General features: G+C 44.3%; 7 protein-coding genes across 19 annotated transcripts; 2 read left to right on the top strand and 5 right to left on the bottom strand.

Annotated features, from left to right (window-relative positions):
- Positions 1–517: 517 nt before the first annotated feature.
- Positions 518–10,251, bottom strand: Kctd6 (potassium channel tetramerization domain containing 6). Of its 2 annotated transcripts, none has more exons than XM_034498964.2 (3): positions 9,889–10,251; positions 3,866–3,937; positions 518–1,904 (listed from the first exon to the last, which is right to left on the bottom strand). In XM_034498964.2, the coding sequence occupies exons 2-3, from the start codon at positions 3,890–3,892 to the stop codon at positions 1,218–1,220; spliced, it is 714 nt and encodes a 237-aa protein (XP_034354855.1). In that variant the 5' UTR covers positions 3,893–3,937; positions 9,889–10,251; the 3' UTR covers positions 518–1,217. The 2 variants fall into 2 exon arrangements, with proteins under 2 accessions (XP_034354855.1, XP_034354856.1); XM_034498965.2 differs by lacking the exon at positions 9,889–10,251 and adding an exon at positions 8,088–9,760.
- Positions 10,252–52,932: 42,681 nt separating this feature from the next.
- Pdhb (pyruvate dehydrogenase E1 subunit beta) lies at positions 52,933–58,629 on the top strand. The gene is made up of 10 exons (XM_034497247.2): positions 52,933–53,192; positions 53,266–53,319; positions 54,595–54,702; positions 54,796–54,858; positions 54,949–54,984; positions 55,310–55,595; positions 55,956–56,066; positions 56,354–56,445; positions 57,706–57,847; positions 58,102–58,629. Exons 1-10 carry the CDS (start codon positions 53,151–53,153, stop codon positions 58,245–58,247), a joined length of 1,080 nt encoding a protein of 359 aa, XP_034353138.1. The 5' UTR covers positions 52,933–53,150; the 3' UTR covers positions 58,248–58,629.
- An 895-nt stretch (positions 58,630–59,524) lies between these two features.
- On the bottom strand, positions 59,525–121,879 carry Pxk (PX domain containing serine/threonine kinase like). 10 transcript variants are annotated; one of them, XM_034497238.2, is made up of 19 exons: positions 121,666–121,879; positions 102,066–102,116; positions 99,302–99,349; positions 95,332–95,518; positions 88,139–88,216; positions 87,625–87,698; positions 87,026–87,100; positions 84,305–84,409; positions 83,572–83,673; positions 80,729–80,890; positions 80,059–80,176; positions 78,656–78,734; positions 76,787–76,835; positions 73,767–73,844; positions 73,215–73,301; positions 72,573–72,642; positions 69,307–69,369; positions 64,686–64,718; positions 59,525–60,776 (listed from the first exon to the last, which is right to left on the bottom strand). In XM_034497238.2, the coding sequence occupies exons 1-18, from the start codon at positions 121,765–121,767 to the stop codon at positions 64,699–64,701; spliced, it is 1,548 nt and encodes a 515-aa protein (XP_034353129.1). In that variant the 5' UTR covers positions 121,768–121,879; the 3' UTR covers positions 59,525–60,776; positions 64,686–64,698. The 10 variants fall into 10 exon arrangements, with proteins under 10 accessions (XP_034353129.1, XP_034353132.1, XP_034353133.1 ...); XM_034497241.2 differs by having other exon boundaries at positions 64,686–64,715; XM_034497242.2 differs by having other exon boundaries at positions 69,307–69,366.
- Positions 121,880–129,323: 7,444 nt separating this feature from the next.
- Positions 129,324–138,975, bottom strand: Rpp14 (ribonuclease P/MRP subunit p14). 3 transcript variants are annotated; one of them, XM_034497252.2, is made up of 6 exons: positions 138,920–138,975; positions 135,627–135,718; positions 135,435–135,519; positions 132,648–132,724; positions 131,644–131,722; positions 129,324–130,424 (listed from the first exon to the last, which is right to left on the bottom strand). In XM_034497252.2, the coding sequence occupies exons 2-6, from the start codon at positions 135,695–135,697 to the stop codon at positions 130,368–130,370; spliced, it is 369 nt and encodes a 122-aa protein (XP_034353143.1). In that variant the 5' UTR covers positions 135,698–135,718; positions 138,920–138,975; the 3' UTR covers positions 129,324–130,367. The 3 variants fall into 3 exon arrangements, with proteins under 3 accessions (XP_034353143.1, XP_034353140.1, XP_034353142.1); XM_034497249.2 differs by having other exon boundaries at positions 138,768–138,954; XM_034497251.2 differs by lacking the exon at positions 138,920–138,975 and adding an exon at positions 138,580–138,755.
- On the bottom strand, positions 129,764–130,264 carry Htd2 (hydroxyacyl-thioester dehydratase type 2). Its single transcript, XM_034497248.2, has one exon. The coding sequence runs from the start codon at positions 130,262–130,264 to the stop codon at positions 129,779–129,781; it is 486 nt and encodes a 161-aa protein (XP_034353139.1). The 3' UTR covers positions 129,764–129,778.
- An 11,237-nt stretch (positions 138,976–150,212) lies between the features above and the next one.
- On the bottom strand, positions 150,213–198,533 carry Abhd6 (abhydrolase domain containing 6, acylglycerol lipase). Its single transcript, XM_034498547.1, has 9 exons — positions 198,292–198,533; positions 179,328–179,480; positions 167,881–168,037; positions 166,250–166,363; positions 164,513–164,645; positions 161,549–161,706; positions 158,386–158,440; positions 158,092–158,192; positions 150,213–151,521 (listed from the first exon to the last, which is right to left on the bottom strand). The coding sequence occupies exons 2-9, from the start codon at positions 179,444–179,446 to the stop codon at positions 151,345–151,347; spliced, it is 1,014 nt and encodes a 337-aa protein (XP_034354438.1). The 5' UTR covers positions 179,447–179,480; positions 198,292–198,533; the 3' UTR covers positions 150,213–151,344.
- Positions 198,534–213,246: 14,713 nt separating this feature from the next.
- On the top strand, positions 213,247–240,891 carry Dnase1l3 (deoxyribonuclease 1L3). Its single transcript, XM_034498807.2, has 8 exons — positions 213,247–213,665; positions 219,480–219,568; positions 222,617–222,706; positions 223,569–223,681; positions 229,546–229,658; positions 232,278–232,435; positions 238,353–238,449; positions 238,709–240,891. Exons 1-8 carry the CDS (start codon positions 213,510–213,512, stop codon positions 238,823–238,825), a joined length of 933 nt encoding a protein of 310 aa, XP_034354698.1. The 5' UTR covers positions 213,247–213,509; the 3' UTR covers positions 238,826–240,891.
- Positions 240,892–243,322: the final 2,431 nt, after the last annotated feature.

The following is a 243,322-nucleotide window of genomic DNA, read 5'->3' as shown; positions in this document are numbered from 1 at the left end:
CAGGGAAGTCGCCACACAAGCTCACACCACAAAGTCTCTGATAATTAACACACTCCTTCCTGTAACTTTCAGGAAACAGAATCACATCAATTCTGAAACCAGGTAACACTCCCCAAACGTTTCTGATCCTTCACTGCAATTTATTTCTCAGAATTGAACTTACGCTTGATAATAACATGCATTTGTGGCTATCACAATTCTGGAGGATAAAACGACAGGAGTCATTTTGTCCTCGTGCACAGCACAAACTGGAATGAGTCATATCCATAGCTGTGACAGTTGAAAACCTGTAATATTCACCGTAAACCCTATCTGAAAACAGTTTGCACTCTCTAGACAAAACTGCTTATCACTGGTTACACAGCTGGCTTTACAAACTACAATCTAAGGTTCCACTGGGTCCTATCAACTCTACAACAAATGTGCTATAAATAGTTTAATTGGGACATAAACAATGCATACTTTCAACAAAGAATATGATTTTCCTCTTATATAGCAATAAATACAACCCTTGATGTTCATATTCCATTTTTTATTAGATTTTTCTTTCCTGGTAGACAGTACCCTTGGGAATGAAACTGTACCAGGCATAAGGTTTCTACCACAGGGACATTTTGTATTGAGAATCCAATATAAATATTTCTAGTCAGACATTTCCATGGCTACAGATATTTGGTTGCTTGATTTATATGCATAGAAAGAAACAGTTGTCAAAACTGTAGAAAGCAGTCCTTAACAAGTACCTTTAGATGACTGGCCGGTCTTCTTTTACTACTACAATACTGCCTACTGCTCTGGAAACTAGGTCACCCTACGTGATATTCCGATTTTTCTCAAAGACATCATGAATACCCTCTTTAATCTTTCATCCCTATATTTTTAGCCTTCCAGTCGAGTCAGGGACCATGTTATCAGAAATCATTTTAGCACTGTTAAGGGTAGATTATATACCATAATGATTTTCAGATCTCTTTTTTATAAAAAAAGGTTTCTAGAGACTCTGAACAGGCACATGCATACTTGGGTACAAACAGGGAGGAGACTGCTCACACTTGAAACTTCCTTCTGGTCCTCAATGCCTTCAAATAAATACAAATACTGAAGAAGAAAAAAAAAAAAAAAAAAAAAAAAAAAAGAGGGCCCACACTGGAAACACCAGTCTCTTCCATGTCCCAAAACGTGAGCTTGCCGGAAGTTCTCTGAGGGCTAGCCACAAGTCAGTCGTCCGTTTTGCGGGCCAGTCTACAGAAAGTCCAGTTGTGCTCTACTGTGTTCTCATTGGCCCGCTCGCTCATGTGATGCACCCGAGTGTTGCGGATCGTGAAGCCTTGCTTTGTGATGTATTCCATCAGGTGAACCCGGAGAGAAACTTCCTGGTGGTAATCGCACGGTCCAAAGGTGAAGGAGACCTGGCAGTCTCTGGTGTCCATCATGTGCTTATTCCACTTGGTAAAATAGTTTGAGATGCCTTCCAGTAAGGAATGGACCTTGGTGGTGATGGTTAATTGGGTTATGATGACGGCCACAGGATTGGAATACTTAGAAAGCTTCCGAGTACTAGACAGCTCTACAACTTCTTCAAAAGTATCCATAGGATACAAAGGCTTGGGATCATTGAGACACTGGATCAAGGGTTCGATCTGGTAAAAATCGGCCTCTTTCCGAAGCAGGTCAAACTCCTTAAAATCCAGGGGCAGTGTCAATTCTGAAGTCCGTAAGAAGTTGAGGACGTAGCGGAAAAGTGGTCCATCTCGATCAATGAAGTAATTGCCTTGAGGGTCTCGGGCTGTGGGGAAGTCACCCCCAAACATAGCTCCAAGCATAGAATCCGGGTAGCGTGTCAGCGTGGTAAGAGACGTCGTATACAAGTGTCCGCCTACATTTAATGTGACTGGGTCAGTCATCTGCAATTTTTAAAAATCTAATTAATTACCTGAAACCTTAAAATCTTAATTAACAAATTAAGAAAACCAACACTAACAAGCAAAGCACAAACCCTTTCAAACTAGTATATCTGGCAGCATTAGGGGACAAAATGGCTTTACTTCCAATTATAAAACCCGCCCAAGAGAAGGGCTTCAAAATTTGCTTTCAAACAGAATAAATCTAATCCTTCAAATGTTTACAACAAGCCTGCCAGGTGTGACCTTTGGTGTCATACAGTGAAGACCAGAATCTGATGAGCTTTTTGGGTCACATCTGCCTGCTTCTACTTCCCTAGTGCTGAGATTAAAGGTGTGTGCTACCACACTTAGCAAAACCTTCAGTTTTTTTTTTTTTTTTAATTTAACATAAGCTAGAATATAAAAATAATCAGATAATGTAATGATAATTAATTTAGGGATTCTGTTGGGTTTCACGAGATCTAATTTTTTTTTGTTGTTTGGAGACAAAGTTTCACATAACTTAGGCTGGCCTCACACTCACTGTGTATAGCTAAGGATGGTCTAGAATTCCTGATTCTTCTGCTTCTGCCCACTGCTAGGACAGTGCTGAGATCACAGGTGTACACTGTCACACCCAGCTGTGAATGAATATATGTATGTATATATATATATAATATGTATATTATATATATTATATATGTGTGTGTGTATATATATATTATATACATATACACACACACATACATTTATCTTAAGTGTCTGTGTTGCCTGTGTGCATGTATGTGTACCTCATTTGGGCCAAGGATATGGCTCTAGGAACTGGGAGTTACTGGTGGTTGTGAGTCATTGAGTAGGTGCTAAGAACCAAACCCAGGTCCTCTGCAAGAGCCTAAGTGTCCCTAACTTCTGACCCCTCTCTTCAGACCCAAAATGTATTTTAGAAACAAAAATTTGTTTAGAATCAATCTTAGTAATGTTTTCCAGGGAAGCAACAGTTTCTTCTTTTCTGGCTGTTGTTGTTGTGACAGTATCTTACTATGCACATAAATCAGGCCAGAAACTCATTCTACCTCTTAGGTGCTGATATTACAGGCCTGTACCACCACGCCCAGGGAATAACTTCCAAACACTAAATTAAAATACGTGATTTGGTGAACCCAATCTAGCCCATCTTCTAAACCCAAACTACCACATGCCAAAGGGCTGGGAGCAGCTTTGAAATGTCGTATGTGACTGTGTATTCATTTATAACATTAATGCTGTAATCTGACCTTTAATTCTGAGAAGCAAGCTTCTCAAAATAACACACCTTCAGCTTTAGAAATCCTATTTAAGAAAATACAAGAAATGGTCTTCAGGTACCAAGAAAGCTAAATATGTCTTACCCGATAAAGAAGAAAATAGGGAGACACGGACACATGTGAGAACTGCATGGGAGAAGAAACACTTTCTAACTATTTATTAATCCCTTTACCACAATAAAGCAGCCTCCATTTCAGTATCCATGGGCCCTTTAAGCATCACCATCCCATGAACAGAGAATTTAAAAAGCAATATACACCAAAGACGGAAACATCATGGTGCATCTAAAGTCTGTGACTACGAATAGTTACTAGGAGCAGGAGAGACGTCAGGAGTTAAAAGCTATTTGCTAGTACAGTGGACCTGAGCTCCACTTGGGGTGGCGCGCAGCAGCTCCAGGGGATCAGACGCCCTCTTCTGGCCTCTAAGGGCACTGCATGGACTGCTTCCCCCACACATAATAATAATAAAAAAAAAAAGGTTATTTGGAGACTATGCATTGAGTCCTCCACTAAAACATCAAACCAAATAAAAATGCCCTTCCCCAAATACATCTATGAAAATTAGATAAAGCTGGACAAATTCATAATATTCATCCTTTTAAGATAAGCCTATGAATGTGCGAAGAGAAAGACATCAAAATTCTTGGCCAGCCTTCAAAGTGAAGAAGCACTCACCATATAGCCCCAGTCTCCATTATCCATCTGCTCCAGCACTGCGTCCTCAGGAGCCCGGGAGCCAGGAAAACTCTAGGAGAAACGAACGCATGCCGGTGAAATGGAGAATAAATGCTGTTCTGCCAGATGTAGTTAGTCAAACCTCACCAAAACTGTTCATATAGGGCCAACTAGAACCTACAGCAGGCCAGAGATACGGGAAGGAAACCATGCCATGCTCTGTCCTTACCTCGGGAGCCCACCGGGCACAAAGAACTAGCCTACACTGGGAGAGAGAGGAAGACATCATTCAGATGCTGTTATCTGGGCTGACAAGATGGCTCAGTAGGTAAAGCCACTTGCCTGACAACCTGAGATTGATCCCTGGGACCCTCATGGTGGAAAAGAAAACTGACTTCCACACCTGTCCTCTGACACTCATTCCCATGCACCCACACACACGAAATAAATGTCATAAAAAAAGTTTACAGATTTTGTCACTCCCCCAGAGATGTAATTTTTACATTTTCAGAGAACATCCTGATTAGGTCAATGACCTTCATCAACAATTTTTGATCTTCATCAAACAGGTCATATGAGGGAAAAGGAGGGACATTCCTGTGGATCAGCATGCCAGCTGTATAAACTAAACATCTCGGTAAAAGCATTTAAAATCACGAGCTTCAAAAGTAACAGTCATTTTCCAAGAGAAACACACCAGAATATTATTATCTTATAAAAAAGTCAAGCTTTTAATAATGAAGTTTTTCTCTTTGTACATAAAAACAAACAGGAACCAATTTAAATGACAAACTGTTAAGGCACAATTTGGGACAAAAAAGAACCTTACAGAGCTGGCTGAGGGTCACTCAGCCAGCACCATGGAGAGCCAGTTTTAGGCCACTGGCAAATGCCCGTGTACTAATGATGCCAACTTCAATCTGTTTTTATCTACAACTCAGGGGCATGCCAGCAGCTGCCCAGCTACTGAACTGCTTTCATTAGTTCCCTCTATCACAGGCTATTCCCCAAACCAACCTGCTAAGAAAACTACAGAGCAGATTTCAAAATAGCTAGCAAAGAAGGCAAGAAACATGGACCTGCCAGTATTCACCCAGGAAAGTCACTAGCTTAGTATGTGGTCTTTGAAGATCCGTTTATCCCACTTTTAGAGGAATCTGGCCCCCATTTCCAGAACAAGAACAAGCCCTGGCCACAGAAGATCACAAAGGCTCTTTCTCAAAAGGTCACTCAGGCATGTAGAGAACATTTGCATAGCACAGCAGGGGCTGAAATCAGAGCCTGCAGCAGCTATTTCTCCACCTTTACAAATTCTTCAAAGCAAACAAGCTAAAAGGTGGCCCCTAGGAGAGGCGGTCAGCTGCCTTTCTCTACTCCAGGCAGCCGGCTGCAGGCGGACACAGACAGGCCTGCGCACTGTAGTGAGACAGAACAAATGTAAAGCCAGAGCTACTGGGATACCTTTTCATCCCTCTGACTTACTCCACAAACCCCATCGGATATAAATGGAAGAAATGAGCCTTACCAATGTGTCGGTTCCACTACAGATGACAATGCATCAGCAATGGAGGAAATTATAGGCAATTCCCATACTCAAAGCATTCTTTCCTAACTGCCTCAATAATCATTCAGCCAAAATTTATGTAAGGTCCACTATCACAGGGCAGGGGAGCCCATGTAAAATCTAGATCACAGGAATAAGAAAGTGTAACACTGACGCTGGTGGAGTTTCAATATACAAAGGAAGGCAATATGCAACAACTGAAGTCCACAATATAATTCCAAAGAGCTATGTAACAGGATCAACTGGAGGAGCTCTAAGAGGAAGACACCTAAACTCCAAATGGGAAAATGGAGGGCTTTAGCAAAGAGCTCGTTCAGTGAACAGCTGAAAAAAAAAAAATGCCCAACCTGAGAAGAGACTCTAGAATCAAGCAACATTTTAAATAGGCAGGGATGGAGCAGCATTTCTGCTTGTAAACATACACAGACACACACACACACACACACACACACACACACACCCTTTAGAGTTATAAAATAAAGAGGCAGGATAGACCACAATACTTGCTCACAGCCCACATCTGCAGAATACCTGGCTTGTGTTTACAGACTCCCAGCCTAGATTTTTACAAAAGCTCCCTCCCGAGGTAGAAATTCAAAGAACAGAATCCAAAAACCAAACAACTGAAAAGCATCAACTTTAGACTTCCCATAACCAACTATTAACCCTATCCACCTAGCACTTTATTTACAATTGAACAAAAACTTGGGCTACTCATAATGAGCCTGTAAAAATTCCTACCACTAAATAAAAATGGCAGTAACCTATTCATTATCTCGAATGATGGCTGCTGTTCCATCTTAAGCGACAGAAAGAATTCTAGTTCATGAGCAAATGACTAATAAAGGGAAGCCCAAAAACACACATACACACACACATACACACACACAAAATCAGACAGCTCTTATGCCAGTACTAACCTTTCATGTTTATGTCTTCATGCCTAAATCAAAACATGATAACTACTCGTGCAATCATCAAAACAAACGATCAAAAAATCTGATGTTTCTGTATCTTTTCTACAGCAAAAGCCAAGGTCTGACTAAAACATATAACAAACTTCAAGCTTAATAATTTAGGAAAGTAGTCATTTGAATATGTATATAATTTTTATTTATTTATTTGTATGGGTTGGAGGCTGGGGATGGTAGGTAATGATGTACACCTTTACTAGGAAGCTAGCTCCATGATCCAAGCCCAGGTTTGTTTGTTCTTCCTCTTCCTCATCCTCTTCCTCTTCCTCCTCCTCTTCTTCCTCTTCCTTCTCCTTCTTCTTTTTTGTTTTTCAAGACAGGGTTTCTCCGTATAGCCTTAGCTGTCCTAAGAAACACATTCTGAAGACCAAGCTAACCTCGAACTTAGAACTCAGAGATCTGTCTGCCTTTGCCTCCTGGAGTGCTGGAATTAAAGGCATGAGCCACTACCACCTGGTCAAGCCCAGGTTTCTTAAAAAGCACTTCAAGTCCTTATAGTTATATATAAAATACATCAAAATAAAATACTAGTCACTTCCAATATAGGCTAGCAAAATCTATTTTAAAAAATTATATTAAACTGATCATTAATAAAGTCAAAATGGAGGGAACAGTCTTGATTGATTTAAAATTGATATGTGCTCCTTCCTTGTAAACATCTATAGAGAAACATCTAGAAAAAAATCTAGAGAGAAAAAAGGGGGCAAGAGTCTTGCTTATCCAACAGCCAGCTTCTGAGCTGATGCCTATCAGGGACATCTCAGAGATGAACACAATAAAACAGAACCCAGAAGAAAGAATTTCCAGACTAGCTTCAGCTCCGTCCACGGCAGGGGTCTCTGGGAGCACTAACATTCATTTCCTTTTCATGTTCTCTCCAGTCCTGCACAACCTCCATCGGAGGGCTTAACGAGAAGTTTAAATAACCACAAGCTGGCGACAGAAGGCCTTCAAGTGGGCATCAAACAGGCCTATTTTACTTGAGAGAAACATGTAATGTTGCATAAAATGTGTGAGACATTCCTCTTAAATTTCCTTCAATGGTGTTTCCTTCCAAGTGACTTCCCTTACTAAAGATCTTTCTTAGAGCCATGACTACAACAATGTCTATAAAGTTCAGAGAAAGTCGTTCTGACTTTGTAAGAGCAGTTTACCTGAAAATACCTGACTTTTGATTCAAATAAAGTTATGGTCCTCAAGACTATCATCATGCTTGAACTTCAAAGGTCATTTGTAACTGACGTATAAACTCTGACAGTATGTTAGCAGGTAGTTAAGAAAAACATATCCTGAAGAATTTCTAGAAGCCTAAAAAGAAGTTACTAATTTACTGACCTAGCGTATCTGAAGAAAGCACAATCCAGTAAGTTAACAACTTAACCCGTGAGAACCCCTAACCACAGCATAGCTGCACTAGGGGTTACGATAAGACAGCACAGACATTCTAGACCCACTTCTGCTATTTACTGACTAAGGAGCTCCGGAGCAAAATTCCTCCTCCCATGTTAACAGTCTATAAGCCGCAATGTTAACCTTCAGATCTGAAGAGGTAATGATACGACTGTGGTCACTTCCTTCCCAGGGTTTCTGGGTAGCCCTTCCAAGTGCTTTTCTATTGAAACCTTTGTGCCTGGTATCCCAAGATGAAGACTCGGTAAATTTTCCCTCTCCACCTAATACTTACCTTCCAAGTTGCCTTTGTACTGAGTTTCTCTGTTCCTGGAAACGTGGGAGTTTGAAAGTGAAATACTTTTTATAGTAATTGGTTCAGTGGCATCTCCAGGCGTCTTCTGAGTTAATATCCACATACAGGCCAGCACAAGTAGCCAAGCGCACAAGGATAATGGGGTTATAAAGCTAAATTACCGCTAACTAAACCCCTCTCTCAACCACGTGGGTTAGAAGAAAGGAGACGTAGGCAAAAAGGAGAAAGTCTTACAAGAAACTATGAACCTTCTAATAGCATCGAACCAGATGACTCTCCAGCTATAGTGCTGTCAGAGTCAAAAATCATAAAATTCTACTTCCCCTCAGTTTCCACTAAAATGAGGTGTTATGACCTTCTCCAAAGTAACCACACCATTTAAACACAATAGAGGTAAAACTGGCTGACAGGGCAGTGAGGAGTGGTGCTCTGGAGTCATGTGCAGCAGGCCAGCAAAGGACTATGAGAACCTGAATGTATTGCTCTTTCCTACTGGCAGCACAAAAAAAAAAAAAAAAAAAAAAAAGGAGCTATGTCAGACACAGCGGGCAAACATGGAGGTGAAGGCCTGTCTGTGCTCCCAATTCATCCCAGCCCTCCTTTTCCCGGAGTTCCCTCAGCAGTTGTGATAGGAAAAACTAAAGGTAGAATGATGTCCAGCGCTCACAGAGACAAACAGACACGTGAGCTCTAGGAACTTCTAGAAAGCATGACTCAGGGTTGTCTCCAAGATAAGCAGAACATACACATGCGTGCCCCGTTTAAAACAGACCCCAACTATTAAAATCCAAGATACAACGATGGATTCATAGGAGTGACCCTAAGACTGCTTTTCATGCTATTGTTTCAGCTACAATATGCTTTAAGAAAATTAGAAACACAAAACTTAACTATGGTATCATCTATGGTTATCTTTCTACCTACGGCATTACAAAAAACTAAGAATCCGTGTGGGTCCCTGGTTTTCATCCAAAGGGGGATTCTTCCACCCTACCTACCTGCCTACTTAGACCTTTACTCTTTTGAAAACACTTCTGGATTTAGGCCTGTGCTACCCCAACATCAATCCCATACTAGAATATTTGCAACAGTGGAAAAAGATGAGCCTGCCAAGGGGACTACATTGGAGACAGTTGCTTAGGCTATCCCAAACATTCTTAGCCAAACCAGGTCACCCCGGTCTATTGGTCAGCATCACGAAATCCTGCAACCAGGTTTATCAACTTGCTGTGTGAACTGGTGCACAGAACAGAAACATGACAACTTCGGCAGAATATCCAAACAGGATCTCAGTCACGTTTCGTTTCCCTGTCCCACCCCCAGACACAGCCTCCGCTGCCATCGCCCAGCAGGTGCTGCAGGGGCTCCCCACGACCTCGCCAAGGATCGCCTCTGACACCCAGCACTAAAACGCCAGTGACAACCCGAAATCCCAGTAAAAAGCTACAATCTGTGCAGAAAACCCAAAAAGCAGGGCTGTAAACTAGGGCAGTGGAGGCTAATAAGCACCACTCCCCCCCAAAACAACCCTTTGCCCCGCAGAGCCCACCGGTCTCCACTCCGCGGTCGCCCGCAAGCCAAGCCCGGCCGGCCACGCGCACAGAGCCCCGAACCCGAGCCGGAGCCCGAAGCCCGCTGCGGCCGCGCGTCCCCGATTTCCCCGCCCAGGCCCCGCCGCGGGCTCGTGCCAGCCCGGGGACGCGCGGCCGCCACCCGCCGTTCTCCTCAGCCCGACTTCCCGCAGCCCTGGCCCCGCAGGCCCCGCTCCGGCCCCACTCACTGCGCGAGCGCGGAGGCGACCCGCCCGGGAGACGCCGGCGGCCCGAGAGCGCGAGCGCAGGGACTAGCGAGCCCGCGCCCCGCGGCGGCAGCGGCGGCGGCGGCGGCGAAGAGGACGACTGAGCCGGCGCCCGGAGTTGCGGCTCCAGCTGCCCGGCGCGGGCGGCGCCTTCTCAGCAGAGTCGCGGCGCCGAGAGCGCGGACGCCCCCTATCGGCGGCGCGGGGCGAAGGCCGGGAAGCCGGACCTCCGTGGGCACTCTGGGCGCTGCCGGGTCGGCGTGGTCAGGCGGGCTCTGCAGCAGTCCCGAAGCCCCGCCTCCGGCCCGTTCCTATCCCCGCCCCGCCCAGGACTCCCTCGCGGAGCTCCGCCCAGGCCCCGCCCCTAACTCCCTTCAGCATTCAGACAGCCCTCGCGGCCGCCAGCGGTCTCTTCTCTGCTTGCCCGGGACGTCGCCTCCTCCGCAGCTGTTTCTCCTCAGTTGTTTCCACTAAGTTGATAGACCTCATCGTATGCAGGGCTTGGAGAGTACAGCAGCCACCCAGATCAAGGCGAGTTCCAAGACTCAAGAAAGCAGCCAGTAGACAAAATAAGACAAGTTCGAATCCTGGTGGGAGCAGTCCAATAAGAAGGCTGCCTTGGGGAATAAGGGAAGAGGGGCTCCTGCTTTCAAATGTGACGATCTGAGATATATATATACTATATAAGGCCAGAGCCGTTCCTGGCCTTATATATAATGGCAGGCTGTTCTGTAAAGTAATGGCTTGGAAGGCCCACCTATCCGGCCTTTGAGGCAGCGAAGAGCAGCCAGTTAGAAGGGCATTGCTAACTAACATCATCCTGTATTAAACCTCTGAGGAGCTTAGCCTGGATGGGATTGGCAAGGATAACGTCCTCACTTCAGGAAGGACACCAAGGCTGCAGAGCTAATTGGACTCCATGCATAGACAAGTTCCAAAAGCCATTTACTTCTAGCTGGCTGGATCACAATCCACTTCTACATGGATGAAAAACCACTGGCCTTAGAAACTCACCTGGGCCGGATATGATAAAAGTAGTGCACACCCTAAATCTCAGCACTTTGAAACAGAGGCATGCAGGTCTCTTGTGAGCTCAAGGTTAGCCTGGCCTACATAGCTAGCTCTAGGACAGCAGAGGCTACATAATGAGACCCTTTTTCAAAAGAACAAAACAAAAACTCACTTGGTTTACACATCTGCATGTTTGCGAAGTGGTTCTGAAATCTAGTTTTTATAAATATGATCATCATCTAATATTCTATTTTTCTCCAAAAATCAAATTGGCAGGTTAAATAAGCAATGTGGATTTTAACGTGATGAATGTCTACGTTGACATCTAAGTGGGGATACAAATTAAGTAAAAATACAGGAAAATGCTTCTGCAAATGAGGTACACAAAATAATACATACAGTATCCTAATGTTGATTTTTTTTTCCTGTTTATGTTTGTTTGTTTTGAGTAGCCTGGCTGCCCTGGAACTCACTCTGTAGATCAGGCTGGCCTCAGACTCAGAGATCTGACTGCCTCTGCCTCCCAAGTGCTAGGATTAGAGGTGAGCACTACCACTTCCTCACCCACCCAACCCATCCCTCCCAACCCCCACTAACATTGGTTTTTTTTTTTTAAAGGAGTATACATAGACAAAAAATTTTGATAAATAAAACATTGAACATGGTATTCCAAAGTAATAGGATAGGATACAAGTGTCAGTAACTTCTAAAAAGATTTTCTCAAAAATTATGTGTATAGATGTTTTGCTTGCAATGTATGGAAGATGCTACCTGTGCTACCTTCAATTCCTGTGCAGGCCAGAAGATGACGTTGCATCCCTTGGCACTAATCTTATAGATGGCGTGCTTAGCTACTATGTGGTGCTGGGAATAGAACCCTGGTCCTCTGGCAGAACAGCCATCTCTCCAGGCTCCACTTATTGCTTCTTAATGTTCTTCTGAATTTAATTTGTTTTCTACAATATGTGGATAGTGGACTTACAGCCAGAAAAATACAATGAGTATGGATGTTTGTCTTTGTGGTAGTAAAGACTGAGTCCAGGACAATACAAACTAAACACTCTCTGTGCTGCTAAAATATACCACTTGTCCAACAGTGTATTCTACAAAAAGAAAACATAGAAATCACTGAAGATCAACATCACTAGGATTTGGTGTCACTACAATTGAATTGCTCTTGGTTTACTGGTATCTCTGGAAAAGTCACCTCCCATATTTCTCCAAATAAAGACCATTTATTTATTATTTATTTGTTTATTTATTTATTTATTTTAAGACAAGGTTATCACCAAGTAGACCAGGCTGCCTTCAAAGTCACCGAGATATTCTTGCCTCCTGAGTGCTGAGATCAAAGGCTTGCCCCACCATGCTTGGGTAGGTCTGATAATTCGTGTCTTAAAGGTTATATAGATATTATAAATTACATTTTCAAATTTATAGCTTAATAAAGTCACTTTAATTTTTGTATAATAACATCTTACTCAGCAAACTTAACTCTTAGTTTTAATAAGACTAGAGGTGTGTTTAGATTTTTTTCTATAAATAACCACAGAGTCTAAATATAGTGACCGTTCATAGCTCCTACCTAGTCTTTATCTATTTTTTTTCCTTTTTATGTTGACTAAGTTCACCCACATTGAGCTAATTCCACCTGTGACAACAGACATCATTAACTGGATCTTTTGCTCCTAACATGTCATCAGTAAATATGGTGGTAGCTATCACTTCTGACAGAGAAACCTTTATAGAGTTAGGGAGCATTTGCTTTGCTATGAATGGATGCTAATATAACGAGTTCCACTCTTGGGTTGATAAACCATCCATACTTTCTTGATGGTGTATTAGTTTTTCACTATATTCCTGGATTCTGTTGGCTAATTTTTTATTTAGGATGTTGGCTTCCGTAGTTATGAAAGAGATGGGCCTATTTTCTATATTATCCTATATTTGTGTGGTTTGAGAGTCTTAAATTAAGACATGATTATGTGCAGCAGAGCGACTTCTCTCCGACTGGGGTTCTCTGTAGTTCTGTTCTTCCATAAACCATCCAGAGCTCCTGGTTTAGGAGACTGAGGATGGAAAGATTACACTGGAAAGTGTTTTATTCTGGACAGTTCAGGTTTGTCAGCCTATGGGGGAACACTACCTTCAGGCTGACAAATCCTCACCCACACACCCACACTGCACTCAGTGTGATTCCTGGGCTTCTGTTTTCCTGGTAGCCCCTAGGTATCAAGGTACCTGTGGTGAAGAGAGTCTGGATGGTCTTGTTTGCCCTACAGCTGGGTAGCCTGGGAGAGTTTGTTACTATGGCAGCTACAAACACTACAGGAGGGAATCCAGACCAACAGGCTGTGGAGAAGACAAAGTGATAAAGAAAGCCACAGCTAGTGAACTTGAATGTGGAATTCAGTCTGCCATTCTGAGTCTTGCCCCACTGATGGCTCATGGACCTCACTTCCCATGTGTCAGAGGATGTTATGTCTTCAACTGAGCTCCCAGAATCCCTCCTCTACTGCTCTGGATTTGTGTGCCTTAAACTGTCCTTTCTAACTAAGGTGGCTAATAAATTCTCTCTTCTGGCCAGGACTCTCAGGGTCCATTCCTATATGGAGCCCTTTGGCCTCTCTGGATTGAGCTCTTACACTGTGCCTCTCAGGACTCATCCTGACGCTGACCAGCAGACCTCTTTTTTGACCTCGAGTCCCCTCCCTTTATTCTTTTGCTATACATCTAGCTCCTATACAGTTAGTTATCTCTTGCCTGGCGACAAATCATCTCAAAATACAGGGGTTTACAGCACCTGTTCATCACTTATAGTTTCTGGGTCAAGAGTTGGCAGTTCAACTGTCACCAGGGTCTACGGTCATCTGAAAGACTACAAAATCTACCCCCTTATTCATGTGACTTTAATCACAGAGCATCAGTTCCTTGTCACATGAGCCTCTCCTGACAAATGTCATTAACTGACTCTCAAAAGTGGCATGCCTGTGTGGCATGGTCTCACAAACCAACCATTGTACAGTATAAGGCATGCAGCAGGCAGCAAAAGGTCATTAGAGCCTGCTCTGCAGTCTGCCATGACTGCTCTAAGGATTGGTCTCACCTTCCTACCATACAGATGAGGGGTAAGAACATCATGAAAGCCACTGGGGCTCGGTATGCGAAGGGAGCTTTATACCCATCTCTGCTTAGCTGGTTTCTCCTCTCCCACACCCCACCATTTGCCACACCACCCCCAGCTTCATCCTTGATAACTGCAAACCAAACCAGACTCTCCCACCATCCTCCAACCTCCTCAGCCCCCACTCAGCTCAGCAAATGGCACCACTGTCCCGCCATCTGCCCAAACCAGCAGCTTTGAGTCATGCCTGCTCCTCCCTCCCCCTCACTTCCCAGTGCCAGGAAGCACAGGCCTGCCAAGTCTCCCCCTAAGCATAGCCAGGATCCATTTCTCCTCATCTCTCCTCCTCCCTCTTCCCATGCACCACTGATTGTGCTAGGCCATGCCACCAACAGTTCCATTGTGGACATCTGCAGAAGCCCTCTCTCTGACCTCCTTCATTTTTCTCGCCTCACATCCCCCTCTGTCCCTCTCTCTTTGGTGTGAGTCACCTACACAAAGCTGCCTGTGTCACCCTGCCCGCTTTACACTCCCGCAGTGGTTCCCCAGACCTAGCTCCCTATGGCGGAATCTGGTCCCATTCACCCATCCAGCCTCATCCTCCCCATCCTTTCTTCTGGTTGGGCCCTTGCCTCTCTCACAGTTCAGTTGCTAACACCTACAGCCCATGTGTCCATGTCAGGGACATCATAGACAAATCTGCTGTCTCCTTTGTCCAGAACACAGTGTCCTAGCCTTTGAACTTCTGTTTATGTCTTCTCCCTTCATCATGTGGTCACTTGCTGACCTCCCCCAAGAGTCTCAGAAGTCTCAGGTCCTGAGCTATAAGTTATTGCACGGGACCTGCCTTCCATCTTTTTGCCCCTCCTTTTCAGTTGGACTGTGAACTCCCGAAAGACAAAAACTGCATCTGTGTGATGTAGCACCATACAAAAAGAATAAGCCACACAAGTGCCCAGTACTTAGCACATACTCAACAGTCACATGACAATTTGGGACATTCTCTGCCTTGCTGTTTTTTCTCAGGTGCCTCACACTCTAGCAGAGGAGACAGTGTTGATTTCATTAGATGAGTCCTGGGACAACCCCCCTACCACGACCACCACCACACCTCCACCACCTCTACCCAGCACTTCCAGATCTACCCTTCCCTTCCCTTTGTTCATTCGGCTAACTCCTTATTCATTCATCAGCAATGTGGACTGCCAGATTTAGCAAATGAAGACAGGACACTCAGTTCAATTTGGAGTTGAGCTAAACAACCTTTTTAATATAGGTATGCCCAAGCATTGTGCTAAATACATCTCGTCTTTTGGCTGGCAGCCACATCAGGAATCAGCATCACTGCAAAACCTGGCAGCTTGGCTAACAATGGTGATAGAGATGAAGGGAAAGAAGAAAAAATGGCTCCCCTGCTCACCCTCTACCCCCACCCCAGGCTCCCAAACTAACTCCCGGCATGACCCTCCAAGCACACACTGTGCCTGTGTGTTGATGTCATCTGTTGCCAGTGAGATCTGATAGCCTGGATTCGGCCTTAGTCTTCATTAGGAGCCTCTTTCATAAAGAGCAACAAAGAGAAAGAAGCAAAGAACCCGGCTATAAAGCCCACAAGTGAGTCAAGCAGAGTGTTCTTGCAGGGGACTGCATTCCCCTGTAGCTTTGTGTCTGTCTCTCAGTCCCACCACCCTCCTCCACCTCAGAGCATCTAGGTCCCTGTGAAGCCAAAATGACACAAAAAGAACCTGTCTAGGTCCCTTCCATTTCCCAAGTCAGCTACATGAGGATTAGAATGGCAGGCTCCGTGGGGAGCAAGGCCTTGAAGATGGCAATGTGGGGCGGCTCTCCCAGAGGTAAGCCTGTGGGGCCAAGCTGCTATGGAAATCCAGGAGAGTAACCAGATGGCTCAAGCCACACTCTCACAGTGACTCACAGGACCTCCTACAGCCCCCTCAGAACTGAAGGCTCCCTTGGGACTCCAGGAAGCAGAAGCCCCACTAAGGCAGCTGTGCATGAATTCTCTGGACTCAAGATTTAGCTAAGTAGCTTCTGTCTACCCATCAGCCAAGCAAGAAAATCAGCAGCTTACTCTCTGTCTCTCTTTTCCTCCCTCCTTCCCTCCCTAACTCTTCCCTTTCTCCCCTTCCCTTCCCTATCCTCCTTTCCTCTTTATCTCCCTCCTTCCTTCCTCTCCCCCCCCCGCCCTCTTCCTCCCCAACTCTTTCTGTCTCACTCTCTTGCTCTCCCACTCTCTCTTTCTCTCCCTCACCCACCCCTTTTTCCCAGTCTCTTTGTTCCTGGTGTTATGGTTTCACTAACTAAGGTTGGTAAGTGTCCTCTAGCTGTTGGAACTCAGAAATAAATTCCCAAGTAACCCCTTCTCCTTCTCTGGTCCCAGGCCCTTTCTACATTTGTCCCCACCAGCAGGACAGCCTTCTGGTAGAAGGAACCCCATAGGCAGTGGTTTCCAACCCCTTTCCCACTGCCAGCCAAGGAGCCACTTAGGTGAGTTTGACAAGAGTGTTTTTCCTTTTTATAAGATTTCTAATTACCTGCTGTTCCCTGTCTTCTCTTTAATCAGCTTCCAAAACTCTGCGGGGAGCTACAGAACCAGAGAAAGGAATCTGGTTCTCACCAGCATGAGACAAGGCCTGTGGGTGTCCTTGGGTGTCATCATCTCCTTTGCCATTATAACTTTCCATAATTATAGAGAAAGGCCAGGACTCTGAAGATCCGGCTTCTGTCTTTAGCCCCGTGAGTGTCTCCACGTGTCTCGTGGTCTTGATAGGCCTTCCGTGTCACCCAGGGACTAAAGCTGCTTGGTCATAGCATCACCAGCTGGCCTGCAGAAGGCTTGTGAGAACTCCAGATTCTGAGTCTCCTCCCAAGCTGCTCCAAAACCCACACACATGTCGGTCTCACATTTACAGCCTTGCTTTGCCTTCTTGCCCGTCCTTACCCACTGCACGACTGTTAGCCTAGCAAGAATAAGTCCATTTGCACAGTCTGCCCTTGCCTGTTCTTTCCATCCCCTCTCAGGCTTTACCTATCCTGAAGTTCCCTCTTCCTGCCTATGTGCTTACGACCTCCCTCAAGCAGCGAGGGCCACCCATACACGCCGGACACCCTAAATGCAGGGGTTCTACATGACACTGTCACTGTGATCGAGAGTGGCCTTAAAGTACAGATCCTTCAGTCTGTACCTTCTGAGTGCTAGAGTTACAAATGTACACTAGTATGCCCAGTTAAGAAAGTCAGGTACAAGAAGGGGCTCTCTTGATTCCCTAAAGCCATTGCTAAACTCCACATAGAAGAACTGTTCTCTCTTTGCTTCTGCATCCCAAACATGAGGAATCTGAAGAGCTGACTTTGGTAGGTTCTGTCACTTTATACCCTTCTGTCCCAGCACGCTTTCCAAAGTGTTTATTCTTCATCAAACTTATTGTAAAACACTCATGGCTATGGAGCATGAAGACCTAAGTTTGGATCCTCACAGCCCGTATGAAGAGCTGTGTGTGGCAGTGCGTGCTTGAGAGCACAGTGCTGGAGAGGTGGGAGACGGAGGAGGGAGACAGAGGATGCAAACCCCTGAAGCTCACTCACAGGCCAGCCAGTCTAGCCAGACTGATAAGCTTCGGGTTCTATGAGACAACCTGGCTCAAAATAATAAATGCAAACACATCAAAAAGATCATTCACCATGATCAAGATAGCTCTAGTCTAGAGATGCAGGGATGGATCAATATATGCAAATCAATAAATGTTACAAATCACATGAATGCACTCAAGGGCAGAAATCAAACAGTCATTTAGACATCCATAGAAAAGACTCTTGGCAAAAATTCAACACCCCTTCATGTTAAACTTCTGGAGTAACTCAGAATAAGAGGAACATATCTCAACATAATAAAGGCTATAAACAACAAACCTGTATCCAACATCATATTAAAGGAAGAAAAACTCATATAAATTTTCATCAAAATAAAGTCTACTTTTCCAACTATTTTTCAAAAGGCTACTGGCAATATCAACTACAGCAAGAGAAGCAAATAAAAAATACAAGAAACCTAAGCACTTAGTTAGAAATGACATTGTTAGAAATGTGTAGGATACAAAGCCAAGACATAAAAATTAGTGACTTTTCTACATACCAACATACAGAGAAGGAAATCGGGAACCGTTCAATCCATGGTAGTCTCAAACAAAACATCTCAGAATAAACCTAACCAAGGAGTGAAAGTCGTCTATAAGGAAAAGTTTAAAATACTGAAGGAACAAATGAAAGCACACACATGCTTATGGCCATTTGTGAAAATGGCTATCCTATCAAAAGTAACCTATAGATTCAGTGTAATTCCAACCAAAATTCCAAACCATGTTTTGCAGAAATAAAATAAAATGAAATAAGACCTTGTAATTCTACGAAAGACCCCAGAAAGCCAAAGCAATCCTGAGTAAAGAGAGCAGGGCTGGGGCTGGAGAGATGGCTCGGTGGTTAAGAGCACTGACTGCTCTTCCAGAGGTTCTGAGTTCAATTCTCAGCAAACACATGGTGGCTCACAACCATCTGTAATGGAATATATATATATATATATATATATATATATATATATATATATATATATATATTCATATATATATATATATATATATATGAGAGAGAGAGAGAGAGAGAGAGAGAGAGAGAGAGAGAGAGAGAGAGAGAGAACAGGACTGAAGGCAGATGATTTAGTTATATCACCAAGCAATAAAGACAACATAGTATGGGTACAAACATACCTAGATATCAATGAATTAGAATAGAGGATCTAACCAATTCCTCACAATACAGCACCTGATGTACATATTGGACACAAAACAGCATCTTCAACAAATGGAAAACTGGACATTTGTACATAAGAGAATGAGACTAGATAGATCTGTACAACTCTAAATGGATCATGATTCTCAACATAGGACTTGAAACTCTGAAGGTACCTGAGAAGAAAGCAGGGAGTACACTTCAGCATACAGGCATAGGAAAGGACTTTCTGAATGGGAACCCATTTAGGAAATAACAGCCAATGATAACAAATGGGACTGAGTGGCATTAAAAAGCTTCTATACAGCGAGTGAAACTGCCAAGTAAAGCGGTAGACTATATAATGGAAGGAAATCTTTGTCATCTATACATCTGGCAGAGGATTATATCTCAAATGTAGAAGAAAAAAAAAACACAAGAAATTAAATGTCTTAGTTAGGGTTTTTCTGCTGTGAACAGACACCAGGACCAAGACAACTCATATAAGGACAATATTTAATTGGGGCTACCTTACAGATTCAGAAGTTCAATTCATTAACATCAAGGTGGGAGCATGGCAGCATCCAGGCAGGCATGGTGGAAGCAGAGCTGAGAGTTCTACATCTTCATCTGAAGGCTGCTAGGAGAAGACTGATTTCCAGGAACTAGGATGAGGGTATTAAAGCCCACACCACAGTGACACACCTACTTCAACAAGGCCATACTTCCTAATAGTGGCATTCCCTGGGCCAAGTATATTCAAACCATCACACTAAACATCAAGAAAACTAACAACCCAGTAGAAAAAAGTGGGCCATGAAACTGAACCAAAATTTCTCAACTGAGAAATCCAGGGAGATGGTTCAGTGGTTAAGAGCATTGCTGCTCTTGCAGAGACCCGATGCCTCCATATCCAACTACAGAGATAAACACTTGCTCATCTATAGTCACTGCTGCTCTGTTCACAATAGCTAGAAAATGAAATCCACCTAGATATCCATCAGCTGATGAACAGATACACAACGGGATATTGACTCAGCTGCAAAGAAAAGTGAAATTATGAAATTCACAGGAGCTGGAAAATGCTGGACTAAGAAAGACAAATCCTGGTTTTCTTTCTCACGTACAGATCTTAGTTATTTGTTGCTTAGTCTTAGGTATCTGTAGAAGTCAAAAAGCTAGTAAAGGCCCATGAGGGTGGGAAGGGGAAGGAGCTTTAAAAGGGAGTAGAACACAGGCGATGTGTAAGTAGATGGGGAATCTGAGGATGGGGTGGGAGTCAGGGGACGAGTAGAGGATGAAGCTGGGGAAAATGCTTGGGTAAGAAAGTTTAATCAGGGATGGGATGGGGTAGGAAGGAGACGGGTAGAGGAAGGACTAAGTAAACTGAGGGTGTATGAAAAGTCCTAAGGACACCCACTACTTTGTAAGCTAAGTTTTTAAAAATCGAAAAAAGTTTAAATGAAGATAATAATCATGGTAATAATCATCTATACTCTCCCACAAGCTATAGATTATTATTATTACAAAAGCAAAACAAAAAAAAAAATAATGCCAGGCATGAGACACATCAGTATGACCCCCTAAACAGTATAGGTTGACGTCATTTTGGTTGCCTACCAGAACTCAATGGGAAAAGAAATCAATGAGGGACTAATCTGGAAACTATCCTGTTGGCTAGATTTTATAGTTCTGAAAAGTCCAATATGGGCTGCCAGGGGGAAAAGTCATCAATAGTTGGCAAGGCGTGCCAACTGGTGAGACAGTAGCTTGAAAGTTATATAGGGTTAGCCACCCATTGTTTTGTATTGGATTTAAGGGCAAGAGGGAAGCCATGCCTGGTGCTGTAAACCAGGTCAAAAACCCCAGGGCTAGGGAGGTCGTAGGTCATAAGCAACAGAGGGGAATCTATTTGCTAAATGTTGTGAAACTGCCTTCTAATATTGATTTTAATTCCCATCGATCAGAGATCAATGCTGTTCTTGTCCTTGACCCCAGAAGCTTCTTTTTGCAGTGGGCAGAGATTCAAAACTAGTGAAATTGCTAAGAATTAAGATTGTTGCATGTCTCCAGGTGGCAAAGACATGAGGATCTCTGAGTTCGAGGCCAGCCTGGTCTACAGATCGAGTTCTAGAACAGCCAGGGCTACACAGAGAACCCCTGCCTAGAAAAATCAAACCAAACCAAATCAACAAACGAAAAAAAAAAAAAAAAAAAAAAACCCACCACCAACAACAAAAAACCTTCACAAGATACAAGATTGTCAGGCACTCAGCTCTAAACAGGACATTGATCATAAACCCCATCCTCAAGGCTCTGGGAACACCAGGGAAATAGTTTTAAGATGTGCAGGATGGGGATCTGCTGTGAAATGCTGTGTTCAGGACACTACACAGAACATGAGTTCACTCATAAAGTCACAGAAGAGAAGCTATGCTTAGTCACCTGGGCTTAAATCAGTGACATTTCCAAAACGGATGGGGAAGGGACACATGAGGCTCCACCCACTACCTGAGGAGTTATCTGAGGTTAATGGGGGCTGGGGAAGGGAGAGCCATTTCTCTTCAAGGGAGGAGCCACTGGTAAGTTGCCAGTGGGTCAGTAAATAACCCTGCACCTCTGTTTATCTGAGCAACAGTAATCAAAGTCAGTGGTTTGCTTTCTATTTTGTTTTGTTTTTTAAAAGATATGACAATAGGAGGAAGGATGTATCCTGAAGAATTCCAGAGGACGTGGGAAGAGAACAAAAGACCTGATGAGGTGATTCTGATCAAAATACAGCATATACATGTATGAATGTGTCAAAGAATAAACTTTAAACATTATTTAAAAAAAAAAAAAAAGGTGAGGAAACAAAAGGTCTTTCAGAAAGAAATCCAGCATCAGCCTCTTTTTTTTTTTAAAGATTTTTTTTTTTTTTGTAGATATGAGTACACTGTAGCTGTCTTCAAACACATCAGAAAAAGGCATCAAATCACATTACAGATGGTTGTGAGCCACCATGTGGTTGCTGGGAATTGAACTCAGGACCTCTGGAAGAACAGTCAGTGCTCTCAACCATTGAGCCATCTCTCCAGCCCCTAGCATCAGCCTCTTGTCTACACACATGCACACATACGCACGCAAATCCATACACACAAAAAATCCAACACAGAAATTCAGGTTAACCATTGCCTCAGGTCTTCACTTCCTAGATGCTCACTCATCACAGAAAGCTTACATGAAATAAATGTGTGTGCTTTACTCTTGTCAGTCTGTCTTTTGCTACACAGGACAAAAGGAAAGAGAATTTTCCTTCCCTGCAGGCACCTACGCAATAGATAATGTTTATGAAGCTGTCATAGCATAGATGCTGTCACTGTTCCTGGAGCTCCTGAAATAAGGTACAATGGCCATTTTACACCTATTAGAATGTCCTTGGGGATTCTTGATAGTGATGGGGTTGATCTCAAAGGCTAACAGTGGACCCCTTGTCATCTCCGCAAGAAATGAGCACATCCTGAGGTACCGTAACTATAGTAACTGTTGAAGAGCAACGTTTTGGGTTTCCGGCATCTCACACACATACGTCATTTCTCTCCTGTTCTTGACATTGAGTCTGAGATGACTGGGTGAGATCCCAGCTCATTCTCTGCCTCTGCCATCAACACCACAGACCTAGACCCACTTAGAAGCCTGTTGGTCTCAGTTTCTTCAACTGTGGACCGGAATAAACAACTCCTATTCGGTATTGTTACGACAGTCAACAAGGACAATTGAGAAATAGAAAAGTTTGATAATGCAGCGCCTGGCATGAAGTCGGTACACAGCAAATTGGTGGCTCTTATTATAATAACTAATTGCTGTACTACTGATTTGAAAGGATAAATATAGAATTGAAGCCTTGGCAGGCAGCAGGGGAACCGGGCTGAGAGAGGGGCTGATGACTTGACTGTTCCAACCAGACCTCTTGAAACATCCATTTATTGTGGTTGGTCTCTGAATGTTGTCCATGTTGGTAATTGCTATGAATAATTAAGGGACAATGGCTTCCCGTGACATTCTTGAGGCCCCTTTGTGATTAGAGAAGTATGTCTTTTTATAACTCTTTCTGTAGTAAGCCACGCAAAACCTGGGCCTTAACATCATAAAACCAGGTTGGCAGTGAGATGTAAATTACACCATGAGATGTAATAAGACACAAAGTAATAACTCGGTTTTGTTAACTACTTAAGAAGTAACAGCTGGGAGAGCTGGCTGGATAGGTGTTAGTACATTTTGTTATGGAGGTAGACTTGATAAGGAAATATGCACAAACCACGAAGGAATCTTTCAATAACGCTTCACCAAGTGAGCCTCCCTTTGTAACCACACAGTCAAGAAATAAAACATCACTGTACTCAGAAGCCCTTCATACCCCTTCCCGGCAAACTTTCCCCAGAGCTATATTAAAGGCATGATGGTCCCAGTCTTGTCATCACTGGGAGGTACTGGAACCTTTAAGAAGTGTGGCTTGGCACTCCATCTTTCAGTCAGGTGTGCCCTCCCTTCCCCAGGATCTCCCTACCTCCGCCCTCACCCCACCCCAAACACACACACCTCTCTCTCTCTCTCTCTCTCTCTCTCTCTCTCTCTCTCTCTCCTTCTTTCTTTTTTCTTTTGCTTCCTGGACACTAGGGGAGCAATTTTGTCCCACCAATCATTGTCACCACAATATACTGCCTCACCATAGGCTCTAAAACAACAGTCAATCCATCGGTCTGAAACCTCCAAAGCCATGAGCAGAAATGGCCTCTTCCTCTAGAAGTCAGCACTCCAATTGGCACTCTCAGACATCTATTGTAATGACAGAAAGCTAATTAACACTCTATAGTTTGATTTCATTTGAAATGTATGCAACTGTGCAACCATCACTGTGTCCCAGTTTTACAGCCTTTACACAATCCTTAACAAGTCCTCTGTGCTGAAGTGACAGCCTTGATCCTGGGCAAGCACTAATGTGTTTTCTCTCTGAAGAGCTTTGCCATTGCTAACTAGGATTTTCATTCCAATGGGAGAACACAAGCATTGCCTTCTGTGTGGCAAGTGTCTTTTTAACCACAAAGTCTGTTGATCAGCATTTCCCTAACATGGCGTATGACACAGCTTTAGATGGTATGCAGACAATTGTGGGATAACCTGGTGTATGTTTTTTAATAAGTAAAGGGGAAAATTTTTATAAACTCTAAAGGGAAACGGCAGAGGCAGAGACAGGCAGAGGCAGAGGCAGAGGCAGAGGCAGAGGCAGAGGCAGAGGCAGAGGCAGAGGCAGAGGCAGAGGCAGAGGCAGAGGCAGAGGCAGAGGCAGAGGCAGAGGCAGAGGCAGAGGCAGGTATAGCTGTAAGTTCCAGATCAGCCTGGTCTACATAGCTAGTTCTAGGACAACACGCAAAAAAAAAAAAAAAAAAAAAAAAAAAAAAAAAACCTGTCTCAAAACAGACAAATCAATACAAAAAAAACATAATGAATAACAGCACAGATAGAAAATGAAATATAAATTTTACTACAAGTGACTGGTGCCAGTAAAACAGCGAACTTCCATTCAGCGAGAGAAACAATTCCTATGAGCCTTGAAATTGTGCATTTATCAATACATAGCCTTTAAAAAATAATCCAAACTTTATGTCCACTGAGATATTTTAACATTTTTCACTGAGTACCTTCTATGTGCTAGATGTTAGATAAATGTTCATTTAGAAATTCTACTTAAATGTCATTTTATTTTTATATTATAAATAATTCTTAAAGTAAATTAACGATGAAAATCAACTATGAAGCTTGGCATATTAGCTCATGTCTATAATCTTAGTACTCAGGAAATTGAAGCAGGAGGATTGCTATGAGTTTGAAGGCAGTCTAGACTTTACAGTAAACTCTAAGACAACCTAGGCATCACTGTAAGATCTTGTCTCAAAAAAAAGTGTGTGTTTGTGTGTAGGGGGGTGATGTGTATGTATTTAGTGTGTGGTGTGTGTGGTGTGTGTTTGCTGTGTTCTGTGGTGTGTGTGTGTGTTTGGGGGAGATTGGAGCTAGGAAGATTGTTATAGCACTTGGTTATAGCTCAATGGTTATAACACTTGCCATATGCCACATAAATGCCAGGTGTGTGTGTGTGTGTGTGTGTGTGTGTGTGTGTGTGTGTGTGTGTATGTATGTAAGCCCGCCTGTAATTCCAATATCAAAAGTCAAAGATAGAGGATCCTGGAAAACAAGCTGCTAGCAAGTTTAGCTATATCAAGCTCTGGGTTTATTGAGAAACCCTGCCTCACTGGAAGAGCTAGCTATAGAGAATGCCTCCTGATACCAATGTAAACTTCTACATGCACACACATGTGTGCCTACATTCATACAAAAACACAAATGCAACATGGACACCTCTCTCTCTCTCTCTCTCTCTCTCTCTCTCTCTCTCTCTCTCTCTCACACACACACAGTGGAAAACAATAATTAAAAAGACAATGTCAAAGAAGCCTTAGAAACATGACAAAGTGCTGGGCTGTCTTTTCCACAACCTAGGCATTGAAAGGGATGAGGAAGCATGCAGGAGAGAACCCTGGCCCTCAGAGAGTGAGGCAGATGCTGAGAAGTGGTGTGAGTAAGATCAGTAATAGTAAAGCATGAGGAACAGTCCCCAGGTATGCAGTCACAGGCAGCAGAACATGGACATGTACACTCAGGGGCCACTACCACAAACACTCTGAGTTAACAAGAAGGACCATGTGAAGGCTGTGAAGGAAAGTGGATTTAACTGATGGTGGATTTGGCTCCAGGAAGAGATAGCATTTTGGCCTGAAGCAAAGAAGGCTGTGACAGTTCAGCAGAATCAGAAGCAAATTGGAGGGCTGCATATTCTAGCATCCCTCAGGCCACCCACTGGTTTATGCAGAGTGGCGAAGGGCAAAGAGTGGGTGGCAAGATTGGAAGCGCTGGTATCAATCTTGACCTCCCACAAACAACTATGGATTATTGGGGAATATATATATATATATATATATATATATATATATATATATATATATATATCAAGTCTGCTGGGTACACTAGCACGCATTTCTAATTCCAGCATTCAGGAGGTTCTAGTAGAAAGATCTCAAGTTCAAAGACAGCCAGTCTCAAAAAAAGAAAGAAAGGAAGGAAGGAAGGAAGGAAGGAAGGAAGGAAGGAAAAGAGAACGAAGCAAGAGGGAGAAAGGATGGTACAGTGAGAGAGCAGAGGTAGAGAAGGGGATTGATACTTAGCCTACGTTGATAGAAGGATAGATAGATGCATAGATGTTAGAAAACATGGAGATGCATTACTATGGCATAAGAAAGTCTAACATTAAAGTTAAGTCTTAGATATTCCCCTAATAAAAATTATGGGAAGCATCTCAAATGACTTACTAAGGTCCTTGTTGCCTTCCCACACATATGTAGCAGCTGGGCAGCTTGGTCTTCAGGTGGGTCCCAAACAACTGGAGCGGGGGCTGCCCCAAAAGCTGTTGCTTATACATGGGATATGCTGTAGCTGACTGGCCTTGTCTGACCTCAGTGGGAGAGGATGCACCTAACTTCACAGAGATTTGATGTGCCAGAGTGGGGGGATACCCAGGGAACCCCACCTGCTCAGAGAAGGGGAGGAGGAATGTGGGGAAGGATTGGGGGAGGTGCAAGCCATGAGAGAGGTGGTCCAGGGGACAGTAAGTAGGATGTAAAGTGAATAAATAAACAATAAATATTCTCAATCAGCCTTCTTTTTACAGGTAACAGGCATGCTTTCTGCCTATCCCTGAGTAGTGGTCTTCACTTTTGAGAAAGAAAATCCACAGGATTATTCCAATAAACCAATCACTTCCTTCTACAAGAACTCCGAGGTAGCTCATCCTCTTGAGCTCCCTGCAGACTCTGTGTGTCCACTCTATTCCCAAGTATAATTCCCATGTGGCATGTGGTCCCTCATCCCCAAGCCTATGTGACTAATAAACGTTTATCAGTCTCATCTGTTGGGGGCAGCAGTTGTGTGTTTGGTCACTCTAGTGCCTTCAACGGGAATCTTCTCACTCACAGGGTAGACAACAGAACCAAAACCAATTCAGTTTTTCTGTGCTAACAGAGACTCGATTTTGTTCAAGAAGCTATGACCTAGGAAGAACATGACCTAGGAAGTAGCCCGTTCCTCCCGGGCTCAGAGATATGTCCTAATTGTTCTAATTCCATGTAACTGATCCCGTTGGGCTACAGCAGAGGACTCAGTTCTCTCATTAAAATCTCAGTGAGACCCAATTCAAAAATCAATCTGCGAATGATTTTTCAGGTTCTTGAGAGGGGAACACGCCATGAGAAAGATTCCCTCTGTGTAAAGTAGACCTCTTATCTGAGGCTTTATTGTCTTCAAGCAACCATGGCTAAAATACTAAATCGAAAATTCCAGAAATGAACATCTCATAAGTCTTAAATTGCTGCTATTCTGATCATGAAATTTTGTGTCAACCTTCTCTGACCTGCATTGTCCAAGTGCTGGGATTAAAGGAGTATGCCCCCACATCCAGCAGCTTTCTCGTCTCCTTTCTCATCCTCCTTAGAGAAGATAGAAACACCAGCCTCTTGCTTTTTTTTCCTGAAACATTTGATGTGCATACAAGATTAAATCGCAGTACTCAAGATGCAGAGGCAGGTGGATCTCAGTGAGTCTAAGGTCAGCATGGTCTACATAGAGAATTTCAGGACAGCCAGAGCAGAGAAACTTGTCTCTAACAAAACAACAACAACAAAAACAAACAAAAAATTCCACAAAACTATCTGCAATGCAAAACTAGGGCTATACAGATGATCAGCTGTTAGTGTTTGCTGTGGAGTCTTGAGGACCAGAGTTCAGATCCTAGCACTTACAGAACAAGCCAGGCATCCTGTGAACGCCTCTAACCTTGGCTCTTAGGAAGACCAGCATGAGGTGGCAGGAGCAGACTGACCTCTTGCCTAGCTGAGAAAATACAATCCCTAGTTTCTGGGAGAGACTTGTCTCAAAGGAATAGGTAGAGAGTAACAGAGAGAAACACCTGATGGCCTTTTTTGGTGTCTGCATGCACAAGTACAAACAACCACACCCACACATGTGCATATATATACAGTGCACACATAAATAAATAACTAAATATATACTTTTACATGGGATCAGTGAGATGGATGTGCAAGACACACACAACTGTTTTTAAAATAATATGAAAATAATGTAAGGTTGCTTGAGATATGTGATCAATTAATCAGTTAACAGCATTTATTGAGCTTGTAGCCCTGCCCCAGCAGCTGGGAGGACTGTTGGGTAGTGTGTTTTATCATCTACAGAGCAAACAGCAGGAATGTAGTACAAACTGCAGCACAAGATGAGACTAGGCATTAACATGGAATTTTAAAGCTCCCCAGCAGGCCGACAGCTCCAGTAACTTAACAACTTTAAGATGTAACAACACTGCTTGTAAATATGACTTGGACTCTGGACTCGGGAAGCCTGGTGTTCAAAGCCAAGCTCTCACCAGTTTCGTGTGACCTTGAATGAGTTCTTTATCCTACTGACCATCAATTTTCTGCTCTACAAAAAGGAAATCATATTTCATTCAAAAGGCTACAGTTTCAGGTCCAGTTTGGACTCTGCAGATATTACCAAATAATACTTTTTTGTCTTTGTGCACGAGTGTGGATGCACACGCACAGTTCCGCACGTGCACACGTGCTAAGGCTCCCTTGGATTCTGGCCCTTAGACCGCCTACCTTTGTTTTCTGAGAGAGGGTATCTGGAGCTCACCAACCAGGCTAACTGGCTGGCCAGCAACCTCCAAGGGCCCACTTGTTTCTGCCTCCCCAACACTAAGATTACAAGTATACACTACTACCTCTGGCTTTGTGTGTGTGTATACATGTGTGTTTATGTGTGTGTGAATGTGTGTGTTGGTGTGAGTGTGTCTGTGTGAGTGTCTATGTTAGTGTGTGTCTGTGTGAGTGTGTTAGTGTATGTTAGTATGTGTGAGTGTGTATTATGTGTATGTATGTTAGTGTATGTTAGTATGTGTGAGTGTGTATTAATGTGTATGTATGTTAGTGTGTGTGAGTGTGTGAGTGTATGTGTGAGAGGACGTGTTAGTGTGTGAGTGTGTGTGAATATGTGATAGTGTGTGTTAGTGTATATTAGTGTGTGTGAGTGTGAGTGAGTGTGTGAGAGTGTGTTAGTGTGTGAGTGTATGAGTGTGTGTTAGTGTGTGTGAGTATGTATGAGTGTATGTGTGAGAGGGTTGTTAGTGTGTGAATGCATGTGTGAGTGTGTGAGTGTATGTGTGAGAGGATGTATTAGTGTGTGAGTGTGTGTGAATGTGTGATAGTGTGTGTTAGTGAGTGTGAGTGTGTGTGAGAGCATGTTAGTATGTGAGTGTGTGAGTGTGTGTCAGTGTCTGTAAGTATGTATGAGAGTATGTGTGGGAGGGTGTGGGAGGGTGTGTGTGAGTGTGTGTGTGTGTGAGTGTGTGAGTGTGTGAGTGAGTGTGAGAGTATGTTAGTGTGTATGAGTGTGTATGTGTGAGGGGGTGTGTTAGTGTGTGAGTGTGTGTGTGAGTGAGTGCACGTGAGTGTATGTGTGAGTGTTATAGGATCAGAACTTAGGTCCTTGTGGTTGCACAGTAAGTGCTTTACCAACTGAGCTATCAGCCACTTAAAGGATAATTTACTGCTATCTTAAGTAGATATCTCCAATGCCCCATGTAGAAACACAGAGCTGGCATCAAAGGAAGAGCTGGCACCAGACTTGAATCATGGTGGAAAGTGTTGATCCACACTGCTGGTTCTTTCTGTGTTTGCCTTCTTCACTTCCAATGACAAAGAAAGCTGTGCCAGACATGGTGGCCCACGCCTGAATTTTACAGCACATGGAAAGCTGAGGCAGAAGAATCAGGTACAACTCAAGGCCACCACCTAGGCTGCATACTGTGTCAGAGACTATCCTTGGCTACATAGCAGGACCTGGAGGGTGGAGAGAGAGAGAGAGAGAGAGAGAGAGAGAGAGAGAGAGAGAGAGACAGAGAGACAGAGACAGAGACAGAGACAGAGACAGACAGAGGGGGCTCTAGGACACTGTCTAGAGTTGGAAGCCTGTGTAAGGTATTGCAAGCAGTGTCTGGGCATCCTCAGAAGGGTAGGAATGTAGCAGGGGACCCTGGAGCCCAGAGGCCCACTGAAGGATCAAGTAACACTTCAACCAGCTACATGGACTGGTGACCCAAAGAGAACGCTTTCTTCTCCTATTCCTTGTCCTCACCTCACTCCCAGGACTATGTGAAACCCACGTGTGTGTGCACACACATGAAAGCGCTTAGTCAAAGTTTTTACCTCAGACTAGCATATTGGAGGCCTGCTCAGAGTTTAGCACTAGAAAAACAAGCTTCATTTCTTACCCACTCGAGTGGTAGACTGGACTTCAGACCCGTTTCTGCTAGTATGAAGAATTCCAAGTTGCTTGTTCCAGGAGACAGGATAGGTAACACAGCTCAGCAAGAAGTAGCAGAGCCGATGGAGTCACTGGCTGGTCACTAGGAGAGTGTCCTAGCGGCCTGGTCCAAGAAGCCTCTGATGTGGGCTTGAGCACAGACAAAGAAGCAAGAGAGAGCACGAACAAACAAACAAAAAAAAATCTACTGCTGTTTGCTGCACTTCACACTCAAGCCTTATTAAATGCTGAGATTGGGGTTAGCAGCTCGAGTTTAGCAATTAAAACTGTTAGGCAGCTACACCTTCTCTGTTTAAAGTGAGGAAGGCATATACGGCTTGTGAAGCTGTGGATTTGACACCACAGCCTTCTGTACAAACATCTGACTCCATCTGAGCACACGGGGGTGGCATGCTCAGGTTTCACCGTTAACCCCCCAAGCCTGCTGTGAATGTCTGTTCCTTCCCAGAAGCAAAACGAATAAAGTAAATCTCTTTAAAGCAGGACCAACAGCCCTTAAGCCCCAGTTTATGAAGGTTCAAGCCCCAGAGGAGGCCCTGTGCGCTGGCGGTGCACTGTGAGGGGTGAGCAGCCAGAAGCTAGAAATCAGTGTGCCCATAACCATGACATTTACATTCTGAAAGCCCAGGGGAATGGGTCTGTGAGATGATAGACCTTTTTGTAGAGCAAAACCTGGGATATGTTCAAGTCCCTGAAACAAAATGGTACCCTTCTCTGCAGCCTAGTTACAAGTCTATCTGAAAGGTCAAAAGTCAGAGTAGGGGAAATGCTATTGCTTCAAGGACAGTGTCAGGGCTTGCAGGGCCCACTGTGGTATCTTACGCATTAGTAAACTCAGGTTGAAGGGAGCTAGAAAACCTCAGCCAAATAAGTCACATTGCAAAGTGACCCACGAGTTGTGATGGTAGACTTAGGTCTGTTCATTCACTTTAAAAAAAAAAAAAAAAATCCTTTGACTGTAATTTGAAAGCCTCTCTGGTCCTGTGGGTCATGATGGGATACAGCAAATATGCTTCAAATTATTTCCCACCACCATCCGGAAGCAGGGGTGCGATGCTCTCCGAGTCAGTGGGACAAGCTCATAAAGCCCTAGGAGATCAGAATATGTCACCCCAAAGATGAATCTTTAGCATAAGGATAGCAGTGCTAGAGACAACTGACAAGAGGCAGCTGTGGGGGAGCTCTTGGGCTTGCTCTGCTGGCCTGAAAGCAGGTTTACAAAGGCAAAAGGTAGCTCACGCCATTTTCCTACCAGGGAGATCAAAGGCAGCATTCAAGACAACTTTAGATTGTCCCTGGCCTGGCAATGGCACCAAAGAATCTGTATCTTAGTTAGGGTTGTACTGCTGTGAACAGACACCATGACCAAAGCAACTCTTCTAAAGGACATTTAACTGGGGCTGGCTTACAGGTTCAGAGGTTCAGCATTATCGTCATCAAGGCATGGTACAGGAGAGTTCTACATCTTGTTTCTAAAGCAAACAGAAGACTGACTTCCAGGCAGCTAGGAGAAGGGTCTTAAACCCCCTCGGTGACACACTTCCCCCAACAAGATGACACCTACTCCCAGAAGGTCACACCTCCTAATAGTGCCATTCACTTCCTGGGCCAAACATCAAAACAACCACATTTCACTTCCTGGCCCCCATAGGCTTATTCAAACACATGAGTCTATTGGGGACATACCTAGCCATAGCATAGTACAAAATACATTTAGTCTGACTCCAAATGTCCCATAGTCTATAAGAGTCTTAACAATATTAAAAGATCAAAGTCTCTTCTGAGATTCATCTAATCACTTAACTGTAATCCCCATATAAAATCAAAATCAAAAAGCAGATCACATATCTCCAGCATCGGGATATTCATTACCATTCCAAAACATCATAGTGAGGAAATACTGAACCAAAACAAGACAGAAAACCAGCTGAACAAACTCCATATGCATTGTCAAAGCACTCTTCAAATCTCCAGCCCCTTCCATCCCTGTTGACTGCTATTGGCAGATCTGGCACTCAGCAGCAACAAACTTCATTCTCTTGGGCTGGTCCCACTCCCTGTTAGCAGATTTCTTAGGCAGGTATCCTATGACTCTGTATCTCTAACATCTTGGGGTATCCAAGGCAAGCTTCTTGTTCCAGTATCCACACATCGTATGTGATCTTCTGGGCTCCTCCAAAGGGCTGGCATCACTTCTCCAGCTCTGCCCTCTGGCTCTGGTTGACTCCACTCCACTGTTGCTGTTCTTGTTGGTCATCCTACAGTATTGGCAGCTCTAATACACTGGGGCCTTCTGCTGCATTTAGGCTTCACCAATAGCCTCTTATAGTGCCAAGCTTCAACTTCTTTGCATGGAGCCTTCAATTCTGTACTGCCAACTGTAACTGAGGCTGCACCTTTACCAATGGCCTTTCCTGGCCTCTCACAGTGCCAAGCCTCAGCTGCTCTCAAAACCCCTTCATTCCTTCAAAACCAGGATTATCTGGCTGACTCTTACATATTACCAAATCTAGTGTGAGATACAACCTTGAACATCTCTGGAACAGCTGCTTTGTGCTGTCAGAAAACACTTCCCAGATTTCACCTCAGTGATGCTGGTCTCTTCTTAACCACTGCTAATCTCTTAGCTTCAGCTAACCAGCATCAATTGTCCCACTAGTCACTTCTATTCTTGACTCTAAAGCCAGAGCCACTTGGTTGAAGGCCAGGGACAAGCTAGTTTTTATTTGCCTTGGATTTACATTCCCATGAGTCACCACATCCAAAGAGTCAAAGCCTTCTTCCTTAGTCCTGTCACTTCTCCAAAAGTTTACGGTTGTAGGAAATTGTATTTGGAGAGATTTTTTTTTTTTTTTTTGGTTTTTGGTTTTGGTTTGTTTGTTTGTTTGTTTGGTTGTTTTTTTTTTTGTTTTTGTTTTTGCCAAAAATGAAAGCAGAAATTTCTACCCTTTAACAATCAGACCCTGACTATTTACAGTCTCAGTCCACTGATTTTATGATGTTTTAGACAAATATTTAAACCCTAATTCCCATTGACAACTAATGCTGTAAAATCTACCAAACAAGACAGGGAGATGCCAACTGTCCAGATGTGGACCCCACACAAATGGTGTGTAAGACCAAGTAGCTTCCTTTAGTTGTTATGAAAGAATTCACATTCTCTGATCATTTCCCTGCTGTATTTATGTCTCTCCAAAAACACATACACTCTGTGTGTGTGTGTGTGTGTGTGTGTGTGTGTGTGTGTGTGTGTGTGTTTGCACATGTGGGTTCAGGTTCATGTACACATGTGTGGAGGCCAGTGGTCAGTATCAGGTGTTGTCCCTGGTCACTCTCCACATTATTTATTTTCACTTGTGTGTGTATGTACATGTGTTGGATACCCTGAACTGTAGTTACAGGTGGTTGTGAGTTTCTCAGTTTGGATGCTGGGTACCTAACTACAGACTTTTGGGAGAATAGCAAGCACTCTTAACCATGCAGGCATCTCTCCAGCCCCATCCTCCTCAGTTTTCGAGACCCTAACTCTCCCTGAACAGGAAGCTCCTTGAATTTGCCTAGCATGGTGGCCAGTGAGCTCCAGGAATTCACCTTCCTCTTCCTACCAGTGCTTGTAATGCAGACACACAGGCCTAGTTTTAACGTAGCTAGTGGGGACCTGAACTCCCATCCTGGTGCTTGTGTAGGACCGGTCTCTCAGTCCCTGCAGTGTATCTCTAGTAAATCTTTTCTACACTGTGAAGACTTGTATCCCAGTATCTTACTCTCATTACTGTTGCCATTCCCTTCGGGATAATACTGTCTAAGCTAGAATTCAAAGCCACTTCTGAGACTCACTCCTCCCCTGGCTTCCAATGCATGTATGAAACATCTCGGTTAATAAACTTGTATTCGGTTTTCTCTTGTTAATTTGTCTTTTGTTTCGGGGGTTTGCTCCAATAAGAATTTAGAGAGATTTGGGGAAGGGGATTTTTTTCTACCAATCTGTCCCGGGTTGTGTGTAATGAGCAGGCTGCCTGCTGACCAGTCTGTTCACGATCAGTTTGCATGATGTTCATTCAAATTTAGGCTTTTCGGTTTGTATGTTCTACCCCTCAGCTTTTGTTTGTTGGCTTGGTTGGTTCTTGTTCTAATTTTAAGACAGAAAGAAGCCCAGGCTGGCCTCCAAGCTGTGGCCTTCCTACCTCTGACTCCCAAGCCTTAGATTACACACACATTCCCTATACTTGGCCTGCCCTATCAGTTTCCTTATTATTTTGTTTTGGATTCACCGGCCAACATTTTGGCATTTTTAAGGGTTTAAAAATTAATATGTTCTAAGGGTTTTTTTTCCCTTCTAAATGTTATATTTCTGATTAAGTATTTATGCAATGCATTGCTTCTATTAAAAAAAAAATGAAATCATTATTTATTGCTGTGGGAGGTTTTTGATGATCTGCCTGCCTTCAAACACACCACAAATGACTGTTTTGCAAGTATATGAAAAGGTTTTCTTTTTTTTCTTCAAAGATACATGTTTACAGCAAGTAACTCCCCCTGGGTCTTATGTTTAATATATAAAAGTAATCCCACATTTCAAATATAAACGGGTGCCTTTGGTGAGCAACTGATTTGACTTTAGTAATGGGACAAGTAAACCCAGTTTCTAACAATTAATTGTAACTGACATATGATTGCAATAAATAAGAATAGACTATACCAGGGCTAAGGGTGTAGAGTAGTGTTGGGGTACTTGCACAGGACACTGGAACCAATCCCCAGCACCATAGAAAAAGATTCTTCAAGACAAGGTCTACTCTTTATTTGCCACCTTATCTTTAGCAGCCCATAGTAGATGCCTTTTGGAGAATGACTGAACAGTCCTGTTATGTAGTGTTGCTGCTATCCATCACCTCAAACGTTCAGGCGAGGAAAGGCTTAGCAGCCACGTTCTCATGAACACCAGGAAGGGCAACATGGCCTGGAGCTAAGTGTGACCTCAGGCTTGTGCTCTAAACAGAAAAGCCTGGGGTTACACAAGAGAATGGCTGACCAGAATTTAAAGACCATTTGAATGTGAGACCCAGTGTTGGGGGCTGAGGAGTAGGATGCACAGGAATGTGTTCTCTGTATGGGCTGGTTCTGAAATGACTAAGATCCCTATATGGTTTTATTACTGGAAATTTGGCGCATACCATTCCCAAATCAGCCCCAGCTTCAAAGGGCACCTTGGGACAGACCTTAAGCCTTGGTCAGAGGTCAAGGAAATAGCCAGGTGACCTAGGTTGTTCGTCTAGACTCTCCAACAGAAGCTTAGTGTGATCGTGAGGAGATGACCATTCTCCTAAGCCAAGAGCTGAGCATGAGACCTTACAGGCACTTCACCTTCACCTTCCCCTCTTTCTCTTCTTCGCTAAGACACATCCAACTGAGTTTCTTAACAAAACAGAAGTGGCCCAGTTCCTCATGTGCCTCTGGCTTAGTGCCACTGCTCACAGTAGTCAATAACATTTTGTATAAAAAGAAAACTGTGGTTGGGAATGAAAATGGTACAGACTCTGGAACAAAACTTGGCAGCTTCTCAAACAACCAAGCGTACACTCATCCTACAGCCTAGCGAGTGTGCTTGGGCATTTATCCCAGAGAAACAGAGACTTATGTTCACACAGAAACCTGTACAGGACTGTTTTGTAGCAGCTTTTCTGGTACTAGCTCTAAACTGCAAACAATCCAAGAATTCTACAGCAGGTAAATGATTAAACCAAAGTATAACCACAGCAGGGAGTATGTAGTATCCCACAAGGAGAAGAAACAAACTGGTGTCATAAAAGCCAACCACATTATTCTCCATGGGAAAAGCCAACCACGTCCTATGTGCGCTTACATAATATTCTCAAAATAACAAAACGATGGAGTTAGATAACTGATTGACATTTTCCAGGGTCAAGAAAAGCAGAAAGGAAAGATATGTTGGGGCAGCATGAAGGAGATGTTTGTGGTGACTGAATATTTTTCCTCCTCCTCCTCCTCCTCTTCCTCCTCCTCCTCTTCTTCCTCCTCCTTCTTCTGCTCTTCTTCTTCCTACAATTTATTTTGTGGTGTGTGTGTGTGTGTGTGTGTGTGTGTGTGTGTGTGTGTGTGTGCTGCACATGCTCACATAATAGAAAGGATGGTCTGTGGAAGTCAGTTCTGTCTGTCCTCATGTGGGTTCCAGAGACTGAACTCACATCATCAGGCTTGTGTAGCAAGTACCTTTACCCACTTTGCTGTTTCACATGATCTACTTGTTCTGTGTCTTCTTTGTTGCTGGTAGTTACCCAATTCCAAGTCCACAGATGCAACACAATAGCACAAAACACACATGGTGCCTGTCTCGGTCACTGTTTTATCATTGTAAAGAAACACCATGACCACAGCAACTCTTACAAAGGAAAGCATTTAAACTGGGGGCTGGCTTACAGTTTCAACGATTTAATTCATTCTCATCAGGGGTGGGAGCATGGCAGCATTCAGGCAGACATGGTGCTGGATAAGTAGCTGAGAGTTCAACATCTAGTCCACAGGCAGCAAGAAGAGAGAGATGCTGGTCCTGGCTTGGGGTTTTGAAACCTCAAAGCCCATCCCCAGTGATGGACTTCCTCCAACAAGGCCACACCTCCCAATCCTTCACCAGTAGTGCCACCCCTGATGACTGAGCATTCGAGTACATAAGCCTATATGAACCATTCTTATTCAAACCACCCTGGCACCAATGTTAGTGTTTGGGTTCTATGCCAAATTTTTATGAGCTGTCGCCATTGAAGAAATTAGGTTATAGGGTACCAGGAGGCTTCTCTATCTCAGCAACCTCTGTGAATAAATATTTCAATATAGAACTTTTAAACAACAAACTGTAGTTGAATGTATCACCTGATTCTCAGATTTGTAGCCAGTGTTCAGAGATTCCAGTGAAGTAAAAAGACAGCAATGGTTCCATGCTCGGAAAGCTTCTTACCCTCTGTTTTCAGATTTCATTTTATAAGTACAGCATACATATTTTTTAATGCAAACATTACCTGTGGATATTTACGTTCTCCCCATGCTGTAAATGTTATTAGAAATAGTCATGAATCACCTTATACATAATTCACTTTCCTCTTTGTTTTTATACATGTTTTCAGTACAAATTCATTAAGGTGGCAACACTGGTTTTCCTAAAAGCTTTGGTATATTATTAATTTATGCTGTATTTCAAACCAATGTATACATTTTTTTAGGATCAAAGTTTTGAAAATAGATGTTTCTATACAAATTTTCTTTGGTAAGGAATTTCGTCTACTTCAAGTTACTGTAGATAATTAACAGTAATAAAACACTATCTCTAGTTGCTTAATGTAAGTTAATCATTTACCTATCAGTGTTGATATAAATATATTTTTTCTTTTTTTACTGTGGATCCTATAAAAATATTTAAAAAAAAAAAACCTTTCTCATTATTTTAATGTCATTTGCTTTTACATAGATCCAGAGATAATGAGGTGAAATGTTGCCTTCCTTAGTCTCTGCACTATACACGAGAAAGGCTTACTGTTAGTTAATTCATAAATTTCTTCAAACCCCAGAAACACAAAATCAGTTCTAACACATGAGGCAAATTCCACCCCCTTCAGTACTAGATAAATACATAGCCAAGTAATTGTTAGTATTAAAACGTTTGGGGTGCTAAGAGATGTCTCTTTTGTGCCTGGAAATTGGTCATTTTAACATCGTCTCTAAGCTCTTTGTACTGTATGTGGGTGAAGCTTTCTGGACTTCTTCCTTTTTCAGCCTGCTGCTACAAAGTCCAAATGTGGGTTCTGCATCTGAGTTTTGCAACCTACAAAAAAAAAAATGTGGTTGAGGCCAGAGAACATAGGTGTTACTATTTTAGGAAGGCCACACATGGTGTTAGTCAGTCACACAGCAGTGGCTGTTAGCAGGTCTTCACACTTTCAGTGACATTAGCCACAGACGGGAGAAGAGAGCGCCCTCTATAGCCGACTCTGGGCAGCAACATGGAGGTTGTGCTCCCCAAATCCCAAATGCTCCAAACCCCAAAATATTGACCACTGGTAAGTAAATAGAGTGTTCCATCTAAAGACATAAGTGGAGAACTCGATGTTTGACACATATGATTTGTCAAAACACAAATGCCCTAAAAATATTCCATAAAATACCATAATATAATATTTATGAAATATGGATTAACTCCTGGTTTGGACTTAGGTCCCATCTCCAAGATTTTTTTTATTATGTGTATGTAAATATTTCAAACTCTGGAAAACATTCAAAATCTGAAACATGTCTTGGTTACTTTTCTAGTGCTGTGACAAGACCAAGACCGACTTACAATGGAGGGAAGTGTTTAATTGAGGCTTAAAAGTTCAGGGGGTTAGAGTCCATGCCATCATGGTGGGAAGCATGCATGGAAGCAGACAGGAAGGCATGCCACTGGAGTTGGAGCTGCAGCTGAGAGATCACATCCTGAGACACAATGAGGCAGAGAGTGTTAACTGGGCCTCACATGGGTTTTGGAAACCTCATAGCTTACCCACAGTGACAAACCTCATCCAACAAGACCACATCCCCTGACCCTTCCCAAACATTTTCAGCAACTGGGGACCCAGTATTTAAACATATGAGCCTATAGGAGCCATTCTCATTCAAACCACAACACACATCAAATCCAGATCAAAAGCCAATGGTCAAGAGAAAAGACAAGTAGGAGTTCACCTCAGTGGGCTTCCGAAATAGCTGGATGAGTAATGCTTCCAAAAACAATATTTGATATTAAGAGGCTGTGTTAGTTATTGTTCTTCTTCCTATAACTGCACACCTAACAGAAAACTTAAGGGAGAAAGGATACATTGTAAATTATGATTTGAACCTGTGCAATCCATCCTGGCATGGCTGCAAGCCTACAGGCTTCCTGGTTGCAGGGCCATGAGGCTAATGCTTGTTCATATCTCTCAAGAACAGGAAGCATTGAACTCAGAGCTCAGTGTGAAGTGGGGCTGTGCCCACTCAAAATCTATGCCCCAGTGACCCACTTCTGCCAGCTGGGCCCCACCTCATAAAGATTCTGCAACCTCCCAAAACAATGTCACTAGCCGAGACTGACTGAGTATTCAAACATATGAGCCTGTGATTGTTTTACATGCAAACTGTAGCAGACACATACTGCTTTGGAGGCATTTTTAGGAGTCAGCATCCTTGCAAAAGACATCAAGACTAGCAAAAGACATCAATAAGAACTAACTAAAAGTCTGCCCCTTTCGATAACCACTTTGTCAACCAGAACCCAGTCAGGAACAGCTGGCTGAAACACTAGGACTGCACCCAGTCTTCTGTGGACAGCTGCTGCACCAATCCCATTGCCCCAGATTTTGAGTCTCAATTTAAGACAGGATAGAAGAGATTTCTTGGGGAGATCTGAACTGCTCTGTTCTCTCAAAGAGGGAAAAGAAGACCTGTGTACCTGGCAGTGATCCTATGGGACACTGAATCATGGTTTAACTGATGACAGCTGCCCCCCGCCCCTTTTATAACGTTGTATCCTATTTGATCAGACTAACCATTTGCCCTTCAGGACTTCCTGTCTTATTTAGCTCAATAAACCAGAGGATTCACTACCTGCTGATTCCGCCACATCTCACGTGAGTCTGAGGTTTCAGCCTTTCTTCTCTTTATTCTCACATCCAAACTTAACTCCAGTCGATGGGGGAGAGAAAAGAGGAAGTCACCTGATCCTCAATGGTCCAGTCTCACATCTGCCCAGGTTCTATTGATGGCACACCCACACCAGTGAGAGCAGGTCTTTAAAGGCCACAAAGTGCCATCACTAGAAGGCTACTGGATTTGACCCTGCTCAAGTGTGATCCCTTCCTAAAGGGAAAGAGGAATAAGGGAGACTTACTGGCACTGGAGTTGTGAGCGCTAGTATCTGAATACTGGGCTCTGTCACGGCAGCAACACAGTTGCTCAATTCAGGAATGAAAGGACCACACTTCAGACTTGGGCTTAAAGATTTATTTTTATTTTATATGCATGGCTGTTTTATCTGTATGTATGTCTGTGCACCACATTTGTGCCTGGTGCCCAGGGTTGGATACTGGAGTTACAGATGGTTATGAGATACCATGTGTGTGCTGGAAACAGAACTCAGGTCCTCTGAAAGAGCAATGTTCTTATTCGCTGAACCATTTCTCTAGCCCCAACTCACACACAGACTTTAAAAGGCTTTTAACTGAATCTTAAAACTAAGCCAACATGCAAAATACTGGCCAATTTCCTTAAAGATACAAATGACAGGTCTGGAGAGATGACCCAGCTGTTAAGAGAACTGGCTGCAATTCCTGAGGACATGGGTTTGACTCCTAGTGGCTCACAACCATCTCTAATTCCAGTTGTAGGAGATTGGATGCCCCCTTCTGGCCTCCTCAGGCACCAGGCATGCACAGACATACATCCAGACCAAATATATATATATATATATATATATATATATATATATATATATATATATATTTTTTTTTTTTTTAAATCTTAACAAAATCAGGTGTGGTGGCGGTGGCACAGGCCTTTAATCTCAGTACTTGAGAGGCAGAGGCAGGTGAATCTCTGTAAGTTTGAAGTCAATGTGATCTACTTAGTGAGTCCCAGGACAATCTAGCCTATAAGACCCTGTCTCAAAATAATAATATAATAATAATAATAACTCACACACACCCAGTGATGTGTTTGTATGTAGGAAACTTGAAAGCATGTGCACACACAGTATCTCACTATGATTGTGTATAGTTTTTGTTTTATTTTGTTTGATACGGAGTTTCTCTATGTAGCTCTGGCTGTCCTGGAACTCACTCTGTAGACCAGGCTAGCCTTGAACTCATAGATCTCCCTGTCTCAGACTCTCAAGTACTGAGACTCAAGGTGTGCACAACCACTGCCTGGCTGATTATGTTAGATTTATCCCAAAATTCAACAATGATTCAATATTTCAAAATCAGTGTAATTGGTCCAGGCATCAGTTCTAACACATGAAGATTATGAAGATTATATCAGTTCTAACACATGGATTATGCCGTTAACTCCAGCATGCAGGAAGCAGCGGTCAGCCTGGTCTACATACTGAGTTCCAGAGCATACAGAGTGAGACCTTGTCTCAAAATCACCACCACCACCACCATCATGTGACACACCAAGTTAACAGACAAAAGGAGTAGGGAGAAGAAATCACATGATCAAATAAATTGATGTAGAAAAGTCATGTGACCAAATGTAATGGTCCACTCAGCAAATGTGGACTGTATGGGACATTTCTAGACCTACTATGCTAGAGGTGCTCTTCCTACTGAGCTACAGTCAGCTTCCTAGTGAAGAGTAAGAGCAAGTCTCTTAGCTCCCACCTATTACAAGGCCCTCCTGGCTTGCATCCCCTATCCCTACCCTGTACTCTCCAGCCCAAGAGGCTGAGCTGCTCATCCTCATATAATCCAACCATTCTGGCTACCTGCTCTCTGTTGAGATTTGGTCTGTTGCTATGTATTGTAATGCTAAATGCTTATTGTAAATATCAAGGTTGTGCGTCTTTTATTGAGGAACTAAATAGTTAAAGGGCAGGGTAGAAGGCCCAGATTGGGATTAAAGTTTTCTACAACAGCTCTCTTCATGCCTTTGGGACTCCTGGCTCCCCTCTCTCTTCCCTTCTCCCTCTCCTCTCATGGCCTGGCTCAGGATCTTGTGTACTCTGGGGTCTCTCAGATGTCCCTGCCTCCGGCTATGCTCTTCCACAAACTATAATAAACTGTCTCCTCCACCACACAGCTAGCAGCAGTCATCATAGCAATGGTAACCTAACCAGGCCATCTATGTACACTTTTTTAATTGTAGGGAGATGGCTGGTAGGTAGCCTGCTTGCTGCACAAGCATCAGGACCTGAGTTTGTCTCTCTAGCAAGCATATAAAAGCCGGGTGCAGCCTATAATCCCAACCCTGGAGAGCGGGGTGACAGGAAGATCCTGGGGGCTCTCTGACCAGTCTATCAGTGAGGTCCAGGTTCAGGGAGAGATCTTGTCTCAAAATTTAAGGTGAGGACAGAAGGAGGATGACATTCGGTGTTGACCCCTACCCTTCTCGCGTGCATGTCAGAATATACCTCATTAGCATGTGCGCAAACATTCATAACCACATGCAGTCTAAAAATTTTGCTCTATTCATTTTCAGCAAAAATAGAAATAACTAAAATCTCCTTCAGCAAACGACTAAAGAAAATAAATGTGGTAACTCACACAATAAAAACTAATGAAAGAAATTAATATTGACACATCTGAGATTGGATGAATCTAAAGGCATTGTGCTGAGTGAAAAAAAAAATGTCTGACTTCATTTTAATCAGTGTACTAGGAAAGATCCACTCTCACCCAGTGTAGGAGGCTGTAGGCTTCTTCTTCCATTCTTCTTTTAGGATATACCAGCCAAGAAAAAACAAACTGGGAAAACAAGCTTGGAGGCAGAGCAGGCCCCTCCCCTCCCTGCACATAGGCCAGCCAGACAAAGGCAATGGATAAGATCTTGCTTCTGAGAATTCAAAAGAAAAACACACCTGAAACCCTTAACCCAAAAGTTTTCAGGCTTCTTTGTTTAAATGCTTGTTCTCCCTAACAGGGACACCTAAATCAATGTTTGTGCCTTTCAACCCAAATTTTCATGCTTCTTTATTTAAATGTTTATTTTTCTTTCTAGCATTCGTGCCTTCTGACCTAAAATTGTCCTAGAAATTTTCAGTTTGTTTAAAATTTCATTTAAGGTTCAAAAGTCATTCAATCTACTCCCACAGGTCAAACAAACTATGCTGATAACCACCATTTAATCCTTAAGTAACAACCAGTTTCTTTTTACCGACAAACTGTTACTGCCTATCCCAGATACGTATTAACACGATATTTCATTCCTCAGCCATCCAGAGCAGAAAGGATGCCTTCTAGGCCTAAATTCCTTAAACACCCTTGCTTTTCTAGGCTCATGATGAGCTCCCAAGCAAACTATTACAGGCTTAATACACACTACTATGCAGACACCCCCCTGCGGGGGTTCTGCTCCTCTGTTGTGATCACCCTACAGGTTTATTATCTACAGTGCTGCTACCACAGATTCAGAGGAGATTTCCTTAGACCTGCCTGGGACAACAAAGCTGCCGGCCTCCAGACACCTCATCAACTGAAGGCTCCCGAGACACAAGCTGAGATCCACAGATGACAGCTGAGACCCACAGAGGACAGACGTGGGACCTTCCACCTACAGATGAACTCCCGAGCCAAAGTCAAATGGCGACTGAATGTGGGGAAAGTTACATGATAGTAAGAAAAATATGGTGTCTATATAGATTAATCAGATGTTGTTAATACCCTCACAAACTGTACAACCCACGGACTAATTAATTGGTTCAATAATCCTTTGTCTTCCAAGCCCCTACCCCTCCTTACCCCTCTGGTCTGTGTTGTGTTTTATTTTGATACTTCCACAACACCCAAATTTTTCACTACAAATGACAGTCACTCCAGTGACGCCTCTCATTTATCCTCTATATCCTGCCAACTACCAGGGAAACTCTTCGGAATGTATTAACGTAGCAGACTAGTAGCATCCACCAATCCAAAAGCTAAGAATGTCATCAGATAACATCTAAATCTAAAAAGAAAAAGGAGGAACTGTGGGACGTAAAACCACGTCAGGAAGTTTGGTAAGGCAGAGAAGGTCAAAACCCAGAGACTCAGTGGGCACACACCTGAGGCTTAGGTGACTCTTAGATTTCTGCTAGACTCCTGACTTGGAACACGTGCCATGCTTCTCACATAAGAGAAACGTGTCCCATAGTCACATAGGCTCAAAACAGAGTTCTCCATGCTAATGAAGTACCTAGAGGCCCAGAGGGCTTAGAGAATAAGCTTCCCTTCCCAGACATTCCTCCCTGCAAAAGGTATTTAATCCCAGGCCCACCCTGAGAAGTGGGGTATGGTTTTATGCATCCATTTTCTGCCATAACAATCAACTGTTTAGAACCATGGACTGTCCCTTCTCACCAAAATCCGCTGCAGAGAGCCATGAAGAAGGCCTTTGCCTACAGAGCCTCAGCCCAATCTTTAAAAGGCCTCTTTGCACTCCCAGCCACAACTGCCACCAATCCTGCTTTCTTCAAGTCAAAGACAATCAACCCATGGGATAAGACGGAGTTGGGGTAATGGGGCATGGGGTAAGCGCAGTTCCTCCTCCCCATGCAGCCATGCCCTGTGAGGGAGCAGACTAGGGCCTACAGGCGGTGTGAACAGGTGAGGTTCCCAGAAAGAAAGCCAGGCCTTCTTGAAGGATTCTACACTTTGACTGACTGATTAGAACGTGGAGTGCGGCCGGGCGGTGGTGGCGCACGCCTTTAATCCCAGCACTTGGGAGGCAGAGGCAGGCGAATTTCTGAGTTCGAGGCCAGCCTGGTCTACAGAGTGAGTTCCAGGACAGCCAGGGGTACACAGAGAAACCCTGTCTCAAAAAACAAACAAAAAAAAAACAAAAAAAAAAAAAACAAAAAAAAACCAAACAAACAAATAATAATAATAAAATAAAAATTAAAAAAAGAATTTGGAGTGTGAAGAGCTTGAATGTTGCAGATTCAGAGTCAAAACTAACTTGGGGCATCTAGTCCCACTTCTACATCTACGTCTGACTCTATCCTGCCAACTACCAGGGAAACTATTTGGAATGTACTAACGCAGCAGACTACTAGCATCCACCAATCCAAAAGCTAAGAATGTCATCAGAAGGCTTCTCTCAGCCTTCACAATCTCCTTCACACATCTGCATCTATATCTGCCTCTGTTTCTTTACCTATACGTGTTATTGGTCTGTTTCTCTGGAGACTTTCAGTAAGACGGACACTTACCTGATAGCTTTTTGCACCCATGGAACTGTTTTCCAATGGGATAGGTTTCCCACTCAACATTTCACCTAGTAAGTTATCATAGTGTGTGCATGGAGGGGGAGACTGTACTGTGTATTTTGAGATGAGGTCTTGCTACGTAGCCCAGGACTCCGGGTTCTGTTGACAGCTGGGGTTATAGATATGCATCATCACACCCAGCCTTCAAAATCGCTTTAAAAACCAAAACTAATAGATAATTTTTTAAAATAGATAAAAATATATTCATACGGATATATTGGGAAGGGATGCATCAAAACAATAAAATATATTTTGTTCCTAAGTAGAATTTATTATGTCATCCTTTTTTTAAAGTTTGTATTAGGCACCTTACTTAACTATTCCTGGATATTTTCTGCATATGAAATACACAGACAGATATTAAAGAGATAGATATTAGAGTTTATACACATATGTAAAAGATATTCAACAGAATTGTTAGAGAAATGGCAACTCAAAACCACAAGACATCACTTCATACACATTAAGATAGTATTTAACTCACATAATAGCAAGGATAGAGAGACAGTGGAGAAAATGTCCATTTCTGGTAGAATATGTAAGTGCTGTGGAATCCTGTGTGGGGAAGTACTAAAAGCAAAAAAAAAACTTGAACATATAGTCATCACATAATATAGTAATTTCACCTCTGAGTCTATATAGTTGAAAGAACAAGAAGCAGAGCGCTAGGACGTAGCTCAGTGGCAGAGTGCTTGCCTACTATACACAAGCCCCAAGTTCAGTTCCCCAGCAACACATACTGAAAGCCAGGACGCAAATAGGCATTTCTACACCAAAGTTCATAGCCTCAGCATCCACAAAATCCAGATGCTCACAGTAGATGAGTGAGACAAGCAAAGTGTGATATGAACATACAATGGATGGGTTGGAGAGATGGCTCAGCAGTTAAGAGCACTGACTGCTCTTCCCAAGGTCCTGAGTTCAATACCCAGCAACCACATGGTGGGTCACAACCATCTGTGATGGGATCTGATGCCCTCTTCTGGTGTGTCTGAATATATGAAATAAGTAAATAAATCTTTATAAGAAACTATATAAAAAATACAGTGGCTATTACTCAGCCACAGAAAGGACAGACACAAGTAACATCATACTCAGTGAATCAAGATAGCTACAAAAGGATGTTTGGACATGACACTTTTATTCAGTACCTAAAGACTCAAATTCAGAGACAGAAAGTAGAACCGAGGCAGCCAGGGGATGCAGGAGAGAGAAGGAGATACTGTTTATGGTTGAAAAGATGCTTGATGAGAATGATTAAAGAGAGTGGGTGTGGGCTGCAGAAATGGCTCAGTGGTTAAGAGCACCTACTGGTCTTGCAGACGACCCAGGTTCAGGTCCCAGCCCTCACATGACAGCTCACAGCTGTGTGCAATCCGTCTCCAGTTCCAGGAGACCCAGTGTCCACTTCTGACTTCCAAGGACTGTTGCACACATGTGGTCCATACGAATATACCCAGGCACACCCTCATAAAATGAATGAATAAATATGAATAAGAATGTGAATAGTATTAATACCACTGAACTAGACACCTCAAACCTCAAAAATGGTAAATTTTAAGTTTGAACATTTTGTACACAGCTTTTTAAAACACAATCTAATTAGAATATGGTCAGAAGATTTCACCAAAGATGAAAGCATGTCACCAAAGAGGATGACACTTCACCAAAGATGTATGGTAAATAGGCTCATGAAAGACCATTATCGTCAGAAACCATTAGAGAAACACAATTTAAAAATGAAGAATATCACTATATATCTATTAAAACAAACACACACACAAAAGCCCAGCCAGGTGTGCTGTACACACATGTAATTCTAGCACACAAGAGCCTAGGAAAGATGATTAAAGTTTGGAACCACTGTGGGCTGTGGAAATAACGAAACCCTGTCTCAAACCCAGGAGACTGATGATGTCACTACATATTGCCGAAAACCTAAGTCAACTAGACCCGCAACTCATTCACTGTGGAAGTGAAGGAAAAGTACATGGTCAGGCTTCAGATGCAGCCTGGTAGTTTCTGAAACCTTAAAGAGGCACTGACCACACAGTCACAGTCCTGGGTATTTCCTTGGGAAAATGAAAACTTACATTCACATATAGACTTGCAAATTGATGTCCTTAATAGCTTTATTGCTAAGAATGGAAAACTGGATACAACCCAGATGTCCTTTGAAGAATGAGTGAGCCAGCTGATTTAAGCATGACTATTATGCAACAGACAGAAATGTGGCACACACTAATTTACATTGCTCTGAAGATGAGAACCAGTCTCAGAGGGTTTTACATACGTATGATTTCATTCACATAACATTGTGTGTGTGTGTGTGTGTGTTGCTAGCTAACCCAGGCCCTCATATATGCTAAATAAATGTTCTACTGATGAACCCTATGCCCAGAATATAAAAGAACAAACTACAGTCATTTGAAACATACCAGCAAGTGTTGGGAGTTTCGAACCATGAGGTAACAAGAGGGAGTTTCTTTGTGATGATGAAATGATTCTGTATTGGATTGGTGGTTACATGGGTCTGTGTAAGGGACAATACATACATATGTAAGCACACTCATATGGTTAGAATATATAAATACATAAAATAATGCACATAGCTTGGCATGGTGGCACACAACTTTAATTTCTGAATTTGAGATCCAGAGGCAGGATTATTTCTGTGCATTGGAGGCCAGCCTGGTCTTCAGGTAGGGCTACATATTGAGACCCTGCCCCCCCCCAAAAAAAAAGGAGGAGGAGGAAGAAAAGGAGGAGGAGAAGAAAAAGAAAGCACTGGTGTGGTGGTCCAAATCTATGATCCTAGCGATCTAGCACTCAGGAGGACTGAGGCAAGAGGACAGGTGAACGTTTGAGAGCATCCTGGTCTATGCAGTGAGCTCCACACGTCTGGGCTGCATGTAGAATGAGACCCCTCTTCAATCCAAAACAGCACACAAGATTGGCCAAATCCAAAGAGAAATAACCTTGGATAAAGGAATTTTCAAAAACAGAGAAAAGACCCCAAGCATTTGAAGACAAATGTTTCTTCTTACTCTGCAAAGATTTGATTTTGAGAGAGGACTGCATGGCCATTTTATGCTTCTCAAAGCCTTTCTATAAAATCCAGTGGGCATATAAATGAAGATTCCTTTTAAGAACTTATGACTTTAAAGTTCAGTGGGTTTTTTTGTGTGTGTGTTTTTTAGACAGAAAATTTTGCTCAGCCTTTCTAAATCAGCCAGTTTGAAAGGAAAGTAACTGTACCAATTATTTTGTACCTAAAATGACCATGGTCATTATTTAAAAGAAAACTCTCTGAGGCCTGTGAAACTCAATGCCTTCCCCACCCAGCTCAACTGACTCGGGGTCACTGACAATTTTTTTTTGTGAATATAAGGCCCAAGAACACATCCAGGCTCTAGGTTCTGTTCACCTTGACATCTATCTACCTGGGTTTTGTAATTCAGATCCCAAATGCTGAGTGGAAGACAACTGAATCATATTTTCACTCTGAACAGGACTGTCTTAAATTGTTTTCTGTTGCTGTGATAAAACACTAACCAAAACCAACTTGGAAGAGGAAAGGGTTTGTTTGACTTATACTTTCATGTTGATGTGTTTGAGAGAGAGAGAGAGAGAGAGAGAGAGAGAGAGAGAGAGAGAGAGAGAAGAATATGTTCTATAGAGGGGTGGTGTGAGGTATGGGGGAAGGGGACCAGTCACACAACAGTATAGTATAGAATAGAATTTATTCAAGGCATGGGGAGGGGAGTTAAGAGGATAGTAGAGGTAGAGAAAAGGAGAGACAGAGGGAGAGGAGAGAGAGAGAAAGAGAGAGAGAGAAAGAGAGAGGGGAAGAAGAAGGAGGAGGAAGAGGAGGAGGAGGAGGAGGAGGAGGAGGAGGAGGAGGAGGAGGAGGAAGAAGAAGAAGAAGAAGAAGAAGAAGAAGAAGAAGAAGAAGAAGAAGAAGAAGAAGAAGAAGAAGAAGAAGAAGAAGAAGAGAGAAAAGGAGAAAAGGCCAGCCATGAACAAGTGTATAGAGGGGTAAGAGAATAGGGAAGGGAGGGGGGAAGGGAAGAGCCCAAGAGGGCAAGAGAGAAAAAAGAGAGCTAGAGAGGGAGGAGGGGGCATGCAGACCCTTTTATAGATGATCAGGCCTACCTGGCTGTTGCCAGGTAACTGTGGGGGTGGAGTTTAAACAGAATGCTAACACATGTCACAGTGTATCACTGAGGGAAATCAAGGCAGGAACTCAAGTAGGAGCAGAGGCAGGAACCACACTAGAACACTGCCTATGGGCTTGCTTTCATGGTTTGCTCGACCTGCTTTCCTACGCAACCCAGACCACCTGTCCAGAGTGCCACTGCCTACAAAGGGCTGGGCCCTCCTACATCAGTCCAGAAAAATCACACCACAGACACACCTACAAGTCAATCTGATTGGCAAATCCTCAACTGTGATTCCTTCTTCCTCTAGGTGACTTTAGTTTGTGTCAATTGACAAAAACTAACCACTATAAGGGAAAAAAAGGAGTCCCTGAGGATTGACACGTGAAGTCAAGGGGGTGGGAGGGGGGATTAGAGGATGTTGGCAAGCACTGGGTGTCCCTGAAAAGAACTGAAGTGTAACTGGAATTCTGTTCATGTTCCCTGTCACTTACAGAATAGGCAGAAACAGGAATTGATTTTAAAACTGTGCCTTATTCAGAGCTGGAAATAAGAGAAACTTGAGTTAAACAGTCTAGAAATCTGGATTATATGTCACCTCTAGCCAGCAGATTCTGGATAAGACACAGTGCAGTGTGTGTGTGTGTGTGTGTGTGTGTGTGTGTGTGTGTGTGTGTGTGTAACTCAGGCTTCCCTGCCTTGCTCAGGGGTCAGCTATGTTTCTGAGTCTTGTGATGTCTGTGCTTCTCTCCTAAGTGCTGTTTTTCACTCTGGGGAGGTTTGGACTCAAACACAAGAAATAATGAAGCTCAAGTTAGTTTCCTCTGGTTTCTACCTTATAATCCTCCAGAGACATCTGGTTTGGGAGAGGGGTTAACTCAGAACAAGGAAATCACTAAAGGTGTGAATGAAAAAGGAGAACATGGCTACGTCTCAAGTGTGGAGAAGATTTTTATTGTAGACATACGGGAGAAAGCAGGCAGAGGAAGGGTCTGGGCTGAACATGGCCAGCAGAGTAAACTTGGGCCATGAGAGGAGAGAGGAAAGGAAGAGCAAGAAAGGACCCTTGGGGGCTGGAGAGATGGCTCAGAGGTTAAGAACACTGACTGTTCTTCCAGAGGTCCTGAGTTCAATTCCCAGCAACCACATGGTGGCTCATAATCCTCTGTAATAGGTTCTGATGCCCTCTTCTGGTATGTCCGAAGACAATGACAATGTACATTGTCATACATACATACATAAAATAAATAAATCTTAAAAAAAAAAAAAAAAAAAAGGACCCTGGGAATAAGAGACCCATGCAGCCCAAATGGCTGCATTATATAGGGATCAGGCTGGAGGACAGGAAGCCTAGCAGATGGGAGAGAGATGTTTAGGGGAGGAGGAGGGGAGAGAAGTGCTCAGAGGAGCCACAGGTATTGAATGAGACTTGTCTTGGGTTTGAGACCGAATACAGTGTATATGCACTAAACTATTAATATGGCCGTGCAGATTCTCTTTTCTACTGGAGCATAGAAGTGTGTCTTTATAATATAGAACACAAAATGTCCCTATCTGTTCCCTATCAAAAAGGACTAGAACTAGCTGGGACTAGAGGGATTCCAAGCACTGGATTTTTTCCTCCATTGCTGGAGATAACTGGAAACTTGAAGTTGTTAGAAATAAGTTTGGGAGCCGGGCGGTGGTGGCGCACGCCTTTAATCCCAGCACTTGGGAGGCAGAGGCAGGCAGATTTCTGAGTTCGAGGCCAGCCTGGTCTACAGAGTGAGCTCCAGGACAGCCAGGGCTACACAGAGAAACCCTTTCTCGAAAAACCAAAAAAAAAAAAAAAAAAAAAAAAAAAAAAAAAAAAAAAAAAAAAAAAAAAAAAAAAAAAAAAAAAAAAAAACAACAACAAAAAAAAAAAGTTTGGGGACATGATAAAAGAGACTAGCTCTTCAACTCTTCAACTGAAGTGTCTGGACAAGGTGAAATTTACTCCTGATCAAGAAGGTGTTCTCAGAAAGAGGGGGAAGAATACACAGGGAGACTGGGAGTACATACATGATCTTCATTCTAACTCAGGTGATGATTGTGTGTCTGACCTCACAGTCTGATGCAATGACTGCCCTGAGAAGCGGAAATGCAGGAGGAAGAGGAAAGGAGGCCCTGAAAAGGGCAATCGCTCCAGGTGTTGAATTCCAAGAGCAAAGCAGTGGGCCTTTGCATATAAACAAAGGTTTTATTGCATCGGGAAGATTCAAACATTTGCTCAAATGCTAGTTGTGGTGGTGCATTTCTTTAATCCCAGAACTTGTGGGAGGCAGAGGCAGGCGGGTCTCTGAGTTCAAGGCCAGCCTGGTCTATATCAACGTCCACAATGTCCTTTGGTTACATGAAAGAGTGTTTTTGTTCACAGAAAATATACTCTGAAGCTAGGGGACCCTGATGTAAGCAGACTACATAGTTTGAATAGATAAGAACACTGCAGCCAATGTAGTGAATGTAATTTAAATGGCTAGTAAATACAATTTGAAACACTTATGCCATAGAAAAATACTCAGTGGTAAAAAGAAAAACTATGGACTGGGTGGTGGTGGCATATACCTTTAATCCCAGCACTCAGAAGGCATTAGCAGGTGATCTCTGTTAGTTCAAGGCCAGCCTGGTCTACAGGGTGAGTTCTAGGACAGCCAGGACTGCACATAAAAGCCTTGTCTCGTGAGGAAAAAACAGAAACCATTTCCATAACAGTCTTTCAAGGCAGGACAGATAAAAGGATTTAAAGTCCTTGCCCCAAACACAAGTTTATATAATTTTTTGATAGAAAAGACTCATATTTGGTATGAGTGTGACCACCTGATGGCAGCAAGGAGGGAGGTTTGGAAGGAGGTGATCCCATACCTCAGTGTCCATCATTCCATTTACAGTCCATGAGACTGAAAGGGGAAAATAAAGGTTGTATCTAAGTAGCTATTCTCAAATGTCACTAACCCTGCTAAAACTAGGCTTCAGGCTTCTCCAGTCCCGGTATGCCATCTAAATTCAGCATGAACAATCTCCTCACCTCTTCACACCTGGACAGAGAGAATACGTTACAATCAAGCAGACATCACAATACTTGGCACACAGTGGACGCTTAGTGCATACATGAAAGCTATTGTTTATAATTCAATTGACAGCGCCCATTCATATAATGGTAGGTTCACTATCCACTGTTGTGTGTGCAAGAGTCACATGTTGCTCAAGGCCCTTAGTGCCCGCAAAGGGGAGCCTTAAGGTCCTTGCAGCCTCGGTCGGATCAGGCCGCACTGACCCAGTCCCAGCACGTGGGAAGCCAGTAGTCAGGGCTCAGTGCAGGGCGTGCTATGTGCATGACAGTCGCCGCTGGCGATCTGCAAATTATGACCAGTGTACCAGGTCAGAGAGGAGCAGCAGCCTCACGTCACCTCCGCAGGACCACGACTCGCTAGGTGGGCGGGGCTCGCAGGCGTCGAAACCGGCCGTTGGCTACGCATGCAGAGGCGGGGCCCATAGGTCGCGCTCTGCCCAAGCCTGGGGCGGGGCCCCTGAAATAGCGCCTTACTATTGGCTTCCTCAGGAAGGCGGGACTCTCAGTTACCACTCTCTAAGGTGTCACACCCTACAATTGGCTGCGCCGCACGGGAGTCTGCGGCGCTTCTGTGTTGTCATTCGGCGGCGAGTAGAGGACACGGGCAAGATGGCGGCGGTGGCTGGTCTGGTGCGGGGACCTTTGCGGCAGGTAGGTAGCGGCCCCTGGCGCGCCCGCCGTAGGCTCTGTGCCCTTTCTGAACCCTTTTCTCTCTCTCTGCCAGGCTTCTGGGCTGCTGAAGAGGCGATTTCACCGCTCGGCCCCCGCAGCAGTGCAGGTAACCGGTCCCGACGCCGGGCAAGGCCGGGAGGGAGTCCTGGGTCCGGGGAGCAGGCCTGAGAGATCGGGGTCGCGTCTGCCCCAAGGCCGGGTGGCATCTCTGACCTTGTCAGCGGCGGCGTCCTGTGGATGATTCCTTTTGCCTCTGTCTCCTCCCGGTGCCACTCATACTATCACCCATCCCCTGGAGGCCGGTGGCAGTCAGACCTGTTTCTCTGACTTTTTTTACCCCCACCCTCGAGTTGTGGTAAAATATACTTTAAAACCTTATGTGTTCAAGTGTGACATCGAGTGAATTCACTGTATACACTATCAATTTTCAGAACTTTACAGGGTAATAATTCACACTATTCCAGCCACTGTTGTGTTGTACTTCCCTGGCTCTTTTTGAGTTTGCTTGTTTTAGAACGTCATATAAGCTGAATCTTTTGCTCTTGTGCGTCTGGCTTATTTAACAAGGTTCATCCATATTGTAGAATACGTACATCAGAATGTGTTCCTTTGAAACATTGAACCATATCCTTTGTATGTCTTATTTATACATTCATTCAAGGGTGACTTGTTTCCACCTTTTGGATTTGTTATGGTGCTGAGAACATTGGCTTGCAGATACATGCTTTTGGAGGGGGGGGGGATATGTATATCTAGAAGGATTTTACCATTCTACATATTACAGTAGCATAGCAGCACCTGCATTGTAGATGTCAAGTGTTGGGCACTAGTGAGTGCTTAATACTCAGTCGTAGTTAGTAGCCATAGTTAGACCTTCCTTGCTAGTTCTCTGAGTCTTAGTACAACAAGTGTATTGATAAAGCAGCCTGGCATGTTTTCTATGTAGGAAAGTGCCTGTGAGCTAGTTTAGCAATCTCTCGGCTGTGTGCACATCAAGCCCTACAGCTGAAGTGTACGGTAAGCTTGTCACTAACATCTAGTGAAGGATTATTTGGCATAAGTGTTCCTCGTTAAGTTCTTGGAACTTGGATTTGTATGATACGTATTTATCTACTTTATGTATGTGTGTGAGCATGCACATGTACACTTGAGGTCAACTTCCAGGGATTCAGTTTCCTCCTTCCACCATGTAGAAACTGGAGATGAAACTCATCAGGCTTGGCCATCTTGCCTCCTCAGATTCTTGGAACTTGGACTGCCTGCATGAGTGTTAAATTTGTGTTTTATGTTGTGGGCAGCGTAGGTAAGTATAAAGAAGGGAGTTTCCGTAGTCTCCTGAATAATCCTGTAGCATTTTTTTCTGTTTATATACCTGTGACAGTTGACAGTTCGTGAAGCTATTAATCAAGGCATGGATGAAGAACTAGAAAGAGATGAAAAAGTTTTTCTGATTGGGGAAGAAGTTGCCCAGTATGACGGTGCATACAAGGTAACTGAAATAGATAAACTTTATGTAGAATTTAAAAGTAACCATGTGCCCTGACAACCACTTGAAAGTGATGTGGCTAAATCTTAACTGTAGGTGAGCAGAGGCCTGTGGAAGAAATACGGTGACAAGAGGATCATAGACACTCCCATATCAGAGGTGCGCCTTCTGGACAAGCTTTGGGGGGCTGGTCAAGTATTCCATTTTAATTCCTATGGGCTTTTTCTTAAGCTGGTGTTTGCTTTACAGATGGGCTTTGCGGGAATTGCTGTTGGTGCAGCTATGGTATGTAATATTTATGAAGCTCATCCAAGGAGATTTCCTTTAATATCTTAATTTGATGTTTGCATTGCGTGTTGTGGTGTTTGCCGTTAATCCCAGCACTTCAGAGTTGGGCAGATTTCTGAGTTCAAGGCCAGCCTGGTCCACAAAGTGAGTTCCAGGATGGCCAAAGTTGTGCAGGGATACCTGTTTCAAAAAACAAAAACAAACAAAAAAAACCCACCTTCAAACCCTGCTGTTGTATGTTGGAAGAGTGGATTGTTTGGTTATTCACCATTCTTCCTGGTTCTGTTTAGTCTTTTTAACATTGATGTTTTCCATTTGACAGGCTGGGTTGCGGCCCATCTGTGAATTTATGACCTTCAATTTCTCTATGCAAGCTATTGACCAGGTTATAAACTCAGCTGCTAAGACTTACTACATGTCTGCTGGCCTTCAGCCTGTGCCAATAGTATTCAGGGGGCCCAATGGCGCCTCAGCAGGTGTAGCTGCTCAGCATTCACAATGCTTTGCTGCATGGTATGGGCACTGCCCAGGTTTAAAAGTGGTCAGCCCCTGGAATTCCGAGGATGGAAAAGGACTTATTAAATCGGCCATTCGTGATAATAATCCAGGTAACCCTTGCATTTCTTTTGAACATTAAAAAGCTGACATAAACTCTCTGCATATAAGGAACTGTCGAGGGCATCTAATGAGGCTTAGATACAGCATATGTATAGTATACTAATGATTTATAGACAATAAAGATAGTAAAAAAATGTAGTTTTTCTTCTCATTCTGAGGGGCTGGTTATTTACTGCATACCTGCACATTTGCCTTAACCTCTATTGACCAGACTATGTGTAAACCATCCTAAAGCTTCTAGAGAGACAGAAATCAGGCTTCTTCTTCACAAGATGAATGGTTTTGTGGTCTATGCATTTGTAGTCATTTTGCCTGTAGTTTGCTGTTTGAGAGCTTATAATGTCTTGCAGTGGTGATGCTAGAGAATGAACTGATGTATGGAGTTGCATTTGAACTTCCTGCAGAAGCTCAGTCAAAAGATTTCCTGATTCCTATTGGAAAAGCCAAAATTGAAAGGCAAGGTAAGAACACCTTGGTTGCATTAGTCATTTTTACTGTAGCCCTTGTGCTTGCATAGGTCAGAAGTTACTGGTCTGTAGTTTAACTTAAAAAATACAGATGAATGAGCTCAAGTCAGGCCTTTCTGAGTCTGTCTGGTAGTGTTGTATTTCATGTCCATGAATACAGCCTCACTGTACAGCTCATGGAAATAAGCTGCAGCTTTGAGAAGACAAGCTGTAGCTGGTTGCAGAGTCACTGGTACTACATCAGTTCCACTGACCTCTAATCTGTGACTCCTTTATTTCAGGGACCCATATCACTGTAGTTGCCCATTCAAGACCAGTGGGCCACTGCCTAGAAGCTGCAACTGTATTGTCTAAGGAGGGAATTGAATGTGAGGTAAGTGGACTTCCAATTCCCCCACCCCTCACAAATCCTTTTAAGATCCAAGACTGAGGAGTTGGTTTCGCAGGTAAAGTTGCTGCCAAGCCCTGACAGTCTTTGATTCCCAAGAGCCATGTGTAGCCTGAAAGTTGTCTTCTGCCTTCTAGATCTATTTACTTATTATGCATACAGTGGTCTGCTTGCATGTATGTTTGCAGGCCACAAGAGGCACCAGATCTCATTATAGGTGGTTATGAGCCATCGTGTGGTTGCTGAGAATTGAACTCAGGACCTCTGGAAGAGTAGCCAGTGCTTTTAAACTCTGAGCCATCTCTCGAGCCCGTAAATTCTTTGTTGTTGTTTGCTTTTGTTTTTTTCAAGACAGGATTTCTCTGAGTAGTCCTGTTGCTGACCTTGAACTCAGAGATCCACCTGCCTCTGCCTCCCAAGTGCTAGGATTAAAGGTGTGTGCTACTACACCTGCATCCTTCTCTATGCTATTGTGTACACACTCACACATATCATACCCAGAAGCTGTGCTAGGAGGATCCCTAGGGCTTGCTAGCTTGGCTAGCAAGTCTAACCAATCAGTTAGGTCCTCAGTGAGACCATTTCTTAAAAAAAAAAAAAAAAAAAAAAAAAAAAAAAAAAAGGAAGAGAACAATTGAAGAGGTCATTTCTTCTGATTGTTCACTCACACACATAAGATCCAGCCTGGGAGCTGGACTTAAGATTCTTAAGTAACTGAATCTAATCTCCTGTGTAGAACCTACCAGGTAGTTCTCCTTAGAAAGTATCTCTGTGCTTCATAGGCTATAAAAATGTGGATAATAGGAATTCTCCATCATAGGGTATTATGGTGGAGGCCTGGTGCATATTGAACACTCAAGTATATATTTTGATAAGAAGGATATTGAAACCAAGGAGGATAAGTGAATCTGATAGGTGAGCAAGGCTTCCTGTGATGGGGCTACAGGCTTTAATTGTAAACTCCCCTTTTACTTTTGTTTGTTTGAGACAAGATCTCACTGTGTAGCCAACACTATCCTCACACTTGGGGTCATCCTGCCTTAGCCTCCTAAGTGGTGAGCTTACAGGTATGCAGTACTGTACTGGTTTTTCTTAGTTGCTACATTTATGTACCTGTTGATAGGCAGATTCAAATTTTCTTAGATCCAAAGATTAACAAAAGCAAAAAATGGTGTTTTGGGGTCAAGGCTGTATTTGTCTCTCAGATTCTATAAAGCCTATTTCCTGCCTTGTCTTATTTACTAGGTAATAAATCTGCGTACCATCAGACCAATGGACATTGAGGCAATAGAAGCCAGTGTCATGAAGACAAATCATCTCATAACTGTGGAAGGAGGCTGGCCACAATTTGGAGTAGGAGCTGAGATTTGTGCCAGAATTATGGAAGGTATTTCAGAGAACCTGGTTTTAGAACACACTCAGCTGTAGTGAGCACTCTGTACTTGAATACCAACTAGAAAGAGATGAAAAGCTAGGGGTGACCAAGCAACTTTTCAACTTGTCAGTCTAGGGTTTTGTCTTTTGGGTAAATGTTTTAAAAAGTCAAACCAAAATTAGAGCCCTGTAACTAGGATTCATTGTCTTGTTTTCTCTTCCTGAGTCCCGAGTCTGCCTCTCAGGTGAGCTGTCTCTCTTTCCTAGGCCCTGCATTCAACTTCCTTGATGCCCCTGCTGTTCGTGTCACTGGTGCTGATGTCCCTATGCCTTACGCAAAGATCCTAGAAGACAACTCCATACCTCAGGTCAAAGACATCATATTTGCAGTAAAGAAGACTTTGAATGTCTAATTTGGATTTTGAATGTCAAGGCATTGAAATTTATTTAAAATACTTGTTGGGACGTCACCTGATGTGTACTCCAAGACTTACTAGTCATAAAGTTAATGCTGAAGCAGCAGCAGGTGTCTCTGTCCTGTTAAGAAGTTTAAATGTGCGTGTGTATGAGTGGAATGTTTCCACCCCATACCCTAGATGCTCTGCTTTCTTTGTTACTATTAAGTTAGTCTAGTCTTTGAATAAGATTAATATAAAAATTTGCCCTCTTTCACTAGAAGGGGCAAGATAAGAATGCCCCCACAGAAGAGAACTTATATGTCTAAAAAGTATATTATCTACATTTGCTGTTAAATTGTTTTGATAAGGAATAAAGGGGATTCCTACCTATGAATAATTGTATTTTTATATTCATATAATGTATGTAAAAATCTTGGAGTACTATTAAGAAATTAGTGTCAAGGTTGGGTAGTGGTGGCACATGCTTTTAATGCCAGCACTTGGGAGTGAGCCTCAGAAGGCAGAGGCAGGAGTTCAAAGCCAGCCTGGATTACATTGTGAGTTCCAAGACAGCCAGGGCTACCCAGAGAAACCCTGCCTTGAAAAATTACATATATGTGTGTCAAATAACTGATGCTGTATATAGCTACTGTAGATCCTTTAGTTTTTTAGAGGATTTCACTGTTGTCTTTGGCTGGCCCAGAGCTAGGACCTCACAGATCACCTGCCTCTGACTCCAGAGAGCTGGCATTAAAGGTGTGTGACACCACACCTGGCCCGAATTGAAGCTTTTTATTTCCAGGGCCATGTGCATGTTAGCCAAGTGCTCTACTACTGAACTTCATCCCCAGACTCTGACTATGGCTTTTTTCATGTGTCTGAAACTTTGCCCAAGAAAGCAGAAGCACTCACGCCCAGATTTCCATCAGAGACTGGTCATTAGTCCACACTGCATATAGCCTCACAGCCTTTCTTTCCTTGATTTTTTTTTAAAAGGCAGGATCTCGTGTAGGCCAAATTGGCCTCAGACTAACTATGACTCAAACCACCATGAGTAGTTGATTATGTGCTGGGGACAGATCCAGGGATCCTGAATTGCTAGGCAAGCTGAGTCATATCTCTATCCCAGTCTGTAGACTCCTCACACCTAGTAAAGGGTTCCTTCTAAAATTAATGTCAGGTTCTCCTCCACATTGCTAGAACCCAGCTATTCTGTCATATATGAGCCTCTTTAGAACTTGATGATAAAGACTGGTTTAAACAAGTTATGGAAGGAGACAGGGTAAACAACATACTTTCTTGACATGATTTATTTTAATAAAAAATACAGCTGAACATATATCTCAGATTACATGAAACTATACACAATAACATTCTTTCTGCATAGTAACCAACACTGATGTGTGTATTTAAATTTTAAGATGGATTTTTTTTTATAATCCTTTAAAGTGCAATTTATTTAAAAGGTTTAAGCAAATCATAGGATAAAAGATTTCTGATAAATGAATAATATCAAAAAGATGCTGAAGTTGGATAAATCAAATTAGAAGTGATTACTATAAATGCCAGATTCACTTGTAATGTTGGCCCTCCGTCTACCCCCAAATGGATTTAATTGCTGAGGACTAAGACAATCCTTTAACTGGCAAGAGCTTTATCTGTGGTTAATGTCCTGTTCTGGTACATTATAGCGGAGAACTAACTATAAATCCAGAGTCGCTGCTCTCAGCACAGTGAGCTTCCCATTGAACTCTGAGGAACTCCCCTATCTACCCTGTGTATGGGAGAATGAAGAGTCCCGCTTCTCTAGCAGCAGTGTAACTGCCTTGGTTACAGTGTTAGCATCTGAGGTGAAATAAGGGTAGCACACATGGGAGCTACCTAAGAAATAACCAAAAGATGCTTCAGAGGAACGAGCTATGAGAACACTTCTAAAGGAGTGGGAAGGACAGAGTGACAAAGGCCATTTGCTGCTGTGACAGAATATTGTCATTGCTTTTGATTTTCTGTCATTTTCCTTACGCTGGTGAAAATGATACCCTTATGATGCCGCCCCTAAAGGAAGCCCATTACAGTCACAAAGGAGCAAAATATTAAGGCAGCAATGCTGGCCTCACTTTTTTCTATTTGGAGAGCATTTCCCTCTTGAAAAGCCTCCTAACTGGAGTGTGTCTGCAAGACTGGCTGTACTTGTATTGGCTCTGCAAGGATTCACCCAGGAAGGGATTTGAGGGAAGCTGTGGAAGAACTCACCTACAAAGAGGTGCTAGAGGGGTGAGGTGGGACAGAAGAAGAGCTTGCTCTCCAGTGTAACCAAGAAGCATCAGCCAATCTTAGGAGCGCTGTGATCACAAGTTTTGGCTTTCCTTAAAGTTCCCTTTTGGAAATTCTGGATGGAGCTGAGCAAGGCCCCACGGTTTACACCATTCACAGCCTGGGGCAGGAACGGAGCAGGCATCTCTGTGCCTGAGGCTGGCGAGGGACCTGCTGGTGGGGGTGGAGGTGGAGGTGGTGGAGGAGGTGGAGGTAATGCTGAGGACAGTCCTGCAGAGGAGAGAGGAGTAGGTCAGTGCTCCACCTTTCCACCTGCCCTGAATACTGCTACTCAGGCCAGGGCAGAATGGGCAGTGGGGTAAATGTTCTCAGGGTGTCTTCAAACACTAATTTAAAAAAATAACTAGAAACAACAAAGGTGGCGATGGGGTAGGGGGATTTAATGGTTGCTATTTCCTTTAAATGACAAGTCATGTGAGAATTGAATCAAGTATGTGGAACCACACAGTGACATCTCTCCCTAGGGTAGCTCTGACTTCATTTCCAGCTGTATGGCTTAGGTTGAGGTTGGCTCGGCCTGCTGAGCTCACAGGTGAAACATATCTGCATGCAGAGTTGGGACAAAGAGACAAACAATCCCTGTTTCCTCACATAATATTTGAAGGAAGTGATTGGCTCAACTAGGCTGGCAAGCCCCAGGGCTCCTCCATCACTGTCAGCCCAGCTTTGCGGTTTTACAAGCATGTACTACTGCTCCTTGATGTTTCTTATTTCTTTTTGGTGTTAGGAATCCAAACTCAGATGTTCATGCTTGCATGGCGAGCATTTTATAGACAAGCAATCCCTCAGCACCATAAACTGCATCTTCACTTGAAAAGCAGGTACTGTTGTAACATAGCCAGAGCGTAAGTGAGAAATAGCCTTAAGGTTGAATATATGGAGTAAGCCACATGGAAAGTAGCAGAGACAAGCTGGTGACAAGAGCCGGAGGAACATCTGTTGACCTGTTACAGAGCGGTAAGCCAATCAGCATCCTCAACAAGGGAGTCTGTTCTGAATAATTCTCTATGGGGCTGCATTAAAGAAATATAAAGTGCTAATACTTGTCAGGAAGAATTTAGAGACAAGGGCTTTCCCCGGCAATCCCATTTTCAGGGGAAGTCTCGGGTACTGTTCCTTTTTACTGTAGCCTAACTCAAGAACAGAATGAGTGTGTGTGGGTCTTCTGGAACATAGGGATTCTGGACAAAGGGAAGCTGGGTATCTAAAACATCCCTCAACTTACAGGAACATGTATACTTGCAATATAGTAAATTTTTAAATATTGTCAAGGGTTAGGAGCCTACACCTTTACTTGCTGAGACATCTAGCAATCCCCAAATTTCACTTTATTTGCTTTAAAAAAAAAAAAAAAAAAACTTGAAAAAGTAGTGTAGAGAGAGAGCCATCACTGCTGTAGTAGATTTTAATGTGTGGTGGTTATGAACACTGTTCCCTAAGACCCTTCGTGTCCATGGTTGACTCTGTCCTCCATCCATCCCTGGCCATTCCAGGAGACAGTCTACTGGGTGGTTCCCACACTCTATGAGCGGCAGGAATAACAGACAAGACACCTTGTCCACTAAATGGATAAAGAATGAAAGGTTCAAGGTCGCCAATAAAATAAGTAAGTGCCTCCTTTTCATTAAGTGTGACAAGCAATGGCTAAAATCTTTTGATTCACAAAAACCACTTACCTTCCTTCTATCTTTACCTCAACCTAAGACAGCTGAAATTAAAGAATCACACAAACACACATTCTCATGCTCTGTAATCATGGAATTCTCAAATAATGATAATAAAGCAACACAAATGAAGATTAAGTACAGACAAATGAACAAAATGTAATTTACATTGGTTTTACTCAACAATGAATGACACTCAGTTAGCTTTTATGCTAGGGTGGATTGTGGGAGATAGTCCTGGCTCTGTCAGGGTTATAGAGGAAGTTAATCTAAGAAGCCCAGGTGGAATGAGGGCAGAAACACTCTTCTTAAGGCATTTGGGTAAAGCCAGTAGAATGCTGGGGTGGAGGAGGTCTCTCTTGAAGCTCTTGGAACTGAGTTTCTTGACTGACAGCATGCAGTACCAAGGCTGCCAGTGGAGAAAGCTCTTGCTCATGTGGAGATGAATGGCCACCCACACACCAGGCACTATCTTAATGGCCAGAAAAAGGGTAGTAGAATGTAATAAGACGTTGAGGGTAAGTGTGGACCAGGAACTAGGTTTGTGGTCTGACCCCTGGCTGAAGAACCACTGTAGGGTTAAGACTCAAGAAGACAGGCATGGACTGCAGCAGCATTGGGGGCCCTACTGCATGCCTGAAACTGGCCATCCTGAGACTGGTTACTCTTCAGTCCGGGGTTCAGGAAGGCTAGAGACAGGCTCAGGGTCTTGAATTCATGGGTGAGAGTGGTGGTCTTGGCATACCACAGCTTGTCTTCACAGAGAACCAGCCCTTGACTCTGGTCTCAACTTTGCATGCACTACCAGAGTTTGGGAGTTAGGGGTGGTTTCAGTAAATGGAGCTTCATTTTCTAGGTGAAGGCTGAAACTGTCACTTAACAAACCCCTCAGGTATCACTGATAGCAGTATACCATCTGAAAGTACTATGCCTGTGTAGCAAATGGAAGAATGAGCATCCTGATGTCTGCTCACAGCGACCTGGGCTAGCCTGTGCCTGTATAACAAACAGAAGAGGGGACTGTGTGAGAAGTGGAGCTGTTCATTCCAGTGGGAGGAGATTAAATACCCTGATTCCTTCTCATAGGGAGCTGGACTAACCAGTTCCAAAAGGCCTGATATCCCATGAAGCCCATTTTTCCTTATTAGGCCTGTCAGAATTACAGCAGGCCTTGGTGTCTACACTAAGACAAGGAAGAGTAGAACCCAACCTCCAAGGGATACTGAAGTTGAGGGGAGGCCCTAAGTAATAGAAGGGCAGAAATGAAAGAGGCAGGACCACACTGGGAGCTCATCTCTGGGCATAAGCTCCATCTATTCATTATCCTTGGCCATTTTAAGAGTCTGTTAGCTTCCTTTAAAGGTTAGCGTGTATAAGATGGAACCATTAGCAACAATGTCAGGAAAGGAAAAGGGGAAGGGACAGAACAAGCTGACAATGCCCCGTGAGATACCTGAAGCAAGTGCCCGACACTCTGTACCTATACTGTACTTATCCCAGGGCACAGACAAGAGAAAAGAGCAAACAAACTGCATGTTGGACTCATGATATATGAGGGTACAACTAGGATGAGGCATGTTCCTAGAAATATACCTACAGTGACAACCAGGTCAGTCCTGAGTTCCCTAGCTCATGTTCTTAGACAAAAATCCCAATACTAGCTGATCTAACTCTTCCAGAAGCCCCTCCACCAGATCCATGAAGAATGTGACAATCATCCAAGGGCCAGAAAGAGGATGTACTCTGGTACACAAAGAAAAATTATGCAGTTTAGATCTTTGGAGGGTTGCTGTGCCAGGCACATCTGTAACACCTTTGTGGAAAGGACATTTGGAGTCACCTAGTCCTGAGCCAAGTCTAGTAGTTTCTCCAGGTTTCTGTAGGATGGGTAGATCAGCTGACCACTAGATCATACCAGACCCAGAAGAAATGGCAGTCACACAGGGACACAGCAGTCCACAGTTTTTTTGGGGCCACCTTTGCCTTAGGTAGATGAGGAGACTTACATCTTACTCAATAATTCCCAAGCATGAGTTAGAATTATTTTTTATCAATTATAAAAGCTAGGAAGTTAGCCAACACTCAACTGCCTCATACCATGTGCTCTTCACTAGTGAGTGGGAACCAATGTTTCTACAGCAGGACTTTGAGAGTAACAGTTTCCAAAACTGCATTCAGATGCCACTGATGCAATTAGAGCTCATATTTCCAAACTAAAACTGGGAGTGAAAGATGAAGATTTTAGAAGGTTATGAAGGAAATGAAATGAATACAGATGAAGTGACTTGGGGGCCTTTTAAAGATGCCGTGTTTCACTGAAATGTCCCAACAAGGGAATGGTCTCTGTTCTGCTTCCAGATCTGTTCATCAGTGATACAAATGCATTGGGTCCAATCTCACACACACAGAAACACAGCATCTTTAAAGCTGGATATGTCAGCATAATTTACTTTACCGAAAATTCACGTTCAAAGTGGTGCATGCTCTACTGAAGACAGCAGAGAGTGAGAGGAAAGAGAGAGAGAGAATTATTATTCAGAGCTTAATGTCATTTAATCAAATAGTAACAGTAAAATGTTAGTCTGAAATGCATGTTATGTATTCTCACTGTAAACCTGGGGTACACTTGACCACAAAATACCTTGGTTTAAAAACACGAACCTTTCAGAATACAGCAAATGAACAAGTTACTTTCTTCACACTTTTCTAAGCCAGATAGATGCTACTTTTATTTATTTACAAGCATGACATGCATTTCTGAAGAGCAAAGAGGTTTTCTCTCTGAGTGCAACAGAACAGATGCCAGTGATCTGTTCCATATTTTATCACCAAGGATGCTTTATCAAGAGGCTAAGAAAAGGAGCTCACTACTTGACCAAAAAGTCTTGATAATTTACTGCTTAAAAAGCAGTGCCATGAATATAAACTACGTGGTGTGTGTGCGTGTGTGTTGTACAAGTGCCACAGCACAGTATGGATGTCAGCAAACAGCTTGCAGAAGACAGTTCTCTCCTACCATGAGGGTTCCAGGGATAGAACTCTGGTTGTCAGGCTTGGCAGCAAGCACTTTTACCAACACCAGGGCACCTTATTGGCCAAGGATCCTTTCAAAAGCCAGCTTCTCAGAAAGCTCTCTAGGAAGAAGACATCTGCAAGCCTCCCACTCCAGACATCTAGAGGCAGAGGGTCTGGAGAAGATTAAATATAATGATGGTTTGTAGAGATTTTACTTGGAAGAGGAAAGGGAAACGTGCAACAGGGTCTGAACTGTGCTTTGACTCATGCCTCTGGTGCTTTCTCATTTGTCTAAAACCTCTCTCTCTCTCTCTCTCTCTCTGAAAAGTACTCGTAGGCTGCTACATATGTTGGCTGCCATACTAAAAGCTTCGTTACTTTATCATGCCTTCACCATTTTGAACTTATTTTCCCTGTTAATTAGAATTTTGTTTATCAGAAAACATTAATTGGAGTAAAATAAAAGCCAGCTTCTGAGAATAGAGCTGAATTGTTCAAGATCACGTGGGCATCTGGTAGAGCTGGGAATGGGCCTGAGTGTCCTGGCCCTGCTTGAAGAGCTCGCACTCCAGCAGAGCAGCTGGAGGTTCAGTTTAACTGAAACAAAGGCCATGGATACGCCCCACCAAAAGCAAGCATCAATGAGGGGGTAACCGAACAGAGGCAGAATCAAGTTCAAGTCCTGGCTGTTGGACTGTACTACCTGTGCCTTTGGTCAAGTTCTCAATGCTATTAGAGGCTCAGTTTCCCTCTAAAATAGAGCTAAGCTGGAATCCACTCTCACTGGACAGGAAGAAAATTGAGGATTAAATGAGACAATGAGGGGCTGCAGAGATGGCTCAGTGGTTAAGAGATCCTGAGTTCAATTCTCAGTGACAACATGGTGGCTCACAACCATCTGTAATGGTATCCAATGCCCTCTTTTGGTGTGTCTGAACACAACGACAATGTACTCATACACATAAAATCTTTAAAAAATAGATGGCTATTTCTTTTTTAAAAATGAGACAATGAATGCATATCACTTAGATGTGATCATCAAAACTGAGTTTCAGGTTTATTTAGCTTCTTTATCTCTTTTGCAAATCTACTTTTTCCAAAATTAGCCAATGCATAAAGAGTTTGAGGCCAACCTGGACTGCATGAGATCCCATCTTAATTCCCACCCCACAAGGCTTGGAGACTTGGTTCAGAGGTTATGAATGCTTGCTCCTCTTCCAGAGTACCTAAGTACCATCTCTGGCACTTTAATGTGGAGGTTCCTACCTGCCTGCAACTCCATGGGTTCAACAACCTCTACTGACCTCCCCAGAATTCTTACAAGACACACACACATAAAAGAGGGAATAGAGGTAGTAGCCCCATTGCCTGGTCCTCCAAATATGGTGACAGTGAATATTTGTATGTGTGCAAACTGGGACATTTTAAAACACTCAGCTCTATGAATACAGAGACTGAATGCTCCTTGTAATACATGGCATGAGGTATATTGAGATAAAGGAATTTTAAGGCTGGCTGGCTTTATGAGTCATGGGACCGCAGAAAAGTACTGGAAATTGTCTCACTGAAAAACTAAAAAACAACAAAAAATGAAAACAAGAACAAGAATGCCTTTTTTTTTTTTTTTTTTTTTTTTTTTTTTGCCACCAGACTTGGGGAAATAGTATTAGTCCCAACAATTTAGTGTTGCTCTTAAACAGTCCCAAAGGAGGCAGCTGCAGAGAAGGTCTCAGTTGCTAGACAAGGCTCATACTGGTAAGATCTCTTCAGTTAGAAATGTCTGCCACTTCTGTTAAATCCTAAACACAGCTAAATTAGACCCTATCTGGTTACCATGATCACTTAAAACTGAAGCTATTAGAAGTCCCCCTGTTCAACTCAACTGGCCAACACTGAGCTGCTGCTGTCCCTCCTGCAGGACCTGACCTAGCTGCCCTACCAGGCCGAGAATCATGGCCTCACTTCACCCAGGAGAAGTCCTGAAGATGGTGCAAGCCTCGCAAGCCTCTACTTCCCACAATGCTGCTACCCACAGTTAAGTCTGCTAGTGACTCTGCTTCCTGAGTGACGGGATTAAAGGCATGGGCCACCACAATAAAAATGTTTATTTCAAGGGAGCTACTGGAAGAAAATATTAGCAGGCCTTAGAGAAATTTTTGTCTGCTTCAACTGTGCCTGACAGTTTAGAACTTCTGAGGCATGGGACATCAGCTGGAGCTTGTCTGCCTCTGTGTCTGTAACCCAGACTGCACAGTTCCTGGTGAGCTCTAGACCACCTGTAAGCATATCTTGAATACATGTGAGGTGAGCAGACTTCCTTTGTTCACCTGGCTTAGCACCTGCAATGCTAGATCACTAGGCAAATGCTCTGAGCTTCATTACAAGTAACAGCCAGTAGAGGTCAGAATATAGTCTTTGGGGTGAACATTCTGTCAGTAATTTTGTCAACAAAGTCACTAAAGGAACAAAGGAGTTGTTACTTTGGCTCAGAAGCCTCTCCTGAGAGCCACTGTGCTTGAGCTTCAAAACATGTTCCCCTCAGTTCACAGTACTGCTTCCTGGCACCCCACTGTCCTTAGATGGGGCTTTTCCCATACTGACTGGGTGCTACAAAAAGTTCCAGCTTGCTCCTCTCATTCTCAGAGTTACCTCAGTTTATGTAAAGCTGTTATTATATGATATCGCTGCCATCTAGAGAAAGGAACCTAGAAGATCCCCACAGAAGGGTCACTGGACTATGAAGGAAACAAGGCATCTAAAGATGAGAATGGGAAGAGGCTGCCCAGAACCACCACTCTCACAGTGAAGTGCTCTGCACACTGAGCAGGTATCTCCCTGGTAACCAGGGATAAGAAGTCTCAGAATCTTCTCCACTTCCTCAGCACATACAAATGACAGGAAATAATACCATGTTATATGGAAAATGGCTCAAAATAGGAAAACAGTACATTTCCAGAGATGTGTGGTTAGCCCAGTTAATCTCCACATGACAGTTCTATTTGGAAGTTCCTTGTAAAATCTGCTGAGAAAGTCAGAGATGAGAATCATCCCCATGACCTGGCATTTTGCTACATAAAACTGGCCCAGGCCCTAGAACATTCTACAGTAAGTCGTATTAGCCAGGAGGGAGAGAGTCAATCAAACCTAGCTCTCTTGCATTCACTTTGTCCTCCCAGGAGGCTTAGCTAGAGTCATTTAAAGGGAGCCACTTTAAAACTCTTGGAGGTTCCTGGACAATACCTTAAGTATTAAAGTGTATGGTACTGTCAGCTCAGACCAACCCTGCCAAAGATTTCCCAATCACACAACCAGAAGAACTCTTCCAAGGACAGCAATGAACCAAATGGAAGAACCAGCTTCTTACACTGAGGAGAAGCAGAGATGCTTCCCCACCCCTGTTTTTACTAGCTTGCAAATGATCAAAAACAGATCTTAGTTCAAGAAGGAAAAACATAAGACAGTATTCTAAAACTTGTGTTTCTGTAGGTACTCACAAAGACAAAATCTTTGTCAGTTTTTTTTTTTTCCCAAAAAATTCTCACAGTATCTGATTTAGTTCACAAGGTGGAACAAAAGTTAATGATGACTATCCAGATAATTATGTGCTTTCTAGGACAGGACAGAGAACAAATGGCTACCAGAAAATTCAAATATCAAGAAAATTCGTTAGTAGGGATATTTTACTCTGTGCTAGATATCTCATCAGCTCTGACATGACAAACCCACAGCAGAAGGTCTGGAGGAAAAACTATGGCAGGACAAAGGCCAAGGCAGCAGTGTATTTGTTTTGCCCTAACATAAGCTCTAACCCAATGAGCCTTGCAAAAGGCTTTTCAGCAAACAGAAAGCTTGAGCTAGAGAGGACTAGGGGTCCCGAAAGCAACCCTTCCCTTGAGTGCTGAGCTTGGGAACCCAGCTTCTAGATGACACATGTCTTGATTTGCATATGTCCCTCTGGAGAAGACAGATGGGGTCTAATCCCTGAAATACTTAGGCCAAGGCAAGCCCACCTCCCTTGTTGATGAAGAGAAAGGAGACATGTCACCTTCCACATTACTAACCTGCTGTGGAGGGTGGAGTTGGAGATGATGGGGATGTGAGAGGTGAGCTGGCCCCAGATCCTGCTAAGAAAACAGAGACATCCTCATAGGGACCCAAGGCAGACATTTGAACCTCAGCATGAGAAGAAATTCAGCATTGTTGAAGAATCTGTAATTAGCCCAGCATGTGGAGCTTGTGGAACCATGTGATACAGGACAGAAATTAGGAAGTAGACTAGTGGTGACAGGTTTTCTTAACTCCAGTGCAGGGGGTACTTTCTTCATCAGGGCACTCAGGCTTATTGACCAATGAGGACAGGGTAGCATATACACTGCTTGCAGAATCTCTCCTGAACCAATCCCATTCTTGGGTAATGACCAATGACTATGGTCACAGCAGCCTAAGGAAGTCTCACCCAAGAGCACCTAGTAGCACACCCACTTAGGTTACCTCATTCAACTGTTTGTGAGTCTCATTAAGTAGCTCAGACTAGCCTCAACCTCTTGATCTTCCCTGGAATTACAGGCAGTGCATAAGCACACCCAGCTCAGTTCTCCTGTGTACCACTCAGCATCTCCCTAGGATAAGCAAACATCTTCTCTGAACCGACCAAGGTGAGAAGAGGCATGACTTGTTGAAGATCAACCTTACCAGCAGATACATTCAGTTAAAGAGGCTCAGGCCCACAGGGCGGTGGTGGCGCACGCCTTTAATCCCAGCACTTGGGAGGCAGAGGCAGGCGGATTTCTGAGTTCAAGGCCAGCCTGGTCTACAGAGTGAGTTCCAGGACAGCCAGGGCTACACAGAGAAACCCTTTCTCAGGGAAAAAAAAAAAAAAGAGGCTCAGGCCCAAGTCTGTGGATTTTCTAGACCTTTCCTTACATGATTCCTTACATGAAATTCAGTAAACACCCTCATTTAGGGTAAAAACCATAAGCAGAACCCAAAATACCCACAGCTTGAAAATCCCTAGAAAATATGTCCCAAGCCCAACCAGGAATTAGCTATGCAGGCAGAAGCCTCTTGTGTATAACCAGAAAGGCACAACCCTACAGAGAGGACAGCCTGGACCCCTGAACTGCACGCAAAGGGAGGGCAGTTGTCATGCAGCACGGAGCAGCCACCACCAGCTCTGTGGTCAGGGCTCTATCATCACTCTACTAATGACTCAGAGGGTGTGTCGAGCCTGTGGACACACTGGGTCCTAACTAAACCACAGTTGTCACAGTACTTCCTCAGCTTTGTACAACAGCAGGGCTGGTCACTAACAGATCTTAAAGACAGAAAACTGAACTTGTGATTCTAGACTGGTTGGTAACTGATCTGTGCATGTCTATCAATAACCGGTACTTGGCTTTCCTAAACTCCTGAGGTATCTTGGGTAGGATTTTTGTTTTTTTAGACAGGTTTCATGTGTCTTAGACTGGCCTAAGCTTACTATGTAGCTAGAGATAACCCTGATATCCTGAACCTCCTGTTTGCATAAGTGCTCTCTGCAAACAAGTTTCACCATATCCATATCACTGTATCAGAGGAACAAAAGCAGGGCCTTGTGCGTGCTAGGTGAGCATTCTATCGACTAAGCTACATCCCTACCCCACTCCTGGACTTCTTTGGTGACCCCTCCCTCCAGCAGCATGTGGAAGAGAGCAGGTGTAATCTTGGGAAGGGAAAGAGTATAGTAGGCCTTCTCTGCTTCCCAAAGAACTGGCTGCTTAAACAGTCAACAGTATATAGTTGTACTGGGTGGAGAATGCATCTCCCCTACCAATGACGTTGACTAGCCCCTGCTCATCCTATCATTATGAAACAATGGACTTCCAAATATGAAATTATATGCCAGCTTCTGTTCCCCACAAATATGCTGGTCTTCACTGGGACCTCCTCTCCTCCTCAACTCTGCCTAACTCAGACCTAGGATTCTGTGACAGTGTCATGATTCTCATCCTATTCCTAGAATTTTAGGACTCACATTCCAATCTCCAGTACTACCTACACCTCCTGCATTCTCCAGCTTCAGAGCATCTAGACTTCAAGCTACAGCTCAATTTGTCTGTGTACCTCTCAGTTCTTCTCCAGTGTAGGCAAACATCTGAACTGACCAAGGAAAATGAGTTATGACCTATGATTGATTCACCCAATCATCCATCCATCTATCCATCCATCCATCCATCCATCCATCCATCCATCCATCCATCCATCCATCCAGTCTCACTACCAGTGTCCAGGCTTGTCTTCAGTTTATGTGCTGCAAGAATCTGCTGCAGCCTTGAGTAGCTGGGACTACAGGCATACACTGCCACGTCCGCCCTTCCTTCCACTTTTATTTTTTTTTATTTTTTATTTTATTTATTTTATTTATTTATTTATTTGGTTTTTTTCAAGACAGGGTTTCTCTGTATAGCCCTGGCTGTCCTGGAACTCACTCTGTAGACCAGACTGGCCTCGAACTCAGAAATCCGCCTGCCTCTGCCTCCCCAAGTGTTGGGATTAAAGGCGTGCACCACCACTGCCCGGCTTCCTTCCACTTTTAAAGACTTCTGCTTCTTCACCTGTCCCTTCTCACTCCAGTGCCGAAGAAGAGATGAGTAGGCTCCCTCCACTCCGACTCGGACGTGGGGCTTTCAATGCCCACCTTTGGCACTCTAGCTTCAGCATCACCCTCTTTGCATATATCTAGCTCCTCCCTTTCTGGTGGGTCCTTTATCTCTTTAAAGTATAATCGGCTTAACTTCAATCTCCCAGTCATGCTGAAACTGCCTGGGTTACTGAAACCTCCTTCTCTACTGAACTGCATTTCACAAGTTCATAAACAGAGCCCTCAGTCTGACCCTCAATCTGGTCCAAAGTTGAACATATATTAGGCTCAAGTCAGCACGGCCAGCAGAGGGACAGCTGAGAATGACTGGTACTGTCACTGTCGCTGTCTCTCTCTCTCTCTCTCTCTCTCTCTCTCTCTCTCTCTCTCTCTCTCTCTCTCTCTCTCTCACACACACACACACACACACACACACACACACACACAAACCCTCCGCCCCAGCCCACCAGAGGCTATTCCTTAATCCACTAAGGGAACAAATTCTTCAACCACATGGGCTCTAGAGCAGTAGGAAAGATTTAGGCTAATTTCCATGTACAGAAGGGCCTGATTTTCTTCCATGTCAAATGCTCCTGTCTTTTTCTAATCTCTGCTCTCATTACTGCACTGCTCAATCCAGTCTCCATACGACCTACAGAGTCCTGAACCTCTGCATGCTGGGCCCCAATACAATGTCTGACCAGTTACCTGAATTATTGGAGTTGCTGTGTTTCACTGGCTGTTCTTCACTGTTTTCAACAGCAGATCGTTTTGACTTCTTTAAAAATAAAAGAAGGGTGGGTGGTAAGCAAAGAAAAAGCACACTGAGCTGAGAGTTAAAAAAAAAATTCCAGACATACAGTTTAACCAGCTATGAAGAATGGTATTATATTCAGCTTCATAACCTAAGGCAGAGAAGCCACAAGCCAACGGAGAAAATAAACCCAAAATGCTGACTACCATTTCCTCCAACTGCTGTCTGCCATAATGGACCTAGCAAGCCAGCAAACTATATGCTACTGACCTGTGTGTGTTTCTGTGTGTGTGTGTGTGTGTGTGTGTGTGTGTGTGTGTACACGCACGTGTGCATGCATGTGTACGTGTGTATGTGTGTGTAACACTCCACTAAGAACATAATCTTCTACTAAACAGGAGCAGGACAGACTGGAGGAAAGGCTGCAGGACCTACCTGGTGGGAGTTAGTGTGTGTGTGTTAAGTTCTAAACCAGTCATATGGAAATGCTTTTAGCTACCAAGGTAAAACTGTATCATTAAGTGTGCACCATTAGCCTTAGAATTTTCTCCACGTGCAGTCAAGGATTTAAGAGAACACAGGGACTACAGGCTTACCTTTCGAGCTAAGATCTTTCTCCTTTTCCTTTCTTCCTCAGACCCATGGTGTGACTGAGCTCTCGTTAGTCTTCGATGCTGGTGAATCTTTAAGAGATCACAATCCCCAACACGTATAAACAAAGTCTACCTAAAGCAGGTTCCTAACAAGACTTCTCCTATATGTCTGACCACATTAAGCTGTTAAGATAAACAAAGTCTTTCTTGGCCTGCTTGTGGCTCAGGTCTGGCTCTCTGGGAGAAGTGCGCGCTGAGTGACAATGATCCTTCTCACTTTCCCAGAAGCATGTGACCCATGAGTGCTGCCAACCACCCCACCAGCAAGACCTGATCATGAAGCCTGATCACACTGATATATGTGCTTGTTCTATACAGACTGAGCAGACTGAGGGCGGGACTGTGAGATACTGTTCTGTGTCACAGCACTTAGCCCAACATCTGGTTAAGAACAAGTATGCATGAACTGTGTGTGGGGTGAGTGTCCAAAGCCAGTCACTGTGAATGGGTCACTGACGAACGGTCACAGGGGATGAGGGACAGCTGTCGGCCTACCTGCTTCTGCTCCTCAGTAAGTCTCTTCTCTATACATTCCTTGGCAATTCTCAACGCCTCTTTTAATTTTGTGGGAATCTGAAAGGAGAAACAGTATATGAGCTATGGAGTGAAGTGGTTGGAGTCTCCTGAGTTCTCAACACACACAGCAGTGGCCATCATCACATGGGAGGGCATCTAGAGCAGAGCCGGCTAAAGCCACACTCCATGTACACCAGCCACTCACCTTGCCAGCACTCTCAGGCAACAGATGCATAAACTTAAAGCATAAACACACTATGTTTCAAGTAATTCAGTGGTTCCAGAATGGCCAAAGCAGTCTCAAAGAAGAACAAACACAGCATCAAAACCTATTATTACATGATCTCACAAAACATCATTTCAAAACCAATTATTACATAGCTAAAAGACCAGAATGAGAGACCCCAGAAACATGCCCCTTGTACACAGACACATAGTCTTCCACACACACAACCAGGAAAGAACAGCTTCAAAGGAGTGTTGGTAAAAGTAGTAAATGCCTACATAAAAAGTAGTAAAATTAAATCATGACCTTAAGTCATGTTTGAAAATTAACTCAGCATGGGTACAAGACCTAAAGTACCTAAAACTGTAGAACTCCTAAAGCTCAGAAGGCAGTGTGGCCCTGGACCTGTATTTCCTTTTTACTGATCGTCTGTCTATTTATCTTTGTTTGGGGGACAGTGTCTCCGAGCTGTCCAGATGGGCCCTGCCTGCACCTGTGACCCTCCCCCTGCAGCTTCCTCACCTGCTGTTTGCCACCACCCACCACCAGTTCTGGCTCTCTGCTAAGGTGGGGTATTACTGTAAGGCTCTGGCCTGCCACTTTAATGTAGCCCAGCTTGGCCTTGAACTAATGATCCTCTTGCCTCAGGGATTACAGGCATATACCATCCTACCCAGCTGGAAATGATTTCTTGGATATAACACCAGAAACATAGGCAATGAAAGAAAACAATGAATAACTTAGACTAGTTAAAATTAAAACTTTGTTCAACAAAGGACACTGCTCACAATGAAATTTAAAATATTTCAATAGTTATAAGGACTTGATATCCTAAGATATAAAGGAACTTAATGCAAATGAACAATGAAAATATGTAACCCAATTTAAGAATGGGAAAAGGGCTTTAATAGACATTTCTTCAAAGAAAATAAACAAATGATAAAGAAAAAAAAACCCTGCTTTATCAAATGGTGCTTTCATCAGTTAAAAAGAAGTTAAACACTGAACAAATACAAATCAAAACCACATATTGATATTATTTCTCTTCATAGCCATTATGATGGCCACTATCAAAAAACATAAAATAAGTTTAACATGGTAGCACAAGCCTTTAACCCCAGCACTCAAGAAGGCAAGGTAGGAGAATTTGAGTTCCATGCTAGCCTAGGCTATAAAGCAAGTTTTGGGCCAACTTGAGTTATAGCAACTTGAGATCCTGTAGCAAACAAACAAACAAAACAGACAGACAATAATAATAATGATAATAATAATAGTAATAATAATAAAGAATTACAAATATTTGGGTCAGAAAAGGTTCAGTGGATAAGAGCACCCGCTGTTCTTACAGAATCTGCGTTTGGTTCCCAGCAGCCTCATGGCAGCTCATGGTTTGTACCTGGTCATGATCTGTACCTGCAGTTCCAGGGGATTTAATGCCCTCTTCTGGCCTCTGCAGGCACCAGGCACTTGGATGGTACATAGACATACATGCAGGTAAAACACTCACAAATCTTGGTGGGGAAGTAGAGAAATTGGAACCCTTGTGTACTGAATAGCAATGCAAGATGATATAGTCACTGGGGAAACCAATATGAAGATTCCTAAAACAAAACAGCCAACAACTGAAAAGCAGCTGAGGAGGTGGGAGCTTACTGCATCCAAGGAGAAGCAGGGCTGCTGCTTCCCTCCCGGGCTTCAGTGCACAGGCCAACCACTGCGGGGCAATGTGACCCCAAACAGCAAAGGGCTACTAGCACCTACAGTGCAAGGCCTGACTCTGGCTCTTCAGTCCCAAAGCCCAAGACCATCCTCCCATACCATCGCTTCTCCTAATACTTCCTTCCAGGATCATCCTCCCATACCATCCTTCTCCTAATACTTCCTTCCAGGATCATCCTCCCATACCATCCTTCTCCTAATACTTCCTTCCAGGATCATCCTCCCATACCATCCTTCTCCTAATACTTCCTTCCAGGATCATCCTCCCATACCATCCTTCTCCTAATACTTCCTTCCAGGATCATCCTCCCATACCATCCTTCTCCTAATACTTCCTTCCAGGATCATCCTCCCATACCATCCTTCTCCTAATACTTCCTTCCAGGATCATCCTCCCATACTGCTGCTTCTCCTAACACTTCCTTTCAGATTTTTCTTTAGATATATTTGGGTTTATAGTCTGTCTTCTAGATATTGGCCTAAATAATAATCACTTTCCATATTATTACAATGCCTTTATACGGTTCAGTTTTATTAGATAAAATACTTTAAATACATGCACTACAGCTAGGCATAGTGGTATATGCCTACAACCCAGCATTGGGAAGGCAGACACAAGAAGATTGATGCAAGTTTGAGACTATCCAAGTCTGTTGTTTTTTTTGTTTGTTTGTTTTTTGTTTTTTTACAAAAGCCAAGAACTGGGGGTACACACCTTTAATCCCAGAACTTGGAGGCAGAGGCAAGTGGATCTCTGAGTTCAAGGCCAGTCTGGTCTATGGAACAACCTTTAGGGCAGGCAAGGCTACACAGAGAAATCCTGTCTTGAAAGGAAAACAAACACACACACACACACACACACACACACACACGCATAAACACACATACACCAATAAAACAACCCCATGCATTATAAATGGTCAAAATAGTAACTAGCTATAGGATGTTTAGATGCTTTCTAATTGTTCATATTATGAACCTTTTTGTTTTTTAAAAAATTAATTTTCAAAGTCAACTTATGTCACAAACCCCCAAATTATATAATTTGCTTTACCTTAAACTGTGGCTTTTCAGAAGTTGTTAGTAAAACATCACTGAATAACCTATAAGAAAAGAAGCAAATGCATAAGGCCCTGGGTTTAATCTCAGTATTGGGTGTACTCAGAACTGGACAGAGCAGCTTAAGACTTCTCATCCCTGAGCCACCACTCCAAATCTGTCAGCAAAGGCAAAGGTGCATCCAAGTCACTTGACTCCCTCAGAGCTGTTTTTAGGGAGGGACCAGGTCAGTTATACTTGACACTATGGGCCATACAATATTTACAGAAAAAATTTTGTTTTTTCTATTTTTCTATGTTGTCTTCCCAGTTAACAAAATGTTGCAGATATATCTAACAGATGTTTCTAAACAGAACTACTTGTTTTCTTGACTCAGAAAAGGCGGTTTATTCTAGAACTTAGTACATTTTTAATCATCCTGGTTAGAATCTAAGACATTATTTTAAAACAGCAGTTTCTGGTGTGCATCAATCCTTTCTTCCAAGGTATGTTACTAGAAACAGCAGCAGGAGGCTCTGGACTGCTGTGGTTAGAAGGACTGCCTGGAGAGTGCCCAAGTGGCTTCATGCTCTTGATGTGAGAATCTGTTGGTACAGACAGTTCACCCCTCACAGAAACAGTGACCGCCTTTTGTCAGCATCCTTCTTGAATTCTGGCCCTCCCCTGCCATTCATCCTCTGAGTTCCAGATTTTCAATAAACACAGGACACACCTTTTCAAAGCGGAAGCCCATGGGGTGGAGTGTTCTGGGGAAGACAGAGTATCTGTCTTGATGCTGAGACTGGGAACCAGCACGGAGCCCTGGGGAGATGATGCGAGAGCAGACTGAAGCACAGCAGCCTCACCACTGCTCCCTGACCGAGTGCTCTCTAACCCAGGAGTCTATGGCAAATGTTGTAGGTTTCAAAATAGATCTATTTTCTCATATGTGCATTGTTATTAGTGACTGTTGGTTTGAAAACAGATGCTGCAGTGTCACGGCCATGGACAAGCGCTTGTCTCTTCTGATCATCGGCTTCCCCAGGGGAAAAAAGTGTCTGGCCTGTATCAGGTCTCTGACCAGGTAGGAGGACTGAGGGACCTGCAGTTAGTTCTAGCCTCTGGCTGCACTTTGTCCCCCACCTTGTTTGCTGCTGTTACTACTCCTGAATACCTTTGCTATACAACAAGCTGGTGCAGACAAAGCATGCTGAGGAAGGTTGCCTAGATCTTCCCGGGAGGAAGAAGGAAGGTGAGACTCATTCACAGGTTTGTCTGACTTCAGTTATACTACCTTAACTTCTGCATGAAGGAACAACACCTAAGGAGAGGCCCTGAGGAGGCCTTATACACTCAGCTCCTTACAACTGTGCTGACAGGAAAAGGTCTTTTGAGTACAAAATCCTTGGCACAACGTTTGATACACACTTGCTATTTAACAGCTAGTGCTGGGAGATGAAATAAACACACAAAAGCACAGGAGCCCAAGAATACACTGCTTTCTTGTGGGAGGCAGGTCCACTAAGGCCTGACAGGTACCAACTACACATAGCTGGGGGCCAGCTGGTAGCTGGAGCAGGACCAGCAGAGAGAGGCGCTAGGGAGGGCCCTCCTACTGTATTTCCTAAATTAGAAGTTCAACAAACACACACAAGTGTTAACGGTGATGGGACATGTGGAAAGGACACTGGATTTCTAGGACAGAGCAGAGCGGTCACAAGGAAAAGGTCATGGTATCATGCTGTAAGTGACTTGACAACAAGCTGGTCACTTCAACTCTTCAGGGAACAAACTGAGTCTTTACCATGGCACCGGGCTCTGGGCACAGTGGTCCAAGGTTCAGCACAGTTATTAAGATTACAACCAATGCATATGATTGACTTACGGCATCTGTAAGAGCCGGGAGACGGTAGGCATGCCATTTTTACAGGCTTCACAAGACAGCGTAGACTCCAACACGGCCACTTGAAATGAACAGATACACATTTTAGTCCCACAGAACTCTCGCAGATCCACTTGGTGAGGCAAAGTTTGACATCTCTTTGCAACAACTGTCTGCAGGCTGATAGGACAGTGTCAAAACTCTTCACATACAGACAGATGGTATACGTGGGGGGATGGGAAACACTGCCATTATCAATGACTCAAAAGAAATGCCTCGGAAACCACATGCTGACATACAGCTAAGTCTACTCCAAGGAGAAATGGAGGAAGGCATCAAGATAGTGTTCATACAATTGTTCTCTTTAGAGAGAAGTAAACATTACACAGAAGCAAAATTCGGAACCTGATTTTGACGCTTGCTTGCATTTAATGGAAACCAAGACACAAAGTGCCAAATGCTGACACCTCATCATCCAACACTTTGATGCTATAAACAAGTAACCAGACTATCCTACCCACAGGTTACTGTTTAGTTTCAGCTGTTCAAACTCGGCAGGAAACAGTCCCAGGGTCTGTTTTTTCTCTTTCTCTCTCAATTTGGTTTTTCGAGACAGAGTTTCTCTGTGTAACATCCCTGGCTGTCCAGGAACTTACTCTGTAGACCAGGCTGGCCTCAAACTCACAGAGATCTGCCTGCCTCTGCCTCCCAAGTGCTGGGAATAAAGTCGTGAAGCACCACACCAGGCCCCATCTGCTCTCTTGAATTGCCTCATTTGGCATAGTGAAGGCTGACAGAGTGATTGCACATTCCAAACACAGTATTCCAAAAGCTACCTTGGGCTCTCTTTCTTCCAGCCTTGAGCTCTGAGCTGGCCATTCGAGAACAGGATGGTCTGAGATGAGTTTGCAGAGGTCCTTTTGCCTCACCTGTCCTTCCATCCTACTTCGTCTCCTTGGGTAAGGCTGTAACAGCTCCTTGAACCACCTACCTGAGAATCTTGAGGCCTGGCTGGGCAGACTAGGCCCTTATCTTCCAGGCCTCCAGTCATGGCTCTCAAGTTCCTTTCAACTCCCACTCCTGCTTGGATGGGACTCTGACACTTGCCTGGCTCCTCAAGTTTGGCTTCAAGTTGCCTGACCCTCACTTTGGCTTCTGATAAAACCCATGCTGGCCACAGTTCTCGTTACATCCTCCTGTTTGCAGAATTATAGTGCAGTTTACAGAAGTTTCACCTGAGGCTTCAGACAGATGAACAGACAAGCCATCCAAATAGTCACTGAAGTATGCTCTGGCTGGAGAGGATGATAACTTGCTCTCCATCCTTCTTGGAGTTTGGCAAGAGGTTAAGTAGCTTTGCAGACTACCAGGTCCTAGCAAACCCCACTCCCAAGCCCTGTACTGACCCACAGCCATGGATGATGCAGGAGGAAAGGAGTCCACAGGCACAGAGTCTGGAGGTCGTCCATAAGTCATTTCATAGAGTAAGTGGCCAAAACAGTGGACATCTACACTTTCCAATGTCTGGGGAAGAAAGAGCAGTGCCACGTTCAACATTCAGTCATTGTCCTCACTGCCTCTGCCCAGGCTTCCACAGAGAAACAAGGCTCAGGGCAGCCTCATTCCCAATGTAACTCCAAAGCCTTTTCAAAGGCTCACAAGTCATCCTCTGGCTTAAGCTTATGTCTTTTTTGTTTGTTTGTTTTGTTTTGGTTTTTTGTTTGTTTGTTTGTTTGTTTGTTTGTTTGAGACAGGGTTTCTCTGTGTAGCCCTGGCTGTCCTGGAACTCACTCTGTAGACCAGACTGGCCTTGAACTCAGAAATCTGCCTGCCTCTGCCTCCCAAGTGCTGGGATTAAAGGCGTGCACCACCACCGCCCGGCAGCTTATGTCATTTTCAATCAATGACTCTATTCACTTCCTTGTTCCACCCACCACATCATCTTTGCTTCTTAGAGATCCAGCAATGCTCCATGGGAGAAATGGGAGCATGGTACACACCAACTGTATTTTCCAATGTTTAATGCACAGGGTAATCTGTAACTAAACACAGACCTGTCAGGATGCCACAACTTACATTGATTTTCCTGAATTGGGTGAAGTAGGATCGGTAGAAGGAAGGAAGACCCAGTAATGAATTTTCCAGGTCTAGCAGCCGGCAGGTGTTGCCGTCCAGCATCACATTGGCTGCATGGAGATGGCCATAAGGAAATCCTTTGTCATGAAGGAACTTCAGTACCTATTCAAAAAGACGTGTGTAGGTTAATTGTTCCCAATTCACTCACATATAACACAGGTTAAATTCATGTTTTAAATATTTTTGGAGAAAACAAGATGGCTCAGGTTAAAAAGTACTAACAACAGAACCTGACAAACTGAGTGCAATCCTTGGGGCATACATGGAGAAAAGAAAGAACCAATTCCCAAAAGTTATCCTCTGACCTACACACATGTGCTATGGCATGCACACACCCACATGTAAACAAACAAATAAATGTAAAAATAAAAAGGCATTTTAGCTTGGGCATGTAGCTTGGGCAGTCTTCTCAACATGCAGGAGGCTAGGAGTTAACTCTCCAGCAAATATTAATATATTTTAAAATGAAATCCAACAGGCCACTCAAGATCCTCCACCCCCAAACTGCCTACTCTGATGAGTTCTTTGGGAAAAAAAAAAATGATGCAGACTGTCTCACAGCTGTGAGAGTGTTGAGCACACCATTGAGTTTCCTCTTTTCCCAAGTGAAGAGAAGTAGGTTGGAGGGAACAGCTCTGATGCCCAAAGGCTCTGCTTTGGGAACTTGTCTGAGGCTGCCCTGTTCCACCTGTGTGGATTCATAAAGCTATGGCATCAGGTCTGTGCCGACCACTTAGGGAAGGGGTTAAGGTGAGAGCTTCTCCTGTTCGATATCTACTTGGAACATACTTGGTGTTTAGTAATAAAAATACAAAGTAAGATTCTGGCCTCTCTGTAAAAGCAAGCTTCTCAGCTTCCATTAAGATAAACAGTGACTCAGCAAAAGATGCATGATATGTCCCCACCCACAAGGACCTGGGGACTAGAGCAAAGGCAGCAAGGGATGCCTCCACAATCCAGCAAACATAGAAGAAAATATGCTAACGTCCTTTTCCAGATACTAGCTTTAAAAAGCTCATCCTTTAAGAAGTCTTGCCAGCTGTTGTGGCACAAACCTTTGATCCCAGCACTCAGGAGGCAGATAAGAGGATCTCTGAGTTCAAGGCCAACCTGGTCTACAAAGTGAATTCCAGGACAACAGGAAAACACCTGTTGTTGACTTCTGGCCTCCTCATGTATATGTATAGACAAGTATACCCCTACACAAAAATGTGTGTGTGTGTGTGTGTGTGTGTGTGTGTGTGTGTGTGTGTGTGTGTGTGTATGTGTGTATGTGTGTATGTATGTATCTAGCTATATCTTTATATCTAGATAGACAGTTGGGTGGATATAAAGAACATTGGATTAGGGTATGGTTAACTCTTTACTGATGGGGTTGTGAAATCCAAGGTGCCTGGAGAAACTATGTGGAGAGGATGGCATGGACAAAGCTGGCACTCTTTTCTGCCTCTCTTTTGCCTCCATTTCTCTCTCAGTGTTGAGGATCACTCTGTGCCTTGGAACACTAAGAACACACTGTCCTGCTGAGCTATATCTCCAACCCAAATGGGAACAGGCCTTTATATGTCTTCTGTAAAGAAGACATATGGGGTCAGGCATCTTGATGCATGCCTTTGATCCTTAGCAAGCAGAGATCAGGTAGATCTCTGAGTTCAAGATCAACCTGGGTCCATGGAATGCATTCCAGGCTAGGCAGAGCATACAGTAAGACCGTGTCTCAAAAACAAACAAAACAAAAAACCTGAACATATGTAAGTCCAATCAGATCAGCAGATGACAATGCTTGTCATCAAATCCCTGGAACCTACGTAAAGGTTGTAAAGAGGGAACCTACGACACAACGTTGTCCTCTGACCTCGTCTCACATAGCATGGCTTGCTTATCCACATTCAGACAATAAAAATAAAGCTTAAAAAGGAAAAAATCTTGGCCCAGAGATAAAGATCAGCCAAATAACACAAAAGATGACACCAAACTCCAATAGCCAAACTTTTGGAATTTTACGGATCTCAATTACTGACACCTTTATGGCAAATATTTATTTGTTGGGGAAAAAAATAAAGCAATGTTATCCAGTATTATATATCAAGTTATATCAGTATGTATTAACTTGATATATGCCAGTATATATCAAGTTATAGATAATAAGACAATGTTTCTGATTTTGGAAAGTGCCCAAGAACTTTCCCATAAAAAACTGTCATTCTAGGGGGCTATAGAATAAGATCTCTTGTTCTTCCAAAAGGCTTCAGCTTGGCTCCTGATAACCCATGTTGGATGGCTCACAGCCACCTGTAACTCTAGTGCCAGGGAATCTGTCACCTTTTTCTGGCTTCTGCAGCAGCCCCAACATATGAAGCACACACACACACACACACACACACACACACACACACACATAAAATAAATCTTTTTTAAAGATTGTAATTCTGGATGAAATATGAGCACAACTGTGGTTGTCTGAATAGGAGGTGTGGCCTTGTTGGAGGACCTATGTCACTGTGGGGACAGGCTCTGAGGTCTCATATGTTCAAGCTACGCCCAGTAAGGACAGTCCCTGCTGCCTGCAGATCACAGAACTCTCAGCTCCTTCTCTAGCACCATGTCTGCCTGTGTGCCGTCATCTGTCCTGCCATGCTGATAATGAACTAAACCACTCAAACTGTAAGCCAGCCCCAAATTAAATATTGTCCGTTATAAGAATTGCTATGGTCATGGTGTCTCTTCACAGCAATAACACTCAAACTAACATAACAACTTACACAAAATCAAGTATCTCTTACCTCTAATATCTGCCGTCCATATGTTTTTATTTGCTGGAGTTCAAGGCCCTGGGTTTTCTTAGGGTTGCAGTATTTCTTTAGGAAGGGGTCCTTTGGTTTTGCCTTTAGAAAAGAATCAAGAACGCATGAAGAGCTGGAGGAACCAATTTTTACCACAGAGCTTCCTGAAAAGGTAAGGTTCTGTGGAGAGTCAGCCAGGGCCCCAGCACACAGGATGTGGGGTTTGCTGTTGTATTAATCTGATAGTCTGTAGTGGAGGTAAAGAGGCTGGTCTGAGCTCTATTTCTTGTGTATCTGAGGGACTACAAACTGGGTCTCACCCTAGGCCATTCCTAAAAGTCTTGCCTACTGTAAGAATTTCCCAGAACTACTTTGTTCAATGCAAAATACAAACTGTAAAACTCACCATCAGAGCAGCCTACCATGTAACAGACACCCACCTTTGCTCACGGGGAAAAAAATGCTCTTTAAGTTAACAGTAGTTTTTCCAAATCAGATTTAAATGCTGTCCTTTGTTTTTTCCGATAGGGACTACATAACCCAGGGTGGACTGACACTTTTGCCTGCCTAGCCTCCCGAGAACATGGGATTTTACCATGCTGTGCTTAAAATTTTTAAATTTAAATAAAATTCATGGAGCCTAATTTCTGGATTTTTACATATCAAATTATCAAAACAGATTCTAAAGGGACTGAAGAAATCCATAACGATGAACTTGATGTATAAGCAGTACCTTGTAGATCAGATCCTTCAAAGTTCCCTTTTCATTAAAGGTTCTAATCAGCAACGCTGAGGATTCGCTGGCCGTGGCAAAGGTAACCCGATATATGTAAGGATGCTGCCAAAACAAAAAAAAAGAAATTCAGGTTAGTTTACATCAGAATCTAGGGCCTTTTAGATTCATGATCTCATTATGGAGAGGCAAGCACCATGCTGCTGGTTTAGTTTTATACAGATGTGCCACTCCCTGAACACTTACTACTTTTAAGTTACTAGATGATCAACTAGTTCCTCCCCCTCAGATGGGAGGAAGAGAGGAGACATGACAAGAAGGAGGGGGCAAGCTCCACACAGAAGGCCCTGCTTGGCTAAGCCCCTCATGAGGTCTCTGCTGTGCGAGGCTCCTCAGTGAAAGCTTCCTCACTAGGCTATGTGCATCTAGATTTTGGGCAAAACCATAGTGGCAGAGAAGAAAAGGGCTGAGTTTTGGGAAAGACCTAATAAAGAATTCAACTCAGTAGTCAGAGCATCTAAGTAGGAGAGCAGGACAAACGTGTCTCTGCTCACAGCTTTGCCACTTACTCCACACTGCTGTTTGGATGCCAAGGCAGGGGGCATAACACTTGCAAACAAGCAAGAACAGCGTGCTTTGGCATCTGGGCCCTTTTTAGAAGCCAGCAGCATAAACTTCCCTGACTCCCTACAGAAGTCTGCAGTATGCATATTCAATGGCTTCCTGAGACAAATTCTTTAAAGACTTACTGTGTTCCTATAACCTTGACCTTTGGTTACATGGACAAGAAGACTGCTCAGGCTATGGTAACCTGCGTGAGTAATGACTGAAGAGCCACTCTGCTGTCTGAGCCATCTTGTCACGTTAACAAGTTGGCCTAGGAAACATGCATTACTTATACTCATGGACAGTCCTAATTCAAGACCTTGGATTATCACCACCAGGATACACTCCAAGTCCGTCTGAGGTCTGACCTGCAATGTGAATGTGAATCCATTACCCGTTGTCTACAGTACAGAAGTTGCTTGGGGACTGAGCCACCAAGGCCTGAAACTCCGACCTCGGCTTCCCCGATGCTGGACTAAAAGAGTGCACCTCTGCCATCTGGTTTAATGTGTATTTCTCACAGCACAGCACTAAGTTGTGAGTGTGGGGTGGGACTGTTTTTGTTAACTGAGGCACAGTCTCACTATGCTGTCCAGGTTGACTCTGAATTTGTACCTCTCCTACCTCTGCCTCCAAACACTGGTACAACAGCATGTGCTACCCCAAGTGTTTTTCTTTTTGCTGTTGCTGTTGCTGTTTTTAGACTTTTTTTTTTTAGATTTTTTTTTTTTAATCTTATGAGTATTTTTCTTGCAGGTATGTATGTGCAATATGTATGTGCCTGGTGCCCACAGGGGGTGTCAAAAAAGGGTAACAACTGGAATTTTGGACTGTTGTGCACCATGTGGGTGCTTAAAGTCAAACCCAGGTACTCTGAAAGAACAAGTGTCTTAACCTGAGCCATCTCTCCAGGCCCTTCTTTTTTGTTCTTGTTTTGTTTTTTAAACATTCATTAAAAGTAATTTTAAATCTGGGAGCTAACTGGGCCTGATGGTTTGAGCCTATAATGCTAGACTTATGGGGGCTGGAGAGATGGCTCAGAGAGTAAGAGCACTGGCTGCTCTTCCAGAGGTCAGAGTTCAATTCCCAGCAACCACATGGTGGCTCACAACCATCTGTAATTGGATCTGATGCCCTCTTCTGGTGTGTCTGAAGAGAGTGACAGTGTACTCAAATACATAAAATAAATAAATAATTATTTTAAAAAACAACAATACTTTCTAAGGCAGGGACAATAAGATGACACGTTCAATGCCAACCTGGAGAACTTAGTGCAACCCTATCTTAAAATATCTTAAAAAGTGGTGGTGCATCTGCTTAGCATACACAAGGCTCTTGATTCAAACTCAATTACTGCAAACAACAGTAACAAAAATCTGGGTGCTGAAAGCCTATCACACAACCAATCAAACTCAAGCCCACATTTTTCTTGGACATAAATCACACCTCATTAAATCATGGACTCATTGCTTTAACAAGATGTATTCAAAGTAAACTTGCTGGACAAGTCAAAGTGTCTGTGCTCACTCCATAAGCAATTAATTCTAGTGTGTGGAAAACAGGTCATGAGTGTTAACATCAACCCATCTGCAGGCGAGACTTTAGTCTTTACTAAAGACATTCTGCACACAGTGAGTCTATCGGTGTGCTTTCTTCCAACCAAGGTCTTAAATCAGTACTGTCCATTAGTATAAGTAATGCATGTTTCCCTAGGCTAGCTCATTAGCCTGTGAAAGGTAGCTCAGGCAGCAAAGTGGCTCTTTTTGTCATTCTTTTACCCAGGTTACCTAGCGCCTGAGAAATTAGTCTCCTGCTAGAGAGAGATCTTGGAGTCCTCTGATAAAATGCTCAACAGGAGCAAGAGGTTCAGAAAAGTTGCTCAATCCAGATTAAAATACAGACTACATTTAAACAGCTATCATTAATGGGCTAAGAAGATGTCACAAACACTGGCTTAAAGGATGTCACATCTGTGGGACTAGCCTAAACTAAAAGCCACTGTCTCTTTCCATTCTCTTGAGACTACAGTGTATTTCCAGGTCTTCTATCCAGGTTCACCCTCAAGAGAACACTGACCCTGAGTAGCAATGAGGCAGCAGGAGGACTTGTACTTACCACACAGGAAGGCAGAAGTTTGATTAGACACTGAAAATCTTTATCTGACAAGTACTTGTCTGGGCCAAGATCAGCCTAGAAATGTAGGAAGAAATATCAGAGTATCACTTTGCTCACTGCAAGAAAAATTTCTTATGCCTTTCCTCCTAACTCTATTTGTCCAAATTCTTCATTATAAATCAAAGATAGAAATCATATTAAGTCTGCTGCTTCAAGGCCTTTTCTGGAGAGGTAGTGTGTGCACACATGAACAGCAGGCTATGACTACTAGGATTTCATTCAATTCCATGACCAAATGAGTCACTAGAATTCCCAGTGGGAAACAGATGAGATAATATCCAATAGCGCTTGGGGGGGGGGGGATCACCTCAAAACTGCCAGTCTTATATCCAAGCTGTTTCTATATCCTCCTGAACATTTATTACTTGACCAATTGTATAGCCAGGGGATTTGAAATGACTCTTCTTTGATGTGGGACTGAAAACATCTACACATCACAATACAAAAGCACAGTAAAAGTGCTAAGAGTCTCTTATCAAAACTCTTCCATATATTTACCAAATCTCTTGGAATAAATAAAAGCAAAAGACTTAGTTTACCCAGCTCAGCACCAGCCGCTCCTTTGGTTGGTTTTTAATTTTCATCAAGAAATATTTCTTCCTTATTCTCCAACCTGCCACAGAGCAGAAAGGTGCTTATAGGTTCAGGATTTTTGCAACAATTGATGTAAATTTTAATTTCATTAATGAAAATTACATTTGGCAATCTTAGCCTTTCGTGTTCATACAGAAAGGCTTCTCTATAAAAACAATAAACAAAGAAATTACTGTATTTATGAAAAAGCTAGTAGGACAGAACTTCAATCTAGACTTACTGAAAAAGCCTAATGGAGACTGACCGAGGGTCCTGAATGTTACCAGCACCCGGCTCCTCAAACAGGGCTTTAACCATGGTTAATATGTGTCAGAGTTAAGGAGAATGCTTGAAGCAGTGTGGTGCAGAATTAGCATCAAAATACAAGACCAAGGCTATCCACAACAGTGGGGAGGTACAAGGACTGTGGTCAGCAGAGGTGAAGAGCTTCTCAGCAGGATGGCCATGCCAGCCTCTCACCTATGTCTTTCAGTGGTTCCACCACCTCCCACTTTGGTTCAGATCGGAAGAACATGGAAACCTGCTGTAAGGCGATCTCTGTAATGATATTGTAGAAATCCATTAGTCAAATACGTTAGGAAAAGCCAAAGGCTCACATACTGTTCATGCAAATAAAATCCCTGCAGTCTACAGACTTCTTTAAAAGATGTGACCAAAACAGGGAAAATGTAGACTTTAGACTGGACTCTAGGTGCTAGCATTCCTTCTAGGTTCCACCCAACAATTACCTGGCAACAACCAGGTAGGCCCGGCTTGCTATAAAAAGGACTGTTTGGCCCCTCCTCCTCCTCCTTCCTCCTTCCTCCTTCCTCCCTCTTCCCTCCTCCTCTTCCTCTTCCTCCTCTTCCTCATCTTCCTCTTCTTCATCCTCCTCCTCCTCTTCTTCTTCCTCCTCCTCTTCCTCCTCCTCCTCCTCCTCCTCCTCCTCCTCCTCCTCCTCCTCCTCCTCCTCCTCCTCCTCCTCCTCCTCCTTCTTCTTCTCTCTCTCTCTCTCTCTCTCTCTCTCTCTCTCTCTCTCTCCCCCCTCCCTGGCCCCTTTCTCCCTCTCTCCTCTTCCCCTTTACCCCTCTCCCCACATGTTCCTGGACTGCCTCTTCTCTTCTCTGTCTCTACTCCCTTTTCAACTCCCCTTCCCATATCCCTGAATAAACTCTATTCTATACTATACCCTTTGTATGGCTGGTAACTCAGGGGGAAGGGATGCCTCAGCATGGGCCTGCCAAGACACCCCTCCCACCTCACCACCATGCTCTATAAAATATATCCTTGGCTTTTTATAAAACACAACACTAGGACACTGATGAAAGCTGAATAAAGCCTGAGTTTAATGGTAATGCGCCAACAGTGCTTTCTTAGTTTCAGTTACTTGCCATGGTTACATCAGACACTACACTGGAGAAGGCAGGTGAGGGGAGTCTCTGGAACTATTATTGCAACTTCTCTGTAAACCTAAAGTCACTCCAAAAGTAAAGGACTATTAAAGAGCAAAAATAAAATTACTATTTATGTGGAAACACAGTTTTTAAGCCAGGAAATCTAAAATATATAAAGTAGCTGACCTAAACTAGGATTTTTATCAGGCCACAACTGAAGCTCAAGATTCAGAAAGTATCATAAGGTCACACAGAACAACATGTTCCAAGTGATATTTATCCCGTCTTCATTCCTTCTGGGATTACAGCTTTCACAGACAAAGAAGTGATCAGCCTTAAGTATATGCTAGAATAAAAGTCAGGGTTTCAGAAAAATGTCTTCATCGGCAACATGGCTCAACTGTGGTAGGTTAGAGAGTGCCTGTCTACTTACAAACACAGCCTCTTTCTGTTGTTCGTTTATCATTTGAACATTTCCAGTTAACACAGACAATGAGAAGAGGAATTTCCTTCAAGTTTGCTGCATTAAGAAACTATCAGAATAACTGCCTTTTATACCCCGCACCCAACAAAAAAACATGACTTGATACCACTTCCTCCCAATGCAGTGAATAAGTGAAGCCACTCCAGTTCTCTGAGAGAGAGCAAATGGCAATCTTAACAACGACAACAACAAACCACTGGAATTTCACCTCTGCCTGGTGTTAATTACCTTCCAAAGAGACTGGTAAGGCTTGGACTCAACAGCAGTCCTCTCCATATGTCAAAACAACCTCTCCTGGAATCCGCTGACAGCTTGGCAAACATTATCACTGTGCATATTTTACAGCACATTGTGAGTGAAGAAGTTTGCAGGAGACAACAGCTGGGTGTTTGTTTACTGACTCTCTATGCAAAGTGTTCCCTAAATATTCCAGAGGAAGCACATGACTATGAAATGCAAGACAGGCTCTATTCACATTCTGTTCGTGCTGCTCTGAGAGGCCTCAGGATGCTAGGAAGGGCTGAGCGGAGCTGATAATGCCAGTTCTTATTAGCTCTGAGAGCGCTGTGCCCAGTAGAAATGTTGATATAGTATTTTTACCATTTCTAAAGTAAGTTGAAAACAAGTTAAAAGAAAACTATTTTAAATGAAAGTATCTATATCAACTCTGAGAAAACCATGAAAATAATTTCCTACCATACTACAATGCAATTTCAAGAAAGTACATAGGACAGCAGTTCAAAACTCAAGGTGACTCATAAACAATTCATCAACAACTTATGTTACTATATATCATATACTGTTTCAGAAATGGAGAAGCAACAGGGAACAAATCAAACAGGACAGATGTGTTCCTGATAAATAGAAGATTGGGAATTAGATTTTTGTTTTCAACTTTGAGAGTCAGAGAGCTCAAGGCAGAAAATTTTCCTCATATTGAACTGTTATTTATCATAAGTTGCACGGTGACTGATACTGATGAAGTCTCATCCCAGATTCAGCATCAAATCCCAAGCGTCTCCTCTGCACACAAGCCCATACTGCCCGCCACCTCTTTGACCAAACTAAAACCAAGCTGCTACAGCAAGTGTCTGACTGGCTCTGGCTTGGTGGCCCACAATGTCTGCTTCACCCTCCACTCTGGGCTCTGCCTCCCACAACCCCTCTAGCCTGCCCCCAGCACTCAGCTTTTCCACAAGGACCAGCTAAACCTTCAGGCTGAGTCTAAATCTACTGTTCTCTGCCTGCAACCCCTCCTCCTCACACACATCCAGGACATCTATTCCTCTTGTGGACCTTGCATGTCCTGAATGAGAATTCTAGCTGGAAGGCCATCTTTTAACTTAGGTAAAGTCTACCGCCCTTTGGAAATATTAATTTCCCCCTTCCTGGGCAGTTCTTCCTGGTGTACTGGCCCCTGGCTCCAAGCCTGCTAATCTCCACTGGCCTCTTAGTTCGTAAAATCAGCACTGCCTCTTCTGGGAAGCCCTCCCCTGTCTCCAGGCCAGATCCACCTTCTAACTCTGTATACAATCTCCCTGCATAAGTGCTATTGGCTTTGCTGAGTACCCCTTAGCACTAGGCATATATAATAGTGCCCCTTAATATCTGATGAAGAAAGAACTAAAGATTCAATATGTTGCCAATTCAATCGTTAAACCTCCCATCAGAATGCAGAACCCCAAAAGGGATATATATTCTCTGTGTAGCTCTGTCTAGGAACTTTCTTTTTTTTAAAAAAATTAATTAATTTATTTTGTAGATATGAGTACACTGTCGGTGTCTTCGGATCCACCAGAAGAAGGCATCAGATCTCATTACAGATGGTTGTGAGCCACCATGTGGATGCTGGGAATTGAACTCAGTACCTCTGGAAAAGCAGTCAGTGCTCTTAACCACTGAGCCATCTCTCCAGGCCAGTCTAGGAACTTTCTGTATAGATGAGGCTGGCCTCAAACTCAAGAGATCCACCTGCCTCTGCTTTCCTGAGTTCTGGGATTAAAGGAATGCACTACCACCACTTGGCTAATATTTATTTTTAAATTTTGCTATCTTAGAAAGATTTTGTTTCTTTAGGCTGTAGACATTTGGTTGAAAATGGCTAATCAGCCTGGCGGTGGTGGCGCATGCCGTTAATCCCAGCACTTGGGAGGCAGAGGCAGGCAGATTTCTGAGGCCAGCCTGGTCTACAAAGTGAGTGCCAGGACAGCCAGGGCTACACAGAGAAACCTTGTCTCGAAAAACCAAAAAGAAAAAAAAAAAAAAAAAAAAAAAAAAAAAAGAAAGAAAATGGCTAATCAGTTAAGTGCTAAAAAAAACAAAAGCCCAAGATAGAGAATGGGAAACCAAGCCCCAGCCTATCTTGTACTTCCAGCTTCCATAGACTCAGAGGTATCAGCTCTCCCTCTGTGCACAGCCTTGGAACCCCAATATCCTAGCCCTCTGAGCTGACTCCTCCAGCTCTGTGGTGGGCTTTGTAGGTCCCTAATCTGCTGTTAGATGCTATAACCTGCATTTCCTCCAGAATACCCTGCCTTTGTTCTGAACATAATCCTCACCCGGGACCCTCCTTCCTAACCTACTAGTCAAGGGAATTCTAAATTTTAGGTCTAGAAGGGAACATTCACATTGCTTGATCTGTCCCTCCATTCCCCAGTCTCTTTTAAGAGTAAGTATATGTTTTACTTTTATGGACATGGTCTTTTGGATAAAACCAGGAAAAGGCCCAGTAACTAAAGGTTGTTTTTCTGGGAGGACAGGAAGCAGCTGCTTAGGAGATCCTGCTGCTCACCTTCCTCCCACCCCCCAGACTCAGGTTGGTCACACAGTCCCTCACAATCACGGGTTCCAGTCAGTGTGCTCAGGACAAGGAAAAGTAGCTATGCTGATTTGGGTTACAACTGCAATATAGAATTAAAATCTTGCTGAAGTAGGGCAGTAATCAGGTTAAGTTAGAGGCTGAGAAGAGGAAAGGGCACCAGCCATGTTGGAAGGGAGACTTGGTCTTGCTTAGAGAAATACACCATGTAGGTGGGTGGGGGAGTGAGCCAGGAGTCGCAGGGAGCCAGGGCCTTGCTGCAGGAGTTTGTTGGTCAAGCTGGTGAGAGGAAGTGTGCTGTACTTCCTTCTTCTGAGGTGGCTGGTAAACTAACCAAGAAGCAAGGCAATTTCTGATATTTCATTTGAAGGGAGAAATAAATCAGCTTCCTCACCCACTGCTCCACTTCAGTCATCTAACAGTGGCTAGACTCTGGAGCACTGAGGTTCTGCTGGAATTTCTAGTGACCTTACACTCTGCTCACATCTGCTTTGCACCCTAACCATCGCCTCTGCTGTGGGGGATGGGAAAGAGCCAAGATAGTACAACTTGGGGAAATAATGATGGAAGTGGGTAGTAGGAATAAGGCAGACCCCCCCCCCAACAGGCAGACACACAGAAACAGGGGTCTTAAGTAGATAATAAAGATGGCAAAGCCCCAGCTTCTTCCCCACACTCCTTACCAGAGACAAAAGCTTAAAAGGTTCTTTAGTCTGTGGACAGGTCAAGGAGTTCTAGGTGGGATCTGGACATGTTTCCCTCAATGTTGAGGGCCTATCAGCCTCCCCACCTTTGTTCAAACTGACTAACCCTAAATTAGAGGAAGGGGATCCCTTAAGGACTCTTAACACCCCTCACCCTCAAGCAGACTGAGCTTCAGCTCTGCTGCTTTGTAGTGGGTCTTTCTCCCCACTGCCTGCTGTGCATGTGAGTCTCTCTGTGTGTGTGTGTGTGTGTGTGTGTGTGTGTGTGTGTGTGCGCGCGCGCGCGCGCGCGTGTGTGAGCGTGTGTGCATGTCTCTGCCTCCCACAAGCACTGGGATTTCAGGTGCTAACCAGTACCTCTGAGTTTTCAGAGTCTTGGACTCAAAACTCAGGTTCTCCTGTTTGCAAGGCAAAGATATTACTGATTCATCTCCTGTCCCAGCTGTCTTACAGATGGGGAGACTCAAGTCTTCAGAGAGATGGGGATTACTCAGGCCCTGCACACACACGCACACACACTGGTTAGTGTTGTTGATATGTTGTTGATACAACAGCTTTACGATGCCCTCTGGATTCTACCCCATGTGAATATCACTCTTCTGGTTCCAGCTCCTTGAATACAGAAATGCATGAGCTCCATGCCTACCCCAAGCACATAGTGTGGCAGGTCAATGATGCTGGTTAGACAGATGTCACTGTTACCTGCTCACTCCTGCCTGACACCTGCCCTCATGAGAGCATCAGCAGACAATGCTGACATAACATACAGAGGGCTGAGCTGACTCATCAAAACCACTCAGATGACCTGCTGACAGTTGTGGACAGTCAAGGTGAAGCTTGGAGAAAGAAATGAAAGGTTCAAAAGACACTGACAGAACTGAGGCTCTCTTGAGTTCCATCCCAGCATATAAGGTCTTTTGCACAAGGAAAGAATGGAATCCCTATAACCATACAATGCTGGATTCTGTGACCTAGAGTAAATGAATTTGAAATACACGTTACGTTTCTTGGCTAGATTCTGGAAAAGCACTTTTCTTAGCTATGCATGACATCTACTAAGATGTCATCTACTAAAGATGTCAAGCACACTCTAAACAAGGCTTCTCACACCGTAATGTGTGTACAAATCACCCGACAACCTGCTAAAGCGGTTCCTGATCCAGCAGGTCCGGGGAGGGCCTCAGTTCTGTACTTTAGGCAAGTTCCCGTGATGCCAACGACACCTAGTTAGAGAGCTACACTATGAGCAGTGAGCTCAAGGGGAAGGCTTTCACCCTCAGCTGTATAGGAGAGCCAGTTCAGGAGCTTCAGATTCCACAAACTGACTGACAGGCTCATAGCTGGAACACTGGGATTTCTTAACCCACCCCAAGTGACTCTCCTATCCAGGAGGGTTTGGTGCCTAACAAGTAGGTTTCCAATTCTCCCTCTCAGACAGGAATGAGAAGGGTCTTCCGAGTTAATTCAAATGAAGTTTTGCTTGTTTGGGGTTTCTTAAATAGGGTCTCATGTTGTTGCCCAAGCTGATCTGGAACTTACTGTAGAGTCTAAGTTGCCCTTAACTTAAGGCAGCCTTCTTCCCAAGGGCTAGAGCTACAGGAGCAAGTCTGGCTCTGAAACAGTAACAGAATCTATTTCCTTAACAAGAATTAACAACCAGTGTTCCATTTAGAAGACCTGAAAGCTTGTTCTGTTTACCAGGTCAGGAGTAGAGTAGTTCTAGTGGCCCCTGCGAGGCCACACCAGAGTGAAGGAGGTACTTAGTTCTTCCTTTTGTTGACATCGGGCTTGGGTATTTGACACTGACTTTGTGTGTAGCCAGTGGGGAAGCAAAAGCCATCATCTGTGTGGGGCACTAAGAGTCTCAGAGCAGGTGGGAGGACACAGGAATAGCCTTTCTGAATCAACATTACATTTAAAGACATTCTAGAAAAACTGGACACATTACACACTGTTAACACAAACTGGATTGAGATTGCTCTATGCACTGCTGTGGTCTGTCCGCTCTGTTCCACAGAGAAGACAGCAGGCAGACCACAAGTGCACGGCATGACTGTTTCTCACGGATGTTTTCCTGTAGAGGCAGCGCACACATTCTGGAAGTAAGTTATGTCCCTCATATAGATGTTCAGACAATTATAACCAAGCAAGTCTCAGCAAAGAGACCCTGCCCTGTTACAAATGTGCATGTTTCCCCACAAGGAAGGAGTTTCCCCTCCAACACTCTCTCTTGCTGAGCTCGAACCCCACAATACTCCAGCTCCATTTCCTACCAGTATAGTTTGCAGAATAGTTGTTTGGGTCTAAGAACTTCTTAAGCAGCTCACAATTGGATAAGACATGATTTGCCATGATAACGTTAAGGTAGTTCTGCAGGCCTCTCTGCCTCTCAGCTATGAATTCACGGTCCATGTTTCCAATCAATTTCTTGGGAGGAAGAGGCAGACTTAGGCCTGTAATCTGAAAGAATGGAAGGAAAAAAGGGAAGAAAAGAGGGGGTTATATTCATGTTATCCACAAGTTAAGTTTGATATCTGAATCCTGAAGCATGATAGTTCATTAGGTATAAAACAATATAGACTTTGAAGATGCACTCTAATATTTCATTATGATTTCATATATAAAACTATACATCTCATAATTGATAAAATTATATGCTAATCATAGGAACTGATTCTTTCTCACCTTTGCTGAAGTTATATATGAACATAATACCAAGAAAAATCTAATAAGAAGGGCATCTTCAAGTTAGAAAAGGGCACAAGGTAAGCTACTCTGGACAAACCTTACTCCACTCTGGGTCTTCACACAACACTCACACAGTCAAATGAAAGATGGAAGATATGTGTGGTGGTTGGAATGAGCATGGCCCCCACAGGCCCCCATATGTGGTGGACACTTGGTCCCCAGGCTCTGTTTGGGGAGGCTGAGGAGGCATGGCTTGCTGGGGGAAATGTGTCACTAGAGGCAGGTTTGACAGCTTGCAGCCTTTCCTCCCAGCAGTTTGTCCTCTCTGTTTCATGCTTGTACTTCAAGATGTGAACTCTCAGCTGGCTACTCAAGTTATCATGTCTGCCGCCACTGCCATAGGGCACTAAACCCCTGGAAAAGTAACTCAAGATAAACTTCCTTCTGTGAGTTGCCTATTTCCCCTCTATAACTATGAAAATATGTCAGGCACAATTAAGATAAATCTTCTATCACAGCAATAAGAGACGTTTTGTATCACCTTCTGCTTTCTCCTGTGATGTCAACAACTCCTCACCACAGAAGATAAACCTTGGATGGGAGAAAAGAAACCCGATTACACTAGGACAGTCACTAAGATGAGCACTTTCTGGAGCCTTCACACAGGTCTCAAGCCAGCTCAGTCTACTGGCTTTCCCCTGAAGTTGCCATTTCCACCTTGAGCTCTTTTAAAAAACAAGAACAAAGCCTAACTTCCCTCAAAAGGAGAAGCACTGTGGGGAGCCAAAGGCAGCAGAGAAACCCCCAAACAACTTCAGAGTGGCAGTGCAGAGCTGGAAGGCTCCAAAGTAGAACCTGAAGCTGGCCCTGCGGCCTAGAAGCTTCTAAACTACATGCAGCCATATCAGTGCCTCCAGAAACCTAGCTTTCATCTGGAGGAAGAAAAACCTCCAAACAGGTCATTTCTCCTTACTCCCTTCCAGCTTAATAAGTTATAATTACCTTCAACCACATGCCAGTGAGTGCTCTAAACTCTCAACAACGTCTAATTTATTTCAGCATAAAATAAGTTCTCCAAGGTCAACAATAGGCAGTAAAATTCAAATCATAAAACATTTGGAGTGTAAGACACTTCAGAAGTCAGTCTTCTCATTTGAGAAGGAGAAAATGAGGCCTAAGAGAAAAAAAGGTGTCCCAGCAGCCATCGCCTGGGTTTCCCCCAGTCTAAAGGACAGGTGAGGCTCCTTCCCTCTCCACCCAGTTCCCACCCTCTCTCCTGTCCTTCTCATTTCTTCAAATCCCTGGATGGCTGTTAACTTGATGCTGCATTTATTTGAAACACTGTGCTTTTTTTTCTTTTGTTGTTACTGTGAAATATGATAACCATAAAAGTTTTGGAAAACACAGACTTTTCTTCTATTTTTCTACTTATATAGTTTATATGTGTTTTAACAGAACTTGGAAAAGTATCACAGACTATAAAGTGCTAGGTGAAAAAACCCATAACCCACAATCCTGCCATCTGGGGATCATCACTGCTTTAGCATTTTGGCATATTTCCTTCCAATCTTTCTTCTTAAACATTTAATGTAATTATATCATGTGGCATGTAAGTTTACATTCTGAATTCACTAAAGTATGTTCCTGTTGGACTCAGAATCCATACTTGGGATTGCATTTCTCTCCTTTAGCAGGAATTCATTTATCTGTAGAGAATAATCAGATACTGAAAACCATGGTCAGAGTTTCATTCTGAGGTTTCTGAACCCTTTGGTTATGGAGGTTGTTTTTAAATTATTTCACTGCCAAAACGCTGGATGTACTTTCTTGTTTGTTTACTTGGATGAATAAAAACCTCTCACTGCCAGCTGTGGTAGCCCATTCCTGTAATCCCAGCATCTGAGACAGGAGGATCAGGAGTTCAGGGTCATACTGGGCTACATAGTAAGCCGGAGGCCAGCCTCTCTATGGAACTCTATCTCAAAACAAAACAACCGCCCCACACATACACACATGCCATGTGGATATCTGCATCTGAAATAAGATGCACCAATTTTAAAAAGCAAAACTACACTGGAGCAAAACTAAATTCCAGGCCAGCCAGGGGTATAAGGCAAGAAATAATAACAATCATTCAAAATCTGTCAACATGTTTGTTATTTAGAGATTTCAACTGGTTATAATAAAACTAAAAGCAAGTAACGGGAGGAGATGTGGCTCAGTGGTAGAGCCATGGCATTCAGACGGCTCTACACGCAATCCCCAGAACTACGCAGCAAGGATCAAAGACACAACAGGGTCCTGCAGATTTTTAGGCTAACTGCACTCTTACAGTAAATGCTTGGCTCTACTGATACCATTTTCTGAAGTCTGACCTAAAACATAGCTGTATGAAGGAAAAGGAAACATTATGCTTCTTTCTACCCACAAGTTCTCCTGACCTTAGTGTACAGCATTAGAGTCACTCAGCCTATGTGATAACTAGCTCACTCACAAAGGGAGCAGGCGTCTGCCTCCCAGCACATCTGGCTCAGGTGGAAAGGTTTCTATTACCACTCACATCTGAGGAATGGTACAAGCCCAACAGTATTTAGTAATCTATACCCTTGAAGACCAGTCCGCCAGGGAGAAAACTGATTGACATGACCAAGGATTCTGATGGTGCTGAAGCACATCCAGGAGCCTTCAACCATTTCTGGCACTAGCTGTCTTTCCAGACAAAGGCTTGGCCGAGCTTCCTTCTTTTGATTAAGGACATCAGGTTAGAGTATTAAAATCCAAGAGACTTAGAAAACAGAAAAAGACTGAATGTCTCCTGTTATGGTTTAATGATGATCTGCAATGCTAACTGCAGAGAAGCCCAGCAGAAAAGCCTACAAGAAAGACCCCCAGATCCACCTATGTTGTAAAAAATATTCATTCTCAATCCGGCAATTCTCAATCTTCTACGCCGCCTTGACCATTTAGTTCCCAGATAAAAGACACACACACACACACACACACGACCTTTATATTTATAATAAGCCTTTATTAGCACAAATGCTGGGTAGATATCTACTCTCTATGCTATTAAAATCTATTTCCTATTGATAATCTCGTTACTTACTATGTTTCATCTGGGCTGCTCGTAATTGCAATTGGCCAGCCCTCATGGCCATGCTTTCTTGACTCCTAACCCATGGCATCTTTCTCCTCTCTCCACCTTCTTCTCCCCATCATGGTCTCCTCTGACCCTCAAGCCCAGGAACCCAAGACTCCTGCCTCTCCCTCTTCTGCCCAGAGATTGGCTGTAGGCATCTTTATTCACTAACTGGGAGGCAAGGTTACACTACTTCACTTGGATATGTGCAGACTCTCTCATCCCTGGGAGCAACCAGGCCTTGGAGGGCCAGTACTTATGATTACAATGCAAAAAGATCAAATCTCAACAGACCTCCGTGAATACTAACAACCTTTGTAGTCAGTCCTAATCCACAAAGGGAGATTCTCCAGATGTTCTAACCAGAAAGGCATCATAAGCAGTCAGTGTGTGTCACAGTGGTTTGAAGCACTCACCTGCAAGCTGTTGTTAAGTAAATCGAAGTCACTGTATCTTCTGACAATCTGTAAGAGACAGAACAGTGGTGTTTTGATTCAGCAAAGGCATCCCTCTCCACCTCCTGACCTGGGACTCGCTGCTGCTCTACAGCTGGAACACTTGTGCCAGCAGAGCAGTGCTCCAAGTGTTTACTCTGTTTGACTGATAAGCCCAGAAAATGTACATAGCAGTCTCCCAGAGGTTGCCTGGGCCAAAGTCAACTGGTTAATGCCAGTCAAACTCACAAGGCATCAACAAGAGATTTAAACATCAAAAAAAAATGTTTTTTTTTTTTTTTTTTTTTTTTTTTTTTTTTTTTTTTTTTTTTTGGTTTTTCAAGACAGGGTTTCTCTGTGTAGCCCTGGCTGTCCTGGAACTCACTCTGTAGACCAGGCTGGCCTCGAACTCAGAAATCCGCCTGCCTCTGCCTCCGAAGTGCTGGGATTAAAGACGTGCACCACCACCGCCCAGCCAAAAAAATTTTATTATCTTGTTTTCAGGACAAATTGCCTTTCTAATACCTTTCATATGAACTGAGTCCATGGAAGGGTGAATTAACATTCACAAAAGAAAAAGAAAGTTTTACTGATTGCATAAATGACAACAAGAGGAGGCAGACAACTCTGATGCCACTTGTTCTTGTCAGGAATAAAACATCATCCAGTCGAAATGGCAGTGTTCCTGGAGACTAAGTCTGTTCCTGTAGGTAAGGCTGCCTCATCTCTTGGCAGACAGTCCAGTTTTTATGTCCTGTGTCCTTTCTCGGTTCTACTGATGTTATTACTTAGAACATAGCCGAATCCTACTAGCCTAGTAGTAGTGTAATGGCTACTTTAATGTCAGTGTGACACCAGCTAAAGTCATATGGGAAGAGGGGATCTCAACTGAGAAAATGCTCCCATGTTGGCCTATGGTGCATTCTCTTGATTGATGGTTGATGTGGGAGGACCTAGTTCTCTGGGTGCTATAAGAAAGTAGGCTGAGCAAGGCTTAACGGACAAGCCAGTAAGCAGCAGTCCTCCATGGCCCCTGCTTCAGTTCCTGCCTTCATGTTCCTGCCCTGGCTTCCCTGAGTGATGGACTTATATAAGCTGTAAGGTGAAATAAATCCTTTCTTCCCCAAGTTGCCTTTGTTTTGGGTGTTTTATCAGAGATAGAAACCATAAATAAAATATCTAGGTAAGAAAATTATTTTGCTATTCAATAGTTTGAATTCAGTCTTTATCACTGGTTCTCAAATGTATGTAGATAAATTAACTGGGTACCACCTAGAACCTTACCTAAAGAGAGTCTCATCCAGTGGGGGTGGGGGTCCAACAGCCCCATTTTGTTAAGTGACCCAGGTTTATAACGAAGTAGATCTAGAAAACTTCTATCAGGGCTTGACTATTCTAGTAGGACAATTCTTGCCAGATACACATAAAGTTACATGTATGTTCATCCCTGATAACAAGGAAGCCAAAGGAAGGACAGTGCTGAACTGCATGAAACTGTGAACTGCAATGCTGCTCTGCCAGCATCTAAAACATGAGGCCTTGGGCCAGTTGCTTACCTCCCAAGCATAAGTGGGAATAATGCTGACACAGATGAATGGTTTAAGGGTAGAATAAATGACTGTGTTTAAATCAGTGCAAACACTTCGTAAATGCTCAACAGATGACAGATGTGATAAAGAGTCAAACAAAAGCAGCTTGAAATTTTAGGGAAAAAAAGACCACGACGTTTGGTGCACTCAGTCAGAGACAGCCTAAGGTGGAGACAGACTATTAGAAGGGGGTAGGACAACAACCAACGATGAACACTAAAGGAGCCCCACATAGAATTCGGCCACCTTCCTCAAGCCAACTAAGATGGCAAAGACCTTTAGTTCTCGACATTATCTTCCTCTCTAGGGTCAGCATTGAGAAAAGCAGAGTCAGGGACTTCAGGAAGAGCCTCCCTTAGGGACAGCAGCTAGCCCCAGTTATCCAAAGTAAACGTGTCCATAAAATGCTGTGACCTCACTATACATCGGTTCTACCTGGTAGACTCCACTTTAAGTCTCAGGCTTGAGTTGGAGAACAGTTTTTTAGAATATTCTTCCTGGTAACCATATACACATTAACCAAACCACCACAACCAGAAAAGCCCTGGTACAAGTTTTCTAGATCTACTGCATTATAAACCTGGGGTACTTAACAGTCTTAGAGCTAAAGAAATGGTTCGTGGGTTAAGAGTCCGTACTGCTCTTGCAGGGGTGCTATTTGCTTCCCAACACCCATACTATGCGACTCACAACTGCCTGTCACTCCTGCCCTAGGGAATCCAACTTCCTCTTCTGGCTTCTGTGGGCATGGCATTCACAACCACAAGCCTACACTGACACACGCATATATACAATCAAAAAAAATAAAGAAATCTAAAGGCTTACACTTAAAATATGACTTGCAGTGTATGAGTATTCTGGCCTTTCCAGATTTTCTGACACCCACAGACAGCTTTGGCCACATGTTTGAACTTTTTTTTTTTAAAGATGTATTTGTTTATTTTATACATATGGGTACACTGTCACTCTCTTCAGACACACCAGAAGAGGGCATCAGATCCCATTACAGTTGGTTGTGAGCCACCATGTGATTGCTGGGAATTGAACTCAGGACCTCTGAAAGAGCAGTCAGTGCTCTTAACCTCTGAGCCATCTCTTCAGCCCTAAACTTTAAAAAAAAAAAAAAAAAAAAAAAAAAAAAAGACAAAAATTCTTACCTGCCAGCTGTTTTCTGCAGCAATTCCTCTTTGCACCCGAATGATATATTCCTAAAAGGGATGAAAGAAAGAGCTTTAAGTATAAAACAGAAAAAAGATATCTGGGTGAGGGATGTGGTTGGTCAGCCATAAAGTCAGTAGCAAGAAGGCAGCTCTGGGTTCAATCTTAGGCAGGGACAACAGGGAGCTGCAGGCCACAGTGGCCCACATCTGTACTCCCAGTGATAGCAGACTAAAGCAGGAGAATGACAAGTTGGAGGCCGCTTGTGTTATACAGTGAGATTCTGTTTTAATAAAATTGATGTGAATACCAGATAAACCTATAACTTCAAATAAAAGGGCCAGAGTCATGGTTCAGTTATGAGTGCTTGTTGCTCTTTTAAAAGATATGAATTCTTGTTCCCAGCACCCACATGGTAGCTCACAACCATCCATAACCCAGTTCCAGGGTATATGTCACCCTCTTCCGATCTACAAGTACACCAGGCATACACATGCAGACAAAATATGCACACATAACTTAAATGAATCTAAAGGGGAAAAAGTGTGAGAGGGCAGGGAGCCGACAGAAGGTGGCTATCATCCTTGCAGCCATCTTGAGCCATATACCCTGACAAGAGACTTGTTTACAACAGCCTACAACAGCTGAGCACACTCTGATAACAAGGATTTTCCCTTGGGTGTGTGGAGACTTAAAGGCATGACTAAAAGGCATGAGTTAGAAGTGAGACATATGCCGGGTGGTGGTGGCGCACGCCTTTAATCCCAGCACTTGGGAGGCAGAGGCAGGCGGATTTCTGAGTTTGAGGCCAGCTTGGTCTACCGAGTGAGTTCCAGGACAGCCAAGGCTATACAGAGAAACCCTGTCTCGAAAAACCAAAAAAAACAAAACAAAACAAAACAAAACAAAAAAAAAAAAAAAAAAAAAAAAAAAAAGAAGTGAGACATATAAAAGGGAGAGGCAGGAACTTGGAACTGGGAAAGAGACTAGCAACTTAGAACTAGGGATTAGGACCTGAGACTTGGTACTAGGAACTAGGGACTTGGAGAGAAGAAGAGAGACTGAAGAATAAACAGGATTGAATCACACTCTGTCTGGTCTCCATTCCTCTCGTCTGTCCTCACTCTCTCTCTCTTGCTGAACCCCGAACCGAGGATTGGAGCAGCTTGGGGCAGTGTGGGCTCTAACAACTTAGCCCCCAAGGCTTTGGCAGTGTGGGTTCCAACATTGATCGAGTGGTCCACAACATTCTGGCCCCCAAGCGTGAGGCAGAGCGGTCCAACACATGTGTATATGTTGTCTGTGTGATGTTTTTTGTTGTTGTAGTTTTTGTTTCCCAGACAAGGATCTTATTATGTAGCTCTGGCTGTCCTGGAACTCTCTATGTAAACCTTTCTGGCCTCGAACTCATGGAGATCTACCTGCCTGTGCCTCCCAGGAGCTAGGATTAAAGGTATGGGGCACTATGGCTGCTTTAAAAGAAAAGCTTATGAAAAGGCTTTTAAAAACAGGCAATTATAGCTTGGACATCTCTAATTGGGAGATCTAAACCTCAAACACCCTGAATCCTCACAACATGTCCAGAAAGTTCCAGATTTAGCAAGGCTAAATGCCGGAAACACCAGCACCTGCAATGCTAGCACTGGAGGCCAGAGACAGGAAGATCACTAACTGGATGTCAGCCTAGGTTACTTCATCTATGCGTAGGGAGACCCTAACTTCAGAGAAAAGAAAATGACAGATATGTAGTCTTGAGAAATTAAGAACCTCTGGGCAATGATGGTGCACACCTTTAATCCCATCATTTGGGAGGCCAAGGCAGGCAGATCTCTGAGTTTGAAGCCAACCTGGTCTACAGAGTGAGTTCCAGGACAGCCAGAGCTACACAGAGAAACCCTGTCTCAAGTGGCGGGAGTCAGAGGGGAAGAAATAAAAAGACCCATACACTCAGGGAAACTCTATTTTTGAGCTTAGGTTCAATGAATGGTGAACCACCATTTAGGAACAGGTTTGACTAGAGAATACAGCTTATTTGTTTTTGAGACAGGTCTCTTGTAGACCTCTGTAGGCCTGGCTAGCCTTAGACTTTGCAATCAATCCTCTCGCTTCAGCCTCCTGGATGTTGGGAGCATGGGCATGGGCTACTCATGCTCCCAGAGTACTCATGCCCCAGTGTCCAGGTTCTTCTCACTTCCTGTGTATGCATCTTTTGTCTTAGGCATAGGCAATGACCCTTTCTGAAAGGAGACTTAGGATCTACTGTCAGGCAGCAGGTGTCTATGAGGAGGTATCCACAAACGGTTAACTGAAGAGGGAAGGCTCATCCTGATTGGACGGCTGTCCTGAGGTGAGTGAGTTTTAAAAGGACAGCTGAGCACCAGCATTTGTCTCCCATGCTTCCTCACTGGACGCCACGTGACAGCTGCTTATTCTCCCACCATCAGGCCTTCCCTGAAACATACTGAATGCTCAAACTGGAACCAAAATAAACCATTCATTAAGTTGCTTTTGTTTGGTGTTCTAACATAGAAGTGGGAAAAATAACAGTTCAGTCATAGTAGTCTCTTCTTCCTCTTCTTCCTCCTCCTTCTTTCTTCTCCTTCCTCCCTCCCTGTTTTTTCTTTCTTTCTCCACCCTCCCTTTGGTTTTTCAAGTCTGGGTTTCACTATGTAGCCCAGGCTGGCCTAAAACTCACAGAGATCTGCCTGCCTCTGCTTCCTGGATAACTGAATTAAAGGTCTGCGCCACCACCATCATGTAACTGTTCAGTTTTCTAATTAAGACTTAAACTAAACTGATGTTTTGGTACATCCTTTAATCCCAGGATTCAGAAGGCAAAGGCAGATAGACCTCATGAGTTCAAGGCTAGCCTTCTCTATATAGTGAGCTCTCAGACAGTCAGAAGTATGTGAGAGGCACCATCTTTAAAGCAAACAAACAAAAACTTAAATTAAGTTTTATTATTTTCCCTGGATCTCACAAGAATATGAGATAAACTGACTCCTAAGAACTGTCCTCTGACCTCAGAGGGACTGACACCAAGTCTAATCTCCATTCCACCTTCACCCTTCAGTCAGGTACACAGGTGGAGGGCGTGAACAGGCCCTAGAGAGATTTACATACTAATGAGGTACCTGAAGGCCAGAGGTGGAGCCGATTAAACATTCCTCTCCAACCCCTCCTCCTTTCTCCCCTCCCTTTTTAAACTCAGGTCGATCCTGGGTTTCAGGGGGTATGCATCCAAATCCATCCACCATCCGCCATGTGAATAAACCGGTTTTGGAAACCCAAGGACTCCCTCGTGTGTTGGGGCTGCACCGCCGTGAGGAACCGTGAGGAGCCAGGGAGAGGCTTTTAGTTAGTTAATGAGCAGCCGGGCCCAACTTCCAGCTGGAGGAACCCAGAGCGCTCCACAGCATGGCGGGAGGAACCCTGGGATCCCCAGCCTTATTTTTTTCCCTACACCTGCTTACACACACGCACACGCACGCACACGCGCACGCGCGCACATGCATACACACACGCATACATATAATAAATGGTTTACTTTACAAATAAACTTAAATTGTAAAGAGACTGATAAAATCCACTCTATATTTGGTAAAGGATTAAACCTACAAAGACTTAAAGAGCAGCAAGCTGTGTTGTAGTCTGTAAACACACATGCTGTGTGGGTACAGATATAGGAAACATTTCTATTCTGCTTCAATGGATCAAAACTGCTCCCTGACTAAAAAGACATCTGTTGTTGTTGTTGGTTTTTTTCACAGTCCTTAGAACTGCCATACAAACTGACCAAAATGAAATACCTCACTCAAATTTCCATTGTTTGGGCTGTCCAGTGCCCAAAAGCCCTGGAGACCTGAAGTCAGTTTCCTCCTGAACTGCAGGCTGCCATGGCACCCCAGATTCTCCAGTGACTTGTGCCCACCCTTCTCATCTTCTCTGACACGGAACAGACCCTCTGTGTGGACAAGACAGTGTCAAATCACCAAGGCCCAAAAGGACGGATGGGAGCACTAAGACGTTCAGGCTGCACCAACATAGCCACCTATAATTACTTCCTCAGAGAGCTCTCCCCCTCCTGCCCGGCCCCCCACTGGCCTGCCCTCCCCACCACAGGCTTACTCTTGGCATGCAAGGGAGTGGGGAGCACATGGGGACTGTGGCAAGTCACTGTGGTCTGGTGCTAGCATTTTTCAAATTGGACGTGTACCAGGACCACATGATATGTGGCATAAATGAACAGAGAAGAGAGAATTAAGGGGGAACTGCCACCCTACAGAAATAAAAGCCTCTGCAGGGGCAGAAGGACACTAGTGAACCAAGCACCCGCCCAACCTAAATGATCTTCCTTTCCTCTTCCCTTCCTCTCACCATAAGGGCTCAGCTCACTCATTTCTTTGAGTATAGTCCACACCTAACCTAAGTCTCTTGGGGTTCTAAAGGTGGAGAAGCATTATCCTCGTGTAATAAATAGTGAGGGCCAGCTACCTCATCTGGGATGGCAGGCAGCCCTGTCTGTCTCCAGTGCTGAACCAGTTCCCTCAGGTCACTCCCAAGCTCACTTCTCTACTGGCACTGCTCCCTCACGGGAAGGACCCAGAAGAATGCTACAAACTGACCATGCTGAACAAACAATACTTCTCTGCTCTGGAACTTTCCATGGCTCCCACTGGCCACAGGTTGAACCCCCAACCAACCTTCTACATTCTCTACATCCTGACCAAACTGACCTAACCTTTTCTTTCTATTTAATCCCTCTCTATCAGACTGCTGATATCCTAAAATTTTCTGTTTTATGCCTTTCAGTTTGTTGTTCCAAATATTTAAATCCTGTAGCACTCAGCTTTTTAAATGTTAACTGATATTTTCGTCCCATATTAATGTTTGGGAAAATAGCTCTCTCTTGACTGGATTAAGGTCTTGAAGAGATCTTCACGTTTCTTATGTTCCAGGTCTCACCCAGCACAATGTGAGCAGTGAGACAAAGCAAATAACTCTTGAAGGGCATTTGACAGCCAATTGTACCCTTGGGAATGAGAAAGCCTGGACCTACCATAAACAGGTAAAATCAATGGACTCTAAAAAAAGATGCACATGATCTCTAGGTCTCAGATTGATTACCTCATTCAGGTTAGGTGTGGTGACACACACTCAGGAGGCTAACACAAGATAATAGAGTCCACAGGCTGTCACGCTTCAAGCTAGCCTGGTGTCACAGTGGAAACCTTGACTCAAAAAAAATGAGAAGTATTTTGTTTAAGGTTCAAACTTAGAAAGTGCAGCAGCTGTAACTAAGGCGGCAGCATCCTGAGGGACATCATGTCTTCTGAAGAAATCTCAGAATAGAACGGTTTGTTCAGCTCCCTGCCTGCTCCCCACCATCCACCACTTTGAATGGATGCTTACTCTGCTCTGAGAAGTGCTCATCATCCTTCACTGCTTCATCTGCAGACTTTCAGTGCTAGAACCTAGTTTTATTCTCTGTCAACTGCTGTACAAACTGATAGTGTGTCCAAAAAAAAAAAAAAAAAAAAAAAAAAAAAAAAAAAAAAAGCACCCTCAAACAAACGAAACTCTTAAGAATTTTAAAGGCATCTGAAGAACCACAAATTCTTAAGATAAACTCTGGCATGTGAGAGAAGCCAAGTATATCTCCTTCCCAACCACTGAACTCTGTTTAAAACATCTAACTAATCAGATCATAGAACCTTAAGTTTACTCTTCCCAAAACAAAGTTCCCCAATTTGGCTTATGCAAAACCAAAAAGTACACTTTCTTTTTGCTCACAGAATAGTCAAGGGAAGGATCACAGCCCATTTTGATCCCTGCAGTGAAAACATTCATGATCTCAGGGCCTTTTGAAGCTCATGCTCTCCTCTGCGGAATGGTCTCTCCCAGCAGAAGAGCTGGTCTGCACAAACTTCAAAGACATGATGCTCCACTTAGAGACGGTCTCAGAGGAAGCACTCTGAACCCCACTGATCTCAGACAGAGCTACAGAACGCATGTGCTTGTTTATGCATCAAACACGGTCCCTCGCTGTGCAGCCGAGGTTGACCCTGAGTTCACGATTCTCTTTCCTCAGCCCTCCAGGATCACAGACAGGAGCCACCTCACCTTTAGATGCATGTTAAACAGTCAACTCTTGAAGCATTTTATAGCATACTGGCCCTAAGTTCTAACAAGAAAATGATATAATTTGCTAAAATGCAAACTCAGTAACTAATCCTTTTATCAAAGCAAAGCATAAACACACAATGACTCCTCAGAAAAAGCTGTTAAATGAAATATAACTTTCACTTAGTTGTCCAATTATTCCGGAGTACTTCAAAACTGTAGAAACGGATGCACCGACCATAAGTACCACCTGTCATTCAGCTAGGTCAGAGCATTAAGCAGACAAACTGACCTGCCAGAGGACTGGTTTCTCTGTGGCTCCAACCCAGGGACTGTTGAGGGCTACAGCATCCCTCTCCTTTATGCCACAGCTTCAGGACAAACCGCCTAGGTGTCCTGATGTCAGGACACTGGGTGACCACAACAGACACCCTGACTCAAGGCCCAACTAGCACCTTCTAGTTTACTGGGCTAATTTTTCTGAGCCTCAGTTTACCCTTCTGCACAATCATATCTTTCCAATGCAGCTGTGGCAAATACTAGATGAGAGCGTTGTTAAAGGATGGCCAGGTTCCTTAGTTCTCCAGTTGTCTGTCTATAGGGAATGTTCTTTACAGCATAGAAGTGCCTAAGGATAAAAACAGGACAGAAGCGGCCGTTCTTGGCATTGCTACCCCAGCTTCTGCAGCTCCTGTTCTTTCCCACTTTACCATACTTTCATGTCCTGTTCAACTATCATATGTAAATTTTATAATAAGGAAAAACAACCTTTAAAACATTTATTTACCCTGTGTGTGGGAGTGGGGGTGGGGGTGGGGGTGGGGGATGACCCTGTGGAGTTGGCTCCCTCCCTGACCATGTGGACCTCAGGGATTGTATTCAGGTTGTTAGTCTTGGCAGTAAGCACACTTACCCGCTGAGCCATCTCACTGGCCCCAAAACCAGTTTTTAAAAAGTAAGTTGGTTTGTAGGCTGGGGTGGGCAGAAGGGTACTGCACAGCAGTGGAATACTTGCCTAGCTAATCTGGCTGGAGGCATTTTGTTCAATCCCAGCACTAAGAAAAAAAAAAAAACCAAAACAAAACACAATGGAAGGAGAGGCTACACTTATTTACAACATGCTGCTTTAAGTAAGACTTCCGAGTGATAAGGACTGAGGTTCCTTATCTGTGTATCAATGATAAATAGAGTTGATCCCTCTTTTCATTTGGCAAGGGACCTTTCTGTCATTTTATCACCCACTGGTAGGTTTTTTTGTTTGGTTGGTTTAGTCTTTCAAGAAAGGCTTTTTCTGGGTAACAGCCCAGACTGTTCTAGAACTCTTGTAGACCAGGCCTGCCTCTGCTTCCCAAGTGCTGGAATCAAAGGCATGCACCACCACCACCACCCATCCACACACTGGCATTGTAATTGTTCTGGGGAGAACAGAAAACATAACCTGAAAAAAAAAAAAAAATTAAAAGTTCTATCTGTAAAACTGATTAAGCCGGGCGGTGGTGGCGCACGCCTTTAATCCCAGCACTTGGGAGGCAGAGGCAGGTGGATTTATGAGTTCAAGGCCAGCCTGGTCTACAGAGTGAGTTCCAGGACAGCCAGGACTATACAGAGAAACCCTGTCTCAAAAAAACAAAACAAAACAAAAAAAAAACCCAACTGATTAAATAGGTGGGGGTGGGGCTACTGGGGGTGTATCTCAGTTGGTTTACTCTCCAGCACCTCGTGAACTGAGCATGGTAACACACACCTGTAATCCCAGCACTCAGGAGGGAGGAAGAGAATCAGGATCAAGGTCATCCTCAACTACCTACAGAGAATTCAAGACCAGCTTGGGTTACATGAGACCTGGTCTCAACGGGGAAAAATGGTCGGGAAGGAGCTTGAAATTATGGGTGAAGCCGAGCTGTTACAATATCAATCAGTTCCTGATTTAATGGTTCCCGCCAAGAGAGTCGAGTACACCAAAGTCTCTTCAACCCAGTGAGAACATGTCAGTGTCCTAACACATGAACTCCAGTTCATAACCAATTGTGCGTGTCACCATGACATAACACACCATGTTGGCATAGCCTCCTCAAAGGTAACAAGCTCAAATGCTCTGTCTAGGATCCTCCAGCTTATCCCAAATCCCAACAAAAAGCCAAAGTTCAGAGAGAATAAGTACCTTAAACACAGTCCCTGAGCTCTTAGTGAGAGTGACTGGGCAGTTGGCTTCTGAGACTGACCCAAGGACACAGCCACTCCTACATTCCATGACCTTAGGCACACGGTTCCACATTGTGCAGCTTCCTTTCCGCATTCAGGTCAGCTGGGTAGGCAGAACCAGTCTATCAGGTCAGGAGGATGCGGCCTGCCTGCGTATAGCAGCATGATGACAGAGTGATACACCACTGACTCAGGCCATCAGGTCTGCACAGGTAGTGTTTTTACACAGGCGGCCATCTCAGCTGCCCTCTTGGCACTGCTGTTAATGCAGGCACTGAAAATGCAAAATTACATACACCACTCATGCTGCGTCTTTACCGGCTGGTGCTGCTCTCGGCCGCTAGCATGCTAGGGCTAGGGGGAAAACTGAAAAACTGGCCACCCAGTCTTGTTCTGTGCTTCACAGGGAGACTTCAAAATTGCTGGCATCTAGGTCAGTGCAGCTATCAGACAGCTCATTCTGCAGGTCTGATAACAAATCACTCAAGGTTCAAAGAGTGGCCATTCTGCCCTGAGGTCTACAAAAACTACCCTATCTGTACTCCATTTTCTCCAAGTGAAAATGGGCACCAGTGAAACACAACCCAGACAGTTATAGGGATCAAATGGAAAAAAAAAAAAAAAAAAACCTAGAAAAAACATGACTTCTTATAAAGTAAAATATATACTTAGCATCCCTAGGTATTTATTCAGAAGAAACGAAAATGTATCTTCACAATGACTTTACCCAAATGCTCACAGCAGCTCTTTTTTTTTTTTTTAAAGACTTATTTATTCATTATGTATACAGCAGTCTCCTATATGTATGCTCAAAGACCAGAAGAGGGCACTAGATTTCATTAAAGATGGTTATGAGCCACCATGTGGTTGCTGGGAATTGAACTCAGGACCTCTGGAAGAGCAGTCAATGCCCTTAACCTCTGAGCCGTCCCTCCAGCCCACAGTTCTACTCTTAATATACCCAACTGGAAGCAACCAAATGCTGATGTGAGGATAATAAACTGTGGTGTATGCACACAGTAGAATACTAGTCAGCCACTAAGAGAACATTGGAGCCGAGCCTAGTGGCATGTGCCTGTCTTTCCAGAAACTTGAGAGAAGGCAAATGATCATTTGAGTCCAGAAATTCAAGTTCAAGCTAGCAATGTAATGGGACCATCTCTCTGAGAGGGAGAGGGAGGCAGACACTAAATACTACTAATATTATATTATTATAAAATATGTAATATATATTTTATTGCATGTTAATTATATTTCAACAAATTCTACCTAACAGGAATTAAGGAGAAAAGGAAGAGGGGAAAAGGAAAGAGAAGACATCAATGATTAATGTGAAGTACTTCATGGCCTGGCAAATGACAAGATCAACTGTACAACAATCACTACACTCACTTCTGTGTTATTAAAAGGGTCTAGAACTAAAAACTAGCCCCTCTGACCTTGGACTATTTCTCTAGTCATATCTCTGGTGCACCTGTTCCTACCCGTCACCTGGTCAACTTTTCCTTCAATATGTTCCTCCCACTTTTCCTTCCTTCTCCCGTCTTGTCAAGGACCAGAGATGCATCCTAATTTCACTGATTCATGACTTCTCTATCTACCTCACAGTACCCTATATCTCAGCAGCAAACTAGCAAAAAAAAAAAAAAGTCCTAAAAACATCACTCTCATGCACCTCACACCTGCTCACGTCTCCTCAGCACTGCTCAGATCCCAAGCCTCCATCCAAGAGATCCCACAATTGGTTGAGTCTGCTGTCTTTTCATATTTACCTTGACATCACAATGAACGAATGGAAATGAATGTACAAGGCAGGAACCAATTCTACCTTGTTTACTCCTGCACCTTACATACCAAGTGCCCAAAACATGGAGCATGTCTACAGCAAGTTATGGAAAAACAGAATTTAGATGTATGACAACTGATCACCTATCTGGTTCAAATCTACAGTGCACGTGTGAAAACTCCAACATGGCTGAGCATGTCTACGGCTTCAGCACTAGGAGCCTGAGACAATCAAACCCAAGGAGCTAACTGGCCAACCAGCTTAGCTAAATCAGTGAGCTTTCAGTTCACTCAGAGACTGTCTTAGTAAGGTTGATAGTGAGAGAAGAGAACACACTGTTGTGTTCTGGCCAGGGTATGGCATTACATAGCAATTTTTTTTCTAATATTCATTAAGACCCAGGAAATTCTAGAGGGAGGTTCCTTATGACTAAGAAAGGAAACAACAACTCAAAAGTCTCAAGAAGTCCCTGAAATTTAACAGATGCACAAGCCCCTCACCCCTCAAGTTTGTATAAGCTGTAAGGACTGTGGAAGAGACTCATATATTAGTCTACAACTAGCCTAGCTGTCTGTAGAGACTCTAACCAACAGAACTACCAAGAAGAGATACTCACTGATCTGTCAAGCTTCCTGCGAGTCATGAAGAGAGCTCCAGGGTTGCAGCTTTCCTGAGTTATTACCCATGTTGGGCTTGCCTCTGAGTCATCCTTGCTCTTGTTAGTAACTCCAATAAATCCAGTGGCTCACCAAGTTGGACTTTGATGGTATTGTACTTAGGTTTGTAATTAGTTCCTTATCTGGGGTGAATAGACATTTGTGTTGCATCTCCCCTGGAAAAGTGTCACACAACACATGGATACATACATTTACCTGCATGCACCATACACATTAACACTCACACAGAAAGCAGCAGGTAAGTTGAGCATGGTGGCTCCTGCCTGTAGTTCCAGCACCCAGGTAAGCAACCAAGATAGGAGGCAGATAGATATAAGTTTGCATAGAAAGCAATTTGTAAGAAAGAGAGAAGTATGTCTTGAGCAGCAAGAGGCTAGGAGGATTACCACACCTCAAGGAAGAGGAAAGGCTTCTGCAGGAAGCTTCAGAGGAACTCTGTGGTCAAGTGAAATGTCGCTGGGCTTGGTCAAAACCTAACAAAGGCAGTCCGCCTCAGTTACACGCCATGTGGGAGTCAGAAGCTGGAGAACTGGAGTGAGACAACTTGTAATGTGGTAGTCTGCAGGACCACACACAGACATGCTTAGAGAATGGCAAGGGACTGTCCATTCTCTGTGCTCTGGTGGGCCAGTTGTCTGCTCTCTACTGCACAGATGTCTGAGCTTGGTGCATACAGACCTACTTCCAGCTTCATTTCCCTCTGCTTCAGCAAACAGGAAAGAGCTAAAGTGTGAAGGGCTAAAGTCTAATGAGTCCCTGGGGAGAACGGCAGGCCTAACAGGAAGGCCCTGAATGAACTTCCCTCTTCACCTCTAAAAGTGGCTCTCGGACACTTTTAGACCCAGCATTCTGCCGTATCAATACTCCATTCATTTCCTCCCTCATCACGGTGGGGGAGGGGAGGAGATGCTCAACTGAATTAATGAGGAGGAATGACTTGTTGCTCTAAACCATGTCAAAAAAAATGTGGAAAAATTCATTTAAATGTTATAAGCAAAGTGGAATCATGGGAAAGGCTCATACATACTGCTTTCTGATCCAGAACCCTCTGCCCTCCCTCTGGCCACTACTAAGTCATCTGTGTACATATACTATACCAAACACACATGCAAGCTGCAACTAAAGCAGTTGTTTTCTTTTTTACAGTATATAATCCATCTAGTGTCTTAACAGTTTTTATAGAATATAATACATATATACATACATATATATATATGTATATATGGCATTACAGCACATTATTTTCAAATATACACATCTCACTGACTAAAATAAGTTTAACTATTCAAGCTTTCAGTTTTAATTTTTCTTTTGAGTGTGTGTGCGCGCACGCACAGGTATCTTTCTCAATCCCTCCTTTACATATTAAGATGGTGTGATGGTTTGTATATGCTTGGCCCAGGGAGTGGCACTATTAGGAGTTGTAGCCTTCTTGGAGTACGTGTGTCACTGTGAGTGCCGGCTTTAAGACCCTTGTACTAGCTGCGTGGAACTCAGTCTTCTGCTAGCAGCCTTCAGATGAAGGTGTAGAACTCTCAGCTCCTCCTGCACCATGCCTGCCTGGATGCTGCCATGTTCCTGCCTTGATGATACTGGACTGAACCTCTGAACCTGTAAGCCAGCCCCAATTAAATGTTGTCCTTATAAGAGTTGCCTTGGTCATGGTGTCTGTTCACAGCAGTAAAACCCTAACTAAGACAGAAGTGGACTCTCAACAAACCCAGAGTTTATTGTTTTAGTTAGGCAGACTGGCCAGTGAGCCCCTGGGATCTTGTCTCCTCGTTTCTCAGCTCTGGGGTTACAAGTACACTTTGTCACATCAGCTTTTATGTAAAGATCCAAACACAGATCCTCATGCTTGTTATGCAAGCATTTTATCTACTCATCTACCTCCTCAGCCACAGTTTTTAGATTATTTTCATTATTTTCTAACAGTAATTTTTTTAATCTTAAGATCCATAGCTTGAAAAAAGGCTTTATGTCAGTGAGGCTCTGAGAGGTTTACAGACAGGTATATCAATGTTTATAGAAAGAAGCTGTCCTGCCTATGAATCTCAAAAAGGAGCTGGATCACAAGAACAAAGAACTTGCGAATGAGTGAGTCTATGTGTTCAGAGTTTAATATCCTGAAATGTCACAAAGCTTTCCAGGATAATAGAGGGGGTGGCTAGTTGCTTTTAGAAGGTAATGAAAACATTCTAAATTGCACTGATATATTCACAGCTCTGTGGTGAATACAGTAAGTTGTTCACTTCCACTGGATAAAACATGATTTGTGGATTATATAAAGATATTGCCAAAAAGTAAGTGTAAAAGCTTTTTGGGCAGACTCCTGTTACAATAGAATTCCCAAGCTGACATATAATCATATTAACAAAAAAGAGTGTCTCAATTATTTGAAAGCAATAGTATCACTAAAGTTCCTTACACTTTCAACTGTGTTCTTTTTAGGAAGTATGAGGATATACTGGTCTCTTCACTAGAGATGGCCAGACTTCCCCTAAGTTTGGTCAACAGCATTATCAACTGGAGATTAAGTGGTCAATTTTCAGAAACCTTCTCCTCAAAAATCCCAGGGTTTACCCAAGATAAAGCATGTGTGTCCTTAGTCAAAGTATCAGCCTGAAACAAAGGACAATGGCCTCCTCTCTGAAGAGACAACACACTTTAATGTCCCCACTATGTGCCTGGTATTCACAACCAGAATGACACCCAGTTCAAGAGAAAACTCACGGGAGGAGTCTACCACTCCCTTCCCAACCCTAAGCACTTTAAAAGTCCCAAGCAGAGCCAGTGTGGTGGCTCACACTGGTGATTACAGACAGCACCTGGGAGACGGAGGATGAGGGTTACAAGTTGGAAGACAGCTTGGTCTATATTGTAAATTCCAGATTAACCAGGGCTACATAGTCAAACTCTGTTTAAAACAAGTGCATATGTAAATGTGTGTTTGTGGGTCATGGTAACATTTGACTTTAATCCCAGCACAGTAAGTAAGTGTGCTAGCCATCATTCCTAACGGCCCAAATGTGACCTCCAGAACCTACATCGTGGAAGGAGAGAACCAACTCCTGCAAGCTGTCTTCTGACCTCCACACATGTGGGACTTATACAGCCTCCATTCTCCTCACATCTAAATAAATGAACAAATGCAATTAAAAAATTAATTAAGCCGGGCGGTGGTGGCGCACGCCTTTGATCCCAGCACTTGGGAGGCAGAGGCAGGCGGATTTCTGAGTTCGAGGCCAGCCTGGTCTACAGAGTGAGTTCCAGGACAGCCAGGGCTACACAGAGAAGCCCTGTCTTGAAACACAAAAAAAAAAAAAAAAAAAAAATTACTTAATAAGCACACACACAAACACACACACATACATAGGCACACACAGATACACACATAACATGCATACACAGGCACAAGCACACACACACAGCTATATACACAGACACACATACACACATATAGACATTCACACACACACATATGCAGACATTCATATACACAGACACATACATACACACAGTTCCAGTTGAGGCCCAGGTTCCCTTTTCTCAGAATGCCAAAAGATGCAACATAAGGAGCTTCCTTTCCTATGAAGCCTTAAAAGCTTCTGGAAGCTTAGAAGGAACTAACACTCACCTCGAAGTGAGAGCCAAGCGCTTGTCCCATGTGTTACAAATGAACATGCTCAAACTTTCCATTGACTACCTGTATTTTGAACAATCTCAAGACCATAACGAAAGGGATGCTGTTTCTGCTATTCTAGACAAAAACAAAACACTTTCCACATACAACACACTGCTGCCCTGGAACCCCACATTTCCTCCTACGAACACTACCACGTTATTATTCATCCCCACTACAAGACATTTCTAATGGGGTAATGCTCAAATGAGGTGACAGATGAGGACTGAGTATCACTGATCCCTACATCAGATGCAAAAAGGATGTTTTCCAATAAAGAGATGATTTAAGGCCTCTAAATGAATTAAATTACCAGCCTCTGAATGCTCCCAATGGAGGGTTTTCTGAGTGCATTTATCAAGCTTTGATAGGACAACTGGGGAAAATACACAAATAAGCAGATGAGTGGAAAGTCCCAGGAAACAACTGCCATCACTGCCTTCCTAGTGTGTAGAAGTGCCACCAATACCTGCCCTAAGTCAGCACTTACTTATGCAAATATCTTCAGAGGAATTATTTTACAAGGATTCAGTATAACGTGGACTTGTAGAGAAACCTCCAATTATCATCTGAAAAGGAAGTCAGGATAATCCTGACATTGAGCCCCTGTTACCTTAATGGTTCAGGCTCTGAAGACACTGATGTCTTATTTGGAATCAATCCTGAATAGGTATCTGGTAATACATGAACAAAGACTCTGGTTTTCGTTTTTTTGAGACCTGGCTATGAATAAAGTTTTTCTAAATTGTTTTTTTTAATGGTCACTAATTAAGAAACCAAGCTCAACATTCAAAAAAAAAAAAAAAACCAAAAACCACCAATCCCATCTATGTTACAGCAGGTAACTTGTGCAATCACTGGAAAAACAAAGATCTCAGATGCAATACAACAAAAATTCTATGAAAGCCGGAACTGTCTAGTTCACTACCCCATTTGAGAAACTGTTTATGCTACAAATATCACACAATGATCTTTAACTTCAAGAACAAAACGCACCAGATGCAGAGGAAATGGGCCCTAAGCCAGATGAGCCCACAGAATATTAACCAGGAGAAAGCTGAGGTGAAAAAGCTAGTCACATTGCCAACCTACCAAACAGCAGCCAGGAATTGTGCGTACTAGATAACAGCCCGCTTCTAATGCCGATTCCTCCGGGTTCTATTTCTATGAGGCCAGCGCTTTTTCAGTCTGTGGATGAGTTTTCCCCTTTATGCAGCCAGGAATTTACATTTCCCCTTTCTTCTCTTATTTCTCCTAAGCTTGCTTACAACCCACCGGTTGGCCATTTACCATAATCCCTTGTTTAGAAAACCATTCTTCTCAAAGCATCCTATCCCTGAATACTTACCCTTCTGATTTTGTGTAAGTGTAATTCCTTGCAGTCTCCGTCGTGTGTGTGTGTGTGTGTGTGTGTGTGTGTGTGTGTGTGTGTGTGTGTGTTGCATGTACCCTAATGCTGGGATTACAGAAATGCACAGCTATGCCTGCCTTATTACCTCGATACTAGGGTTTCAAACTCAGGTCTTTATACTTTCAAATAAACGCTCCTAACCATTTAGCTATCCCTGTAGCCTCCTAGTAAATTTCTTTTTTAAAAAAAACATTATTTTTTTCTTTATTTATTTTATGTACATATGTGTACATGCATGTATATTTGTGCACCACTTGCCTGCCTGGTACCAATGGAAGCCAGAATAGGGCACTGGATTGTACTGGAACTGGAGTCACCACATGTCGGTGCTAGGAATCCAACCTGGGTTTTCTGCTCTTAACTGCTGAGCCATCTATTCTGCCCCTCCTGATCAATTCTTAAAGCTAAAATCATTGTGCTCCATTGGGGGAAAAAAATGTACAAAAGAAAACCATTCAAGCCAAAGCCAGGCAATGAATCACCTACCAACACAATCCCAGCCAGCTGGCTGCTCGTCCAAGTGTGTCTTTTTGGGAAATGACTTTGTGTTACTTCATCCTCCTGGTGCCTGTGTCTTCCCCACACAATTTTTCCCTTCAAAAATCCTACGTCAGACTTACCCTATAATTTTATGCTATAAATTCTGTTTTCTAAGACAAAACAATTTGAAAAACTAAAGCAACTGTGGACAGAAATGAGCTTACTTGCCATAACATACACATACGTTGCTAAGAAATAAAGAGATGGAAGAAACAACCTTACAAATACTTCATAAAAATAATTTTTTTTCATCCTTGTAACAAGAGGGAAGCAGTTAAGAGCATGCACTATTTACATATGACAAAACTAAAATAAAAAAGAGGGGCCTAGTGGTTTATGCCACTGGGGTTTGAGACCAGATTCAGCTACATCAAAAATTTAAAAAACTTTCAGAGCCAGAGAGGTGGCTCAGCAAGTAAAGGCACTTGCCTACAAGCATGACCTGAAGAGGTCCTGAACAGGCCTAGCATAAGGAAAAAGCTGACTTCTCAAAGCTGTCTTCTGACCACCACACATTCACAGTAGCAGGCAAGCACCCTCCACACACATAAAATAAATAAATATAAAGATATATAATTTATAAAAATTTTGAGTGAGCTGGGTAAACACCCTGGATGGAATCTCTATTAGTTCCAGGCCAGCCAGAAATACACAGTGATGGATACACACATACAACTCAAAACAAAAAAACAAAACAGAGAGAAAAGTTTCAGTGACCTGCCCAAACAAAGTCATGCGACTAGTGCGTATGATTCCAGACCTATAGTCAGCTTGAGTCTTCAAACCAAAGAACAGCTGCTACTAGATATGTTAGCATTCCTTCTAGGCTCCACCCCACAGTTGCCAGGTAATGCCTGCCTTACTATAAAAGGGGCTGCTTGGCCCCTCCTCACTCTTACTCTCTTATTCTTTGCCCCTTCTCACTCCCCTCCTCTTCTCTCCTGGCCAGCCTCTCCTCTTCCTCCTCCCCTCTTCCTCCCCCCCCCCCCTCTGCCTTTCTATGTCTCTACTCCGTCCTCAACCCCCTTCTCCATGCCCTAAATAAACTCTATTCCACTCGGTATTCCTTGTTTGGCTGGTCCCTTAGGGGGAAGGGATGTCTCAGCATGGGCCGGTGGAGGCACCTCCTTCCACCAAACCATACTGTGCTTCTACCACATATATCCTGGCTCTTTCTTTTTTATAAAACACAAGATACCCTCCTTGTGTCTCTGTCTATAGCCAAGGCGCAACTTCTTAGAAAGCAGTATTTTGAAGGGTGCATCTTTGATCTTTGAGGCCTCTCCAGCTAACGCACTGCAGAGCTACCTTCCATCTACCCAACAGAAAGCAATGCCTTTCTCTTCTCCCACACACCACTTTCAAAAACTACTTCTTTTTTTTTTTTTTTTTTTTTTTTTTTTTTTTTTTGGTTTTTCGAGACAGGGTTTCTCTGTGTAGCCTTGGCTGTCCTGGAACTCACTCTGTAGACCAGGCTGGCCTCGAACTCAGAAATCCGCCTGCCTCTGCCTCCCAAGTGCTGGGATTAAAGGCGTGCGCCACCACCGCCCGGCTCAAAAACTACTTCTTTCCAGAATAATTTCCAACTGTTCCTGTTTTCAAGGGACCTACTCGTAACTCATCAGCAGTCCAAGAAGTTTGCGTCAGTAGATGCTTTTTCTCAATAAAGGCTGAGGCAACATGTCTCAGTCTCACACTTGACGGCTAAAATGACAAGAGCACAGAACAGTCAAAAGTTACGCAAGACAATGCTCTGTTTTTATTCCACATCTGCCTCTCTGGGTCTCCTGTGAGTCACTGTCTTTCCTGTTCACTCATCATTATAAAAACTGCCATTTTTTTTGCCCTAAAATTACATACGTTTGTTTTAATGGAGAGTTCTGTAGTAACTATGGAACCCATTCCATCTCTCACCTCCACACTTGAGCACCGACCTGTTAGCAGCCCAGAAGCCAGGTTGCTCTGACTTACCCATTCAATAGACACATATGAAATGCTATCAGAATGAGACCCTCCTGTCATAGCTTGGAAGAGAGGAAATCACATGATTATCCTGGTGTCCATACAGCCTACGGTAACAGCTACACAGGAAGAAGTCTTTCTAGAGGAGGTGGTCCCTGAGCACCCATCTCTTTAGTATTAAATAGTCCTAAAACACCCTATGAGGTCCTAAGACTTACCTGCCTGCAATCTAGTTAAAAATATAATTTGAAAGAATGATTATTTCCTTCTCTAACATGGGTCCTTAAACACTCACTTTGCAACAAATTTCAAGTTCAACAAACTCATGGATATTTGGTGCCTTTCACAAGTTTCTACAATAGGACTTAGGATGTTACCATAGGGAGAAAACGTGCACTTTTTTAAAAAAGACAATCATTTCTCTAAGTGAGAATGAATGCTTTCAACAATCCAGGATCGGAGAGGAAACCGGGTTCTAGAAAGTCCTGTTTTAATACATCAGAATGAAAGATCTCTTTGAACAGCAGAACTTAAAACATACACACGTATAGACACACAGAAACTGACCCACACAGAAACAGAGACACACATATAGAGAGACACACTGAGAAAGTCAGAAACAAGAGATACAGAGACAGCAAGACGAAGAAAGAGACGGCGAGACAGAGAGACACAGAAGACTATTGGGGAGCTTTAGCCTCCAGAAGATGAACCCCCAAACACTGCTGTGATAAACAAGCCTCTGGGCTGGAATCTGATTTGCTGGCCAGACAAAACATTACAATCTAAGGAATCCTAATCCCACCCCCACCCCATTCATCATTTCCTCAATCAAGCCCCAGAGGCTAGTAGCTCCCCGGTTTTTACTGGTTCCTGGGTTTATTGCTTGTAAACTACAATGCATACAGAGTCTTTCAGAAAGAAAAAAATAAAATAAAAAAGAAAAAGCACGGGCAAATGAAAGCAAGCGTGGCTTTAAAGCCCCATAAAAGACTGCATGTGGCAGAAATGAACTCGCCCGTGTGTACTACGAGCACCGAGGGCTCCCCTAAGCCACTCCAGGGATCTGGGATGCGCGGGCACGCCGCCCCGGCCGCGGCTGAGCAGGAGGGAGGCGGCGGGCTCACACACCTGCCCGGCTCCGGTGCCCGCGCCCGGCCGCGCCGTCCGGCCTTCGCCCGGCTCCCGCCCTCGGCCTCCCGCCCGGGCCACGCACCGTGTGCGACTGCAGACTCTGGCTCGCCTCGACGGCCGCTGTCAGCGGCACCGTGTCGTCCAGCAGCACCTTGCCGGCCGGCGGCTTCTCCATGAAGGCCATCCCGAGCCGCCGCCGCCGCTGCCTCTGAAGCCGGGGCAGGAACCGGAGGCGCCGAGCCCCGCCACCCGCCGCGTCCCGCCGCGTCCCGCCGCCGCTGCTGTCAACGCGCGCCGCCCCGCGCGCCGCCGCTGCCCGCGGGGTCCTAGCGCCGGTCGTCCCAGCCTGCCGGCTGTCAACACCGGTCCGCCCGACCCTGCTGGGTCCTAGCGCCGTACTTCACTGCTCTCATCGTGCCATGGTTGCAACTAGGCATTATGTCCCTTGCTCTCTTGGCGCCTCCTCGCCTCTGCATCTACACGCAGTACCGCAGTACCGTGAGCTCCTGGCCTTGGGCCGAGGAGCACAAAACTAAATCATCACCACCACGTCTCAGATTTAGACACTGCTTCTCTGGACTCTAACAGAACTGAGCTTTTCAGATGAACCATTCAGAAACTCAGACCCTACTGCTCCCAATCACATCATCCCTGCCAAAGGAACTTGGGACTCAGGAAGTAACAAAAACCAACATCATTGTGAACTCTCAGTCTGAGTCTGTAGACCAAATTTTCTAAACCAGATCTGGATTCAGGTTTTAAACCTGGATCTTCAGGGAAGCCTAGGTGCTACACTCTCATAACTGGATCCCACAGCGTTTGGGATCTGAACCTTTAAGCAGCAAACTCTAAGAACAGAGGTGGAAAAATAAAATAACTGATGCAAAGATTTCCCTACTTGTATGTTTGGTCCCTAGCTCTCAGTTGAGCCCAAAGGTCTTTGAACCCAAAGCACACTCAGATCTTTTAGACTCTGAGAATCTTGGTCCTAGCATTCTGGCTCCAAGAACCTCAAACTCAGAACCATCAAACTTGAGGATCAACTTCTCAGCACCAAATCTACTCTGCTTACCTTAACCCAAGATCACAATCTTCCAGGATAATAATGAAATCAAACTTAGATCAGATGACTAGGACCCCGTTCAGGATCTATTCAGAACACTGTTCTAGCATTTACTTAAGCTGTGTGATCTTGAATAAGTCACATACACACACACACCCTGAGACCTCATTCTTTCATTGGCAAAACTAAGTAGATGCCTATGTAGAATGTATAGTAGGAATGCAACCGGACGGGAAGGAACTTGGCACTTATTAAAAATCTCAAGCAATATGCATTCCATCCTGACAAGTCATAGAACAGAGATTTCTAATAAGTTTGTTTCTACTAAGTTTTTATTATTTCGCTCATAGAAACAAAGCTTCTTTGTGAATCCACCATCACTGCAATTTGACATCTTAGCAAAGGTCTACACTGCACTTAATGGTTATCCTCTTCAGAGTTCAAGCTTAGAGACTGGTGGGCAACCCGAGTAGAAAAGGGACACCAGAGTGCCTTCAGGGGCCAATGCTCAGTAGAAGGAGACCTGGGGAATCTTCTTAATTTAGTCCTAATAAATGAGACCTTTTCTTATGTCTTATTTTTATTCCAGTGTGCTTTAAAGCAGTAGTCTATCAATCTATTAAACGATGCGTCACTTTAGAAGGGTTCCACTCTTTTCTTCTATTTCTTTGTTTAAAGGCAAATGGAATATTTCATTGTCAGAGAAACAGAAACCTAAATCCTGCATTACTTATTACTCCTGTCATGGTGGGAATTGACCAAGACAAGGCCATGTTCATATTGCATTGGTGGGAACATAAAGTAGCCTAATCCTTAAGGAAGGCATTGAGTCACTCAGTGAGTATTTACTGATTTACTGAGTACCTACCATGAAATAAACTGAATGGTGGCCCTGGGATTTAATAATACATATGAAAGGCTCAAAAATGTCTCACCTTGAGACTGTAATTCTGCCTCTAAGAGGGTTATACTAAGAGAGTAATGAGAGATTTGCACAAAGGCATAGCATGTAGAGACAAGCACTTAATCCCGATATAATATTATACAAATCATGGTATAATTACCTTCTTTTTGCAAGGCTAAAGCCCAGATTATTCACCGGGGTGGGGGTTGGCATGAAGTCACAGGCCAGTCCAGGAGATCCATGAAGCTTGAAGTACCACAGACAAAGATGGCATGATAACACTGGGCAGAAAGGGAAAGTTCCTCACAGCCTTCTCTGACAGCCCTTTTCCTGACAATTCGGTTAGACATTCTCAAGGCAACAGATATCTCAAAGGCTTGGAAACGTTGGGGAGCCACTCAGACTTCGGTGGCCACTAACAGACACTTCTTCCTGTGTGGTACTACTTCCAGGAGGGAAAGGTAAATAGTACACGAATAAAAGTACTGTGGGTGGGAAACAGGAGATGGGTACTGAGTGGATGAAGGTGAGAAGGATTGGTTTGGAAGGGGACTGCCATAAGAAAGAAAAAAAAATCAAGTTCGACTCAAGAACTAGGCAAAATGTTGCCTTCACAAAGCTGAGGCTGGTCATGGCTCGGGTGCACGTTCCGAGCTACTCCCCAGTCACAGCAGCTTGGGGGTAATCAGCAGCCAGACTTCACTTTGCTTCAGCTCCCTCCCCTGTGGCATGAAGACTGGGACGGTTCCAGCAGGCAGGATTATTGAGGGCCCTCAATTGCACTGCTGCCTGAACCAGAGGCTAAGAACACACTGCAGGCTGTTGACCAAGGACGTGAGCACAGCCTTTCATGGAGAAACGGGAACTGGAAGGTTTTCCTCTCTGGAAGGGAAGGGACTGAAAAGGAATTAGAACTGAAGACTAGAGTGGCTCCTGGCATGAGATGGGACTTGTCCGGCTTCTTTCCCAGGAAAAGGAAACTGAAAGTCAGCAATATCTGATGGAAGCCAGGGACACACGCAGGGTTTCCTTCTCCTTCCTCTGGTTCTTTCCAGAAACTCTTCAGGACAAACACTCTTGCAGGGCTCATTTCTTCCTACTTACCTCAGTGAGTTCCTTGTCCAACCTCCTGAGTATCCTGAGACACACATACTGGCTCCCAACCTCACACAACCTCAATATTCATCTGGCTCACTTTCTTTTGTTTTTTTTTTCTTTCTTTCTTTTTCCCTCTCTTCCTTCTTTCCTTAGGGTTTTGGCCTTGAACTCTTGGGGACCCAACGATCCTCCTGCCTGAGCCTCTTGAGTGGCTGACTACAGATGTCCTGTGCCTGGCTCTGTCTGGCATTTGAAGTCAGTCACATAGACCGAATATGGGAAACTTCTCAGGTCAGGGCTGCTCAAATAGACTTGTGTTTCTAGTTCTGGGCTGCATAAACTGATAAGGAACTAGAAAATGCCATGCTTTGCCTTTTTGCATACACACAACCACTTGGAGGCTAGCAGAATTTTTATATTCTGCTATGTTGCCAAATGTTTAGACAGCTCAAGGGATGTTTATCTAACAACCTGAGGTTTGGCCAGATTGATTGAACATAATGGATTTTAGTGAGGAAATTTCTAGCCCTGACAACGGCTGTACAGAATCAGATCACAGAAGCTTGTGAAACTCAGTATTTCCTAAGAGGGTGTGTTAGTATTCTGTCTAAACTCCACCTCCACAGTTACCTGGCAATAGCCAGGTATGCTCCTCCCCACAGTTGCAGGCCTGGCCCACTATAAAGGGGGCTGCTTGCCTCCTTCTCTCTCTTACTCTCTTGATCTCTTGCCTCTAGCTCCTTTCTATCCCCTCCTCCCTCCCCCTTCCCCTTCTTCCTCTCTCTCTCTCTCTCTCTCTCTCTCTCTCTCTGCCTCCTGGCTCCCCTCCCCATGCCCTCAATAAATTCTATTCTATACTATAATGGTGTGTGACTGGTCCCTCAGGGGGAAGGGATGCCTCTGCCTGGCCCGCTGAGACATCCCCTTCCCCCATACCTCTCCACACACCCACAGAACATACTCTCTTTATCTTTTTATAAACACTTCAGGGTGGCCTTACAACTCCAAATGATTTTATTTTTGAAATACTCATGGTCTGAACATTGAACAACAAAAATTAACTCCTAATAGCCATTCATATGCTGACATTTTTCTGCGTCAACACTGGGAAAATATCTGTTCAGGGGCATAAGGTCAAAACAGTTTACAGTTAAGAGCCAGTTTAGAAATAAAGTGTGAAATCTATTAATCTTGTTTGACTGACAGACACATTATTTGGGTTTTCTTCTAGCTGGTCATTCAGCGCCAACTCCAAAGTTTTCTGAAGATGCTAAGAGTTCTGCTCTTTGCAATCCAGATGAACACAGCGAGTAAAGAGTACCTGGAGCCCTGTGGCGGTCCCACATGCAGCCAGCCATGTGAGCCAGGAATAAGGGCACAGTGCCCGATTCTGCTGACCTGGAACTAGGTAATCAACTAAGCCAGCACGCTAGGCAGTCCCAGCAGCACAGCTGCGCAGTGACAGTCAACCCCTGGTAGACTGTTTTAATATAAAGCCTTAATAGAAGCGATTTAACAGCAATTTTCTCAGGGAGTAAATTGGCCTGTGAATTATACTCTAGAAACATAAAAGAAAAATGACTTATAGTTTGGCACAAAATGAAAACCCGCGGTTATCTCAGAGGTACTGGTGTGCACTTAAGAGATTTCTTTTTCTGGATGAACACACAAGTCGGGTCCACAAGATAAATGGGGGCCATGGGGAGGTACTACCTATTAATCTAAGATTTGCTGCTGGGGAGGGGGGGGATGAGTGGCACTTCAGCAATATGGAAATGTTTCCAACAGAATATAACAGTTAAGCAATTTTCCAGTACATTAGGCTAAAATTGCTTAAGATGGGTATTCTTTCTGTGGCAATCAAGCATCACATCAATCGCAGGCTTATAATGCCCCTAATATGGAAAGTGCTAGACAAATTGGACTACTTTAGTCATTACTTCTGCACTCACTTCCATATGTGACCTGGTATACTCAAGGCCCCCTCCCAGTGATCAGCCCCTTTCATTGTAAGATAGTCACTCCTTCTGGCACCTCATGTGGGCATGAGAAAGCCAATGATCCTTTCTCCTCACGGCTGTTCTCACAGAGCATGAGCAGCTTGCCAGCCTTGGCTCTTGTCACCACATGTAGAGAGACTGCTGACTCTACTCTGTTCATAGGGATCAAAGGTCATGGCCACCCCAGACTATTTATAATACGAAAATGCTCTAAATGAGAAGCTACTTTCAAAGTCACAGTGTGACCTCTCCCTCCACTCCCCACTTGGCCTGCATAACTTTTTCTTTTGATGGGTTGGGATAGACAGCTGATCTTCCTACCCTGCTTCCAGGTTTCTATTCATCTAACTGATCCTTAGAGCTTTCATATTCTGAAGATAAGCTCTGAATGACATTTAGGAAAAGGGTAGGTGGCCTGCACAGCGGTACACATTTGTTTTCCCAGCACTTGGGAAGCCTGAACCAGAGGGTCTTGAATTCAAAGCCAGCCTAGACTATGTGGCATGACCATCACTAGGGGTGAGGGGTGAGGGACAGGTTTGGGGTGGAAACCATAGGTATGTAATAAGGAAATGCTCCAGCTACAGCAGGGAGTATCAATCTGAACGGATTTAAGAATTCTACTTTAACAAAACACTACTGAAATTGACAGTGCTCCAGGAATGAAAACACTGTAAGATCCACAGTGACAGGAAAAAGGAAGCTCCAGTTTGAATCTTGGATGACCTATGTCAAAAAAAAAAAAGGGGGGGGGGGGCTATTAACTTTATAAAAGCTGTTTCAAGAATTAAATTAGCTTATCAGAAATATAAAGAACTGGTAGCTACTAGTATTAATCACACCATGCTGCATTTATGGGTCTAGCTGCTAAGTCCCAGTTCTAAGATGAGTTCTGCAGGAGTGTGCACTGTGACTTGCCTACAACCGAGTCACTGTTAAATGAACCCAGCCTGCAATGCTGCCCACTCTGAGACTTACAACAGTACCGTTGCTCCTGACATTGACTTCGGGGGTTTTACTCACCCCTTCACATACTGGAGGAAGGCAGAATAGGTTTCTAACTCACTTTAGACACATGACTGCCCTCTAGTGTCTACAAGAATTCTTCCTAGTAAGCTATTCAACTGCTCCAGGACTAAGTGCCTTGCTGAGCAACCATGAGGACCACCAGAATCCATGTTTACAAACGAAAACCCAGGCATAGTGGCTGTGTTTATGTATATGTATATGTATATGTATATGTATATGTCCCAATGCTTGGGGAAGTGGGGACAGGTGGAGTTTTTAAGCTCACTGGCCAGCCAGCTTCATCTAATTACTGAAATTACTAATGCCAGCAAGAGCCAAAAAGACAAAGTGAATCTTGTCAAGAGTAATGACACCTAAGCCTGTCATTTGGCCTCCACATCCACAAAAATCTGGTTACTTAAGATGACACCAGAAGGAATGCCTTTCCCAGAAAATATGGAATAGGTGATACATCCTCCTAAGTTTTGTAATAGAAACAGATGCCATGCCCTGCTGATGTTGTACTTGTAATCAAAGCATCTAGCTAGGATCATTTAACCTACTGAACACAGGTAAACCACAGGTATACAGATACACATTTAAAAGGTACTGGCTGCTAGGGATGACTGTTTAATACTAAGACATCTGACACATTTGCGCCATAACCCCAAGTTCTTAAAAGGGGAGGGAGGGGGTGCTGGAGAGATGGCTTAGCAGTTAAGAGCACTGACTGCTCATCCAGAGGTCCTGAGTTCAATTCCCAGCAACCACATGGTGGCTCACAACCATCTGTAATGGGTTCAATGCCCTTTTCTGGAGTACCTGAAGACAGCGACAGGGTACTCATATAAATAATAAATCTTAGGGAAAAAAAAAGGGGGGGGGACGAAAAAACTCGGCCTCCCTCAGCCAGCATGTACTTACACCTTTATTTTCTTTTTGAGACAGGGTCTAAATAGTCCTGAAACTTGTTATGTAGACCAGGCTGGTCTCAAACTCAAGAGATCTTCCTGCCTCTGCCTGGAATTAAATGTATGCATCACCACACCCAGCCCTGCTTATACCTTTATATATATAATAGTTTTATTGTTTATTGTTTTTTGTTTTATTGCTTTTCTTGTTTTTTTGTTTTTAAAGTAGATTCACATTTTCAAGAGAGAGAGGGAATTAGAATCCTTATAAAACCCTGGGATGCAGTGCCTTTGCATCCCAGATGCTTTCCTTCAGGTTTCAAATACTAACATATTGGCCAACTCTCTGAAAGATCAGTACATCAACTTGTTCAACTGTAGAACAGCCAATTTCAAATTCAGAAAAGCCACTCAATTCACCCATGGGAAGCCACACAGGAGGAGAATACTGGCTAATATTTCTAGGCCCAGCCCTCTGATTAAATTTATGTTTCTATTATTTCCAACAATGCTGCAGTGTTAGGACCTTATATAACTGAGTCATAGCCGGGCAGTGGTGGCGCACGCCTTTAATCCCAGCATTTGGGAGGCAGAGGCAGGCGGATTTCTGAGTTTGAGGACAGCCAGGGCTACACAGAGAAACCCTGTCTCAAAAGAAAAAACAAAACAAAACAAAAAAACTGAGTCATGCCTGCATGTAAACCCCTCACCAGTAACAGCAAAACCCCTGAAAGGCAAGTCACATAGAAATTTGAATTAAATGGCATTTTCTGTCTTTATTGTTTTGAAACAGCGTCTCTCTATACAGCTCTGCATGTACGTCTGTATACCATGTGCATGTAGTTTTAGCACAGGCCAGAAGACAGTGTTGGATCACCTGAGACAGGAGTCATATTCAGTTGTGAGTCACCATGTGGGTACTAGGAATTGACCCCAGACCTCTGGAAGAGCAGCCAGTGATCTTAACTGATAAGCCGTCTCTCCAGCCCCTCTGAATTGTTTTTAATTGGAAAAAATCCAAACCTTGATAGATGATGAGATCTTGCACAGATTTAAATCTGGACAAACCATGAGCCAATCTGGAACTCTCCCCTTCCACACACAGCTTCTGGGTGTGCCAGCAGTACTTCAAGAAGAGCAACAGCCCACCTCCAGATGTCACGTGACAACAAGAGCACAGGTTTTTGAACGTGTAACTTTTAACTAGTATTTCAGGATCCAGGAGCTTCTGGGACCATAATTTTAACCCAGCCTTCCATAACGGTCTTCTTACTTTCTACCACACAACAGGACACTGCAACAACAGCAACAGACTGCTTCAACCTTCTCACTTCTGCAGATGCTAAAACCACTTCTCCAACATATAAAGGAGCAGGAAATTTAATTTCCTGGGAAAGAAACACACAGCCTGGCCCTGGCATTTTAGTGCCCAGGAGTGCTGAAATAAGTCCATTTATCAAAACTCCATGCACAACTGTCTTTCCAAACTTGGTGTGTTTTGCAAAATCTTCACTTAAATGCAAAGGATTGGTATCTCCTGTTAACTCCGAGAAGGTAGCCACATCCCGCTGTGTGAAGGCTCTGCTGAGCTCGGCTCGGTCTCCAACTTTCATGTGCATATACTGAAAACACTGCCCTGTTGGTGCAGTGTGATGTTGCCACAGTCTCCTCTGAAGCCCACTCCACATCTTCAGCATCTCCAAATGTCACCAACAGGGGCTTTAGCCTGCTCTGTTTTCCAACTATGTAGACACCTAAAGACACTGTGGAGAGTGGACGCATCTGGAACTGTAAGAGTATTCAATCCAGTACTTGCTCCCTGCTATTGCCAGATAATGCGAGGAGAAAGGGAGACACCTAGAAGAGAAGAACAGGTTAACCCAAGCTGTATGGAAAGAACGAGGATCGCAGAAACATGTAGATTTCACAGCATGCCCAGAACTGCAGCAGTCACATTTTAAAGGGCATCATGGAAGCCCTGGCTGAACAACAAGCCGGGAAACAGCCTGCCAAGATATCTCTGGTGTAACATTCAGTAAGAAAAGACTTTATCACAAGAATTCCAAGTTTGACATCCAAATATCTCTAGTATATATAACTGTAACTTTTATTCGCCTGATGTAATTGTTGTCTCTGAGGCTTACTGCCATCTGCTAAGTTCAAGGCCTAGTCCTGGAAGCTCCTAGCCTCCATGTAGTCTTATCAAGGCCTAGAATGTTTTCATCCTCTGAAACTTACTAACAAATAAGCTCACCCCCTTCCTAGTTCTTTCTGAGCTCTGGCTGCCTGATTCAACTCTGCTGTTCAGACTCAAACTCCTCTCCAAACTGACTGATACTGACTGATGCTATCTGGCTTCTCAGCTTCCCCTGAATTGCTCTGCTTGGCCTCTAACTGACTCTAGGAATCTGTTCTAAGTTTCTGGCTCCTTCTGTCTTTCTCGTTTTCTCTCCAATGGGTCACTGTAAAACTCTCCCAGAAAACTGCTTACTTCTTCCCCTTTCTTCTATGCTGCTCTCTTAAGTAACCTCTTTCTCCTCTCCTGAGAGCTGGGCATAGCCTACCCTATCAAATCTTTCTAACTCAACATTTTGTCACTCAGTTAAGACATCACTTTTAAACATGGATGCTTCCTTCTTCAAACTAACTTTATCTTCACTGCTTAGGATTAAAGGTGTGTGCTAAGGGCATGTCTGTAGTCCAGCCAGAGACTGAAGGTGTGTGCTAAGGGCATGTCTGTAGTCCAGCCAGAGACTGAAGGTGTGTGCTAAGGGCATGTCTGTAGTCCAGCCAGAGACTGAAGGTGTGTGCTAAGAGCTAAACCACACCACAACTAAAAACAGTTTTTTGGTTTTGTTTGTTTTTCAGTAAATAACACAATCTCTAGATTCACAGTGAGAGCAAATATCCTGCAACAAGGGTGACTTAAAATCTGACCACTCGGCCTCAGTTCCAGAAGCAGATAGATGCTGGGTTGTCCTTGCTAGACGTTAACTTCTTTACAGAAGCTAAGTATGAGGCACACCCGACCCACCAGTGCTCAGCAGCTCTTGGACTGTAAAGGGAAAGCCGTTACCTGAATCACTCTGAAGGCACACTTCTTACTTTTATAGGCTCCAAGTAAGGTCAAAGAACTCCATAATTTGGCCAGACCACTGTATAAAGATCAAAAAGACATAAAGATGTATGCTGTAACAGTGTTTAGTACTTTTGCTTGTGATGGTCCAGTTTTAATAAATCAGAAGGATTATGAAATAGAACCCTAGAAATAAAAAATGTATCACAGAGAATAAAACGAGCCCCAAGAACCTTTTTTAAATGTACACATTTCTGACTTTAAAACTATAACCATCAACTGGGAAACTCGCTGTGATTAATCACAAGGTTCTCTCTGTCTAGTATAACCCCAGGTAAAGGTGTAGTACCAAGGAAGTGTTCAAGAACTTGAAAGACCAGTCAGGGGCTGATCCGATGCAATCACACCAGAGTCTTTACTTACAAGCTCCAGCTTGAGCTTAATTCACCACTGCCCCACAAGACAGTTCTGATGGAGGAAGAGCCCTGAACACTCATTGGGACAAGGTTTTATAGATGATGGCAAGTGAGGGTTGAGTGTTTCTGGCCTAACAAGCATCTAATTGGGGTGCAACTGTGGCCTTTAGCATAACTGGCTAATGTTGGGAGCCAAACCATAACCTTAACTTCTGTTTTATTTTTAATTGGTGGTTATTAGGCAGGGGTAGGCTTGTAACCTGGAGATGCAGATTTATTGAGGGAATAACTTGAAAACTGGTACTAGATACTGATTTGTTGGAGACACAGGTCTTGTTGGGGGGTAGCCTGGAAACTGAAGGTACCGGACTGTTCATTTACTTGAGTTTAAACTTAGGTCAGGATCCCTAAGATGAAGTCTGAACCCCAAAAATGTGGTGTCTCAGAGGAATGTTCATATTAACTCTGGTGTAAATTCCCCAAAAGTGCTCAGGGTTCCAGCCACACACTGTCATCCTGAAAGCCTCTTTACTGTGCTGTCCCACCACTCTCTCTGCCTGTTATTCTATAACTGTCTCAAGGTCATACCTGCTACATATTCTCAAGATGGCCGACAATGTCTTCTCATCGTAGGTGAGAACATCCACAGGTAAAGCAGCACCAACCTAAGTATGGACAATACTATTAGACTTCCGTGCTCACTCACTAATGAAGCCAGTCTTCCAACCAACACTGCTGGTGTGCTGGTGTGCCTGCTAAGAGCTCCCACTGTCTGGAATGTTCCTATCCCTTTTCATGATACCTCCTCACCTTTGCATCTGTGTTTAATGAGTTCCTTCTCCAGCTGGTGAGATGGCTCAGTAGGTAAAGGTGCCTAGTACAAAGCCTGATGACCCAGTTTGATCCCAGAACCCATATGGTGCACGGAGAGAACTAACTCTGTCCTCTGACCTCGACACACGTGCACACAAGCACGTTTATGTGTACCAATACACACACACACTGAGAAAGAGACATCATTTGTATGCACATATATTTATGTGTGTGCTTCCACACAGGCAACTTCTTGTAACTGCCACCACTACCAAGATAAAAACCTGAACCACCACAAGACTCTTCCTATTGGTCCTTTATCACTTATACTCACTAACTCCGGGCAACCACTTCTTTCTACAGGTTATACTGTAGGAAGAGCATTACACACAAAGAATTACCCAGTAAGTAACTTAGCTAGGGCTGGTTTTTTTCCAGTTAGCGTAGTTTTCTAGAGCTCTGCCAGCACTGTCCTTTTCCCTGATGACTATATCAATGATATGAATATACGATCACTAAACAATCATCCATTAAAGAACACGTGATGTTGTGCACCATGTGCCTGCCTGGTGCCTGAGGAGCCAGAAGAAGAGAACAGATCCTACAGAAGTAGAGCTACAAGACAGTCATGTACCACTGTGTGGGTACTGGGAACTGAACTCGGGTGCTCTGTAACTACTGGGACCTCTCTAGGCCAAGTATAGGTTTCTGTTTTAAATTATTTTTTATATTTACTTATTGTGTGCCTGAGTATGTGCCCTGATGTGTATATGGAAGTCAGAGGACAACTTGAAGAAGTCAGTTCTTTTCTTCCACCATATGGGTTCCAGGGACCTTTACCTGCTAAGCCATCTCACCTGTCCATGTCTATAGGCTCTCATGTTAATGGAAGTTTTCAGTTTTCTGGGGTAAACACCCATGAGTACTACTGTTGAATCATATGTTACATAATTAGTTTATGTTGCAGTTGGTACACATGCCCCTAGTACCCTCATGTATTTTCATGTGCTTCTTTGCCAATTGTACTCTCTCTAGTGAAATGTCTGTGAAAGTTTTAGCCTATTTTATTCTGACTGTTTTCTTATGATTGGGGATCCTTAGGGTGTGATGGGGTCTTGCTACATATAACCTTGATCATCCAACTTAGCCTGTCGAGTGCTGTGACTACAGGTGTAAATCATTATACCCAACACTACTGGGTTCTGAGAATTCTTTCCAATAGCCTAGATAATACTTCTTTGTCAGACATACACTTTTCAACCTATATCTCATCTTTCCATCTTCTTAACACAGTCTTTGCAGAGTATATTTGATAAGGTACATGGAAAACTTGAACACAATAAATCAGCCAGGGGTGTTCTTGGCAATCAACCCTATCTGTGCTCTTCCCCTCCATTTCCAAAGTTCAACTTCTGTTAGGTGAAAGCTCAGGGCGACTGCTCCAAGTGCTGGTCTGTGCCAGGCTGAGAAGCACATCGGAATGTCAGCCAGCATCACTAAGCACAGTTTGCTTCTGCTCACACTCTTAGATTTTTCTATTACTTTAAGGTTTATTTATTTTTATGTTTGTTTTCCCCACGTGCATGTGTGTCGCTACACGTTTGGAGGTCTGTTTGCCCACCTGCATATGTATGCATGCCTGTGCCACTGCAAGTGTATGGAGGTGAGAAGAAACTCTCAAGAGCTGGTTCTCTCCTTCTACCATATGGCTTCCAGGGACTGAACTCAGGACATCCTGCTGTCCCTTGCACTGTTTTATAAAGAGGCGTCCTCACTGAAACATGCTAGTGAGCATGCAAGCCCTTCACCTTTTCAAAGATGGGTAATGTCTCCCGGTTACCAGTCTAGACTATAACTTAATAGCACTGTTCAAGAACAAACCATTGTCTAATAGGTTTCTTGTCAAATATAAGATACACTAGAATAACCTATAGAATTTATTATTTCTGAAAGCTGGCTTCTGCAGTTTCTAGTACAGCTTTAAAAAGATATATTTTTGTATTTCTTACAACCTGGTTTTTCTAGACTGGAAATGATGTTGCAAGCCTTTAATCCTAGGGCTTTGGAAGCTGATGCAGGTGGCTATATGATTTTGGGTTTTTTCTCTCTTCCCCTCTCCCGCTAACTCCAGCCCCTGCTCATTCTGACCCAAAGGTTTATTTATTTATTATATGTAAGTACACTGTAGCTGTTTTCACACAACCATATGAGGCATCAGATCTCATTACAGATGGTTGTGAGCCACCATGTGGTTGCTGGGAATTGAACTCAGGACCTCCGGAAGAGCAGTCAGTGCTCTTAACCACTGAGCCATCTCACCAGCCCAGCTCTGTGATTTTGATGCTAGTCTGGTTCACAGAGCACGTTCCAGACAACCTTGAGACAGAGGGCCTGTCTCAAACAAATGAACAAAAATGTTCTTTTTCTTTTTCTTTTTTGGGTAACAGGTACAACCAGGCCCAAGGTAGACCATGATTCCACCAGTGAGTTATGTCCTCAGTCTCTTTTCTAAAATTTCTTACAAAAACCTTAAGAATGTTCATCTGCCAAGTGATTCCATACCTCCCCAAATAGGTCTTTCAGGGCTGAAACAATCAGCTGTTTAAACTGGGCTACATTCAGTCCAACTCCATGTTCTTGAAACTCTCTGTAAAAGATATTAAGAGGAGAAAATATCACATTAAATGCCATGCTTTTCTGGTTCATAAAAAAGAAACAATCAAACAAAAAAAGGTTATGTAAAACAGAACTCACAAGCAGACTTTCATGTAGTGGTACTCCGAGGGGCTCTTGTAAACTACTCTTTCATATGCAGTAGCTGGCATCTTCCAACATGGGTACGGTACCTACAGGAGTCAAGAGGGCTCATAACTATCAGGTGTAGTGTTATTAATAGTAGTACTGCAGTTTTAACGGCAACTTGCCCTATTTTCTATGTTGGGACTCTATGAGCAAGAAGCCAACTAGATGTAGCCCCTTGGCCTTGGACCTGAACTATAAGCCCAAACATAGTTGTTTATAATTTACCTAGTCTGTGGTGTTATTACTGGCAACAGAATACGTATGAATATGTATTGCTCTTTTCATGTATTGAGTGGGGAGGGGGCAGCTATGTAGCCCAGGCTGGCTTTTTACTTGTATCTCCTGCTTCATCCTCCAGTGCTGGGATTATGAGTGTATATAGAGCACTCCACACTCAATGCCATTTCAAAGGCCTCTCAAGAACTTCCAATGTGCTGATCCCTTTAAAAAAAAAAATCTCTTTCCTTGAATCCATTCAGACCTTGCTTTTCCCCTGGACAAAGGGAGAAAAGCTCTCATTCCCATTTCAATGTCTCCGCCTTCAGGAAGGCTTTCTCAAACTTGTTCTGTAGATTTTGTTATGTAATGTCTTGTCATTGGGCCCAAGAGACTGGGGACCCTCTACCTCTTACCCAAATCCACACTGTTATGGAACATTTCAAGAACCTCTCTGAGTCAGACCCAATTCCAAGCACTCTTAGATGGTGACAGCCAGAAAAAGGAAGTTGAAAGCAACTTCCCTCTTTCCTGGGTCCAGCAGGGCACACGTTCAACAAAACACCTGCCACATATGTGACTGAGGTGATGGTATATAGGCTTGGATGTCCAGTGTATCTAGGTGGTTTCAGGACAGCAGCCACAGTTACTTGATGCTCCTTTGTCAGCAACCAATCTCTATGAGAACCTTGTTTACTTTAATCATTCACCACCTGACTAACACATGCCAATTGTTTTAGGCCTTGCCAACTTCCTGAGGCATACTGACAAAGGCAGAGTTAAGTGCTTTAAGCCTGAGACTTAGGGCACCAAAACTAAGGAGCAGTCTGAAGGTAGATGGTGGTAATGATCACAAGATACATATGACAAAAAAAAAAAAAAAAAAAAAAAAGAGAGAGAGAAAAAATTAAATGACACACTGTATATTTTTCTTTGTTTTGGTTCTGTTTCTTGGTGTAGTTCTGGTTGTATTGAAACTTACTCTGTAGATCAGGTTGACCTCGAACTCAGAGATCCACTGCCTCTGATTCCCAAGTGCTGGGATTAAAGGCATGTACCACCAGTCTCTGGCATGCATATATATATGTGTGTGTGTGTGTACACACACACACACATATATATGCATACATACATATACATACATACATACATATATACATACACACACACACTTACATCAGTTTGTACTCTAGTTCCAGAGGATCCAACACTCTCTTTTGTTCTTTCTGGCCTCTGTCGCAACATGATACAGAGACACAATACAGGCAAAATACCATACACATTAAATAAGAACAAAGTAACCTTTAAAAAGTGACTTAATCACTTTTGCATAGGCTTGAATTCTCAGAGTAAGACAGTACTGCCCCCTGCAGGCTGTACAGAGATGGAGGTGCCCTATCATACTCAATAGGTTCAACACTATTGGTGCCTTTTACTGACTGCAGGAATGTTCACAAACATCTTATTAGCAAGTGCCTCTTACCTGGGCTTTCACTCTTCTGCCCTCTCTCTAATCTACGCAGCTGCCACTGTGTGTGTGTTAAGCCACATCACAACCGTGTTCAAACACTGCAATGCTTCTCCAGAGTAAGGTCTAAGCCTTCGAGACAAGGCTCTGATCTCGTGTTTAGCCATTCCTTCACGACCTCAGTTCTGTCCTCTGTGAATCAAATATAAGGACATGGCCACTCCTAAGTCTGGTTGAGGAGAAAGTTTACTGTAGACATGAAGAAGAGCACAGCCAGAAGTATCTAGAAGGATCCAGACTGAATCTGGCCAATAGAATAGCCTGGGCCATGAGAAGAGCAAGAGAAGAGGAACAAAGAGTGTGCAGGAATCAAGAGACCCATCAGGAGACTGCATAATGAATAATCAAAACGGCTGAATGACATAGGAAAGAGAAGCTGAGGGAAGTGAATCGAAGCACAGGAGCTGGAGAGGTTTAGGGCAGGAGAAGGGGTGTGTGAGCCAAGACCACTCTAACAGGAACTTGTAAGTATGGACTGAGAGAACCTGGAGGCTAACACAGACCTCCATATACTAATAGGCACCACAGACATAGGTTAATGGAGAAGCAATATTTCCTTTGCCAGAAATAAGACTCTTTTCATTCAGCAAGTAGAAACTACCTTCTTAAACCCCTGAAGGAATCCTGACCTTTGTCTAAATGCCAGACTTTAAGGAAAGGACTTATTTATTTATTTGGTTTTATTTCTCTGTGTATCGGAGCCCGGGAACTCAGAGAGGCCCGCTTGCCTCTGCCTCCTGAGCGCTGGGATTAAAGGCGTGTCGGAAAACAATTTCTTGAGACCTAACACTCTGGGCTTCCTCCTCCTCCTCTTGGTCTCAAGCCAAAATCGCCTTCGGATAGCCACGTGTCTCACACTCTCTTGCCTCTTTCACCTTGCCTAATGTGTCCCACTGCCCGTCTTACCTATTATGGTACCAACCCCTCCCTGCCCAGTTCTTTCAAGTCTTACTCCCCTTCTGCTTCCCACAGTGCCCGCACTCCGAAACAGAGATGTTTCATTCCCTAGTGCTTCTCACGGACTCAAACGAGTGTCTTGAACACGTGGGGACACAAAATACAACTAAAGCAATCATTTAAAAGCCGATTCACACTGCTGCTGAAGAGTAAGATTGTTTACAACCTTGTTAGATTAACAACCGTTACTGATTTAGCGCCCACCTCGAAGGTAGTGCGCCCGGCAAAACGGCTGGATCAGTCTTCCCGGTCATCGTCTGTAACCGGGACCTCAGCCACGCAGTACGGAGCACGGTGGTGGCTCTCAGACTGACACGACAAATGAGAAGAACCTAAGGTCCGCCACACTTCCACCCTGTGCTTGCGCCCGCTCCCGCATCGCGCATGCGCACCTGCCGCGCGCCGTTAAGTCGTCCCCGGCGCAGAACGAAGCGGCACACTGGAATAACCGCGTTCCTGACTCTTGCACCCTGTTAGAATTCGGTACGGGTCGGAGTTTCCACGCAGCAGCCCAAGTTTGGGCCTGGAAAACTGGCGGACTTACATTTGACTCTGTTTCGCACCGCCCCACAGACGCACAACAGGACGTGACGTCACCACGCGGCGTCCGTCACTGGACCATTGCGTAACCTCAGCAGGGGTTGTGGACGAACAGCTTCTGCGCCCTCTAGCGCCCACTCCCGGAACTGGCGTCAGACACTCTTCACGGTCATTTATTCTACATTTGTTCTCAACAGGTTATATCAAACATCTCTCCTGGACTCTCTGACACTCTCTCTCTCTCTCTCTCTCTCTCTCTCTCTCTCTCTCTCTCTCTCTCTCTCTCTCTCTCTCTCTCTCTCTCTCCCTTTTTTCTTTACTTCCTTTCTTTCTTTTTAAAAAAGATTTATTTATTTTATGCGTATGAGTACACTGTAGTTGTCTCCAGACACATCAGAAGAGAGCATCAGATCCCATTACAGAGGTTGTGAGCCACCATGTGGTTGCTGATAATTGAACTCAGGACCTCTGGAAGAGCAGTCAGTGCTCTTAACCTCTGAGCCATCTCTCCAGGGCCCTCCTCCTCCTCCTCTCATTCTACTTCTCCTCCTACCCCTCCCCTCCTTCCCCACTCCTCCCCCTACTCCTCCTTCTCCTCCTCCTCCTTCTTTATGCAGTGCCAGGGATCAAAACCATAGCCTCGTCTATGCTAAGCAAGTCCTCTACCACCAAGCTAAAGCTGAGCACAGGGACATCTGTGTCAGGCACTAAAGACAAGATCCTCTGTCAATATCTCTTTGTGGCTCCTAACACACACTGGAGGTTCCATTTTGACATGGAAAGATCCAGCTGCCCCCATTTCCAGATGTAAGTTATGTCACTTCCGCATCTAGTCACCAAGTACTTGTTCAGAATCCGTTGTGCACTAGAGACTGTTCTGAGTGCTGGCAACTCAGGAGAATAAGATATGGTCCTTGTATTCATGTGACATACTGTGTATATTTAACAGTAATAATAGCAGCTAGAATTTACTTGTGGGCCAGGCACCATACAGAAGATTTCATGTAAGTTATCTAATGGAATCTCAAGCAACCTTGAGGTCGCTATTATTGCAATAGTCCCTATTTACAGAAGGGGAACTGAGGCAAGGGAGAGACTAAATTGTTTGCCTTTAATTATGGTTACCAGTGTTATTACCAATTATCTGCTTTGGCCAATATGATGGTTTGTATATGCTCAGCCCAGGGAGTGGTGCTATTAGAAGGTATGGCCCTGTTGAAGTATGTGTGTCACCGTGGGCATGGGCTTTAAGACCCTTATCCTAGCTGCCTGGAAGCCAGTCTTCCACTAGAAGCCTTCAGATGAAAATGTAGAACTCTCAGTTCTTCCTGGATGCTGCCATGTTCCCACCTTGATGTTAAAGGACTGAACCTCTGAACCTGTAAGCCAGCCCCAATTAAATGTCCTTTATAAGACTTGCCTTGGTCATGGTGTCTGTTCACAGCAGTAAAACCCTAATTAAGACAGCCAGTGATGTCCAGATTGGTTCAGATGCACCATCTTAACCCAACTACCTACTGAGGTGGTCTCTGGGTATGGGAACTTGCATGATAGCTCATCACCATATTGCAGTCCTTGGCACCAGTGGTCACACAGCTTGCATTTACTAAAAAGATGAGTGTTGATTTGGCTAGAGCTGGACATGGCAGTGATGGTAATGACATGCCTTGAACAACCATGCCTGTGCCTAGGTCAGTTGAGGCCTTTTCTGTAATTGGGAAAAAAACCTAATATTTGTTGTCCCCTAAAGCTCCCATTCCTGGCTTGGTGGTGCTCTGGAGTTGTGTGGCTTCAGCTTTCTCTCCTTCCTGCCCAGAGACAGCAGGACCTGTTGGGGAATAAGGGGGAAAAGCTAACACAGACCCCAGAGAGTGGCATTTGCTTTCTCAAAACAAGTTTGTATTTTGGTAGTTATAGCAGAATTTATCTGACATGAATCTGGAGTGATGGTACCTCAGCTTTGAAGAAGCCTTTTGTCAGTGATTATTATCTGAGATTTTATGAGGTTATTTTTTTTTCTGAAGGATTATCAAAGTCTTTGCATAACTCAGTCCTGAGACAGGCCTGGCAAACTAGGAAGTTTGTTATGACTGAGATTTGCTTAGGCCTTGGGTCTTTCTAGACAACCCCTAGATCAGATAAGTTTCAGATAAGTTTCTGTATGCCGAATTTGACTTGCAATTCTTTTTTTTTTTTTTAATTTTATTTATTCACCATTGCTCTCTTCAGACACACAAGAAGAGGGCATCAGACCCCATTACAGATGGTTGTGAGCCACCATGTGGTTGCTGGGAGTTGAACTCAGGACCTCTGGAAGAGCAGTCAGTGCTCTTAACCACTGAGCCATTTCTCCAGCCCGACTTGCAATTCTTGTAACAATAAAAAGAACTTGAAGCTGGAGCTGGGGAAGGGCAGAGAAGGGAGGCTGGGACAGAGAGCCATGAGGTCTAGACAAAATGGCAGGGGAGTCTGGTCAAGTCTGGATGGCTATCTGAGTGCCTGCCCCCAGGAAAACGACTATCAGACTTATACTATACAGATATGTCTGTGTCTTTTTTATTAAACCCCAAGCGAGACCCTTAAAAGTCCCTGAAATAGGTAGTTGCTAGAACTGTGTTGGAATCTGTTCTCTGTCACTGGTCCAGGTTCTTCCCTTCTTATACAAACAGATCACCAGCAACTTCCTTTCAAAGTTGTGAGGTATTCAGGAAATTGTAAAGGGAAAGTCTCTCTGAGCTAGCAAACTACTCTTGCCAGGCTGTGTGACCCAGAAAAACCAGACGCACATGCATTTTGGGTTTCAAAGAACCTTGGTAAAATTTCACTCCTGCACCAAAATCTTGAAAAGTGGTGTCTTCTGATCATGAATTCTGTCAGGGCTCTCTTATTAATCCAGAATTGAGGACAAAATAAATACTTTGGAGAAATAAATACATTGCTGGTTAATTCTTGTTTTTTCAATGACATTCTAATTTTACTAGGTACTATGATGTATCATTTCAAATGATATAAAGGGAAAGCAAGGAAAGCCTCCCTCCCTAGTCTAGCTACTTCCCTCTCCAAAGGTGGGCATGCTCTCTTTCCCTTTCCTCCTCCTCCTCCTCCTCCTCCTCCTCTTCCTCCTCCTCCTCCTCCTCCTCCTCCTCCTCTTCTTCCTCTTCCTCCTCCTCCTCTTCCTCCTCCTCTTCCTCCTCCTCTTCCTCCTCCTCCTTCTTCTTCTTCTTCTTCTTCACATTCTCCATCTTTCCCTCCCTTCTCCCCCCTCCCTTTTTGAGACAGGGTCTTGCTATGTAATCCCTGCTGGTTTTGAATTTATCATGTAGCTGAAGTCAGGCTGAAATTTATTAATTCAGCCCCCGGAATACTAAGATTATAGGTGCGTGCTGCCATGCCTGGCTCATGTTTGAGGGTTTTCTCTGCTCTTCTCTCCCTCCTTCTCTATCTTCCTATCCCCGACTCTTCCCTTCCTTCCACTCCCTCTCACCCCATTCTTTCAAGGGTCAGCAAGCTGGGCAGTAACAAGAATACCACCCGAAACCCCACTGTTTGAGTTTCTTAAATCTCCTCCCACAAGTTCAGTGTGGGGTTTTCTCTCTTGAACATTTAAGTGTAACATCACTTTAAATCATACCACACACAGGGACTGGCTAGATGGCTTATCAGATAATGGTTCTGACCGACAAGCCAAGAACCTGAGTTGTATCCCTGGTACCCACATGGTAGAAGGAAAGAAAGTTGTCCTCTGAGCTCCAGATGCTGTGCGTTTATAACTTTGTGAACACACATATACACTCAGACATTAAATGTAAAAAAATCTTTCAAATGAAAAAGCACACCTGTAAGGCCATCTCAGTCTTTTATAAAAGCTTCCCTGCTAAGATAATTGTCACCAAGTGTTAGGAAGGTTCTTCCTAATTGTTAGAGAACGGTTGTGTCAAGTTAAATACCAAATTGATGTTTGGCACGAAGACAGTAGTGAAAAGTAATTTTTGATCTGTTGCAACCAGCACTTGTCGGCGAATGCTGCTCTTGAAGTGTCTCTCATCTTGGCAGCAGTTAGGTATCTTATAAGAAGCTGGCACGTGTTTAACAGACACTTTGGATTAGGCAGGTGACAATGACTCAGCATGGTGTCCACTTACAAAGGACCTATGTTTTGCTGTATGTACCAAGTCAATTACCATCTGGCCACCTAGCACTTGGAGGTGCGCAGGATTCCACAGAACACTTTTGTCCTGACCACTACAGTCCACAGTCTCTTCTGTTTCTTTGCTTTTATTCTTCCTCTCTCACATTAAACTTAAATTTAATTTTCTGCTATGGAGTCTTATACATCTTAGTAAGCCATCTTCAGTCTCTCCCAAACAACGCAAATAGTACATAATTACTATCTTAGTCAGGGTTACTTCTGCTGTGATAAAAGGCCATGACCAAAAGGGAGGGAGGGGTTTATAAGTCTGTTATTGAAGGAAGTCAGAAAAGGAACTCAAATAGAGCAGGAACCTGGAGGCAGGAGCTGATGCAGAAGCCATGGAGGGATGCTGCTTACTGGCTTGCTTTCAATGTCTTGTGCAGCCTGCTTTCTTATAGAACCATTTCTTCTAGGCTTCACACAACAGTTACCTTCCTACAGCCAGGTAGGAGCCTGACTTATTTCTCTGGCCTCTGTCTCTGGCTTGTTCCCCGACCTCTGTCCTTCCTCTCCTCCTTTCTTTCTCTCTCTTTTGTGTATAAAAGACACAAAACCCAAGCATTTTACTTACAAGGAGTGAGCCTAGACTGGACAGGTTCTGAGCTGTTCTAACTTAGCATACAAACTGTACACCCCTTGTTGCTTGCTGTTTGAGTCTTGCTCTGGCTGCTTTGTTCCACTGGTCTGTCCTCATGGCGCACTTCTCTCAGCCAGGTGCTCCTGGTTTATCCTGTCTAATGGAGACCTCCTGCTCCCTCCATCTTCCTTCTCCTCCCCTTGATCTCTTCTGAGACCCCTCACTCAATCCTCTAGTCCTGCCTTTCTCTCTCTACTGCCCAGTCACGGGCTCTAGCCTTTCATTAACCAATTAACTTTAAATTGGGAAGCTAGGTTTACACAACAAAGGTGATGTACGTGAGAATTCCCTCGGTTGTCTGGCAACCAGATCTTGAGGTTCAGAATTCAGCATCTAAATACATAGCACCAGACCAACCTCCCATAGACTTCAGGGACTCTGGCGTATCAAAGACTTGCAGTCTTTGAGGCAACTTCAAGGGGAGATCAAGCCGTCCTTATCTGTGGCCACTGACTTTCAGCTGCAGCAAATAAAAATAAGGATTCATTGTATGGTGGTGCATGCCTATCATCTGAGAACTCAGAAGGCCAAGACAAGAGCATGGAGACATTAAGGCCAGCCTGGGCTACATAGCTCACCCAGTCTTTACTCCCTACTTCAACCTCCAAACCAAAAACTGAGCAGCTGCCGGGAAGTGGTGGCGCACACCTTTAATCCCAGCACTTGGGAGGCAGAGGCAGGCGGATTTCTGAGTTCGAGGCCAGCCTGGTCTACAGAGTGAGTTCCAGGACAGCCAGGGTTACACAGAGAAACCCTGTCTCAAACAAACAAACAAACACCCCAAAACAGAGCAGCAGCAACAGCAACAACAACAAATCTGTGAAGTTTGGCCTGGGATGGCTCAGTAGGAGACAACTTGAGTTCAGCTATATGCAAACTGTAGGATTAAAAAGCAGCAGATTCCAGGAGTTTACTGGCCAGCCAGCTTGGCATAAATGTAAGGTTTGGGTTGAGTGAGGCTTGTCCCAAGGGAATAATGCATACAGTGATAGGGCAGGACTCCAAATGGCTTCCTCTACCATCTAAAAATGCATGTGTGCACACACAAGCAAACACACACACACACACATACACACACGATATCCATGCATGCACACATGCACACACCACACAAAACAACAAAAACCAGGATTACTAGTTAAATCTTGATACCCAGTTAAATCTATAGGACAATCGGTAGGACACAAATGCTTTTATTAAAGATGTATTTATTACTCATCTGACATTAAACTTTTACTGGATACCTTTTGTTTTACCCAGCAGCCACAAAAGGTGGAGGAAGGGTGGTTGCAGCCTGTCAGTCAGCTGAGCCAGCAGCCATGTACAGCAAGGCTGGACCCCAAAAGTTACTAAAGGGGAGCTGGAGGGATATGAGAGGCCTCTGCAGGCAGGGATTCTGGCAGCAGCTCAGTGGATCACAATAGATTAAGATGCCCTGACCCAGAACCGCAGGTCCAAACACCTCCAACACCTAGTGAGGGCATGGCTTGGTCTCTGCCTCTGAGCCCTCAGCTCTGTATTGGCCCTTCCCCTGATATGTGCCTTCTGTCACTTCGTGTCTCAGCCAGCTTTGCTAAGCTTCTAAATGATGAGAGAGAAAGAGAGAGAGGGAGACTTTCCTTAGATAGATCTTGGAAAACTAAAACAACCCTCCAGACCTCAGTACAGGGAAAATCCAGCCACCCTGTATTGAGATAGATTGGTTCCTGGTGTGGGTCTTGAATCTGTCCCTGTCTTAGTTAGGATTTTATTGCTATGAAGAGACACCATGGCCTGGGCAACTCTTAAAAAGGAAAAACATTTATTGTGGCCGGGTTAAAGTTGCAGAGGCTTAGTCAATCACCATCATGATGGGGGGAAAGCATGGTAGCTCGCAGGCAGACAGGGTGCTGGAGGAGCCCAGAGTTCTACATCTTGATCTGCAGGCCGCAGGAGAAGTGTATGTCTCACCCTGAGCACCACTTGAGCATGTAGTACCTCAAAGCCCACCTCCACAGTGACACATTTCCTCCAACAAGGCCACGCCTCCTAATAGTGCCATCCCCTATAGCCAAGCATTCAAACATATGTGTCTGTGGGGGCCATAGATATTTGAACCAACACAGTCCCTTACCCCACCTCCTGTCTTCCAGAGCCTCACAGGACGAAGACTCTGCCATAGAGCTCTGTCCTTAGCTCTTTACTTCTATTCTGAGACAGGATGTCACTAAGTTGTGGAGGCTGACCTCCAACTTGTCATCCTTTCACATGAGCCTCTGAAGTAGCTGGAATCATGGGCTTTTGCCACTATAACTGGTTAGATGCAGTTTATCTGGAGAACTCTGCATTCCCTTTACAGAAACCTGGGGCTCTGTGGGTTAGATCTAGAAGAGTCCCAAGATACAGAGGTAAGAGAAGCAGGGGCAACAAAAATTTCTAGCATAATTTCATTTATGTTAAAAAAAAAAACCCACAAAGTACCTGTTTATAGGTATGTATGTATGTGTGTGTGTGTATATATATATATATATATATATATATATATATATATATATATATTTCCAGACATCCCCCAAAAATGATGGGGGAGAAGAGGGCAGGAGGCATAGGTATCTTTCGTCTTAGCATTTAGAAAATAAAAGTGATAGGTACTATTGACATCGATAATTAAAATATTAGGACAAGGTACTGATGGTCAGGACGAGGGTCCTATGGCATACACCCACATACAGGCTGCCCCTTCTCCATGATGGAAAATTCTCTTTCGCAGCATGTTACCCACTTCCCAACAGAAGAACTGGAACCTGGAGAGCGGGGTCCCATTCTTTCTGACTCTGCAACTAAACATACAAGACTGAAGTGCGGTCTCCTCACCCAAACCATTGTGAAACGAAGGCTCGTTTCTGATCTCATTAGATTTACACTGATAGCAGAAACATGAGTGTGTTAATTTGATTATTCATGGAGTTGGAATATTATATGATACGGTCCCATGGTCCTTTTACATGGGGGTGATTTTGAATTGAGTCACATTTAGATCTAAGGGCCTTGGTGAGGAATTACTCAACTAAGCTCACATTAATCTTGGCAGTCACCTTCCGGGAGGTGTGTTTCAGCCAATGAGAGTCATATGTCCCAGCTAGCTTTGGCCTTGGGACACTGGGATTGTCAGAATCCTTCATTCCCATCACCCGATGAAGCTGTATGGCCCAAGGTTCCCATCACTGCCTTGGAGGTTTAGAAACCAAAGATCCCGAAACTCAGAAAGGAACGGTTCCCACTGATGCTCACAGCAACAACAGCACAGCAGTCTGATGTGTCTTCCGTTCTCAGATCAGTGATGGTGACTCAAGACCCTTATTTCCACCACAGGCCCACACTGTGGTTGTTATCAGCCTAGAGAACATGGATGATACTAAACCACAAAGCCCTGGGGTGGCAGGAATCTTGAACAGTAGCCCAAATACTGTTCCAGCCTGCTCTGCTCAGACTGTGGCAGGTAATTTGAGGTTTTTGCTATTTTCCCATCTCTGTTCATTCCTTCCCCATCAAAACACCTTCTTTTACTTTTTAAGCCCCTGAAAGCTGACTAGGAAGTCTACTGTGTGGCTTCAGAGTGACACCAAGAGAGACAGAAGACAGCAAAGCTATGTTTCCAGTGACTAGGGGTAACTGCCTGTGCCAGTGGGTGGCTGATACCAGGCGAAGCATAGGAAGACAGGAGACAGAAAAGGGGTCCTGACAAATACAGTAGCCTCAGACAAGTTGCCCCACCTAGCAGGTATTCCAGTCCCAGTGTTTTCTGAGAACTTCCTCAGAGCACAGCAGAGCAGAACAAACAGCAGGTATGACTTCCCTGGGATACAGGGAATCCTGTAGCTCAAGCAGAATCTCAGTAGCTCAAGCAGAACACAGACTTGAACAGGCAGCACTGTCAATCTGGCATATGTCACCCAGTACCAATGTCATTCCTGATGTCTCCCCATCATGGACAAGAAGCCAAGACTGATGGCGAACATTCTGACCACTGCTTGTCCCCCAGTATCTTCAATATTTTCCCAGAGGGCTCTATCTGCAACAACTCCGACGATCCTAACTCCAAGCAGTGGGACTGAGTCTGCTGGGGCTTTCCATTTTTATCCCAGAACTTTCTGGCAGTCTTTCAGGAAGGGCTGTAATGAATGATTCCTTTCTTCTTTTCAAGATTCAGCAAAGGCACAGAGCCCAGCAGGATCTGGTGTGGAGGCGGCTAGCTGGCAGCAACTAGCAGGCTTCTTAAAATTACTGAAGCAAGAAACAGGGTGCAAGGGACCTCCCAGCATGGCAGAACCATCAGAGAACTCTTATGTTTTTGGTTGTGAGCCTAGCCTCTAACGGCTGAGCCATCTCTCCAGCCCAGCCATGAGAACTCTTATGTGTTTATCACAAACAGTTCATATCCTTGGTTCATGACTTCTATTCCAGGTTTTCTGTTGACAGTGGGAAGGGGTGGGCACCATGTCCTCCTGCAGAACCTACTGTTCTTGAAAAGAACCCCCAAGACCAAGTTCTCAGTACAAAGGAGAGTCATTTGCCCAGAGGGAAAAATACAGGGGGTAGAGCAAGTAGGAGAAGGGGAAGGGGACAAGGGAGAGACCTAAGGGAGTGTTTGTCCTGGAGTGGGACAAAGGACTCCTTCTGGATAAAGGGGAGACAGACTGACACACAGGCAAATGGTACTTTATCAAGAAAAAACGGGGAAATGCATGTTCGAATGAGGTGTTTAATTTTAATTGGGTATATTAAGTGAGCCAAAGAGGGCTTTTGATTGTTGGACTTCAATACTTTGATAGCTAGACCTTGGTAGTCAGCTCTAGGAGGAGGAAGTGGCCAAATAAGGGAACAACCTTGGGGAGCCAGCCTTAGGAATGGAATCTAATGGCTTTTAGCAAGGCAGAGGGAATGGGGAGAAGGCTAAGGCCTGTCAGAGCCTTGCTCGAAATGCCTGAGCTGGTTAGAGTCCCTGCAGTTCTTCCAGTCAGGTGGACAGCACATATCCTGCCTGAACGACAATTTGAATCCCTCTCTCAGTGCCCCTGTGCTTTGGGACAGTCTGTGGTCACATGATCTTCTTGCCTCCTCCTTCCAGGTCCTATGGTTATGAGTATACACATTACACCTGCCCTCCCAGAAGCTTCTAACCCTCACCAGGAAGAAATCCTATGTCCAGAGTCAGCTGTTCTGAAACTGATCCACTGATACACAGGGCCTCTTTAGTGATTGATAGGAACCCATCTCTCACCATGGAGACACAGACTCCACCCCACCCCCACCCCTGGCTCAAGACTCTTGGTAAATGCAGACCAGGATGTGTAAACACCCACTATCTACTTTCTTTGAGAAAGAGAATAGATTCTGTAGATTCTCTTTTCTGTTGAATTTCTCCCTTGTTTCACTGTTTGAGCTACTGTTTTATTTTAGTTCCTGGAGGTGGAAGCTTAATTTTCTTGATTTTCAGCCTTTCTTTTCTAATGTATTCATTTATACCTATACGTATATTTATACATTTTCCTGATCACTGCATTGGCTGCATCTCACAAGCTTGATGTCATTTTTTTTTTTTTTTTTTGGTATATTTTCTAAGAACTATAGAGCATGCTTCCCTGATCAATTACAATATTCACACCTTACCATAAATTTCCATTTAAACTGTAAAGAACAGAAGCAAATGAAAAGGAGCAAACTGATGACTTCTGCTTTTGAGAGATCATTTCAGTACTTTAAAAAAACACACACATGGGGCTGGAGAGATAGCTCAGCATTTTAAAAGCACTGGCTGCTCTTCCAGAGGACCCAGGTTCAAGTCCCAGCAACCACGTGGCAAATAGCAGCTGTCTATAACAACTAAGTTAATGTTCTAAGGGATCTGATAACCTCACACAATGCATGTGTAATCAGTAAGTTTTTAGATAGAGTGAGTAAATGGCTCAGCAGTTACTAGCACTCTTGCCGAGGACCCAAGCTCAGATCCCAGTCCCCACGTCAGGCAGCGCACTACCTCCTGTAACTGCAGCTCCACTAGCCCTTCAACCCACCTGCATCTACCACACATAACCAGATACAGACACATACTCACGGCAAATGTAAAATAATAAAAATACATTTTGGGGCCTGGGGAAAGGACTCAGTAAAGGGTGTGTTGTGCCAGTATGAGAACCCAAGTTTGGATCTTCAGTACCCATGTACAAAACTGGGCACAACAGCATGCGCCTGCAATCCCAGTGCTGGGCAGGCGATAAGAGGATACTGGGGTTTTTGCTAGCTCCAGGTTCACTGAGAGATATCCCGTCTTAAAAATAAGATGGGGGTGACTGAGAAAGTCAGCTGATGTCAACCATTGACCTCTGGCCTCCTCACATATATATCCCTGCAGATAAACACATTTTTAAGTGAACAGAAATCTATTAAAATTACACCCAATTAGGAGCTCAGAAATAGAAAGCACCTGGGTGTTGCCAGCCTAGACTTAGTAAATTTATTTCACATTATTGTGGTCTCTTTCACAGCTGTTTGGACTCATTTGTTTTCAATCACACGAGTGCTCACTGAATTCACAGAATTCATTAACAAACTGGTATTTTTACTTCCGAGGGTTTTTCAGTAGAACAGCAGAACAGAAAAGATGCTCGTGAGCTGCTTGGTGTGGCTCTCCAGTCTGACTAGATAGAAGTCTAGAACATTATTGCTTTATTAGTCGTATTTTTAAAATTATAAATCATTCCTAGGGAACCCTCCCAGTCAGGTGTTCCTCATTGTGGTCGGTCAGATATATCTGACATGCGGGTGTCCAAACTCATCAGTCTGTATGTTCTGCTGTTTGGTGTCGGTTCTTAGGGCTGACTGAGGTGAAGCAATGCCTCCTCATGTAGATTTCTACATTAAAAAAAAAAAAAAAAAAAAAAGGTAGACACATTTTCTCTTCTTTTTTCAATCAGTAGCTTAGGCTGGCCTTGAACTCACTCTGTTCCTGTGGCAGGCCTTGATCTTGGATCCTTCCGCCTCAGCCTCCGGTGCATCAGGCCTCAAGGCAGAAACCACTTCCACAATTCGCTGCCTCTTCCCTGGTCTTGCGGCTAATGTGCGCTGCAGTCACACATGGGCCTCTATGTAAAACTTGAATTAGATCTAAACAAGAGTTTTCAATAAATGACTAAAGCTCCTGTAGAAAAAGCCACTGACCATGCAGGGGATACATCTGAAACAACAACAAAATAGATCAAGTTTAACGTGTGAGGAATGTCTTAAAGAAAGTGTGTTTGATAACCATGGTCCAGGATGGCTGCTTAGCACTGGCTTCTCAGTGACATGAACTTGAAGACTTCGGGTAGGCTTCATGGCTACGTGTGATTTTGTTTTTATTGTTCCATTCAGGTTTCTATTTTGAAAAAGGATCTTAGAGAGTTCCTGTGGCCCCTGATGCTCTGTGGAACCGAGGATACTGGGATAGGCAACTGGTTTCCTCAGGGACGTTGGTGCTCTGACAGCATTTGGGGCAGGATCCCTGAGAGTGGTTACTGTGTCAGGTTTTGGGGATGGGAGCAGATGCTGTGTGCACAATGCAGGCTGTGGCAGCGGCCTCAGTTCAGTTCAGCTTCTTATTGTTGTCTGTGTTATGCACAGAAGCTAGAAAGTCGACAATGAGCTTGGCTGTCTTCCTTGGCCTCTCCATCACCACCGAATGGCCACAGTTTTCCAGAACCTCTACCTGGGAGTTAGTGATTGACTTGGCTAATATGTCTGCCCCAGACACATCAAGCACCTGCAGAGAAAGAAAGAAACACACAGAAAGACTGAGACGCTCTGCTGCACCACTGTAGACGGTTTCTACCACTTAGCCCTGGCAGGAGTCAGGGATAAATGGAAGTTCCCAGCATGCCTCCTGCCTGACTCTGAAACATGGTACTAGAAGTGTAACACTGCCAATGATCATGAGGTGGAAAAGATGCAGTTCCTGTCTGCAAGGAGGTTAAGCTGGAGGGGGAGCTAGACATATCAAGAGATGACTGTAGCAATGATATGAACGAGCTGAGAGGGCAAAAGTGGGCAGAGCAAGGGAAGACATCATTCCTGAGTTCTGAGAGAGCTGAGGGAGCAGAGGAAACTTTAGAGAAAGGGGAGGAGCATGAGTGTGGGGGGTTATGGCAAGGTCAGGGGTCAGGCAGGGCATCCTAGAGCAGAGGGAAGGTCTTTACTCTGGCCTTACCACCACATTCCACCCCAGTTTCCCTGCTAGCACGCCTAGTGGGTCTCCTTTGGAGGCAGGTTTGCAGTCACAGCCATAGTGGCAAAATCACCTGCAAGTCTTCCCAGCCAAGGCCCTCTTCTCTGTCCGTAAGGACAAAAGCAAAGATATTATGCCTGGAGCTGTTTCTGAGCTTTAACTCTTACCAACCTAAGGTTTCCAGCACCTTGAAGTGGGGTAGGCAGAAGAGAGTATGGTGGAGCACAGTGGGTCAGGGGAAGGAATGTGGACATGCAGCTGATGAGACGGGATCACCAGATGTAGGTGAAAACCACTACAGAGTTACTGTCCCAGGAGAAAGAAGCCCATGTACTGGGAACATAAGTGCCCAGAGAGGATGCAGGTTACAAAATGGCAGAGGCAGATGAGAAAAAAAGAAGAAACCCCTAATACGGATCTACCCTGAGGGAAATCAGAAGCCACAACTCATAGGCAAGATGTCCACACAAGCTGTAGCTTGGCCCTGTCATGCTGCTTAGCTTTGCAGACCCAGCATTTCCTGTGGTCACCCACATGAACCTGATGCATGGTACCTCATGAGATCTGCTTGCCTGTAGGAACCATAGCATTTATTTTGTCGGCAGATTATTTATATACATGCTAAAAATTTTCTCCATTCCATTTGAGACCAAGGCCAGGTGAACATGAGGCGAGCCTGGGCCTCACCTAGGATATAAAACTTAAACGAACCAAAAATACTCAGCATTGGAGATGAAAAATTCCTGAATGCAGTGTTTATAAACATAAACATTGACCCAAAGGTGGTGGAGGGAACCAAAGCTCTTGTGTGCCATGTCCTGTCACAAAGAGACAAAAGACCTAAACCAAGCAGAAATCCTTCTGTCTAACAGCCAGGCAATAGACATTTGGAGCCTGGAGCTTGATGTTTTTACTTTTTTGAGACAAGGCTTTTCTGTGTAGCTCTGGCTATCCTAGAACTCAGTCTGTAGACCAAGCTAGCCTTGAACTCCCAGAGATATGCCTGCCTTTGCCTTCATGGTACTGGGATTAAAGGCATGCATCACTGCATGGGACATAAACATTCTTAAGAACCTATGATGCCCTACAAAGAGGGCTAGTTGTTCAGTAGAACTGATTACTCAACAAGACAGTAAGATGCCCACCTACCTATCCCAGACAAGTGGCTCATGAGATAAACTCAAGTACCATACCCCTTTAACTGCTATTCCCTCTCATGAGAATGAGACTTTCATTCCTTCTCAAGCACAGTCACCCCCCTGGGGCTTGCTTGCACTCTTGAAGTAGATCTTCATAAATTCTCAGTCTGCTCATGTCCTGGTAAATTCTTTCACTACCTGTCTGTGTTACTGTCCTGCCACACATAGTGCTAGCAAGAAGAGAGATAAAGAATGATATTAACAGTTGTTTTCTTGAAGGCCCTTCTATTCTGGTGGACTGAAAATGGAAGAGAAGTTCTTGGTCTGACTGATGTACAGGAACCCTCTCAGGAAGGCCTGCCAGGTCCAGCCATGCTGGTTTATACTGCCCAAATCCAGGAGCTTCATCCATGCAACTGACAATATACAGAGATCCCTGTATCTGGGCATGATGGCAGCTGGCCTACTGGGGTTCAAAGAAGAGGAAGGCTGAATTCAGTCTGATACAAGCAGGGGTGCTGTGACACTGAATGCTGATGGCAGGGCAGGCAAAGAGCAAGGGAGCTTGGGAGTCAGGAGTTTGGGCAAAAGGTCATGAAATAGACTCCCCCCAACCCCCTGAAGCTTCTATTATTTGGCCTCTGGCCTCAGGATGCACACAATATAAAAGGCTTTGTCGTATCTGTAGCACACCATAGGATGTTACACTATACAACAAAATGGACTTCAGAATCTGGGAAGAAATTCTTGATGACAGGCTGAGGCCAGCTGTCAGGGGCAAAGGACTTGCGGGATAAATCACATGCGTTTTGCTAATTGGATAAAACGATCATTTTTGTACAAGCTGCTGCAATTGAATCTGGTTACCCCGGCAGCAGAAGACACACACTAGCTTGGAGAGGCTGGGGTACTTGCTTGGGGGTACAGGTTGGGGTGGAGCTACAACATACTTCTGAGGCCTGAGCCCAGCACTCTGGCTCTCTTGATCTTCCTGCTCTGCAGGATAATGGGTTATGGCCTATCCTTGCAGGTCCTCAAGGGAGCAGCATTAAAAAGGGAGATTAAAAAAAAAAAAAAAAGGCTTTTGTTCTTTTGATTGAGTTCCTGCTGGCCAAGCTTCTGGGTCTCACTTCTCTGGCTGTACATACACAAAGCTGCTTTCAGTCCCACGGGTGCTGGGAAAAGGTGTGGCTAGGCCCTCTTCTCCTGTGTTCCTTTGCTGTACACCGTGGGCCATCCTTGGCCTGGGCTCATCTGGTTTACCCTCTACATGCACTGTGAGTACCAGTTCACAGCACCAGCTCCCTCCATCCATCCCAACTCTCTGCCTGAGCCATTGTTCATGTTCGATCTAAGTACAGTGTGACTTTCTGCTTCTCCTCTGCCCAGACAGGACTCACAATTGTTGTGGGTCACCCTGGTGCTGTTTGTATTCTGATGTTAGTTCTGCTTTCACAAGAGGGGCTGCCCCCAACCAAGGAATAGATCAGGCAATCTCACTGAACCTTCTCCCTGTTCTGACTGGTCAAATAAAGGCTAGAGCCTGTGATTGGGCAGTGGAAGGGAAAGGTGGGACTGGGGGTCTTAGAGAGTGGGAACAGGAGAGAGGACACACAGAGGAAGAGGAGATAGAAGGAAGATGGAGCAGAACCATGTGGCCTGGAGGAGCCCCAAGTAGCAAGGGATCTCATAGCTGGGGAATAAATTAATATAGTGACAGATCTGCCCAATCTAGGCATATAACCTGAGATGTGTTTTTTTATATGGGCTTATTGGGGTAAGAAATTACCGCAACACATAATGGTGATTTTCAACTTGGGGTCTGCCAGAGCTTGAATGTGTCCCTTATAAGTTCATGCATTGGAAACTTTCTCCTTCTGCCACCCTGAATGGATTAATGAACCACTGAGATCTTTGTCCTCAAGAGTGGATTAATATCAACATTATGTTATCCTCAACCATGTTATACAACAGAAGCCCCTCACTACGTGCTGAGCAGACGGTGGCACTCTGCACGAGGACTTCCCAGCCTCTGAATCATTAGCTTATAAACTTCTAAGTCCTTATAAACCACTCAGCCTATTAGCTTATAAACTTCTAAGTCCTTATAAACGACTCAGCCTCAGGCATTTTTTTTTGTTTGTTTTTTGTTTTTCAAGACAATGTTTCTGTGTAGCCCTGGCTGTCCTGGAACTCACTCTGTAGACCAGGCTGGCCTCGAACTCAGAAATCCGCCTGCCTCTGCCTCCCAAGTGCTGGGATTAAAGGCATGCGCCACCACAGCTCAGCGCATTTTGTTATAGTAACAGAAAACAACCAGGAAAAAAAAGGCCTGCTTTTAATATCTTTTTCTCAAGTTATTCATCTGCTTTATACACTTCTCTCTGCCCCCTCTTGCTTTAAACTTTGTGGAAATCTTTGGTAGGCATGATTCTTCAAAGGCAGCTATAAAAGCGCTTCTGGGAATGAACTTGGTGTGTCTTCGGAGAGCTGGCTATGAGCTGAATAGTATCCCCATAAATTCTTATGTTGAAGTCCTAATGCCACTTGCTCAGCATTGGCCTGATTTGGAATAGTGCATTTTAAGTGTAACTGGTTAAGATGATGTCGTAATGGAGCAGGGAAGCCTTAATCCAATATGGCTGGTGTCCTTAAACTGGGAGGTAGGGAGGGTGGAGGGTGTGAATCGAGATATACACACATGCACAGAATGCCACGTGAAGATGAAGGTAGAATCCATGGATTAAGATAGGGGATGCCAAAGATTGTTGCAAGCACCAGAAGCTAGGGAGGAATGGAGAAGTGTCTCCTTCAGAGGCCCTAGAAGGAACCAGCCCTATTGATACCCTGACCTTGGATTTGGGGCTCCTAGAACTGAGAGATAATATATTTCTCTCAGTTGGCTGAGCCCCCCAGGCTGTGATACATAGTTGCTGCAGCCCTCTGCAACAGATATAAGCCCATATGACAAAACCTATCATATCTACACCCCATCCTGCCACATATACACAAATAAAATGTAAGTATTTTTCAACCAATAAAGCAGCTAAAACTGATGAATTATAGTAAAAGTGTGTAAGAGCATTTTGTACTTTTTTTTTTTTCGCTTTTGTCTATTTTTAAAAATTTATTGCCGGGCAGTGGTGGTGCACTCCTTTAATCCCAGCACTTGGGAGGCAGAGGCAGGTGAATTTCTGAGTTCGAGGCCAGCCTGGTCTACAGAGTGAGTCCCAGGACAGCCAGGGCTACACAAAGAAACCCTGTCTTGAAAAACAACAACAAAAATGATGTGTATAGATGTCTTGCCTGTATATATGTCTGTATACCGTGTACACAGCTGGCATTTAAGAAGGCTAACAGGGTTTCAGATCCCCTGGAACTGAATTTTCAGATAGTTGTGAGCAACCATGTAAGTGCTAGGAATTGAACCTAGTTCCTCTGGAAGAGCAGTCAGTGCTCTTAACTGTTGAGCCACCTCTCCAGACCCTTTAATGGCTTTTATTTTTCAAATTACACTAATGCGTGTGTGCACACATGCAAGTGTACTGCTGCCCCTGTATGGAGGGCAGAGGACAACTTGCAGGACTTGGTTCTATCCTTCTACCATATGGGTCCTTATAATAAAACTCACACTGCCAGGCTTGGCAGTGAGTACTGTTGCCTGCTGAAGCACCTCACCAGCCCTTTGTTCTGTTTTTGAGACAGGGTCTGGCTATGTAGTCCATGCTGGCTTTGAACTTATGACCAATCCTGCCTCAAGTCTTTCACATGTAAAATTTTCTACTAGTTTGAAATCATTTAAAAATAAACTTTCTTTTAAAAGAATACATAGATCTATATAAGCAGATGCGAAACGATTTCTAAGATACAAGCGTCATAGAAGGCACAAATCTTCATGCAAAACATTACGTTTAGTAAGTGTGTATATCAACCCTAGGCCTCTGGAGATACAGGAAGAAGTCCAAGGTTATCTTTGGCTACATAGGGAATTTAAGGCCAGGCCAGCCTGGGCTACCTAAGAGTCCATCTCAAAACAAAAAAACCTCTACAAACGTATATATCTGTGCTGCACATATATACGCTTGTAAACTGGAGTCAGGGAAGGTAAACAGTAGCTGCCTTTTGTTCTGCTTTGTTTTACGGTGCAGACTGAACAAAGAGCTGACGCACATACCACTTGGGTGTTCTGTCCCTGAGTGACGGTCCCTGCTGTTGTTAACTGTTTCTGTAAACGGTGATTCCCTGTGACACAGCCATACCATATGTTTATATATCATCTGTGATACTTTACACACAGAGCAGAACCGAGTGAATGTGACAGAGACCATGGAGAGCAAAGCTACAATTATTATTATTTTGCTCTTTACAGAAAGTTTCCCAATTTCTGGCTTAAGAAAATTCCAGAAATCTTGCAAGGAAGTAAAGGAAACAGGAACTAAGATTTGGAAGTAAAGGACACAAATTTACACGATTAATTTTGGGGGTATTTTTCTTTTTTTGGGTACCATGGGACAAAATGGCTTTTGGTCATTTTGATTTAAACAGGGCCTGTATTGCTAAGCTGGATGCTATTTCCTAGACACAAGGGACACCGCTTCACCTTCTCATGTAGCAGAATACAGGTCCATGTCCCTGCACCTGACAGACAGATTAGGGTTGGGAAACTGGCTTAAGGGAAAGGGATTGCTTAGTGTGTGTGAGGCCCAGCACTGCACACCGGTAGCCTGCAGCTCCAGGGTTCAGGATGTGCAGTCAAGAGGAGCTCAGGGACAAGGCCAGCTTGGGCTACACGGTAAAGAAACCCCATCCCCATAAACAAACAAATTCCCTTTCATGCTCAAAATCAAACATCACTGCTCTCAGCTCACAGAACTGTGGCAGACATTGGCACCCGACACAAGAAGCCCACCAGGGAGGCTTGCGTTAAAGATTACCACTTGCTTTTCTTCTACAGGGCCCTATGACATACCTGGTCTTGTTTCCCCCAAATGATCTGTGTTGGGACCTTGATCTTGTCCATGTTCTCATGCAGAGAGTATCTGGATTTCTCACTGACGATTTCCAAAAACACTTTGTCAGAAAAGAAACACACAGTGAGTGTATGTATGCAGGTTCTGCACAAAGGTGTCCCCATAGTCAGAGCTTCTTCAAGCCCAAGCCACACCTCCTCTCTTGAGGGGCCCAGGTAACATTCCGAGTACAGAGGTTTACAAATTACAAGGCAGCCAGCCACTAAGCTGCAGCCTGGAGTGGGAGTACTTACATTTCCGGTAGAAGCTGTTATGAGGGATACGAACATCGACAAGACCTTGAAGGATCTGAGGGTGAAAAATCAAAGTTAGAAAACAAGAGAAGTCTCACTTCCTCCAGCCTTGTATAGCTCTGGGGCAGCACAGGGCAGAAAGCTCAGGATGTTCCCACACGGTCTACGACTGGGCTTATGAATCCCCAGAATGTAGAATATAACTGGGAGGCTTTACAGAAGCAAACTAGGGGGTTCTGGAGAGATAGCGCCATAGTCAACAGCACTTGCAGCTCTTGCCAAGGACCCAGGTTCAATTCCCAGCAACAATAAGAAGGCTCACAACCATCTGAAACTCCAGTTCCAAGGGCCCTGATGTGCTTTTCTAGCCCCTGTAAGTACTCCATGCGTGTGGTGCACAGATACACAAGGCAATGCACCTTTCATATTCAACAACAACAATAATAAAATTAGGAACAAACTTGGGAAATGCTGCCAAGCCAAGCCAGAGGTCTGCACATTATGTTAAAGACACCTCTAGTTGCTAGGCATCTTGAGAAATTATCAGTTTGGTTCAAGACAAAAATCTGAGTAAACAAAATATCAGGTCATTAGTCAATGATATGCAAAAACAGAGTAAGACTGAACCATCAGGATTGCTGATCCTATAAACAATGAAGGAGCTGGGGACATAGCTCAGTTGGTGGAGAGCTGGCCCAGTGTGCGCCAAGCCTTGATCATCCCCAGCACCATATAAACCTGGTGAGGTAAAGTAGGTCTGAAATCCTAATACTATGGAGGTAGAGGCAGGAGGATTAGGGGTTTAAATTCATCTCCAATAACCCAGTCAGTCCAAGGCTAGTCTGTGAGACATGAAAAGACCTTCTTAAAAGAGGAAGAGGAGAGGAAATAAACTGTGAAGAAAACTCTGGGGAGACTTCGCTAGTTCCATTGCCTTTGCTTGTCTTTGCTAAGGGCTGTAGCAAATATAGACAGGCCAGATCTCCAAGCCCTGGGCTACTAACCCAAACAGGTGGCTTGTGGCCATTCGTTCCTTGTCTCAGGACTCCAAAGGCAGAGCCCAGGTAGCTGCCCCAAAGGTGGCCGTCACCCCTCTCCTCCATGGGATAATAGGTCTAGACCCTTTCAGCAAACCCTCTCAGGAGTCTTATGCAGACCAAAGTTGAGAAGAGCAGTGTTATGATCCTCAAAAGATCATGTACTAAATGCTTGGTGCCACTGGAAGGAAGACTTTAGGAGGTGGGGCCTACATAGAGGAAGTAGGTCATTGGTGATACACTTTGAGTGATACACTGGGACCCTGGCTTCATCCCTGCCTGCTTCCTTTCCACCATGAGATGAACAGCTCTGGTCCATCACATGCTTCCTGCCACGGTGTACTGAATCATTCTAGGCTTAAAGTGAAGGGGCCAAGAGACAACGGGTGAACCCCCTGAACCCATGATGAAATTATGTGTTTTCCCACAGTGGCAGAAAGCTAAAGACCATGGCTGCTTTGAACTGGATTGCTTCTCTAATGCATGACTAGAATCTGAGAGGTTTTGAAGGGGGAAGCTCAGGGGTAAGGGTGATGGCTGTTTATTATCCAGCCAGTATCCCACCCACCCACCCATTCTGTAGCCTTAAATCATATAAGCACACACATGCATCAACTCATATATCTATCTATCCTGTACCTACATACCCACCATCTCTGACCCTATGGCCTCCTATAACATCCACCATCCATCCAATCTTGTAAGTAGGACCTTCTTTGTGAAAGTGTACTACTAAAGTCTGAAGAGAGACAGACCCTGATCTTACAGAGCATAAGATACATGTGAACAAACACAACCACAAGATGGCCTAATGGGCTCGGTGGTAGGTGGGTCTACCCTCCTGGGAAAGAAAGGCTTCTGAAGCCAACAGTACTTCCTCTCAGTGTTTTCCTATCCCTGACAACGAAAAGCATGGAGTCTCCTTTGGTCACAACATTCTAAACACAGTGTAGTGGGAAGAGGACAGTGACACTCTCTGACTAAAAAGGTATCGAGGACAAAGTGCACCACAGAAACAGATTTGGATGCTTCCCAGATACAGGCTGCACTTACTGAGTCATGGTCACAAAGTCTGAACAGCGTCCATTCTCACAGCCTAGGAGGACCCCACCCACCCAGAGTCAGGGTTCCCTGCCTCCGACACAGGAGATAACCTAGTCCATGGGCCCCAAGCTGTAGACTTTCCTCTCCACACCTCTTCCTCAATGATCTCATTCAGACCTATGACCTTCAACTGTGTCCTCTGCCTTCAGTTCCTGCTTTGCCTTCAGCCCAGACTTCCATTACATCACTTAAGTGTCCAGTTGCCTACTGGACACATCCCTTTGGAGGTTTCAAATGCAATCTGAACTTCATACATCCAAAATGGAACTCTCTGCACATGTTGCGAACCTTAACTTCTTCCTCCCAATAAGTGTTGACCATCTTTCCTCACAACACAGCTTAGCCCTCATCTCTAGGGCTCCCATCCCGGTCTGTACCCATCATCTCTAAGCCAAAGAATATCCTAAGTAGCCCTGTTTCTATTTGTGTTCCCCAACAGTCTTTCAGTGGCTTCCCCACTATGCTTGCAAAGAAACATAGATTCATTTCCATAAACTCTAGAGACCGACAACACCTGGGAGCAGGTCTTAGGAGACCATGAGGTTGCATTTGCTCAGACTCAATGATGCTCACTGCCATCACCTTTCACCTATATTCTCTTCAGCATACTATATAACAGGAGGTAATATCATCTCTGGTGGCAAATGTACATGTTTATGTTAAAACTCTTTGAGTTTCAATATCAACAAATATAACTCTCATAGATGAAAAGCCCTTTGGGTTCATCCAAAAAATTTGTTTTTAATGTCCAAGTCTTCATTTCACCTCTAAAATCCATTTCAATTTGTAAAGTTTTGTCTCTTAATGGCCATCTCCTGGATTGGACTATATCTGCCCAGGGAAATTCCCTGTGTTACGTCCTTACCACAGTGCTCAGCACAGTGTCTGACATATCACAGGCAAGCTACATATTGAAAAACTGGAGCAGACAGAATGGAGTCAGACAATAGATGCAAGAGGATGTGTGTGTCAGGGTGGGGGGAGTGCAGGGACGGCAAGGCGGTGGCACCGAGACACTATACCTGCTGGGGCACCTTGAAGCGGACATAGGAGCAGAGCTGGAGCATCTCACTCATCTCCTCTGGGGTGGATGGGATCAAGGGAATCTTCTGAATGGCAGCTGAATCCTCCAGCTCTTTGAGCCGTTGTACAAACCGATTGTCAGTTGAATACTGCAGGCCTGGGATGCAAAACAGAAGAGCCGGATGATACACCTACCTTCTTACCAGAAAACATCCAATGACAAACCCGTGTTAACGTGTTAGAGGAGTCATTCACCAGGAGATCCCTTTGTCATTGGTACTGGCACCACTGCTCAAAGTAAACATCATATTTTGAGAAACAGAGAGAGTTAAGTATGGTGGTACATAGATGCCTCCAGAGGCAGAGACAGGAGAATCACAAGTTCAAGGACAGCATGGGCTACATAGTAAATTCTAAGCTAGTCTGGATTAAGACAAAATTATGCTTTAGGACCGACTGCACACATTGTGGCCACAGAGTAACCTGAAATTCGAAACTCCGGCTATCACCTAGCCTCTTGAGTCAGAGTCATTTCAATGAGCTGCAAGAAGATGAGCATGGAGAGTGGGAAGCAGCAGGCACCAGAAGGAAGCATAGGACGGAAAGAAAGCAGGACTGACCTCCCACCAGGAAGATATAAATCACCTTCCCTAGGGGGCCGCCCCTGCAGTCCTCAAATCTTACTACTAAAAGAGAACCAATTTCAGAGAAAAGGGAGAAGAGAAGACACACTGGGAACTTGTCTTTGAGTTCAATGTCCTTAACAGGCCTGCAAATGATAACTTTCATGGTAGCTGAAGGGTTGGTTTTTTCCTTTGTTTTTGTCATTGCTATTGTTTTTAATAAATTTTATTGTTTTTAAATTATTTATTTTTATTTTATGTATACTGCATGTATGTCTGTGTGAAGGTGTTGGATCCCCTGGAACTGGAATTAGAGAGAGTTATGAGCTGCCACATGGGTACTGGGAGTCAAACCTGGGTCTTCTCAAAGAGCAGCCAGTGCTCTTAACCTCAGAGCCATCTCTCCAGCCCCTAGCTGAAGGTTTTTTTTTTTTTCAAATTTATATATATATATATATATATATATATATATATATATATATATGTATAACACACACACACACACACATTTTAAATGTAGAAGCACTCTGCCTGTATGTATATCTATATGCCAGAAGAGGGCATCAGATCTCTTTATAGATGGTCATGAGCCACCTTGTGGTTGCTGGAAATTGAACTCAGGACCTCTGGAAGAGCAGGTAGTGTTCTAACCATTGAGCTATCTCCACACCCCGCTGAAAAGTTTTAAAGGTCAATTTACTTTAGCTTCAGTAAGAGTTGCGAGTGTCCAGCTGATGGCAAGGTTCCAGCACATCATACAAGGCAGTGCTTCTCAACATGTGGATCATGAACTTTCTGGAACTCAGGAAGCTGAGGCAGGAGGATAACAAGTTCAAGGCTAATTTGGACTAAATAGACATACTCTGTCAAAACAAACAAATAAAACCTACTTTACTATGTGTAAATAATACCCTATTATCAAAGACAGAAAAGGATGGGAAGCAACTTGGAGAGAGAAAAATTACTATTTACCGATCATGTGCTATCAATCTAAATTTAAAGACTTATGGGTGAAAAATAAATTAAAAACTCCAATTTGAGGTAGCCATTTCTGGAGTTACAGATCAAATTGTTGTAAGATGTGTGTGTGTGTGTGTTTGAATATGTAAAAATATACACATACAAATTATAAGTGGAGAAACTAAAGTCTACTGATTTTTTATAAAGCTCTCATCATGTGACTATTTAGGAAAAAGAAGGAGACTAGTGTGAGGTGGACATAGGGGTTTGGGATGACTATGGTCAAAGTTCATGACACCTTGGATAAAAACACTGCTATAAACTCAGCACTCTGCACAATAAACACATACTGATAAAAATCATGGAAAAAAATCTTAAAAGTCTTTGGCTTTTACTCATTCTTTTGAATGAGAGCAGAATAGTACCTTCACCTCACAGGGTTAAGTGAGAATTAAATCTATAAAGAGATGTTAGCTCTTGAGGATCAATAGATGTTGGTAGCTGGCGTAAGCATCACAGTCATGGGTATTGGGTGCTGCTTGGCACCGTACACATGTCCACTGCCTACCTCCATCTCTCTGTTGTAAAGGTCTGGTCTTCTGCTATGTATTGTAATACTAAATACTGCGCCCCCCCCCCCCCAGGCCTGGCTGCCCCCATGGATGAGAGAATCAGTAGGTAGACATAAGTGATGCTATGTAACCTTGCCCCCCAAGTTATCCCTGATTGGTGAATAAAGATGCCTACAGCCTACAGATGACAGAATTGAGATAGGCAGGGTTAGGGTTCCCAGGCCTGGGGTCTTGGGAGAGACCAAGAGGGAAGAGAGAAGAGGAAGATGCCATGGGGTAAGGGATCATAAGAACTGGTCATGTGGGCTGGCCAATCGGAGTAAGAAGCCCTCATGGAACATGGCAAGTTATAATTTGGGGATATTGATAGGGAGGTAAAAACTAATAGCTTAGAGGGTAGATATCTGCCCAGCCCTAGTGTTGATTAAGGCTTATTATAAATATAAAAGTTGCACATCTTTTATTTAGGAACTGAATGATAAAGGCCGGATAGAAACCTCAATCTGAGATTACCTAATTTCCACAACACTCTGTGGTACAGGACTGGCTCCTAGGCATCACAGTCATGAATACTGGGTGGCACTCAGCACAGTGTGCACGTCCACTGCCTACCTCCGGCTCTCTGCGGAAGGCCGGCTTCACAGGGCAAGTCAATCTGGCTATGGTTCTCACCATACAACTGTTACCTGGTCAGAGTTAACATCCAGCATTGCCTCCCTCTGCAGTCTATCAGAAGGATAGCTTTTTAAAAGTAGTAACAGTAGAAACTGTGTGGATGTTTCTTTAAATTCAAGTCACTGTTACTCACCAGCAGGACACACGAGAGACAGGCTGCAGACATCGGATGGGTAGTAAGCAGCATATACTCCCGCCACGTGGCCACCCATGGAGGTGCCTATAAGGTGAAAGGGCTTTTTGTTCAGCTTAAGGCATTCTACAAACTAGGAAGAGAAATGAAAAGGAGGCGTGATTACAGCTGGGATGTCAGCACAGACTGCAGAGCAGAGACCCCCCCCCCTTCCCCCAGTCTGGTTGGACCCTCCACTGGGTCTGACGCTGGCTATTAGACCCAACACCTAGTTGAGCCCTGTGACATATATGCACTTTCCTTTATATGCCACATGTGACTGTTGGGTCATTTATAAATATAAATTAAACAATGAGGCTTCCCTTAATAAGTCATAAACTGTTCTGTGAAGGGTCAAGGCATAATGTTATTTTTTTTTCCCCTCTGGATCAGCTGGTTCTCTGTGTCGTTTCTCAACTCAGCTACTGTGTCACAAAAGCTGCCAGAGGCAATACGTAAGCAAGCAAACATAGCTGTGCATCAAGAAAATATAGTTTACAAAAATAGGTGTTAGCCTTGGGGCCATAGTTTGATGACCTCCTGCTTAATCTGAAGCCCGATCTGGCTAGACATCTGTCCAGTCAGCCATCTACACTCGTCTCACTGGAAAAATATTTGTTAGGTACTTGTTATGTAGAAGTAACTATGTTCAGCTGCTGAGAATGCAGCAAAGAGCCAGACAATAAGCTCTCATTAAAATATTTAGTTTAGGGCTGGAGAGATGGCTCAGTAGTTAAGAAGCACTGGCTGTTCTTCCAGAGGTCCTGAGTTCAATTCCCAGCAACCACATGGTGGCTCACAACCATCTGTAATGGGATCCCATATAAATATATGTGTGTGTGTGTATGTGTGTATGTGTATATATGCATGCATATATACATGCATATATATATACACACACACATATATACATACACATAAATGTTAATATATGTAAATATTTATTTATTTATTTATTTTAACAGTGGAGGCAGAAATTATCAAGTATATTTCCAAATAAGGATATTTCCTTATTTGGAAAATAAGGATATATCCTTATTTGGAAAAATATCTATATGAACCTGAAACTTACAAACTATTCTTTTAAGAAAGGGCTCAAGGGCTCATGAGTGATAATAACTGCAGGAAAGAGCCAGAGATAGAAACTAAATACAATAACAGGCAGTCTCCCAGCCTAACCACACAGAAGCAGAAAACCAGGCCTCCACAGGGAGACAGTTCATGGCTCTTTAGAGGGCTGGGAAACTGCCCAGCTTACATTTCTTCATGTACAAATGGGCAGCTAGCACAGATGGGCAGAGGCTAGACCTCAGTGGGTAGAGTGCTTGCTTAGCATGTACAGATTCCTGGGCTTGATTCCCAGTACCACACCAAACATGCCTGGTAACACAATCTGGTGATCATTGCACTCGGGAGGTAGGGGCAGGAGGGTCAAAAGTTCAAGATAACCTTTCATCTACATGACACCCTATTTCAGAAATACAAAACCAAAAGGTTCAATAGGCTTAAAGGAAAAGCATCTGTAATAAGCTCAGGCCCTCCTCAAATAGCCAGAGATGTCTCTAGGCTGCCATTTTGTTTGCAATTACTTGAAGGCAGAATGTAACTAGGGACTGGCCATGAGCTAGTGTGCAACTCTTGCCTGCTTCCCATGTGCTGGGAAATTATTTGGTACTTCAGATGGAGAGTCCTGCTTACCTGATGTATCCTTTTAACTTGCCCAACTATGGACAGGTCATCCAGGGAAGAGCGGGTGGTACCTTCATGTCCAGGCATGTCCACACAGATCAAGTGCAGGTTCTTCGGAAGGAACTGAAAACCCAGACCCTGACAGTCAGTATACCATCTACAAAACCTTCAAAAAAAGTGCCTGCCCATGTCTGGGGAGGTAGTTCCCACCTACCCAGGGAGCCTGACAATCACCGAGATTGTTTCTGAGCCTCCATGTATTTTACATGATACTTACATGAATAAGTATAGACAGTAGCCTCATAGGGAACAGAGGAACCCCAGACAGGTGCACAGATGCAAAGAGGATCAGTGGGCGACTGGAGGGGATGCCAGACCCAATGTGGTGGGCTTACATCTGGGACTTATTATTTTTTTTTTAATTTACCACTATGCATTAGGCAGTGCTAGGTATCGGTTCTCTGCATCCACCTGCTGTGGCTTCCAGGAATCAAACTCAGCTCATTAAGCTTGCATGGAAGGCACTTTTCCCTCCGAGCCACCTCAATAGCCCAACATCTTAAAACTTCTTAACACTGTTAGCTCAGAACTACTTCCTCTCCTTCCTCCAGCCATGGGGCTGTTGTCTTGGAACAAGAAGAGATGGTTCTCAGAGCCCTGGCCAGCTCCAGTGCTTTCTCCCAACACCACCAGGCTGGTCTCCACAAACTTTTTCTTTCTCCATCAGAGTCTAATTCTTAAGATAATTATTTTTCTTTCCACTCTGATTAGAAGATGCATCACCAACTTTAGCCAGGAATCTGAGAAACATTAGTTGTCAGAGATGTTTACTGAAGAGGGGACAAAGAGGATTCTTAAAGATGGCTGTCGGGCTGGAGAGATAGCTTAGTGGTTAAGAGCACTGACTGCTCTTTCAGAGGTCCTGAGTTCAATTCCCAGCAACCACATGGTGGCTCACAACCATCTGCAATGGGGTCTGATGTCCTCTTCTGTGTGTCTGAAGAATAAACAACTAAATCTTTAAAAAAAAAAAAAAAAAAAAAAAAGATGGCTGTCCTTATGCCAACACAGGTGACTCAATGATATGTGCAGTTTTCTAGGGACACTTCGGATTCCTCAGATACTGTCCCCCTTGAAGTAGGAATCCAGAATGCTGTGCTCTCAAGACAAGTACCAGCCTCAGCCTCCCCACCAGCTGGCCACTCTCCAAAGGACAGCCAGAGGCCACACAAGTCAACTGAGCAAAAAGTGACTTGGAAAGGGATTCTGAAAAGCTGCTAGATCTAGACCATTTCTCTAAATGATTAAGGAAAAGAAAAAAGAACAAACAACAGAAGGCAGAGGGGTTTGAGGATAGACGGGGAAAGGAGAGAGGAAATGTAGAATGGCCCTGTGGAAAAAGCCCAGCCTCAAGCATCATGGCAGTTCTGAGATGGAGATGTGTTCAGCCCCACCCTTACCCCTGCCTAAAAACATCCCCACAGTGAGAAGATTCCAGAGACACAGGTTTCTTTGTTTGTTTAACGCTACTCAACTTAATCAATTCTGTAACACAAGAAAGGGTCTGAATAATATTTCATTTTAATTTTAAGACTAAACTTGAGCTGTGTTCCCAGCCCTCTCCTTTTAAGGCAGTGTACCTTGACCACGCTGAGCCACATATCCTTGTGTGCAGAGAATCCATGGAGCATAAGGATGGATGGTTTGAGTCCTGGCCTGCCCCGGAAGGAGTAACAGAACTGATAGTCTTCATAGTGTGCATAGCGGACTTGCATGCCCAGTGTCCTCCGCCAGTACCTAGGGTCAAGAAAGGCAAGACACAAGTGGCATACCCAGGGGGCATGGCTTTGGGAGGGACACTGGTCCTCTCTAGAGATCCTACTTAGAGGTGAGACAGATGTTTTGCCAGTTCTTGACCTTCACCCTCGAGAAGCACTAAAAAGAGAAGTATGTCACACATGCATTTGGAAAGAAGGGGACTAGCTGGGTGTGTGTGTGTGTGTGTGTGTGTGTGTGTGTGTGTGTGTGTGTGGTGTAACAATGTACGGACAGCAGAGAACAGGATCAATATACATTACACACATGCATGGAAAGGTCGTCATGAGACTCGTTATGGTGCACAACTAATATTTGATAACAAAGAAAAGGAAAAATTAGAAGTGATTAAAAATCCCAAGCACCTGAATGAAAAACAAAAGCAAACAAACAAACCAGCACAGCACACACACAATGACCTTTTGCTAGACAGCTCTTGAGGCTCAAACTGACTTACTGCTCAGGACTGGCAAAAACTGAGTCCTCTGGCTCCATTCCCCACACGGCAGAGGCTAACGGCTCAGCTTCTGTCAGTTACATAAGCCTTGGTGAGGCTGCAGTTTGGACTCAAATCCATTTCAATATAAAATTACCATTGAAACAAATTGAACTTTCAGCATAAAAAAAAATCTCTTCAAAAAATGAAGATAATTGAATCATTCAGGTATTTTCTTTGTAATAGACTCTATACTATAGCAGCTGCCAAGTCTTGCAAAAGCAAGTCATCAAAAGTGTATTAATATTTTGTATGATATTGAGGGGAGGAGAAGTTTAAGCATATATTCAAGTTTACTCCTATCTACAGATAGCAATCGTGGGTACACAGCCAAGGCACTGTCAAGTGCTGGGTTGAAGATAAAGAATGAGGTGAGAAGCAGGGAGCAGAGGGGACAGGGGGGAAATAACTGGATTTCTTTCAATCCTTTTGCAATGACTGCATTAAAGCAGTAATAAAATTATATCAAACCATTAAAACAGTAATAAAATTAGCTAGTCTAAGACTTTTCATAGGGAAAAGCAGGTATATTTCAGTACTCTAAGTAATGGCTGTGTATCATGAGTTTGTATGTTCAACCTGACTACGTGACCTTGAACATATATTTCTTCATTGGGGGAAACAATGCATTGCACCAAGCTATGACCAATATTAAATGTGACAATCCACATGAAAGTGTTTATTATTGTTTTTATTATTGTTATTATTACGTGTGTGCCTTGCATATGGACATGTGTGCATTAGTGTCTGAATGTGTGTATGGATATGTGTGTGTAACACTTTCAATGCACTGGCTGCAGCTGTGATTGCCCTGTGGGCTGCCAGAGACAGGTGCTGGGAACTGAGCTCTGGTCTTCTGGAAGAAGAGGAAGCAGTCTTAACCACTGAGCAATCTCTTCAGCCCCAATCCACACAACTTTTGTCCAAGACCCAGCACATGGTGATATTTGATAAATACTAATTAGCATTATATTTTTAAAAGTATCTTTCCAAATATGTCATCTGCTACAATTAGAGGCAATACTTGCAACAAATATAACTATAGATTGTTGTCATCTCTGTTTCTTTAGGAACAAACCCAGAGCTCAACACAGCTAAGTAAGCCCTGTACCACTGAGCTACACTCTCAGCCGGGACTGATATCCTTATAAAACGCTTACACACTAATATAAACCATGCTAAAAACTTAACTCAACACTGGGCAAAATAAATGAAAGAATAACTTAGGATATAAGAGAGATTAATTAATGTACAACACAGAAAACATAGTGAAGTTCACTAATAATTAAGATATTAATATGCAATATCGTACATCCTTTTACACCACTGGACTCTTAGGTCCCCTTGCTAGCATCCTAAAAAAACACTCCAGTAGCAGGAACTGGTAAAAGAATTTGATTGATTTAGTTTTGGCCAGAACTTGGCAGAGAAAAATTCCCAGCCTCTCTCTACCTGCCCTTATATAATACAATACACAGGATGGTTGAAACAAAGCCAGTACTGACGCATGCATAGACTTAGCTACAAGTTAAGTTGTCCAAACTGTGACATAAGTCTTTCCTAGGAGTCAGTTCCTCCTTTAGTACCAGGGTCTGTCTGGTCTACTCTCGCTGCCAGCATGGACTTTCCTGATGAAATACTAATTTTTAATCGTGTGTGTGTGTGTGTGTGTGTGTGTGTGTGTGTGTGTGTTCTGAGACAGGATTTCTCTATGTAGTCTTGGCTGTCTTTGAATTTACAGAAAACTTCCTGCCTCTGCCTCCAGAGTGCTGGAATTAAAGGTGTATGCTGCCACCACCACCACTCAGGTTAGTTTTTGGTTTTGACGTATATTTATTTGCATGTGTATAGATGTTTTGCCTGCATCTATGCCTGTGCACCACATGGATGCTGGTTGCTCTCAGAGGGAAGAAAAGGGAATCAGATCATCTGGAGCTGGAGTTACAGGTGGTATAAGTCAGTGTGTGGAAGCTGGAAACTGAACCTGAGTCCTTTGGAAGAGCAGCCAGTGCTCTTAACTGCTGCGCCAGCTCTCCGGAACCTTGTTTTCGTTTCTACCTTTAGTCTTTCTGATAAGCAGGCTAACAGCATCTCTCTGTACTTTGCTTTTAGTTCAGACTTGAACACTTGAGCTCCACCCTCTTGCTCAGCCGGCCAAGTACAGACTCATTGTGGTTCTGACTGCCCTATGCCCAATGACCCAGAATACTGTTTCATTTCATGCTAATGGGCTACTGGATACCACCTCTGTAAAGTGAGTTTTCTGTCCATTTTTTAGGTTATATGTTCTTTCTTTAGATTTACAGGAGGAATTCTTTATATATGCTGGGTGTAAGTTCTTTATGAACAGACTTACTGCAAATACACACCCCTTGGCTTGCGTTTTTACTCCCTAATAGTGTTCCTCTGGGGAGAAGGTATGCTAAGAATTTAGCACAGTGTCCGGCGCATGTGGGAAACACTCACTGTTGAGCTACATGCCAGTTTGGTCTTTTTGGTTAACAATACTTCTTCATTTAACATGATACAATTAAACTGAATACTTTTTGTGGCTACAAGTTTGTATGCCATGCTTCTGCCTACCTCAGATTCCAAGAAAATACATTTCCGTGTTTTTAAAAGAATGATTTGTTGAACACTTACATAGAACTTTAGGCTTTGATTTTTGTGTGGAGTGTGAACTTGCAGAAGAAGGGTTGTGTTAGCTTCTCTATTACTACAAGATAACACAGACGTAGAGGAATTTAAAGCCACCCTTCATTAGGTCACCTGTACAGGTGAGACACGAGCTTGGCTAGGCACCTCACTCAGGGTTTCAGAATGTTGACTTCAAGAGTTCAGCCAGGTGGCCTCACATTAGGCTCTAAGTTCATTCAGCTTGTTGGCAGAACTCTGTTCTTCAGGGGTGCAAGACAAACGTCCTTGTGTCCTTGCTGGCTGCCCGTTGAGAACTCTCTGCCTCCAACGCACCTGTGCTCCTTCTTGGATGGCCCCCTCCAGTTCAGATAAACAACAGCACCAAGCTATGATGGAGATTTGCATCTCTCTGCTTTTAAGGGCCGAGGTGATTAGATCAGAGTCGTGTGGATGATGTCCCTGCCTTAGAATCGGCTGCATAGAGCATATACTGACCGTAATTTAGCATGACCATGAGATGAATATGCTGTCATAGTCACAGGTCTCTGGGGCAAGAGCATCTTTGGGGAGCAGAATTTAATAATTCTGTCCACCAAAAAGATAAAAAAAAAATTATCCTCCCTACCCCAAATCTAGGTCTCTTGTTAATACAGTGCTGTTTCCATAACATTGTGAATCTCCCCCCCACCTCCCGCCGGCACCCCACAATCTGTATATCTTGTTAGCACAGTGCACTCTCCATATTGCCTGTGAATCTATTTCTGGGCACCTCTTAATCCACTGCTCTTTCTGACCTCTGGGCCAGTTTCACACTGACTTGCCTTTCTCGTAACTTCATAATTAGATTTGATAGCTAGTAATATAAATAAATCATCTAGATTCATTCTTCAAGACTGTCTTGCTTAGCTGGCCCTTTCCTTTTCTTTATTAAGGATCCACTTAAATGGAAGGTTGAGAACACGCAGCAGCTATGAGCACTGGCTCCTCTTGTCAAGATCTTAGGTTCAGTTTCCAGGAGCCTTGTGGCAGCTCATAACCATCTATTAACTCCAGTTCCAGGGCATCTGATTCCCTCTTCTGCTCTCCATGTGTATCAGGTGCACATGTGATAACACACATAAATGCAGATAAATACTCAGACACATAAGATAAAAACAAATATCTCTTTTTTAAAAAAAGAGTGAACTGCTGGGTGGTGGTGGCGCACACCTTTAATCCCAGCACTTGGGAGGCAGAGGCAGGTGGATTTCTGAGTTCGAGGCCAGCCTGGTCTACAAAGTGAGTTCCAGGACAGCCAGGGCTACACAGAGATACCCTGTCTCGAAAAAACAAAAACAAAAACCAAAAAAAAAAACCCAAAAAACAAACAAACAAAAAAAAAAAGAGTGAACTTATTACATGAAAGTAGAAGAGAGACGAGTTGGGAAAATGAAGGGATCGGCAGGAGCGGGAGGGACAAGAGAGGGTGACAAGGGGTGAATGCAATCAAAGTACATTACAGATATGTCAGATCTGTCATAACAAAACTCATCCTAACTGTTAGAGATGACACATGCTAATAAAAATTAAAACTGTAGACAAAACACCTTAATTTCAGTTCACACTGCCCCTCATGGAAAATGGGTCAGTTCTAATCTAGAGTGCTTCATTAGTCTCATCTGTAAAATGAGGCTAATGCTATTTTTTGCCAACTTGAAGGATCATATAAAAATTAAACATTTCCAAACTTATAAAAGAATCTACTTGCTCTAATTCACTTTCTATTACTGTGGTAGAGCTCCATGACCAAGAGCAACTTGGAAAGGAGAGGGTTTATCTGTCTTACATAGCCTGGGTCATCATCCATCGAGGGAAGCCAAGGCAAGAACCCAGGGCTGGCATCCGGAGACATGAACTAAAGCAGCAGCCATGAAGGACAGTTGCTTACCGGCCTGTTCGGTCTGCTTTGTTTATATAACCCAGGGCCACCACCCACAGTGTACAGAACCTTCCCACACCAATCATTAGTCAAGAAAATACCAATTTAACGGAGGCACTTTCTCAGCTGAAGTTTCCTCTTCATGGATGACCTAGTCTATGTCAAGTTGACCAAAACCTAACCAGCTCATTGCTCATCAAATCTTGTTAGAACACCTATTGGGATTTAATTGGCCACTTAATTTAGGGGCCACTGTACAAAAATAAGACATCTCTACAAAAAGAAAATCTTTCAGCCCACAAATGCGGTATATCTTATCAAATGAGGTATCATAAGTGCCTCTCATGAATACTTTTTATATTTCTATGTAGGATGTTCTTTTTTTTTTAAAAGGAATTAAGGGGAGTATTACCTTTAATATTTATATTTTAAATTTATTATTGTTATTATTTGTGTGCGCATGTGCTAGCATGAGAATATAAAGGCCAGAGGACAACTTTCAGGCATCAGTTTTCTGCTTCCATTCTGGTTTCCAGGGATCCAACTCAGTTTCATCAGCCTTGTGTGGCAAGGACCTTTATCCACTGAGCCATCTTCTTAGCTCCCATATTATTCTTTAGATTTATTATCGGGTGTTTAAGAGTTATTGGCACTAAAGTAAGTAGTAACACTTAACTTTTTTTATTTTAATTTACCTCTGTACGTAGGCATGCCATTGATTTTGGTTATTGATTTTTTTTTTTAAGATTCACATATTTACTTTGTATATATCAATATTTTGCTTGCACATATGTGCACCATGTGTGTGCCTGTTGGATCTCCCAGAACTGCTGTTATGGATAGTTGGGAGCCATCATCTGGGTGCTGGGAATTGAACCTTTACGCAGAAGCTTTACAAGAACAAGTGCTCTTAACCAATGAGCTGTCTCTCTAGCCCTTGTTATTGATCTTGTATTCAGCAACTTACCCAAATTCACTTCTGGTGTGTGTATGCACATGTGTACACGTATGTAGGTGCATGTACTTGTGTGTATGTGCTTGTGAAGACCAGAGGTTGACACCAGATGTCTTTCTCAATTGCTTTTCCTCTGTATTTTTCAAGAAAAACAGTCTCTCACTAAATCCAACTCTCACCAATTTGGCTGGAATAGTGGCTAGCAACCCCAGGGGTCTTCCCATCTCTGCTTCTCCAACACTAGTATTACAGATGCGTGCTGCTTCACCCAGATTTTCTCATAGGAGCTGGAGATTGGAACTCAGGTCCTTATTCTCATGTGGTAAGCACTAAACCAACTGAACCATCTTCCCACCTGAACCCCAAACTTCCCTATTATTTTTAATTACCTATAATTCTCCCAGCCTTCCTATGTACACAATCCTGTCATCTGCAAACAGGATTTATACCTTTATTTCTCATTCTCATTCTTTTTTTATATATATTTTATTTGTATAACCAAATGATTTGGTATGGTTGCTAACTTCAATTTCATGAGCAAGCTTTCTATAGGAAACTTAGAAAATCTCAGTCTTTCCCATGGTAAGACCAGTCTTGTTATTTCTGCTCTGCAGTGGCAACCTGAAACAGGGTCCATCACACAGCATGAACACAGTGCCACAGCTGTGCCCTCTGCTGATTCATGGGGAAACATTTGGCACTTCTGCAGGAGCCCATGACACTGTCAAATGGGTTGGCCATGCCCCAGGAATTCTCAGACCCAGAGAGAGCTGCCAAGAAGACTACCGTGGCCTACACAGGACATCAGTCTCTCATCCTTGAACTGGGCAGATCCTAGATGGTGCCAGGATGCCCAATGGTTTCAAGCCCTTCTGCCCAAACAGCAGGGCAGCCAGGATGTGTGTGCTACAGGGCGACGTCTAGCATCTGTTGCTCCTATTTGTGTGACAATGTTGAAAAGTCACCTGAGTGCCCAGCCAGGTTGGCAACTCCACTGGTGATCAAGACAGGCAGCCAAGCAGACAAAGGCCTTTGGAACAGCGTGGGAAAGCTGTTCATCCTATGACGGCACTGGACAAATGCCACTTGCAGCGGGGAGATTAGGAGGAAACAGGCTGTGCATTTCAGTGCAGCAGGGGAAGCTACTTGCGGGATTTCTGACAGCTCTCTGGGATGGCATCAGAAGCTGTTACTAAAATCTCAATCCCTCATGTCACCATGCCATCTGGTGTGATCCGAAAAGTATTCCAGGATTTTCACCCTCTTCAACTAGCTGAATCTTCTTTTTGGCCTAGGAGTCTGAGTTCATACAATAACTAGCACTGTGTCTGTTGCTGGCTACTGTTTAGAGCTCGGTGACAGGCACAGTCAGGCTTTAAGATACCAATCAGTCAGACAGACCACCAACAAAGGGCTAACGCTCTGCTCAATGGGGTCTCTGACTTTTGGTGGTATTTTTGGCTGATTAAGCTGAACTGTTTGCTCTGCAGCACTGTTACGAAAGAAGAGCCGAAGATGGGAACAACCCATGTTCGTCAACAGCTGAGGGATAATCAAAATATGGTATAATCACGCTGTCTTTGTTATTTTGCTTCTATAACAAAAAACTTGAAGACTGGGTAATTTGAAAAGAAAAGAGGTTTATTCAGGTTAATGGTTCTAGAGCAGTGGGTTCTTTACCTGGGGGTCAAATGACCCTTTCACAGGGGTTCCATATCACAGTTCCTGCATATCAGATATTTACATTATGATTTGTAACAGTAGGCCAAATTACAGTTATAAAGTAGCAACAAAAATAATTTTATGGTTGGGGTCACCACACCACAAGGTATTAAAGGGCTGTAGCATTAGAAAGGCTGAGAACTGAAGTTCTAGAAACTGGGAAGTCCCAGCTATGGTGTGACTTCTGTGTGGCTTTTGGTCGAGGTTTTCTGCTGCTTCAACTTATGACAGAAAGCCAAAGGGCAAGTGGCCACACACTAAAAAAAACAAGTATGAGATGCTGCCTTGACTTACAACAACCAACTCCCATGTCCCATGGCTCCAATCTCAGCAGAACAACACTGATCTCTCTAAATGATCTAATGCCCTCTTACAGGTCCTTTTTAACACTGTTCCAATGGGATTGAACCTTCAACGGGAGCTTGGAACGTGCAAACCCTCTTAAAACCTAGCAGGTACAATGAAAAAATCATTCTACCATAATAACAAAACAAGAACTGACACCCAAGACAGTGCACATGAAACTTGGTGGGACAAGCCTGTAATCCCAGCACTGGGAAGGCTGAGGCAGGAGGACACACATTTACTTAGTGTGAACTTTGGGGAGATGGAAAAGATCTAGAATGATGTAGTAGTCACGACAGTACAAAACTACAAACACAACATAACCACTCATCAACTGTATACACTTTCATATGGTGAATTTTATCTCAACCAGAACTTGGTAAAACAGTAAAATACTTGCTGAGAAGGTTTTTTTCCCTCCTTTGAAAAACAAAAAATATGTATTAAAACTACTCTGATATCCTGATTCTGAAAATGTGTTCTTTGAGAGTCCAGGGAACTTGGGGGTAGGAAACTTAACATGCACAGAGACTGGTTCTCACCCATTGGGTGAAATCACACATAAGCATGCAGCCATATCTATGTTATAGTTCACATATGCAAACTGCATTCTCTGTTTCAAGCTCATTCGTTTAACAATGGTGGCATCTGTGTGTGGAGGTGCATAGGCCTTGGCAGGGTCGTGAGGTGGAGACATGGCTCTGACCTCTCTATGTCCAGGACCACTCAGGAGTCTTGGTGATGCAGCAAAAATGGTGGCATTTAGGCAGCTAGAGGTCTAATTTGTCAATGCAGAGGTGGGTCGTAGGTGACCCTCTCAAGGGGTTACAGCTTCACCCACACAGAAAAGGCAGAGAGAATGAAAGATCATAAACCGTTTTGTCCTATTTGCTGCTTTCCAGGGCTTGAAGCCTGAGCAGCCGGTGGAAAATTCCACGAGCCAGTGAGACAAAAGGGAGCCAGAAAGGAGGGCAGATAGAGGGCATCCGCCTCCTGGTGCCCTTCTCCATGTGAGAGGTTCCCTCTAACTGCCCAGATAAATCTCCTGGGGCTTAACTACAGTATGGACAAGAACCTGGTCTATTTCATATTCATTTCAACATGAAGCAGGGGAAGGTGGACTTATTTCACAAATGGACGGTGGCACAGAAAACTCAACAAAGCATAGCACTGTCTTTTCAAGTGCTAACTTTTTAAGAGCTAGGAATACAGGTCAGTGCTAGAGGCCTTGCCCACATGCACGGGGCTGTGGGTTTGATCCTTTGATAGGCACCAACAGCTAGGCTAGAATTTAGTTTGACTATTTAAGGTACCTGTAGTGAGAATTCTGAATTTTGGTTTCTCTTAAAAGCACAGAAATGTTTTAAGAATAAGAATATGTTTTAATGTCAGGTGTGGGGAAATGGAGCTGTTTCAGATTGTCCAGAGCAGCTGACTACGCTTTGCCTCATGCTCTAGCAGAGGCAGGGTGTCGCCAGCTGCAGATAGTTTCTGCAATTGTGTGACTTTTGAAATTCTGGGAATTTTTCAGAGGATATATAAATGCTAGAACCTAGGTAGGTGGGGTTGGTGGTTGGTGGTCATTTAGTGGGGCTTGGTTGTGATTTGTTAGCAGTTGTGCTCAAAGAAAAAAAACAAAAGGAAAAAATTAGATTCAGTTCCTCTCTCTCTCTCTCTCTCTCTCTCTCTCTCTCTCTCTCCTCTCTCCTCTCTCCTCTCTCCTCTCTCTATCCTTCTTTCTCTCCTATCTAGTGATAGGGGATAAAACTGTGGGAAAAGGGTGGGAAAAGAAGAATCCACAAAGTAGTAAAGCTAGCTACAGGCAACTATGTTGATTTTCACTTTTTTACATAGTTAGTTTTCATGGCAAGTTTTCCATGTTTCAGTAAAGGTGTTTATATCACTTTTTTAAATAAATTGATTTAAAAGCCAGGTGTGGTGATTCATTCCTGTAATCCCAGCACTTGGGCAGCAGAAACAGGAGGGTCCTGAGTTCAAAATCATGCTCAGCCACACAGGAAGTTCTAGACCCGCTGGGGCTACAATGAGACACCATTTCCAAACGTAACAGTAGAACTCACAACTCCACAAACTGTCCTCTGACCTCTACAAAAAAATAAAAGCTTCCAAAAAACCTCCCCATAATAATAAATAAATAAATAATTTAAAAAAGACAATCAAAGCATAGATTTATGCTCTTAAAGAAAATATGGAAGAAAAGTACAGATGGTCCTGAGACAGGGCAGGAATGAGGGTGGTAAGACGTGTCTGAATGGCAGTCATTCAGAAGTTTTATTTGTCTCTCTCACCACAATAATTCAAGAGCAAGTCTGGGTGTTCTGGGACATTCCTGTAATCCCATGATCTGGAAGAGGAGAGAGATCAGACTCCTCTTCACAGTAAGTTTGAGGCAAGCCTGGGCTATGAGATCTCATTTCCAAATAACTGTAGTGGGGCATGCCTTCAATCCCAGCTCTTCCAAGGCAGAGGCAGGCAGATCTCTTGAGTTTGAGGCCAGAATGTTCTATATAGAATTCAAGGTTACCCACAGCTACATACTGAGACCCTGTGCCAAAACCCAAACAAGAGAGTAAAACGCCCAACAGTTCCAGAATGCATTTTGAAAACAGTCTGCCATATGTGCTCTTGCCACAGAGGGGTCCCAGTGCTTCTGATTCATATCTCAGTGACATCACTGCACCTGGTGGGTAGGAATGCAAAGCCTTCCATAGAGCCCTGGGAGTCTGAGTGACCCTCAGGGCAAACATGCTGTCAGAAACTCGAAATAGTCTATCTGCTTTGAAGCAGTTGCCAATTCAAGAACATATTCAAAACTTAAAAAGAGAAGCTGGAGAGATGGCTCAGTGGTTAGCAGCACTCACTGCTATCTCAGAGGACTCTGAACATGGCAGCTTATAAATATCTATAATTGCAATTTCAGGGCACCCAATACCCTTTTCTGGCTTCTGTGAGTGGCAGGCGTACACTTGGCACAGACACACTCACAAGCAAACACCCATACACATAAAATTATTATTTAAAAAAAAAAACCATTAAAATGATTTCTAAATAAGATGTGGTGCCCTTCATCGTTTGTTTAAAATATCTCATGACAAGATGACATGCAACAATATGCAGGACAAAGTGGGGATGGCAATACTGTTACACTTTACAAACCTCAATCATCCAGCTGACTTACCAATAATAGATTCTTATCAGCGCTGAAGGCCACAGGAGGAAAGAAGCGACGAATGCCAGGATTGGAATGGCCAGGGTCCCACCGGCAATCACAAACATGTTAACCACATCGAGATCCATCCTGTTCCTTGAGGCCTGTTGACACCTGCAGCGTCTGAAGAGAGGGCGAGACTATTGAAACCATCCCAGAAGAAAAGAGGAAGAATTAGAAAGGAGACAGGTGCCTGAAAAACAAACCTTAGCAGGGAGACGACATGACCAGGCAGACTTAGGAGGACCTTTCAAAAAGGAAAAAAAATCAACGCTCCAGGGTACACAGCAGAATGACTGGAGACATCGAGCACCCAATGGGTACCACACAGTAGTAGTACACACAGTGCTAGCCCTGTTCTTGAGCATTCAACCAAACTAGCTGTGGACAATGTAAGATAGCATGCCTATAAGCCGGCTCAGGCTTTGAGGTGTGTGCATGTGTATGGCGGGAGTTGGGGGGGGGTGGAAGTGGGGAGGGGTGGTGGCGGCTGGGTGCTGTATAGACTGGTATTTACTATTTCTAAAAGTCTAGGAGAAAGTAATGTATATAAAAACATAATTAGGATGTATTATCCCTTCAAGTTTTCTATAGATTTGAAATCTTTTATTCTTATTAACTGATTGAGACTGGTCTCACTAGGTAACCTAGGCTGTCTTGAAACTCATTATGTGGCCCTGGTAGGCCTGGAAGGGCTGGAGAGGTGTCTCAGTGGTTAGTGGCACTTGCTGGCTTGGGCTCTCAGTACCCACAATCGGGCTTACAACCATCTGTAACTCTGGTTCCAGAGGATCTGATGCTGTCTTCTACCTTCCTCAGGCACCAGGCATGGACGTACACACATATACACATGCAGGCAAAACACCACTGTACTTAAAATAAAATTTAAAATATAACCAAACAGGAGAGGAGTTATACCCATTTCACAGATGAAGCACTGCATCATAGAGGACATAACCCTGGTCTACTCATGCAACTGCCCTCTTAGTAGCTTAGTCACCAGAAGCAGTTTTCCCAGCATGCTTCAATCACTGGCCTGCCTGGGTAAGAATATGTTCTTTCTTAGTACCTAGAACAGCACAAGGCAAACACAAAGTACAAACAGACTAAAGAAAAGCAAGGTTACAAGATGGGATTAATCCTGTGTAACATATTTTAGGGAAGAAAAATCATTCCCTACAATGCTACAAGAAACTGAAATTTTCCCTGGAAAATAAGTAATTACAAACCCCCTTGGAGGAGTTCCCTATTGAATTCAAGGTACAGGAGCTGGGGAAAGACTTGTAGCTCAGAACAGATGTGTCTAAATCTGCAGGCTGCAGGTTGTGGGTCTCACGTGAACTGATGGCAACCAGAACTTAGCTTTAAGATAACTCTCCCATATCACAGGATGCCCTTAGAACGTGCCAAGAGCCACTGTGATTCAGACTCCTGAGCTGGGAAGTTAATTACACAATGTCCCTTCAGTCTAGAAATTAGAACATTTGATGCCCAAGGTTATGTTCATCACGCGTTCTGACACTGGAGATGGTAAGCGAACATAGAGGAAAAAAAATTTCCCTCTGCTGCTGTCTGCTGTGGATTACCACACTTGAGAGAAATTTTACCAGGATCCATCTTCGGAGAAGAAGGAACTCTTGTGTGACTGGATCAACAAAGTTTAGGCTTCCCCAGAGAGCCCACACACTCTCCTTGACAAGGTCAAACAAAGCTAGGCCCTAACTGAGTAAGCTATACTTTCGGATTGCCATGTTTTCCAGTGGTTCTCAACCTGTGGGTTGCAACCCCTTTCACAGGGGTCACATATCAGATATCCTGCATATCAGATGTTTATATTATGATCCCTAACAGTAGCAAAATTACAGTTATAAAGTATCAACAATATAATTTTATGGTTGGGGTCACCACCACATGAGGAACTGTATTAAAGGGTCGCAGCATTAGGAGGGTTGAGAACCACTGATTTAGACAAAGAACAGATAATATTTCCCAGCTCTGCAATAGCCTTTACCTACAGAGGATGCCTAGATTTCTTTCGGGAGGTAGCTCCTCTACCCTGCTGATGCTTATTAAAAGGCTTTCTTGGGCCTGGAGGTACACTAAAGACAGAAAAGACAAAACCTCAAGAACAAGGACTACCAATCACCACAAATCAAGGTGTTACCTGGAACTTTCCAGACTATGGCCCCTTACACAGGACACTGCTAGGTGGCTTACATCAGGCTTCAGTGGCACACAGCTTTGGGTAATGCTAACACTCACTAAGCAACTTATCTCAGCCAGTCAAGCTCTGTCAAGGCCAGAGAGCAGCTCTGAGGATGGCAAGTTAAACAGATCTCTGCACCCGGAACTCCTGGAAGTATTTAGTTAGCCAGTAACACTGTCCCCATCATTTATTTTAACAGTGTATATGTGTGTGTAGGTGACTGTCTTTTTTTTTAACAATGGTTTGTTTTTATGTGCATTGGTGTTTTGCCTGTATGTGTGTGTGTGTGGGGGGGGGGTGTCAGATCTTGGAGTTACAGACAGTTATGAACTGCCATGTGGGCACTGGTAATAGAACCTGGGTCTTTTGGCAGAGCAGCCAATGCCTGAACTGCTGAACTCCAGTCTGCCTATCACTTATTTTACAGACTGTGTGTGTGCAGCATGTGAGTGTGTCATGAGGCAGGGGCATGCCACAACATACATGCGGACGTCGGTTCTCTCTTTCCACTGTGTGGGTTCGGGAGGTCAAGTTTCCATAATCACGTGTAGCAGTAAAGGACCTTTACCCACTGACTCATTCCTTGGCTCTTAATGATACTTTTAAATTATTCTAGGGATGTATCTTAAAGAATAAATTTAAGAAAAAAGATAATAATTTAAGGAAAAAAAAAAACAGTAGAGTCAGGGATATCGGTTGATAGCAATGTGTTTGTCTACCACGTGCAGTCCTGGGGTTTGATCCCTGGTGCTGCAAGAAACAAAGGAAGATGCTAACCGGGTGGTGTGCGGCTCTGAGGTCATGGTATGCAAGCTGCTGCATGGAAGGGTGCAGTCTCGGAATGGAGGGACGCTGGACCTAAGGCTGAAGTCATGGGACGGAGGGGCACTGGACGTCGGGGCATTCCCGCTCCCCCCCCCCTTCTACACAGCTGCTCTGAGACTCCACCCTCCTCACCTTGTTTGCCCCTCCCTAATCTGGTGATTTAACATTTCTAGAGTTATGCCAGACAATCAAAGAATAGGACCTAGCTGGTTCTCCCATAAATCTCATGTCCTTTTACAGTTCCCCAGAAGCATTTAAGTGGCATCTGACAGGCTCTTGATACCCGATAATGTTTGTTGTTTGCTAGTCTTTTTACTAATCTGTGGAATAAAGCAGGGCCCCAGAAGCACCGCGGCGCAGAGTGCAGGGAGGTAATCATTCTCAGTGCGCAGGGCAGGACGTGCTTATGGCTCTGCTTCGATATATGCTTTTTTTTTGGGGGGGGGGGTTTGTTTGACTTTCAATGTAATCAGCTAATTGGGGATTTATTCTCTGTACAAAAAAAAAAAAAAAAAAAAAAAAAAAAAAAGAACAAAATAGAGTGGGGAGGAGGAAGAAGAGTTGGCCACTCTTGTCATCAGCACGGAGAGTCACACAGTGCCATGCCCCAGAATAGAGCCTACACTCAGCCTCTGCTGCCACACGTTAACACACAAGCTGTATGTTCAGGGTCTTTATCATTATAAACAAGAATGGAGAGGAACTGGATAGAGGTCAGACAGGAAATCCAGCGGGCAGGAGATCCAGATAAATCCTGCATGAGGGAAGTCAAGTGTAGTCTGGGATTAGAAATCAGGCATGGCATTTCAGGATGCTAATGTCCCCGACTTTGAATGCTAAGGATCTTGAGCAACGACACACTTCAGGCTATAATGCAACATGTAAGAGTAAACAGAATATAGAAACACTTTCACTAACTCCTGCCTTCTGGGCATGTCCAACCTGCTCCACAAGTCCCAGAATATTCTAAGCTACAGCCCACACATTTCTAGTAATAGTGTCAAAAAGGCTGGATACCCTGACATCTGCCTGGAGTCCATCAAATCTGACAAACTAAAGTCTTGGTCTGTCTATAAAAGACAATGTCTGGAAAAGATGTCTTTTACAAAAGACAGTAACTGTGGCCAGTTATACTATGGTAACAAGCACAGCCGAAGACCTAAAAGAACAGTCTCCACGCAGTCTAAACTTCCCTGTGTCAACCCCATGCACTGATTAACATCTCTCTTCCCACGCTCTCTCTCATACCACGATGAAGTGGGGAAACATGCCTATCATGGACACCTGGTTGGTTAGCAGCGTGCCTCCAGCTCTCACTCAACCCTGCAGATCTTTCTACTCCACATCCCTGCCTCTCCCACGCAGTGCTTTCTGGAGTGCACATGTATTGGGTCTCAATTATGCATGAAACTCCCAGTCCAGCCATCTCCCAGATACCCACTGTACTTCTGTAGAGCTGCTTCCACACGTGCTAACGCACTTTACAATCTTGTTCACTCCTTATTCCTGCTGGTGTGTTTTTAAAACTACTCAGTGCTGCCATATCTCTGTAGTTATGCAAGGTAACTCCCCATAAACTTTCTCCCCATAAAGTTTACCACTAGAAAAACACTGTTAGTACTACGCTAAGTGGTGGTGGCATACTCCTTCAATCTCAACACTTAAGAGGAAGAGGCAGATGGATCTCTGCCTCTGGTCTACAGAGTGAGTTCCAGGATAGCCAGGGCTACAGAGAAACCCTGTCTCAAAAAGCAGGGGGTAAGGGGACCTGTTATTTTTATTTTGTGTATATGGGTGTTTTGCCTGCATGTATGTCTATGTACCGCAAGGATGCAGTGTTTAGTAAGGCCAGAAGGGAGGGGTGTCGATCCCCTGGAACTGGAGTTATAGATAGATGGTCATGAGCCACCATGAGGGCACTGGGAACTGAACCCCAGTCTTCTGCAAGAGTAATTCAGTGCTCTTAAGTGCTGAGCCATCTCTCTAGCCCTAAAGAATACAGCTTTTAGCTCGACCTCATGGCACAGACCTGTAATCCCAGCTCCTTGGGAGGCAAGGCTAGAGGATCATTTGTTGAAGGACTTCCTAGACTAAATAGTAAGTTCCAGGGCAGCCTGGGCAACTTAGCAAGATCTTCTCTCAAAATAAATGTGGTGGGTTTTGTTTTGTTGGACCTGGGGACATGGCTCGTGGTAGAACAGATTCGACTCCCCCTGTGGGGAGACCGTTACAGTTAAACCACTATAAAGAAAAGAACATAGGAAAAGAAAAACACTGTGTTCTTAAAATCCGAGTGCAGAGTCCCCACTGATCACTGATACCGCATCTCCACAGACTCCTGAACCAGTTCCTGAAAAGAGAAACTGATTCTTGAAAGTATCGCTGAAGAGCTACGGCCAGGACAGCCCTGGGCTGCTCTCCTTCACCTTCTCTGCAGCCATCTTGTCTCCTCAACTCTGGCTGAGCTCATTCCTACTCTGGAGTTTGTAGCTCCAACAGTCTCGCTGTTAGAGTGAGCCATGGCTGAACGTCCCTGGCTGCACCTCAATGCTCTCTTCAATTTCTCCTGGATAATCCTGGAGGCTTTCTGTGTTCCTCTATCTCTCCCATAATACACTCCTGATTCTCCCCTCATGGCCGTTCTCTACCACTCTCTCTTACAGAAAATTATACATGTCAACATACTTGACAGGATTTTCTTCTAGATTCTCCCAATGCCTGAATGACTGACTACCCCACGACACTAAGATATGCCTCCAATATAGCTCTTCTTGTTTCTCCTGACTTACCAGCTTCTGCTGACAGCCCTGCCCCCATCCATCCAGCTTCCTCAATGCCCACATACCCCTCATTCTTATTTGTTTAACACATCAGAAACATAATGGTGAAAAGACACTAGCACTCAGGCCACCTTGTCCAAGTCTATGGAAACCAGCCATCGAAGTTTAAATAACTTCTGGGGATACAGCTCTGTGGCAAAGTGTTCGTTTAGCATGCATGAATTCCTATGTTCAATGTTCAGTACCATAAATTTAAATAATTTACTAATTTAGTAAAATCCAAAGTTTACTTCTCAATTACAATAACTATTTTTCAAATAATAGCCACAAGTAGATAGGCACACCCACACAGGAACACACAGCATTGGGAGTCATACCCACACAGGAACACACAGCATTGGGAGTCACACCCACACAGGAACACACAGCATTGGGAGTCACACCCACACAGGAGCACACAGCATTGGGAGTCACACTCAGAAGGCCCTTACAAGCAACCGAACAGGCCAGTTTGGTCCAGTATTTAGTGGGAACACTGATAGGAAGCAATCCATATCAGATGCAGAACTGTCCAAGTCAGACCTGCTCCCTTGGCTGTACACTGGAACCAGGCCCTCCTCCTCCTGATGCTCTTATCATCAGGCTTCCTTCCAACACCAGCTCCTGGAAGACTCAACTCAGTTCGTGGCAAAGATACAGCTGTGCAGTCTAACGCCCACCAGATAAAACAAGAGCCACCCCATAGGGTCCTAACTCAACCTCCGACTACTGACTCAACCCATGTCCATTTGTACCCCAACAAACCAGACCCATGCCTGCCCACACTGCTTCCTGCTTTGTTCCCCCTGTTCTAGCTAACTGATAAACTCCTCCCTGCCTCTAGGACTGGTTCCAGTGACACATTCCCCAGTAGAATACTGTCATTCCCTGTGGCCTTGCCTTCTAGACACGCTTTATAGCAGAGATCCTGGATGGTCTTTGGCAACTGTAGGGGCTTTTAGACTATATCCTGGAGTTCTGGACACCATTCCCCCAAGTACTTAGTCACTTAGTACTGGTGGCTCACACAGGTTGGAGAGCCCAGCCTTGAAAAGGCCGCTCCTGTTTAGATACTCCAATATATTAAAAATTCACACGTACTAGTCAAGGAACAGACTCTTTCCCAACGTTGCTGGCTCTGGCAGAAGCTGAGAATGAATTTTTGGGATCACACGAAGTAAAATAACAAAGCATTAAAGCATCATAAGGAATATAATATGTTTGGATGTGTTGGCAGCCAGCCGGATCCGGCTGTGGTAGAGCGGAGAGCTCTCTCTGTACACGGAAAATGCACATATCCTGCCTCTCACTTCATAGTTCACCTGTAGCTCAGGCCACCTCCCCAACTAGGTAAAAGTGCACAGAGGGCAGGGCATCAAGATAACTGCTAAGGCCTGGGAGGGCTAAATGGGTCTAAGGTGAAAGTGGTGACAGGTCAGGCACAGGGATTGACCACCAGCATGAAGAGGCACAGAAGGGACCAGGAAGACATGGGGCATAAAGCTTAATGAATAACCTCCCATAAAGATAGAGAGTTGTCCGTCTTCATCTGGACTAGGGCTCACCCAAATGCTACATTCTAAAATGAATGAAACAGAGAGAGATAACCATAGGTGAAGGAGGCAATCCTGCTACAGGAGTGGCTAGAACAGAGGCCTAAATGCTCATAAACAGGACTTAAGAGGAACAAAGGGGGCTGGCAGAAGCTCCACAGCAAAATGTGAGGAGATGGGAGGGAAAGTTAGGCCACAGGACCCGGAAGTGTGCCAGGCAAGTTAGTACTAAACATGAGAAACAAACCAGGAAAGTCTAAAAGAAATTACAATAACTCTGAAAACGTCTCCCATGTAGCAGGCCATTCTAAGACACATACACCTCCCGTGTATAACAAAACACGCTAAAATACTATATCAGTATTACGGTGGGTTGACTGCATAAAATCACTTTTTAAAGTCCACTTGCAGAGAGAGAGAGAGAGCACATAAACAAGGTCAAAAATCTGCCAACAGGCATCTTGAAGCAGACAACTTCCTTAGAGCATGAAAAGCTCCGGCAGGCCTTGAACCAATAGGAAAGTAAGTAAGTGACCTGGAGAACTCTCCAGGGAAGAAACAGAAACAGCTCTTAAACCCCTGAGAAGATGCTTAGCCTCCTTTACAATAAGACACAAGTAAACTAAGTCCTTGGGTTGAGGCTCTCATCTGTCGTCAGCAAAACCACTTTCATTCAGTAAAAATGCATCATAGGCCATGTGGTGAAGCTATGTAGTCACGGATCCTCTCAAATCCTTTACCAGCTTACATACCCATCAACAAACTCCATGGGGTAGCAATTCATCAGAACCTGGGAATGTAAAATGTACCTTCCCTTGACCTAACAACGCCCTTTTTCTTTAAGGAACTCACCCTTATTCATTCTCATTCTCTCTCTCTCTCTCTCTCTCTCTCTCTCTCTCTCTCTCTCTCTCTCTCTCCCCAAAGTTATTTATCACAACATACTGTAACTCAAGACTAGACGGAACCAAAATGCCCACTTACATGGGTTCTGGTAAGTAAGTGCTGACATAGCTTTAAAATTTTTTTAGATTACACAGAGCCATTAAATACAAGTTAAAATAAAATTATTGAATATTAAAATAAAATAAAGAGGAACACAACTAGGCATCATGGTGCATGACTTTAATCCCACTGCCTAGGAAGCAGAGGCAGGTGGATCTGTTAGAAGCCAGCCTGATCTACACAGTGATTTCCAAGCCAGCAGTGGTACTTACTGACAACTTGTCTTTTTTTTTTCTTTTAAGAATTATATTTATTTGGGGCTGGAGAGATGCTTGGTGCTTAATAGCACTGGCTGCTTTGCAGAGGGCCTGGGTTCAGTTCCTAGCACCCACATGGGGACTGAAGCTGTAGCTCAAGTTCCATTGGATCTGATACCCTCTGCTGTCCCTCCACAGACAGCAGGTACATACATGGTTCACATACATACAGACAGACAAAATTCTCATACACATACAAATAAATACATTTTAAAATAATGGAGCAGTTTATTTTGTCCCAATGGGTAGTGACCAATAAGGCACACAGTTAATTTAAAAAAGAAAGAAAGAAAACAAAGTATAGCAGCCAGGCATAGTGATACACACCCATAATTCCATCACTCAGAAAGCTCAAGTAGGAAGATTTGGGAGTTCAAGTCTAGTTTGAGCTATATAGCAAGACTCAGTCTAAGATAGACAGATAGACAGACAGACAGACAGACAGGCAGGCAGGCAGGCAGACAGGTAGATTGGCAGTCAGGCAAAAAAAAAAAAAAAAAACAGACAGTAGGTAAAATAAGACTTCTGCATTGGAAAGACAATAAGAGAAAACACACACAATATGCCTTTCATGTACATAGAGTAGTTCTGGAGATAATGGCCAGCTTTGGGAAGGGAAACTGAGGTGGGGAGGAAGTTGAGATAAGAGTGAGAGATTTCTAATGGCTACTCACTTGTGCTTTCTGAACTGGTACCACGCACTGTATAAACAATTCCCTCATTTCCTCACAAATACAATACAAGCTCCTCAAATGCAAGGCACTCTCCTGAACTGTCTGCTTCAGTAGCTACCAGATATGCATGGCTATTCCAATTCATGTTAATTAGACTTAAAAATGTAAGGGCCGGGGAGATGGCTCAGTCAGTGAAGTGCATGGCCCACAAGTATAAGATACCTGAGTTTGGATCTCTGGAGCCTAAATGAAGGAAAGGGAGCACGCCCTTGCAAACCTAGTGCAGGGAGGCAGGTGGAAGAGATAGAGAAAGAGCCCTGCAGTGACCTCGTCTAGTACACACACACACACACACACACACACACACACACACACATACACACACATTAAAAATTGGTCCCTTGGCTGCACTAGCCATGTGTCATATGCACAGGAGCCCTATGTGGCTTGTGACTACCACACTGTGAAAATACAGACTATTTTCATTATCACTAAAGGTTCTATTGGCATAATGATTGGGGGGGGGGGGAGAGCGCTCAATCAAACCTAATTGAGTGAAGAAATACAAATTCGAGTACTGTTAGGATGAAAATCCATCTCCACACAGAGGCCCATAACCCGAAGGCCCACATTAAGGCACTACTCAGAGTCCTGGGAGGCGGGGATCTGACCTGTGTGACATCACGGAGGTTAAGTGCACACCTGCTGCAAGAACGTCAATCTTTAAGGTCCAAGTTCTAGCACTCTAAGATAGACACTGGTAAGGACTTTCCACCCTACATCCACACAGCCTCGGTTAAGCTATAATTTCCTGTCTCCTTTGTGGTTCAGAAAAGGGCTGCACTGATTACCCTAGGGATTCTTGTCCAAGAACCAGTGGACATACAGCTGCGCCCTGATTCTGCTGCCCTAGTGACTCTGTCCACAAGACAGCTCAGCATGCTGGGCTGTGCCCATGGGCAGAAGATCAGAAAGAACCAGAAAGGCTTGCCACTTAACCCTGAAGATACAACAGGCAGAGGCAGGACTAGTTAAGACAGATTAACCAGGAACTTAGCTGGACGAAGGAGGCTTGTGCATCTGTGGCAGAGCTTTCAAAACTCTTACTGTCTAAGAAGCAGGGCCCAGCGTATGTGAAACATCAGACTCCTGAGCCAAGTTGTAAGCGGTGATGGTCTAAGATCAGTAACTCCTTGAAGTCATATTTGAAATAAGACACCACCACTGAAATCCAAACCAGTCTCTCCATCTGTTTAAAACAGAATCCCTAAGCCACTTAGCCAGCTCCTTACATGGCTCTCAGCCCCCGGGGCCTCAGGGAGCACACAAGCTTTTATCCCCTCTCAAGGTGAAGGGTCAGAGAAAGCATCATACCAGCAACTATTTTCTATGGGACTAAAAGGAACTCTAAATAACCCCACATGTGCTATAGTAGAGGCCTGGAATGGAAACTGAGCACCCCAAAACACTCTCCTGTCATCCAAATCAGCTCTCAAAGGACTGGCAGTTTAGAGAGGTTTATCTTCAACCAAGGGGGTACAGCCAGTCTGATTATAGGAACAAAGCTAGCTTCACAGAGAAAAAGAACCCTGTCAAAATAAGCCGTGTCAAGGTTTGGGGGGCACAAAGTCTAGCTGGTCTCTACCCTCTTTCTAGCCAAAATCTCCTCCCTGGAAGTCTCAGCAACCTAAAAAAGAATGAACACTAAAAAAAGGAATATAACACCTGGTGGTGCATGCCCAGAACCCCACAGCATTCAGGAGGCTGAAGTGGGAGGATCACGTTCAAGGTCAGCCTGAGCTTCAAAAAAGACATTCTTGTTAAAAAAGGAAGGAGGGAGGAAGAAAAGGAGGGAAGGAGGGAAGGAGGGAGGGAGGAAGGGAGGGAGGGAGGGAGGGAGGGGCAGAGGGAGGGAGGCAAGGAAGGAAGGAAGGAAGGAAGGAGGGAGGGAGGGAGGGAAGGAAGGAAGGAAGGAAAAGAGAGAGGAAGAAAGAGAAAGAAAAAAGAGAAAGAAAGAAGGAAAGAAAAAGAAAGCAGTTAAGGAAGGAAAAAGAAAAAAGAAAGGAAGAAAGAAAGACACAAGATAAAATCACACTCAAAATTTCACAGTTGGTGGATAACACTGGAAAATACTACATTAAGAACCAGGTTCAGAAAGACAATACCAAAGACCACACGGTCTTTCTCGTGCACAGATCCTAGCTTCTAGGTCTTGTACATGTGTACTTGTTAAGGAATTCGTGTGGGGATACATTATGAAACTACAGAAGTGAGGGAGGAAAGGGCAGTAAGGCAGAGGAAGAGAGCACATGTGATACAAAGGTGAAAAGAGGAATACTGTAGGTGAAAGGGCACAACCCTGAAGGAGATAAGGCAGAGAAAGGGAAATCAATCTAAACAGAGGATGTTCCCAAACACCAATGATACCTGTTACTTTGTATGCTGATTAAAAACACAGGATGCAGTGAACAGGGGCTTGCCACTGGGAACCGATACATTTTTCCACAGTAAACTTCTCCTGCATTCTATAAAGCGGGCATGCCCATGCCCACATGTCATCACAGCCAGGAAAGTAGAAAACACAATGTCATCTTCAGCTACATAAATTTGAGGCCAGTCTGGGATACCTGAGACCCTGTCCCAAACAAACACACAAATGGAGTAACAAACACTAAACAAAATTTGTATTTTAATTGGAACCCTGTGCTAATTCCCAGGACAAAGAATAAAGTAGCATGAAGGGCATAACCATTTAACATCTGGTTACCATAGTAATAAAGAGCCCCCCCCCCCCAAAAAAAAAACCTCCTAGTTTTATTTCTCAAGGGTCCCTCAATCCTCTAATTTTCCAGTCTCTGTCCCCCAAAGGGGTGCTCATCCCTTCTTTTTAACTGTTGACACATCTTAAAGTTCAGACCTTGCCTACTGCCTCAACACATCAGCCAGGAGGCTCTTAAACAACTCCTGATTTCATGAAATCCTGCCTCTCTCTGTTTAGAGTAGTGATTTTACAGTTCCCCATCTGCGCAACATTTATAAACATCTATGACCTGGAAGACAGAAAAACAAAGAACAAACGACAGATGCTCCTGGAGCCTGCCTGGCCCACAGGGTGGAAACCAGCAGGAGGACTGGTAGACTGGAACCCAACACTGCATGGTTGTGAATCCATTAATGAGGATTTTCTTGGTATGAGAACTTTTAGCTGGACCCTTTGGGGGATTGAGATATAAGACCAACTAATGTCCTGGTCCTCTGGAGGCTTCTGCACTGGCTTTCTCTTCTTTTCCATTGACACCTCTCTACCTATGTTACACACCTCTTTCTAGTAGAACAAGAAAGTTAGAACCTCTGCCAGGGATTCCTCAGCACCCCCAGATCACCTCACTCATCTTCCTTCCCCGAAAGCTTTTGAATGAGTCATATCATACCTTTGACTTGTCATGACCCACTGTGCCTTGCCCTTGGTGGGCACTTGGTAAATTCCAAACAGTATTCTAGAAAGTCAAAATACAACCAGCTCTCAGACCGAGAAGAAGCTGCTGCAGCCACCATACAATCTCTTGTGGAGGAGTTACGAATCCATAGAGTTGCCCAGCCAGTGTCAGCTCCATTCCTATAGCTACTGACACAATGAACATTCCTGTCAGAACAGTCTGCTAGAGGGTACAGGTCAGGGGGGAGCAGCTGAGACTCACAGGGTCACACTGCTTTCTTCTTCTCTGCTCCTTGGTTCACAAGGGCCTTGAGGACCAGGTACAAGACTACCAGGAGCTTGGTATCTAACATCCCTTGGGAGTCCTTTTTTTTTCTAACACCAACCTCCTGCCCAGTATCACTTTCCTAGACTAGTCTACAAGCTTTGGTCACATCAGTTCCTTCCATGTCTCTAGGCTTAGACACACGTAGTCCTTCCTGCCTTTTAAACCCTGGCCCATCTACAGGATATATCTGTGAGTACTGGACTCCCTGGCTGCTCCTGCTACCCAACGGCCAGGTTTGCACTTCATAACCTGGGTTCAAATGACACTGCTGTCATTGACCAGCTTTGAATTTAGCATCGTAGGACCTTACTATGGAGATGACATGACTCAAGAGAAGGTCCAGAGAGGAAGCTCCCTCTGGACAGCAGGAAAAGACCAGCCTGCTGTTCCAGCAGTCAGGAAGTCCCGCCATATACCACACCTTTACCTCTGCCATGTCCTGCCCTGCCCTGCTCAAGGACTGTCCAGCTGCTTAAGCTATATGGAGAGGGTCTGTGCTGCTGTCCTCATACTCAGGGGCTAGCTTGCTTACTGTCTAGTCCTCAAGTGTGTAAAACCTAGACTCTACGTGACAAGGCAAACTTCATATGCCGACAGCCAAAGCTTCTGGAAAACTCTCAGGCAAAGGCTACTGCTATTCTAGGTAATTACTTAACAAGAGAGGCATCCCAGCCTGCACAGTTAGGGAGCTCCGCCCACCCCTTGCAGCACTGTCCCTCCTCTGCAGTACCAGACACCTAGCCAAAACAGCCCATTCAGTCACAGGAGCAACAACGACCTGACCCACAGGGTTCCTGACAGCCTCCTGCTCTTCCATGAACAGAGAACCACACCCAAGGTCAAGAAGCACTTTTGAGTCATGAAAAGCATGTCCATGTCAGGTTTCTCAGCAAGTGACAATGGGCTCCAGATGAGCAAGGTTGGCTGTCCTGCCTTCAACATCCCTGGCCTTCACCTCTCCATGCCACTCACAAACTATGACGAGCAGAAAGGTCTTAAAACAAAACAAAATTGACATCTTCCAAGGGACAAATTTATCCTGGCTGAGCCTTCTGCCTGTCTCATCACCATGGAAACTCAGTGAGGAACTTGGAATTAAGCACCAAAGTTATCCGGGAATGATGTCTTCCATTGTTAAGAGTTCTAAATTTACAGTGTTCTGACTCTTTAAAGCCTGGTTCTGTATCAGAATCTCCCTCAGAGTCAGCTGGCTCAGGAATGGATCCTTGGCACAGTACTGTTTTTAAAACCCTTGCTGGTTGGCTGGCTGATTCTTTCATTTAACTCAAGCTGGTCTCAAGCTTGCTACGCTTAGCCAAGGATGACTTTGAACTGCTCATCCTCCTGCCTTCACCACAGAGCTTCATGCATGCTAAGCAAACACTTTAGCAAGTGAACCCCATCTCCTGCCCAAACAGGATGTATAGGTCACAGAGCGCCTGCCCCTCACAGGGGGTAGTCTAAATACACAAAAACTTACAAAAGCTAGGCAAGAACGTTACCACTGATCTACGCTGGAGCCTGGCCCATATGTGGCTCTAAGTGCACAAAATAAGGCAGTGGAAAAAGCCAGGGGTACAGCCAAAACAAGTGTAAGAAGATTTCTGATGCTCCTTCCTCATAATGACACACCCTCTGTGCATCCTTCATCAGTTTGTATTCCAACTAAATGCAATTTCAGAGGAATTAAAAAGTAACACATTTTCCACTGGCCTTGTAGTACAAGCTTGTAATCCTAGCTGCAACAGAGTTGCAACTAGGACAGGAGATTCACCAAGGCCATGCCTGCCAGCAAAGGAAACATTCAAGGCCGGCTTCAGCCAGCCAGCTTCTCAAATGTAATAAGAAAAACTGATGGTGGTAGGGGTTTTTGTGTGTGTGTGTGTGTGTGTGTGTGTGTGTGTGTGTGTGTGTGTGTGTGTGTGTGTGCGTGTGTTCGTGCTGATGAAATCACTCAGCAGGGAAGTGCCTGACACTGACAATCTGAGCTCAATCCCTAGGACCTAGAAGATGGAAGAAGGGAACCAACTCTTCATGTGTGTGCCATGGTGTATATGTAGAGATATACACAAATAAACATGTAATTAACTTTTAATTTAAACAAGGGTGGACGTGTATACTCAATAATTGAGCACTTGCCTAACATGTACAAGGCTCTAGGTTGAGCACCCACACCCCTACACCCTGGGGAGGAAACACAACTTGGAGAACTTGCTTCTTGGCATATTGCAAACAGTTTTAAAGGTGACATCTCTGCCCTTCTTTATGAAGTCACAGCACAGAAACTGATCTAGTCACCAAAACATTCAAAAACTTGTAAAGAATATTCTCTCAGCTGCTTAGTTTTTTTTTTTTTTTTTTTTTTTTTTTTTTTTCCCTCACAAACCCAAAGATGATCCTAGGTTCTACCATCTTCCCCCAAGACAGACCTGTGTCAGCAACACATCCTGCAAACCAAGGCCATCTCTAAGACAGGTTTTCCTCCTTGCATGAAGATGCATAAGTATTTTCAGCTGCACAATGTATATGTCCACACTCACTCTCCTTATGCAGATGCCCACAGAGCTCATGGCCTACCAGTTTAAACAGCTCAAGAAAGGGAAAGCCAATCTGCTCTCAATGCAAACACAGGATGGATTAGAGTTTACAAAACTTCAGAGACTTGAGTTTTAAAAAAAAAAAATGTTTACTTCTGCTTGACCCAAACTTGCTTTCAAGTAGAGGATGATAGTCGCTTATTTGTGATTAAATATAGCTCCTGTAATCCCAAGTAGTGGGTAACAATCTCTTCCTAACATGGTGACCCAATCCACCAGGCTCCTCTAATGTAGAAGCAGTTACTAAACGCTCACAGGGTAGGTAACTTGCTCAGGGCCATAGCAACTGAGTGGAGATGTGGGCCCAAGTCTATCATTGTGGAGGAAACCTTTTATGTATGAACAAAAGCAATTATGCTACCGTATATAGGAGCCTTTCTCCTTGTGATCCTGCTGGGCTGCAGTGAGGGAATTTAGTGTTACAGGGTTCAGAAATCATGAGCCTACTATTACTTTACAAACCAATCTACCTGTTGGCTTCCACGAAGGGAGGGGTGTTGGTGGGTGTGTGTGTGTGTGTGTGTGTGTGTATGTGTGTGTCTGTCTATCTGTCTGTCTTTCCTGGAGAGCACTAAAGAATCCCTGATGGTCGGTCTGTCTGTCTGTCTGTCTGTCCTGGAGAGCACTAAAGAATCCCTGATGATCAGAGAACCATAATTGGCTTACTTAGCTATGTCAGGGATTAAACCCAGGGCCTATCACATCCCAGGCAAGCACTCTAACACTCTCTTACTCCGCAGCCCACAAAGGCAAATTTTAGAAAAATTAACTGGTACCAAGAACTCAGGTACCATATTTCCATTCCCTATATTTTAAGAGTATGTATTAATAAGATATTAGCCATAGGAGCTGAACCTGGCTCAACAGTTAAGACCCTGGCTCAACAGTTAAGAGCTGCTCTTGCAAAGAACCCAAGTTCAATTCCTAGCACCTATATGATGGCTTACAAACACCTGTAACTCTAGTTCTAAGGGATCTTACACCTGCATCTGACTTCCACAGGTACCAGGTATGCACTTAATATACAGACATACATGCAGACAAACCACCCATATACATTAGTAAAAGTTTTTTTAAAAAGTAAGTCCTTAAAACTAGGTAAAAAGTCAGTGGCTCAGAGACACTCTGAGGTCAAACACAGTGTGTCTTGGGAAGGGTCATCTCTGGAAATCTCAAATCAGTACCTTAAGAACTGTATCAAACAGACACTCACCTTGTGGTACTACCAGGGCAGTAACTCAAGTGACAATCTTTAAGTGGTTAGGACAGAGCCAGGGAGTCAGTACTTACTTTATGTTAGCCATTATAATTATACTCAATCTTTCACTACCAGCTAGGGACAACCAGCCACAGGGATTTCTGAGCAGGGAGTCAAGAAATGGTTATCTTGGCTGGGCGGTGGTGGCGCACCAGCACTTGAGAGGCAGAGGCAGGCGGATTTCTGAGTTCGAGACTGGCCTGGTCTACAGAGTGAGTTCCAGGACAGCCAGGGCTACACAGAGAAACCCTGTCTCGAAAAACCAAAAAAAAAAAAAAAAAAGAAAGAAAGAAAGAAAGAAAGAAAGAAAGAAAGAAAGAAAGAAATGGTTATCTTCAAGGTCTCAGTTGGAGCAGGACTTCTCTACTTCGTTTTGTTAACCACCTAGCACCTAGCTCAAAATACATATCCCTTGCACACGCAGTGGGATCATGCCCCACTGCATGGATGTGGCCTCTCCCCAGGTCTGTGGACACGGGAATCAATCATGTGCCTCTGTCCTGCAGCTAACATTTCACAATCTGCTTTTCTAAGGTGATGAGAAAGCCCCAGGAATGATAAAACTTGTTCTGGCTGTCAAAGTGATTGGACCAGCATCCTTACTTCGATAAAAGCTGGGAAGAGCAACTAAGGTACCAGCAGCTAAAAGGAGGCAGGTTTGATATTAGTTTAAGGAAAGAAATCTTAGGGGAAATACAGAAGTCTGGTCATGGTAGGGGAGATGACACGTGACTAGGTCATTTGGGAGTGTTAGATAGGCTGGGAGAAAGGCCTTGCCCCTCCCATCATGAGTTTCGGGCTCTACCTCTGGTCTCCCTGGCAACACATTTTTTTTTTTGGTTTTTTTTTTGTTTGTTTGTTTTGTTTTGTTTTGTTTTAAGAAAAGGAAGCGTCACAATTGCCCTTCTTTAACATTTCGAGTGCCTCATGCGAGGGAGGAAACCAGAGGCTGGTGATCTTTGTTGAAGTCCAGAAAAAGAAACCTTTCCTCCTGTTAAAGAGTGGTCTATTAGAGTCGATCCAACTGGGCTTGTCAATTACCTAGCCAGGAGAGCACCTCTTAGCAAGGAGGATATGCCCGAAGACTGGTAAGATAATGGTAGGAATAATCACCTTAATGAGATAAGTACATATAAACCCCAAAAGCAGCTGCTTACACGTCTTCACTGCTGAGTCTACCTGCTTTTCTGAGCTCTCCTTCAAAAAGCTAATGTTCCCCTTCCCCCTTTCCGCCGGATCGTAAGCACGCTCGCCCGGACATTCTGAACACTCACTCCCTGACATTCGGAACTCCTTCCACACAGCTGCTTGCAGACTTCCCATTCCTGAGCCTGTTTTGACCCTATCTCAAAGGACACGAACTTCCTCTTCATCTACCACCAGCCACAGAGATTTACATCTTGCCTGCCTAGTTTTCTCTCAAACTCCAAAAACAAGGTCTTCGAGCTTTGACATGTTTTCTTAAATCAACGAAACTACGAATCCTCAAAAGGGTACCGAGATTCCCTGGGTCAAGGAGAGCGAGTTGTAGCCCCACTCCTCGGCAATGTAGGAAGCAGGGGGTTGGGAGGAGCGCGGGACTAAATCCATCCTGGCACTAGGAGAAAAGCACCGCGGCTGCTGCAAGCGCGGAGGATCGGGAGGAGGAAGAGAAATAAGGATGCAGATTCCACTGCGTCCTCGCTCCATCCCAGGGCTTAAGGAGGCTGGCTGGCTGCCAGTGGGGAGACCCGGCTTGGGGACCGCTCCGGCCTTTCCCCGAACCTTAAGAGAGAGCGGGAAAATAGAAAAGAATAGGAAGGGAGGTTTGTATCTCGGACTCATCTGCATTCACCCTTGCGATGCTGGGGTGAAGAAGGGACTGGCCTCGAAAAGTGGGGGTAGGTGGTCAGGTCGTAGGAATGGGAAGGCTGCCATCCCTCTCCTAAGAGCGCAGCCACCATCGCCTTTCCTTCCACCTCGCTCACCAGACCTACCTCAGTGGCTGGAGTCTTGCTGCCCGATCGCCGCCTTCTGGTCCCAGGTCCCCCGCACCTGCGCACTCTCGCTCTCGGCGATAGGCTTGGCTTGACTCCTTAAAGGCGCAACGCACTCGCTCGCGCCCTCCGACAGAAAAACCAGCCCAGCCCGCATCAGGCGGTGTCTTAGCAGCCGGGATTTGTTTGGGGGACGCTCCGCACGCCCGGTTCAAAACATCAAACCCGGAAGTACAGTATCCCTCTCCTGCAGCGCGTCTCGGCACGAGCACCCATTGGCCAAGCCGAATCATCCCTCCCATAAAGAGTGCTCAAGGGCGGGCATTAGGGAGCAGGCATTGCCACTCCGCCTGGCGAGTGGAGCTCGCTTCGTTTACTGAGCATCTACTGTGTGCATGGCACTACTGTGTCTCGCACCAAAAAGATTCAAGCAGGGTCTTGGCCCTGAGGACTTAAGGGCTCTTGGGAAATCTAAAGCAAATGCAAAATTTCAATCCAATTGGAGGCAGGGTCCAGAAACGTCTAAAGGTGGAGACAAAGGAGCTAGCTAGGGCTTGGTGCTGCAGGAAGACCTGTGATTTGAGGGTATAGTCCCCTTTTGCCCATCTCTATGCAGACAGGGGGTGCACAGTACATATTTATTAAGAGAATGGCTAAGTGTTTTGACAGGAGAAGCTTGCAGCAAAGTGTGAGCCTAAAGGGATTTAAGGGGGACTTCCTGAAATGACATCTCAACTGAGACTTGGGAACAGGAAGACCAGCCAGGCCACACTGTCCTTTGCTTGGTCTTACAAAGGAAGAAATGACATTATACTTTTCAGAAAGTTTTCTATCCCTTACCCCCTAACCCCATTACCATCCTCAACCCTACCATCTAGATCAGTAGCCAAGGCTTGCTTTAAATTTTCCAAGAGTCCTAAGCTCTCAGGGCCAAGATCTCGCTTGAATCTTTTTGTTGGGTACAGACTCAGTAGTGACAGACACACAGTAGGTGCTCAGTAAACAAAACAGAGCCCATGAACTGTGGCTTCACCTGGCAGAGGCAATGCCTGCTTCTTAGTGCCCCACCCCAGCACTCTTTGTGGGAGGATGATTTGGCTTGGCCTCTGAGAACTCAACAGGTGCCTTAGGTTCATGCATGTAGGAGAAGGATTTTGGACTTTGGACCTCTTTGCATCCTTTGTAAAGCAGCCCCCCCTACCCCATCCCCACCCCCAGCTCTAGACTAAGCTGAGCGGGCCTTAGATTCTAAGAATGAACAAGAAGCTCCAGAGATTCCAGGTAGAGATCTCTAAAGCCACTGGTGCAAACTCCTATCTGCAAAGCTTTTCTACATCAAGCTTCTGGAATTTATCCCAAAATCTAGGACAAGGTTCTTGGCTCAGGCTGGCTTATCTTCATGCCAGTTGTCAGCTAGCTAATCACTGGGGCCCTGAATGGCTAAATTCCCTGACTCACTGCAGGGAATTCTTTCCACAGCCTGCTTAACAAATCACCAGTAGAAAGCTCTGTGTCTTAGGCAAATCTCGGTTGCCTCCTTCTCTCCTCACTGAGTCACATTCGCACCTTTCCAACCCACCTGTTCACCAATAGCCTCAGGACAGAGAGGCACTTCCTGTGGCCCTGCAGCCTCGGACTCCTGAGTATTTACCAAAGAGATGCTCGGGTGATTTCAGGATTTAATGAAGGAATAATATCAATGAACAATGATCATCATAGAAGACCCAGGCTGGAAGCCATTCATAACCTTTACTGTGTGTGCTTGAAGGCGGTTGTTTTTTAAGTATCTTAAATTTTCCTCTTCAGTACTTTAAAAATAGGTTGGGATATAGGTCAGTGATAGAGTGACTGTCCTCAGTGATATAAAACTGAGGACTGACATGCCTTTAATCTCAGCTCTAGAGAGACAGTGGCAGGTGGATCTCTATGAGTTCCAGGTCAACCAGGACTATACAGTGGGTCTCAGAAGAAAAAAAAAAAAAAAACCAAACCCAAAAAATGGGTAGATAGTCCTTTTTTTCCCTCCTTTAGTTTACACCCTATGGTCTCAGGCCTCCAAGAGCCGGAAGTCTTTTTCCCTCACAGTTTTATTATGTGGACATATTTAATACCAAAGCCAAGTCACACGCTTTGTGACTGACAAGAGAGAAGCCTGAATTAGCCCCAGTCTTGCTGTAAAGCCAAGGATGTAAGTAGAAGTGAAGGAAAACCCCCAACACCTCCCCACCCCACCCCAATTCTCTGGAGTCTGTGACACTTCTGAACACTACCATTGCTTCAGGAGCTGGTGGGCAGGGAGCAGTTCTGGGAGCTTCCTTCTTTGCTGAGAAACAGAATCTCCTTATCAACAGTCAGGTCTCACCCCAGCATTAGGAAAGAGTTTTGAAAGCTCTGGCAGTAGCTTCCGTAGAATGTGGGCTCCGTTTTCATCACAAGTCTGTAGAGATGTCCTGGATTTAGCAGCTCCTCAGTCAGTGATGAGTGATACCTACAGCGGCTACTGTTTAATGCTTGTTTGTTCTTGCAGGATCTGGGCATCAAATCATGTAGTCTCGTGTTGGCTCCACACAGCACATCAGAGAGATTACCTGATAGGATCCAGAGCTAATTCATAGCAGAGCTAGGAGTCAAAGCATTCATTTACTTAGTAACTCATCAAACATTACCACAAATTTATCACTCTCTTGGTGACAAGTCACTCTGTTTGGTTTGATTGATTGAGTGTGTGTGTGTGTGTTTGTGTGTGTGTGTGTGTGTGTGTGTGTGTTTAGGCCCCACCATGGGTCGTGTGTGGAAGTCATAGGACAAAGAGTCAGTTCTGTCCTTCTAGCATATGGGTCCTGAGATTAGAACTCAGATTATCTGGCTTGGCAGCAATCACCATGAGTGCTGAGCCATCTTGTGGGCCCAAGACTCACTAGTTGTCCTCAAAGGCTTAGAGTTGGTGAAGATTACTATTGTTCTCAATTTGACTGGATCTATAATCACGTAGGAAGCACCACTCTGGGCATGTCTTTGAAGAAGTCTCGAGATAGGGTGGTGAAGTGAATAAGAGTGGCACCGTTCCGTGATCTGGGGTTCCAGGCTGAATATAAAAGAGAAGATGAGCGGAGAACTAGCATTCATGTCCCTGTGCTTCACGCTGCAGATGCAGAGGGATCGGCTGCTCATCCTCCTGCCTCCAGCTTTCCCCTCTATGGAGAATTGTATCCCCTTGAGCTATATGCCCAGAGAAACCCTACCGCCCATGAGTTCCTCCTATTGTGCCAGGAAACCCGAAAGACCACTAAGGAGCCAACTCAGATGTAATCACATTAGGGTGTCTTTATTACAAGCTCAAGTTTGGGCCCCCTGCCAGCCCTGACACAGCAGGACCCGGAAGGCAGCGGAGCCCTGAGCCTAGTTTTAGGCAAGCATTTACAGAGGCAAGAAGAGGGTATCTAGCCTGGCACACATCTGATTGGGGGGGCCAGTATTGCCTTTAACATAATTGGCTGGTGCCAGGAGCCAAACCATAAACTTAACTTCTGCTTTCCTCCTGATTGGTGGTTGTTAAGAAGTGAAGTGTCAGGGGCAGGCTTGTAACCTGGAGGTGCAGATTTGTTGGGGAGTAACCTGGAAACTGGTGTTAGACAGGTCTTGTTGGGGTGGGGGTAGCCTGGAAACTGGAGCTAGGTACTAGCCTGTTAGTTAACTTAGGTTTAACCTTAGTTCAGGTTCTTTAAGATGGGGTCTGAAGCCAAAACTCTGGTCTGTCACTCCTGGTCTTGTTTTTGATCCCAACAACAAGAAAACTAAGTAACGCAGAGTCTGCTTCTACTTTAGAAAATTACGGAGATTACTTAATCATAGAATTCCATGAAGGCAACGGTCAGCAAGACGGTGTTGGAAGAGAAAAATCAAAACACAGAAGACTCCACATGTGTCCAGATGCCAGCTCGATGAATTGCGAGTCTCATAAAGCATCTGCATGGTCCAGCCCCCAGGACATCTGCATGGCACCTGTGAGCTAGCCTCCGAGCCCTCTGCTCAGCTTGCAGTTGAGATGATACCGCCTCACAGTCCCTTTCGGTTCTTCACTGTGGAGTGTGGGCACAGAGAACTACCTCATTGACGAATGTGCATTTATTTAGGTGACTCTCAGTTCTCTCTCAGGCCGCAGCTCCTTTTCTTTCCCACTTTCGTGTGTGAGCGGCACAGAGCAGGCAAATGTTAATTCGCTTTTCCTGCCCACCTCATCTCATGCTCAGGGCTTCATCTTGAGTCAGCTCACCGAAACTTTCAACAAGGCTATTGGGGGGTAACCTATTACTAGCCCCACTTTACGGTTGAGGGAAAGTTTTGAGGTTCTGAGAGACTGAATAACTTGCTAAAGTCACACAGCTAGTCAGTATATATTGTCATGATCTAAACTTGTGCATGTCTAAACACAAAATTTGTGTGGAAGCCATTAAGCTACTGAAACAGGTGATAGAATTAAATATATTAAATATGAAGACTGTGGAATGTGGAAAATTCTAACCCTAAATATTCAGAAACCTATGACACAGTAGCATTTTTAAGCCAAAAAAAGAAAAAAAGAAAAAAAGAAAAGAAAAAGAAAAAAAAAGAATTTTCCAAATGATTCAAAATATTGCATAGAAGTCCTGGTATGAAAGATTCACTCCGACTCCTTTTTTTCAAGGAGAATGTTCCTTTAAGTCTAAATTGCAAGGTTTATCAGGAAGAAGAAAAACCAAAACCACAAACCAGACAAGTCACTACATCAATCTGTAACTTATGATCACAGAAAGACTACTTCAGAAGTCTTAAGTGTGTGTGTGTGTGTGTGTGTGTGTGTGTGTGTGTGTGTGTGCTCGTGCACACGCAGGCCAGAGGACAACCTCAACTGGTTGTCTTATCTTGTTCCAACAGATACAGTCTTCTGCTGTTCCCTGCTGAGTAAACCAGGCAAGCTGCCCCAAGGGCTTCTGGGAATTCTCCTGTCTCCACCTCCCACCCAGTCTCAGGAGGATGGGATTATAGACAAATGCTACTGTGTCCCACATTTTTGGTTTGTTTGTTTTTAATGTGAGTCCTAGGGATCCAAACTCTGGTCCTTACGCTTGCATGACAGGTGCAAGCAGTTTTCTCAGGATCCCCTAAACTTATCATGTTTACCGTAGCAAGTTCACTTGTGGAAAATACCAGTGGAGCCCAGCCCTTCGGTCAGGGAGAACTGTGAATGAGAGGGACAGGAGTTTGACTTTGAGGAAGCACTGAGAGAGTCCTCCCCAAACTTAAACTCCCCAGGTACCTGAGTGGGAGTTGGAAATTTTCCACAATACCAGCCTGGAGAAGCAAACAGGACTAAGCCCCAAATTGCTGGGATTTTTTAATGCTAACAACAGGAAGAGATAGATTGAAGCTGAGATTTGAATGAAAGCATGAGTCAAAGAAGAAAGCATATGGGTACCAGCAGATGGAGCGGAGGAGGCAAGAGGGCCAGCATCCTCACTGACTTCTCTACACCATGAAAAAGAGCTCCTGATTGAGACAGTTCTCCAAGGGAGACTCAGCCCAGGATAGGATGAAGTGTACCCAATGACACAACTTAATTCTAGTGACCAGATCAAGAGAAAAGACCACTCATCACACCAAACAGAAACATCTCTTCAACAGCCTATGCTAGCATCCTTTCATGGTTAAGTAGGGCAAAGAGACATGCAGATTTAGAACCCCTGAGGTGTGACTTGCCAACAAAGGGCTGTGTCTGGTTACTAGATGCAGCCAGAATCCGATGCTCAGGAAAGCATTGAAATTAGATTGGGGATAACTGTGGTCAGAGTTTCAACAGCACTTTTCAAGGGGATGTTAGGAGATTGTTCTAAAATCCATAGGAGTGAGCAGAGTCAAGAAAAGCCAAAACAGCCCTAATTTTAAAAAAGAAAGGAAAAAAAAAAAAAAAAAGCCCACAGGTCTTAGGACAGGAGCACAGCTGTTCACACAGTGCGGCACAGCACAGAGGTGGATTTTTAAAAAGCTGGTGAGGGCAGTGGTGGGGCATACCTTTAATTCTAGCACTCCAATGTCAGAGGCAGGTGGCTCTCTGAGGACAGCCTGGTCTACAGAACAAGCTGGATCTCTGAGTCTACAGAGTGAGTTGCAGGACAGAGAAACCTTGTCTCAAAAGAAAAAAAAAGGAGAGAGAGAGAGAGAGAGAGAGAGAGAGAGAGAGAGAGAGAGAAGAAAAAGGAGGAGGAGGAGGAAGAGCAGGAGGAAGAGGAGGAGGGGGAGAGGGGAAGGAGGAGGAGGAAGAAGAGGAGGAGGAGGAAGAAGAGGAAGAAGGCTCTTTCTGAGCTGATAGCCCTCCTTCGAACACCGTGAACGTTCCTAAGACCTGTTGGACATTCTGCACGAAATGTGGGACGCACCACAAGGTGACTCAGTACAAGAAGGGCAAGGATTCTTTGAATGCCCAGGGAAAGCGATGTTACGACAGGAAACAGAGTGGCTATGGTGGTCAGACTAAGCCTATTTTCCTCAAAAAGGCTAAAACCACAAAGAAGATTGTGCTGAGACTGGAGTCCAACTGCAGGTCTAAGAGGATGCTGGCTATTAAGAGGTGCAAGCATTTTGAACTGGGAGGCGACAAGAGAGAAAGGGCCGAGTGATCCAGTTTTGTTATGAAGACAATAAAATCTTGACCTCTCGCCCCCTTTGGTCTTTAGGGAGGGAATAAATTAAAGCTTTAAAATTTAAAGAAATTAAAAGAAGAAGGAAGAGGAGGAGGAAAGAAGAGAGAGAGAGAGAGAGAGAGAGAGAGAGAGAGAGAGACCTACTTCCCTCTCACATGGACTGAGGTTAGAAATGGCGAATCACAGAAGCAGCATGGGGTGGTGGGTCAGGAACACGCAGCACGGGCTGGCCAAACAAACAAGTAAAACCATCACTGCAGCTGGCTGCGCAGCAGGCTGCACCGGGAGTGGAAACAGCCCCAGTGTGTGAGCCATTTGATTCCAAAGTGGCAGGGAACAGGCTGAGCTCCGAGTGAGAATGGTGACAGATGTTGAAACACAGCCGAGTGAGGTGTTGAGGAAGAGAGATGGGAGAGACCAGCTTGCAGAAGACAGAGTGATCTGCTTCCTGCTGCTCCTCCAGGCCACTTCCCAGGCACATTGGTCTCATTAAAAAGCAGTGAGCAGTTAGCCTTTGGCAGCAGGGAACATTTCCTCCTTGCCTAGTTTGGACCTACATTTCGGTTTATGTGTCTTCCATCTTCAGCCTGTGTATCTGCTCTTGTTGACCATGGGGTAACCGAACCTCAGGGTTGGGTAACTTGTCCAAAGTCACTGCAGGGATGATAAGGGGCTGTCAACCAACCTGGCACTCTGGAGGACCTCCTAGGCTTTGTGAGACTCGTGCTACAGGCTGCAATAAAGACTCCATTGAATTCCCAACCGGTGGGAGACGCGTTGAAGAAGCTGGGGGAATTGTTAGAAATGCACCTCATTTTAGCAACGACGATGCCTCTTCACCATTGGGGCTGCATTTGAACACAGCTTGGTTGGATGTGAGTGGGTCTCCATGGAAACAGCTTCCATTGACTTTCTGCAGAGGAATTGGCTCTCAGTCTCAGAATTCATTTTAAATACAGTTTCTGGACTTTCTCTGTACCACCTCTACACAGGAGCTCCTTAGGGCAATGCGAAGCGATGGGTAAGGGCACAAGTTGGTCTCTGGCATAGCAATTCTGCTGTTCACTCAGTGGATACTCTGACAATTTGTCTGCTCTCTCTCAGCTCCAGCTTATACCCTACCATACAGGTGGGACAGTATAGCATTTACCCCATACATTTATCCATGTAAAGAAATTCTTAGGTAAAATAAATATTAATTATGTCTACTCTTTCTTGCTTACCCATCCTCTGCCTCCTATCCTGACCCTAATGTCAGAATGATCAATTAATTCCAATTTGCTTGTGACTTGTTTATTTAGTGTTGCAAAACTAGAACCCTAGGAACTGACTTGACGTCATGCTTGGGCAAACCGGGAAGTCTATAGTGGCCGATGGGACACAAGGTGACTTGAGCTTAAGATTTAGGTTGGCAATTCAAATTTGTGACTGCCTGGTGGCCATTGGACACAGATATTTCAGAGACCCAGAAAACTCGGGGAAACATCGGATAAGCCCCATTAATTACTCAATTCTGAGTCCTTCATGAAAGAAGGTGTTGTATTCATCCTTTTGTGCCTCCCTTAGTCTGGGTTCTGCTAGTATAACAGAATACTGGAGGTCAGGTAATTTATAAAGAAGCAAGAGCCAGGTGTGGTGGCTGCTTGACTTTAATCCCAGCACTCAGGAGGCAGAGGCAGGGGAATCTCTGTGAGTCCGAGGCCAGTTCTGGTCTACAGAGCTAGTTCTAGGACAGGCAGGGCTGTTACACAGAGAAAACCTGTCTTGAAACAAAACAAGACAAGACAAAACAAACGAACAACAAATACCACCACCAACACCACCACCAACAATACAACTAGGTTCATCTTGCCTCCTGGCTCAGGAGGCTGGAAGGTCCATGCCAGGTAGCAGGGTCAAGGAGGTGCTTCGTACTGCTTGCCACATGCTGCTGCTTCAACGCATTGCAGAAAGCATGGAGAGGAAGCAGAGTGAGAAGAAAACAGAGCCCAGTGGGGGAACTTGGTTTTGTAGTGACCTGGAGGTGAGATGGGATCTTCCTATGTAGCTTAGGCTGTCTCACACGCAACCCTCTGCCTACACCTCTGGAGTCCAGGGATGACAGGTGTGTGCCACCACACCTGGCTTAATGTATCATTCTTGCAAGAACAAGCCCATTCCTGTAGAAGAGGATTGCTCTCTCTTAGTCACCTAATCTTGTTTTAATGGTCCCACCATTTCTCAACACAGTCCTATCAAGTTGTGGGTTTGTTGTTGTTGTTTGTTTGTTTGTTTTTGTTTTGTTTTGTTTTTTGTTTTTTGTTTTTTTTTTTGCAGAGGATGAAACATATTCCATAATGCAATCTCCATCCTTGTGAGGGCAAACTGTTGAGGATGGAAAATGTCTGGAGAAACCTGTGTATAATGATTCCAAGTCCCACATCAAGAACTACTTGTGATGTCTTAAAGCAGAAGGCTATGGATGGGAATGGCGCTGACCTGCATCTGAGTTTGGTCTGGGGACAGATTCCGAGGCTCTCCTCTACAGGGGAATTCCCAGTCTCCGAATGCCTCTCCCACCTTGAGAATCACTTGTGAGTCACCGTTTGGTTGAGGTTTGACAGCTGCTCAAACCTGCTTTCCTCTCTGCCTTTGCAGCTGATGTGGCTTCTGATGGATTGATATACGGAAGCCTAATGTAGGATGACTCAGAAGAGGGTGTCATGCTCCCAAAACACGCCACGTAATCCACCGGGGACCCCACAGCCTGCACTCCAGAGAGCTCTGTGTTCCTGAAAGTCATCAGAATCAAAATGAAGCTACTTATCTTAACACAAACCAGGAACTTCTGAAGGAAAGGTTCCTGGCTCTGTCATGTGGCAGTGGTTACAAAAAACAAACAAACAAACAAACAAACCCTTCTAGAACCACTACTATACACAAAGGCCATCACAGTGACTCACAGAACTATTTCTAGACAAGCACTATGGCACATACCTGCAATCCCAGCACAGGAAAGATTGAGACAGGAGAATGACAAGTTTGAAGCCAGCCTGGGCTACCTGAGACCAGAAAGAAAGTAGGGAGGGAGGAGGGGGAGGGGGAGAAGGGAAAGGGCAGAGGAGAGAGGGGAGAAAGGAGGAGGGGGGGACAGGAGGAAGAGGGGGGAGGGGGAGGGGGAGGGGGAGAGGGGAATGCCGACACACTCGGAGAGCTTTAACTACATAACTGGACTGTGTGCTTCCAGTCAAGGTCATGACCGAGGGAGGGATCAAATAATGGTTCTAGTAAGAATAAAGATATTCTAAGGGAGATACTGTCAGACCAGCTTTGTGTCATGGGGGGGTGGGGAGGGGGGGCAACTTGCCTCCCAGGAAGTGATTTCACGAAGTTTCAACAAAATGTCAGACCACTTTTCAGATCAGACTAGACAGTGATGGATCTGTGGTGCGTGGGGTCAGACCTGCACTGCTTAATGATGCATCTTTTGCCTTCCGGGTGGTCACTGTCATCGTTGTCTTTCTTCCCAGTGTGACCAACAGAAGAAATCTCCTTTCTTTGCTTTTCACTTTCACTTGTCTCTTTAAGGCCGGTTGAGGATAGGTGGCAAGCCTAGCCTGTCAGGAATGCCAGGGTGCGGCTCTGACAGATTACAGGGGACCCAAGGCAAGACTGCTAAACAGATGCATAATTTAGATTGGATCCAGGAGGAGAGGAAACACTCTGAAGGACATTGCTAAACTTGCTGGAAGATCTGGAGTAATATTATAGATTAGGTAAAGGTACTGCATCATTGTTAAACCTGGTTTTGGTAATACTCATCTGGATATAAAGAAAACCTACTTGTTCTTGGGAAATGTACCCTGATGTTTAAGGGTAAAAAGTCACACTGTCCAAAGTCTACACCTGAATTGAAAAACTCATACACAGAGCAGCTGGCGAAAAGAAAAGGTTAGAGTATATGATTTCTTCTCACTGTTTTTGAGATTTGTATGTACATTTGGGATTATTTCAAAGTAAGAAGATAATCGTAAGTAAATAAATGTAATCTAAGAAACCACATTGCCCTAAAAAGAAAGAACTTCATAATTTAGATGGCCTCTGCTTATTGCTTCTTGGCCCAGATCTTCACAGCGACCTCTTGTGGTTAGGATGGGAAGGTCGGCTTGATGCCAACAAGCTGCTTTAGTATTGCCAGAAGCCCTGCCCTGCTTGTTTGCAAGGAAAGCTGTGAGAGGATAGCGATAGACGGCGCTGCCAGAAGGAAGAACTGGGGAAAGGGCTGCAATGGTATCGTTTGACCGACTGCGCTCTTTTGTTGTATGACAGAAATCTGAGGGACAATGTTAAGCACTGAGCTCTGCAGACGCGAAGGCACAACCAGCTCACCAGCCGAGAAACTGTGCTTCCACCTGCCAGAAGAGGGCGCTGCTTCCTCTGGTGTCCACCCTGAAGGGGCAACGCTGAGCTTTGACTCCGGAATGAAATGCCAGAGGCAGAATTAATGTGAAATGAAGAAGACAGAGTCATGCCAAAGCAAGGTCTTATTTGTGTCCTTATTTAAGATATCGACACTCTGTTCACTATGTTTTTTTTAAAATAAATTTTGAGTTTTACAAAATATGTAATGAAACTACCTTGATTATTAATTTGTTTGGCACTTCCTTGAAATTTGTGTCCCGAACCAACATCTCGTTGGCCTCTCCCTAGCCCAGCTTGGCAGATCTAATAATCTATGCATTGCAACATCACCTGCTCCGGGTCGCTGACTGGCCGGGCAAGGTCTGAAGTTATAGGGGTCTTTTTGTACCTATAAATAAAGAATTAGCCAAGAGAATTCGTTTTGAGAAAGCAGATGAATGCCTTTGATGTCACACGGTGACCAATAGATGGGCTCAATGCAAGGTCTTGTCTCCTGCTTTCTATTTCTTCAGCTGTAAAATGGAAACAGCAATGCTTTTCCTATGATTTTTTTAGAAACGGCTTCTCTAATTGTGTGTGTGTGTGTGTGTGTGTGTGTGTGTGTGTGTGTGTGTTGCATGTGAGATGAGTGTGGTCCAGTGACTGCCTTGACCACTCCTTACTTTACTCCTTTGAGGCAGGGGCTCTTACTGAGCCTAGAGTGCTCACAATTTTTGGCTAGACTGGCAGTCAACAAGTCACCGTCTCCATCCCTCACAACTGTGGGGTTGTAGATGTGTATGAAACCACACCCAAATTATTACATGGATGCTGGGCTCCCAAGTCAAATCCATGGTTCCATAGCAAGTACTCTTAGCCACTGGGCCAGCTCTCCAGTTCACAGATAGCGATATTTTGTTTACGCAGATGAAGGGCCAGGCACTGTGCCAAGTTAGCTTTTTAGTTAAGAACTAACTTTCACAGCTCTATTATATGGGAGCAACTATTGTCTATGTTAAAGGTGAGGGAACCGGCACAGAGAGGTTTAGTTATTTGTGTGTGGTTGAACAGCCAGTAACTGGAAGTACACTTGCCCTAACCTCCACACCAATATTCTCAACTAGACTGATTCCCTCCACTCCTGGAATTACCTTTAGCCTGAACGTGGTTTTAATTGTCACAATGTAGATACTAGCACCTCTCTGGAAGTAGCCAGGAGGCTGCTAGACACCCTACAATGCACCACTGGACAGACCCATGATAATGAGTTACCTGGCCCTGTGTTAGTTAGCTTCTCTTCATTACAACACCCATGATAATTTATGTAGAGAAGCGGTTTCTTCTGGCTCTGTTTTGGAGGTCAAGCCCATGATCTGTAGGCTGTGTTTATTTGTGGCCTGTGAAGGGCAAATATTTCATAGCAGGAACATATATTGGAACAAGATGCTCCATAGGGGTGGGGGGAAACAATGAAAATGACTGCTGTTCCAAAATCCTCTTCAGTGCCCTTGATGACCCAAACCTTCCATTAGGCTCCACCTTTTAAAAGTGCCACCACTTAGCAGCTCATATTGGGGAACTAAGCCTCTAACACAGGAGTCTCTTGACTTAGGGGTGGATGGACAGGTGGGAAGTGGTTAGTGATACAGTTGTAATACAAAAGTCAGCCAGAGGTAGTCCTGAGTGCCCCAGTGGTCACTGCTACTGTTTTTTTGTTGTTGTTCTTGGTGGTGGTGGTGTTTTTTTTTTTTTTTTTTTTTTTTTTTTTTTGTTTTTTTTTTTTTTTTTTTTTTTTTTTTTTGTTTTTGTCTGTGTAGCTAGACAAAAAACAAAGGGAGTTCCTTTGTTTGTCAGTGAAACTGAGTTCCCTGGCTCAGGATCCATACTGTCATTAGAGAACCTGGGCTTCGGGGAGTCAGCTGAGCACCGTGTAATATATTCAAGGGTGGTTTATTAAGCACCTGTTCCATGCACACATGCACACATGCACACATGCACACATGCACACGTGCACACACACGACATTTGGCCTTACCGAGAGCTGTTGAGAAGGCAAACATTAGATGAGGAAGCACGAAACTCATACATGATAATACACAGCGGCACCTAGAACAAAGCACAGGCCCTGAACATCATGAAAGAGAAGAAAAAAACAGGCATTCTCAAAGTGTGCGATTACACCTGGCTGGCAGCAGGCGTAAGGAGGAGCTCTGAGGATGGAGGGGGTGAGAGGGAGGCAGTGGGAGAGGAAGTATGCGTGACCTGGAGCATGTGGCGGGTAGAGGCCCTCAAGGAATATGGCTGTTCTGTCAAACAAGAGCCTCTAAAGGGATGGAAAGGTTGTTCACTCAGTTGGCTGATTGCCTAGCACACAGAGGGAGGGGTTTGACCTCCCAAAGCATAAGAATGGGGAGTGGTGGCTCTCAGGAGGTGAAGGCAGGAGAATCAGAAGTTCAATCAGAAGTTATCCTTGGCTACATCGGCAGTTAGAGGTCAGCCTGAGCTAGAGATCTTGTTTCAGAAAAAGAGAAGAAAGAAAGAAAGAAACTTAAAAGAATTTTGAAGGCATGATACATGGGTTTTCCCTTACGGTGATTCTCTTCAAGTGCAAGTACAGTCCTGTGCAGACACTGTCATGTGGGGCTGAAACTGAGAGCCTATTGCTGGTACAACAGGGTCTGCGAAAACACAGCTCCCACCACGAGAGAATAAGGGAAGAAGAGAGGCAGATATGAATGACAGTGGCCTGGAAGCACAGGTTGAGGCTTCCCCAGATACTGAGTTCCAACAAGATAACAGTTTGGGGTTCTGTTTGTTTGTTAATGTGTGTGGGTGTTTTGTCTGCATGGATGTCTGTGCACTGTGTGCATTGCATGTCTGGTGTCTGTGGAGGTCAGAAGAAGGTCAGAACCCCTAGAACTGGAGTTAAAGATCATGATGAATAGCCTATGGATACTGAGAATTGAACCGGCATCTTCTGAAAGATTATTTAGTGCTCTTAACCTCTGAGCCAGTTTCAGGATGTTTTTATAGGAACAAAACAAAAGAAAATATTGGTGGGAATAGCGGGTAGGTGGCTTCAACAAAGCAGAAAATCATGTTAATGGCCTTAGCTACTCCCTGATGACATTCTTGGGTTCCAGGTTAGTGAGAGTTAGGGTTCTGCTCATGTATTCCAACAAAGGTTTACCTGATTGCCACAGGATGTTAGGTCAAGCACAGGTGTTGACAGTGGATGGCCTTTAGAGGGCGCTGAAGACAGCTACAAGATAATTTGACTCTGCAGTCACAGTGGTTGTATTAGTCAATCAGCTTTGTAGAATCTGTAGACGTGGGTGTGGCTCCCCCACCCCACACCCTGTGTTTCAGTTTTCACAGGTGACTTTTGCTGGAGTTACACAATCTTAAATTGTGCTCCCTCCTTGCCGAAAACCTGAAGCTGCTGGTGCGATGTGATGACACAGTAGTGTGTGCACATTGTGGGGCTGCTGTCTGGCTGCTCACTCAGCCACTGGAAACACCTGTTTAGATCACATGGCCCATCCCCGCCCATCCTGGGGACTTTCCTGCAAGCTCTTTATCTCTGCTGCCTCTGAGGGCCTCAGTCTGTGACACTTTGGCTCCTGGGATCGCTTCCTTGCTTTCCTCAGATCCCAAGGTAACCTTTGTGTCACTGAATCCAAACTAAACCTGACCTTATGCACCCATGGAGATGGCTAAAAATGACACTGCACAGATGTGACCAGTGGCAATTGTTCACTGAATCTTTGTCCCCCAGCAGGTGGCTCCACCAGCCCAGTCCCTTCTGTGTGGACACTTCCGAGCTCATCATCTATCAGGAAAAGGCCCATGGCTCCCACAGGAGACACGCCCCAGAGATCAGAGCTGACCCACCCTACCCCTGCCACTGAGATTATGAGTGGCTTTTAAGGAGGCTGATGCATAAATTCAGCATGTCCTTTCAAGAGCAACAAAACCAGAGGATTCTCTAAGGGCTAACCCATTGTCTTCATTTCCTTGGGATTGAAACCCGTGATGGTGAGTTCCTCAGAGAAGTGAAAGTGGCCGAGAGGGATCCTGTAATTCCTGTTATCAGCCAGCTTTAAAAGTCAGTGAGCCAGGCGTTGTCTTCATTCAGCCTGAAGTCCCAGGAGTACAAAGATGTCCCTGCACCCAGCTTCTCCACGCCTGGCCTCCCTGCTGGTCCTCATCCTTGCCCTCCATGGTGCCCTGACTCTGAGGCTCTGCTCCTTCAACGTGAGGTCCTTTGGAGAGAGCAAGAAGGGAAACCATGAAGCCATGGATATCATCGTGAAGGTGAGTCATGTTCGTGTCCTGGACACCCCACGAACCTCCCAGCTGCAGACTCAAGGGATCTGATGTTACCCTCGGGGTGGTGGTACTGGGAGGTAAGGACAAACTGCTGGCTTAATAGGTGGCTTAACCACCATCACAACAACCAGCTCAGCTCCTGGTGTTTTCTGTTCCATCTTCAGACCGGGTGGGTCCGTACTTCCTTCGAGGGTGTTGCAAGTTTACTTGAGCAGGTAAATGTGATGCTCTCGCCAGAGTCTGGCTGTCGGTTCCAGGCACCAGCTGCTGTTCTGATAGTTTTAATTGAACATACTGAATGTCTGTGTCAGTCATGATAAATACATGGTCTCATTTGTCAATCTCACAAGCAAGAGCTATTGAAGAACTCAGAAGAGTGACAAAGTACTGGGGAGCTCCAGGGTGTAGAGGGGAGGGAGCTGGTGCAGCCCTGCCTGCCTCATCTTCATAATTTCTCTCTCTCTCTCTCTCTCTCTCTCTCTCTCTCTCTCTCTCTCCTCTTCCTTCTTTCCTCCCTGTCTCTCTCCTTTCATCCCTTCATTTCTCTCCCCCATCAATCCTCCAACTCTCTGTTCTGCTCTTTCTCTGCTTATGGATATTACTGTCCTTGGGCAATATGACCAATGTCTGGGAAATCTGCTTACAGTTCTCTGGAATCAACTGTCTCTCTATTCCATGGGTTCTGATGCTGGGACTCTTTGGGGTGGCTATTACTTAAAAAGTAACAAAACAGAGTGGGATTAGGACTTACTTCAGTTGGTAGGATGCTTGCTCAATGTGAGTCCAGAGTTCCATCCTTAGCACTGCACTCACCTGCAACCTCAGCACGAGGGAGCTAGAGGTAGGAAGGTCCCAAGTTCAAGGTCATCATTGGCTATATAGAAGATTAAAGGTTAACCTGGTCTACATGAGACCCTATCTCATCACAGCATACCACACACACATACGACCACCACCACCATTACCAATAACAGCAGCAATACCAGAGGTCCCAGTATATGATGAAAATGCCAGCAGCCCTGGGTTCCGACCCCATCTATCAGCTGAGGGAGCTCAAGGTCCTCTCTTCCTGATATTTCATGTAAAGTGGGCCCTGCCCCCTGAATGGCTGGAAAGGGTAGTCAGTGAAGCCCACTTGAGCAGGGCTGAGGCCGGTGTTGTGCTACTGTTGGGTAGAGAATATAGACAGAAGACCTGCTGTGTTCCTGCCAAGAGGGCCCTGGGCCCCAGGTGACTCTGCCCTTTAGATGATAGCTAAGCACCTCTAGATATGTTTTTACCTGGACAACTGTGCCGAGCCAGTGGGAACTCTGACGCCATGGCTTAATGAAGAAATCTGACATGCAAGGAAATTATTTCCCAACTTCTTCACACGGAGCCCAGGGGAGCTTGGGGACCTAAGCCTATCTACATTACATTCCTGACTGATTCAACCCTGGAAAGGTTGCCACACTCTTGGGGGCTGTGTTTTTGTTCTCTGGTGATTCCATTCCTCCACACAGCTTGTCCCCAGAGCCGTGAGTCCCACCAGGTCTGCTTAAAGCCTTTGTCAAGATTTCATTCCTGTCCTTAGAAAGCCACTCTGTATACAGAAGCCAATCTCTCCTAATCTCTCAGAGCCATCTGACAGAACAGTGGTAGTTGACCCCAAACACCTGATGCTCAATCAGAATAGTCAGTGCTTGTATGGATCAAGGAGAAAGACACATTCGCTACCAAAAGAATGCAAACAACCTAAGTAGGTCAGCATTCAGTTTAGTGATATATATGTACCGCGAGAAGGGCATTATGTAACACTAGAAGTTATGATTTAGGCAGGGCAGGTGGCTCACACCTTTGCTCCTAGCCTCCCAGCACTTGGAAGGAAGAGTCAGGTAGATTTCTATGAGTTTGAGGCCAGCCTGGTCTACAGAGCGAGTTCCAGGACAGCCAGGGCTACATAGAGAAATCCTGTCTTGAAGAAGAAGAAAAAAAAACCCTCCCCCCAAAACAAAACAAAAAGCAAAACAAGAAGTTATGGCTTAGAAGAATATTATCAGTATTTCTTATGAAGCCTACGCTGGTCCAACTCCCTATGCAACCAAGGGTGACCTGAACTTCTAATCCCTCTGACTTTACCTCCAGAGTGCTGGGATTAAAGGCATGTGCTATTGCCTGGTTTATGTTGGAGACTGGTGTACAACAGGTAAGAATTCTACTAACTGAGTCCCATCTGCTGGTGTAGTCGTCTTCACAGCCCCCAAATTCCCCTGTATAGCTGGTTCCTCTAAGGTTCAGTGAGCATTAGTGAGTGAGCTGAACAGCAAGAGAATGTGGGTAGTGAGCCTTCTGTACTCCAGACTCCCTTCCTGGCCACTACACCCAACAGCCAAGGAGATCAGCATGCCAAAGGCCAAGGTCCCTCTCTTGGATGACCCACTGGCATAAAGCAAGTGTAAGCCATGGGCTCAGATTCTCTTTCCTGAGAAAGCACAGCATATTTCCTGTTGACATCCCCGTTCCTTGCTTACCAAGCACATCTGAACCCTGCATCTTCCTTGCTATATCTCTGGGAAGTTTTCCTTAGACAAGAGTCTGCAAGGGCATGGTCTCAGGAAAAGGCCATGTTTCTTCTGGTTCCTACCACTTGGGAAGAGACTCCCAGGAGCCCTTTCCCTTTGGACCCTTTGAGATTTGGCCAATGCCAAATCCCTCCCTTCACAGAAGGTTACCACAGCCTGGAAGGCAGTTATGCCAGCTACCATGCTGTCAACACCTCCAAGGGCTAGATAGAATTTGTGAAGGACTTGTATGGTTAGTATGGATGGAATCCAGACAAGGGTGTCATGTATGCTCTGAGGGAGAGGGAAGGGACAGTCTGGAGAGGTCTAGAGAGATCTTGGGTACAGGGAAGTTCTACCTGATGTCTTTAAGCAGGAAACAGCAAAACATAATGGAGAAGAACCAGAGTTCAATCCACTTCCCTACCACTTAGGTGCTTCACTATATTGAGTTGCTTACTCCCTGAGCCCCAGCTGTCCCATCTGTAGCATGGGCTTAAAAACAGGATGATTGCAAGGCTGAATTCTGCATCTACCCGTTAAGAACTCAGTACATAGCACTGTAGGAAACAATAATTATCATGTACTATAAGGCTTAGGAAGGGTGACAAGCTTCCCTCAAGCCAATCCCAGTGCCTTAGAGTGTCAGGCTCTCCCTTCGGAGATGACGTGATGGATGCAGAAGTTCTGTTTGGGAGGATGCAAGCTGAGAAACGCAGGAGACTCACCCAGGCTGGGCTCAGTATCCATTCAACTACAAATGGTTGGATAGGGCAAAAACAAGATGAGAAAGGCAACCTTCCTTATGCTCTAACCATGCCTGCGAAGAGCACAGTGATGACCAAATATGGACAACTTTGCCTCTAATGAGGTCTGTCTTGTGTGGAAGAGTGGGAGGGACATCCTAGCTTGTGTAGTCAGTATTGACCCTGGTTCTTCCCAACTAGTTGTGAAAACCTGAAAAGTTTCTTTACCACTCAACACATTGGCTTTCTCGGTGATAAAGAAAGACACGGCTGGGCAGATGTTCAGTCAGTAAGCTGTTTGCTGTCTCAACATGAGGAGCTTGACTTTGGTCCCTCAGGGCCTCTGTGAGCAAGCCAGGTGTGATGGTGCATGCTTGCAACCCCAGTGCTGAGGAGGCAGAGACACAGGATTGCTGGGGTTTGTGTATTCACCTAGCCTAGTGGTCTAATGAGAGACTTGTCTCAGAGAACAAGATGGAAGGCTCCTGAGGTTGACCGCTCATGACTCCATATGTCCTCATATATATAGGTATGTGTAGAGCCACAAAACAGGTACTTACCACACACACACACACACACATCTATATAGTAATATTAAGCGAGAAGTTGAAAGTCCTAGTACTACTACTTCTGGCCTGGTAATCTACTTCTGGCCACCTGCATGCCCAGTGCTGCCCCAAACTCTCACTCTATCTATCCTATCATTGTGAAGGATCAAAATGAAAAACACTAAATCAAAGAGTATGTACATTTTTGTTTGTCTTTGTGTGTTGAGGCAGGGCCTCACTAAGTAGCCCTGGCCTCAGACTATGCCACTATGAGGCTGGCCTCAGACTCACACAGACCTGCTTGCCTCTGCCTCTCAGTGCTGGGATTACAGGTGGGTGCCATTACACACACTGAATATGTACACTGTTGCAGTCATTTCTAGAAGGGTGTGGTAGTATCCAATGACTAACCAGCAGGCTAGCTTGAGCACAAGGCTGCTAGAGAGTCCTGTGAGCCTGATGCTGTGGGTTTAAACTAGAACCCAGGCTTCTTGAGCAGCTGGTTGTTTGTCCTCAGCTCCCTAAAGACTGCACCCCTGGTCTCTGGAACCTGGACTCCACCCTGCGGCAGAGGTGACAGGAGATGCTCTGGAATCCTGGCTCTCCCAGTTGTACTGGCTGTGTGACTTCAGGAAAATTTCATAACGACTTTGAGTTTAGTTACCATCTAGAGTTAATGGGCTAACCACCATATCCCTCTCTTAGTGTTGTTGTGAAGTAGGTTCAGGATAGATATTAGCCCTTAGAGTTGTTATCATTGTAATTAGGCCTCCTGATAGCTGCAAGAGCCAGCCCAGAACCTTTCTCATTAAAGACTCAGCAGGCACTTATTGCTGTCACTGGCTGCTAGAACCACAGAAGCAGATCCAAGCTGGAGATGCGGGGGAGGGTCCCAGTCAGGGCTCTGAACTCAGTTGCTTAGATTCAGGTGCGGCTGTGGCTATTCTCTAGCTGCAAGACTGGATAATGTACTTACCCTTATCCAATCTTCAGTCTCCTCATCTTTAAAACAGAAACACCAGCCTGGTGTGGTAGTGCATACCCTTAATCCCAGCACTCTGGAGGCAGAGGCAGGCAGAGCTTCAAGTTTTAGGCCAGCCGGAGACTCTGCCTCAAAGAGTTAATTCAAGAAATTAATTTTTAAAAATTAAAATGGACAGAAAATAAATTAAAGAACAGCAATAACCAAACCACTGGGCACATGACGCACCTTGCAATCCTAGCTACTCAGGTCTGAGGCAGGAGGATCCCTCCAGCCTTAGGGTTTGGGACCAGCCTAAACAACAAGACAGCATCTCAAAACACAAAGGGACACAACCACAAGGAAGGCACTGCTCTCGGGAAGCCCTTCTTTTAGTTCAGGAAGAGACTAAGCTATATTAGCAACCACTTGACTGTGGTGCTTGAAGCCCAGCTGTTAGGGTCCAAGATCATGGGAGAATGATACCCTAAACTCAAACAGTATGCAAAAGCAAAGAGCGTTTATGCCAATGAATTTCCTGCATGCAGGGTTCTCCACACTTGGGAACAGGAAACCCTAGTGGGCTCAAAGGCCCAGCTTTTTATGGTCAGTTAAGGGAATTCCAGGGAAGGGTATGTGCCCTTTCACCTTGATTGGTCAGCTCTATCTCTAGGGGTCTGACTAATTCTATAATTGGTTAGGCTCTGGAGACTTCCCTGAGGGGCCGCTTATTCATTCTAACTACCTATTCTTACTTCAGGGCAGATGACAAGGTGTTTTTGGATTGGTTGCCTAAGGCTGTGGTTGGCTGACCCCTGGTTCCTGGATCCAGGTTCTCATTTCTGGGAAACAGAAACTTAGGCCTAGTCTCCCAAACTGTCAGTTTGCAGCCTGTCATGGTGTCAGCCTGGCTCTGAGCTTAGTCCTTGTACAGCAAGTGTCTGGTGAAAGGTTTGGTTATTCACAGTGAACAGCCTCAAGCCCTGAGAATTGTCTCTCTGCAGATCATCAAGCGCTGTGACCTCATACTTCTGATGGAAATCAAGGACAGCGGCAACAACATCTGTCCTATGCTGATGGAGAAGCTGAACGGGTAAAGGGGGACAGGGATGGGCCCCCAAACATTGTAAAGTCAAGGGTAAGAGCACCTGACATATGGCAGGGAGATAGAAACCAGTGCCATGGCTGGCATTTACTCTAACCAATAGGTAGCGTGTCTAGGGCTGAGTAGGCTCCCACTGTGTGCTTTCACCTGGCTGGTTTTAATATGACATAGTAAAAACAGGAAGAAAAAAAAGGCAAAGAAATGGGACAGAAAAGTGAAGGAGCAGGTAAGAGGCTGAGCTAAGAAATCCTGTTGTAAAGGTGAAACACAGAGGAAACCATCAGCAGCGAAAATGGCTACAACGTATCAGAAACAGTGAGTTCAGGTCTCTGTGTTACTTTTTGCATGAATACTGGGCGGGGGGATACGTCTGGATGATCATGGGATACTGGGCGGAGGGATACTGGGCGGAGGGATAGTCTGGATGATCACGAGAGATTTAGGAGGATGAGCTAACAGCTGTTAATGGTTACTTCTGGGATTATAAGACTGAAAAGCCACCATGGAGCTAGGTCAGCGAAAGACTAGGAGACCAGTTTTTGTTTCAATACATCTGTATGATTTCAGTGTTTTACCCTCAGTACAGCTGAGTGTGGTAGTGGACATCAGTAGGATTTGCTGAAGGAGGCAGACGCAGGAGATCACAAGTTTTAGGTCAGCCTGGGCTACCCATTAAAAAAAAAAAAAAAAAAAAAAAAAAAAAAGCCCAGTGGTAGAGGTGGTAGTGGTGGTGGTGGTGGTGGTGGCGGCTCATGTCTTTAATCACAGCACTCAAAAGGCAGAGGCAGGCAGATCTTTGAACTTGAATGTCAGCCTGATCTTTAGAGCAAGTTCCAAGACAGCCTGGGCTACACAGAAAAACCCTGCTTCAAGAAGAGTGGGGGAAGGGAGGGAACAAACAATGGAAACAAAAAGTAGTGCCTTCCAAGAGTTTTAAATGACACTGGTTAATACTGATGGTTTAGATTCTTTCTGAATGATCAACAAACTACCATGCTCATTAGCTCTTCATTACTGTGATAAAATACCCGAGAAAGACATCTTAAAAAGAGAAAAGCTTTTGCTCACTGTTTTGGAGGCTTCAGGTCGTAGTCAGGGGGCCCGTTGCTTTGGGGTCTGTGTTGAAGCAGCAAGCTCGCCATGGGAAGCGGTCTGCCCACCTCATCTACATTTAGACATGGACCCTGACTTAGCCCCTTCAACCTTCAGGAAAGTTTTTAAGAGTGTGAGGGGCTAAGGCGAGAAGTAGACTACAGACTTCTCCCCACAGTCAGCCTGGAGCCAGTCTAGGAGTGAGGGGTTTCAACATCCTCACCCCTAACTTGCCTAGGCTGGGCTGAGGACCCCAAGCAGAAAAAGGCCCCACCCCCACTGGTCTCCCAGTTGGATGAACATAGTGCCACACACATGCTAAGACCATGCTGTCCATGTGAGCTAACTCTGCAGCTGCCTCAAAACCTAGCAGGCTAGAGCTAGCAGACGGCCAGCCTCCAAACTGAACGCCTAGCCTGGGTCTGCCAGCCTCACTCCTGGCCTCCGTTGGTCGGGTCTGGCTTAGAGCACACATTTGAAACCCAAGAAATTTCTGTAAAGTTTAAATTGGTTCCTAAATTAAGCCCCTCTGTCTTTTCCAACTGACTACAAGACTGCCAGATAGTAATCAGGCCCCAGATCCTTTTGGGGGCCGATGGAGGAAAAGAGTGTACGGCTGTCTGGACTAGGTTATCAGCAGATTAGATATATTCACAGTGAGGGTCAGGTTTCCCTGTGGAGGCCAAAGCTAGTCTGCTGCCCTCTCCCTCCCTGCATGGTGAAGCTCTAGACCCCAGGAATAAATAGTTGATTGTTGGAAATCAGTACCATAACTTTTGAGCAGATCCCAGGGGGCTTCAGAAGAGGAGGCATCTGGTAGACCTCAGAAGTGGTATGTGGATAGGTGACATAAGAAAATTGACCCCAACCAAGAAACACGAGTTATAGCAATGGCAGTGTGTGTGCGTGTGCGTGTGCGTGTGTGTGTGTGTGTGTGTCTCGTGGTACACATCTAGAGGTCAAAGAACGATTTTCAGGGGTTAGTTCTTTCCTTCCACCCTTTGGGTGCTGGAGACTAAACTCAAACTCTTAGGCTTGACAGAAAACATCTTTCCCTGCTGTGCCATCTTGAAGAATCTAAAGCAGGGATTTCTGATTCTGCCTGGACCATCTCTGGCTCCTGTGATTCTTATAGAAGCAGGCCAAAGCTTACGGTGTTTGAAATGAAAAGGTCTAGCCTCAAGACCTAAGCCCCCCTGCATATATGTAACATATGAACAGCTTGGTCTTCATGTGGGTCCCCCAACAACTGGAGCAGGGGCTATCCCTGAGTTTGTTGCCTTGGTGCCTATGGATCCCACTCCCCAACGTGGTCAGCCTTGTCTGCATTCAGTCAGAGAGGATGCACCTAGTCCTGTAGCAACCTGATGTGAAAGGTGGTAGTGATGTGGAGAGAGGTAACACCTGGGGGGGGGTCTCCCCTTTGCAAAAGAGAAAGGGAGAGAGGAATCGGTGGGAGAATCTATGGGGGGGGTACTGGGAAGAGAGGGGGCTGATATTGGGATGTAAAGTAAATAAATAAATAAATTTTTTAAAAATTAAAAGAAAAGGTTTATGCTCAAATTTTAACCTTGTGTTATTAAATCATACGGGGGGGGGGGGGGCAGGCGATAGTGACATACACCTTTAATCTCAGTACTCAGGAGGCAGAGCCAGGTATATCTCTGAGTTTGGAGCCAGCCTGAGTTCCAGGACAGCCAGGACTACACAGAGAAACCCTGTCAATAATAATAATAATAATAATAATAATAATAATAATAATAATAATAAAAATAATGAAGTGGGAGGTAAAAATAGTAGCCATCTTTTTTAGGACAAGAAATAAGAGCAAGCCATGGTATCATATGCCAGCACTGGGGATATGGAGGCAGGGGTAGGGGTGGAGGAAGATGCAGCAGAGATGTGTTTAGTGTTTACAGCACACTAAAATATTTTGTTTTCTAGAAATTCACGAAGAAGCACAACATACAACTATGTGATTAGTTCTCGACTTGGAAGAAACACGTACAAAGAACAGTATGCCTTCCTCTACAAGTGAGTACGAGCTGACCCTTGACCTGACTGAATTGAAGCCAAATATGTGTGTTGTGTTTTCCTTTAAAAATAGATTCTAGGCAAGGCATGGTAACACATACCTTGAATCCCAGGACGTGAGAGGCAGAGGCAGGGAGAATTTTATAAGTTTGAGGCCCGCTTAGTCTACATGGTCTTAGGCTTATAAGGGTTACATATGAGACTGCCAAATGAAACAAAAACATTTGATTCTGGTCTATAGGCATTTATCATTATCAATCAGAATCTTTGTCATCAAATTAATGACATGTGTGTTGGGGCTGTAGCTCAGTAGATGGGGTGCTTGCTCGGCATATGCAAACCTGGATCAATCTCCAGCATTGTGGTGTCACGGGCCTTAAGTCCCAGCACTCTACTCCAGCGGTGGAGGCAGGATTTTCAAGCAACACAGCAAGTTCAAGGTCAGCCTGAGCTTGACCCTGTCTGAGACTGTCTCAAAGCAAATCACCTAAAACCCTTAATAAGAAAATGACTCAGATACTAACTAGTAGAAGACACAGCAGCACTGTAACAACTAATGACTGGCTGGGGCAGGAGTTCTTTGTCCTTCATGGGCAAGGCCTGTCCCACCCAGCACATGAGTGTAGCACAGAGGACTCTCACTGGCTTCCTCCTGCCAATCCATTTAAAGAACATTCACCTGATGTGCCCCAGATAGCAGACCTCATCTCTGTGGAGAAGAGCTGACTGCCTGTTCTTAGGGAAAAGATCCCCCAGATCCATCACCACCACTTGAGCCTGCTCTGGAAGCTACTGAAGTCAAAGGAAACTATGTTCACAACCAAAGGGCTCAGTGAGAAGGAACTCTTTTTTTCTCTCCTAGGGAGAAGCTGGTGTCTGTGAAGGCAAAATACCAGTACCATGACTATCAGGATGGAGACACAGACGTGTTTTCCAGAGAGCCCTTTGTGGTTTGGTTCCATTCACCCTTCACTGGTGAGACCATGATCCTACTATATCAGTTACTCTTGAGGTCACTATGACCAAATACCTGATGCAAATACCTTAGAGGAGGGAAGATTTATTTATGTTTCAGAGAGTTCAGGTCATGTCTGGTGCTCTGGGACTCTGGGGCTGTGGTGGGGCAGAACATTATGGCAATGATGGTGCCACTTATGGTGCCAAACATTATGCCACTTATGGTGGAGAAAGGCACCAGGGCCCAAGGGTAACCTCCAAAGTCACTCCCCAGTGACCCACTTCTTCCAGCAATGCCCACATACATCTCTTAAAGTTTTCACAATCTCCCAAAATACTGCTGCCAGCTGGGGACCAGGTATTGGACACATAAAACTATGTGGGACATTTTATATTTAAACCTACAGCCTTTCTCCTGGTTATCTCCCCAGCAGCCCATGAAGGAGCACAGCCCTGATCATGTGTGAGCCATGCTCTCAGACTCATGCATTGGCTTATGGGATGCCTAAGCTGAGAGTTGATACTTGAGAAAAAAAAGCTGGTCTGGTGGGACCAGGCTTGCTTTTCAGAATGCTGAGATGCAGGACCTCCCAGCCTGGGTACCACTCTCCAGAATCATTGATAGCTCCACCCTCTTGAGTATTTAGATTCATGGAAATGGGTTATCTCAGTTCTTGATCCCTGTCAGGTACAACTCCTTCTTTTTCAAAAGACGGAAGTGGGGTCACCAAAGGAAAACCCCAAGAGTCTCAATCCCCCTACAGTCAAGTCACTCTATAGTATAGCAACCTTCCCCACAGATTGCCAGGAGGGAGAAAAGCAATATCAAGTGCACTTTGATCCCCAGTGACACTGCTACTAGTCCATGGTTAATGGCCAGTTTCCTGAGATATAGGGCTAGGATTGCCACCTACTCAGATTTGAAGAAACTGAGGTTTGAAAGGTTTTATTACTTGCTCAAAATCCAGCTACTAAAATAGCCAGGCAAGCTGTTAAAACCTAAAAGCTATTAAAGACAAGCCAGAGCTGTAAGTCAAGCCACTAACCCAAAAGCCCACACTACCAGTCACCACTGTACTCAATAGAAGGTAGATATTTTACCAGACATGGTGGCACATGCCTGTAATCTCAGCACCCGGAGGCAGAGGTAAAAGGATTGGCCCGTTTAAAGTCAGCCTGAGCTATATTGTGAGACCCTGCCTCAAAATGCCAAGAGCCAACAGTATAATTCAGTGAAGGGGCATGTGGCTAGCACACACAAGATCTAATCTTCTACACTGAAAGAAAATAAATAAAAAGAATCAAGCATTAAAATGTAAGTTGCAAATCCCAGCACTTGGGAGGTGGTGAACTCAGAACGGATTTCTGAGTTCGAGGCCAGCCTGGTCTACAGAGTGAGTTCCAGGACAGCCAGGACTACACAGAGAAACCCTGTCTTGAAAAACCAAAAAAAAAAAAAAAAAAAAAAAAAAAAAAAAAAAAAAAGTAAGTTACAGCATGTATCGATGTAGCGTCAAATGCTTTTCACTACTTACTATGTGTCAGAGCAGAAGACTGACAGCGTCCCTGCCCGAATGACATTGTACTGTAGCAGGGAGACAGATGTGGGCAGATAGATATATGCAGAATTAAAGGAAGTATGCCTAGATCCTTCCCACACTGTTGTAACATAACATCTTGAGCTGCGGCATTAACTATTTCTTCCCCAGGGTTAATTAGCTTAGAGGAGGGCACTCTGGGAAAAAGATTATGAAAGAGGAGTGAGAATTCCCAGTAGAAAAAGAGGAGAGGCTACTGAGGCCAATGAGTGCAGCAATCCTCTTATTCACTATTTTGTTTATGCCAGGCAGGGCAGGGAGAGCCTCTGCCTGTAATCGCCGTTTCTTCTCAAACAGAGGCAAGGTTCTGCACTGCTAAGCAAATCTGTTTTTTTCTGACCTTTTATCTTCCAGTCTTTCTTTCCCTTCCTTTGCTGGGACAAATGAGTTAACAAACTCATTCATTTATCTAATCATTATATATATATATATATATATATATATATATATATATATATATATATATTATATGAATATAGTGTCTTCAGACACATCAGAAGAGGGCATTGGATCCCATTACAGATGGTTGTGAGCTACCATGTGGTTTCTGGGAATCGAACTCAGGACCTCTGGAAGAGCAGCCAGTCAGTGCTCTTAACCACTGAGCCATCATCTCTCCAGCCCTTGAGTCATTCATTTACGTATTCAATCAAGACATGGTTTGGGGCGTCTCCAGTGTGCCAGGAGTTGTGCTAGGTAGTGCAGTCAAGAAGGTGAGTTGAAAATAGAAGCCTGGCATCATGGAGGGGGCTCCTGTGTGCCAAGCATGGAAGAGAGGAGAACAATTGCAGAGAATGAAGGAACAATCAGGGCACATCAAATACTGCGGAGGGACTACCTTAGAGGGACCACCAGCCACGACCATCGGGGCAGACATGGTCTGTGCCCATGCAGATGGCCAGAGAAAGGGAGACACTGAGAGCACAAGATCTCAGAGCGGGGGGTGGGGTGGGGGCAGTGGTGATGTGTGTAGGGAGATCAGAGAGGCAGAGACACAAGAGTTGGGAAATGGAGGTGTGGCTAAGGAGTCAGTCCCCAGGCTCTAGGGACATCCTTCGGGTCTGAGTCCCAGCTTCCTGTTGGAAAGCAATATTGTCCGTGTTGGTGAAAGAAACACATACAAGCTGGACAGTGGTGATGTGTGCCTTTAATCCCAGCACTTGGATATCTGAGTTCGAGGCCAGCCTGGTCTATAGTTGCAGGACAGTCAAGGCTACACAGAGAAACCAGTCTTGAAGACAAAAAGCAACAACAAGCAAACAACCCCCCCAAAAAGACACAACAAACCAAGAGTAACCTGGCCACAAAACTATGTGCCACAACCCAAACTAAGTGAGCAAGTGTCCAGGGGAGGGACATTCAATTAGCATTTATTTTACCGTGGGTGCTGACTGTGTTTCATCCGTGGGTGTGAGCTTGGTCTCACAATCTGATGAGATTGGCTAGTTCCTAGTCAGTGTGAAGGGGAAGGGTAAGGCAAAGGCTCAACAATGTTCGGGGCTTGGGAAAACTGGCATCTACGCAAGAGTTCACAAGATGGCAGACACTTATGGAATATTGGCTCATGGTAAGCTAGCCACCATCAATTGGGGGGAAAAGAATTGCTGGTCTCATGTTCTCACTATGAGGCTGGACCAGTGGACATCTCACAGCCTTCCCACATGAGGCAGGAGTGGAAGCCGAGGGGGTGACCCTCAATGAGAGTCTCATCACAACATCACAACTCCTGCAGGCATGGGCAAGCCGTGGTTCCCAGGCCCACATGGGAGCTGCACTTAGCAGCTTCTCTCTGTCTCTGTCTCTGTCTCTGTCTCTGTCTCTGTCTCTGTCTCTGTCTCTCTCTCTCTCTCTCTCTCTCTCTCTGTGTGTGTGTGTGTGTGTGTGTGTGTACATGCATGCAGGTGCCCAAGAAGGCCAGAAATGTTAAATGCCCCTGGAACTAGAGTTATAGGCAGCTGTGAGCCATCCAACATGGGTGCTGAAAAACGAACTCCAATCCTTTGCCAGACTAGTAATGCTCTTAACACTGAGTCCTCTCTCCAGCACCTTCATCCTTTGTTGTTTTGTGAGACAGGGTGTCACTATATAGACCAGGCTGGCCTCATACTCACAGACAGAACTTGCCTCAACCTCCCATGTACTGGTATTAAAGCTATGTACCTCTGTGACCTGCTTTCTAATTTTTAAAGGGTTTTTTTTTTTTTTTTGGCTTTTATTCTTGCTTACAAAAGGACTATAAACTTGCCAGCCTCCATTTTTCATTTTCCTTTTAGTACAAAAAGGATAGTACTATCAGAGTCACTGGTCAGGGGCTGGGGTTCAGGACTCACAACAAATCAGGTCTGCCACCTGCCACCTGGCACCCCGAGAGTCCCACATGAGACAAAGGCACAATTGCCAGTGTGGCAACATCAGGAAGCAGGCAGGAGTATCCTGAGCCCTGTCCTGGGGGACCCTAGCAAGACCCCCAGAAATCAAAAAGAGACAGCAAAGAAGAAAAGCCAGGAGAGGCAGAGCTAGTCAACAGTCCTGGACATGACGTCATGCAGTTCTGTGACTGGCCCCAGGGGGCAATTCAGGTGCCCTGGAGGACACTGTTGCTGCCTGGGTCCTGCCTAGGTTTCCGTCGGTGCTTCACCTGCCTGCAGGGTTCACTGTTTCTGGAATGATGAAACATCTGTCTCCAGTCTCAGGGGATGAGAGACTTGTTGCCTCCTTAAATGGTGATCACGTCAGCTCAGAATCTGAGTCAAGGTTTAAGGTAGCAGAGGAGACAGATGCGGAAGGTTTAAGGTAGCAGAGGAGACAGATGCGGAAGGTTTAAGGTAGCAGAGGAGACAGATGCGGAATAAATGCACATATGCCAAGTGTTCATCTTGTGTTAGCCACCTCGGACACCAGAAGGCCACTTTAAACAAAGTAGTCACTAAGGCCCCATTACAAGTAACCTTTGGTCTGTCTGCTGTAGGTTATCCCTTTCCTTTTTGGAGCATTCTCTTGTAGCTGAGACTGGCTTCAAACTTCTGCTCCTTCTGTCTCAGCTTCCCAAGTTTAGAATTCCAGATGTGTACCACCGCACCCAGAAGAATTCATCACTCTTAGAAAAGAATGGTACAGCCAAAAAACATAAACAGTTTTTATTACTCCAAATCAACCAAGAGAAAAATGAAGATTTGAAAAAGAAATAGCAGCTGAGATCATCAGAACCCACATAGAAGAAGAAAACCAACTCTGCAATGTGATTTGTCACACACACACAGACACATACACAGACACACACACATACACCATACACACACACACACAGATACAGACATACACTACAGACACACTGACACAGACACACACACAAATGACAGACACACACACACAGAAACACACAAAGACACCCACAGAGACATACTCACACAGACACACACAGACAGAAACACACATTTAAAAAGAAAGGAAAAAGAAGGAGAGAGAACCCACAGTGCCAGTAGGTACCAGTCTACCAGCTTCCTTTTAGCTGGACAGAGCACAGGTGGGAAGGAGGAGTTTTCCATGTCCTGAAAGAAAACAAGTGTCCAGGTGGCACTAAGTCCTGAAGTCCCAGCCACTGGCTAGAGCCTGTCACCAGCTTCCACATGCAGCAGTGCCTCCTAGAAGGGACAGTTTCTTCTCAGGCAGTATTAGTGGGCCCTTTACAGGAAGTGTGCCACCTTGTAGCTGGACTTTGGTTACTTTGTGGGTTCTCCTTTCCTCCACCCTTCTCCATCCCTTATCTTACAATCTTTCAACCCCCTAATACTAGAGAGAAAAAAGGATAGAGAAGAAAGGAAAGAGATCCCTGAATGAAGTCAGAGGTTGGAAAGGGAGGTATGTTATTGTCAGACTACTATCCTGCTGATTAGGGGTGTCAGTTCCTTGGGACAAGTTTGATCTGCACTGTCAGGATATCTAATTTCTTCTTGTTGTTTCTTTTTTTGTGAAAGACTACCTAACAAACTGTGGCTAACATCCATCAACAATAAGCCAACAACCAACCATGCCTCTTGGGGACCTAGCATTTATATATCCTCTGAAAAGTCCCCAAAATTCCGAATCAGTATCTATCCACAGCTGGCAAAATCACCCCTCACAGAGCACCAGGCAAATCATAGTCAGCTGCTGTGGTCAAACTAAAACAGCCCCACGTCTCACACCTGGGATTAAAACAAAACATATTCTTATACTATTACTCTGTTTTAAAAAACCAAAATTCCAGAAGTCTCACTGTACCACCTCCCGTCTGCCATTCCTCAGCTGTCAAGGACTTCGTGATTGTTCCCTTGCACACAACTCCCGAGACCTCCGTTAAAGAGATAGATGAGCTGGCTGATGTCTTCGCGGATGTGAAAAGCCGATGGCAGGCAGAGGTGAGGACCTCCGTGCTTGTTTCATTCTATCAAGCAACACCCAGTTATTGAGTGTGGGAGGGCAGGGGACAGAGTACGTGCAAGCCACTACAGATTCACAGCTGCATGCTAGGCTTTTCTTCAGCCCTAAACATCCTTCTTGCTAAAGCCGCCTGGGCCTATCCCAGCGGATCTTGGGAATTTATGCTCTGCCGCATTTATGATGGAGGTCAGCATTTGGCACTGAGACCTAGGCAATGTGCTGGGACTACAGAAGAACAAGTGAGTTTAATCCTCTCAGTAATCTAACAAGGGGCTGGGGAGATGGGGAGATAAAGTGCTTGCCCTGAAAGCATTAGGACCTGAGTTCAGTCCCCAGAAACCATGAAACAATAGACAACAGCACACACATGTGCATACACGCACACACAGAGACAGACAGACGGGGGAGGGGGTAGAGGGAGAGGAGGGAGGGAGGGAGGGAGAGAGAGAAAGAGAGAGAAGGAGAGAGGGAGCAAGCAAGCAAGCAAGCAGGAGCACCTAAGGAACACTCCCAAGATTGTAGTCTGGCTTCCACAAGCATGCCTACACGTGTGCACACCTACATGTGTTCTTGCACATGTATACACCCTGCCACACATACTAAGCAATCCAACAAATTCCCCCACTTCACATATGAGAACAGTGAGGTATAGAAGTCGGGAGTGTTTCAGAGGCAAGTGGCAAGATCCTGTAAAGGAGGAGGCTGCTCCTCCAAACAGCCGTCACCTCTCCATTTGGACGGCTCTGAGGGTTTGAGGAAGCACCTGGTAAATGGGGAAGTACTCAGATGGCTCTCCTACCAAATTCCTCTTTTTTTCCTTTCGGAATGTGATGCTAAGAGTCCCTCTTCCTCCTCAGTGCCTCTGCTTAAGATACGAAATAAGTCGTGTGGACACAGATGGTCAAAACCGACCATCAAGAAGCCCAGGGGTGTATTTTATTGTTTATTTGTAAGATCCAGGACAAATGATGAGTCCCACACACTCAGCAAGAGTATATTGAACATCTATCGATCAATAAGACCCGAGGGAGAAACCTTGGATGAGGAACCTTCAGGAGGGCAGACTGAAGTTTGACTGTTAATGCTTCAAGCTCCTGGTTGTGTGGCCTAGAGCAGTCTGCACTATCCCTTTAAAGGTTAGAGTCTAACCTGTTCCTGCCGTGGCTAATGGAGCTTTCAAACCAAGCTGAATTAAGTTTGGTAAATCACTCCATGCTAGGGTACATAGGTCAGGGGAAATGTTCTGTCCTTAACTGTGTACCTTAATCTCACGGGAAGCCCTAATTGCAGATATCAAAATAAATTATTCTTAAGGAAAACTCACAAGTCAGCAATCATCCAAAACAATCACACCAAAAAGGAAGTAAGCTGCTTCCTCTGTAGTGTGGGATATTAGAATTCTCTTCCCTTGCCCTTGGGGGTGTCGTGGGGACACTTCCAACAGTTGGTGGTATAGAGCGGAGAAAGACAGTTAACTCTTAGGCCTGCATTCCTTAGAACTCTCCGTCTCTAAGGACCGAGTGTTGGGCATAAGTTTCTGACCCCAACACATACAATAGGACACAGAAAGATACCAAAGCAACTATCATCACACTACGCAAGTGCCTTTTGCCTCTTGGGTACTGAGGTGCGCATTCATTCACATTTGCAGTGTTTATGGGAAGGGATGTCTTAGCTGGACTCCAGTGTTCTTGCCTACCTGTGCACACCCACCTACAGAGAGATGGTGACTAAGAACCGGATGGCGCTCACAGAGGGTGAGCATCCTCTCTCCCACTCCTTCTCACTGTCACATCCTTGTCAAAACTGTGACTCACTTGGAACCTGTTTTCTCTTCTCTTAAAAGGGAAGCAAAGATTCAGGGCTGGAGAGGTGGCTCAGGGGTTAACAGAACTGACTGCTTTTTACAGAGGACCCTGGTTTAATTCCCAGCACCCACAGCTGTCTGTAACTCCAGTTGAAGGGGTTCTGACACTCTCACACAGACATACATGTATGTAAAACACCAAGGCAAATAAAACAAAAATAAACAAATTTTTAAAAAGAAAGGAAACAAAAACAGAAGCTCTGTGAGTTTGCTGTGACATAGCAGCGTAGCAGAAACCGTGTCTGAAACAACTCTGAGCTGTTCGTTACAGCTGGCCAGGCTGCAGAGCCAAAACTAGTGTGCCAGGACAGGGTTGCTCCTTCTGGGGCCTTGCCTGTGGATCCTCATCATCTTCTGCTGTCTTTCCTCTGTGTCTTCCTGTGTTCTAACCACCTCTTAAAGTTTACTTATTTAAATTCCTTTACTTATTGTCACACTGGGGATCAAAGTCAGGAGCAAATCCCCACCCTGCTCCTGTATAAGGTGAATCTCTCTATGTTGAAAGTCAACCTGGTTTGTAGAACAAGTTCTAGGACATCTAGGACTACACAGAAGTATATCATCTTCAAAACCAAACCAAACCAACCAACCAACCAACAACCAAACCACCAAATAAACATGCCTCTTTGTTCACTGGGCGTGGAAGGTGGGTCCTTGTGGATGGTGGAAAATGAAGGTAGGACTGTCCTCCAGTGCTTACCAAGTGATGAGTCTAAAACGTGCCTTTCAGAATTTCATCTTCATGGGTGATTTCAACGCCGGCTGCAGCTATGTCCCTAAGAAAGCCTGGCAGAACATCCGTTTGAGGACGGACCCCAACTTTGTTTGGCTGATTGGGGACCAAGAGGACACCACGGTCAAGAAGAGCACCAGCTGTGCCTACGACAGGTGAGTGCCTCTGCAGAGGCTGCCTTTGTCCCAGGGCAGTCTGAGGAGTCAGCTCCATTTCAAAACTGTTAGCTACGATTTCTTCCCTGGGAGCGATGTAAACAATGCACACCCTACAGTCCCAATACCAAACTAAGGTGGGGGGGCCACTAAAGTTCACCCCAGGGAACTCATGAGATTGTTGGGTTTACTTATAGATCCTTGGTTAGGGTACTTACTGCTTATTGGAGTGTGGGTGCTCCCCTGCCAAGTGGCCATACCAAGAAGTCTTTACTTAGCAGAGATAATGACTTTTCCACAACTGCACAGATAAAGCCTGGACCACTTAATCTTACGAGGCTTATACACACTCTATCCCTTCCCCAGGCCATGGGCAGATGGGAATGAGTTGCAAATTCAGTTGGTAGGGAGGGTCTAGAAACTCAGGAACTGGTCTTGTAATCCTCTCCACACTTCTTTGTGGAGGTGTAATCAGTCAACAATCCCAACTGGGTTGGTCACATGAGCACAGGTGACTGTCCGTCCAAGGTGGTGGTTGTTTGGCGTGGAGGCTAGCCCTGTACAAGGGCCACCTTATGCAGTATACAGCAATATGTGGTTATACTAAATCTTAGCAGTGGCTAGCACTGATGTCAGAAGGGCCTGAGTTCAAGTCCCAACTCCATCACTTCAAGTGCTGTGACCCACCGAGAGACTCATACTTTGTGTTGGTTTTCTCACTTGTAAATTGCAGATGGTAACGTTGAAAGCAACTCAGTTGTGAGGACATAATGAGAGTTAAATGAAATGATACATGTAAAACTTTTAACGCAATGCCTGTCCTTTGACTAGTGCTAAATACATTTGTATGTTCTTAGATGATGCCTGGAACATTCAGGAAGCTATGGCCACAGGCGATTCCTGTGTTGTCACCAATTTTATCCCAAACATAGACCACAGTTAGTCACCCCACTGGCATCACTGGCTATTCAGCTGTTACCAGGGCTTTGCTGCTATAAACACTGCTGAAACATACAGCCAACTTGTATATCATGAGCCAATGCTTATGACCCTCAAGTACTACTTGAAAAATCAAAGTAAGGAGCAGCGAGGTGGTTCAGCCTTACCACACAAGCATGAAGAACTGAGTTTGATTCCTCAGAACAGGGAAGGAGAGATCCAGCTCCACAAAGCTGTTCTCTGGTCTCACACGCTTGCCATAGCTTGTGAAGAAATGAAGAAATAGCTTTCAAACTCAAAATGAGAATATTTAATACAACAGTATTTATACTTTCTGTTTCAAGACAGGGTTTTGTCATGTAGCCCAGGCTGACTCCAGACTCACTCGTTGGCCCAGGATGATCTTGAACTCTTGGTTTTTCTTCCTCAGTCTCCAGAGTGCTGGGATTACAGCATGTGCCACCATGCCTGACTTGAATAGTTTGTTTGTTTGTTTGTTTTTTAAAAAAACTATTGCTATACAGACATGCGGATGCATGTGTTTAAATAATGACAGTCATTGTGCACTGAAACTTTCCCTGGGGTTTTTCAAGCACTGTCAGCTCTGTTCTCTGAGTCAGGAGGAACATGAGGATATCTGAAGTGTGTGAATGCCAGTGACCATCCACGGCAGAAACCACAGACAACAGTGGGGGAAACCTGAGACCCACAGTGCCCGCTGTTCTCAGCGCTCGGCCTGCTGAGGAGGGAGCATGGCCTTCCTCGTGGTGTGCTTACTACTTAGGTTTGGGGTCTGAATTTACACCCATCTCTTGGTCACCTTTGTTCCTCTTGGGGCTTTTTGAGGCCACAGTTTCCCTTTTGGCTATTATTGTTTCAGCCTTCAAAAGTGGAAGCCCAGGGTGAGAACTTGCCACCTCTCAAGCTCCCAGGCCTCTCTTCCCATTCTCAAGAGACTTCAGCCAAGCTGGGAAGATGGCGCCAGCTCACTCAGCCATGCCAGCTATGGGATCCTTGGCAGCTCAAACCCAGAAACCAAGCCACCACTCAGAAGTAGAAAAGCTCAGGGCAGAGCCACAAAAGAAGGGCAGTTTGATCCACTTTCCACAAATTAGGCAGGGCACTAAGACCACATAGACCTACCTGCTTCACCTCCCTTGGCAAATGCTAGAGTCTATTCTTTGTTTGGTTTTCTAAGTTGTTACATGTATGTGTTTGTGTGTGTGTGTGTGTGTGTCTGTTGGTGAATGCAAGTGAGTATGTAGGTGCATGTACCTGGAGGTCAGAGATATATGTCTGTCTTATTGTCTTGAGATAGGGTTTGTATTGAATTTGTTTTGTATAGTTTAACTTACTGGTTATAATCTGTTATCAAGGAAAACCAAGACAGGACCTTGAAGCAGAAACTGAAGCAGAGACCATGAAGGAATGCTGCTGGCTGGCCTGATCCCTCTAGCTTGCTCAGCTACTTTTCTTTTCGTCTTCATTTATTTATTTTCTTTTTTTGAGAATTGATTTTTTTCATACAGTGCATTCTGATTATGGTTTCTCCTCCCTCTACTCCTCCCAGTTCCTCCCAGTTCCTCCCAGTTCCTCCCAGTTCCTTCCAGTTCCTCCCCCTCCTCCCTCCTTTCCAGATCTACACCCTTTCCGTTTCTTGTTAGAAAGCAAACAGGCTTATAAGCAATAATAATAAAACACAATAAGATAAAACAAACAAACAAAAAATCGGAATAGGACAAAGCAACCAAACAAGGAAAAGAGCCCAAGAAAAAGCCCAAGAAATGTATATAGATGCATACATTCAAATACACAGGAATCCCATAGGAACCCCAAACCAGAAGCCACACTGTATATACAAAGGAGCTGTAAGATAGAAGGGGAAAGATGCCCTGACTTAACATTAGGACAGAAGCTGTTGGACGACGATGCTGTTGAATTTGTTTTGTGTTGTTGGGTAGAGTCCTATCTCCTGCTGGGCTTGAAGCCTTGCCTTACCAGGAGTGTGTTTTCCCAGTGAGACTCCCTCGGAGAAAACTAGAGTTTCATTCACAAGTGATTGTCAATTAGTGATAGTTTCAGGCTTAGGGATGTCAACACATCTTCTTTCTGCTCTAGGATCCTGTCGGGTGCAGGCTCATGCAGGCCCTGAGCATGCTGCTGCGGTTTCTGTGTGTTCATATGTGTGCCAGCCTTGTTGTATCTATGTAGCTCTTGACTCCTTTCTGTCCTCCATTCCCTCTGCCTCTTATAGTCTTTCTGCCTTCTCTTCCTCAGAGTTTCCTGAACCTGGAGAGGAAGGATTTGGTGGAGACTTCCCTTTTAGAGCTTTTCCTAGGTCCCTCACTCTCTGCGTAATGTCTGACTGTGGGTCTCTGTGTTTGTTCCCATCTGCTACAAGAGGAAGCTTCTCTGGTGATAGCTGAGCAAGACATGGATCTAGGAATATAGGAGAATGTCATTAGGAGTTATTTCATTGCTATGTTCCTTTAGCAGAACAATATTGTATTTGGTTTCCCCCTAGGTCCCTGGCCTATCTAGTCTCAGGTTCTGGTCACCCAAGCAGTTTGGGTATGGGTTCCAGCTCATGGAATGGACCTTAACTTAAATAAGATATTGGTTATTTACTCCAAGCATTGTGCCACTATTGTATCTGTGTAACCTGCAGGTAGATCACTCTTATAGGTAGAAAGTTTGTAGGTGGATTGATGTTTACCATTCTCCTGTGGTAGCATGCAGAGTGACTAAATTCCAGTATTAACAATAGGTAGGCTCCCGATGGACTTCTCTGTGTTCATGAGTTGTATAGGTGTTGCTTCAGCAATCGAGCCTTACTGTCAACTTGTGGAGAGCCTTGGCAATATCCTGGATTGTTTGGGTGTCACCATGGGACCTCTTTGGCTAACAACTTGATTGGGTGTAACCCATTCCCAGTATTAGAAGCTCCATTTGGTGGTGAGAGACATCCAGTTGGGGCTCCATCTCCCCCAGTATTTGTCAGTTTCATTCGGCACCCTCATATATGCTATATTATAGGAAGCTTCTATCATATTAGGTTTCCAAATGACCCCTCAAATGGCCCTTAGTTTTAGCTCTTCCTCCCTGTATCCCCTCCCTCTTCCCTTTCTTCCCTTCCCCTCCCTGTTTGATCCTCTTTTTTCAATCCACTCTCCTCATCCACACATAACTATCTGTTCTATTTCCCCTTCCTAGGAAGGTCCACCCCTTTCCCCAGTCCTTTACTCTCTACCTAACCTGTGTGGCTATACAAATTGTAGCTTGCGTATCAATGACTTAACAGCTTACATCCATATATAAGCAAATACTTAATACATACCATATTTGTCTTTCTGGGTCTGAGTTACCTCACTCAGAATGATTTTTTTCTAGCTTCATTTACCTGCAAATTTTATGATTTCATTTTCAATGGCTGAGTAATATTCCATTGTGTAAACGTGCTACATTTTTCTTTACCCATTCATCCATTGATGGATATCTAAGTTGTTTCCATTTCTGGTTATTATGAATAGTGTAGCAATGAACATGTATGAGCAACTGTTTCTGTGGTAGAATGAAGCATCCTTTGGGTATATGCCCAAGTGATATAGCTGCCTCTTGAGGTAGATTGATTCCTATCTTTCTGATGAACTGCCACATCGATTTCTATAGTGGCTGAACAAGTTTATACTCCCACCAACAATGGATGAGTGTTTTTCTTACTCCACCCCCTCTTCAGCATGTGCTATCACTTATGTTATTGTTTTTAGTCACTCTGACTGGTGTAAGATGGAATCTCACAGTGGTTTGATTTGTATTTTCCTCATGGCTAAGGATGTTGAACACTTCAAGTGGGTTTCTTTCCTTTTCTTTTCTTTTCTTTTCTTTTCTTTTCTTTTCTTTTTTAGCCATTTTTGCTTCATGTTTTAAGAGTTCTTTTTTTACAATCTGTATCCCAGTTTTAAATTTGGTTATACATTTTCTGGATGTCCAGTTTTTGAGTTCCTTATATATTTTGGATATCAGCTCTCTTTTGGATGTGTACTTGGTAAGCTACCCCCTGTTGAAATGACCGTGCCCTTTGGTTACAGAAGCTTTTTCTTTTCATGAGGTCCCATTTATTAATTTCTTAATTATTGGTCTTAATGTCTGTGCTATTGGTGTTCTATTCAGAAAGACTTTTCCTGTGCCAATGAGTTCAAGACCATTCCCTATTTTCTCTTCTATCAGATTCAGTGTACCTGGTTTTAGGTTGAGGTCTTTGATTCATTTGGAGTTGAGTTTTGTGCAGGGTGATGGATATAGATCTATTTGCATTCTTCTACATGCAGACATCCAATTTGGCCAGCCACATTTGTCAAAGATGCTCTCTGTCCTTTTTCTAGTGTGTATTTCTGGCTTTTTTTTATTTTTTATTTTTTATCAAAAATCAGGTGTCCATAGGTGTGTGGACTTATTTCTGGGTCTTCAACTCTATTTCATTGATCAATAAGTCTGTTTTTGTGGTAATACCATGCTAGCTTTATGGCTATAGCTCTGTAGAACAATTTATCAGGAATGGTGATACCTCTTGCAGTTCTTTTATCATTCCTGAGTGTTTTATAAATTACTTTGGATAAACAAAACTGAAGTACTCCACTACTATAGTTCAGGCCTTCCAGCCTAGGGATGATACTGCCCACAGTGGGCTTGATCATCTTATATCAATTAACAATTAAAAAATAATGCCCCACAGACATGCCCACAGGCTAGTCTAATGGAGGAAATTCCTCAAACTGAGGTTCCCTTTTCCCAGGCTTTTGACAAGTTTACAAAAATTAACCAGCACAGATAGCAAGCTAAACTCAGCTGTGGGCGTGAAGCACTCACTACACAAATGGGTTAGTCTGCTCAATAGACTCCAGAGTCAAACTCAGACCTCCTCTTTATTCTGAAAGTCTACAGCTTGGACTAATTCATGCATCATCTGTCTTCTCTCCAGGATTGTGCTTTGTGGACAAGAGATAGTCAACTCCGTGGTTCCCCGTTCCAATGGCGTCTTTGACTTTCAGAAAGCTTATGAGTTGTCTGAAGAGGAGGTAAGATCACCACCTTCTCTTTCTGATTCAGCACCCTGGCGATGTGGGAGGGCTGCTCTTGAGTCTGAAGATCTACAGATTTGAAGACCTGCCAAAATTTCCCAGGATCAGGACCAAGAGCAACATCCATCAGTTTCCACTGGGTGACCCACAAACACTTCATCTCTCCCTTCTAATCCTGACTGTAGTCATTGATAAAGCCATGACATGCTCCAGGCATTCCTTAACCCCCAAATCTACTTCCGTTTTCCTCTTATAGGCCCTGGATGTCAGTGACCACTTTCCAGTTGAGTTTAAGCTACAGTCTTCAAGGGCCTTCACCAACAACAGAAAATCTGTTTCTCTAAAGAAGAGAAAAAAAGGCAATCGCTCCTAGGTATCATGCTGTCATTTTTTGGGAAGCCATTCCTTGCTTCCAAATAAAATGGCTCTCATAGGTCTAAGCTATCTGCACGCTCAGGAATTAAGACTGGCCAAGCTACTTTCATTGTCCACTTGAGCTAATTTTGCCTGGAACCAAGTTGGGAGGAGAGTCTTCTGTGATATCACCTTGACCCCCACAGCATCTATCACTGGTACTCTGTGAAACACTGCCACAATTTAGGCAGCAGGACTGCCAAGCTCACAGGGCACTCCTGTTTCCCAGAAATGAGCTCAAATGGCAAGACTGGCATGGCATGATACTTTATGATGGAGGCAATGAAACTCACTTGCCTGGGGTCAGGCCATGGCAACATCCTGCAGGGAAGAAGAGTGAAGGACACTCCCACTGTGATGTCTTGCTCCTCTATACCCACAGCCCACCCCTACCCATACCTCATCCTATTCACAGCCCACCCCTACCCACACTTCACCCCTACCCACAGCCCACCCCTACCCACACTTCACTCCTACCCACAGCCCACCCCTACCCACACTTCACCCCTACCCACAGCCCACCTGTACTCACAGCACTGGGTATAAGCCATCGCCATGTCCTGAGTTCAGTCTTCCGACATCATGAAGGTTTCCTTTATCTGAAGCCAGCCTCACTTTGCACTGCATCCTCCAACAGCGTCTTCCCTCCCTTTCTCCCTTTCCTCTTCCTCCTTGTCCCCTTCCCTGAAGGGCTCAGCCTTGCACGCCTGTCCTGTTCCAAGTGTCCCCGGTCACATATCCCATGTCTCCTTGCAACACCGACCACACTGTGTTTGTTACCACGGCCAGCACTGCAACTCACTCCAAGTCTAGGAACAGCACAAGCCCCATTGGCCAACTCGGGCCAGATGCTTCATTCCCTTCCTGTCACTCCTGGAATCTAGCAATGTGGTGCCATCTTGCTTGTGTGCAGGGCACCCATTTTTATGCATTTCGCTTTGTCTTCCTGGATATTCTTTCTTTACTCTTGCACATGAACACCTGTACTTAGGAAGAGTGAACAGCAATGACCCGTCTGGCCCTGTTCTCAGTCTGGGAAGCAACCCCTCCCAGAGCTGCAGGCTCTCCGAAGGTGTCTACACATAAACAAGCACCACGTGTAACCTGAAGAAATACAAAGTAGACTACACTGTAAATATGGGTCTGAGTTGCTCTTTTTCCTTAATGTACTGGGGACTGCGTGACTTTGATGTAAGAAAAAGGACCATAAGTCTGTTAGTCAGCTCCATCATCCTGACAGATATCCCAGATCATCTTAAAAGGAGGGGCTGTATTTTGACTTGTGCTTCCAGAAGTTTTGATCTATGGTCCTTGGCTCTGTTGCTTCTGGGTCTGTGAAAAAGAGCATGTGGTAAAACAACAACACACACACATACACACACACCACGTGCACATGAGGTGGGCTCTTCTGGCTTCCACGGGCCAATATACAAGCAAGAAAAGTACTCATACACATAAAATATAGACATGGGGTAGGGGAAGCATAAACCCATTTTCCTTTCCAGAGCACAATCTTTCCCATGACCTCCAACCAAGCTCTACCTCTTACAAGTGTTCCATCTCCCAACAGCATCCTGATCTGATATATTAGCAAGTCTTTTCTATGTGAACCTTTAGAAGCCACTACAGTTCCAAATGGTGGAGCTAATGGTTAGGATTATATACCATTATATACCATCTCGCCGAGGTAATAAAATCAAAAGGGCCCTGGTTAAGCTGGAGAAGATGTCTTTCCCAAATGCCTGGTTCATCTCATATTGAGATTCTATTGTTTAGTGATGACCTAGTCTTTAGGGGAAGGTGGCAAGGCTGTTGAGACTTTAGAAGAGTTCACCATACCCAGAAACCACCATATCCAGTCCCCAAATGGTAAAGTATGCTATTCATATATGAGCCAGTTCTGGAGAGACAGGTCCTCTGACCTCTGCACCCAAGCACCAAAATTTCCCTGGCTGGTGTGGCTAGGACAGGAACCCTGGGCGATGGGCTCGGGACTCACTGAGAGGGAGACAGGGAGGAGGTGGACTGGACATCAAAAGGACCTTTTCCATGCTTCTGGCTTGGGGGTCAACGGGTCTGGACACCCTGAAGTTTTGACCCAGACTACATGTTCTTTTGTCTCTGCCCAGTGGCAGGTTAGAGTCACAAATGGGTATCTTTGCAAGCTGTCACTGCCAAACGCAGACAGGCAGAGGAGTTATTTTTGCTCTTCATGACTGAGCATTGCATAAATCTCCTGTCCATCTGGGTCACCAGGCTAAGCGACCTCCTTTTTATCCCTCCCTCCCTTCCTTCTCGCCTTTCTTTCTTTTTGAGAAAAGGTTCCATGTATCTCAGATTGGTCTCAAACTCAGCTATGTAGCTGAGGATGACCTTGAACTTCTGATCCTCCTGTTTCCACCTTCCCACCTGATGAGCGCCAGCATTATAGATGCTGGCCACCACTCAAGGTTTCATGGAGTTCTCAAGATAAAACTAAGCAAGCATGTTGTACATGCTAGATAAGCACTCTACTTGCTGGGCCCCAGCCCCTGCCCCTAGGCTGTGCCCTAAAAATGTGTTGCCTGGGCAGGCAGAATGGCTCAGAAGGTAAAGACATTTGTTGCCAACTCTGACAACTTGAATTTGATCCCCAGAATGGACATGGTAGAAGGAAAGAACCAAATCGTTCATGTTACCCTTGGACCTCTCCACATGTGAACGTGCCCCTCAATACATGAATGTAATAAAAATTAGAATATCAGTGTAAAAAGTTGTATCCTTAACCATCTCATGGGACTCTGATCACAAGGGATGTCTGTTGCTATCCACATTCTATAGTTGAGAAGTTAAAGAACTTTCCCAAGATCACACATAGAGAATATAGAGCCCAGAGCTGACTCATTTATTAGGCACAATTATTGGGTGCTGGGGAACCCAATAATTTTAGGGGTCACGGAAGTGATAAATCTTTAGTTGAAGAAAAATATATTATGCAATGCTAATGTTTTCTTTGTAACCTACATAGATATAAAATATAATTTTTCAACTTTTTTGATAGAGGAATGGACCTAGGAATGAAAATATAGCTAGGGCCCAGGAGAGTCCTAACAGGATACCTACTTGCCTTTGCTAGCAGAACCCAAATCAGATATAGGTCTGTGTTCCTTCAAAGGTCATGTTCTCCTGAGCATCCTCTACTACCGGTGAGGAAACCCAAGTTCAGGTCCAACAGGGAAAGGCTGGGCCAAGACCAGCATACATGGTCTTGTATCGCCACCTGGTGACTTTTCTGGGAACTTCTGCTTAGGGTTCAATTCTTAGCACCCACATGGCAGCTCACAGTGGTCTGTAACTCGAAGATCTGACACCCTCACACAGACATACATGCAGGCAAAACACCAAAGCACATAAAATAAAAATAAATAAAATAACAAGGTAATTAAGGAGGATGATCTAGGACGCAGCCAGTTCCCTTTGTGTCGGGACTCCATCCCAGAGTAGGGTGTAGGGAGCCCTCTCTAGGCTGTCATGCTCTGGGCTCTATATTCTCTAGCTGTGTGACCTTGGGAGAGTCATTTGATTTCTCACCTATAGAATGTGGATAGCATCAGACATCACTTGTGACCCATTCTAGGCTGTCGTGGAAATTCACACATTTTGTTCTGTACATACACACGCACATGCTCTCACATGCATTCTTCATCAGTTATTGTCCATATTAGACGTGTCTAAAACAAACATACCACCAGCTGATATACAACTTGAAATCGTCTAGCAGCCATATTTTTGAAAAGTAAAAGTAAACAAATAGAATAACAATGTATTTTATAAATGGAAACCCGAGGGTCAGCGTGTGTGGGTCAGATCTAGGTCTTCTGCCTTTGGGTTTGGTTTTTGTTGTTTTTACGGGAACACACCTCTGCCCAGTGCTTTCCAATGCTTTCGGTCTGCTTCTCCCTCATAGCAGCTTCGACGTCTAGATGAGAGGGGCCAGATGGCTCACAAGACTGAAAACATTCCCTCTCCAGGCCTTCACAGGGAGAAGGACTTAAACACTCTGCCTTTGCAATCTTAGAATTACCGATGGGCTTGTTCACATTTCCTTCCACCCTAAATCTTCAAACAAACAAACAGAAACCCAGGAGCCTTTTACTCTCAGAGAGCAGCTCAATGTGCCAGAGGCACTTAAAGCACTCAGTTACACATGTGGGTCATGAATACCCACTTGGAGATGCGGGCTTCGAAAAATGCCTGCAAATCCCATATGGGTGTTTATTAAATATACAAATAGCCCATCTGCCTGCCTGCCCGTCCTTCGTTCCCTCCCTCCATCCCCCCATCCCGCCCTCCTTCCTTCCGTCCTCCCTCTACTCTGTGTTTCTGTGTGAATGTGTGTGTGCACGCCTACAGCCAGTGGAGGTTGCTGAGTATCATCCCGGATGACTTTCCACCCGCCTCTTTTAGGCAGGCTCTC

This window comes from Arvicanthis niloticus, chromosome 3, assembly GCF_011762505.2.
Source record: "Arvicanthis niloticus isolate mArvNil1 chromosome 3, mArvNil1.pat.X, whole genome shotgun sequence".
In the NCBI taxonomy this organism is placed as follows: domain Eukaryota; kingdom Metazoa; phylum Chordata; class Mammalia; order Rodentia; family Muridae; genus Arvicanthis; species Arvicanthis niloticus.
This window is presented reverse-complemented; position numbering and strand designations above follow the sequence as displayed.

Coding starts and splice junctions, on each gene's coding strand:
- Kctd6 (XM_034498964.2), bottom strand. CDS start 3,892: ATGGATAATGGAGACTGGGGCTATATG. Junction 1,905..3,865: donor ATGGAGACTGGGGCTATATG/GTGAGTGCTTCT, acceptor TAAAAATTGCAG/ATGACTGACCCAGTCACATT.
- Rpp14 (XM_034497252.2), bottom strand. CDS start 135,697: ATGCCAGCTACTGCATATGAAAGAGTAGTTTACAAGAGCCCCTCGGAG. Junction 135,520..135,626: donor CACTACATGAAAGTCTGCTT/GTGAGTTCTGTT, acceptor TATCTTTTACAG/AGAGTTTCAAGAACATGGAG. Junction 132,725..135,434: donor TGAAAGACCTATTTGGGGAG/GTATGGAATCAC, acceptor GTCCATACTTAG/GTTGGTGCTGCTTTACCTGT.
- Htd2 (XM_034497248.2), bottom strand. CDS start 130,264: ATGCTGAAGATGTGGAGTGGGCTTCAGAGGAGACTGTGGCAACATCAC.
- Dnase1l3 (XM_034498807.2), top strand. CDS start 213,510: ATGTCCCTGCACCCAGCTTCTCCACGCCTGGCCTCCCTGCTGGTCCTC. Junction 219,569..222,616: donor CTGATGGAGAAGCTGAACGG/GTAAAGGGGGAC, acceptor TTTGTTTTCTAG/AAATTCACGAAGAAGCACAA. Junction 232,436..238,352: donor ACCAGCTGTGCCTACGACAG/GTGAGTGCCTCT, acceptor TCTTCTCTCCAG/GATTGTGCTTTGTGGACAAG.
- Pdhb (XM_034497247.2), top strand. CDS start 53,151: ATGGCGGCGGTGGCTGGTCTGGTGCGGGGACCTTTGCGGCAG. Junction 56,446..57,705: donor AGGAGGGAATTGAATGTGAG/GTAAGTGGACTT, acceptor CTTATTTACTAG/GTAATAAATCTGCGTACCAT. Junction 57,848..58,101: donor TTGTGCCAGAATTATGGAAG/GTATTTCAGAGA, acceptor TCTCTTTCCTAG/GCCCTGCATTCAACTTCCTT.
- Abhd6 (XM_034498547.1), bottom strand. CDS start 179,446: ATGGATCTCGATGTGGTTAACATGTTTGTGATTGCCGGTGGGACCCTG. Junction 164,646..166,249: donor AAGTTAAAAGGATACATCAG/GTAAGCAGGACT, acceptor TTCTCTTCCTAG/TTTGTAGAATGCCTTAAGCT. Junction 158,441..161,548: donor GCTTCAAGGTGCCCCAGCAG/GTATAGTGTCTC, acceptor TTTCACCCTCAG/ATCCTTCAAGGTCTTGTCGA.
- Pxk (XM_034497234.3), bottom strand. CDS start 121,767: ATGGCCTTCATGGAGAAGCCGCCGGCCGGCAAGGTGCTGCTGGACGAC. Junction 87,101..87,624: donor AGCGGCTGGTGCTGAGCTGG/GTAAACTAAGTC, acceptor CTACATTTCTAG/GCTGATCTTGGCCCAGACAA. Junction 83,674..84,304: donor TGAAGGATCTGATCTACAAG/GTACTGCTTATA, acceptor TCTTTTCTAAAG/GCAAAACCAAAGGACCCCTT.